The sequence below is a fragment of the Rhipicephalus microplus genome, unplaced genomic scaffold (assembly GCF_043290135.1).
Source record: "Rhipicephalus microplus isolate Deutch F79 unplaced genomic scaffold, USDA_Rmic scaffold_14, whole genome shotgun sequence".
NCBI lineage: Eukaryota > Metazoa > Arthropoda > Arachnida > Ixodida > Ixodidae > Rhipicephalus > Rhipicephalus microplus.
The window spans coordinates 35,706,738-35,995,095 of NW_027464587.1; the positions used below are offsets into that span (position 1 = coordinate 35,706,738).

Sequence of the window (288,358 nt, forward strand, 5' to 3'; positions counted from 1 at the left end):
CATCCACACATTCAACCAGAACATGTTCCATCTTTTCCTCAAATCTCCCGCAGCATGTACATTGTTCTTCTTCTTTATTGGATATCGCTTTATGACTACGCGCTCTAAGGAAACCCGACTTCGTTTCGAACAGTAAAGCGCTTCCCGTTGAATTATAAAACCTCTACCACCTCATTTCGTTGTTGCCCTTTCGGTAGTTACAGATAGCCGGCTTCGCCCCGCCGTGGTGGTCTAGTGGCTAATGTATTCGGTTGGTTGCTGGCCCGCAGGTCGTGGGTTCGGATCCCGGCTGCGGCGGCTGCATTTCCGATGGAGGCGGAAATGTTGTAGAACCGTGAGCTCAGATTTGGGTGCACGTTAAAAAACCCCAGGTGGTCCAAATATCCGGAGCTCTCCACTACGGCGTCTCTCATAATCATATGGTAGTTTTGAGACGTTAGACCACACACATCAATCATCAGAAAGCCGGATTCATTTCCATCGCTGTCATCCAATAAATGTTCGCCTCTTTAATTTTTTGCCTAATGCTTTTGGCTGCCGTTTCCCCCACACTTCCAGCCGTATATTTATTGGTGAGACTCCTAGTTCGTTTCTCCACTTTGTGTCCACGCTCTTCCTATACAAATACCTGAACACCTTCCCTGCCCACCTAGTCTGTTTAATTTTTGTAATCTTATCTTCGAATCTCATTTTCTTCTGAGCTTCTTCTACTTCAAAGCCTGTCCTTCCCATATCCTCCTTTACAGCCTCATTCGTCGTCTTCCCATGAGCGCTCAACGCGAGACGTCCTACAGTCCTTTCATTTATATTCATTCTTGCCTGCCCCTCTGAATTTATGCACACTACTGAGTTTCCATATGTAAGCCCAGGAACCATTGCACCTTTCCACAGTCCTCGAAGGACTTCGTACCTATTGTATCCCTATAACACTCTGTGCTTCATTATTGCAGCATTCCTCTTTTCTTTTGCTGCCGATGTTTTTTTTCTGTACTACCATATATCTATATCCCTCATTTATATATCAGCGGTACTGGTACTCAATTACCCTCGGTATTTCTTGGCCCTGTATTGAGACTGCCTGGTCTTCGTGATCTTTGAATACCGTCAATCCACAATTTGGTGCACGAAATCCTAGTCCTAGAGCCTCGCCTGCCCTTCCACAAATATCTACCAGCCACTGTATACCGTCTTGACTGTCTGCAAATAAGAAAATATCATCAGCATAAAATAGTCCTGAAAGCTTCTACTCTACCATCGCGCCACCCTGCCATCGCCAGCCATCGTGCCAAGCATCACCCCAGCACATCATCGCGCCAGCGTGGAGCAAGTGACACCTGGTGTCACAAACATGAAAACGTTTTCCTCAAAGAGAGGCGTGAACGCAAGCCTTTGAGAATGCCTACCAGCTTGCGGCGGACAATATTAAAATCCAAGAGCCACCATTTTTTATTTCGGCGAGCTCCACTTGGAGTGCTGTTCAGACTAGGAAAAGGCCAATTTAAACAATGCGGCGTCCTTCAATGTCAGCCTCCTCTGGTATTCAGGTTCGTAGAGTACTCTTCGGGTGAACTTGCTGCACTCATCGGTGAAGATGACAAGTAACATTCCGACACGTTTGAGTCAACACTAAGGGCTTTGTTGTCTGCACAACACTGGGCAATCTTAGCGCTGTGCTCATTCTTCCTCCATGCCTGAATGGAATACGCGATACAACTTTCCACACGATTGGCAATGATTATATGGGGCTTATACCAACCACCACTGCGGGGAATTGTTACGTCATTGTAGCAGTAAAAATACGTCGAAGTGGAAGCTGTGCCATCTCTTGCATCTTTTACCTAATCGACTTCCTGAAACACCGATTTGAATGGAGGCATGATTTACCAAAGAAGTTAATATCTGATCGGGCTACAACGCTTTGTAGCGGGGAACTGAAAAAGTATCTTTGCACGACAGACGTGCAGCACCACTTTGCATCCACGTTTCATCCTCAAGTAAACGATCTTACTGAGGGCACCAAGCAGGGTATCCAGGCACGACTCGCACCTTATTCGAAGGTAGCGAAAAGAGGAGAGGCCAGCTTGGACGTCCACCTTCCGTCAGGCGCTTTTGCTATTAACACGCCACTGCAGACGTCTACCGGGGAAACGCCCTACAAAATTGTTTGTGGAAAACTGCCACAACTGAAGGTGGTCCTCAGTCTGGAAGCCCAAACTTTAAATAAAAGTATGCTCAGCTGGGAGGAATCGGGAAGGATGCACCCGCTCTGCTTCGGTGCCCTCACTCAAACCAGATTGTACCAAAGAAAATACATTCATGTTGCACTGTTTTTCTCCTGTGATCAGCGGACGAAGAAAACTGGACGAAAACACAGCCTATTTCCTGATTATGCTCCCGTGGTACCCCCGGAAATCTCCCTCGCATCGCTTTTGCCTCGGTGAATGCTCCCCAATTGCTCCGGGTCATCGCTCACTGGCATTCATTAGCTGCTCGAGGAGTGACATAGGCAGCCTCGGCCCGGGGAGGCCGTTCCCCACAAACCAACATGGCGCAGACCAAACCTGTGCAGTGAAGATTGTGCGAAGCGTTCGGCCGCATTGCAGAAAAAAGAAATCGTTTTGAGCACTTTCTGGATATTACAAATGACAAACAGCAACGAAGGTTATTAATGACAGAAGGGGGTTGTGCGAACGGTAATCGTGTGATGGTTCTTGGCAGCGAACGACACATTGTGATCTCACAAGTGTTGAAAGACCCGGCAGTTGCTGGTAAGGCGAAAAAATGTTGAGAGGGCTCTCCTTGAATTACCTGTGTTATTGTTGTCAGATAGTGCTAAGATTGGATAATGTTGAGTTGATAAACCAAACATGTGATCAATATTTTACTGGTTTCACAAGACGTCAGTGAAAAATCAGTGGAATTCTGATAATGCGGTGTTTGGACTACGTGCTTATTTTCTTGACCTAACTTCGGTAAAGCAAAACGGAGAGGTGAGCGAGTTGGGACTGATTCATTATGGCGTAAATGCAGCGCAAAAAAAAAAGTGAACACCACAAGCACTTGTGGTTGTTCACTTTCTTGTACTCGTCTTTTTTTGCGCAGCATTAACGCCATATTACACTCTAAATACTGCGGAGGGTATAGCAGGAGTAAAAAGGCCACGTTACTCTTCAAAGTGTTCTTATATACTCTCGCAAAACATCAGATAGAGCGAAATTCTTTCTCACTCTGTATGGAACGAGAGAGTGAAACAAATTTCTACTCTTCCGCTCTTTCAGAGAGTGAAATGCCCATATACTCTACAGCCATGAGAGAGTAAAACGCGAATATACTTTTGCCCTTGATTACTTTTAGGTCCGTCGGCACACCGAAAGTGATTAGCACTACCTAATAAGCACACATGTACGCAGTATAATGAACTGTATTTTTTTGTAGAGGCATTATTAACAAAAGAGCAGCGTTTCCAGCATGCCCCAGTGAATTTCAAGACAGTGGAAGGCACCTTGAACTCTTAGTATCCATGTTTTTAGCTTTGTATATATGTGTTGTAAAATAAGCGAATAGTATCTCATTCAATAGGTCGCGATCGAAACACAACGCAGATGACTGTGACATTTTCTCTATAGTATTGTTCATGTTTTTTCGCTTCGACCGTCGCACAAGGGTGATGTTGGCGTAAGCCTAATGTACGGTACGGCTAAAAAGAAGTATTGTGGCTTTAGTCGTAGAACGCGAACAAGAATAGCCGGCAATGTGACAAAGGGGGTGGAAAAAAAACTAAATTGTTTAGTGTTCACTTCAGAAGTGTGATGTTTCGAAGGCATAAATGACTAACCACTCAGCCAGTCAGTGCAAATGACGTTCATATAATTGGTTGCACTATTCTTCCAGTTTCTACCTTGAAAAACGTGAAGGATAGACGGTTTAATCTCACGAAGCACAAAACAAACACAGTAAACACGTTAGCACGTCAGTAAACACAGTCCGGCTGGTTTTGAGAAGCGCAGAGACACTCAAATCTTTGCGTCTTTACAAGAAATTGCAGACATGTAACCAAAACTACTTATGACATAAACATATAAACGCCCTATCGCCGACTGTTAGTGTGGTGCAGTAATTAGCATGGCGGGCTTACAATCTGTTGTACGTTTTGAGGTTAAAGGTTCGAGTCACGCTCAGTTGTGTTTTTTTGTTCAAATTAATTTTTTTTTGTTTTGTCGTTGCGTTCGTATTTAGCTATTCTTACAATCAGTGCTCACGGAGATCCGTCAAAAAACAATTGAAAAGCCTAATTTTGGCTCAAGTGCTGCTTTTTTTTTTTTGCGAGGTGTACTGTACGTTACCCTCTTTGGTGGGGTCATGCTGCTCTGCTTTGGGCAGCATTATGCGACACTGTTTTCTTTCCCCTTTGAGGAAAGAAAATTTCTTGAAGCCTGGGACGCTCATCGTGACGCTTGCACCTGCACCCCCTTCTCTGGCATCCCAACGTGTGCACGGACCTTTCAATTGAGTGAACTGGTTGGCCTTCCCTTGTTTTTTTTTGTAAAACGCAGTTGACTTAGGTGGCGTAATGTTTGTTACTTTCACTGCTCATTTGTTTTGTTACGTTCTAACGAACTTTACTTTATTTTGTGCTTGAAGCTGTTCGTCTTGAAGTAATACATGCTCATACAATAACCACTTTGAAAAATTTTCACAACTACAAGCATCAAAACAGAGAGGTCAATGCAAATATAAAAATAAAACAACGCTAACTCATCCCGAAAATTATTTTATAAATGAGATGAAGTTAGGCTTTCCTTAAAGACAGGCCGCAACCATGCCAATTGTAAGGACCCACTTTGCTGGAAGTATGACAATGAGCACGCACTCAAATGTGACTGCAATAATCAGAATTGTTATTTGATACAATTAGGAAATTATCGGGAGGGGCAATCCTGATGCCATCTACAAGAGTACTGATATAAAATTATTTGAGCCAAAATCGCTTTTGAATGTTTCACCAAAGGTAGAGCTATCGATGTAGAGGTATTTTAAAAACTTTGGCCAGTTTTTATTATGTGTGTTTTTATCATGTTGTGGCTGTCTCACACCGGATTACGTCGGATTTGCTTGTTGATATTGAACGCTCATCCTGTCTTTGTGTGTGTGTGTGTGTGGTCAGTTTCAGAAGCTGCTTCTTCTCATACACTCGCAGACTGTATAGTCCGCGGCTTGAGTGCTCCGAGTTTCTGTGCCTTTTGCATGATTTGCAGTTCTCATGCATAGTTATATTTTTACTAAATTATGCAGGAAGCAATCTTAAACACCCTTGCGTCATCAATGAATCGGATGAATGATTCTTCAGGGATGGTGAAGGGTTGTTCTCAGTGGACAAATTTCTTCGCTTGTCGTGCATCGCTTTGCAGCACTATGGGGTTCATTTTGAAGCGCTGCGCTTAAAACTTGAGTCTGTTGATTTAATCTGATCTTTTTTATTGTGTTTTGTTTTTGGTGGCTCTTTGCATGTTTGTTCATTCTTGTCTCCTTTTATTAAGTGCTGGGTAATCATCCAGAATTGGCAGCTTCTTTTTTTAAATCAAAGAATAAAAACTCACGTGTTTCCATGAATTTCATCTGCTAGAGCTCTGTGGAAGAAAACACACAGTACCTCTGCCGTGCTTGCATGAGAATAGGGACTTCCTTTAGCTAACCAATGCGTGAACCGATCAGCATACAATAAATCAACAACGGAGCAAACACTTTCAAAAAGTACTGATCCACCTCACTGTATTCTGTCCGGACGAAGTAAGTACATTCGCAAAATACTCCAGATGTACCACACTAATTCTCTGGATAGCCAGAGTGAAGAACCGCGAAAAATGCTGCGGAGCTTCCACGTATTCAGTCTGGCCAGCCGCAAGAAAATGCTAGTAAAAAGCAGTCCGGTGGCGCCACGCGTTTGCTCCGGTCATCCGGAGTGAAATATCTTTTAGAAGTACTCTGGGTGCGCCACGCAAGTTCTCTGGCGAGTTGGAGCAAAGTTGCTCCGAATAGGGGGGGGGGGGATGTTAGAAGACAAGTGTTTTACTTTGACCTCAGGGTAATTTTTGTACAGTGCACGTACCAACTATCGCAAATCGGCCTGTCACAAGATCTATACTAAGGTGATCAAGAGAGCCACCCACGCATAAAAAATGAAAAGCGCCACTATGACAGGCGCCGTAGACCGGCTCACGCTTACATCATCGGCGACGCGGTCTAGGTGCAAAGGGGCGCCAGCGGGCTCGGGAAGAAGTTACTCCCTGCGATGGGCCATTCATAATTATTCAGCGTGTGGGAGAAAATACCTGGCGTGTGAGCACTTCAGACGCGAACTGCACTCTCGATAAATGTAAGAGAAACAACTTTGCCGGGCATGTGTCACGTTTGAAGAAAGCAGTCGGGGCCCCAGCAGGTGCAATGAACGGTCGTTTGTTCTTTCTTAGTCAGATCCGCAGTGTGGCCGAATGTAACGAAGAGCAGCGTGGAAGCTGCGGGGGACATGGGCTGGACAGCGAGGAAGAAGGGGCAAAATAGAACAGCTTGACGGCTTGCGCCCGACGAACCGGTGTTGTGTCTGTCTCACTCTTTACAATGATATATATATATATATATATATATATATATATATATATATATATATATATATATATATATATATATATATATATATATATATATATATAAGGGAAAGAAGTGTATACCTAAGGGCTCGTTTTTTTCCGTGTTTTTAACACAATATTAATGAGATATAACAGACAGTAATGCCAAGGAATGTACAGGGGAAGTTATTAAAATCAATGGAATGTAAATAGGAAGAAAAGTGGATGAAAAAATTACCAACTGTGAGCAGGAATCGAACCTACGACCTTCGAATTACGCATCGAACGCGTAATTCGAAGGTCGTAGGTTCAATTCCTGCTCACAGTTGGTAATTTTTTCATCCACTTTTCTTTCTTCTTATTTACATTCCATTGATTTTAATAACTTCCCCTGTACATTCCTTGGCATTACTGTCTGTTATATGTCATTAATATATATATATATATATATATATATATATATATATATATATGAGCGGAAGAAAAAGCAAATCTATACACTCAAACGCAAAATTACCCGAAGAGGAGTAACGGAGCCCAATAGGCACGCGCGATGAACAGATAGGCCGTTGAGGAGCAACAACAGAGGGAAGCGTGCAGCGCAAAACCACTTCGTCTCCAAAGGGATGAACCGCCCGGGAATTGCAGGCAGCGCGAAAAGCGTTGCCAAGGTGACCAGTCCTCCTTTTCCACAGAACACATGTCCTTCTTCTCCTCTGCTGGCTCAGTCTTTCCCCGTATTTTGCCGGCGACAGTTCGCGGTGCGTCACGCTCAGAGTGCTCGACCACGACCGCTTGGATTCGACGATCTAAGAATTACGACGTGGTTCTTGTGTGTACGCTTGGATGAACGTGGGCTCCTGCTTTTGCGTTTCGCTGCACCCATGAAGTCTGGAGCAAGTTCCGACACGTCACCACGCCGCGCTGTATTTCTCTGGCTTCAAGGTAGTCACGACCGACACACGACAGCAACTGTTGGGGAGGCCAGTATGGCGGCCGAGAAGTCAACAGGCCTATTGGATATATACTTCAGTCTGACTCAGGGCAGAAAACGGCGCTGGATTCTAAGACAAGTAGGTTATCATTCTTTATTCTACTCTACTTTTCGCGTGTGCGATAGGGATGGCGCTTGCCGGCAACGGGCTCGGTCGTGTTGTATATCGCACTCACGAAATGCATCGCGAAGGTCAGCTTCGGCGTCTGCAGCTCGCCTGTGCTTTGTGACCCCCTCGAAATTCGCCGTCATTGCCGTCGGCCTCCCGTACGCTCACTCATCGAGTGCTCGCCTGTCTTCGCCGCCGCGATGAGCTCCGGGATGATGATATTGGGCTGAGACCTCGTCGCTGTGTTGGCAGTCGTCGAAAACACGTTGCGGGTTCTCGTAAAGAGCTTGGTTGTAGTATGTCGCATGCTGTAAGTGCACCATCACGGGCTGGCGGAGCTTTTGCTAGCGTCGGAACTCACTGAAAATCGGTCGCCATTACAGTCAGTCGCAAGCAGCTCGGCGCCGTCCGCTGGCCGCGGCGGCGGGCTCGCGTTTGCGCGCTGCACTCACTCGAGTTAGTGAAAAAGCGCCGCATTACCGTGGATTTCTTCGGCGCTAGCTCCAAACCAGCTCGGCGCTGTTCGTGGCGGCGGCGAAACGTACGCTCGCTTTCCTGTTCGAAGTTCGCTGGCGGCAGACACTCCGCGTGCAACGCCATGTTTAGTCTCGCGTTCACTTGCTCGAGCTGAACGACGTCACTCGCTTAGAACTCGACGACTTGTTAGCGGGGCGGTGATTCGTGGAGTTGTGGCGGCAGCTGCCGCTCCCAAGCTGTTGCGCTACGGAGATCGAAATGAGTCTTTGACGATGTGTGACAGCACGGTGAAATTATTAGCATGTCATATCTCACGTATGTTTTCGTTTCACCTTGCACGTATTTCTCATATGCATTTGTATTCATCCTCTGTCACGTGTGACTCACTATTTTACACACTTATTGTGCAGCCATGGGCACACAGCGTGCTGAACACTGTGTGCGCTGGCGTCTGCGATGCCTGTCATCCATCTCTTTCGTCAGAGCAGCTTCACAAGAATTGCGCGATATGTGAAGGCAAAGTTATTTGTTGCATATTGTAAAGCTTGTTTTTATATTAACGTGCACCTACTTGTTATATGTGTGCAACTTCATCTTCTGTCACGTGTGTCTAACTATTTTTGCTTTATTATTGTACGTGCAGCCGTGGGAACACAACAGGCAGAAGGCTGCAAGCACTGGCGTCTGCAATGCCTGTCATCTATCTCTTCCGTCGGAGGAGCTCCACAAGGAGTGAACAAGATTCCACAACGAGACATGGCTTGCACACTTCACCATGAATTCACTTAAAAGAATGGAGAAAATTTATGTGTATGTAGAAAAATAAAAGATTTCGATGCCTCACTTTTGTCGTTCGTTGTTGCCGTGACTGGGAAAGCAGTTACACATAGGTGGCTAACTACTTTTCGGCGTGTTCTTTTCTGCGTAATTTGTTGCTCACTGCGCAGAAAAAACAGGCGAAGAAAGTATTAGGCCTGGCGGAAAATAAACAAAAAATGTTTGAAGTGGGGACAAAAAGTTCATCCGATTGGTGTATTTGAGTGGATCAACCGTTCGTCCGGCAAGGTGCAACTGTGAATACTAACGATTGCACAGTAAAGTGTAAATGTGGAGATTAGGAGTTGCTCTAAATTGTGCAAACATAAGGACTAAACGTTAGTCCTCTGAGGTGAATTGTGAGACTAACGGTTACTCACTAAGGTGTAAGTGCGAGGACTAAATGTTAGTCCCTTGAGCTCATTTGTGGTGACTAACTGTTAGACCCGGTGCCGTTAGTCCTTAAAAGGATTAATGGTTGTGGTAGCCCCATTACACCCCAAAAGGACGAACCGAACACCCTTTTAACATCATTTTGCCTTAGAGTGTAGCAGCGAAGCGTTCCGCAAACGTGCTGTGAATGTTTGCGGATATTTTTTACTGTAAACAAAAACTGAGCAAAAAAACAGACACTTTTATTCTCCATGACGCGAAATACGTTTATTGTCGAGGCCCAATGCACACGCACGTAATGCAAATGTTCAAAGACTTCACAAAAGGCAAGCTTTTTTGGTGGCGATGGCAACTTTCTCTAAGTTTTGAAGGCGTCGGTTGACACCCCTGGTGTAAAAATGCATTCGTGTCACGGTGATAAAATACAAAACCTGTAACGTGAACGTGGGCTTGTTCTGGTGGGAACCCAGTCTCATCAGATCGCACTCATCCAACTCGCCCAAGACTTTTCAAAATTAGGTCCGCACAGAGACCTTGGTCATCAAGAGAAAATTCTTGCACTAAACTTCTTATGCTAGGCTTCTACAGTAGTGCCGTTTGTTCAGCGACGCCAAGAAACCAACCTTCAATCTTCTGTTCCCCTTCGGCCAAGCAAGTTAGCATGTCAAACAAAAGTTCACTACTATCTGTCGTCCCGATGTTTTCTGGCTTTGTTGTTGCTTTACCAACTGCTGAAATCAATTGCTCACCTTGTCCTTTTCCACACTTACTTTTTGCCGGGGAGAGTCGCCGAGCAGGAGCCTTGCGTTTCCGTGTAGGCTTCAAAATGTATACCTCGGGCAATTCGAAAACATCCGAGGAACGGCGTCGTCTTGCAGTGCTAATTTGTCGTGCTGCATAGTTACCAGCTCGCCACAAATGTTGTGCTTGAAGGCATTCGAAATGTCCCCATCGCAGAAGTGAAGGTCACAAACATAACACGTGCTTGAAAGCCTTTCATCCTGCCTTGTACTGCTAGCTGCCACATTGGAAGGCATTCGGCTTCTTGGGATGGCCTGAAAAAATCTCAACCGAACGTAGAACAGAATTGTACCCGTTTTTACATCTGGGCACGCAACAGCGTGGCGTGGTTAAACCCCTTGCCAGCACGGTCCACAAACGTCTGCGGGTACTCGCGCAAACGTTACCAAGCCCACTGCAGCGTGCTGTTTAAAATGGCCATTCGTGTCTGTCGCGATTCGCCGCGAGAGTCAATTTTTTCCAGTGACTATATTTGCCGCGACTCGCGCGTGCCCCCACGTGAAGCTCAACAGGATGGCGTCAGGCGGCCACAGTACCCCAAGCAAGGAACGAAGTCGGTTCACAACGCCAGGTCTACGCATTTTGACGTACTTTTTTGTTCGAAGATAAAATCGTTTCCCAGTTTACCTATACGCAACCAGACAGACATCTGTCGAGTGTTTACATTCAAGTTAATCAGCCAAGTCTTCGACCACGATAACATTCAGCTCGTCATGTGTTACGTACGTATAAAGGAGGGCATCTCAGTCTTGAAGCTCACCTCAACTTCAACCGTACCTGAAATAAAAAAAGCCATTCCTCAAAGCCTGTGTATAAAACGGCCTGTCTCGACTCCTGAAGGCTTGGAAGTCGTCATGAGAGCAGAACAACGAGAGATCAACGCCCGCCTTCATAAAATTAACGCCTTTCTACAGAAAAAAAAAGATTTGCACCTGTTCTTCGTCACGCGTCCACTTGAGCACCGCATCCCTGAACTGATGCCACCGGCGGACTCCGTTGCTGCGTCAATGGCGCAAATGCACCAGACCACGCAGGCTAAGAAACTTTCCTACCTGTTGGAGTGGAGTTCTCCCCAAAGCGTCAAAAATACCAGGTTTGTCACCAATTTTTCATCTCTTCCACTTACTGATCGGCTGAGCGAAAACTTCATTTCTGGCAAAGGGACACGGCTATAACGTGTCAGCCACGCCCTGTCCACAGAAAGTTTTTGCGGCTGTAGAGGACGTCGTCCAGAGCGTGAGGCTGAGTGCCAGAGAAGAAATTAGGCTGAAATAGATTGGGATCCTGCTGATATTGCCGCTACAAAGAAAAAAAGAACTTGACGGCAGAGGAGAACCAGGCACTTCAGGAATTCCGACAGGATCAGAGCATCATCATCCTGCCCGCCGACTAGAGCAACTCAACGGAGGTGTTGGGCAGCCGGGAATACGACCGGGAGATTTCAGCTCTTTTAGAAGGGAACGCATACACGCTTCTAGGAAAGGACCCAACGAAGCAAACCCAGACACATTTGAACAAGCTACTTGCGAAAAGTTTCAAGCATTACCCAGATATAAGAACACTTTATCTGCGACTACTCTGCCGTAACAGATCCGTACCGGGTTTCTGTGGACCACCGAAAATTCACAAGCCTGACATTCACCTCCGAGCACTTGCAGACTTTACTTTCTCTCCTTGCCATGCCCTTTCGAATTTCCGACACCGAGTGTTCACCCTTCGAAACCGGAAGGCTCCAACTCATGTCAGTGACACCAGCCACTTCAAGCAGTTAGCGTCAGAGGTGAGCACCGATGATGACGAGAGCCTCGTCTCATTCGACGTCATTTCATTGCTCATTAATGTGTCAGTGCCCTTAGCTATGCCCTACGCCCGTGCTGCGCTTGAGGGTGACGCATGCCCGAGCGAAAGGACTGCTTTTGCAGTTGACGAGCACTGCCGTCTATTGGAATTTCGCCTGTCTAATACGTAGTTATCATACAAAGGAACAATTTTCAGAGAGAACAGTGGAACCGTGAGAAGAGCCTCAATATCCGTCCCAATGACAAACGTGACCATGGAGAAGATAGAAGTGAAAGGATTCAGCTTCTCGCTGCGACCCAAGCTTTTTCTCCATTACATGGACGATTGCTTTTGCGTCATGAAGACGTCTTGATTCGAAAACTTTAGACAGCACTTAAATTCCGTGCACCAAGCCGTAAAATTCATGACCCAGTGTGAGAGTAGCGGCAGCCTGCCCTTTCTCAACGCCCAGGTGGCAAGAAAGCGAAACGGGTTGGAGTTCTCCGTCCACGGGAAGCCAACGCACACCAGTTGCCACCTTAAATATTGCCACATTTCTTCCTCAATTTTTAATATCGCCCATTTACACTGTTCGTATTTCTGCAGCGCAAACCACGCCTGCAGTGTCTGAGAAGCATCGGGACTGTAGTAGAATATTTCGTTAAGATAGCGCCCACTTCGCGAACATTAGAGATTATTTTGGAACGCACGCGGTCACTGGCGATAACCCTACAATATTCTATGACACGTGTATAAATGTAGACGCTTTTTATCGCTTGTGAGTTGATCGACGACTGACGCTCTGTTTGCCGCTATAGGTGCGATTGTGTATCGCTTTAATCTTACTTTTCGTTTGTTCGCCACAAGAAGTTTGGCCCGAACAAACAGTTTCATCTTCAATCTATAGTCTGCTACATACGTCCACGTCACGACCCCGGGACATCTGGTGGCGGTGCTTCTTTCATGTGTTCGACGGCCCTGTCAAGCCGTGAACGCAGCCCACGTTGTGGAGAAAACCCTGATGCCAGCCGCGAGCAGTGAGTCAGCCGCAATCAACAAGGCCTGCCATTAATGTACGGGCTTCTACCTAACAACACTCCGAATACGTTGACGTTGACGTTAATCATGGCGACAAGGACAGCGCCTGTGCCACCTACACCACTCCTGCTCCGGCAATCCAAGGAGCCGTCAACTTTCCACGGTTCACTAGTCGAAGACCCGGAGAGCTAGCTTGAAAGGTTAGACAAGGTCGCCGTCTTCAACGACTGGGCCAACGACGGTGCGCTTCGGCTTGTCTATTTCGTCTTAGAAGACGCTGCTCGGAACTGGTTCGAGAATCAAAAGCGAAACCTTACAGCGTGGGACATTTTTTCTGGTAAGGTTCCTTGCCACTTTTGCAAGTGTGGTCCGCCAGAAGAAGGCTAAAACACTTCTAAAGATTCGAATGCAGCTGCCAAACGAAAATGTGGCACTCTTCACAGAAGAGATGACCAAACTCTTTCGGCACGCCGATACCGAAATTTCGTCAAGAAAGCCCGCCTCCTCATGTGAGGAGTTAGGCAGGAGCTTTTCGCTGGACTGATGTGGAACCCCCCGAACAGCGTCCAAAAACTTGTCTCAAAAGCGGCTACAATCGAAAGGACTTTTGAGATACGCATACAGCTATTCAACCGGCGCTCGACGCCAGGATGTACAGAGATCCACCTACTCTGCTCCTACGATCTGCTTGAAACCATAAGGGCCGTAGTGTGCGAAGAATTACGCTGAAAGTTACCGTCGTGCCAGCTTCAAGCATCGTCAATAGCAGACACCGTCAAAGACGAAATCGAGCAATCGCTGGGCATTCCTGAGTCAGTGCGGCCGCAACCCCAGGCCATGAGCTACGCTGCTACTGACCGACGCTACGCTCCACCACCACGTTGACGTCAGAAGGCCGCACCATCGCATTTTTGTCGCCAGACACGACCACCACCACGACCAATCACATACTGTCCACCTGCTTCCCAGGGCTACGTATCAAGGACGACCAACGTTTGGCTCGCTCTTGACAAATACCCACTGAGGGGAAGCTGGCCACACATGATCACGCCATCGGACAAAATTTGAGATTGGTGAAATGTGGTCCGATCACGGAGGCACTACAAAATCAGTTTAAACTGCGTCCGATTTTGGAAGCAGCGCAAATGTCAATATAGGCAGCAAATTTTCGAAGGGTGGTGTGAACGGGGGCGGGCATGGGCTTCGGCCGGGGTGCAAAAGGGACACATGCCCCTCTCACGCACTCCCCCTCCACACTTACCCACACCGAACCTACACCAGTGCTTTCCCCCTCTTTCAGGCGTGATGCAAACGGGCGTAGAATAAAGATGTCTTCTCCGGTAGAGTGGAACAAAACAATTGTTTAATTATTTACAGATGACAAACACGTCCATAACCGGCCAACGCTCATTGGGCACACCAGGCACGAGCTCTCCTCTCGTGCCCACAGTTAGTTGTTCTCTTTCTTGGCGTAAATATTCAACAATATTTACCAATGGGTTTGCACTCATGGTGAAATCCTGTGGACACTCATGGACTGGCGGGATAGGATTATTGAATCAATCAACTGAGAATAAAAAGATGGCCTTCACCACTTGTGTACCGGTCTTAGGTGGATGTATTGAGGACCATGTGAGTTTAATGAGGTATTTAAGGCTTTCACCGTAATTATTTACGCGGTGAAGTACACGCTACGCTTCAGGTCTAAAAGCCTAGCTTCATAATCACGGTGAGTGAGGACACAAACATCTTAACAAAGGTGGAACTCAGCAGCATCAACACAAAAATCTTTGTCCTGGGGTAGCACCGAGCAATGAAGAACACGTCCGGTGACTTTCGCGTATTATCACTTCTAGGAAGCGAGCAAGTGTGGCTGTCGCTTACCTTCTTCTTCTTCTTCATTCTCAGTGATGATTGTAATGATTTGGGACCAACAACACAGTCTGGTTTACGTGCATGAAAGTCAGAGCAGTCAGACGTAGCCGTTTCTTCACAAGAGCAGCACCTTACACCATCTGAAACCACTCAAGGCGTGCGATGAAAGCAGGCGAAAGTGGGAAAGTATCGTGCCCGCCGGTGCTCCACTCTCATTTATTGACCCATCGCCGACCCGCCAGGGAAAGGCACAGCGCTGCGATTTCTAGATAGGTCTGTTGAGCAACAGCTGCGGTCATCCACCGTCCACTTCATTGCATTTAAACCTGAGAGTGTTAGCGTCTATTGCAGCGATGGCGTTGAGTGTGGAACACTCTTTCTGCCTACTCACGCCACGTAGCACGTGATCTTTTTTCGAGCTGGCAGCTGACCGAGAATCACTCGCAAATTACATGCAAGCATCAAGTCTGCCCGAACGAGACTTTGGCTTTACGAACAATAGAAGTGGAATCGGAAGGGCCCGTTTGTCTTTGGTGGAAACAATATTACCGAGAGCTATCGGACAACGCAAGAAAATTATAAATGTTATTTGTAGTAATTCTGATATCAATATGAAGAAAGTGATTGAACATATAACTTGGCGACATGCGGTGCAAGTTACAACACCCCCCCCCCCCCCCCCCTAGCTTCAAGGCTGCACTTCTGTTTCATGGCACCATGCGGTATGTGTATATAAATATTGTCCCTGTATCAGGCGTCTCAAACTAAACTCAGCCAACAGGTCACAGTCACGAAATATAGTCACTCGATCTTTGAGAGGGTGAACCGTTGGAACAGTCGGGTCACCTTCATGGGGAAAGTTTGTCAGCCAATAGGTCAATTAAAGTTGCCATTTGAAAGAAGGCCCTCCCATATCTCGCATAACAGTCGTTTCTGAAGTCCATTTGAGGAAAAGTTTTGAGAAAAAAATCAAGATTTATCTCTAAAGTGACGAGAATCCAGACAACAATAAATACAGCCCTTGTTCCGCGCTTACCTTCAACGTGTGGGGACCGGATTGAGTTTCTCACGGAAAGAATCACCCCACTTGTGTACGTCATTTGAAGGTACTTATTAGCGGAAAAAATGTGGAACAAAGAAAGTCGTGTGCGTGCCGGGCCAACAGAGACAGGTGTGGGAGTCGCCTGTGGCACGCGGCTCCCGTGTTTGAGACCCCTGGCCATAGGCGTGTGCATGGGGGGAGGGGGGAAGTCTGCCTATTTGCAGTCATCCCCGGTTTATACACTGACTTTTGCCGAAAGACTGGAAAACATCCCGTGGGGTGCCCATTAAAAAAAGAAGATTGTCTCCGTTTAGAAAACTGTCGCTTAATATTAGTAGCATCTTCGTGCTGTATATCATTTTAGCATGTTGTTGCAAAAGCCATAAATAAGTTTATGACGGCAAAATTATTCCCAACAGCTCTCAACACGGTTTCAGACAGATATATTCTACAATCACACAAGTAGTCACTCTAATTGACATTTTTCCTTCTGCTATTGACAATATCTTTAGATCAATTTATTTTTCAGGATTTTTTTTCAAAACTTTCAATAAGGTAGCTCATTCCTAACTAAAGTTTCGGCTATGAAAATATGATATTTTTGAATTACTTTTTTCTTGGATAGCTGAATACGTAAAAAAGAGCGAGCAGTTTGTGGATATAGGTGGGCATCTTCTGGTCTGTCTGCCACTCACCTCTGGGGCACCACTGGGAAGTGTTCCACATTGTTGTTCCTCCAGTACGTCAATGACATTGTTCAACCGAATGTACAAATAAGGTTATTCGCAGACGACTCTGTGTTCTTTAAAGAAGTCCCTTCGTTAGGGACCAAGATGACCTGAATGAACGCCTCAGTCGAATTTTTGAATGTTGCATGGGAGATGACGTTGAATGTAAGAAAAGTGTTTTTTCTTCAATTTCTTGAAAGGAAACGTTCCCATATTAAAAGATATGCTGGGCGCCTCTCTACAATAACAAGTCACTAACAATAGGTATTTAGGTGCCAAAATTTGCATTATAACTTCTACTTGAACCTTCATGCGAAAAACATCATCCTCTGCTTTGCGAAAAAATGCGCTTTCTTTAAACAAACTTCAACGTGATCCGGCCTCTGTTAAAGCTTTCGCGTATTGTAGCTTGATTCGGCCGAAGCTCGAGTGCGCCTGCACTGCATGGGACCCCTACTCACAATGCAACGTAAAGAAATTTGAACGAATTCAAAGACAGGATATTCTGTTTGTTTACAATGGGTTTTCTACTTCTGGCTCACCATTTTCGGAGCCCTCCTCTACGGCGTCTCCCGTAATCACATGGATGTTTTGGCACGTTAAAACAACAAGAATACTTTCGACTCACCAATTGAACTGATGCCGTCGAATGATATTGCCACTGCTAAATCGCGTCGAAAAAACTATGGTTTGACTTTCTTTCACAGCTACCCGTAATAAACTCGCGCTCAATCCGGCAGCATAGACGAGTCCACTATGGACGAGGCCTAATCATTAACATCACCCGAGTGCTCTAGTTTTATATGTTACCCAATCTAACGTCTGCCAATATTCTTTTTTTTTGTGGACCATTAAATATTGGGACAACTGACCCGTATCATTTTACTTTGCACACGTGCATTGTTTAGGGTGGTTTACTTAAAACTTTTTTTGCCTTTTCTCTTTTTTTTCAGTTGTATGCTCTGGGCTGTATAGTTCAACGTACAAGATTGTTTTACTTTTGTGATGTTACGACGTTTGACTTGCCCTACATGGACGTCGTGTCCGCAGCATGTAATATATAATAAAGAGGAGGTGAGGTAGAGGTAAGAAAGGCAGGAAGGTCAACCAGGTGAACGTGTGGTTTGCTATCCTACAGCGGGGAAAGGGGATTGACGGATGAAAAGAGAGACAGAAAAAACAAAAAAGTAGGTGAGCATAAACTGGACTGCTGCGTAGTTTGATAGAAGTGGGCGCAGGGCTTCAGGCGTATGACGCTTCACAGTAGGTCGTCGGTTCATGGTGCCTACTGAAGGCTTGCAAGCACTGGACGTAGAACGTCCAGTACTTATTGTACGGCCTCAGCGTGTGGCGATTCCAGCCTGCCGACAACACTTGAAGTGTCTCGAGCAGTAGTTGAAGAACTATTTTAAGATAGCGTGGAAACTTGGACAATCTGGTAGGACATAACTGAATGTAGGAACAGCACAACCTATTAGCACAACCGTAGTTACTTCCACGGAAGCGAGAAAACAAGAAGAGAAAAGAGCGGTCTTTTCTGTCCTTGCTTTCTCGCTTCCGTCTTTACGAAGTACCTACTTCTGGGCTGCGCTGTTCCTAAATTCAGTTATTTTAGGATAGGTTTGTCTTTTGGAAATGCCGAGGTGCGCTGTGAATCAGCATGTCCCCGCGACTTCGACAACGGAGGCCTAACTGTGTCAGTTGTGTCCATAATGGTCTTATTGGTATGGACCATCGCTGATCTTTGTGACTGCGGCTTTGACATTGTAGGCCAAGCGAATTCTGCAGAAACCATGCTTTTTACCATATTCTGCTACATACCAGCCGAGTATAACCTAGGTGGAAAAGGAGAGGGTGAAGCAGGGCGTGGCATGGGCACTGCAGATGCAGAGGCATTGGATTTTTCTGACGGAGTTCGGCGCCAATGGCGCCGCTTTTTGACTGTCGTGGTGGCCTCATGATGATGTATGGTCTCTCGCCATTTGCCTCAATACAGTTATCTCTTTTTATTTTTAGGCAATGTTTTGTGTAAGCTTCGTGGGGTCCATAACAGTTTGAACACTCGAGAACAGAGGCTTTACAAGTGGCTGCCGAATGAGTTTCAGCACAGCGAGAACATACTCTCTTGCCTTCGCATACACTTTTCACCTGACTGAGCTTCTTCAGTTAAGATATTGCAGTGGCTTCGGCACAAACGGTCCTACAGATTGTCGGAAGTGGCCCATCTTCAAGTGCGAAGGCAAAGAGTTGCCTCTAAAGTCTAGTTTCACGCAGCGTGAGGTATATCCAAGCGAACAACCTTGATGATGACACTTTCTTCATTAGCTGGCTGGACCAGGCCATTGAAGCCCGAGTTGAAAATTGGAGCGTCAACGTCGTAGATCACACCGGTGACGACGTACCGCTAATTGGTATGTAGAAGTGAACGTTCATACCACCCGCGTCTGTGACGTTACATAGAACGTTCAGTGCGGCAGCATGCGAAACATCAATCACCATGACAATCTTACGTGGGTTAACTGAAATAAAATAAGCTCAATAAGCGGAAGGTACTGTTAGCCTTCTTCTCCCCCCTCACGCTTCCTAAAGCGGAAACTTGCACGCGGCTTGATTGTCTGTTGATTTTGTGCAACAGAGAAAGCGATCAGTTCACTGGCGGATGTCAATGTGGGTGTGTTCGCGTTGCCTTCTACTTGATGGCAGCGCTCACTGACTTTTGCAAGAAAAATGAGCGCGTGGCCGAACGCAATGCTCTGTCTATGTCCCCGTCTTTCGTGTGTGCTACAACAAAGTACAAATTGACTTGTTTCCTTTCCCTTGTTCATGCAGTTAGGGTTTCATTCCGGCAGACTGTATGCCTGTAGTAGTGGGCGAGGTCAGCAGCCAGCCCCTGAAGAGGTGTAACTGGTCTTAGATAAGTAAAAGAAAAAAATATGTTGCACACACGCCACCTTGACTGGAAGCGTCGCTGGTTTACGTGCGCAGCAATACCTTACAAATAAGACAAAAGGACTACCAATGCTGTCGCTCAATCGCAAAAGCGTCAAACAAGTTATACGAAGTCTGTAGGTACGGTACTTGCGAAAAGTCTTCACCAACCTAAATTTATTTACAATGATTTCATAATTAACAAAGTACAGGTAAAATCTTGAAAAAGTTTCTGCATCATTGGCTTTCATTTTGACGTACGAAAGAAGGAAAACGAGCCCTCGATCAGCGGTTACATAGCAGTACAGTTTGGCATGTGCCATTGTGCCCAAGTTGAAATATGCGGAAAACTTTTACGGAAACTGGTTAACATAAAAAATCATCACAGTTTTCATTAAGTAGTCACTAACTTGTCCAACAAGGTTTTTCACAATAACCCCAAGTCGCCCCAACCCAGAACACACTATAGAGCTGAAGTTTGGCGACACCAACAGTTCCTGCACGACATAGTGGTTAAGGCGTGGGACTCGTGTCGCGGCTTGTGAACATTTGGTTGGCGCATGGCAACGGAAGACCCCACAGGCCTCAAGAGAAGCGGCTGGCAGATTATGCTAGAAGTGTGCCCTCACTCTTCTAGGATGGCCCGGACATGTCAGCATTCCTGGCATCTGACTCGCAGTCCAAGTAGTTTCGAGAAAGCGTCGAGTAGATGGCCACTTCTCTGTACAAGCAGTACCTGCGATGAAAAAAAATTGTGTTTAGAACCAAAGCCAGCACGCATAAGCAGCCAAGATGTGCACCGGGTGCGACGATGCAACTGCAATTCGGGTGCTATGCGCGACTGCAATATCATGTCTGTTAACGACCACAGCAGCGATAAATCCGAATGCCCACAGCACATTTCAAAACACAGGCTTCGTGTCATGCTTTCGGGTCAGGTGCAACACAAAGGTTCCGCATTTCTGCACCATTTGACATATCGACATTACCGATTGAATATCCTGCTTGGGCCTTTTTGGCCTGCAGTATTTAACAAATAAAATAAATAAATAAACAAATAAATATCGCGTACTATTAAAAACCGCAATATCAACTTAGCTAAACCAGTACAGAACGCCAACAAAACAAGAACAAATAGTATTTTAAAAATAATATTACTGATAACAATTAAACAAGGTTCTACCTGGCTTAATTATAATTATATTTACGAGGGACACCGTAGTGAAGTGCTGTGGAACTTTTAAAGATCTTGCGTTTCGTGTGCTGATATCACATGCCACTTGCATTTTGCCTGCATCGAAAAGCGACCGCCGCGGCCAGGATTGAATCCGCTGCCTTCGAGTGACACAACCACTAGACACGAATGGCTACAAAGCCGACTACGAAAATTGGCAGATCCCATGTACAATGAGAATGGATATTGTGCGAAGCACGAATGACAAAGATTGATGTATTACTTTAAAATCACCACAACGTTACGAAGTGGAGGTAAATGATGCCGTGCATGGCTTTCATGTCATGATTATCATGTTTGGATGTATTGTTTACCTTCGTCATCTATTCACGTCACGTGATACCAAATTTTGTATACGTTGAGCTTGTAAAACAATCGCGAGTGCATCATAAAGGGCCCAATATACTCCGATGTAGTGTTGACGCGTGCGTGCGCTAGGCGCAGCGACGCTACTTTCGCAAAACACGGGTATTCTATACCTGACGCCAGGCGCGACCGGCGGGACCAGCGTCCGTCGGCACGGCCCGATGGCAACCAGCGCGAAATGCGATATGCTGCATTTCGCGCCGTGCGTTACCCAAACAACACTACGTCTCCCTCTTCTGATGACAGAGAGACGCCGGACACGCTGAAACGCGCATGCGTCAAAGCAACGCAGTGCGGCGCGCGCCTGCGAGTGTATGGCAGGACCGGCGCCTGGCGTGGCAACGCCGGCGTGACCCGATGAAATGAACGTCGGAGAGCACGCGCACTGCGCCACGTTGAAATGTATTGATGCCTTGTCTGTGGCATGTAGTCATGCTCTCACATGACACACATCTCATAATTATCATGTTTGCACCAGTCACATATCTTCGTTATTCATTGACATCATGCAATACCGAATTTGGCATAAGTGAAGCTAGTGAAATGGCGGCGAGCGCATCATGAGTGTGGCATGTCGTCATGTTGTTACATAACACGCATCTCATGATTATCACGTTCGCACCAGTCACAAACTTTCGTAATTCATTCACGTACTGTAATACCAAATTTGGTATATGTGACGCCAGCGAAACGGCCGTGAGCACATCATGAGCACGGCATGTAGTCATGTTGTTACATGACACGCATGTCATGATTTTTGTGTTAGGATCTGTCGCTTGTGTTCGCCATGCAATCATGTCGTACCATACCTGTTTGGCAATATGCCATGTGAATGAAACCACCACAAGAGCTGCAGGATCAGAAAATGTAAATCATGACATCCATTACATACATGTTATGATTTTGATGTTATGACTAGTCGAATATGGTCTTCATAGAGTCATGTCATGCCACAACAATTTTTGTATTGATCCCATTACCGAAACGACCAGAACAGCTAAAAGTGGTTGGTGGCTAGATAGATAGACAGAGAGATAGATAGATGGATAGATAGATAGATAGATAGATAAAAAAGATAGATAGATAGACAGATAGATAGATAGATAGATGGATAGATAGATAGATAGATAGATAGATAGATAGATAGATAGATAGATAGATAGATAGATAGATAGATAGATAGATACGCTCAAAGTCGCCGAAGTTCGTTAAAAAATGCTTCGCATTTTAAAGGAATTGTTCGGGGCCGTTTTTTCTATATACACAACTGTAACGTTGCCATGTTTGTGAGAACTCAATTTTAGGCGAGTTTGTAAGATTTCATTCTTAAGCAGACAGAGAGCAAACTCTAATCCTAACCGAACACATTCTTCTTCTTCACAAGCTCAGCACCAAAGCAGTTCGTCGTCGTTGGGAGACCACACTCTCTCTAGCTTTGTTTTTCCCTCCGCTGGATATAGGGGATCATATTGCTGATGGCTGCTATTTGCATGACACCACCTTGAGTTATGGTGCCGATGGTCTTAAGTATTGCATCTATATTAGCCGTATTCGTCATTTGAAATGGTCGCACTCGTTTTGTATTCGCCGTAACTATAGTAGATCACCTGAATTATTACTCGAAAGTGTCGGAAATACCGCCGTTAACGCTGAGGTTCACGCTAGCTTTCGAGTAAATTAATCCCCCGAGTCATGAACGCAATATCTTTACCACGTTATAAGGCAATCTAGCAGTTGTTTATGCATTCTGGGATGTATCGGGATCCACTGTGGGTGAAACGCGGCCACAACAACGTAATGACAGTGTGCCTCACATGACAGCGCACAGCGGTACGACCATGAGAGCGGCAGAGATGAAAAAGGGCAGGCCAGCGTCAATCTCGAGGACGGCGTTGAACACCAGGCTGGAGAAGAGGTTGCCCGCGATCGGCACCAGGGACTCGCAGGAGCTCCAGAAGGAGAATACCTTGCCTGCATTATTACCAAAAGCAAGGAAGATCAGAGGTCTGAAAATAATTTAAATACATAAAGGTGCTATACCTGACCCCCTCAATCTTACAATTTTGTGTATTCCGAATTGAGTCTATTGGCAACAAGATTGTGAGAATGACCACGCCAAAATGCTGCAGTGGAGCATCTTAAGAGGCCTGGCCTCCTCATACACTAGGAGGCTGCACAGCGGTCGAGCAAGAGTACGAAACAGAGTATAGGGACCATTTTCTTTGTGTAACTGATTCAGAACAGTGGGTATACAAAGCAATATCCCATTTGGTCACTGCATGTACATTAGTTTTTGTTAAAAACTCCACATGAAAAAATAATCGAAACTATGTTGCTGCAAGAATGCCAGTTGTGTTAAAGCGTTACCATTCTCAATTCTTCCTACTCTGTGCATGCGACAATGCCCATATGCGCAGAAAGATTCGCTTGAAGAAATAAAATGGGCACTCGCCTTGTCTGAAGAAAACAAAAACATATATTGACATTTCGGGGTTGTTTCTTTGTTCACAATGAAGAACATGCAAAAGGGCGAGATGTCATCTATGGAGCCGATGAGTGCCCTTGTATTCATCGGAAAAATTACCCCACGCGCGGTTATTCGCGTTTTGTGTCTTTTGGATGTGCAGTGATTCGAACCTCTAATTCACACTGAAGCACTTTCTACAGAGAGAGAAATTTTGCTGTCGCTTGAACGCAGTGTCGTTCGCATTAGACGCACACCGCACCGCCAAATTCGCCTAATAGTCACAGCGCACAACCTGCCTAGTGAACAATCGACTACTGGGCGTGCACGCGATGAATGCGCTGTTCCTCGGATGTTGTTGCCGGCTCGCACTTTCTGTGCGCCCATGAAGAGTTGGATCGTTTTGTTTCACGGGTTTCAACACTTGTTGCCACTATGACGAGAAAGGCAACTGCATCACAAGCTACTCGTGATTTAACGAACAAAGCAACATAGGCGCAGGAACTCGTACTTACCAGTCATTCCAAGCTCATTTCCTATTTTATTCCACAAGTCTTCTTTTAGCAAGCTGTCCTTGTGATTGGGATGGCGTTTATTGTATAGGACGCATAGTTGCACGCAAATTAAAGTGGCATTTCTGCTAAGCACTCTTTACTTGACTGTCACATGACGAGCGAGTCGGACTTGGCCACCCCTGTTTTTCAGATTCCTAGGCTAGTGCTCCTACTGGTTCGGCAGTCGTCTTTTTCCGTCGTCTGCAGCCGATCCGGCAGCAGACGACGGAAAAATTGGTTCGAGAGCGATCGGCGAGGAGAGAGCTCTTTCAGCGGATCTCGCCGCCACCGCCGAGTCGGATTCGGCGCGCTTTTGGTGGCCGGAATGCTTAGTGCGAATGAGCCATAGAGGTAGCCATGTTGATAGACGCTTCCCTGTCACAAATATGCTTGTAGAAGTGGCTGACACATGTATGTAGTGTCGCCTACAGGATCCGTGAAATTAGACTCAACTACCTGGGCGCCAAGTTCACCTCCCGGAACACCGGAGCTGTGAATCGTCTGGTATGCGCAGCATACACGATATGCATTCGCACAACCTAAACACCTCGCAAGTACGTCTCTTCAGCCGTGGCCTGAACTTCAACGCAGTTTACTGACCCAACCTAAAAATATGACGTGTGGTGTGTAGCAAGCGGTACGATATGTTGATCCCCATCTACGAGACGCGGCAAGTTCACGAGCTATCGGGGTCCTTTCGAAGCTGTCAAGCTCTAAAACTGACCCTTGCTGTTGCTGAGAAGACAGCGTTGTGAAGACTTCGGCAGAACGAGGACATGCTTACCCTGCCCGCAGGCAAGGAAAACGCTACGGTTAATCTTGACCACTCGGACTACATCACCAAGATGATATCGTTGCTTCAAGATGAAATGACCTATGCTAAGGTGTGCCGGCCCTGAGAGAAAATAGAGTCAAAGCTTTAGAAGCTACTCACGGAGGCGTTCAAGCTTGTGCCCCCAGAAAGCTAGTACTTCTTTTAAAAATTGCTTTCCCGTAATAGTTCGGTACCTGCAGTATACGGGTTACCGAAGGTTCACAAGGCTGGGGTCCCTACAACCAATCATTGACTTCACACGTTCTTCGTTATACGAATTATCCGGCTAACTTCCCCGTATCCTGCACCCCTTCGTAGTAAACACATCTACCTAGCTGAAGGAACTTACGCTTTTCATTCAACTTACTAGAAATGTATCGACGACAACGAGGTGATGGCCCCCTAAGAGTCAATATTCAGATGCGTACCCGTCAATTACGCAGCCCGGTGTTGCAAGAATCTGTTTAAGAATGATGCGTCTTGGGGGGAGATGAACAACAAGAGAGAAGGCACGGAGGTCAACCAGGCACATGCCCGGTTTGCTACCCTACGACCTTCACGTATGCCCTTTGAGACTGAGGACTTATGCCGGCTCCTGGAATTCAGCATGGAAAAGCCGTATTTCATTTCGACGGACACTTTTACAAGCAACAGTTCAAAACAGCAATAGGGACAATAGGGACTTCCGTTTCTGTAGCCTGTGTGAAAATCACCTTTGAAGCTCTTGAACATTCGGTGCTCTTAGCTCGTGTAAGGCCGCTCCAGCCCCAGCGTCGTAATCTAACAGCTAAGGTACTCGGCTGCTAACCCGCAGGTTGCGGTATCAAATCCCGGCTATGGCGGCTGCATTTTTGATGGTGGCGAAAACGCTATAGACCGGTGTGCTCAAATTTGGGTGCACGTTAAAGAACCACCAGGCAGGGTAGTTAGACAGGACACTGGCAAGCTTTCACAGGAAACGAAGAACCTAATTAAGAAGTGTCAAATCATGAAAGTGTCAAGTACAACAGACAAAATAGAACTGGCAGAGCTTTCGAAGTTGATTAATAGACGTAAAGTATGCGATGTAAGAAGGTATAACATGGAGAGAATTGAACACGCTCTGAAAAACGGAGGAAGTGTCAAAGCATTGAAGAGGAAACTTGGGATACGCAAAAGTCGGATGTATGCACTAAGGGACAAAGAAGGCAAAATAACTACCAATATGGATAGGATAGTTAAGATAGCGGAGGAGTTTTACAGGGATCTGTACAGTAGCCGAGACAACCACGACCTTAATACTATAAGAACTAGCAGTAACCCTGATTACACCCCACCAGTAATGATAGAAGAAGCCAGAAAAGCTTTGGAGAGCATGCAAAGGGGCAAAGCTGCTGGTGAGGATCAGGTAACATCAGATCTGCTGAAAGATGGAGGACAGATTGTGTTAGAAAAACTAGCCACCCTGTTTACGAGGTGTCTCCTGACGGGAAGAGTACCAGAGTCTTGGAAGAACGCTAACATCATCTTAATACATAAGAAAGGAGATGACAAGGACTTGAAGAATTACAGGCCGATCAGCTTGCTCTCTGTAGTATACAAGCTATTTACAAAGGTAATTGCTAACAGAGTAAAGAAAACATTAGAATTCAATCAACCAAAGGAACAAGCAGGATTTCGAACAGGCTACTCAACAATTGACCAAATTCATACTATCAGTCAGGTAATAAAGAAATGCTCAGAGTATAACCAACCACTATACATAGCCTTCATAGATTACGAGAAGGCGTTTGATTCAGTAGAAATATCAGCCGTCATGCAAACACTGCGGAATCAGGGCGTAGATGACGTATATATAAACATTCTGGAAGAAATCTACAGGGGATCAACTGCTACCATAGTGCTTCATAGAGAAAGCAACAGAATACCAATCAAGAAGGGTGTAAGGCAGGGGGACACAATTTCCCCAATGCTGTTTACCGCGTGCTTACAGGAGGTTTTCAGAAGCCTAGAATGAGAACAGTTATGTATAAGAGATAATGGGGAATTCCTCAGTAACCTGCGCTTCGCCGATGATATTGCATTGCTGAGTAACTCGGGGGACGAATTGCAACTCATGATTACGGAGTTAGACAAGGAGAGCAGAAAAGTGGGTCTTAAAATTAATCTGCAGAAAACGAAAGTAATGTACAACAACCTCCGCAAAGAGCAGCGCTTCGAGATAGGTAATAGTGCACTTGAAGTTGTAAAAGACTATGTCTACTTAGGGCAGGTAATAACCGCAGAGCCGAACCACGAGATTGAAGTAACTAGAAGAATAAGAATGGGGTGGAGCACATTCGGCAAGAACTCTCAAATTATGACAGGTAGATTGCCACTATCCCTCAAGAGGAAGGTATATAACAGCTGTATCTTGCCGGTACTTAGCTACGGAGCAGAAACCTGGAGACTTACAAAGGGGGTTCAGCTTAAATTGAGGACGACGCAGCGAGCAATGGAAAGAAAAATGGTAGGTGTAACCTTAAGAGACAAGAAGAGAGCAGAGTGGATTAGGGAACAAACGGGGGTTAAGGATATCATAGCTGAAATCAAGAAGACGAAATGGACATGGGCAGGGCATGTAGCGCGTAGACAGGATAACCGCTGGTCATTAAGGGTAACTTACTGGATTCCCAGAGAAGGGAAGCGGGTTAGGGGGAGACAGAAGGTTAGGTGGGCAGATGAGATTAAGAAGTTTGCGAGTATAAATTGAAAGCAGCAAGCACAGGACCGGGTTAACTGGCGGAACATGGGAGAGGCCTTTGTCTTGCAGGGGACGTAGTCAGGCTGATGATGATGATGATGATGATGATGAAAGAACCACATGTGGTCGAAATTTCCGAATCCAGCCACTACGGGGTCTCTCATAATCATTTGGCGGTTTCAAGACGTTGAAGCTTCGCGACTAAGTCAAGGCAGCACTAAAATTCTTTGTTCGATACGTTGATGACTGTAGTTGTGTGATCCATCGCAAAGACGTAACGCCTTTTCTCGACCATTTAAACTCTTTTGTTACAAGCACCCAGATAGTTCACCATGCAATAAGAAATTGATTGCCAGACTGCATTCCTCGACGTTCTTGTAAGACGGTCAGCGAAAGGGCTTATAATCAGTGTGTATCGGAAGCCGACGCACATGGTTGATTGATTTATAATTGGGGTTTAACGTTTCATAATTGCATATCCTTCGAGCCTAACCATAGCGCGTCCGCCTAAAGAGTTCAGGATTTGGCAGTGGAACTGCTGGGGGTTACCCGCAAGAAGGCAGTTTTTCAGCAGTTCATTCGTTGTCACTCTGAAAAGCCGCATGTCATTTTGCTTCAGGAAACGCTTTCGCGATTCTGTCATTCTGCCGGGTTACACATCTCACGCTCTTTATAAAGACGGACGAAGGGGCATTCGCACGCTCGTATCTAAGGAATACACCTATATATCGCATGACATTTCTGTGAACAGTAGTAAAGTGAAACATTCATTGGTCGAAATTATTCTGGGGGTCATTTAAATAGTAGAATTTTCATCCTGAATATTTATAGTTCGCCAAATGACTCGAGACAAAGGTTGGCGGCGCGCTGGAGTAGGGCTGCCGCCAAGGCTGGTATCTCCCCGCTTGTGGTTGCGGGTTAGCTCAACGCTCTTCGTCAGGCTTCGACTTATCTAGGGTGATTGGCTTGGACTTATCTAGGGGCAGCGGCGAACTTGAACCGCACCCTGGCCACGGACCCAGCATTTCTAACCAGGATGGGTAACTCCTGCACGAGGGACACCACGCCAGATCTTACCTTTGTTAAGAATGTTGAATATGTTACTTGGCACAACTTGCACGTGGGTCTGGGTAGTGACCATAATGTCTTAGCTACCCATATCAGTGTAAAGGGCAAACCCGTAAGAGAGTTTAGTTTCACAGATTGGAATCACTTCCGGCATATTGGAAAAGAACGCGCGCAAGCTGAAGACTCAACCCGCAGCCTGAATCAATAAGCCCAACAGCTCAAGGGAGACGTTGGTGAGGCGACAAAAAAGATACACACAGATTTGAAAACGGATAGGATGGACAGCCACTTTACGCACCTCCTAGAGGCCAAAAATCATTACACAATAGGTGGAAGGGGGAGAGGCTCAATCATCGGCTCCGCAAGAAAATTGCAGAAGTTGACCGAACCGTCGAGGACCACTGCCAGACCCTCTCTAGGCAGCAGTGGGATGAGGTGTGCAATTTCGTTGATGGCACAATGAGAATAAGAGAGAAATTAAATTTGCTAAAGCACCTTTTGCACGAGTCGAATTCCAAGAGTAATCAAAGCAAGCCATTGCTGAACTCATACATGCGGCCAGGCAGTCTGATTCTGAAGACGCTATACTGGCTGGTTTTGCTCACAGATATTTACTAATTGGCTCCTCAAGCTGTTCAGACTGGCTGTCTTACACTGGACCCCCTTGCACCGAGCTCGGAGAGCCCTTTACTACCTGCGACGTTTGGAAAGTTCTTCAAAACCTTAATGGACGATCGGCTCTGGGTCTGGATGGCATCTCAAACAAGGCTCTCAGGAACCTGGAAGACAAATTCATCAATTTTTTTACCGATGAGATCAATTGCATATGGAGAGAAGGTTCTGTCTCAGACTCTTAGAAAATGGCATCGGTTGTCTTCATTCCCAAGCCGGGGCGACCTGGGGCGACCTACAGGTTTAGGCAATATAAGGCTCATATCGCTAACGTCCTGTGTCGACAAGGTAGCGGAGCACGTCATTTACAACCGTGTCTTTAAGTACATCGAGAAGAAAGGTCTTTTTATTCGCAACACTATTGGGTTTCGTCCATCTTTGTCCGCACAAGACACAATGATGCTGCTCAAACATCAAATCATAGACGTGAACACAAGGGACGTAAGAGCCATTCCTTGGAAAAAGCGCTTGACAACATCTCTCACGAGGACATCTTAAACTTCATTTCAGAGCTTGGTCTAGGCGAAGCCTTCCACAGATACGTCAGCTCCTTTCTCGAATACAGGAAGGCCACGCTCAATATCGGAGACCCCAAGTCCTCTCCCATAACACTGGGCCCTAAAGGCACGTTGCAAGGAGCGGTGATATTTTCGCTTCTCTTTAACATCGCTATATGCAAGTTGTTTACACTGCTATATAATGTGAAGGGCATCAGCCATACGCTTTACGCTGATGATATTACGATCCGGTGGCCCGGAGGTAGCGAAGGGGAAGTTGAGACTGCACTCCAGGAAGCCATCGATCAGACAGAGCTCTTCCTTGCTGGCACAGGGCTGAGGTGCCCCTCAAGTAAATCGGAGCTGCTTGTATATAGGCCCAATAGAAAAGGAGCCAGGCCAAAAAACTGGAAGCCTTTGTCAGAGGTAGACATTGCACTTCACGCCAGAAGTGGCACCCCCATTCCGAGAGCGGACTCCATTAGAATGCTGGGCGTGATTATAGAATCGCACACGTACAACAGACAAACCATCGCTAAGATTTCAACCGAGACCGAGAACATGATCAGGTTGATTATTAGGGTTTCGAACAGAAGGAGGGGACTCACAGAGGACAATCTACTGAGGCTTTTTCATGCATTCCTCATGAGTCACATAACGTACGTTGCTGCCATGCACTCTTGGTATGGATTCGAAAAGAAGAAGCTGGAAACTCTGATCAGAAAAAGCGTAAAGAGGATGTTGGGCATCCCCGTGCGAACAAGCACTTAACGGCTTATGCAGCTAGGAGTTTATAACACCCTAGATGAGATAATTGAAGCCAAAGAGACTGCACAGCTAATGCGTCTGTCGTCTACTTCGGCTGGTAGGAAGATTCTGTCCGTCGTAGGCCTCAGAGGATTAGCGTCTTCAACTACCGGATGAACAGCGTACTGCTATCCAGGTCTCTCTGTTTCAGCGAAATGTCCACCCTCAGCACTACACAGGAAGGCGCCGGGCAAGGGCCATCACACTTCAGAAGAACATCAGGAACGATCCTCATTCAGTGTGTTTTGTCGATGCCACTCAGTACGGTCGCTCAGCTAGGTTTTTTGTTATTTCCGTCAATCATAAGGGTTCTATTACCAATGCTGCGTCAATTAGGGACTCATTTCTCTCAAGAGCCGAACAGTAGGTTGTAGCCCCTGCCCTTTTGGATTACAGTAGATCGCAAATATTCCTTGACTCAAGGTCAGCGATCAAGACTTTCGCCTCTGGTTCCGTCTGTACGGAAGTATTTACACTACTTGAAAATGGAACACTTTCTCGACACAGCATTACCTGTTTTCCTGCACATCTCGAACCTCTACTGGACTGTCTAGTAAACCTGTATGACACTGCACACTCCCGGACGCGCGCGCTAACCCTCCGCGCTGGGGAGGACGTAGGTCCGCAGGTTGGCAGTGAGGTGTTCAGGGACGTTTTACTTACATTCAGTGAAGTGGCTGAACACTACCAGTTGAGTAGGTGGTCATTTGCTCCTCCGCACAAGTTGTCTAGACCTCAGGCCTTCACGTTTAGAATGCTCCAGACCAGGTCCCATCCAAGCCCATTTTTCCCTCAGAGGCTCTTGCATCTACTTGTCCTGAATGTGGGGAGGTTAGTGACTTAGCACATATGCTCTGGCAGTGCCCCTCGTTACGGGGCTCTAGTCGGCGCACAGAAGACTGAGACTCTGCCTTACGAAGTTCAGAGTTACTACCACAACTACGGGCTGTCCAGAGAGCCCACGATGCTTCAAGAAGCTAGGCCTCCCAGTTCCTACGTAGGAGCGGCCCGCGATGTTGCTCAAAAGGAGGAGCGTTTCTCAGGACTCAATAAAATTCTTTGTCTGTCTGTCTATCCCTAATATCCGTCCCCCGCGCGTTCGCCTTTGTCGTACCACCGCACCTACGTGGACCTTAATACAAGAAGGTCACCTAGCCCGCGACGGGGAAACTGAGGGCAGCGACCTTCGGGGGCGAGGTTGCGGGCCATAAAGATAATAACAAGAAGCTCCCACAGCACGACGTCGTACAGCCGATAAGCCGTGAAAACGATGAAATTGTGACTGCCAACCTTAGTGTTCTTCTTTACGGCCAGGAAGTGACAGCTTTAGTCGACACTGGTGCCGACTTCTCTATTATCAGTCAGGACCTCACCGACAGCCTCAGAAAAGTGAAGACGCCGTGGACGAGCCCTCCCATAAGATCGGCAGGTAGCCAGTTACTGATGCCCTCTGGAAGATGTACCGCAAGAACTGACATCAGTTCACTGCGTCGTTCGTCGTTTGCGCCGCATGCTGCAGAGATGTACTTCTTGGCATGGATTATTTACGGGAATATGGCGCCGTCATCAACATACCAGAGAGTTTGATTACGTTTTGCAACACTTCGGGCTTACTCCATCCTCCAGAAGCGTGACCAAACCAACTGCGTATTACTGATGACGACGTGGTTCTCCCTCCTAGGTCATGCACGCTTGTTTGTGTGGCCGCCGCTGCTCAATTTGACGCCGGAGGAGTTGCAACCCAAATAAGCTCGCTGCTCTTCACCCATGGTATTTCCGACGCGCAAGGTATCGTCAGAGTTGCTGCTGGATGCATGGACTTGCTGCTGACCAATTTTAGTGCTGTGCGCCGGCACCTTCCTAAGGCACGGCTGTCGCTTACTTCGACGATGTCGTAGATGCCGAAGGCTGCTTAGCGGTAGTCGATGAGTCGCTAATTCTTGATTCAGCGCCTGTTCTGGACGTTAGCAATACTTTGCCGAAAGACGACCAACGCAGACTCCTTGAGCTACTGGCCAAATTTCAAGACTGCTTTTCGACAACATCAAGAGTTGGTCGCATGCCTCTAAGTAAGCATCGAATAATTATGGACGAAACGGCGAGACCTATTCACAGAAACCCTTATCGCGTGGCTCCAAAAAACGTGAAGCGATACAACAGCGGGTAGACAGAATTCTTGATCATGACGTCATTCAACCTTCACAGAGCCCCTGGGCGTCGCCAGTAGTCCTCGTTAAGAAAAAGGACGGCAGCCTCCGCTTCTGCGTGGATTACCGGAAGCTAAATCCGGTGACCAAGAAAGACGTATATCAACTACCACGTATAGACGACTCTCTCGACAGACTTCGACACCCTCGATATATCTCTTAAATGAATTTGCATAGTGAATATTGGCAAATCGAGGTGGACCCGAGAGACCGCGAGAAGACCGCTTTTGTAACACCAGATGGGCTATATGAATTTAAGTTCTTGCCATTCGGTTCGTGCTCGGCGTCTACTACCTTTCAAAGACTCTTGGATACCGTGCTTTCTAGGTTGAAGTGGAAAACATGCTTAGTATATCTGGACAACGTCATAGTGTTCTCCGCAATGTTTGAAGAGCACCTTGAAAGACTTGAGGTGGTTTTACGAGCCATAAAGTCCGTGGGCCTGACGTTGAAGCCTGAGAAGTGCCACTTTTGCTACGAAGAGCTGAGATTTAATAGTCGTGTCGTCAGTTATGCAGGTGTTCGTCCCGGTCCTGAAAAAATCGCAGCGGTAGAACAGTCCACTATGCCGACCGATGAAAAGGCTGCAGACACTTTCTGGGCCTGTGTGCATATTATCGACGATTTATCACAGACTTCGCACGCATAGCATCACCGTTAACTCGCCTCACGAGAGGAGACGTCACCTTTGAGTGGAATAACGAAGAGGAAGGTGCTTTTAATGATCTTCGCCAGCGACTACAAACACCTCCACTCCTTGCCCACTTCGACGAAAAAGCCCCTACAATGCTTCACACCGATGCTAGCATTGTTGGTCTGGGAGCTGTGCTTGTGCAGCAGCAAGAGGGCACAAAAAGTGTAATCGCTTACGCAAGCAGAACGTTAACACGCGCTGAGGCTAATTACTCCAGGACCGAGAAGGAATGTCTCGCCGTGGTATGGGCGGTTACAAAATTTCTTCCGTATTTATATGGCCGCCATTCGAAGTAATTAGCGACTACAACTCACCGTGTTCGTTAACAAGTCTTAAAAACCCTACCAGCCGATTAGCGCGTTGAAGTCTCAGGCTGCAGGAATTCAATATGTCAGTCGTACATAAGTCAGGGAAGCGACATACGGACTCTGACTGTTCGTCCCGTTCACCCATTGAGTCGGCAACCCTACCCGAGGAGGAGAAAACATCGTTTCTCGGTGTCCTCGACACGAACACCATTGCGCATTTTAGAAGTGTAGCAGCTTGGGCTAGTTGGTACGGCATGACGATAGTTATAGCGCGAGAACAAAACGACGACACAGAGACAAGAAGGAAGCGGTCGTGTCTTTCGTGTCCTTCTTGTCTCTGTGTCGTCGTTTTGTTCTCGCGCTATAACTATCGTCATACCATTGCGCAGCTACAACGTGACGACGCTGAGTTGCTTGGCCTAATCACCTACTTGAAAGGCAGATCTCGGAAGCTGCCAAGAGTTTTCGCAAGGGTGTTGTCATCATTTTGCTTACGGGGCGGAGTACTCTACAAAAGAAATTTTTCGTCGACGGGATCTGCCTATCTACTTGTCATATCAGCAGCCCTTCGCACCGAAGTACTGAAAGCATGCCACAACGAGATTACGTGTGGCCACGTGGGTTACACGAGAACGTTGGCCAGGTTACAGCAAAGGTATTACTGGCCAAGACTATCTACAGCCGTGAAGAACCACGTTCGCACCTGTCTCGACTGCCAGCGACGCAAGTCACCACCAACTAAACCAGCTGGCCTCCTACAACCCGTACAGGTCCCGATGACTTTATTCCACCAGATCGGCTTGGCATGGACATTTTGGGCCCACTCCCTACTTCTACTGCAGGCAAGAAATATATATTGTGGGCATTTAGTATACGCATCCTCTTCACCGGTACATTATCATCATTATCATGTGTGGCTCATGCATCCCCATCGTTGTCGCATAGCATCATCATCTTGGTCCGATCATCTCAGCTGTCGGCTGCGGGTTCTTCGGGCCTAATAAAGGTCTTCCAAACCAAGACTCCATACGTGGTGGAGCGTGCTGTTGGATCCCCCGCCATCCTCTCGACCACTCTACCCCCTGGAGCTACGTTCAGGTCGCCGCTTGGGCCAGGTGTCCGGAAATATGTCGCACCAAGAAGAGGTCGGTACTGCAGCCGTTCCCACTCCGCCACCGCGTGCCGCGCCTTTTCACGTCATTAACAGCCTCCAGCGTGAGCCCCATCCCTTCGCTGGTATGCGCGGGGAAGATGTGGAGGAATGGCTGGACGATTTCGAACGGGTCGGCGCTGCTAACCGGTGGGATAACACCTACAAACTCGCTTACGTGTCATTCTACCTCACGGGTGTCGCGAAGACGTGGTTCCTCAACCACTTCATGGACATCCCCGACTGGTCAGCCTTCAAAGATCAGCTTCGCCATGTCTTTGGCACACCGGCTGTCCGTTCAGCTCTCGCAAGGAAAGCTCTTGCGACTCGGAAACAGCACATCGGGGAGTCGTATACATCCTACATCGAAGATGTCCTTTCACTTTGCCGCCGGGTTGACACCCCAATGACAGAGTCAGACAAGGTACGCCAGCTTCTTAAGGGCATTAGACCCGTCGCATTCAATGCCCTTGCAATCCAGAATCCGGCTACCGTTGCTGACGTTGCGACAACCTGTCAGCGCCTCGAAGAACTTGAGTCGATGCGCCTACAACCGGACAGTGACGCGGCCCGTATTACGACTGATCCAAACCTACGAGAAACGATAAGGGTGATAATACGCGAAGAATTAGAATCAATGGGATTCACACTACCATCAGTATCTACCATTCAGCCTTCTTCAACGTCATTGCGGGATGTCATCAGGGAAGAGCTCACGTCCATGACCCACATGGCCAACCTGCAGCCCATTGTCTCTCGTACTCTACCATCGTTCCCGCACACCGCCGCCGCACCACCAGGCACCGTCAGCTCGACGTCCCCGCCACGAACGTACGCGTCGGTTGCTGCCGCACCTCCCACAAGATTTCCCACGAGCTTTTCATCACCACCGCGTGAGCCGTCACCTGTCCCTCTGACTTCTCTCTCTCCTGGTGCAGTTAGCGCAAGCTACTACCCTCCTCATCGATCGACTCGGCCTACGTGCTATTATTGCGGCTATCGTGGTCACATTGCACGCTTTTGCCGCAAGCGCCAGCAAGACGAGCGCCGAGGGTATGACATACGCGAACGGGACTATACCGCAGGAGCCTTGTACCAGGGTCGCCGTTATTTGTCACCGCCGCGTCGGTCTCCATCTCCGCCAGCATCGGGTGAACTGCGCAGTAGTCACCGATCAACCCGACGCCGTTCACCGTCGCCTTACCGTCGCTCTTCTTCTCCTCTTCAGCCCGCTTCCCTTACTTCTGATCGGCGTCCGGAAAACTAAGCGATGCAGTTTTTGGAGGACAAACTGCATTCCAACACAAGACTCCAATTCCTCCAGCGCGCCCCTACAATATGATTGCGGTCACAGTTGAGGGAGTGGACGTTGATGCTTTGGTGGACACTGGGGCTGCGTTTTCTGTTATTCGTGCTGATTTGTGTGCCCGTCTTCGAAAAGTCACGACGCCTTATGATGGACCGACACTGGTTACAGCCCAGGGAACAATGATTCGCCCTTCCGCTCTCTGTACTGCCCGTGTACTAATCGACGAAATTCTTCATCATATAGAATTTGCTGTGCTATCCCCGTGCTCCCATGAACTCATTTTAGGCTGGGACTTTCTTTCCTCTGCTTCTGCGGCTATTTGCTGTGCACAACATGTCGTCCATCTTACTGACACGGACCACTTGCTCAACGACGAAACCTACAGGCCACTTCGACTCATCGCTGCAGTAGACATCGAGTTACCACCAAACGAACATCAATTAGTGACAGTTTTGTCCAACGACGTCGACTCTGGTGACATTTTGGTCACTCCGTCACCGTATTGCCTTAATAAAGGCATAGCTCTGGCATCAGGTGTGGCTCGCTTCAACGATGGATCAGCTGTCCTCGCTGCTACGAACACCACACCAGATAAAATTTTACTGCCGCGGGGCACTACTGTCGCCTGCGTTGCCGATCTGGAGCCTGTGTGCGTCGTGCCTCTTACCCCTGCCTCCTCTAAAGGCCATCCTGGAGATCATGCTGCTTCCTCGGCCTTTACAGCAGCCATCAACAAGGACTTGACAGACTTGCAGAAGCAGCAGCTGCTTGATTTGTTGCAAAAGCACGCAAACTCTTTTGACGTTCATTCATCCGGCCTGGGTCAGACAACTGCTACAGCACATCGTATTCAGACCGACGGAACATCCATTGTGCATCGTCGTCCGTACCGCGTCTCCCTAGCCGAACGAAAAATCATTGAGGAAAACGTAGACGATATGCTGCAACGGGAGATAATCCGACCCTCAACCAGTCCTTGGTCGTCTCCAGTGGTTTTGGTGCGTAAAAAAGACGGTTCCGTACGATTTTGCGTCGATTACCGAGCACTCAATAAGATCACTAGAAAGGACGTATACCCCATGCCACGCATCGACGACGCCCTAGATTCCTTACACGGTGCTGAATACTTTTCGAGCCTCGACTTGCGTTCAGGCTATTGGCAAATCCCCATGCACGAAGATGATAAAGAAAAAACTGCGTTTGCAACGCCGGACGGCCTATACGAATTCAATGTTATGCCGTTCGGTCTATGCAATGCGCCCGCAACTTTTGAGCGCATGATTGACACCGTGCTGCGTGGCCTGAAATGGAAGACTTGCCTATGTTACCTCGATGACATTGTTGTCTTTTCATCGACGTTTTCTCAACATCTGCAACGCTTGGACGAGGTCCTGACTTGTCTTGCGGGCGCTGGTCTTCAAATTAACACCAAAAAGTGCCATTTCGCCAGCAGATCTATCAAGGTACTCGGTCATATTGTGAGCAAGGACGGAATTCGCCCAGACCGTGATAAAACTGCTGCAGTGCTTCGCTTCCCTCGCCCTGACAAACCAAAAGGTTTGCGAAGTTTCCTTGGTCTCGCCTCTTACTTTCGGCGATTCATACAAAACTTTGCCTCCATAGCCGCACCACTTCATAAGCTACTTGCTTCCGGTATGCCCTTTCAGTGGTCTCAGGAATGTGAATCAGCTTTCGACAGGTTGAAGAGTGCCCTCACGACCGACCCTGTACTTGCTCATTTTCACGATGATGCACCGACCTTCCTGCACACAGACGCTAGCGGCCGCGGTTTAGGAGCCGTGCTCCTGCAACGCGACAACTCTTCGCGAGAGCGAGTCGTTGCATACGCCAGCCGCGTCCTCTCCGCAGCCGAGAGGAACTACACGATCACTGAGCAGGAGTGCCTCGCCATCGTTTGGTCAGTACAGAAATTTCGTCCATACCTGCATGGCCGCCATTTCACCATTGTGACCGACCACCATGCTTTATGTTGGCTTTCGACACTCAAGAACTTGTCGGGACGCCTCGGACGCTGGATTCTACGCCTCCAAGAATATGATTTTGAGATCGTGTACAAGTGTGGCAGGAAGCATAGTGACGCCGATGCTCTTTCTCGCTGCCCACTACCAGCGACTCCACTCGGGGTTTCAGCCGTCAATTTGCACAACACGCCCTCGGAGTCCACGTCTACGGCGGTTTCCTCTCTCGCCTCTATGGACCAGCTGCCTTCGGACGACCCGCACGATTTTCCTTCTCGACAGTTGGCTGACCCATACTGTCGACGTATTATAGACTACCTCACTGGCAGTTCCCGTCCACCTAATGCAAGGCTCCGTCGCCAGCTCTCGCAATTTAAGCTGGACAACTCGGTGCTGTACCGCAAAATTTACCATCCTGACGGTCAGCGCTGGGTTCCCGTTCTACCCCGATCGCTTCGGTCCGAAGTCCTCAGGGCACTTCATGACCATCCGACTGCTGGTCACCTTGGTTACCATAAAACCTACGATCGCCTTCGAAGTCGGTTTTATTGGCCAGGCATTACCACTAGCGTAGCTCGGTACGTCGGGTCCTGCACTACCTGCCAATGCAGAAAACTACCAACATCTGCTCCCGCCGGTAAACTACAGCCTCTTCCGTGCCCAGCCACACCATTCGAAGTTGTAGGCGTCGATCTTTATGGCCCCCTCCCAGTCAGTGCTGCTGGAAACCGGTGGATAGTAACAGCCATTGACCATTTGACGCGCTACGCCGAGACGGCCTCCGTTACTACAGGTTCAGCTTCTGAGATTGCCGATTTCATCCTCCGAGCCATTATACTGCGTCATGGTGCTCCACGTGTGTTGCTCAGTGACCGTGGAAGGGCCTTCCTTTCATAACTAGTGAACGAACTTCTTCAGGCCTCCGGCACAACACACAAGACTGCCTCTAGTTATCATCCCCAGACTAACGGCCTCACTGAGCGATTCCACCGCACTCTTGCTGACATGATCGCCGCCTATATTCAACCAGACCACAAAAACTCGGACGTTGTTCTCCCATTCGTCACTTTCGCCTACAATACGGCCATTCAGCGAACAACCGGCTACTCGCCATTTTACCTAGTTTATGGACGCTCCCCTACTACTTTCCTGGACGTCTCCTTCTTCACCTGCCAAGTGAATTCATCTCCATCCTCTTCAGAGGAATACGTTTCACGACTCGCACAGTGCCGCCAACGAGCTCGTATAAACACTGAAGCCCGCCAGGAAGACAGAAAGCTAGTTTATGATGAATCGCATCGTGATGTATTCTTTCAACCTGGAGACGAAGTGCTCCTTTTGACGCCTGTTCGCACACCTGGTTTGTGCGACAAATTTCAACCTCGGTTTATTGGACCGTACACAGTTCTTGAAAAGACTTCACCAGTGAATTATCGCGTGACGCCACTTGTAGCCCCAGCAGATCGCCGTTATCGAACTACAGAGGTCGTCCATGTCTCCCGTATGAAGCCCTTCATGCGACGTTCTTTGTCCCCTTGACTTGCCGCGGCCAGGCTGGCCGCTTTCACGTGGGGGGAATTGATGTGGGCATTTAGTATACGCATCCTCTTCACCGGTACATTATCATCATTATCATGTGTGGCTCATGCATCCCCATCGTTGTCGCATAGCATCATCATCTTGGTCCGATCATCTCAGCTGTCGGCTGCCGGTTCTTCGGGCCTAATAAAGGTCTTCCAAACCAAGACTCCATAATATATATATATATATATATATATATATATATATATATATATATATATATATATATATATATATATTGTAGTGAAGAGGAATGCCAACTACTGCAGCGACATCGACACGTGGGCGCGAGGGACGAGCTAGGATTGCCTGATTGCTGATGCGACGCTGCCCGTATACAGAGTGCTGCGGTCTTCCCCAGTCCTGGAACTGCGTAGCCGAAAGCTGCCGTCCGTCATGCCTGACGACGCTGTCTTCACACCCCCACCGGCTTCGCCACGCAGGAGCTGTCCCGGTGCACAGCTCTTGCGAGAACCCGACATCTTCAGCGGCACCGACGAGAAAGACGTTGAGGATTGGCTGGAATCGTATGAACGAGCCAGCGCTACTAACAAATGGGACGATCCCACAAAGCTTGGCACCGTGATGTTTTATTTAACGGAAGTTGCCAAGCTGTGGTACAGAAACCATGAGGCGGATATCCCCACCTGGACTACCTTCAAAACCTGCATCGCAGATGTTTTTGGACGCCCTGGTGTGCGCAAACTTCGCGCAGAACAACGCCTACGAGGCCAGTCCCAACAAACTCGTGAGACATTCACCAGCTACATAGAGGACATCCTTGACCTCTGCCGGCGTGTCGACCGGTCGATGGCCGAAACTGACAAGGTGCGACATATCATAAAAGGCATTTCCGACGACGCCTTTCAAATGCTGCTCTCCAAGAACCCTGTCACTGTCTCTGAGGTCATTGAGTTGTGTCAGAGTTTCGACGAGCTGCGACGACAGCGTCTTCTCACTCGACGCCCTGACGTCCCGGATGACACCCTCTCCAGCCTGACACCACATCTGACCTTCAGTCGCTGCTATCGCATTTGTTCGTGCTGAGGTCGCTCGTCAGCTATCGCTGCTATCAACAGCCGGCCAACCAGCGTCACCTCTGCCAGCAAACATTCGCCAGGTCATCCAGGAGCAAATTTGCGCGGCTCTGCCATCTGCCCGTGACACTTCACCCTTGCCGAGCCCTGTTGCCTGTGCCGAGGTAAATGCACCTCTAAGCTATGCTGAAGTAGCGGCTCGACCACCTCTTCAGACTTTTACGTCGCTTCCCTCAGCCGTGCCGCTCCGACCCACTCCTCGGTTCGCTCAGTCAAGGTCCGTCCAGAGTAGTGGACAATGGCGTACACTCGACAATCGCCCAATATGCTTTGCCTGTGGGCTACCTGGTCACATAGCGCGATACTGCCGTCGGCGCGTTTTTGTCTACCGACAGAGCTACGACCAGACCTTCGAACCTGCCCTTTATGTGCCACCGCGCCGTTCGTTCGCAGGCTCTCAGCCACCCGACCAGATGTCATCGTACGCCGACCACCGCCCTCCTGTTAACCGCCGCTCGCCATCACCTCGACGCCACTCGCCATCGCCGATGCGTCGTCGTCCTTCATCGCCGGAGCGGGAAAACTAATTGCCGCAGTTCCAGAGGCAGGAACTGTGTCGCCAGCGAAAAGACCAAGGCCTCTCACTTTACCAACGAATGTTCTGGACGTACATGTGGACGGCGTCGCTGCACTCGCTCTCGTCGACACTGGTGCCGCAGTTTCAGTGATAAGTGCTAGACTCTGCCGCTTGCTGAAAAAAGTTATGACGCCACTAGCTAGTATATCACTTCGTACAGCCAGTGCAGATCACGTCACACCGGCCGCTGCTTGTACTGCTCGCATCGCGATTGATGGCCTCATTTATGTCGTTGAATTGCTAGTGTTGGATTCCTGCTCCCATGACCTCATTTTGGGCTGGGATTTTCTCTCCGCTAATAAGGCCGTCATCGATTGCTCGCGCGCTGAGGTGGCATTTGAAGTGTTTGACGACGCTCCATTATATGATGCTCATGAAACCGGGGACAAACTATTTGTTGCTGAAGACGTCATCATACCGCCGCACTCTTTTGCCCTTACCATGGTGTCTTGCAACTCTCTCGCCGAGTCTAGTGCCCTTTTCACGCCATCTGCTCTTTTCGTTCGTCGCAAGTGTTCGCCGCTACCTTATGCCCTTTTAGAACTTCATGACGGCGTCAGCAGACTACTCATCTCGAACCTGTTGTCATGTCCTGTAACACTACTCCGGGGTGAGTGCGTCGGGCGTGTTTACAGTCTCGACCCTTCTGCAATTATCGACATGCCGGCTGGTCCTTCCGCCGAACACGAAGTCGCCGGAGTGACCTGTGCCTCTTCGCCGCAGACTACTAGGCCGGACGTACTGAGCAGCTCCATCGCCGACACGTTAACCGTTTCGCAACGTGCTCAGCTTCTACGACTACTGAACAAGTTCCGTTATTCCTTCGACTGCCAGCATACTCCCCTCGGCCGCACGTCAGCCGTGTGTCACCGCATCAACACGGGTACCAATGCGCCATTGCGTCAAAGACCCTATCGCGTGTCCGCAGCCGAGCGCCAGGTTATCGATGACCAAGTAGCTGACATGCTCGAGCGTGGCGTCATCCAGCCTTCGAACAGCCCCTGGGCATCTCCAGTCGTTCTCGTTAAGAAGAAGGACGGGTCAATTTGCTTCTGTGTTGACTACCGTCGTCTTAACAAAATAACTCAAAAGGACGTTTACCCGTTACCGAGAATCGACGATGCCCTTGACTGCCTCCAAGGTGCGGAGTTCTTCTCTTCTATTGACTTACGGAGTGGCTACTGGCAAGTCCCTCTGGCACCTGAAGATCAGCCTAAGACAGCCTTTGTCACACCTGATGGCCTTTACGAATTCTGTGTCATGCCTTTTGGTCTTTGCAACGCACCCGCAACATTCAAGCGGATGATGGACAATCTTTTGCGTGGCCTGAAGTGGAAAACATGCCTGTGCTACTTGGATGACGTGATTATATTTTCCCCGGATTTTCCAACGCATCTCCGCAGGCTAGATGAAGTGCTGCAGTGCCTAACTGACGCCGGCCTTCAGCTCAACCTTAAGAAATGCCGCTTCGGCGCAAGTCAGCTCACAATCCTCGGTCATGTTGTATCTAAAGAGGGTATTCTTCCTGACAGAGCCAAGCTTCTGGCAGTTGCAGAGTTCCATAAACTTGCGTCTCTGAAGGATCTGCGCAGCTTTCTTGGCCTCTGCTCCTATTTCCGCCGCTTTATTCGGAATTTTGCTATGATCACCGCCCCCTTGACTGAACTTCTACGCAGTGACTCGAAAAGTTACGCTTGGTCACCCGCCTGTGACGATGCTTTCGAAAAGTTGCGCCGTCTGTTAACCTCGCTGCCAATCTTGCGTCATTTCGACCCGACTGCTCTGACGGAGGTACACACCGATGCCAGCGGTGTTGGACACGGCGCCGTGCTCGCGCAGCGTAAATCGGGATTCCAGGAGTACGTAGTCGCATACGCAAGCCGTACCCTCACCAAAGCGGAGAAGAACTATTCTGTGACAGAGAAGGAGTGTCAGGCAATTATATGGGCTCTAGGTAAATTTAGACCGTACCTATATGGTCGCCCTTTCGACGTAGTCACCGATCACCATGCGCTTTGTTGGTTATCCACGTTGAAGGACCCCTCCGGCCGTTTAGCTCACTGGGCTTTGCGGTTGCAAGAGTTCGACATGCGTGTTGTCTACAGGTCTGGCCGACGTCACACTGATGCCGACGCTTTATCACGCTCGCCTATGTCCGCTGAAAGCTCTGCATGTTTATCTGCCGTGGACGAAATGGTTGCGTTCCCAGATAACTGTGACATGGCGTCTGAGCAACGCAAGGATGACTGGATCAGCTCTGTTCTGCGATTCCTTTCAGATCCATCGACTTCTCCATCTTCTCGAACGTTGCGCCGTCAAGCGGCTAACTTTGAGGTCCGCGATGGCCTCCTTTATCGCAGGAATTACAAGTCTGAGGGCCGAAAGTGGCTACTTGTCATACCTCGCCATCTTCGTGCTGCAATATGTTCAGCTTTCCACGCTGACCCTCAGTGAGCACATGCGGGCATCTTCAAAACATACGCTCGGATTTCCTCCCGGTTTTATTGGCGAGGCATGTAAATCTTTTTGCGCAAGTACATTCAGTCATGCCCGCAATGCCAACGACGGAAAGTTCTGCCTCATCATACCTCTAGTCCGATCCAGCCAATTCCTTGCCCAGCCAGGCCTTTTGACCGCATTGGGATCGATCTGTACGGGCCTCTTCCATTCACGGCTTCCGGAAACCGTTGGATTGTTGTCGCTGTCGACTATCTGACGCGATACGCAGAAACAGCCGCTTTGCCGGCTGCCACAGCACGCGACGTATCTTCTTTTCTCTTGCGGCACTTCATTCTCCGTCACGGTGCACCGCGCGAACTTCTCAGCGACAGAGGACGTGTGTTCCTCTCTGAAGTCGTCAACGCACTCCTTGCCGAATGCCGTATTATTCGCCGGACTACCACCGCCTACCATCCGCAGACGAATGCATTGACGGAAAGATTCAACCGTACCCTAGGCGATATGATATCAAAGTATGTTGCCTCAGACCACTCCGACTGGGACCTCATTCTGCCTTTTGTAACATACGCCTACAATACTGCTCCACAGGCGACTACGGGCTTTTCACCATTTTTCCTGTTATATGGCCGAGACCCTTCCACCACACTAGATACCATTCTGCCCTACCACCCCGATTCCTCCAAGTCTACGCCCATCTCTGAAGCTGCCCGCCGCGCCGAGGAATGCCGTAAGCTCGCCCAGTCGTTCACAACCATCGACCAATGGAGACAAAAATCTCGGCGTGACGATAACCACCCGTACCCCAACTTTGTTCCGGACACTCTTGTGTGGCTTTGGGTTCCCGCTGTGCCTACAGGGCTTTCCTCGAAGTTTTTTTCAAAATACCAGGGACCCTACCGCATTGTCTCGCAGACTTCACCAGTTAACTACATCGTCGAACCCGTTACGCCATCCACAGACCAGCGCTTTCGGGGACGTGAAATTGTTCACGTACAGCGGCTGAAACCTTATTACGACCCGCTCGTACTCTGTTCACCGTGAGTCGCCAGGATGGCTCCTTTTCCGACGGGGGACGAAGTGTAGTGAAGAGGAATGCCCACTACTGCAGCGACATCGACACGTGGGCGCGAGGCACGAGCTAGGACTGCTTGATTGCTGCTGCGACGCTGCCCGTATACTCGGCCTGCTCTTGCTGCTTCGGTACCGACGCCGCTACCGCTGCTTACCTTGCATTTACATTATAATATATATATATATATATATATATATATATATATATATATATATATATATATATATATATATATATATAGCACGGTGGAAGCAGGGCGAGGAGAGCACTTGCGCATTACACATGCACGGGCGAGCGTCAGCATCCAAAGAAGCCACAGGGGGCGGAGAAGTAAGTGGCAAAAAAGAAGGGGTGCGCGACAAGCCAAGGAGCTTTTTCGTGGCCGGCGGGCGATGGGATGCTTATGTGGTATTAAAACGGAAAAAAAAGTGAGCCCCGTAACTGCCTGCATCTGGTGCGACACCCCAGCAGTAGCTCACAAGGAATGGGGGTAAGGAGGGATTAAAAGGGTAGGATTAAAGGTATATATATATATATATATATATATATATATATATATATATATATATATATATGTGACGTATGAAGGTAGCGATGGTTGGTAGAAGCAGAGAAGGAAGAAGTGAGAGATAGAATAAATATGGGGTATGAGCCGGGCCACGTCGCCCATTCATCATAGCGTCACACGAGTCGACAGGATGAAGACCTCCCAGCCACTTCATCAGTGTCTCATCATCGACGCAGTTCTACCCAAGACGCCCTGACCATACATCGACTACGGAATCATCTCCTATCCGCACACAGCGACCAGCACCATGACAGAATCATCGACCGACCTTCCCATCCCCAAGTACACCGGAGCAGCGGACGATGGACCTGTACAGGACTGGTTCGACCTGTTTGAGTTCCACGCTACCGCTGCATCTTGGTCGGAACGGGAGATGATCATAAACTTCACTGACTACATCTCAGGTGAGGCATTCAAGTTTTACCTCACCCACATCTTCGAGAACGATGAGTCTTGGAAAAAGATCAAAGAAGAAATGATCAGTCGTTTCAAGGAATACGATGAAGACCTGTCCATACTTCATCAGCGGAAAGCTTTTCAACTCGCCCATCAGAGTTACGCGAAGTCTTTCCGCAGTAAGGCTATTTTCCAAACGAGACCTCAGAGAAAATATACCACCATTGTACCATCATATGACTCTTCCGAAAAAACGTCACGCATTCGGACACCGACTGGTAACTTGCACGTCGCAACAGACAAGGTGAAGCCTCCGTATACCGAAAGGAATTTAGACCATTTCGGCAAAAGAGTAAACCTAAAGCCGGCTTTCCCAAGAACAATGAAATCGGCATTTTCAACGTGTTCACTGTACCACAACACTTCACATTTTACTGAACCACCCGAATTCCTTGATGATTCGTGTCACACACAAGGCCCAGACGGTTTCGAGCGTGCGACGGAATTCACGCGTGACGAACTAGTGAATCCTCACAATACCAGCCCCTACCCTGACGTTTCGGACCAGGGTCGTTCGACAGACATTGTCAGCCAAAGTACGCTGCAAAAAGAAAAACATACGCCATCAGAACCACCTGAAGCCATGTCTGTTGTGCTCTCATCGTCAAGTGAAAACACACATGTGAGTCAAAGCAGTGCAGGAATTTCGAATCCACCAACGCCGGTGCATTGTCAACTGACAGAAGCATTTACAATCAAGGATGACTCACAACCATCTTGGGAGCGTTCTCATCAGCCTGTCACGCTGCTTTCATCGCCGGACAAGCCTAGCAGTACAGTGTCGACTACCGACAATCTACTGATCACATCACCATCTAAAGAAAAGCAGACTCATGCTCCTGAAAGAGACCCATCTGACGAACTTTCCCAAGAAAATGAGCAATTTCAACAAAGGTAACTTCACGAACTCCAAGAACTGCAACGGCTACTCGAACAAGAACAACGATCAAGTGAAACCTCCTCTCGAGTACACTTGTGGCTGAAAGATCATCAGAGACAACATCATATAAAGAAGCAAAGACGAAGTCGATGCCTAAGCCATTTTCGCAGAAAGCAACGTCGACGAAGTTTTCTGCACCAGTTCTCAACGCCGTGTCTACGATTCAACAAACTGAGAGAAGACCACAGAAAGCTACGAAAGAGACGTGCAGCTACCACGTGTACAATGAAGGAACAAAGGCATCATACCATCAGCTTCGGTTCTCGCACATGCAGGCTGCAAGCACTCGTTCTGTCTCAGCCACGACACAGAAAGCAGCGTCTACGACGGAGAACTTCGTGCCTACGACATCCAACTCTCAAATGCTACAAGTACTTCGACTCTTGTTCATTCATGACGAGAATCGCTGTGTCATCAGTAATTTCTACGTTCAAGGCGTGCTTCAGTTGGCCAGAACGCAACAGTCAACCTCGCCCACCTGAGGTCTCCTAGATGTCACTGGACTGCCTTCCCTGTGAAGATTTTTGTGCAAGCGCATGGAACTGCCGTGTTACATGGAACTACTCTATTTTGTGATATTTTTTCCTATGATGAGACACCACTTGTTCATGCTTCATAGTTTGTAGCTCGCGAATTCTTTCGGGGGGAGGGGGAATTATGTGACGTATGAAGGTAGCGATGGTTGGTAGAAGCAGAGAAGGAAGAAGTGAGAGATAGAATAAACATGGGGTATGAGCCGGGCCACGTCGCCCATTCATCATAGCGTCACACACACACACACACACATATATATATATATATATATATATATATATATATATATATATATATATATATATATATAATATATATATATATATATATATATATATATATATATATATATATATATATATATATATATATATATATATATATTTATATTTATATATATATATATTGTTAAGGCGTGGACGTGTTAAGACGTGGAGCGACGGGTCATCGAACGCTGCCGGCGGAGCTCCTCGTAGCTCTGGCACAGCGTGATGACCTCAGCTACTGTGCCTGGGTTTTTGGCCAGCAGCATCGTGAAGGCATCATCGGCAATGCCCTTCATGACGTTCCGGATCTTGTCTGATTCGGACATGCTGTCGTTGCATTTCTTGCATAGGTCCAAGACGTCTTCAATGTAGCTGGTGAATGATTCACCGGCCTGCTGAGCGCGTTCGCGTAAGCGCTGCTCGGCTTGCAGCTTACGAACGGCAGGGCGGCCAAAAACGTTGGTGATAGCGGTCTTAAAATCGGACCAGGTTGCGAAATCAGACGCGTGGTTGTTATACCACATGCCAGCCACACCCGCGAGGTAGAAAACCAGGTTACCGAGTTTACCTGCCTCGTCCCAATGATTGGGGACGCTGACGCGTTCGTACATGACGAGCCAGTCCTCGACGTCGGTGCCATCCGCGCCGGTGAAGACAGGTGGGTCGCGGATGCGGTGAACACCGGAACATGGCGTCGGCGCAGGAGGAAGCGTTTGCTGGGCGGCGTCTTGTTGCATGGTTGAAGGCACGGTACGGGATCTAAGCTCCAAGGGCATCGAATGTGAACCGAAGATGTTTGAAGGGCACAGCACTCTCCACCAAAATGTTAAGGCGTTTATTAGCCGGTCCACAGCGAGCAAGCACAATGGCGACAGTAACGGCCAAGCACGGGCTCTCAGTGCGAGCGGCGTCCTTGTTGGGTAGCCCCACTAGAAGGTACTCAAGAGTTCGACCCATTTCATAGTTCGGAGGCTTCGCTACAATTTATATATATAATGAGATCTAACACACAGTAATGCCAAGGAATGTACAGGGGAAGTTATAAAAACCAATGGAATGTAAACAAAAAGAAAGAAGAAAGAAAAGTGGATGAAAAAATAAGCAGCCGTGGGCAGGTTCTATCCTGCTCACGGCTGGTTATTTTTTCATCCATTTTTCTTTCTTCGTTCTTCTTATTTACATTCCATTGGTTCTAATAACTTGCCCTGTACATTCCTTGGCATTACTGTCTGTTAGATCGATCTCAATAATATTGTGTTAAAACACGGAAAAAACGAGCCCTTAGGTATACACTTCTTTCCCTTATATATATATATATATATATATATATATATATATATATATATATATATATATATATATATATATATATATAGATGCGCAGGGACAGCGAGCGACGACGGAAGTAAATAGAAGATAGGAAAGATGATGAAACACGGTCACTGGAGTCCAAGGACGGGGCACCACTAGCGAGAGCTCATGTCGGCAACAGGAGATAGCGTAGGGCTAATCCAGTCAGCCAGAGCTACGCTGTCGTCGTCGATGGGGACCGGCGTCAGAAGGTGACGTAGGACCAACCCAGTTGACCAGAGAGGCACTGCCGTCGGAGATCACGAGGGCACAACTGGTTGGCACGGAATCCAGCGAGCGAGACGGCGTCGTTGGCGCTAGGCGCGAAAGGTGCTCCCTCCGCACGTGCTACATAGGCGAGGCCTCGCCGGTTTTGGGGGCGTCGGCTATAAGGCGAGCCGGTGGCACGTATTCTACGGCGAGTTGCGTGTGAGTGCTATTTCTTGCTCTTAAGTCACTAGCCGGCTTTTCTGTTTTTGTTTCGTGGCGTATGTCCCATTGACCGCCAGTGTACGGGGATTGTTCCAGGTTTTCGGTATTCCTCTGTGCGTCAGTGTCGTGTTGAGTCAGTTCAGAAGGCTGTTGATGATTACTTTGAGTCGTGCATTTAAGACGGATCTTGTTGCCTGCGTTGCTGGCTTGTGCGCTGCAATAGTTAGCAGTGCTCGTGCACTGCGAACTGACCCCTCTGAGCAGAGGTGAGGCTTTCAATATATATAAAAGTGTAAAAGAAGATACGCTTTCACATAACAACTTGTTAATTCAGCCGACGTTTCGACGGGAGCCCCGTCTTTTTCAAGCATAATAATATTTACAAATTTTTGTGCACCCTGTACGCATGTATGGCATTTTTCTGAACCGCGTTTATATATAGATCCAGATGTCCAGATATATAGAAGTGGTTCAGAAAGATGTCATACATGCGTACAAGGTGCACAAACCAAGTATAAATAACTTATCAAGGAAAAAGTGAGAGGCACTACTCGCGTTGGCAACCACAAAAATCTCATAATTAAACTAGCAGACAAAGGAGGCGCAAGTGTTCCTAATAGATCACACTACATCGAGGAAGGCAGTTGACAACTAAATGACAAACAATTCTACAAACACCTCGACTCGGACCCTACCACTGAGCACAAAGAGATTATTGTAACATCCCTAGAGGATCTCACACGTGAAGGCGCCATTATTTCAAAGCTTCAAAAGGCACTCACTACGGTACATTCGGCGCCTGGTCGTTTTTACATGCTGCCAAAGTTCCATAAGGAGGGAAACCCTGGCAGACCCATTATATCAGGCACGGGAACGTAAACAGAACCCATTTTCTGGTATATTGACTTTTTATTCAAGCACATACCGTCCACACACGAGTCCTTCTTGAGGGACACAAACCATTTTCTTTGGGTTATATGAAACGTGAAAATTTCAGAAGGTGCATTCCTCGTAACATTGGATGTTCATTCACTTTACACAAATATCCCACATGACGATAGTGTAAAAGCACTTGTTGAATCCCATGGCACCTACAGCCCTATCGCATATCCAAGCAAAAAAGCAATAGAAATCTTTACGAGAGTTGTATTCGAATTGAACAGCTTTCAATTTAATAATGAGTACTACCTTGAAATCAATGGCACAGAAATGCGTACAAGAATGACCCCAAACTACGCTAACATATTCATGCACCATATAGGGTCCACTTGTCTTTCATCTTGTGATACGAAACTTTTATACTATAAACGGTACCTAGACAATATATTCATGATTTGGACACATTCAGAGAACGAGCTGCTCAAACTCATACAGGCATTTATCCAAGTGCACCCCGGAATTCATTTTACACACTCCTACTCTAACACTGAATTAAGCTTCCTTGATGTACTTATTCGAAAAGACGATGGTGCGTTAGTAACTAGCGTATACAGAAAACCTACGAACAGGCAACAATACCCGCACTTCAAAAGCTGCCACCTGCGACACTGCGAGACCAGCATTCCCTATTCCCAAGCACACACATTCCGACGAATCTGATCCTGCACCGAGGATTTCCCTAAAACAGCCCGCATATGCGCGAAGTACTCCTTCATCAAGAATACCCGCCGGCTATCATTGATGACGCCATCAAAAAAGCGGAAAATCTGGACCGCCAGCCTCTTCTACACCACCAAAAAGATGCTGACCAGCACCATACCAAAAATTTGCTAATAACTTTCACGAGCAAACCACTGGACATAAACAAGGTCCTGAGAAAACACTTTAACATATTGGAACAGAGCGTACGACTATCCAAAATGTTCATTTCTCCTTTTGTGTGGTATAAAAGTGACCAAAAAGTATAAAATATGATTTGATTATTTCAAACATAGGCGTGAAACCTCAAACAGGGTGTCGCCCTTGCGGGAAAAGGAGATGCAAAGTATGCAAACACATCCAGACAACGACAGTGGCGGAAAGCACCCACTCAGATTTTAGGCACAGGGTAACAGGTGCCCTGCACTGTGACTCGGATAACGTGATATACCTTATGGAATGTGGGGTATGTAACATGCAATACGTGGGCCAGACAGACACTCCGTTTAGAATTAGATTCAACAACTATCGGGCAAATGTACGACCCCTGCCAGGCCTTCCACTTTCAAAACACACTACAATAAAAGACCACAGCTTTGATGACATCACGGTTACACTATTGAAAAGCAATTTTCGAACAATCAAAGAACGGTAACAACGAGAATATTACGTTATCTAAAAATTAAACACGAAGAAAAACAACATAAATGAACACCCAGGCACTCAGTCACCGTTACGATCCCTAAAAGACGCAAACGCCCCTCTCTAATGAGTACTCTGCCCCTAGCCTCCCAATTACAACAATAATATTACCCCCAACAAAGCTTTTAGCGTATACATCTTACAATAGAAAATGGTTTGCTGCTTCCAAGCACAGCCGGAACGCACAGATTAGTGTTCCGGGATGTCGTACAGTCCTCCCCTTTTTTTCTTCTTTTCCTTCACTGACAGGAGCCAACGCATATAATTAGTATTGATGGGGGCGCCACAATTGCCGGATCTTTCATATCTTCCAACGTTACCAACATGCGCTTGAAGAGCTTAAGCTCTCCTCACCAATTTGTCGTAAACTTTAAAAAGGGGCAAGCCGCCAGCGGATTGCACCGAAAGGTGAAATACAGAAATGGTCATCACAATGTCCACTTGGGGGGAAGGGTTGGTGCTTGGGAGGTATTGTTGACAAAGATCGCACTGCTTGTTTACGTTCGCCTTACTCTGTTGAGTTTCTTTCCCTTCCTAATTCCGCCGTGTCGCTCTTGCTTTTTCTAACGTTTCTTCCACGTTTTCTTCATCTTTTTATGTTATTGTTGTTAAGATTTTTTTCTGTCCCCTTCCCTGATTGGTTGATTGATTTGTTGGGTTTAACGTCCCAAAGCCATCATATGATTATGAGAGACGCCGTACCGGAGGGCTCCGGAAATTTCGGCTACCTGGGGTTCTTTAACGTGCACCCAAATCTGAGTACATGGGCCTACAACATTTCCGCCTCCATCGGAAATGCAGCCGCCACAGCCGGGATTTGATACTGCGACCTGCGGGTCGGCAGCGGAGTACCTTAGCCACTAGACCACCGTGGCGGGGCCTGTACCCTTCCCTCCTGTCTCGAGAAGCCGAGACACGAAAATGTGTAAATATTATACCTTAAAAAATACGGGGCTCCCGTCGAAACGTCGTCAGTCAAAGCGCATCTACTTTTATACTTATAACCTTCTGCGTATAAGCCTTATATATATATATATATATATATATATATATATATATATATATATATATATATATATATATATATATATATATATATATATCGTCGTAGTTTCAAAGTCCGGGGCTATCGCACCATATCTGCTCTTTTTTGCAGCATCATCAGCAACACTTCTTTTTCGAAACTAGACTAGTCGCTGACTTGTGAATATTTATTATTGACGCGAATGGGACAGAAGTGTATAGTCAGGGGCTTCTTTTTTCTTGTTTTCACACAATATTTTTGAGAGCTAAGAGACAATACTGCCAAAGAAAGTATGAAAGTTATTAGACGGAATTGTATTGTAATTGTGAAGAAAGAAAAGTTAGTGAAAAGATAACTTGCTGTGGGCAGGAACTGAACCTGCGACCCTCGATTGACGCGTTCGATGCTCTACGTATCATAAACCTACCACGGCAGCTATCCTCCCAGCCACATCATTAGGTATATATGGAAATATATACGTGGGAGTGTCAGTCAGCGCCACCAGTAGCCACGGCGGCGAGTGTGGCACACTAAGAGCTTACGACCTTCGAATAACGCGTTCGAGCATCAAACTCGTTATTCGGAGGTCATAAGTTCGATTCCTGCTCACGGCTGGTTATTTTTTCACCCACTTTTATTTCTTATTTACATTACAGTTGGTCTAATAACTTCCCCTATACATCATTCCTTGGCATTATTGTCTGCTAGATCTCATTAAATTGTGTCAAACACGGAAAAACGAGCCCTTAGGTGTACACCTCTTTACCTTATATATATATATATATATATATATATATATATATATATATATATATTGCAACGAGCTGGGTTACGTAAAAACAGAGGTTATTATTCGAGAAGCGTCATCCCCAACAAGCTAACAGGCAGGAACCCGGCAAGCACGAGCCACACACGGACGTCAACGTCTTCTTTCACGCTAGCACAGAGCTGGCACCACTATGCTTCGGTACAATTACTCCCCGCGCAGAAAGGAGCCAACCTGACGACCTAGGGAAATGACACGACAAGGGGGTCATAGCACGGTTTAAGGCGTGATACGTGTACTGTTTCACGCCAACGCCAGCGTTGGTCGGAAGGTGGATCACTGGGCTCAACTTCATAGTTGACAGGAGATGTTTGTCGCACCACACGGTAGAGGCCATGGTATTTCGACGAAAGCTTCGGGGAAAGACCAGGAGATGTAGACGGGACCCAGAGCCAAACCAGCATTCCTGGGTTATAGTGGACACTATATGCAGAGGCATCGTGGTCAGTTTTCTTGCGCCATTGGTCTTGTGCGGTAAATGAGCGAGCAAGTTGACGACACTCTTCGGCATAAGCAGCTGCTTCGGAAACAGGCGTCGCTTCGGAAACATCAGGCCTGTAAGATGAATGGTGTCCATGAAGCATGATGGCTCACGTCTGTACAGGAGGAAGAAAGGAGAAAAGCCAGTGGTTGTTTGTGGTGCAGAGTTGTACGCGTACGTGACAAAAGGGAGCACTTGGTCCCAATGAGTGTGGTCGTCAGAGGCGTACATGGCAAGCATATCTCCAAGGGTGCGATTAAAGCGTTCTGTCATACCACTGGTTTGAGGATGGTATGCCGAGGTTTTCCGATGAACAGTGCAACATTTCTTAAGCAGCTCGTCGATGGCGTTCGAGAGAAACACGCGTTCATGGTCACTCAGTAGTTCACGAGGTGCACCGTGTCGCAAAATGAGATGGTGAAGTAGAAAGGACGCAACGTTTTTCGCAGTGGTAGCAGGCAGCGCAGATGTTTCAGCGTAGCATGTCAAATGATCGACGGCGACGATAATCCGCCGGTTGCTGCGAAGAGCGTTGGGTAGAGGACCATAAGTATCAATTTCGACATGGTGGAATGGTCTCGCTGGGCAGGTTAAGGGTTGCAAAGGGCCAGCAGTGCTGTGAGAAAACGTCTTGCGTCGTTGACACGTGGTGCATGACCAAACGTACTGGCGAACGTGCCGATACAAGCCGCGCCGGTAGTATCTTAGACGAAGGCGAGAGTAAGTTTCGAATACTTCAGCATGGCCTCACTGGGGGTCATCGCGAAAGGCAGCACAGATGTCCGAGCGCAAATGACGAGGGATGACAAGGAGCCACCTACGGCCGTCCTCCATCACGTAATTGCGGCGATACAACAAGCCTTCACGGACAGCAAAGTGTCTTGCTTGACGAGAGAGGGAGCGTGAAGTCGTTTCTGACGAACTGCGAGAGAGGACGTCGAGCAAAGAATTGATCCAGGGATCCTTGCACTGCTCAGATGACATGTCGGTGATGCTCAACGATGACGAATCGCAGATGGCAGTGGGCAAGCAGGCAAGGTCAGGAGGCAGTGGAGAACGGGATAGTGCATCGGATAGTGAACAGGATAGTGAAGGCGTAAAGCCCAACGAGCGAGGCGGCCAACAGGATCTTTCATGGACGCTAGCCAGCATAAGGCATAAGGTAAGTGCGAAGTTTTCCTATAGCCCAAAAGATAGCCAAGCACTACTTTTCTCTGACGGAATAGTTGGACTCACCCTTCGTTAGGGTACGGCAAGCATAGGCGACAACGTACTCGTCGCAGCCATCCTTGCGTTGAGCGAGAATGGCACCGAGGCCGACACCGCTTGCGGCCGTGGGAATTTAAGTGGGTGCATTAGGATCGAAGCGGCGGAGAACTGGCGGAGACGTGAGTAGCCGGGGCAGCGCCGTGAATGCGTCATCGCAGTGGCGATTCCAGCCAGAGAGGTCCGCTCTACGGGAGAGAAGCTGAGTCAGGGGGGCAATTATTGAGGCAAAATTGCGAATGAAACGCCGAATATGGGAGCACAAGCCTACGAAACTACGGAGCTCTTTTAGGGTAGTAGGCATGGGGTACTCGGCAACGGCACGCAGTTTAGCAGGGTCTGGCGATATTCCTTCTTTTGAGACGACGTGGCCGAGAATGGCGAGTTTGCGGGCGCCAAAAGGACATTTTTTTGAAGTTTAGTTGCAACCCGGCTGCCGTAAGGCACTGAAGAACTTGTTCCAGACGAGAAAGATGAGTTTCGAAGTTCGCCGAGAATACAACTATGTCGTCTAAACAGCAAAGACAAATGTGCAATTTAAGTTCCCTAAGGACACTGTCCATCATCCTTTCAAAAGTCGCAGGCGCATTGCAAAGACCGAAGGGTATTACATTTCATTCATATGAGCCGTCAGGGGTCACAAATGCCGTTTTTGAACGGTCTGGTTCGGCCATTGGCACTTGCCAAAATCCAGAGCGCACATCCAGTCAAGAGAAAGACTCTGCGCCTTGCAGGCAATCCAAGGCGTCATCAATGCATGGCAGGGGATAAACATCCTTGCGTGTGATCTTGTTTAGTCGACAAGAATCCCCGCAAAACCAGATGGAGCCATTCTTTTTTCGCACGAGGACCACTGGCGAAGCCCAAGGACTGTGTGAGTGTTGAATAACACCACGTTGCAGCATCTCGTCGACGTGTTGAGTGATGACGTAACGCTCAGCCTGCGAGACGCGGTAGGGGCGCTGACGAAGTGGATTATGATGACCGGTCTCGATATGGTGAGCGACAACTGACGTGCGTCCCAAGGGAGGTTGTCCGTGGTCGAAGGAGGCGCAGAAACGTTCAAGTAGTTGAATGAGGTGATTGCGCTGGTCTTGCGTAAGCCCGGTGTCCGCGCTGCGCAACAGAACGTCTTCTTCAGGTAGTGAGGGTGTGGTGGCAGCCGTGACAGCATCCACGGACGTTGACGTATCTCGGAAGGGGCATCGAAAGGAAAGATGGCAACGTAAGATGCCCAATACATTCGCCATGCAACAAGGTAGCTGGACAAGGGAACGGATTGCACACGTAAACGGCTCTGGAACCATCGGCAAGTGTTATGACGGCAAAAGGGACGAAGAGGTTCTGGCGACGAGCGCATTTTTGTGACGGCATAAAGAAAGCAGTTGAATCGGGAACGGAGTTGCACAAAAGAGATACCGCGGCGACCGAAAAGCACAGATGACGACGTCAGCCGCGACGATCACCTTTTTGGGTGAGCGAAGGATATCTATGAATGTCGTGCTGAATGGAAACAATACAAGTTGAGCACGAGCGCAGTCGACAACCACATGATTAGCGGAAAGAAAGTTCCATCCCAAGATGATTTCATGAGACGCATGTGGAGGACGACAAATTCAACGATGTAAAGCTCTCCTTGAATCACAACACGAGCAGTGCTTGTGGCAGAAGGTTGGACGTGTTGCGAACTCGCTGTGCGTAAAGAAATTTCAACCAAAGGAGTCGTCACTTTGTTCACTTTGCGGCATAACATTTCACTGACTACACAAATAGCGCCATCTGTGTCGACAAGAGCAGTTGTGGCGAAACCGTCCACAAACACAGCAATCTCGTTGGAGGGCGAAAGATGAGGCCTTGGAAATTTCGTCGGGGGCGCAGCTCTTGCCTCAGGATCTGCGACTGTTAGTTTTCCTCCTGCGCGCGGTTGGAACGGCGAAGCATGGGGAAAGAAGACCGAAGACGGGGTTAAGGAGATCGACGTTGGCTGAAGTCTGGACGTGAGCGGGGGTAATGTGCATCAGGTGTCGCATGTGGTTCTGATTGCCGAGGTATGTTGCCGGAATGCTGAGCATCATTAAAATAGAATCCACGGCAACGACAGTAGCGCGCGACATGTCCTGGGATACCGCAGTTGTAGCAGACAGGCTGGTTATCCGGAGTACGCCAAGATTTTACAGTTGCTCGAGGTGGTGGAAAGGGCCGATTTACCGGATAAACCAAAACTGGTGACCTGTAGTGATTGGTAGCTTAACTGTATGAAGGAAGCAGCGGTTGGGCAGGAGGTCGGCGGACGGCTTCTGCATAAGTCAGCGTTGCAGCAACTGATATGGGGGGCGCGGGCGAAGGGAGAGCCTCGGCAACTTGCGTCTGAATAGCACGGCGAAGTGAGTGATCCAGTGCTGTGGCGGTCTCGTTGATGGTGGCGACAAGAGAGAGCTGTCGAGCAACTTCCTCCCAGATGTACTGTTGAATTTGACGCATTAACAGGCTGTAGTTGGGGCCACTGTTTCGGCGCTCCAAAGCCGAAATATCCGCTGTTTGCGTATTAGCGCGAAGTGTAGAAATTTGCTGCTTGCGCAGCTCATCGAAGCTCTGACATAGCTGAATCACGGCTGTGACGGTCTGTGGGTATTTGGCCACAAGCATATGAAAAGCGTCGTCATTAATGCCTTTCAATATATTCTTTATTCTATCAGCCTCCGTCATCCTCGCATCAACTCGCCTACAGAGGCCGATCCCATCCTGAATGTAGCTCGTGAAGCTCTCACCATTACGCTGAAATTGTCCCCGCAGACCCAGTTCAGCACGAAGCTTGCGCATGGCTGGACAACCGAAAAACGAGGTCACGGCCTCTTTGAAAACCGACCAGGTGGGACTGTCGGCTTGGTGGTTGGTGAATCATAGGTTGGCCAAATCCGTCAGGTAGAAGATGACACGAGTCAGCTACGCACGGTCATCCGACTTGTTAATCGCGCTGGCACGCTCGTACTTTACCAGCCAGTCCTCGACATCATGATCTTCAGTGCCGTTGTATACTGGTGGGTTAAGCAGACGAAGTACACCAGGGCACATAGCAGGTGGCAGCGCGGAAGAGGCTTGTGGGGGATTGACGCGCTCGATAATCGCGGACTCAGATGGTTGCTTACAGCTGCGGAGCTCCAGGACGTTACCCAGCACGTTCGCACCAAATGCAACGAGCGAGGTGGCGTAGAAACACAGGTCATTATTCGAGAAACGTTAGCTGCAACAAGTTGGTGCAGGCAGGAACCCGGCAAGCACAAGCCACTCACGGACGTCAACGTCTTCTTTCACGCTGGCACAGAGCTGGTGCCACTATTCTCCGGTACAATATATATATATATATATATATATATATATATATATATATATATATATATATATATATATTGTGGGCATTCGTAACTTACATCGTTTTCATCCCTGCATAATCACAATCACCATCATCCGCTTGTCTCTTTGCCCTTATTACCACTCTGGGTCATCATCTTCGTCATCGTCTGTGTGCTGGCTCTGCCCGTTCGTTTTGCAAGGTCTTTCCTCAAATAAACGCTGTCGCAGCCAAGACTACCAAGACTTCATACGTGGTGGAGGTGGATTTTCGGTCCTGTGACCTCCCGCAGCCCGCTATACCCCCTGGAGCTTCGTTCAGGCCGCCGCTTGCGCCCACAGTCAGGCAGCATGTCCCAGACCGAGCCTGCCGGCACTGATGTCATCAACCACGCACCGCCGCAAGCTGCCCCTCCTACTTACGTACACGGACATCAGCGGGAACCCCCGCTCTTCGCTGGTCTTCGGGGAGAAGACGTAGAAGACTGGCTTGATGACTACGACCGCGTAAGTGCCGCTAATAGGTGGGACGAGGCCGCCAAACTGGATTACGTGCCTTTTTATCTGGTTGGAGTCGCGAAGACGTGGTATTTTAACCACGTCGTTGACTTACCCGACTGGGCTACCTTCCAGCAGCAGCTGCGGCACGTCTTTAGGACACCAGACATTCGATCCGCCGTCGCGAAGAGGACACTCAATACTCGCCGACAACATCCCGGTGAATCGTATACTTCATACATCGAGGATGTCCTCGCACTCTGCCGGCGTGTCAATAAATCCATGCCGGAATCGGATAAAGTGCGCCACATATTGAAAGGCATTGGGCCTGTTGCCTTTAATGCCCTTGCTGTGCAAAACCCAGCTACCATCGCTGTTGTCGTGGCGACATGCCAGCGCCTTGATGCGCAGGACTCCGTCCGCCTTCAACCAGACATCGGCGACCACCAGTCCACGTCAGATGGCCATCTGCGTGACCTCATCCGGGACATTATACGCGAAGACTTGCGGTCCATGGGCTTCACACCTCCGACACCGCGACCTACACAGCCTTCGGGAATGCCCTTACGTGACATCATCAGGGAGGAACTTACATCCCTGACTGGCTCTGCGCCCGTACAGCCACCTGCTTCTCACCCTATAGCCACGTACCCTCAAGTTGCTGCCGTGCCTCCCAGCGACGCCCACGCGACATTGCCACGTCCATCCTACGCGTCAGTTGCTGCCGCTACCCCGGTGAACTACCATTCCGTGGCCCCTGACCCTTCAGCCCACCTGACCGCGCTATCTCCAGGTGCTCCGAATGCCTTCTATTCCCCACCGTGGCGCTCGTCTCGCCCTGTATGCTACTACTGTGGCTATCGCGGCCACATATCTCGTTTCTGCCGAAAGCGCCAGCAAGATGAGCGTCGGAACGATGTGCGTGAACGGGATTTGTACACCGGGGCGTCTTATCAAGGTCGGCGTTATTCGTCTCCCCCGCACCGGTCTCCATCTCCTCCAGCATCGAATGCACCACGAAACAGCCGAAACACGAGACGCCGCTCGCCTTCACCCTTCCGCCGTTCCACTTCTCCACTTCGGCCCGCCTCATTCAACTCTGATATTCATTCGGAAAACTGATGCAGTTTGTGGAGGAAAAACTGCATTCGGAATTAGAACTGAAATTCCTCCATTAGGCCCGTGTAACATGGTTTCTGTGGAAGTGGAAGGAGTGCGAGTCGATGCTTTGGTGGACACAGGTGCGACATTGTCTGTGATACGTGCTGATTTGTGTGAACATTTAAGGAAAGTAATGACGCCTTACGATGGCCCCACGTTAGTTGCTGCCCAGGGGAACATCATTCGCCCTTCCGCGCTATGTACTGTGCGTGTTTTCATCGACGGCATCCGCCATCATGTCCAGTTTGCTGTCCTGTCCCGCTGCTCTCACCAACTACTTTTAAGGAGGGATTTTCCATCATCTGCTTCCGCGGCGATTTGTTGTGGACAACGCGTCGTTCATCTCGCTGACACCGACTACATGCTTGACGACGATAATCAGAAGCCACTTCGTCTGGTCGCTGCGAAAGACATTGAACTCCCGCCACTACAAGAGCAAATTGTCAGCATTACGTCCAACGACATCTATCACGGGGATGTATTGGTCTCACCATCACCACTTTGCGTTCGCAAAGGTATAGTTCTTCCGTCCGGTGTCGTTCGTTTTTGCAATGGCTCGGCACTTGTCACCGCTGTCAACTCTACACCGGAGAAGATCTTACTGCCACAGGGCACTACTGTGGCCCGTGTTGGTGACTTCGATCTTGTACTCGTCACGCCACTTCAGGCCATCGCATCCAAAGAACCTTGCCTCGGTGAGCATGTTTCTTCCTCCGCCTTTACCACCACTGTCAGCAGCGAATTGACATATTCACAGAGGCAGCAGCTGCTCACATTGTTACAGCAACATGCAAATTCTTTCGATATTTGCTCGTCAAAGCTGGGCCGCACTAATACTACAGCACATCGAATTCAAACTGTTGGGACATCTATTGTACACCGCCAACCCTACCGCGTGTCTCTAACTGAAAGAAAAATTATAGAAGAAAACGTTGCGGACATGCTTAAACGGGAAGTCATCCGTCTCTCATCTAGCCCTTGGTCGTCTCCTATTGTTTTGGTCCATAAAAAGGATGGCTCTGTGCGGTTTTGCGTGGACTACCGGGCGCTCAATAAGATCACACGCAAGGACGTGTACCCAATGCCACGCATTGACGACGCCCTTGATTCCCTACAAGGCGCGGAATTCTTTTCAAGCATCGACTTGCGTTCTGGGTACTGGCAGATCCCCATGCATGAAGACGATAAGGAGAAAACGGCATTCGCAACCCCCGACGGGCTATATGAATTCAACGTCATGCCTTTCGGGCTCTGCAACGCACCCGCGACTTTTGAGCGCATGATAGATACTCTGCTGCGCGGCCTGAAATGGAAAAGTTGCCTTTGCTACCTGGACGACATTATTATCTTTTCATCAACGTTTCCTGAGCACCTAGAACGATTGGATCAAGTTTTGACGTGCCTTGCCGGCGCCGGGCTTCAGATAAACACGAAGAAATGCTCTTTCGCTAGCAAATCTATCAAGGTCTTAGGACACGTCGTTAGCAAAGATGGCATCCGGCGCGACCCTGACAAGATTTCTGCAGTCCTTCACTTTCCGCGCCCCGAAAAACCAAAGGAGCTTCGCAGTTTCTTTAGCCTTGCCTCCTATTTTCGCCGGTTTTTCCAGAACTTCGCTTCTATTGCTGCTCCATTACACCAACTACTTGCTTCCAACGTCCCCTTTCTGTGGTCTCAAGAATGCCAAACAGCATTCGACCTGTTGAAGCGGGCAGTCAAGTCTGAACCTCTGCTCTGCCACTTTGACGAAGCCACTTCGACTATCCTTCATACCGACGCTAGCGGCCTTGGTATAGGAGCCGTTCTTCTACAACGCGACAAGTCTTCCCTAGAGAAAGTTGTTGCATATGCCAGTCGCGTACTCACCGCTGCTGAAAACAACTACACTATAACTGAGCAAGAGTGTTTGGCTGTGGTTTGGTCGGTCCGGAAGTTCCGTCCCTATCTCCACGGCCGTCACTTCACAATCGTTACGGACCACCATGCCTTATGCTGGCTTTCTACACTGAAGAACTTGTCCGGACGCTTAGGTCGGTGGATACTACGCCTGCAGGGGTACGACTTTGACATAACTTACAAGTCAGGCAGAAAACATCAAGACGCTGATGCTTTATCTCGTTGCCCGCTTCCAACTACCCATATGAGCGTTGGTGAGAACTCAACCACCACATCTACCAAAGTTCATACGCTCGCATCAATAACGCAACCCTTTTCGGACGACGAGCCAACATTTATCTCCTGCCAGCGGTCCGATTCATACTGCAGACGCATCATGGACCGCCTTTCGGGAATTTCTCATCCACCAAACGCGCGACTCCGTCGTCAACTCCTGCACTTTAAGCTGGACAATGGGGTTCTCTACCGCCACGTCTACCACCCTGATGGTCAGCGCTGGGTTCCTGTACTGCCACGCTCTCTTCGACTTCAGGTGCTCGAAGCCTTCCATGACGACTTGACTGCTGGTCATCTTGGTTTTAAAAAAACTCTTGACCGCATTCGATGTCGTTATTACTGGCCTGCCCTTTCTTCTAGTGTAGCTCGGTACGTCGGTTCCTGCTACCCATGCCAGCGTCGTAAACTCCCCACGTCGGCACCTGCTGAACCTCTACAGCCACTTCCGTGCCCTTCAATGCCGTTCGAGGTTGTAGGTGTTGACCTTTACGGGCCTCTCCCCGTCACATCTGCTGGCAAACGATGGATAGTGACTGCCGTGGACCACCTGACACGCTACGCTGAGACTTCCTCTGTTATTACAGGCTCAGCTGTGGAAGTTGCAGACTTTATTCTTCACGCAATAATACTGCGTCATGGGGCTCCTCGTGTAATGCTTAGTGACCGCGGCAAAGTGTTCCTGTCACAAGTTTTAAATGAAGTACTGCGCGCTTCTGGAACTACTCACAAGACAGCTTCAAGCTACCACCCTCAGACAAATGGTCTCACAGAAAGATTTCACCGAACCCTTGCAGACATGATAGCTGTTTACGTTCAACCCGACCACAAAAACTGGGATACTCTTTTACCATTCCTGACATTCGCTTACAACACCGCCGTTCAGCGAACAACTTGCTTCTCACCGTTTTACCTCGTGTACGGACGCACCCCGACTACCTTTCTCGACGTCTCCTTCTTTAGCAGCCACGGGAATTCATGTCAGTCTCCTAGCGAAGAATACATTTCCCGCCTGGCCCAGTCTCCCCATCAGGGTCGCATCAATACTGAAGCGAGACAGCACGAGCAGAAGATCATCTATGACGAATCCCACCACGTTGTGTCTTTCCAACCTGGTGACGAGGTGCTGCTTTTGCCACCTATTCGCACTCCTGGTCTCTGTGACAAATTCCAACCACGCTTCATCGGGCCATACATTGTTTTAGAACAGACTTCACCGGTTTATTATCGTGTGACACCACTCGTCGCCCCAACAGACCGCCGCTACCGCAGCACAGAGATTGTCCACGTTTGTCGCATGAAACCTTTCACGCGACGTTCCCCGTCACTTTGACTTTCGGCGGCCAGGGTGTCCGCTTCCAAGTGGGGGGAATTAGTGTGGGCATTTGTAACTTACATCGTCCTCATCCCTGCATAATCACAATCACCATCATCCGCTTGTCTCTTTGCCCTCATTGCCACTCTGGGTCATCATCTTCGTCATCGTCTGTGTGCTGGCTCTGCCCGTTCGTTTTGCGAGGTCTTTCCTCAAATAAACGCTGTCGCAGCCAAGACTACCAAGACTTCATAATATATATATATATATATATATATATATATATATATATATATATATATATATATATATATATATATATATATATATATATAGGCGGGCGTGGTGGTTGAGTGGCCGCAGCGTTGCATATAGTTCAGTAGATCCTCGTCGTCTGAAACACGCATTTCCATCCGCTCCAGGCGTCGTTTACCGACGACCACGTAACCTCAAAGACACACTTGTGCACTCTCAAATTAACACATCACCCCCCAATAATTCATGCCGACCTTGTTTAAAGACACGATGTCTTGTATGTAAGGTGATGCGAGAAACACACAAGGCAACCAGCACACAATCCAAGTTTTCGATTAACATACGAGGAAACCTAACATGCGATTCCTCTAATGTGGTATACCTACTCGAATGCAACGTGTGTGGTATGCAGTACATAGGACAAACAGAAACACCATATAGGATTCGATTCAATAAACACAGAGCCTATGCAAAATCAGCCCCAAGTCTACCTCTTTCAAAACATCTCAATCTTCCCGACCACGCATTCGACAAACTATCAGTAACGCTCTTAGAGACAGGATTTTAATCAAATCGAGAACGTGAACAACGAAAGTCATACCTTATCCACCGATTTAACACCCTCGATAGAGGGATAATTGAGAATCCTGGAACACTTGCAGCAATCAAAGCATTATAAAACAATAACGGCAATAATGAAAATAGTAACTGAGTTCACGGCACTGCAGCTGCGAAGGGCACTGGACAACTCAAAACAATTCCAAGTGTAACTACTCTTCCTAAGTGCAGCTGTCGTTTGTTTTCTGTTTTATTTTACTACCCAAACAATTGTTCCATGCATTACATGCCCAACAGCAACCCTCTGCACAGCCGGGAGGCCCACACTGCACGCGTAATCCAGAAGCGGGCAGGGAATTCGCATTGCGCCCGCTTACGAGCCTCTGCCGCAATTCGCGGCACCCCTCTTTCTACGACGAAATGTTGACGGGACCCCGAGTAGTTAAAGGCTTAAAACTTCCTAAAATGCCCGCTTACCAGCCTCTGCCCCAATACGCGGTACCCCTCTTTCTACGACCAAATGTTGACGAGGCTTCGAGTAGTTAAAAGCTTAGAACTTCCTAAAAAAGCTCTTTTTTGCCCCACATCGAACCGCCAGTGCCAGGAGGTGCCGTCGGGTCGGGAAGAATGCGTTAGTGAAAGGAAGCATACACAGACCACTGACATCAGAAAGGTGAAGGGGAGAAAGGGGAGAGAGATGAAGGGGAAGTGGAAGGAAGAGTGAAAGGATGCGCCCAAGGGGAGTCCACCTTATATTCTTTTTTTGCTTTTTTTTCTTCTTTTACTATTTTCTTTTTTTCCTTTTTTTCTTTTTTCTGTCTTTTTCCTCTTTACTTCCCTCTGATTTGAGGTTGTATAAAGCGGAGCACTAACAAACTGTACCTTTAATCCTGATGAAGGCCAGACTCTAGGCCGAAACGTCGAAATAAACCACGTTGTGACCGCTCACGGAGGATCTACGGGACTACATATATATATATATATATATATATATATATATATATATATATATATATATATATATATATATATATATATATAGTGTGAGCGCTGACTATGTACTTCATCTTCATCTGTATGACCAAACCATTGTAGGGATCATCATCGTATGTCACGCGGGCTGACTCTCTGGCTCATGCGTCTGGATTAAAAAAGGATAACCTGGTTGCTGCCGTACCAGACGTGGTCTCATAAGTGGTGGAGCGTGCTTTGGTTTCCACGTCGTCCTGCTCTACCCGTCATCCCTGGAGCTCCGGTCTGGTCGACGGTTGTGCCCTCAAGCAACAGCGATGGCAGAACCCAACCCGCCCGCTGCTGCAACCGCTCCTTCTCAGCCACTTTGGCTTCACTACACCATAAGTACCTCTCATCGAGACCCTCGGGTACTTTCCGGCCTTCGCAACGAAGACGTCGAAGAATGGCTCGACAGTTATGATCGAACCAGCGTTTGTTTTATTGGGACGAGGCGCACAAACTGCGCTACGTTCCTTTTTACCTCAGTGGCGTCGCTAAAACCTGATATTACAACCACGAGAGCGACTTCTCCAATTGGTCGGCCTTCACGAGGCATCTCCCTCAGGTATTTGGCACGTCTGCAGGATGTTCTGTAGTAGCGAAACCGAAGCTCGCAACCCGCATCCAAGGGGACGACGAATCGCATACGTCCTACATTGAAGATATTCTGGCTCTCTGTCGCCGAGCACAAAATTACATGACGGAGGCCGATTGCATCCGACATCTACTGAAAGGTATCAACTATGTGGCCTTCAATGGTCTCGTGATTCAGAATCCGACTACCGTCCGGGACGTCATCACTACATGCCAACGCCTGGACGCGCTTCATTCCATGCGCCTTCCCTACGCCTCCTGCGACGCTCGCTTTACCAAAGAGCATGAATTGCGGGCCCTTATCCGCACAATTGTCAGAGAAGAACTTCACGGCCCTATACCAGGCAACCCTACCGTTGCGTCTGTCCACACACCTCCTCCCAACCTGCGAGGGATAATCAAGGACGAACTGGCATCAATGACAAGCGCTGCACAAGCCCTGTTTTCTGTGCGCTTCCCAGTGCCTTCGTACGCAGAAGTTGCATCGCGGGCCCCTGCACCAGTTTCAACCGTGCCTGCAGACGTCAGATGCGACCATGTGGCTGCGATGACAACGCAAGCGCCAAGGCCACGCCACTATTCTACATGGCGTCCTCCCCGCCCCCTCTGCTTCTACTGTGTCATAAGGGGTCATATATCCCGTTTCTGCCGCCGCTGTCAGCAGGATGAACGACGTGGTTACTCAGCTTACGAAAGAGACTTTTCTCCGAGACCCGATGAATACGATCCCACACCGTATCCATCCACCTTCCGTCAGTCGCCCTCCCCTCCACGGTCTCATGCTGGGCCTCATCCTTCTCGTTCATCTCGCCGCCGTTCTCCGTCACCGTTTCGGCGTACGTCATCACCCTTGCGTCTCGCTCCGATCTCTCGGGACTCGGAAAACTAGAAGGTGCAGTTTTTGGAGGGGAAACTGCTTGTCATCGGAACGCTACAACTCCTCCGTCTCGTCCAGCTAATTTACTGCCTGTTTCTGTGGAAGGTGTTTTTGTTGACGCCCTTATAGACACTGGAGCCGCAATTTCGGTAATTGATCGTGAATTGTGTTTTCGCCTGCGTAAAGTGCAAACTTCTTATGCCGGTCCCATGTTATGCTGTGCTAATGACAGTCCAATTTGCCCAACCGGGTTGTGCACTGCTCGTATTCTCATCGATGGAATCCGTCATTACATACAATTGGCTGTGCCGTCTTCGTGCGCTCATCAGATAATCTTACGCTGGGACTTCTTGTCAGCGGCGTCTGCTGTAATTTCGTGTGGTCGGCCCCTTATTCGTATTACGGACACTGAGCTTTCTTCTGCTGTTGACCTTTCGTCGCCCAACCTTGTGACAGCTGCGGATTTCCTCCTGCCTCCCGGACGAGAACGTGTCCTTACGATCAAGTCACGAGACATTCTAGATGGTGACGCTGTGGTTGCTCGTTGCCAGCGCTGCATTTTTCGAGGGATCACCATCGCATCTTGTTTAGTGCGGTTCTCCCGTGGTTATGCAAGCATCACGGCCTGCAACACGACGCCAGAACCACTTCTTTTGCCTGAGGGGACCACTGTTACCAGCATTACCGAAGAAGCACCATTTTGTGTCGTCACTGGTTCATCTGCTTCGTCATTCTCAAAGTGTATGCCAGCGGAAGATGCATTTCCTGCTCTCAAGGCCACTGTGTGAACATCTCAACCCAACGCAAACTGATGCCTTGCTAGCGTTATTAATGAAGCACAAAACTTTCTTTGACGTTTGTTCTGAAGGTCTGGGTCAAACAACAGTGGCCGCTCATCGTATCGACACCGACAGTTCCCGTGTCATTCACCGCCGTCCTTACCCTGTGTCAGCTTCTGAACGCAAGCTTATAGAAGAACAAGTCAACGACATGCTCGCACGCAACATCATCAGGCCTTCAACAAGCGCATGGTCTTCTCCTGTCGTACTTGTCAAAAAAAGGATGGCTCAGTATGGTTTTGTATTGATTACAGATCACTCAACAAGATCACTCGGAAGGACGTCTACCCAATGCCTCGCATTGACGACGCTCTTGATACTTTACAAGGTGCCGAGTACTTTTCAAGTCTCGACTTGCGCTCCGGTTATTGGCAGATTCCAATGCACGAGTCTGATAAAGAGAAGACTGCGTTTGCTACGCCAGATGGGCTTTTCGAAATCAATGTAATGCCTTTCGGCCTGTGCAATGCCCCAGCCACATTCGAACGGATGATAGACACGGTACTGCGGGGATTAAAATGGAAGACCTGCATTTGCTACCTGGACGACATTGTCATTTTTTCGTCGAGCTTCTCACAGCACCTGGAACGGCTAGACAAAGTCCTCACGTGTTTAGCTAAGGCCGGTCTCCCGCTCAGCACTGAGAAGTGTCGGTTTGCCAGTCACAGCATCAAGGTATTAGGTCACGTCGTCAGTAAACATGGCGTTGAGCCCGATCCCGACAAGGTTGCCGCGGTACTGCACTCTCCTACACCAAGGTCCCGCCTGCGGTTCTGGGAGGTCCCGCCTGCGGTTCTTACCTTGGGACCTCCCAGTGAACCTGTACCTATGCACTTTTCCATGTTCACGCTTGATGATGAATAAAAATTCAAATTCAAAAAACCACACAGAAAGACCTCCGCAGCTTCCTTGGCTTAGCGTCGTATTTCCGCCGCTTTGTACGTGATTTCGCTACTATTGTGGCTCCTCTGCCCAAACTTCTGACCACGAGCGCACCCTTTGTCTGATCAGATGACTGCGAAGCCGCTTTTCACACCCTCAAGCGATGGCTCACATCACGGCCAGTGCTTCGTCATTTCGACCCTGCAGCACCTACTGTGCTACACACTGACGCAAGTGGACTTGGCATCGGTGCTGTCCTCCTTCAGCGGAACCACGCTTCCGAAGAACAAGTCGTGGCCTACGCGAGCCGTACTCTGTCACCTGCTGAGCGAAACTACAGCATCACTGAGCAAGAATGTCTCGCTATCGTGTGGTCCATACAAAAGTTTCGTCCTTACTTATACGGCTGGCATATTACAATAGTGACTGACCATCATGCTCTGTGTTGGTTATCGTCTCTCAAAAATTTATCGGGACGCCTTGGCCGTTGGATACTACGATTGCAAGACTATGACTACAGCATCACATATAGGTCGGGCCGAGAGCACCAAGATGCCGACGGTTTGTCCCGTTGCCCGCTCTCGCAAAGTGCCGAAGTGTCACCTTCCATCTGTTCGTCACCGCCTGCCAAAGTGACCAAACAGACGGCTGCTCCTTCGAAATAGTTAGTTGCCTCGGCGGACCTTCTTTCGTCCACAGATCTCGCCTCGCTCCAACATGCCGATACTTACTTACAATCATTCAATCCACTTACAATCATCGATCGGCTCACTGGCTTATCGCGTGCTCCAAACAGCCGCCTAAGACGACATCTTGCCCGTTTCAAGCTTTAAGAGGGAACATTATGTCAGCAAATTTACCATCCTCTCGGTAACCAATGGGTTCCCGTCATTCCTCGCTCACTTCGTCTGAAAGTTCTACAAGCGTTTCATGACGATGCGACAGCTGGCCACTTAGGGTTCCACAAGACCTACGACCGCCTCAGGACTCGCTGCTTTTGGCCTGGCCTCTCCACTTCTGTCGCCAAGTACGTCGCTTCCTGCACATCATGCCAGCACTGAAAACGTACCACGTCTCTTCCCGCGGGGCCACTGAAACCACTGCCGTGCCCATCCACTCCCTTTGAATTTGTGGGCATAGACCTATACGGACCTCTTCCGCATACGCCAGCCGGTCACCGTTGGATTGTTACTGCCGTAGACCACCTTACTCGCTACGTGAAGACGGCAGCTCTTTCATATGGTGCTACCAAGGAGGTTTAAAAAAAACTTCTGGAGTGGAAGCGCCTGCCCTCTGGTGACGCCGACGGCCGCCATGTTGCTCCAGGCAAAAAACGTGCCGTCGGTCGTTTGGGCCGCAGCCGTTCGCGCCACTGAACAACAGTTGTCGCGTTTGTCCCTCGTTCTTTTGTTCTGTGCGGATTTTGTGCAGTTCTAAAGGAAGTTGACACGATTCCGGACGTTACGGTGAGCTTGTGTGTCGCCTTCGGCTGCACTAATCGTGCGAAGCAGAAGCCAGGAATCACTTTTCACGTGTAAGTACGCGGGAAAAAGTGCTTTCAATCGCTTGTCTCCTTCGGCGCGCTACCTCATTCGAGAAGCGCGGTTTCAGCTGAAAACTTACTTTCATTAGCATTTTTCAGCTGGCGAGTAGAAGTTGAATAACCTATTTTGTGCGTGTGGTACCGCAGGTTTCCGAAAGACAAGACGCTGCGTGACGCATGGCAGCGTGCTGTTCGGAGAGATGGCTGGGAGCCTAAGAATGCGGACGTTCTCTGCTCGGAGCACTTTGAAGCCAACTGCTTTGACAGGACGGGCCAAACGACCAGACTGCGACCAGGGAGCATTCCTATCATTTTTCCTGCGTTCCCTGCGCATCTCCAGAAACCAGTGAGTACCATCACGAATGTACATTTTCGTTACGGTAAATGGGCTATAGATTTCCGAATGTGTAGGCACAGTTTCTCGTTTGCTACGTGCTGTTCAAAATCACACCACTCTCTGACAAAGCGCACGTCACGTACACTTACTTGTCCAACTTTTTTTTTCACTGTGCGTGCATAAATACGGGCACGCTAAACTTCCACACCGAAACTATAAAAAGATCCCCGAGGTAGTAATCCCGTTTCTAGTCAGTCTAAGCAGTGGGTGGGACCATTATACCCGGCTTCTGAACCTTGGAGCATAACTGATTTTTTTTCTTGCAGGCGAAAAGAAAGCGAGAGGCCGCTAAATGTCGGACTACGCTGTCACCTGTCGTCAGTGCTGAGGCAGCGGTTGAAATGCCATCTGAGCCTTCTTCGCCGGCGAAGGATTGGTACCGTTTCAAGGCAGAGGAGTCTGCACAAGAGGTTCTCCAACTAAAGAAGAAAGTTAAGACACTGCAGCAATATAAAAGAAGGCTAAGCAAGCGGTGTGATGCGTCAGAAAATTTGATCAAGGAGCTAAAAGAGAGGAAACTTTTGTCAGAAAAAGGCCTTGAGGTCTTTCAAGCAACTTTCTCGCCTGAAATTCAACAGCTTCTTGTACGAGCCCATGAAAGAACAAACAAGATGTACCCCCCAGAGCTACGTGCATTTGCACTCACTCTGCACTACTACTCTGCGGCAGCGTATGAGTATGTGCGGTCGAAATTTAACAACGCTTTGCCTTCGCAACGTACGTTGCGTGAGTGGTACAAATCTGTAAATGGCGATCCGCGTTTTACCTCTGAGGCTTTTGATTTTATTAAAAATTTAGCCAAAAGCCAGGACAAGCCCCTGATCACAGCACTCATGATGGATGACATGGCCATTAAAAACATGTTCAGCTTGTTGGGAAGAAAGTGGTAGGCTACATCGATCTTGGAACAGGTATCTCCTATGATAGCCTGCCCGAAGCGACAAATGTCTGCGTTTTTATGCTGGTCGGCATGAATATGCGACTAAAAATACCTCTGGGGTATTTCTTCATCGAGTCTCTTTCTGGATCTGAAAGAGCTGCACTAACACAAGAATGTCTGTCGTCAATATATGTTGAAGTAGCATCATTAACATTTGATGGTGCCGCCTCGAACTTTACTATGGCTCGGTGCCTAGGGGCTGATCTCAAGAACAGCTTCCCTAAATTTGACACAAGCTTTAACAGTTCAACAGAACAAACAGATTCTCCAAACAAGGTGTCTGTAATTCTAGATGCGTGTCACATGCTAAAGCTTATCCGAAACTGCCTAGAATCTGTAGACCACCTTGTTGACCTGAATGGATCAGAAGTCAGGTGGTCCTTTATTGAAGAACTCGAGAAGTTGCAACGGGATAAGGGACTACACTTAGGGAACAGGCTGACAAGAGCTCATATTGAGTGGGCAAAACAAAAGATGAAAGTTCGCCTTGCCGTGCAAACGCTCAGTTCATATGTGGCAGACGCACTCGACTTTTGCGAGCCTACGTTAAAGCTTCCGCAATTAAATGGCGCACATGCTACGGCTGAATTCATACGAATTTTTGACCGTCTTTTTGATGTCCTCAACTCAAGAAACCCGTTTGGCAGGTCGTACAAGGCAGCTCTACGAAAGGCAAATGAGGCGTCCATGAGCCTTGAATGAATAAAGCCTTGAATGAGTAAAAACTCATTTACCCCTGTGTTGCTTCCACCGTGAGCCTCATTTCGAGAATTGCAAGCGAATCCGCACTTACAGCAGCTTACCGTTGTAATGCATATTCGCTAATACGTAATCGCGTACGGCTCACGTGTAATATCGTAACTGACGGCTTTGTACAGATCTTGTTTATCTAACACGAAGAAAAAAATGGGAGTGAAATTAATTACACTAAGTGCCCCGTTTCATTCGAAAAAGCCGCCACGGAAGCGCGCTGGATACGTTGTCTGCGCTCTCTCTTGCCTGGAGCAAGATGGCCGCCAACCGGTTTCCCCGGCTTCACCCGCTTGCGTAGGCGTGAATAGGGGACCTCCACTCCAGAAGTTTTTTTTAAACCTCCTTGGGTGCTACCTCTGAAGTAGCCGATTTTTTCCTTCACGCCATTATTTTACGACATGGCGCACCGCGTGTGCTCCCTAGTGACCGTGGCAAGACATTTCTTTCACATGTCCTTGCTGAGGTCTTAAAGGCCTCTAACACCATCCACAAGACCACATAAGTGTATCACCCAGAAACTAATGGTCTGACTGAGCGTTTTCACCGAACTTTGTCCGACATGATCTCTATGTACGTGCAACCAGATCACAAAAACTGGGACACAATACTTCCTTTTGTCACGTTCGCATATAACACTGCCATACAGCGTACAACGAATTTCAGCCCTTTTTTTTCTCGTGTATGGCCGTGTACCGACTTTTGTTCTGGACACCACCTTTTTGTCCACAATTTTCAATCCATCTTCATCTCTCCCGGAAGAGTTCGCCGCTCGCGTCGCCCGCTGCCATGAAATCGCCCGTGCCAACACTGCTACCATTCCGGACAAGAGAAAAATCGACCTTGATGTGAAGCGTCGAGTTGTTGTGTTCCGCCCAGGCGACGAAGTCCTTTTGTGGACACCTGTTCGTGTACCTGGGCTCTGCGAAAAATTCCTTCACTGGTATCTCGGTCCATACACCGTCCTGGAACGAACATCTGAAGTCAACTATCGTGTTGCTCCTGTCAATGCGGCTTCTGATCGTCGTCGCCGCCACACCGAGATCGCCCACGTCTCTCGGCTGAAACAATATATTCGGCGTCCCAACCCTTTCTAACTTGCTGCCCTCTTTCGCGAAGGGGGGAAAATAGTGTGAGCGCTGACTATGTACTTCATCTTCATCTGTATGACCAAACCATTGTAGTGATCATCATCGTATGTCACGCGGGCTGGCTCTCTGGCTCGTGCGTCTGGATTAAAAAAGAATAACCTGGTTGCTGCCGTACCGGACGTGGTCTCATCATATATATATATATATATATATATATATATATATATATATATATATATATATATATATATATATATATACCTGCTCACGTTCCTTCTCACGGCTAGTTGTTTTTTCACCCAATTTTCCTACTTCTTAGTCACATTACATCTGTTCTAATAACTTCCCCTATATATTCCTTTGCATTAGTGTCTGCTAGATCTCATTATTATTGTTTCAAAACACGGAAAGACGAGCCCTTAGGTATACACGTCTTTCCCTTATATATATATATATATATATATATATATATATATATATATATATATATATATATATATATATATATATATTGCAGTACATTGGACAGATGTTAATTGTACGGGCGGGATGCTGGATGGTTGCAGATGTCAGGCCTGGCACAGAACACATTCAATTCTGGTTCCTCCACCCCACTTCAATGAATGTCCCGTGTCATTTCCCCCTTTGCAGAAGATGCCCACTGGTCGATTTAGCATTGTGCGTGGTATGGCTTCATCCAGGCGTCATGTACGACGTCAGTTTTCCTTGAGCGATGGCCAAAAGATGTGAGGCGTGATATCCCGTACGTAACGTCGCTAAGGCGCGACGAAACAACGAAGGGACCTGTATAGCGGGCCATAGACTTGTGATACAAGCCACTCTTGCGGTATGGGGTCCACAGCCACACCATATCCTCTTCTCTGTACGACTCACGCCGATGTCGCTTATCGTAGTGAGCCTTTGAACGGTCTTGGGTAGCGAAAGTCCGAAGACGCGCGATGCTTCATGTCTCCTCTGCGCGACAGGCTATCTTGCAAGGGATGGGCTTTCTTGCTCTCAAATTCGGAGAGTTTTGTCGAAAGTAGTACGTGGCTCACGAATGTAGAGAAGTAAAAGGGGCTAAAGCGGTGGTATCTTGTAGCACAGTGTTGTAGGCGTAGGTAATAAACGGTAAAACTTCGTTCCAGTTTTTATGCTTGGAATCAACGTGCATAGCGAACATGTTATAGAGCTTCCTGTTGACACGCTCAGTTAAACGGTTGGTCTGTGTATGATATTAAGTAGCATGTCGAAACTGGGAAGCAGACGGGCGGATTAATTCTTCCACGACGTCGGCTACAAGCTTCTGGCCACGGTCACTGATAACGGCACGAAGGGGCCAATGCCGGAGGATGATGTAGCGTAGCAGGCAGTCACAAACGTGATTTGCTGTTGCGGCAGAAATCGCTGGGGTTTCAGCATATCGAGTGAGGTGGTCTACACGGACTATAATCCAACGGTTCTGAGTGATAGATAGTGGGAAAGGGTCCATCAAGTGAACACCGACGACCTCAAAGAGAAAACTTGGAGGTGGTATGGGATGGAGAAGTCCTGGCGACGCACTTGTTGCACTCTTGTACCGTTGCAGTGCTCACAGCTGGTCACGTATTTAGCTGTATCTTCACGCATGCGGCGCCAGTAGAAACGTTTCATTGTGCAGTGATAGGTCTTGGTGAACCCTAAATGCCCAGATGTTGGATCGTGCTGCATCGCTTGCAGCATGTTGGGTCGCGAGAATTTGAAACAACCAAAAGTAGGCGGGCCCCCTTTTCGCCAAAACTTCACTTGTAAAGAATGTCATCCATCATGACGAATCGGTTCTGATGCGGCTTATCCACGGCAGGTGAGGAAAAAGGAGCCACACTACGGTATTGACGTTGTTCTGTATGGAACGCTTCCAAACCTGGAAACCGTGAGTCAAGAGCGGTCAGACAGTCGTCTGAATTGTCGGCGTCGAATTTAGTCGTAGTAAGGGGAAGTCACGATAGGCAGTCAGTGTCCGCGTGACGGCGGCAACTCTTGAAGCAAACATCAAAGTGACATTCTTCCAAACATAGCGCCCATCGTGCAGAACAACCGGTTGGATCTCCTAGACCATAGAGTGAGTGGTGGTCTGTGATGATGGAGAATTGGCGGCCATATATGCACGGGCGAAACTTGTGCACGGCGAGGACAGCTGCCAGACATTCTTGCTCTGTAACGGTGTAATGTCGCTTAGCTTTAGAACGGCTCGCGCAGGCAATGACAGGTTCGGCGGCGCCGTGACGCTGAACTAATACTGCGCCGATACCGGTTCCGCTTCCATCCCTGTGAACCTCATTTGGGGCTGATGCGTCGAAATGACGAAGAATAGGCCCAGAAGTGAGTAGTAGCTTCAGCTGAGGAAACGATGACTCGCACTCTTTCGTCCACTTGAAGGGTACGTCTTTGTTGAGCAGATGAGTAAAAGGCCCAGAACATCGGTGTATTTCTGGCGTTTGTTCCTAGGAACAAAACGCCGGAAATACGAACACACGACCAGGAAACTTCAAAGTTTTCGTAGCGAGCGTGGTTGAGGGAAAGTGCTGACCATGGTGATCCTGTGGGGATAAGGCCGAACGCCGTGTTTGTCTACGAAATGACCAAGAACTAGAGTTTCACGATCACCAAAAGGCACTTTTTGGAATTGAAGGTAAGTGCTGCTTTCTCAAGGCACGTGAGAACGACATGAAGTCGGCGATTGTGTTCTTCAAACGTGAGGCCAAATATTACAACGTCATCAATATAGCTAAGACATACTTTCCATTTTGAGCTGCGGAGAAGTGTGTCCATAAAGCGCTCAAACGTGGCCAGAGCGTTACATAGACCAAACGACATCACGTTGAATTCAAATAAACCATCTGGAGTAATAAAAGCCGTTATTGCTTTATCAGCAGAATGCATGGGGATTTGCCAATATACAGATCTTAAGTCTACGGAAGAAAAGTACGAAGGAGAGTGTAAACAATCGATAACGTCGTCGATTCGGGAAAGCAGATATACGTCTTTTTTTGTAACTTAGTTGAGCTGCCGGTAATATACACAGAATCTTCAAGACCCATCCTTCTTTTTTACAAGCATAACTGGTGCTGCCCAGGGGCTAGACGACTTTTGTACAACTTTCTTAGACATAATTTCTTCCACTTTCTCAGCAATAACTTTACGCTCCGACGGAGATACTCTGTATGGTTTTTGACGAATGGGATGGGCGGAACCAGTATAAATCATATGACGAGTGCGTGAAATTGTTGCGGAAATTCTGTGGCAATTGAGTGCGAAATCAAAAACGGATGCATGGTTGGAGAGGATCCGAACTAACGCTTGTCTCTTCTCTGGCGATAACGACTTATTCACCACATCCATGAGTATGTCATCACTAGGACGAACCACATCAGACGCAGTTTCGTTTTTCCTGTAGTTGCTAATGATTGTAATGTTAACGTTGTTCCTGACATCGAATTCAAACACGGCAAGCCTCATTCCACCAGGCAATACCATCGGCTGAAAAGAGGAGTTGACCACCCACCAAGGCTTTGCCACTACTTGCAGAAATCATGCAATGCGGTACAACCAGATCCTTCTTCGCATAGCTCAGCTGGATTGGGTGAACTATAACGTCGACGTTATTTCCTGCAATACCACAAACTTCAACAGGCACTTGAACTATCGACTGGGCTGAGAAAACTATGTCATCAACGACTGCAATAGTCTGTTTGCATCGCGCGGGCTCTTCACAAAAACCAGACAGTAAAACGTCACCAACTGCGCCATCCACAGTGGCTCCACATTCTTTGAGAAATTCTATCTCCAGGATAACGTCATTAGTAGAATTCAGGAGCACTGCGAATTCTTCCATAAACAATTTAGCGCCTAAAGTAACAGTTGCAGTACAATCTCCCACAGGGCGCAACGGTTCTCAACTCACTGCACGAAACGTTGTCTGGCTTCCCCAAGAGAACATCACTTTCTTACCAAGACGAGTCTTAAAATTGCTGCTAATGACGGAAACAGTTGCTCTCGTGTCGACTAACGTGGACGTGGGGACACCATCTAAAAGAACACTGACTCTATTTTGTAGCACGGAAACTGGCGAAGGCATATCTGTACGCAGTGAAAAATGTCCGGTGACCTCACCTCCATCGGCCGCGACGTCTAGTTTCCCGGTGGAGAAGGAGAAGTGAGGCGCCGAAGACCTGGTGACGGTGACCGATGGTGGCGGGTGGAGGCTGGTGGCGTCACACTCCGCCTAGAAGCCGGCGAATCACTGCAGAAGGTCTGTTGGGAGTTGGTTCGGTAGTAGATGTTGAGTGGCCAGCGATAACTCTCCGAGTACTTGCGTGCCGTGAGAATGCCGGAGGTCGTTGATACTGCGACAGAGGTGACCGACGCCGCTGTGAGCAGAAGCGGGCTATATGTCCATGAACGCCTCAGTAAAAGCAAACAGGTGTTTCATGCCCCACTCGCTGCTGAAGATGGTCAGCGGGACAATCTTGCCACGCTGCCCTATCGGAAGGTGACCTTTGCACAGAGTCGTTTCGCGGATCAGACATATAGGCACGACGACGCGACTGTACCAGCGTCCTTGAGTCGACGAAGCTCGCAGCGTTGATGGACGCAGGCGGGGGGCTGCATGGCGTGTAAGAACCGCGGCCATGTGCTATCGACGGTGCAGCAGCGGCCTACCGATCAAGTTCCCCGCGCCATATTTCTGGTATTGTTGACGCCAGATTGCTGGGTGGAGGGACCAAGTCGATGCTTGCGACCGTTGCGACGATAAAGAAATAAATAGATGTATTTCAGGCTATACCGCTATATTATGCTATTTATTTCATGCTATAAGGTGTCAGTCATTAACTATTCTTGGACTGTACTTTCTCTTTGTTCATACAAAATTGCTGTTTAACGTTTTACCACATTCCTCTGTAATGTATGTTGACACTGAGAGTACTAAAAATAAACAAACAATCGGAAAATTCCACATATCTTGAGAATCGACGTTACGCGAAGCAGGTGGAGTGAAAGTGACTGTGCTGTAAGTTTTATTAGGCGAAACGTTACAAAATGACGCTAAATGTATGTACGAATGTTGTACACAAGGACACATGGCGAACAGTTGCATGTTTACTGTTGCGTAACGATGCCAATAGCAACATGGGTATGACCAACAGAAATGCTAAGCTATTAAGTAGCGTCTGTTTCAGCGAGGATGGCGGCTCTGTAGACACTGCTAGATAAATGAGCTTCAGAGGTAGGCGCTTCTAAAATTGTCGTCAACCCAACGCGGTGGCTGTATAATAGGAGTACGTGTATACTGTTTATACAAAATTGGATAGCCAGAACTGCAACCACAATTGACGTGCCACGAACACTACAGTCTACTTGAAAAGCACTTTCGAGACCTAACATGGCTCTATGGTAGAATATTTGAGGGCCACGCAGAATACTGAGGTTAGATTCCTACTGGGACCATGATGGGTGTTATATGCATTCTTTGAGTCAACATCGCCGATGCCAGGCTTTATGGGCGAAGCTCCTCAGGGCCGACATAGATGGCGTCCATCACAACCAACAAAACTCAAACCAACACTGAACACCTGTACAACAAAAATTATGCAACATGATGGGATGTGAAGCAGCAGCGGTGTGCACGCCGTTGACATGGGTAAAACGGGCGTCGACCCGGGTGCTAGAAGAGCGGTTTGAAGCAAAACTTGGTGTAGCCTTTACTCAAATAACGTTTCTTGGAAACAAAAAAAAACATGGGAGGCACGTTGGGTTCAGTGTAAGTTTCATAGCAGATAAACGAGCCGAAAAAGTGTTTCTACTCGACGTGCGGTCAAACGTTACGGGTGGTGAAGAGGGTGAAGTGTGAGAGAAATGTGTTGCGAGGGGGTGGAGGAGCAACACCACCTAGTTGTGTTGGGAGGAGTAGGCAGCTGCTGCGGGTGAGACAGAAAGTGACTTCAACGCACAGCTGCGACTTGACCTACTTTTCATCGTTCCAGCAACTGCGGTGGAGGAACGCAGCGTGGCGCGTTAGCACGGAGACACGGACGGACAGCATTACACAAGCTAGTCAAAGAGCTGCCTCACATATAAGAAACAAAAACATGAGTAAACAACTGGCTTCATGGGTAGTCAACTGTGCTACACCACAATGCATAATTACTTGCGTAGTCCATCTGTCCATTCGTGCAATCGTCTATCCATCCGTCCACCCGACCACGCATTCATTCATCCATCTGTTCTTCCACCCACCTGCCCTTTTGTCCATCAGTGAGTTGTCCCGTACGTTCAGCCGTCCGTGCATACGCCAACCTGTCCATCCTTCCATGCATGCAACCACAGGTCCGTGACTTCAGCGTAGATATTATGGACCTCAGAACCTATAGCTTCGCCCGCTTGTCATCTTTCACTTTAAGGAGATGCACCGATTTTTTGACGCTCTCGAATTGAAATCCCCAATGTCTGTTCACGATATTTTTGGTTGATATAAACTGCCAATCAACGTCAGCGCATGGCGCTTAACTACGCGTGATTTTAACCCGACGTGACAGCTGTGTCGTAGGAGTACAAAAGTAACGTTTATAAAATTGGATAGCAACCGCTATATCTCCAATGGATACTTCATGAACATTACGGTTTATTTTAAAAGCAGTTGCGAGATCAGACGTAGCTTTACGGTAGAATGCTTGCTGGCCACGCCGAATACAGAGATTTAATTCCTGCTGGGTCCCTGACATTTTTTACAACGAAAGTTTTTACCCATTTTTTACCCCAACCATGGGACGTGAATTTTTCTCGAGAACACCATGCACAAGCTTATGGAGATCCTATGCAGCAGTGTTTATAACAGACGCGCGGGGAGGGTTTGGGGAGAGGAATCCTGGAATATGCCGAATGCATGCATTGTGAATAAACCAACTGCATATAACCAGTCTGACTCTCACCTCCGCAGCGACATACGAGAACTAGCTTCCTCGGTTTGCACCAGAAAAAGGTATACACACACAAACTTCCCTCAGACGTAGGCAGCTTGATAGATAGATAGATACGCGGATAAACGCCAAAAGTGCTTGCAGTACGCAGCAGATTGGTTCACATTTATTAAATAAATAAAAATATATTCTAAAGTCCAACGTGACGCCAATGTTCAGCTACTCTCTAAGCACAAGTGTCCGTTATCGCTTTTTAGGGCAATCATTTTTCTATCAAACAAAATGTTCTCTTAAAAGGAATTGACTGGCCAATTTGGCTCTTTCTTGGCAATGCCAAGCTTCAACCTTCCTTTGGCTACTGTAAGCCGCATATTATATTGTCACTATAGTAAAGCAAGCATTTACATAGCTCCTTATAAACATAAACTTTTATTCTGTAATAAGGAATGCTGAAGTGTTTTTGAACCATACGCTCAAGTACAGCGTTCGAGCATCTTTGGACTCACTGATCCCACGTGGAACAGAAAACGACTGCATTTCGAAATAGCGTTTCGTTTAAGATTTTACTCATTGCTACTCAGTCTACTTCGCAACCATACAATTAGTGACGAAGAAATTACGGGACTGGCGTCAAAGTGTCCTATACAAGCACCCGGTTCGACTACAGATTTCCTGGACGGTCAATTTAGGAGAATTAAAATGAGGCTAAACTTGACAAGGTGGCCAATACATACCAGCTTCGTCCTTGCTGATCAGTTTTGACACGTTGGACAAAATGGCGACGGGTGTGACGCTGCTCAGGGACCCAATGGCGCAACCTGCGAAACCAATACAGTAAACGCTTGTTTGGAGAAAGCGGGAGTGGCAGAACTGTTCGAGCGATGGGAAGTAACTAAAAACAATGAACAAGTGTGTGTTTCAACAGTGAATCTTCATTTCTTGAGGAAAATGGCTTCGTTTGCAGTCAGATGGCTTTGAGGACCAAGTATTATGAATAAGTTAGCTTAGTTTATGAGATCGCATTTCATTTTGAACGTCCCTAAAGGATCGGTGCCAACAAATCTGCAAATAAATATCGTCACTTTTCGAGCGTGCTTCATATTTATTTACTTTTATAATACGCAAAAAAGCAGTGACAGTGCTGCGTACGCGGATATAGGCGAAAATTCTGATTTGTTTTCTTTTCACTCCCACTGCATTCGTTATCTGCTAGGTGATGCCACATTTCCAGCTTGGGCATGTAAACCACGGTTCGTGCAGGTTTCAAAAGCTAAAATTCAAGGAAGGACATTTAGGGACTTTCGAAGACTCTGTCCCGTATTTTTGAAGGACTGAAAGCGGCATGCAATGTTGGAATTGCTCATTATTTTTTTAAATGTATAAATTTATTGTTTTTACCATGAATAAATGGATATCTCGTTATAACAAAATCATTTAGTTTTATAACCTTCTCAAGATCACCGAGCAAATTTTACGCCGCCAATGCAATTGGGCTTTCTTCATTACAGTGTTGAATTTCAATAAATATATTCAAGAAGTTCCAGTGCAGTGTTACTTCAATTATTAAAACTAAATCGATGTTTATCCTAATATTGTTTATAATGACTAGCGTGAATGACTTTGCAAGATTTTAACCATAAAAAAAAAGCCGACACACAATGCACTCTTGCAACAGCAGTTGATATTGAAGCCTGACGATGTTTACCAAATAATTTGAAACAATTGTGTGATCCTATTTCACTCATATAAACATAAATACAAATGCATAGGCAGGATGCACTTGACATCTGCGAATAGCGGCACACGTTTAGAAAGTCTAATGCAGTTTGGAAGGGAAACACAGGATGTCAACAGGACCGCACTAAGTATTGTGCTTAAGAGGTTGCAGAAGTATCCGAGCCCAGATTTTGCTTTCGCGACAGGCCTGTCTAGACATGGCAGACCCGGAGTTGACAGCGACATACCGAGTAAAATGCATATCAGATGCCGAGTTATATGATTGATCGGCTCGGTTAGCGCCCGTATTTCTTAGTAATGTTCTCATGTAGCTTAAATTGAGCATTGGTGCGGTTACCTTGGATAGATGCGGTGCTGGAGCTCTGCGCAACAGAGAGAAGATTTTTATGACAGTGATGTGCACTTACATTTTAAATATACACCTATGTGTTTGTGTGATTTCTAACACAATTTTTGCTGCCGTACACAGGAAGCTGTGATTTCCTAGTCAGTAAAAGATTACACATTAGTACCAAACTATTTTTTCTCGTCTCATTCAAGCCACAACAAAAGCGCAGTGGTAGACAATTTTTCATAAAACATTTGGGCACCGCCATCTTGGGCTGTTAAACCGGTGTTTCTTGTTCATGCATGGTGGGTCCTGTCGATCACGACATGAACTATTAGGGCATAATGCATTATAAGCACCATCACAACAATACTCATGAGAATGCGTTCACAGTAACTGTTCATTTGCTTGCCGAAGATAGAAAACACAAAGGTTCACAGCCATAAATCACGGAACTCAGACCCCTCCCCCCCTAAAAAACTCTATAACCACGCCCACGCTGAAGTTACTATGCTGTCTCCGTCCGATTGGGACTGGCGGTGAAAAACTTGCTGGCGCTGGACCTCCGAAGCCATCGTCCATGCACCATAGTAAAAAAAAAAAAAAACACGTCAGGTGAAAACGTAAGGTTACAGTGAAAACTAAAAGAGTGGCCTTTCAGAGCCTTTTTTAAATGCTCTTTTGTGGAACCACTACACTATAAATAATCATAATTTTTTTGCAATACGCTAGCATTCACTATGCTATCTTTCGTCATTTTTCGTAGATTGGTCGTATCCGCTACACACTTGCTAGAAATTTACTGCAACTTTTTAGGCAGTGGCTGACGACACTAAAGAATTGTGCCTAAAGTGGGTATGCGCCAGAGATAACAGGTGATGAAGAAATAGTTTTCTGATGGAACATGTCTAAGAGAGGCTTTTTGCGAAAGGACATTTTGGACCACGCAGTTTCTGCGACGGTTCTGTCGTCAAAATAGGTTCACTAACCATATTACAGTGGAATTACAGATCTATATTTTTCGCAGCCACAGACCTATCATAGCTTTCTTCATAACTTTCCCCGGATATTATATCACTGCAAGAAACCTGGCTTTCAACCAGCCAAAAGTTTTACCTAAAAAAATTATCGGCTATTTCAATTGGACCGACCTAGCAGAGGTGGTAGGCTTGCTGTCTTGATAGCAACAAAGTTTAGCCACAAAGCTACAATCTCTTATCGTTGTGTGACTCAAGATTGTGAAATTTTGATAGTAGACATAATATTACCCGACGGTTCTCCCCTTTCGTTTGTAAATGCGTATTTTCCAGCCGGGTGCAAGACACACGAAGTCTAGACGATATGTTCTTTGCCTGCAGAAAGGATATATTAATCACTGGAGACTTCAATTCACATCATGTGGCTTGGGTTTTTAAAACAGATTTAAGCGGAAAATGCTTATGGGATTGGGCTATTGACAAGAATTTATCTTGTTTAAGTTCGCAATCTGCCACTTTTGTCCAAGGTCTCTCTAAACCTGTAATTGACTTAACATTTTGCCCCGCCGCGGTGGTCTAGTGGCTAAGGTACTCGGCTGCTGACCCGCAGGTCGCGGGTTCGAATCCCGGCTGCGGCGGCTGCATTTCTGATGGAGGCGGAAATGTTGTAGGCCCGTGTGCTCAGATTTGGGTGCACGTTAAAGAACCCCAGGTGGTCAAAATTTCCGGAGCCCTCCACTACGGCGTCTCTCATAATCATATGTGGTTTTGGGACGTTAAACCCCACATATCAATCAATCAATCATTGACTTAACACTTTCAAACTCCTCTCTAAATATATGTTCATGGAAAACTTTAGGCTGTGCTACTAACAGTGACCACTTGCCTGTTAGTTTTGTACTGAACTTTCCGAGAAAACATGTCGCTGAAAAGGCCCACTCATTCCTCAACCATAGAAAATTAGAAAAAGACTTGAGGGCTACATTTGATCACCGCAAGGACATACAAGGTGACATTAGGGCTATTAGTCTGTGTGCAGTGTTAAAAAGATCAGTAAAAGACGCAACCTTTAAATTAGACTCGGCCACAAGAGGTTCTTTTAGTCCATGGTGGACTGAAGACTGCATGAGGGGCTATAGAAAACGAAAAGCTGCATGGAAACAACTGCTGGTGAACCAATGTCCAAAAAATTGGTGTGATTATTAATTCGCAGATACAGACTTCAAACGCACAGTAAGTACAGCAAAAGATCGTTATAATATGAAACAACATGATTATCTTTCTAGGGCTAAAAACAAAAAAAGCGCTCTTCAAAATTTTAAGATCTCAAAAGATGTTACCACCCGCTGAAAATATTGACTCTTCTGTTCTTCCCCCCCGTGAGCTCTCTGATTTAGTAAAAAATATTGCGAACGGCCTGCAAGATAGATTTATGTCAACTCTACCACTTCACATTGTGAACCCAATGGCAGGCGAGGATTTCGAGGAGGTTACATTAGATGAGCTGGCAGACATAATAAGGCGCTTATCTCCTTCAGCACCTGGACTAGACAGGGTAACAAATGCAATAATAAAAGTAATATTCAAGATTTGTCCAACTGAAGTACTTAATCTGGTGAATTTTTCTTTGACAAAAACTTGAATACCCGCGGAATGGAAGCTGTCTAAAGAGATCCCACTTCCTAAAACGCAGAAAAAAGGATTCGCCTTGGACAATGTAAGGCCGATATCACTCACGTCAAATCTGGTTAAGCTAATTGAAAGAGTTTTGAATGCCCGGGCAATGAAATATATTAATAATAACACAATATTAAACCCCAATCAAATTGATTTTAGATCTGGTAGTTCAATATGGTGTGCGCATATTGATTCAGAGAGTCGCATACAACTGGCTCGGCGTCGGCGCCAATACTGTGTTTTAGTTATTCTTGGTTTGGCTAAGGCGTACGATAGGGTTGAGCATTCAATTTTATGAAAACAGGTGGAATATCACCACTTTCCCAACTACATCACTGCGTGGGTGTCGGAGTTTTGAAGAGGTAGAGAATATTACTGCTTTAAAGATGGGTACTCGTCGAATAGATATAAGCAGACACGTGGCGTACCACAGGGGGCTGTCCAGTCGCCAGTTTTATTTATCATCTCCTTAAGCTCTATTCCAACAACTAAGGATATTCAGTTATATGTGTACGCGGACAATATTGCATTCTTTGCAAGTAATACCGACCTTCAATCCCTATACCAAAGTCTAGAAAATTATCTAAATATCATAGAAAGATGGCTTGAAAATATTCATATGACCCTGAACGTAAAGAAAAGTGTGCTTCTTGCATTCTCTTTTCTGCAGCCTATCAACATCTCGTTAATGTACAGTAACGAGCTCATTCAATCAATCAATCAATCAAACTTTATTTCAGGAATGCATACATTACATGAATAAAATTCTACAGTACAGAGGAAGTCCCGAATTCCGCCGGCGAATTCCCTTAAGTATTTGGGCATCCTATATAATGACACATTAAATTGGAGAAGTCACATTGATGATGTGTACTCCAAGGCCACACAGGCCATGGGGTTGCTACGGAAGCTCGCAAACCGTAAAGCGGGTTTAAGAAGAGATGTGCTAATAATGATATATAAACTTTATGTGTGGCCCATCATGGAATCCAGATGTGTATTATTTTCTGGCAGCGCAGCTTATAAAATGAGACCCCTAATACTACTGGAAAGAGAAGCGTTACGTTTATGTCTGGGTCTACCGAAATTTGTTGCAAATATCGTGTTGTATATGGAAGCTCGCCTGCCTTCTCTGCTAAATAGGTTTAAAATTCTTACTGTGCAAGCATTGTTAAAGATATACAGATCCCACCAAAGACTCTCATTTTACGCTTTCATTCAAGAACCAGCTTTATTTTTCGAAACCCATTGGTCACGACTACACACCCCGCAAATAGTGTTTGCACAAGCGCTACAACAGCAACTGATTGTAAAAATTAAACATATTGGTCCAATACACAACCTAAAGTCAATGCTTAGCATACAATTTTATGATATATTTCCTCATGACGCGAAACAATTGACACATAGGTATTTAAATGACCAGTTAGCAGATTATCTAGCTCACCTAAAGATAAGCAATATCATTACGACTGATGCATCTGTGTCAAAAGAAAAGGCTGGGGTTGGCATCTTCTCTCTTTCTTTGGGCTGGTCCTTTTCGATTCGACTCCCAGGTTATACCCCTGTATTCATTGCAGAAGTATTGGCCATTGTTGTTACCCTACGCAAATTGCCATCAAGCGAATCATTAGCAGTTATCATTACAGATTCGTTATCAGTTTGTAATTCACTTTCTGCGGCAGTAAATGCAGAGCTGATGAATACGTTTCGGCATTTTGTACCGAAAAACGTAAAAAAAACTGCATTTGCTATGGGTACCGGGCCACCGCGGATTATATTTGAACGAAATGGCGGACTCTTTAGCAGCAGTATCTCTGGGTGGGCCTACTATCCCAGTTTTGCCAGATACGGCTTACTTGACAGCGCTTAGGTTCCGAAATGCTTGCCTGCAATGGGGAAAAGGTAATTTGGATAAATTCAACGATTTCGGGCATTTGAGCTGTTGCTGCAATAAACAGTGGTGTGTATCTCGCCAGTTAGAGGTCACTTATACCAGATTGCGCTGTGCAGTTCCACAACTAAATTATTAACTTAACAAAGCTCGACTCAAGGCGTCACCGCTATGCATTTGGTGCAACGAAATTGAAACAATTGAACATTTCTTTTTATTCTGCCGTCGTTATTCTTATCAGAGAAAAAGATGTTTAGTAGCCCCATTACAAAAGCTAAGATTACAAGTAAATCTACCAGTAATTTTATCACTTGGCAGAACTTCATTTGGTTATTGCCACAGGGAAGTATGCTCCACTGTGTTTGATTACATCAACACAACTAAAAGATTACCGTGCTAGTGAGCCCCAACCATTTCAGATCTTTAGTTTATTTTTCGTAGTTATGTCTATCAAAGACGAGAGATGGTCTGACCGCTTGCTCTGCAAACATTTTTGTTTTTTTTCGGTAGTAATATTTTAAACTACTTTTTCAGATTGGCTTTATTTTCAGTTTAGTTTCATTTAAGTATCCTGGCGCCCGGTTCTTGGCTCATCCCCCTCTGTGGGTAAGCGCCATTCATCAGAGGTGATCATCACTATCTCCATCATCATCATCATCATCAAAATTGGATGACCCACTCGTTACGCAATACGCATTGTGTGGCGCCTGGTTAGTTTTTGATGTTCTGAATTGCTTATTACTTATAGTAACGCGCTTCTTTTCCCAACAACGAGCCTGCCTAAGGCCACTAGAGAAGCGAGTTCGAAGCATCGGCGTGGCTCAGTGGTAGAAAATTGGGCTGGCACGCAGCAGAACCGGGGTAGATTCGCAATCTGTTTTTGGTGTTTTTCGTTTACTAAGATTTTTTCCACTTCCGTGCGACACGAATCACGGACACCGGCGGCGGCGGCGGACAACTACGGCGTCACGCGTCACCCGTGTTATGATGTCATTGCAGCTTTCGCAGCAAAAAATAAAAAAATAAAACCATATCCATAGATTTGATAATTATGAGTGGGACGAAGCTTCGAAGGGTTTTATTGGCAAACCGTAAATCGTGCGCTGGCCACGTACGTCCATCCGCCTGTCTGCCTGTGTCTGTCTGTCTGCCCGTCCATATGTCCGCATGGCCGTTTCGTGAACTTCATGTATGCGAGCATTCACAGGCTTTCATAAGAGCATGAGCGAAATATACATGAGTGGTAATAACACCAAGACCATGTGATTCATTTGATATCAGTCATGACATGCATGACTCGGTCATGAAGCTCTTACTGCCGTTTCATTAGCTTGGTGTTTACCAAAACTCACACAGAATGAGAGGAACGTTCGGCTAAAATGAATGACTGGTAATAACACGAAAATCACGTCATACATGTCATGTGAGCCAGGGCACACATGATTGATAGATAGATAGATTGATTGATATGTAGGGTTTAACAGCCCAAAACCGTCATATAATTTCGAGAGACGCCGTAGTGGAGAACTCCGGAAATTTCGCCCACTTGGGGTTTTTTAACGTGCACCAAAATCTGAGCACGCGGGCCTACAGCATTTCCGCCTCCATCAAAAATGCAGCCACCACAGCTTGGATTTGATCCCGTGACTTGCGAGTCAGTAGCCGAGTACCTTAGTCACAAGACCACTGCGGCAGGGCGCCTTGACACAGACGACACAGTGACACTGTTCTAATGTCCAATTTATTCAGCTTTATGTATACGAAAATTGGCAGGGCAAAACAGAGTAAGACGGGAAAATGACTGGTTATAACATCAAAAAGATGTCATGCACGCCGTGATCAGATAGCACAAAAGAGCACATTCTGTCTTATTAGGGTAAGTATTACGTACACTTACTACATGCCAGATCAAAAAAGTGAACTTCAGGACGGTTTAGTGAAGACAAAAAGCCTGCTATGAGACGGACTTTTAAATACTATTAGAAGCATCGTTTTATTTATAACTTGTGTCATTACGAATATATCTTCTTAAACGCCAGCAATACGGATATAAGAAGTCAACTTCAGGAATAATGTCACTGAAATTCGAAATACTGCTGTAAAACGGATTTTCAATGGCCCGTTTTTTTTTTGGCCAAGCAGCACATAAGTGCCAGTTAGGAAGTGCATGCATTGACATCCATTAACCACCGTGAACTAGAATTTGAAATTTAGCTCGCGCACGCCATCACTCACTGCGATAAAGAAAGTAACGCGCGAAACGATAAGTTCGTGTGGTGTTGACATTGCATCAGCAATATCAAGAGTTTCCAAAAGTTTTCGTAATATACTCGCAGCGATAACCATCCGCAACTTAATTCTTCCCAAGCTCTTTAGCGTCGATCTCGTCGATCTGCACTTCTCCTTCAGCTTGTGCATTGTCAGGTAACCTCGTCGATTCAGCATGGGCGGTTGCGTCCGTTAGTCATATCCTGTATTGCGTTACTTTGTGTATGAGTCATGATTCTTAAGAAAATACAGACACAGCTGTTAAAAAGTTATACTTCAATTCAGGTAGAGCTAATGGGCCCAATCGAATTCAAGTACGTTTTTCTGGGATGACTCTTACGCCGACTGGTGATTAGGCTTAGTGAAGTTAGATTCACAACGGAGGGATGCATGCCTCGTCCTGCGAAATGAGTGCTCACAGAACTTATTTTCTTCTATAATGGAGATATACACACGATACTATGATGTGCAAATACTTTTGTTTGAATTTACGAATTCGGCATAAACAGCAGAATGCTGTCATTTCAGAAGGTAAGTAATTTTCGTTGCGTTGTACTCTGTATTCGAGTCACCAAAAATAACAAAATAACCAAAAAATGTGTTGCGTTGTATAACCAATTGCTAGGACTACCTGTTTGAGCGTGTGTAACAGCTTCACTTATGCAGAATAAACTATTTAGGTGTTGAAGCATAAATATAGCGCATAGTTTTCGTTCATGTTTGAATGCGAATGAACGAAACTATTTTTATTAAAGTGTACGTGAATTTACTGCGCTGATCGCACATATTATTTATTAACCGCTTGATAGAACTACTCTGAATACGTGAATTAGCTTTAGCTGTATGTGCCACGTAAGAAATTTGAAGATGCACATAAGTGTCACGTGCTTATCATGCCCCTGCATCACATTCATGGACAAGGAAACATGGATAATGATGTTCCTCACACACATATGACGACGGTCTGGATGCGCTTTTCTATTGTGAATATTTCAGGGCATCATAGTCAAAGGTGTTTTTTAAGAGAAGGAGTTTGGTGTTTTTTTGCCTGTTTTGTGATGACACTTCACCTTGACCGTCTTAATATGTGCGTTTAATCTTGTGGCATATAATTTCTCTTTTCTGTTGGCCTTTTATTTTCTCTTTTAACCCGACACCATACGCGGAATGGAAAGATTTTCTAACATGTCGCTAAGGCCTGGCTAACAATAAATTGCTCACTTTTTGTCATCGCACAGTATTATAAAGTTTCGTTTTTTATCACATTCACCTATAAGGTAACGGTGAATATAACAAAATTCTCCTTTGTCCTATTTTTTGCAGTTTACAGTCATCATGAATGTTTATAAACAAGCGCTACACCAACCTAATTACGGCGTTTTCTATTGGTGAGGTTATTTATAGTCACATTTTGGTCTTTTCGTGTTTTCTAGGGACCCTTAAGCAAACAATAGGTCACTCTACATTAGTAAGTTGTGTGGTCTATAATAATACTCTCAAGATGTTGTGAAATTCTTTCAATGTCTGTGTGGGTAGGCAACGTCAAGAAACTGCACCGCGAAGCACCCTGGTGAGCAGTGCAAATATTGGCGCACTTTATAAATATTGGCGCACTTTCTAATCAGTCGTAGACGCTACGCGCCTTCATTAGGAGGTTTTCACGTGACGTCATCCGCAAGTGGTGCTAGCGAGGTGGCCTTATCTGTGCTTGCTTAACTATGTACCTGATTTCAAGCTGTGCAACATTTCTTCAGGTAAAAGTGAGGACATACGCTTTACGACCATTGTTTGCGTAGTTCAGGCCAATATTTAAACATTTTTTTACCTAAGCTAGCACCTGATTTGAACCATTGCCGCTGTTATTTCGTTTAATGTACGTACATAGCTAGGTTTGCACTGCCCCTATTTATAACCTTGTTCTCAGGAAACTGCTGCCTGCCTCTCTGTTTTCTGCTTCAATATTCTGTTCTGTGATAACGTTTGTGCTGACCTCGCTACTCACCGTAGGGGATAATCACCGCGGGTTCACGCTTAGCGAAGCACAGGGCCGCGACTCCGTCACCTATTCGCGTGTAGCGCACCACTCCGCGCGCGCCGAACAAGGCGTTTAGCACGGCGTGGCAAAACAGACAGTGTTAGAATAACGGAAATACACAAAAATTTATTGCCTTTGGCGGCACCCCGAACAACCGTACAACGTCCGCTCCCAGGACGCGGAGAGCAAAGGCTCCCGCACGCGGACATTCACAATGAGGGGAAACTACCAGCACGTCGCAGCTGACAACGGCGAACTTTGAGACGCCGGTCGGGAAAGGGTCACTCGCGGCTTCGCTGCGCACTTTCACGATGACCACTGGGCCTGGTCGGGAGAGTTAGGGCAAACCTCGTACGCGTAGGTCTACGGCAAGTGCGGCTTGGTGTGGTGCGACCGCTTCAAGCACTAGGCACCACTGTTGGCTTTGCGTATGGTACTCAAGTAAACACGCCTGTCGGAGATGCCAAGACCCCAAGGCAGGCTACAATCCAGCGATTCCCAAAGGGGACGCGGACGAAGGAAACACGTGCTTACCAGGCGCCGACAAACGGAGGACAGACACTTTTCGGCGCCCACGTGACTCGGCCTCATGATTCTCGCAACCCCCGCAAACACGTGCCGCGCCCGCGCGTGGCGCCATCTATCGCCAAGTGCCGTTACCAGAGCAGGGGAAAAGGAAAAACAGCAGCCGTACGGCGGAATGCCCGCGAAATGGTCGCGGGCACGCCTCAGATCCCCACATTTTCCTCTCATAATTTTCCTCTCAAGGCTGCCGAACCTTGGCATGACAACAACTGCTCCCAGAAAGCCGACCATATACATGAATGGTCGGCTTTCTGGGAGCAGTTTTCTGGGACCTGAACAACGCTTTGTCAACAACGACGAAGTTTTTCTATCTACGTCATTACCTTGCGGGTGAAGCGGCAGCTGCGATATGTGGTTTTCCGACTTCCGAAGCCTGTTATGCAGACACCATCGAGTTATTGAAGGAACGCTTCGGAAATCGAAAACGCATCGAGCAACACCACCTAGTAGCGCTTCGCAATCTACCTCACATCAAGTCGGGAAGCGACGTCCGCAGCCTTAGGCGACTTTACGATGCTGTGCAGCCGAATATCCGTGGTCTAACTGCACTAAGTATTCCTACGCTTAGCCTTTCCGCTATATTGATTGACATTTTACAGAAAGCCGTACCGTACGACATCATTTTGGCCTACACACGTGCAAAGCGCAGTCAGTCACTGAGAGAAAACGGGTCTGCTGTCAACGTCTTCGAGCCAAGCGTGGTAGCTGCTACATCTGATGCGGAGTTAAAGGAGCTGCTCATCTATACACGTAAAGAGCTAGAAAGTCAGGAGCAGTGCAAGCCCTTTAAGAACCGACTGCTGGATGACCGTGCAAGGAGGACTCGAAGCGGCAGCACCAGCCAGCGTCCTTCGTCACGGAAGATCTCGCCAAGACATTACACCTACAGGTGCTGAGAGAAACTCAAATTGCACTGAATGCGTTTGGCTGTTCATCACCAAGTACTGAGGAAAGACTTCAAGTGGTGGAAGTTCCTCTGCGTAGCCAACACGGTTCTGACACCTGCACGGTGCGCGCAATCGTTGTTCCAGTTATCTTCCACGATATTGCTTCCCTAAACGGTGACAGCCATTTCGTTCAGAACCTGCGTCTTGAAGGCAAGGTCATTGCGGACGAAACGAAGTTTGATGCGGAAACGGAAAATAGCCTCAGCTTGTTGATCGGTGCTGACCACCTCTGGCAAATCATGTCGGGACGCATCGTGAAAAGTGCTGAAGTTCCAGGACTGGTAGCAATAGATACAGCTTTCTGATGGACGCTACAAGGACCTAGTCACCTAAAAGCCTTTCTTGACTGCAGCTCTAGCCTAATGGTTTGCATTCTGAAAGTACAAGCAATTGTTGATGACGAATCAACCTCGCAGATCTTGCAATCTATTTAGCAACTAGAAGCAATGGGCATCGCAGATTCAACGGCACCTTCCTCCCATGAGTCCGTCACATGATTACATGAAACCATTCGCAAGAAAAGCGACAGATACACTGTGGTGTTGCCTTGGAAGGAAGATAAGAAACCGCTCCTAGGGAACAATCGGGAAATCGCGCTATCACGTCTACAAAGATTAACACGGAGGCTATCAACGATGGAAGGAATGTTGCAGCGATATGATAGAGTAATCCGGCAATATCTGGGGATGGGTCACGCGGAAGTGGTGCCTAAGGATACTCCTCGGGATCGAGATCACACCATATATTATATGCCACATCGGGAAGTAATAAGAGAGGAATCGTTAACTACCAAACTGCGTGTAGTGTTCGACGCATCGTCACACACCCAAGGTGTACCTGGCACAATAAACTTCCACTCTATGCGGTGGTTCAGCAGAAAAGATGCGAATGGAGAGCTCTTCATGACACTCCAGATGTTCCTGAGTTCCCGTGACGCTCTCTTGAAGGCGAGTGCGTTATCCGAGTACACTGTTGCAGGTACTCCTCTGCGAGCAAGAAACCTTCGGAACGCTAGCAAGAAGGCGCTGGTCGAGATCGCACTCGTCAGTTCAAGGTGTAATGCTCTAGTCGTTGCACAGGGGAACAGCAGGATGTAAGCTTTTGATGTGTCACCATGTAGCTCACGTTGCTTTACATATAGTGTACCTGAAAAGTCCAATCCTACTACATCAAATGGCCGTGACGATAGAAGACGTTCTTCAGGCATCGGCGCATATTGCACGTTCCCAGGTTTCACATTGTACCTTTGGCAGAGAGAGCATTTGTTGACGATTCGCTTAACTTCTTGTCGAGCGCGGATGATCCAATACCACTGTCGTATTTGCATCATAGTGTTCGCCACACCACCATGCAAAGCTCTGCAGTGAGCCTCAATCACTACCAGAGACGTGAAAGGATGTCTCTGTGGCAGTATGACCGGATGTTTTTCGTCATATGTGGCGTCCAATCTCTCGAGTTGTCCGCCAAGCCGAAGCTGTCTGTTTTGGTCCAAAAAAGGGTGAATATCAATCATTGATTGATTTGTGGGGTTTAGCGTCCCAAAACCACTATTTGATTATGAGAGACGCCGTAGTGGAGGGCTACGGAAATTTTGACCACCTGGGGTTCTTTAACGTGCACCCAAATCTGAGTACACGGGCCTACGACATTTCCGCCTCCATCGGAAATGCAGCCGCCACGGCCGGGATATCATCCCGCGACCTGCGGGTCAGCAGCCGAGTACCTTAGCCACTAGACCACCGTGGCGGGGCGTGAATATCGATCAGCCTAGACTGTTTGGGGAGTGGGTGTGCAAGCTGCAGTTGTTCGACGTCGTTCGCGAATACTTCTAGCTGAACATGTCGGACCCAAAACATTTCAGACTTACTTAGCTCCCGTGTCGAAATCGCTTCGCTGAGTGAAGTTTGAAGTCCACGGCATCGATCCACAAAGCGAAAGACCCAGGCGGTGACGCGCAAGAGCATCTGCAGGTCGCTATGCTTCCTTATATCGATCACCGTGTGTAAGTTCCTGGATGACGCTTGAAGAAAAACATGTTGCGTCTCAATCTCTGCCTCTTCGTTTATCGGTTTGTACTGGTTGGGTTCTGAAGGCCAGCTTGATTTTCGCTGGGACAACAATTGAGGTCCATGCCACCAATAGCGACATGCACGTAGAGCCCTTATCGGTATGCCTCTAGTCAGTACATACGCCGGATTGTCTTCGCCCGGGCAGTAGCGCCATAACACTTTTTCAGTAGTTTGCGTTATTTCAAACACTCTGTGCTTTACAAATTGACTCAACTTGCTATAGCTTCCGCGAATCCAGCTCAGTGTGATCATGGAGTCAGTCCACATGACGCAATTGAAATGCTTGAAATCCCACGAGGAGCAAATGTATTTTAGCAATCTGGCTCCCACTACCGCGGTCATAAGCTCGAGCTTTGGAAGCGTTAATGTCTTAATAGGTGCCATTCTTGACTTCGCTAGTATGAGAGAGGTAGCGGAGTTTCCACCTTCATCAAATGCTCTCAAATAGGCACATGCTCCATAAGCCTTCAGGCTGGCGTCGACGAATATATGCAGTTCAGCCTTTTAAGTGATCCATGCAGTCTGTCTCTCGCGCAACGCGGAATCCTTATGTGGCCGAGCTGTATTACATCGGACCACCAGGCTGCCCACTGCGTCTTGATCTCCGCGGGCAATTCTTTATCCCAGGAATGGCCTAAAATCCAAAGGCGTTAAAACAAAAAATCGCAGTGATGGTGAATGGCGATAGAATGCCAAGCGGGTCATAAATTCGAGAAGCAACCTTCAGTAGGGTGCGTTTCATGTAGAGCTGGCCAGCCACTAAATACTGGGCCACGAAGAAAATTTGAAATAATCATTTCCTATATCCCATTGTATTCCCAAGACCGCAGCTGCTTCTCCGGATGCTCCTTCTACTTGCTCCTCCTGGTTGTCAAAAATGTTCTGCAGCTGATGGTTATTGGTCTTCCACTTTCTGAGCCTCATGCCAGCATCTTTCATAATTGGTTTCGACTGCTCATAGATGCGCCGACCTTCATGGAATGTCTCCGCACCCACCAATAAATCGTCGACATAAAATGCCTTCTTTAATGTAGAAGCGAGCTGTTTGTCTCCACATGCGTTATCTAAGTGGTAGTGAATAGTTGCCATGAGCAAGAAAGGGCTTGACGTTGATCCAAACGGTACCCGTGTCATGCGCCATTCGACGAGCTTACGGTATTGGCTTACGGAAATAGAGTCAAACCAGAAAAACTGGAATGCATCTCGGTCAGTCTCCTGTATCTCAATTTGTAAGAATGCCTTTTCGGTGTCGGAATTGATGACGACAGGGTACCACCGAAAGCGAAGAAGGACTTGCAGCAATTCTGGATTGAGATTCACTCCTTTATCCAAGCAGTCGTTAAGGGACGGTACCCGCAACAATGTACTCATAACGCTCTCGCCTTCAAGAGAGCGTCACGGGACCTCAGGAACATCTGGAGTGTCATGAAGAGCTCTCCATTCGCATCTTTTCTGCTGAACTACCGCATAGAGTGGAAGTTTATCGTGCCAGGTGCACCTTGGTGGGGCGGTTAGTGGGAGAGGCTTCTTCGGACTGTCAAGTCATCGTTGCGCAAGGTGATGGGAAAAAGCAAGCTCAGCAGCGAACAAGCTGAAACGATGCTACTAGAGGTAAAAACGGTTGTTCATTCAAAACCGCTGACTTACACGTATACGGACGCCAAAGAGCCCTCTCCGATATGTTCAGCGCATTTTCTTGTTGGACGCTCATTGTTAGCGCCTCCGCATCAGAGCAACAATGACTACGATGCCATCAGTGCTCAAGCTGGTCGAAGAGACATCAGCAAAAAGTTGAGATACCAACAGAAGATGATGGACCATATGTGGATGCGATGCAAAAAAGAGTATTTATTAGAACTACGGGTACTTCACCTATACCCAGCTCATCCCAGGCACTGTCTCCGAGTAAATGACGTGGTGATAATCGAAGAGTCTGGTATTTCCAGAGGAGTTTGGCCCCTTGGGCGTATCACAGATGTTTACCCTGGACAAGATGGAATAATACGAGCTTGTCGAGTGAAAGCTCAAAACGGGACGATTTTCAAAAAACCAGTACAGAAATTGTACAGACTGATATTGTGCGACGCTACTTGGGGGCGGGAGTATGTTGGAAAAGAAAAGGAATAGATGTGTGCAGACTAGTACTGCAAAAGAAAAAGAAGAAGAAGTTCAAAACAAAAAACGGCACCTCAAAGTTTTATGCAAAGCCCAGTGGAGTCCCTCAAAAAAGCTTGAAATTATAATCTCCAGATTCCGGTGCCATGTCCCCCATTAAATTTTTTATTTACACAGAGCTGGTCTGACACTTTCCCCCCTTTGTCCGTTCTGCGAAGAATCAGGAACTATTGAACATTATTTCGGCTCATGTCGTAAGTATGCATTACTTAGGAAGCGACTTTTAGATATTCTATTTGCGAAGCTAGGTTTAAATTTAACCACAGAAAATGTTCTAAGTTTTGGGGCCTCTGTTTTGGGAAATTGCCACAGAGATGCATTCGATGCGGTTTGTATTTTTATTCAAGACTCTAAACGTTTTTCAACATAAAGCCCACGTTCACAGATACAAAAAAAACCCGGGTCGAAAAGTTATTTTCAATTCTGGATAAATCCGTGACATACCAAATTAATCGGGTTTGGCAAAACCAGCTGTCTGGTCGGCTCCCAAAATTTAGTTGTAGCTATTAGTGTTTACTTTGTTGTGGATTCTTTTTTCTCACTATCTAAATCCTTGGTTTCTTTCTTTTTTTTAACATACTCTCTTCACTATACAACTCCTTCCACCCCTTCTTTTTTTGTTGTAAGCAATAATGCACTTATCGTCCATATGAGACTACACGTTCTCTTGGCCAATCCCCCAGAGTGGGTACGAGCCATGGATTAGAGGAAACAAACAAACAAACAAACAAACAAACAAACAAACAAACAAACAAACAAGAAACGGCGTTCGGTCTAGTTTCTTCGCCGATCAGTAGTTTTCCTTTACAAGGCCTATCGGATATATACTTCAGTTCGACACAGGGCAGAAAACAGGGCTGGGTGCTAAGGCAAGTAGGTTATCATTCTTTATTCTACTCGTCGCGTGTGCGACACGGATCGTACTTGCCGGCAACGGGCTCGGTCGTGTTGTATATCGCACGCACGAAATGCATCGCGAAGGTCAGCTTCGGCGTCTGCAGTTCGCCTGTGCTTTGCGAACGCCTGGAAATTGGCCGCCATTGCCGTCAGCCTCCCGTACGCTCGCTCATCGAGTGCTCGCCTGTCTTCGCCGCTGCGATGAGCTCCGGTCTGACGATATCGGGCTGAAACCTCGTCGCTGTGTTGGGAGTCGCCGAAAACACGTCGCGGGTTCTCGTACAGAAATTCGTTGTAGTATGTCACGCGCTGTAAGTGCACCAGCACGGGCTGGAGGGGCTTTCGCTCGCGTCGGAACTTACTGAAAATTGGTCGCCATTAGAGTTGGCTTCCCCGTCAGTCGGTCGCAAGCAGCTCGGCGCAGTCCGTTGGCCGCAGCGGCGGACTGGCGTTTGCGCGCTGCACTCGCTTTAGTTTGTGAAAAAGGGCCGCATTACCGTCGATTTCTTCGGCACTAGCTCCAAACCTGCTCGGTCCTGTTCGTGGCGGCGGCCAAGCATACGCTCGCTCTCCTGTTCGAAGTTCGCTGGCGGCAGACACTCCGCGTGCAACGCCATGTTTAGTCTCGCGTTCGCTTGCTCGAGCTGAATGACGTCGCTCGCTTAGAAGGCGCCGACTTGATAGCGGGGCGGAGGTTCGCGGAGTTGTGGCGGCAGCTGCCGCTTCTAAGCTGTTGCGCTACGGGGATCGAAATGAGTCTTTGACGACGTGTGACAGCACGGTGAAAATATTAGCATGTCATATCTCACGTATGTTTTCATTTCACCTTGCACGTATTTCTCATATGCATTTGTATTCATCCTCTGTCACGTGTGACTCACTATTTTACATACTTATTGTGCAGCCGTGGGCACACAGCGTGCTGAAGACTCTGTGCGCTGGCGTCTGCGATGCCTGTCATCCATCTATTTCGTCAGAGCAGCTTTCGAAGGACTGTGCGAGATGTGAAGGTAAAGTGATTTGTGTGTCATATTTTAACGCTTGTTTATATATTAACGTGCACGTACTTGTCATATGCGTGAATCTCTATCTTCTGTCACGTGTGTCTAACTATTCTTACTATATTATTGTACGTGCAGCCGTGGGAACACAACAGGCTGAAGGCTACATGCGCTGGCGTCTGCAATGCCTGTCATCTGTCGCTTCCGTCGGAGGAGCTCCCAAAGAAGTGAACAAGATTTGACAACGAGACTGGGCTTGTACGCTTCACCAAGAATTCACTTAAAAGAATGGAGAAACTTCATGTGTATGTAAAAAAAATAAAAGATTTCGATGTCTCACTTTTGTCATTCGTTGTTGCCGTGACTGCGAAAGCAGTTACACATAGGTGGCTTACTACTTTTTCGCAAGTTCTTTTCTGCGCAATTTGTTGCTCACTGCGCAGAAAAACAGGCGAAAAAAGTATTAGGCCTGGCTGAAAATAAACAAAAAACAATGTTTTAACTGGGGACAAAAAGTTCATCCGATTGGAATATTTGAGTGTATCAACCATTCGTCCGGCAAGGTGTAACTGTGAGGACAAACGGTTGCCCGGTAAGGTGTGAATGTGAAGATTAACAGTTTGCCGTATAAGGAGCAGACATGAGGACTAACTGTTAGTCCTTTGAGACGAATTGCAAGACTAACGGTTACTCACTAAAGCGTAAGTGTGAGGACTAAGTGTTAGTCCCTTGAGCTTATCTGTGGGGACTAACTGTTAGACCCGGTGCCGTTAGTCCTAAAAGTGAATAATGGTTGTAGGGTTGTGCGAATATTCGAAAGTTTCGAATATTTGTCAAATATTAAATTCGCACTATTGGTATTCGATTCAAAAAAAGTGTATTCGAAAAGTTCGAATATTCGAATCACTTCGAAAATTCGACAATATCGAATATTTGATTGGATTATCATGCGGAAAATAACTATTCTTTAATATTTCCGCTGGGTTCAGAGATATTAAAACGTTGCCCAGAGGGGCGATAAGCGTTAGAAGTGCACTGAGGCACTATGTCGGCCAGCGACGTTCTGCAATCAGCAGCAAAGTTGACGTTTGTGTAAACGTATTTCATGCTTTTCGTATGCCGCCGTAACGTGCTGCACTACCACACGTTCACTATGCGGGACCTCGTGTGCAGGAACGAAGCTTAACCGTTGCCGCGTTGTCTCATCAAAACATCGCTTGATGACGCACTACTGTGCACGCGCGTGCTAAAGAAGAAACTTCGTCACCGTCGGCAAACGTTTCGATTAGAAAACATAATAAGTGACAAAAATAGTTCTAGTGGTAATTTGTACCATGACGTCGCATTTATTTCCTTTTTCGAGGAAGTTCCGCACGTGAGCAGTCGCACAGTTATACAACATAATCGAAAGCGGTTAGTCCCAACTCAAGATTTTATTGATAAGTTATGTCGTATTCCCGGCAAGTATGCGTTAAATAACTTAGACTGCATTCTAAACATATTGAATATATGAAACGGTAATCATGCGCCAACCTTTCAGTTTTATATATCTGTATATGCATATAAATATTTTTCGTGCTGGCCACCAGAGCGCATGAGTAGTAGTAGTGCGCCATGTAGTGCACATTGCTACGTTAGTAGGGTCAGTGGCGTTGGCTAGTGCTGTCAGCCGCTACGATCAGTTCTGCTAGCTTGTGTGCGGTGCACATGGTGCGGTTTTGACGCGAGCCTTTGTAAACTGTGATGGACTCGCGTCGTTAATAAGTGCCATGGCAGATAGCGGAGGTTATGACGACTCGCTTGCGAAACGGAGAAACAATCAAGACACGGCGCCGAAACGAAGGGAAAGAAGCGCTATCTGGAAGCACTTTGTGAAGACATCGTCTTCGTTAGCGCAGTGCAAGGCATGCGGCGCAACACCTAAAACGCCGACGGGTACGACTAGTCCTCTTGTTAACCACCTAAAACAGCACCCAACAGCGATGAAGGAGTACCGAATGACTGCAACAGGTGCGCCAGAAAAAGACCAGACAATGATATTTGATTTTGTGCATCGTACTGACCCTTTGTCGGAAAAGAAAACTCAAGCACTCAATGCCAAGGTGGCTGCCATGGTAGCGCTTGATTTGCAACCATATAGTTTTGTTGAAGACCGTGGATTTAAGGAACTCATGGCAGAGGCTGTGCCTAACTATCGCCTACCGTCGCGCACCACGCTTTCACGTACCCTTGTTTTGCGCTTGTTTGATGACACACGGAAGAAAGTGAAGGATGAGCTCAGCAACGTTTTTGAAGGGGGGAACATCTGCAGTCACCTTTACTAGCGACATGTGGACATCACGCGCCAACGAGAGTTATGTGAGCTTCACTTGCCACCTTCTCACTCCAAGTTTTAGGATGAAGCGGTTCATGCTTAACACTCGCCACATGGTTGTTAGCCACTCCGCCGAAAACATTGTGCAAATGCTTGTCCAGATGTGCGCGGAATGGGAAATACCGGATGGCTGCCACAAATACATCGTCACAGATAACGGACGCATCATCCGTGCCGTGGTCAGAAGGCTCCCGTGAACTGAGCGTGCGTGTTTCGCCCACAACCTGCTGCTAGCAATTCACGATGCAATCTCCAACACACCGTCAATTGACCGTCTGTGCAAGAAAGCGAGGCACATCGTGGGCCACTGTAAGCACAGCTCGTCTGCGCAAAATAGATTAGATGAGTACCAGAAGAAGATGGGCAAGGATTCACTTCGTCTGGTGCAAGATGTAGATACAAGGTGGAACAGCCAATATCTAACGCTGTCCCGCCTCTTGGACTTGATTGAAGGAGGCTGTCTCTGTTGAGCTGGCAACATCAAGTAGCAGCATTGATGGTCTCTGCTCAGCAAAATGGAAAGAGGCTCTTGAATATCTGGACGCACTGAAGCCCTTATATGATGCAACTGTGATAACCAGCGCAGACAAATACCCATCTCTTTCCACTCAGATACCAATTATTTTTGGTATGCTAAGTTGCCTCAGCAACTTTAGCGGCACAACAGGCTTTCATAAGGAACTGCAAGGTCTCTCAATACCAGATTCTCCTTATGTACCGAGGACAAAGAAGCATGCTTGGCTATGTTTTTGGACCCACGCTTCAAGTCAACGGTATTCAGAAACAACAAACAAAAGTTGGTGTGGCTGAAAGATCTGGTGCTTCAGGATGTTGTTCTATGCCCTGCTGTGGAAGTCGTGCCGCCAGCAGCAAAAGTGCAGGAGCCACAACAGTGTGTGCAGCCATCCTCTGATGTTTGGAGTGCATTTGATAATCTTGCAAATAGTCAAGTAGCAAGTAGACCACTGTCTACTTCAGAATGGAAAATTAAAACGTATTCTGAAGAAGCCCTACTGAAGAAAGACAGTGACCTATGTGACTGGTGGCGGACTGTGGGCACCTTCAGATACCCCAGACTGGCAAAGTTTTGCCCCAAGTACTTGCCCATACCAGCCACTTCAGTTCCAAGCGAGCGTGCCTTTTCGGTGGCAGGGGAGGTTGTCTCTGTTCGGAGGGAGCGCCTCCTGCCTGATCATGTGGAGCAACTCATATTCCTCCATGATAGCATGTAGTCATTATGTTTCATGATAACAGCTAGTCATTACTTGCATTGTGTTCTAAATAACAAAGCATGTTGTGTTAACCGACAGGTTGTTGTGTATTTTTTAGATGAATACATCTTAAATTATTGTTACTGTAGAGGCATTTGTCCTTTCATATTCGATATTCGATTCGATGTTCGAACATGAATATTCGTATTTGATTCCTATTCGAAAAATTTCATATTCGCACACCCCTACAAAACTCAAGAAAGGCAGCGGCACCCCTGAGATGAAAGAACACCAGAGGACTCAGCACTTGTAAAGTTGCTGCTCTCTTGCCTTGCCCGCCGTCAGACGCTCGACATGGCCCGGTGTCGCCTGGTTTGTCGCCGGACCGATGAATCGGGATGACAGCTGCCGTACCGCTGACTTTTTCGGGTCGATGACTGCCGCACCGCAGCCTTCTCAGCTCAGTGGCTTGCTTCTTCGTCGGAACAGCCGATGTATTGGCTTTTGGTCCTGTGTGTTTTCCGCAACACGACAAACTCCTTGGTGTGCAGAGCGTTCTTGGTGTGCAGAGTAGGAAACAGAGGAAGTAGGCAGAAGGTTGAGTAAAACTCAGTCTTCTGCCTACTTCCTCTGTTTCCTTGAGCAGAGCTCTCTAAGCTGTGTAGCGGCTGTTGCTGTAGAAAGAAGGGAGTGGAAAGTTGGTTGCACGGTGTCTGGTCTTTCTTGTCATGGCTGCTGCTGCTTGTTTAGGATGGAGACCTGCACCTTTCGATACATTGCAACAACACGACTTAATGTACAGGAACTTATGTACATATTTACAAGGCTCTTCACCGTTGGAACTGTCGCCTATTGCCTCGGCAGAACCGATAGTGCAGAGCACTCCTTGCTGCGACTAGAACGACCGCAAGGATTCGGGAGCCAGGTTGTAACCCCTCCGTTTCCCCTCCCAATTCTCCTCACGGCCAACTAAAACAATTTACTCTGTTTATTGGATTGACTCGAACACATTTGTTGTCGTCCTCTTTTCTCGCTCACTTATTCAAGCACTCGATCTCTTGGTCGAAGGGAGAGAGATGAAAGGACCGGTCTACACAAGACGTTTCGCGAACTTTGCGAACGCACACAATGGTGGCGCCGTTCGGCTGCGGGCCCCCTGCCATTACTGCGAGATGACTACGCTGTCCTGCATAACAGCCATCCGGTGGACTATAATCATGATGAATGGGTGCATATAAAATGTCCTCACGTCGTCTGTCGGCAATCCACTCGCCGGGAACGTCTTGCTGGTTGTTAAAAACGGTGACCGACTGCCGTCTTCTTACCATGAACTGTCGTCCTTACGCCGGGATTATCGTCTCCCGAGAATAGGCTCTTTGGGAAGCGCGCTTTTGCGACAAAGAAGACTATCATATATAATAAATCTGGTGTTACAGGATCTGAATGCATGACGAATGTATATTAGTAGTGCAAACATGATAGTCATGAGATCTGTGTCATGTTAGAGCATGACTACATGACACGCTCATGATGCGTTCGCAGCCGTCTTGCTAGTTACACATATACGACATTTGGTATTACGGGACGTGAATGGATGATGAAGGTATGTGACTGGCGCAAACACAATAATCATGAGATGCGCGTCATGTAACAACATGACCACATGTGACGCACAGGATGCGTTCGTGGCCGTTTCGCTACCTTTTTTTTTCATCTTTCCTTGGTGCATATTTTCACAATAGAATTAAAGGATTTCCAAATTCCTGAGCAGTTACTAAATGCGAGGGTGTTAAGTTTGTGTTTTTCTTTATTGATACAACTGAAAATCTTATCATCCCTAAGTAGTTTGGCAATTACCTTCCGGTGCTTGTTGGAAAACTTGCCTTAGGCAGGCTTGATGTTGGATAAGCAATCGCGTTAATTCGACCTATAAAGCGTTGTAAAACAGCGAAGAACACCCAATAGCGTCACGAGTGGGCCATCCAGCGCTCCAGTCCATTACAAAAGCTTGTTCTTGTTACCCTATTAACTGTGACGCATATCCACTTCAGCCATAATTACTTATCGTCGTCAGCCACGGCATGAATAGTTAGCACAAAATTTCTTGCAAGTGGTTAGTGGATACCACGCTTCTCTAAAGAATGACGAAAAATAGCATAGCGAATGCCGGTCTACAACTGCCCAAATTTTTTTACTAATGCCCTAGTGGATATTAGGATAGTGTGCTTGCAGTAGTTGCCCAATGAGTGTTTTGGAAAGGCTCTAAAAGGCCACTCTTCTAGCTTTTGTTGTGACTATGCTGCGCCTTCCCCGCAGGCCTGGCGTTTTTTTTTTGAACGTGCAACTCTACTATATTGTCATGTTGCTAGTGGCAAAAGGTGACGTTACAAGACGTTACGTTATCTGCGTTGTCTATATTACTACTGCAAATAAATGGCTTCCAGCGATTGAAACAATGCCTCCAAGTCCCTCATGTAGGGCTGGCATTTGCAGCAAACTATTTTTGTCAATCTGATCGAGGTCCGAAAGTGTACTGTAGTGGATGCGCAAAGTGTATGCTGTTTGTTCGCCACTTTGAATAAATATTTATTGAAACTCCTCGCAGGCAGTGCCGTGGTTAAGCGTCACACTTGTTCACTTTTCACCGGAACCGAACGGTATTGAGACAGTTCAAGCAAAGCTTTGGCCCAAATGTATATGGTGAGAAACCTAGCACCGCACTGACATGCTGTTTGGTCCGGCTGATGTTTACATATGCCACACACAAACACAAATAGAAAAACGAAAATCCCAACAGATTAATGATGATATATATACGAAGTTTAACGTCCCAAAACCACCATATGTATGAGAGAGACGCCGTAGCGGAGGGCTCCGGAAATTTCTGCCACCTGGAGTTTTTTAGCGTGCACCCAAATCTTAGCACACGCACCTCAGCGTTTTCACCTCCTTCGGAAATGCAACCTCCGCAGCCGGAATTCAATCCCGCGAACTGCGCGTCAGCAACCGAGAACCTAAGCCACTAGGCCACTGCGGCGGGGGAGGGGGAAGGTCTCAACGGCGAGATATGATCCAGCCACTTATTTATTTTGCTCCACACCGAAAATAGTACATCCACGTATGCTACCAAATAAAAATCTGCTCGCTTTACCAATTCCACTGTGCAAAGTAACACTTGCTCGCGAATACAGCGTCGAGAGACCCCGTATCCCAAGCTTACTTGTCAACCTGGCACGCTTAAAGTGAAGCTAATTATTACTTCGCAAGGCTGTCTGTAAAGTTCCTCGCATTACCGAGGTCGTTGGTATTTAGGTTGACCCTATATTAGACGCTTTATTAATCGCTTGAGCTGGTTGAGATGCGGTAGAAGTCAAAATGCGCAGCGTACACGACGTCGCTACCACTTCTGCTGCTCTATCAACCACGTGCTTCCCCTATCGACCCGCAGCAGTGGTCTAGTGGCTAAGGTACTCGGCTGCTGACCCGTACGTCGCGGGATCGAATCCCGGCTGCGGCGGCTGCATTTCCAAAGGAGGCGGAAATATTGTAGGCCCGTGTTCTCAGATTTAGGTGCACGCTAAGGAACCCCAGGTGGTCAAAATTTTCGGAGCCCTTCACTACAGTGTCTCTCATAATCATATGGTGGTTTCAGGACGTTAAACCCCACCTATTAATCAAATCATGTGCTTCCCCTATTGTTACGTGATGATGGGGACAACGACATGGCGATATTACAGGTAACACTCGCCGCCAGCGACGCACGTGGACCACATGAGAAGCAACAAGGTGAACGCATTGGCCGCGTGCGGTAGGTGCTGTTTGGTAGCAGACGACGGACCTTCTCCTAAAAGCTTGAGACATCATGTACGCCGTGGCAAAATGATGGTCACCGGCGGTGGGCCGAGTTTACTATGGATGACTTCTATGGCTTATTTCGGACTGAAATAATCTTTCACAGTCCAGTTTTCAGAAGTTTACGAGAATATTCGGCCATCTACCTTCGTTTTTTGCCGAAAATCGTCAATTCTTGAATTGCCCTTGTCATGCGCCCTTTACCAAGGTAAACGCAGCATTTCCGCTTGACGCTGTGCTGAAGTTTCTTGATTGTGGTAGCTGATCGCGTTGCTTTGTAGGAGGTGAAAGGGTGCTGGCCGCGGACTGCCTCATTTTCATCGGAATAAATGATTTCACTGGCAAAATAGCGGAAATAGTCACGCTGTACGCGCAAGCTCGAAGTTTCTTTGATCAACGGGATCGGATTGACTTCAGGATACTCTAAAGGCAACTATTATGTCGATGCTAATAGTTGAAATTGCAGTCCAGAAACCTCATAGTGTTACTTCTGTGCCCTGGAAGGGCTTCTTTTGAAATATATGTACTCACGTTTTAGTCGTCCCCGTCAAGGTAGCGCAAATCAAATTACCCGCCATAAGAAGTGGAACGTATCAAGTCCCCGTTGCCGCGCACAACGTTGCCTAGCTGTACTGCACGGTCGCCCACACTAGTGGCAACATTACGAGAGATGTGGGAGTCACAGTAGCACGAACGGGATTGAATATTTCCTGCCATTGGCTGTGAGATGGCATAGGTGTTTTTGTTAAACTAGGCTCCACTAGATGACGCCACCAGCTCATTTTCATTTCAAGCAACCGTGCATGCACTACTTTCGGTGCAGTACAAAAAAAAAAAAGCTTGAAATGAAGCTGCTTCTTGATGTGGACTAGCTTTATTTTAAGACTACAGACATGGGTGAAGAATGAGGAGTGTGCTGGGAAAACTACAAAGTGGTTTCCATAAACCAAGAAGTTCGGAAGATAATCTGTTCTCATCAATCCATTGTATTAAAATAGCGGAAAACACAAACGGGCTCCTGTGACTGGCGTTTGTAGATATCAAGGAAGCTTATGACAGTGTGATTTAGGGAGATTTGTGGTGAACAGTGGGCGCACTAGATGTGGAAAATGGAATAACTACTCTTTTAAAGGATATCTTTAAAACTAACAAGGTAGTCATAAAACAGGAAGAACAGGTTTCGACATGGGATTTCCCTTGTCCCCTTTGTTACTTATGCTCTATCTACAACTACACGCTGAATAGAGAGGAGTCGACTCGGCTTCAGCCTCTCTCTTTCCAAGCAAAGAAAACACGTTCAACAGTTATTGACAGCACTGATGCATGCAGTTGATATAGTATTATTAGACGACAACAAGGAAGATCTGAAGGCATTGATATAGATCTGCCCTAATGAGGGATACAAGTTAAATTTGAAGTTCAGTAAGAAAAAATCGGCAATTGTGGTTTTTAATGATAAGGAAGGCAGTAAGCATAAGATACAGGAAGCCACGTTAGAGATAGTGGACAAATACAAATATTTGGCGTTTGGATAAATAACAGGGCTGAGTATCTAAGGGAACACGAAATATGCGTAATGTCTAAGCGTAAGAAGAATGCAGCTGTAATGAAAAATAGGGCACTGTGGAACTTCAATGTGTATGACATTGTGAGAGGGATTTCAAAAGAGGTCAGGGTCCCAGGTTTAGCACTCGACAATGTGGTATTGTTCATAAGATCAAAGCTTCAAGCAAGATTTCAAACTGAAAAAAAACGTGACTTGCTTGAAGAGTACACGAGAATACCCCAAATCAACGGGCACAAGGTGACATGGGATGGACATCGTTCGAGGGTAGGGAAGCTAGCAGCAAGGTAGAACTTTAGGAGGGATTGAAAAAATTGGAGAGGAGCGTTGGCCTAGGAAACTTTACCGCTACTTGCTTTTCAGGTACTATTTTTCAGATACAAAATGGAATAAGCAAACTCGAAAATTATCAAGGAATTATTTATAAAACTGCAGAATACCAAGCCAAAAGAAAACATAGGTTAAGATGAAACTTAAGGAAAGAAAGAGAAGAGAGATAAGAAAATTTGAATGCTTACGAAATCATCACATGAGACCTACAAAACTTTCAAGCAAGAAAATGCAAAAGAAAGATCTACGATAATGCTGGGGATAATTCTCTGCTGTTTGAGACCAGAACGGGAGTATTGCGGACCGAGACGTACCGAGCGAAATATGAAGGCAAATACACGTAATATAGTGCGTGTGGAAAGGAGGAGGAAACAGCTGGACATCTTATAATGTTCTGTAAAGGGCGCCATCCTATAGTCCTAGATAATGACGTGGAATTTTTCAAAGCACTGTGGTTTAGGAACAGTGAAGGCCAAATATACTTTAAACGGGTAGACACAACCATGAGGGGGCTAACTGATTGGTGGCTACAATCAAGTCACGAGTGCAGTTATATCCTTTAACACATAGTGTTAGTACTTAACTTTATGGCTAGGTGGGGTGAGCGTCCCCCCGATCTAAAGGGCACATCCGACCGACCAACCGACCGACCGATCGACCTTTGTTCTCCATTTAAAAATAGAGGAGCAACGAATAGAAGCTGTCTAAAAGCCGTCTTCAATGCAACGCTTGTTGCATTGAAGAGTTCAAACGCATGGTCGGTACCATCTATGCCTTGCCGTCTCGTACGTCAAAATTCTAATTCTTCTATTCTAGACAAGCATTCTATCTCGGTAGGTAGGGCATTGCTGCTGATATTATTTTCGTTTTAGATGTTGTCATACATTGAGTTTTCACTCTGACGTAACTTGTTGTTGGACTTTAGTATCCCTTGAAAGTTGAATATCCTGTCCAGCGAGCCCGATTTTCAAGAAGGCAACTGCTCATTGTTGCGGGCCTCTTCAAACAGTGTTAGCTTTTTTTTGCGCTGCGTTGATGCACTGCTACAGGCAAGACCTCGACCATTTTCAAGGTAACTACTCTGTGACGAGGCAAGTCAGCCACTTCAAGCCAGCGCGTACTGTGTTTATAACGCGTTGGAAGGTAGCGGAGGGCGAGCAGAGACCAAAAGGCGTGACTTTGGAGTCAAACTGGCCATCTGGTGTTATAAAAGCTGTGTTTTCTCCGCCTCTCTAGTCAACCTTGACTTGCCAGTAGCCTGTCGTGAGGTCCATCGACAAAAAGTACTCAGCTTTGTGGAGTCAATATAGGGCATCGTCTAACCGTGGGTGGAAATATACGTCCTTCTTCTTAGTTTAGGCGACGACTGTGGACACAGAAACATAGGGTTCCGTTCTTCTTGACCAACAGAACGGGAGATGTCCAGGCACTCTTTGTCGGCGGGATTAAGTCGTCGCGTAGCATGTCGTCGACTTGTTTCTTAACAGCATCGCATCCTCACGTTGAAACTTGATACGGGCTCTGACGGATTGGTCAGTCACTTTCTTCTGTTATGATTCGATGCTTCGCGACTCAGGTCTGTCGAATTCTTGTCGATGACGAGAAGCAGTCCTTGAATTGCTGAAGAGCTGGTCTTGCTTGTACTTCAGAAGGTTCAGGATGATGTAGAAATCGCGTTGGGTACGTCGTTTTGTCGAAGCACTTTTGGAAGCGTTGGAGAGGGTGAAAGAATCACTGGCGTCAACGAATTCATCCATGTAGACGACCGTCGTACCCTGACGAGGTACCAGTATTCGTGGTTGAAGTTAGTCACAACTACCTTCGCTTTCCCACGAAACAGCTCGGTGAGGCTTTTTGAAACGCAAATTTGATGGTTAAGGAATCGGTGATTTTTGCCCTCAATGGCACCTGCAATGTCTGCGGGTGTTTTTGAGCCGATTGAAACGATGACGGTTCAGCAAGAAGGATGGGTGACTTGGTCTTCAAGCGCATTAAATACGTGATTCTTTGGCGTCGTGGAGATGAGCAGCGAGTTTTCTGAGGTTAGTATTATTGATCTGAACCTCAATTCGATGACAGCGCCATGTTGACTTAGGAAGTCCATCCCAAGTAGCACATCTCTGGAGCAACGTTGATGGATTGAAGAATTACAAAACTCACTAAATATGTCTGGTTATTGATAGTGACTCTCGAAGTGCATACTCCCGCCGGCGTTAGTAGATGATTTTCAACGGTCCGAATTTCTGTGCTTTGCCATGCAGTCTTTACTTTCTTCAACGCCGTCGCGAAAGGCCCACCGACGACGGTATAGCCAGCTCCAGTGTTGACAAGAGCAGTTACGGAGTTGCCGTAACGAAGTTACACATAGAGGCCGCTAGTTCGCTGTCGTGCGTTGCGGTTGAGTCGCTGCGTCGGTCATAGCTATGTCGGTTCATTCCACTGCACCCACGTTGCGTATTGGGGCCTTCTTCGGGCTGTGAAGTTTGGATGTCGAAGCCGCTTTCATCTTCAAGCGGGGGCTTTCGACTTCATTGCGGCGCCGCCATCAGTGGTGGAGAAAGATTTTTGGTAGGTCATCGTACAACAACCGCACGTCCATCGGTTGCTGCCCTTAGTTTTCCGAACATGGTATGGCCTCGAGTAGGGCCGGTGTGCTGACGGCATTGCGGTGGCGTGTAGTGGCCTGTTGACGGTGAGCGGTAAGGTCTTCGAGGTGTCCACTGCGCTCCTACGAGGTAGTCGGCGATATCTAGAGGTCGTTCACCTAGATGTTGGCACGGTGCGTTTACGTAAAAACTGCGTAGCCCCATTTTCTCGCACTGGCTGCGCCGGTAGGTGTGGCTATCTTTCCCGCAGTGGTAGCATAATGAGTGGTGGTCGGGAGCACGCTAAACGTCACTCTTGTTCGACGCGTATCGGTGGCTGGCTGGCAAGCGGTATGACTATGGTGGAGGCTGCAGTGTTTTCGGGGGTGAAACTGCTGTGATGCGGCGTCTTGGCGTAGGTATAGAGCACCTGACAACAGGCTGGTGTAGCGTAGCTCATGGCTTGTACTTGCGGCTCTGGAAGCTGAAGAACGCCAAGCGATTGCTGGATGTCTTGGCCTACGACGTCCGCGAGGGAGTCCACTTGAGACTGCGCGGCAGCTAGCGATTTTCGCAGCTCCTCTTTCAAAATCGCTCCGATCGCCTCAAGCAGGTAGGTGGTTCCTAGCGCTTGGATGTCGGCGCAGCTTGTAGCCGACAAGTTGCGTTTTTATAGCGCGTGTGCATGTAGAGCCTCTTCTCAATTGTAGATGTTTTCGGAGCAAGTTCGGTGACCGTCTTCGGCGGGTTCCTGATCAATTCGGCGAAGACTTTTTGCTTGACAGCCCTCATGAGGAAGCTCACTTTCTTCTCGTCTGTGATTGATGTTGATGTCGGCGTGACGGAAGAGCCGGGCCATCTCTTCGACAAACATATACTCGTTTTTATTGGGAGATTGCACACGTGTCACCAAGGCAGTAGCGGCACGTCCCTTGCAGGACGACACTCGTGAAGGTGCTGAGGAACGTTGTCTGAAAGAGATACTAGGCTCATCGCGTGCATTCCCGGTTCTTGAGCCATGTCGTCTTGACATCTTCTAGGTAAAACAAGTTTTTCATCTGGGTCTCAGCTGTTCAAGGTGGCGACTTGGTTGTACATCTCCAGCCAACTTTCTGGGTCTTCAAACGATGACCGCCAAAAAGTGGGAGGCTCCTTGGGAAGCCGGAGAAGAATCAGTGCTGGCTGTGTAATGTCGGTCATTCTCAGTGGAGTCGATCTAGCTTTGTCGGCGCTTAGTGTTCTCGTAAAGCAGACCGTAGATTGGCTTTAGTCCTTCCTGCCTGTGGCTGGCTCGTCACTCAGCCTTGGCGCCAACGTCCCCTTGACGGTGTGGGCTTGGCTGATAGCTGGAGGGTAGAGTTTGGTACTTGGGCCAGGAAGCACTGCTACCAGATGTCACATGGGCATGCTGTTCACGGAGACAGCAGACTATATATTCTGAAGATCAAACTGTTTATTTGGCCGAATTTGTGGCGAGGCAACTGCAGGTGAGATTATAGCAACACATGGACACTGATGGGAGTGAGACGAGCATCGGCCGTTGATCTACTGACCCGGGATGGCACGCGTCGGCATTTATATATGTTCCATTCAATATCACGGCACTATCACTAGCGGCGTTGTATGTTCCAAAAGAAACTGTTTCCGTTGTCGTCGTAATACCGTCGGAAGGTTCTACCATTATCCCGAAGGTTCTAGAGTCGGAATTCAATTGTCCATTTTGCGCCAAATTTACGATCGCACAGAAGTAGAAAACAAATATAAATGCTAACGCAAAAGTGGCCGTTTAATTAGGACATGCACCAACTAGCCCAGCAGCGAGTTATTCTAGAGTTCTTAAGTTGAGGGGCGTGTTAGAGCAAGGCAGCACTTACACGTGTGATAGCACGATAACACAATTTTAAAAAGGAAAGTGGCAATATCATTCTCAATAGTTTCCTTAATACCAGGGCCATCGCGAATGATTACTTGATTCTGTAGCCCACCATAGCCTAAACACAGACAAAATTTAAGAACACCGTTTCAGGGCGCCTTTAAACGAACGCGGTAAAGAAATTGAACAAATTGGCGTTTTTTGTTATTTTCTCTTTTTCAACGCTACATGCCTTGCGGCATATTGTTCGCACAGTGCCGATAGCACTAACTGTCTATGGCAACACAGCTGCTTCAAGCGTCTCTTAACGGCACACCATTGAAGAAAGTAAACTAGCAAGAGATGCCTCTGTGCTCTCAGTAGAACGTACTGCACAAACGTGCATAAAAAATAAACATCATCGCTTACCCATGTAAAACATCCATGGTTCACGCGAGAGGCCCTTGATGACGAGAAAAGCTGTCATGGAGAATATGCCAGCCATGGCCATCACCAAGTCAGGCAGCTTGAGCACACGACTGCAGAACCCGATGAAGAGGCCCGAGCATACGATGTCGAGCGCCCCGAAACCAGCCGCCATGTTGGAGTACATGGTGACGCTCCAATGAAAGCGCCGAAGAGAGAAGTAGAAGGAGATGCTCTTGCCGGCTGCAAAGAAAGTTATTTAGCATGGAAATAACAACGATTTCATTAAATGTTGTAACTAGCGCAAAAGAGGACTGCAAGAAATGACAAGACAGGGCGTACAAGATTAAAGGTTGCTGACCAGCAATTTGCAACTATCTCTGGGGTTTTCTCCAGCAGTTTCTTCGCATTGTAATTAAACAAATCGCATCCCGCCCAGCTTAGATGAAGCTGCTGGGTAATTGGACCTTCTAAAACCTTCCCCCTCCCCAGTCACAGAAGACATACTAAGAAGCAGACATTTATGTGGTCTATGCCCCGAAAACACCAACATCAATGACGCTGAAGCAGACATGCCGATGGACAACGTTGCTACTTTAGGTAATGCCGCGGCCTTCACGCAAGTTGACCACAGACAAGTACAGCCTAATTGCTTAGCGCCTGAATCACACATATCCTGAGGTAAAATGATGACGACAAGGAAGATTGCCTAAAAAAGTGAGCCCTTATCCCGAACGAATTGCGTTGGTGCAGCTCGTCAACGGATCATTGTTTCTCGCCACTTTGCCTTGGTTCGAGAATCACGAACACGTGCTCCCTACTTCGGAAATCTTTGCTCAGAAATCGAAGGTGTGCTTGGGGGGCCCGAGTTTGAAGGAAAAAAAAGCGGAACAAACGCTCTCGTGCAGAGCTCATTTTCTCGGTGAAACGTGCACAACATATATTGAGGAGGCATTGAAGCTGTTCTGGATTGTAAGCACAAATATGAATGACGAAGGCAGAGCTGGAAATTTTTGAAAACACGTCGCTGAAGGCGTGTATGATCAGGAACAAAAACTTGAGCACTCCTTCCAAATTCAGGCCAAATTAGTGATTCGAGGCACTAAAAATCAGAATAATTTTACACCAGAGCATGAAGTTACTGTAATTTCCCAGCAGGCCCATGAACTCATTCATTACCTGTGCCTGCAGCAGAATTGCCACAGGTCACTACTTTTCGCCAAATTAATGAATTTGGGAAGGCCGTGGTGACTCTAAATAATGAATGCGGACATAGAAATGTTTGGCAATTTTTGACATAAGCCTCGACTCAGCTATGCATTGTATTTTCAGTGTCTTCGAAACAAGTGAACAAGTATTTCTCTATTCTTTTGAATTCCAGGACTCACCAGTAGGAGGAAAACTTTACGCGCAATTCAGTACATTTCGCCTGTTTCTCGTGTGTATCTCCTCAATTCACTGAAATCCCCGAGGAACTGGCACGCTGGTGCATCCGCTAGCAACCTCCCGGCAAAATTTCGGTCATGAAGCGGAACTCTCGCAACCCGCAAGGTGGTGGCCTGCACTAAGTTTTTTAGGTGTTTTAAGACCATTGGGCTCCTTTACACTTTGGCATGTTAAGCAGCTAGAGGGCGGTTAGGCCACGTGTTCCGACCACTGTTCTAACTGTAAAATCTAAATAGTTTGTCAATTTCTTTCCTCCTGTAGTGCACCTCATTCGGTATGTAGAGTTTAAATTTCTTATTAACATTTTTTTCAGGCCAGCCAAGAAGTCGGCTTCTTTGTATAGCCTTCATACGCTGCACTGATGCGAATGTGCAGCGTAAGCATGAAAACGTGGTGCGGGCATTGCGATGGTTACGCAGCGCTTTCGAATTTAATACCGTTGTTTTTTTAACTAATGGCATCTTCGGCTGAAGTGCACAGGCACCGTGATGGTGGAAGGGAGGTTACGTCAAACACCACCCGAGTTTTACTCCCATCTACGGGCCAGTCAAACGTGTGAACGATGTGAACCACAAGACTCAAATTTACGACAGCAGCGCCCTCTGCGAGAGGTGCCATTCAGCAGACGACGATTTCCAGCGGCCTATTTGTACTGAAAATAAAACAGCAAACGACAGAAAACCAGACAGTGAGACAGACTTGCAAGAAGCTACGTGTCCAGTAGGTAAACGTCTGTTGTCTAAGTGTTGTGCTGCTTCCGTTCTGTACCACGTCAGCGAGGGTGACGGCAATTTTTTATCGCCTTGGGTGTCCAATGCAATCCAGGCAGCAAAAGTAGCCTTGTGCGAGTTAGGTCACAAGATATAAGCTCGTGCACGTTTTCCGTCCCGTTCAGCCATGTAGTGCGGCAGCGCCAGCTGTAAATTGTGCCTGCATTGATGGAACGTTACCATGTATTCTGCCAGCGCCCGCGGGCTGATGGGATTGCACCACGCTCGAACGTCGACCTCCGCGCTGCCGCGGTGGCGTACACTGCACGGTGGTGCGCATTCGGCCTAGACTAACATGCGGCACCACACGCGTAGTGCCCAGACAAACGTACGACACCGCACGAGTGCACAACAAACGCGACCGGCGCCACCTGCTGAAGATTCCATTAGTTATTCGAATATCAAACACATGATTCCACTGAAATGAAATTTTCTAAACTTAGGAAGGCTACGCACGCCTTCCCTTTCTTGATGTAGCGACTTATTCTCCTGCATTCGATACAACTAAAACCACAGCAAACTTTTCTTTTGCGGTGATAGCATTCAGGGACGCTGCTGATAAATGCATGCCTTTTCTCGGGGCTCCCATGATGAAGCGGGTGGTGCAATTGACATGACAGAACATCAATATCATCAAGGGGTTACAGATGTTACTATACTCCACGGGACTATACATACTAAGCAGGTTTATTGATAGGCACGCCGCATATGTAGAGTGGCAATGTTCTTGGCAAAACTTGAAAGGAATGGCAACCACTGACGAATTCTCGCTCGTCGTCTGCCGAATTACACTCCTAATTCAGTGCCAGCTCCGGACTGCAGTCCTGAGCCACTAACGGTGTTGCAGACCACAACGTCTGGATTTTGCCCAAACAGGTCTCTAATGCAATTGGCATCATCGATTGAAACTGGGACAACTTTTTGTCAGGTTTGGTAAATGGCACAACAATTTGTGGTTTCGTGCCAACAGTTCACGCTCCCAAAGCATTGTACCAGGACATGCCGGTGGCTGAATGGAAGTCCTTTCCAAGCACATCTTGGCACAAATCAGGCCGACAAAAAAAAATTTTAACCCGGGAGCCGCCATCCTACAATGGCAAGCAGATTGAAAAGTTCCCCTTGTTTCTCACGCACAAATGACGCACGAAGCGTACTCACAGGTACAGATGAACACGAATAAGCGCCTCAGTTTTTACTTCGTTGTGGCTAAAAAGCGCATCCTTTTCGCAAATGAAGGATGTGCGATGAGTGCATTGACCTTTGTGTGCCCGGTAACAACGCAATCGTTCCGGTGAAAGACCAAGGCGTAGGATTGTCCCAACAGCGAGATAAGTCAGTTCACGCGTGAGTGCCTACTCCCCCTCTCCACGGGGCAAAGTACGAGTGTGTGATGAAAGGGTGCGCGTCTGTGTCGTGACACGCGCTCATTGCACCATCTCGCTGATAATGCTTTTGAAAACACAATAGCTTCCCCGAGATGCCCATGACCAGCGGTAAGCAATATATAAATAGCTTGCCGTTCCAACATTGAAGTACGTGTTCCTTCGTGGCTCGGGCGCCAACGCCTTGTGCTCACAACCAGCAGGGCGAACGTTGCATTCCGCGCGCCATAGTCTTTTTTTCTAGGTTATTTTTCTTTCTTGCGTTTTCTAATATATATATATATATATATATCTATATATATATATATATATATATATATATATATATATATATATATATATATATATATATATATAAGGGAAAGAAGTGTATACCTAAGGGCTCGTTTTTCCGTGTTTTAACACAATATTAATGAGATATAACAGACAGTAATGCCAAGGAATGTACAGGGGAAGTTATTAGAACCAATGGAATGTAAATAAGAACAAAGAAAAGTGGATGAAAAAATAAGTGAATGATCACGGCTGGTTATTTTTTCATGCACTTTTCTTTCTTCTTATCTACATTCCATTGGTTCTAATAACTTCCCCTGTACATTTCTTGGCATTACTGTCTGTTATATCTCATATATATATATATATATATATATATATATATATATATATATATATATATATATATATAAAGTGGATGATGGTGACGCTGATCGAAAATCCAGCCGACAGTTTCATGTGTTGCGATCGCAATACCAACATATTGGGCGCATTTTCAACACACACACACACACACACACACACACACACACACATATATATATATATATATATATATATATATATATATATATATATATATATATATATATATATATATATATATATATATATATATATATATATATGACGTATGAAGCCATGATAGTACAGGTGGATGAGTTCGCTGACGACTGCATTATTTACCGTCCAATCAAGAACAGTGAAGATCACCTGTCACTCCAAAACGACCTCGACGTAATTAATGGTTGGTGTAGTGCATGGCTGATGACACTAAATGTCTCAAAATGCAAAGTAATGTCGTTCACACGTAAACCTAGCATATCCGAATTCTCTTACAGTATTAATCATTCCATTCTATCGACTGCAACAAAATATCGGTACTTGGGCGTAATACTGACACTTAATCTATCCTGGTCCGACCACATTACGGCAATCTCTGCCAGCGCCTCGAAATCACTAGGTTTCTTGAGACGTAACTTGAAAGCTGCACCATCAGGCATTCGCAAATTATCTTACTTGACACTGGTTCGCCCTCAACTAGAATATGCCTGTTCGATTTGGTCTCCCCATCAAAAATACTTAATTGACTCATTGGAAAGAATCCAGAATAGAGCAAGCCGCTTCATTGCCAATAACTACAGTCCGCATTCTAGTATATCACAAATCAAACAGGAACTTTCACTCCCACTCTTGAACATTCGTCGCGACGTTGCCATGCTGTCATTCTTTCATAAAATTACCCATTCTTCCCGAATCACCGTTACTGGTCTGCAAAAACCATATCTCACTTCACGTAGACTACACAATCATCTTAGCTATTCCCGTGTATACGGCTCAACAAACGCGTTCAATCAGTCCGCACTTCCACGTGCTATCCGTCTGTGGAACAGTTTGCCTGACGACAATGCATCCCAGACAAACTTTGAAACATTCTGTCATATCTTATCAAGCCACTTCACAAGCCTCAGCAAGTAGATGCCGTATCATAATTCATTGGTCCGTATTGGTTCATTTTTGTGATTGTCACATTCATGTGCGCGAGGATTCTGCCTTGTGGCCGCTGCATGCGCAGGAAATACAGTGTTTCGCCCACGGTTACTATGCGTGTATCTTTTGTACGTGTTGAACTTTTGTACATGTTGGTGCTTTTTGTTTGACTTATTATTTTCCAATTGTTTCTTTTGTATTTGTTTTAGTTTGAGATGTATATAAGTATTGCGCCCCTTACTCAACTGTTTCTTTTGTACTTTTTTTTCATTTTTAGGTGTCTATATGTATCCCCTTCTTCCTCAATTGTCTGTCTTGTATAATTTTTTCCAGTTTATTTGTATATATGTATAGCCCCCCTTACTCAATGCCCCCCATGGGGCCTGTAAGGTACTTTGAAATAAATAAATAAATAAATAAGACGTCAGAACGGAATAGACATGGAGTATAAGTCAAGCTACGTCTGCTAGTTATAAATAGCGTCACACGAGTCGGCAGGATGAAGACCTGGCCGCCGCTCATCAGCCTCACGTGATTCACAAAGCCACCGGATGCGCCTCAACTGAATAGCGACCACAGAAGAGGTAGTCTCAGGCGCATGCCGTTACCGGCATCATGACAGAACCATCCATCGACTGACCTTCCCATCCCCAAGTACACCGAAGCAGCGGACGATGGACTTGTACAGGACTGGTTCGACCTGTTCGAGCTCCACAGTACCACTGTATCTTGGTCGGAACAGGAAATGGTTACGAACTCCAGTGACTACGTCACCGGTGAAGCATTTAAAATTTACCGTAGCCAAATATTCAAGAACAACGAGTCTTGGCTAAAGATAAAGGAAGAAATGATCACCTGGGTTCAAGACTATAATGAAGACTCGATTAAAACACGCACTCTCAGTGCATTCGAACTCAGTCATCGCTGTCATAAGCAGCCTTCACGCATTCGAGCACAGTGCATGAATTTAATATTCCTGTCAGGTGAAGTTAGCCACATGCTCACAGAAAGACCACATGGACGTTTTCCCATTTACCACCTGGTCTTCCGTCTCTTGGCCCCTTGATTGCTCACTTCGCCCACCTAATGCCTAAAACACTCACTATAGCCGGAATAGAACAGAGGAATTTATCGGGTATTCGACCGTGCCCAGACTCTTCAATACAGATTCGCGCATTAGATGAGCTCAACTCTTGAGTTGCGCGGACGGACCGACATTTACAAGTATCATCTGACGAAATTTCTCCTGTCACGGTGTCGATGTCCAGTGTCCCGCCAACTGAGAGTGCAAACAAGACAGGATGTTCAGAAGCATCACCTCTCAGGCATTGCCGTGAACCAAAGGCGTCCCTTAAGAACGGCGTTACAAAAGCCTCCGAAGATCTTTCTGTTAATTCTAGCCCACAACCTTCTTTGCCTGACAAGAATCATGAAGACTCAATGAGTACCCACTGTTTATTGGTCACATCAAGTTGGGAAGAAAATCAGGCTCATGTTAATAAAAGAAAACTACCTCGTCAGATTCCGCAACTACAGCAGTTACATGAACTAGCACGACGACAAACTAAAAATGACATCAAAAGCACAGTTACGACTTACGGAAGGTCGTCAGAAACGGAACTAACTTGAGAAAAGACAAAGTCAATATCAGAGCTATCTTCGCAGAAAGAAACGCCAAGGAAATCTTCTACACGAAATATCCGAACAACGAGCACGATGCGATCAACGGCGCCAACGCCACAGAAAACTACTAAAGAGACTGAACGTTATCCTTTGTACAAAGCACTAACAAAGACATGATTCGTTTAATTTCATTTCTTGTTCACGCAGGCTGGGAGCACTGATTTTGTCTCAGCCGGGACACAGAATACAGTGCGTACGACATTCGACCTTCAAATGCTACAAGGACTTCCAACCTTGTTCGCTCTTCGCAGCTGCTCAAGTCGCGTCATGGTCAGTGCAGTTTTGCAAGACGCGGTTACCTTCTCCTGAATGCCACAGCCAGCCTCGGCCACCAGAACTTTCCTAATTTCCGGATGGCTATGCTCTTTTCTGCAGTTTTGCGAGTTTACGGAACACCACTGGCCCATGAAACCAATTGTGTTTTTTGGCATTTGTGACTACTGAACCTCTCCTTGTTCACTTTTTCTTGTTCGCAACTCATGCTTTTTTCGGGGAGACGGGGAATCATGTGACGTATGAAGCCATGGTAGTAAAGGTGGATGAGGAAAAAGTGAGAACGGAATAAACAAGGCGTATGAGCCAGGCCACGTTTCCCAGTCATCATAGCGTCACACACACACACACACACACACACACACACACACACACACACACACACACACACATACACACGCACACGCACACGCACACGCACACACACACACACACACACACACACACACACACACACACACACACACACACACATATGTAAGGGAAAGAAGTGTATACCTAAGGGCTCGTTTTTTTGTTTTTACACAATGTTAATGAGATGTAACAGACAATAATAACAAGGAATGTATAGGGAGAGTTATTAGAACGATTGTAATGTAAATAAGAAGAAAGAAAAGTGGGTGAAAAATAACCTACCGTGAGCAGGAACGAAAAGTGGATCGGAAAGTATATGTATATATATATATATATATATATATATATATATATATATATATATATATATATATATATATATATATATATATATATATACAGGTGGCACTGACTGACACTCCCACGTTTCAAATTCACATGCAAACACAATAAAGTGCCACCGAGATATCTGAGTGGTAGAGCATCGCACGCGTTATACGAAGGCCGTAGGTTCGATTCCTGCTCACGGCAAGTTATATTTTCACCCACTTTTCTTTCTTCTCATTTACATTAAATTAGTTCTAATATATTCTCCTATACATTCCTTGTCTGTAAGATCTCATTATTTTTGTGTCAAAACACGGAAAAACGAGCCCCTAGATATACACTTTTTTTCCTTATTCATTAACGAGGGTCTCGTACTGGCAAACTTGGTGCCGTTAGGCTGTGTACGAGAGACTATTGGTCAGCTGCCAGCTGGTAATAAGTTCACGTGCTACGGGACGCCATACAGGCTCATAGAAAGAGCATACCACACTCGCCGCCGTGGCTACAGGTGGCGATGACTGACACTACGACGTTTGAAGTTCACATATAAACCCAATAAAGTGGCTGGGGGAATGGCAGCTGTGATAGCTCAGTATTAGAACATCGAACGCGTTATTAGAAGGTCGTAGGTTCGATTCCTGCTCACGGCAATTTATTTCTTAACCCACTTTTATTTCTTCCTATTTACATTATATTACTCCTAATAACTTCCCTTATACATTCTTTGGCATTATTGTCTGTTAAATCTCATTAATAATGTGTCAAAACACGGAAAAACGAGCCCCAAGGTATACACTTCTTTCCCTTATATATATATATTTATGTATATATATAAATATATATATATATATATATATATATATATATATATATATATATATATATATATATATGTAGAGTGAATGATGGTTGATGGTGACGCCACTGCAAAATACAGCCGACAGTTTCATGTATTTGCAATCGCAGTACCAACATATTTGGCACATTCTCGATATATTGTATCGTTGATACGTTCAGTTTAAATTCGTTTTGTGCTCTTGAATTTTTTTTAAAAAATGGTGTCACGTTGTGTGCAAGAAAAATAAAGGTCTATATATATAGTATTTTTCTACTTTTTTTTTTAATCTTGAAGAAGCAATTTTAGCCTGCAACTATGGATTTGTTTTTTCGAAATCAAAGCTGTATATCGACCTAAATTTATAATGGAACTGCACAAAAAATGAAGCAATTCCTTACTTAGCCTAACTACATAAGATGCATGCACAGCTGTTTTATATTAGTTGCAAGGGCTTTATTGCGTTACAAAACAGCACCTAGTTACGGAAAAAGCCCTCAACTTATTCTCCATTCTTTTTACCAGTACGAGAGCAGTGGCAGTTAGACCAAAAGCTGCGGCTAGAATGCGGTTTCTGAAATTAGGAGACAAAAGAAAAGAATGGTGAAATTGATGGTTTAAACAGCGAAAATACGAAAGAGAAGACAAATGCACTTGATTTATGAGAAAAGCTAATACCTCAGGCCTCAATTAAGTTCATGAATCGGACGCAGCAGTTGTAAACGCAACAACAGCATGCATTTAGCGAGATTATGTCGATGTGGCTTGCCGTCATTCATCAGCAATTTTCATAAGGCCTGAAATTCAGGCATAACTGACGCGTTCGTCCTTATCTTCACGAATCAAAAAGATAGGAAGAAGCTGAAACGGTTGAAGTGTGAGGAGACCTCAGACAGAGCCACTGGTCTGAACACAACAGGCAGAGGCGCAGATTTTGTACCACATCTGGAAATAAGATACCCCACGAAATTTTCTCTGCGTAGTTTTTGAAGTGTCCCTCTGTACCGCCTGCATGGGGCATTTTTGTTTTAGAAATTTCGCAAAAGAATTTCAACTTGGTGCCCTCGTGTGAAAATGGGACGGGCGTCCCACTCTTTGGAAGACCCTACTTGAGTCGATGGGACAAATGCGCCCCACTTTTCTCTCGCAAACTAATGGTGATATTTTGGTGAAACTTGCTTCATACTATTTCCAAGTGTGCTATTTAGGAAGCGCTCAGGCATAATTTTGCTTATTATGTGAGAAATAATGACGAACACACAAAGGGTTATTATCTGTACGTGTCATCAAAAGTGGTTTGTTTGATGTTCAGTAGATTTGTTGACTGGCGGAACACGGAGAGGCTTTGACCTGCAGTGGACGTAGTCAGGCTGATGAAGAAGATGATGAAACTTGTTAACTGATTGGGCGATTGCACTTGTCATATTTAACTATTTTTTACCGCATGAAATACATATCAGGAATCACCCCTAAATCCTAGTAGAGGCAGTAAAAGATTACTCTATATGTACACGCTCATGACCTGAGGAGGGTAAATAATTACCGCCCTTACTACGTTGAAAACCTTGATAAGCACGACACTAAATTTTTACTTCGACTTGTAGGTATTAAAAAAACAGGAAAAAGAATGCGCTGGAGGACAAACAGCTTACCACCTTTTACCGCGAAAGCTGTTATGACATCAAAACTAGGGTCGCGTGCTCTAGTTGTCCGCGTTCGCCATCGTCTGTGTCCCTAACCACCATCGTGCGAAATAAAAAAAAGCTACGCATATGAAAAACACCGAGGACACAATGGGATTCAAACTCTGGTGCCCTGCGTGCTGGGTCAGTGTTATAAAACAAAGCCAGCTCGATGCTTGGACCTTCAGCGCAAACTAGCCTCATGGAGGCTTGATATCGGAAAAGTAATCACGTTAAAGTGAGTAATTGCCCGTTTCACACACAAAAATTACGATGATTTATGACGTAGTGGGTACCGCCAGGCGTGCTTGTAGCAATTGCCCAAAGAGTGTTAAAGAAATGCTCTGAAGGGATCTTCTTCAGCTTTCGTTGCGACTGTGCTGCGCGTTTAGGGGCGAAGCTCCTCTTAGCCTAGCCTTCGCCTGGGTAACGCGTAACCGACAGAAGGGATGAGAAAAAAAATGAAGGCTGTATCTCTCAAACAGTATATTAAACGGTGCTGTCTCATAGAAGAACATACAAACTGCAAATGAGTGAAGATATTCTAAATGGCGCAGTACCGCTAGTCTGATAGGGAGCCTTCATGTGCGCGCGTCTCCATGTTATAAAGTGGTATCAGCCTTTGACCCACCACTTTCTGTCGCCCGCTCAAAAACAATGTTGTCAGTCCTGGTTTCCATAGCAACGAAGACCATGTTGGTTTTCACGGCGAGGCGTTCCTGCTCCGCCGCACTGCCCTAGCTGCATGTTGGCGAGGGTGTGGAGACTGCGGTATGAGCTGCGTTTGACTACACCATAGACCTATACTTTGTTTCACCACCTTAGTTCAGCAGTACCAAAGCTACGGGGTGTAAGAAAATCACATGCTTGCGCAGTGAAACATCATCCCAGGTACAGAAGCCTTGAAATTTGCAGGGTTGTCTAAAATTGGCGTTTGTTTGGTCTGTGTTAAGCCACAACGATACGCAATACGTTTTCTTCATCGCACTTATTTCCTATACATCTAATTATTTGTGCCAGTTACCGGTGGTAACTATGGTCACAAATCAACAAGGCAACATCTATGCAGAAGCGACCACCCACTTCGATCCAAACTTGTTCCTGAGAAACGCCCACAGCACTGACAGCAAGAAATAAATGGCGAATCAGTCATCGATTCGTTTCAACCTACTCTGAGGATGAAGCATCAGGTATGTTTTGCCGTTATAGCCAGATATGTTCCTCGCGTAGCCGTATTCGGTAAGCCTTACCCGCCGAGGCCAAGGCTTGTGCTGTGTCGCCAGACCAAGAACGCTGCATCTCAAAATATCGGACATGCAACCTCGCACAATCTTCCGCGTGCGCCGAATGCTCCTTCCGTGAAACAAAACAGAATAGAAAAGAAACATTGCAGCGACAGATGGGAAATACGGGTCGAAAAAGAAGCAGTCATGCCAAAGCCATGAACAACGTCGGAAAGCCACAAAGTGAAGCTGTTCGCAGGAATGAGGGTCTGCTGACCTTTCGTAGAGCCACAGATCCTATAGTTATGACACCAAACTTTCTGAAGTTGAAGAGAATTGGCTTGTTTGACAGTTTTACTTATTTTTAAAGTTAGTAAACCACCCATGTTACATGCAGTGGGTGTGCAAGGACAAGCCAGCGAACATACGCCGTAAAGACGGTGAGCAGAGGGCATGGCGCGGAGGAATACATGAGAAGGGGCTAATCACCTTTCCTAATGGCTGGGGGTCCTGCAGCCTCCACAGTTCTGTAGGGAACATTTGAAACGGAGTATGGCTTCCGCTACGACACCATCCTCACGCCAAGCACACCTACAGAACTTTTCAGTGTAAATGCGAGGGTGCTGCGTGCCGGAAAGCAAAACCTTCTGCAGACTAATCCGCTTCCCGACTTGCTCTAGCCAGCGTAAACGCTCGATTACACAGGTGAATCGAGATTGTTTGGAACCTGCTACTTCTTCACGTATTTTCGAGGTAAGTACCTGTTGTATTGCGAGTGAATTGAGTATATCGCCTCATGTTTTGTGAAATTATTGGCTTTTTCGTGTGACAAAAAGCAGTTCTAGTAATGTAAACATAACTTGCACAGTGAAAAATAGATCATGCTTCGTTCGGCTAAGTCGAAATTTGCAAGCAAAAGCTGGTTAACTCGAGTATGCTTGCTTATCCTCAAAGTGCAAGACGCACAAAGGTCACTGCAGTCGTTGCACAGTCTCCGTTTGCGAAAAGGGCGCGCTCTTCAGACACAGTGAAGTAACAACTGATACGTATTCGCACGCATCTGTACCTGTGAGTACGTTTCGTGCGTCATTTGTGTGGGAGCAATGCGGGGCGCGTTTCTATTTGCCTGCCATTCTGCACACGATCTTTTAATTTGTTGCTATGACATTCATTGTTTCGCCTTTGTGGCAAAGCTGTGAGTTTTTTATATGAACAGTGCTCTTTCAGAGATAAGCTGTGACATTTGTTAGTCCGCGCTTGTCCTGTTTGTACCAATTTTGTGTGTGCTTTCTGCTTGAACTGTGTGCTGCAAGTTTTGAGCTGCTCGCTGTCACGTTATTCCAAGTCACGTTAACGTGACTTGGAATATGTTGCTGTTCCTGGAACTATGCCCAATAAACGCTCAACTACCTCTATAAACACATGTTTCACTTTCATGTTACACCTATTACAATACGTTTTTTTTCAACGACGATCAAGTACGTTTTTTTCAGGTTATTTCAGATTAGTTTTGTTTAGTGGGCATCAACCTCTGTGTTGGGTATGAGTCATCACAGTGCGGTCAAGAGGAAGAAGTCCGGCGCTTGGAATGGCGCCCCTCTGGCTGCTCATCGCCTTCGTGGCGGCGACTGCCGTTGTACATCCGGCAGCGGTAGCCGAGAGCGGAATCTACAGGCCGGAGGATTACTACGGCGCCGCGCCGGAGAGAGCGGATGTGAACGACATCCCGGTGGGCAGCGCTTTAGCCATGCGCGCTCACTCCTCCAGGGAAGGCGGCCACAGAGCCGCACAGGTGGCCGTGCAGCCGCGATGCCGCGAAGACGCCTACCTCGAGCTGCGCTCCTTGTGCGAGCGAAACCTGGACGAGATCATGCGGCTCTACACAAAGGTGAGCTGAAAGAGTGTGTGAAAAGGGGCTGCGTATAAATATGAGATGGGTGCCGAACTAAACCTATGATGTATAATACAAGCCCACCGAGCCAAATTGTTAACGATGCTTGAGCGAATGGCGAAAACAACGTTGCTGTACAGGGGCTTATAGAAATCACCACAAAATGCTGAAACGATTACGTGAGAAAATTTTGACAATGATTATTGCACCCTGTTTTGAAGGTGATACATGCTTGAGAACTAGAAACGCTGATGCTAACGATTGACTCATTATGAAAGTGAGTCTGTTGCTGGCGTTCCCGTTTCATTAGCACTTCTTTGTAGAGCATCAACACAAGCTTGCCCAGGATATAGCTGCAGCCAACATTTCAACTTGTCCTGGTCCCTGAGCAGCGTGCTTATAATCGCTTTGCTCAGATTGAGATGCCTGAGCTAGGTGTTCATGATCAAGAATAAACAGGGCATGCGAACACAGAAGTCGTTCGTGGTGACATAGCTTCTCTCGTGTCCGTGTTAGCACGCCCTTTATCTTTGAAGGGCTACTCACCAGGTCTGACAATTTTGAGTTGACAAGCGCAATGCGCAGATGGGACGTTTGCGATCATGTCTGTCTAAATTCGCACCGCTACGCACCTCGGTAATGGAAGAAATTTCAAGATGAACAACGCTGCTTCCACTTCCTTTTGCAGGCGCGGACCCAGAGAAAGAGGGCATGACGTGTAAGCATGAATGGCCCTACGTACAGGGCAGGGCAGTGACGTTGGTCCTCTACGTAGACGATTGTGCCCTCACGTTTCCAACAGTGGCACGTGACAAGGCAATAATGATTTAACACGACAAGCGTAGTTCACGTAAATAGTAACTTGAAGAGCACATTAAAACTCTAGATAAATATTGAGACGCAATAATGAGGCGTGCATGTCTTTTTTTTTTCCCGTGAATTGCCATGAGATGCAGGGCTAATGTGCCGGCGTTTCGCATGCGTGTGTCCCCGCGGTCAGCGCATCGAGCAGACGACAGCCGTGGAAGCGAAAGTTCACGCACTCATTGTGCTCATCTCTTCCACCGCGTCAAAGCCAGCGTTTCTAAGCCATCCCGCAAAAACAGGGAGTATGCAACAATATAAAGCTTTGTGAAAAAAGAAAACAAAAACACGCCGCTTGCATGCTTTGGGGTTGGGCTTGTTCGGGAACGTGATGCGCACGTGACCTCTAGATCGGATGCCGGAGAGGGTGGGGAAGAGATTCGGCTTGCTAAGGTTACGCGGTGGAACAGCTAGGGTTTCGAGCTCACCTTCTCTCATTCTCGTTTGTTATGGGGCCAGGTGCGTGGCCCTCCAAAATTAGCGCACTCTGCTTTTTTGGAGACAAAATATCCAGCAGAAATTACCACCTCAAAGAAGGGAAGAAAAGCTGCTGAGGGAACTGCCAAGTGTTGCATAATAAAAGCAAACAAGAAAAACGGAAAGAAAATTCAGGCTCCATTTTGGGCGAGTACTTGCGGAGTCACCCGCTATTGGGGCGCATTGCTTGTCTGCTGGTAGAACAACGCGTTCTTCGTTCGTTCGGCTGTCGGTGCTATAAGCAGAAACCATCTGGAAGGCTTGATAGATACTTGTGTAAGTACTTTAGAAGTGGAGGGCTTCGTTACAGTAGAGTTGTACGAAAAAGAAATCTCAGCATATTCACGAAGTGAATATTAATGAGTAAGGCAAGGCTTTGGAAGGTTTTATTGATAAACTAAGAATACTCAATCCATCTCGGTCGGTCGGTCGGTCGGTCGGTGGGTCGGCCGGTCGGTGGCTCTGTCTGTCTGTCTGTCTGTCTGTCTGTCTGTCTGTCTGTCTGTCTGTCTGTCTGTCTGTCGGTCTGTCTGTCTGTCTGTCTGTCTGTCCGTACGTCCATCCGCCCGTCTGTCTTTTGGTCCATCCGTGCGCACCTGCTGAGTGAGTCGAACTAGGAGGCCACATATCAAGAGAGACAAGCGCGTACGGAACCTGAGCTTTAGGAGCTTCGCCCCTAAAAAGTATAGAATTATTTAAACTTGTCGCCTGTTTACGCAGTAGCCACAACAGTGGCGGGTACCGCGTATAGTAAGCAAATTTAGGCTTGTTTCTTCACCGAGTCGCTTGTAAAATTTTCCAGTAGCCGGTCGCTTCTATTGGGCTTATTTGCATTCCTTAGGTTGATATAGTTAATTTATTGCTCACCACGTTCAACAATGCGCGTTTAGAGTTCGCTAAATTATCCAAGAAGGGGGGAGACGGAGCTTCTTCGCTTCCCCCTATTAATTGTATGAAGGAGGCTTTGTGCTTCAGCCCCATTAGTGCCTACGGCTGGTCCCCTTCCAGTTGTGCATGCCCATGGTTAAGCATCAACGTCAAACGTACGTTGGGGGAATCAACAAGAATAATGTTTATCATGCGCTGGCAAACAGGCCTTCAACAAATTGTAGACTGCCCTGAAGACACTGTTAACATGCGTCTATGCGCTTTCGGTCACAGTTGAGAATATTTTGTTGTACAAAACTATTTACTGATTTTTTAAAGTTCTTTGTTGAACTTAAAACTATTTTTTTTCTCACAAATAAAATACCTACAAGATTGAGAAAATTCATTGTGTTTCCGCCTGTTTTGTGATGCGCATTCGCTTGTTGTCCTGGTGGCATCTCCCAACACTCGTATGATACAAAGAACAAACACCACCCGCGATCTCTACGACGGCATATCCTTAAACGGCTTTTAGGCGTGTAAAGCCTAGTTCACACTGAAACATCCGCTTTCTTCAGCGACCGAAATTCCCCTGCCACCGAAACGCAGCGTCGTTCGCACTGGACGCGCCCCGCGCCGCCGAATATGCCATCTACTACGGGGCGAACGCGGGATGGATGCGCTGTCACCCGGTTGTTGTCGCGGCTTGCAAACGCTACTACGCTATCCGGTGGTGTACTTCGACGATTCTCGTACGCAAGAAAAGACAGTACTGCTTACTTTGCTGGCATGTGGCTGTCTTGTGATGCACAAAGAGCAGAAAAGCCTCCGACGCCAGCGGGGTTGGTGGGTTAGTTTTGCTCTGCAAGACCACAACAAGCTCGGTCACGCCAACAGCAAGCTCGGTCACCTTTTTCACGAAATACGGAGGCGAAGTGGACACAGAGTAGGTTAAACTTACGTTGGTTTCAACATTCAGTTACGTGCACTGCTGCATAACAAGTGAGTAGGGCTTGGCCGCCATTTTTCAAAATTCCTTGACTAGCACTCCTATTGGTCCGCGGTGACCGATTCGGCGGCAGGCGCCGCAAAAATCGGTCTGAGAGCGATCGGCGCGGAGAGGGCCTTTTCGGCGGATCTCGCTGCCGCTGAACCGGATTCGGAGCACTCTCGGCGGCCAGAATGCTCAGTGTGAACGCGGCCTAAGGCAGACAATCATTGAGGGCGAACTGTGTGACAATCTATTACTGTAGGATGTGCCTATACCTTAATTAAAAATACCGGAATGGAGCTTCAGTTTCGAGGTCACGTGGCCGCAGCACATGAGAAGTTAACAGAGTAGAGTCGTGGTGCAAGTACTTTGAATATTCAGAGAAATAGTTTAGTTAGGCTTTAGAAAAAAACCAGCACATATCCACGGAGCGACGTATGAGTGGGGCGAAACGCCTGTCAGTCCATCAGCGCTTTCGTCCGTTCATTCGTTTCTGCTTCCATCCGTGCGTCCATACGTGAATCCGTACACCCGTCCGTCAGTGCGTAGATCTGTGTGTTTGTGCGTGCGTTCAGCGATCCATTCATCTGTCCATCTATCTAGCAAACACTCCATGTACCGCCATCTAGCACCATTTCATTATATTGTCACGGAGTGAGAGTAGGCAAAGAATAGAAATATAATTACAGGTTGTGCACGGTGCACACAGTGTCCTTGAACCAAGTAGGTGGAGTGGCAACAACACGAGCTTTTGTTCAATCGTCATTTTCGTCATCTTTATGGTCCAATCCTTGATGTTAATGATTGCTTGTATCATATAGCCGCCACCGGTGAAAGCGCCGTCGCGGCGCTTAAGAAAGCATGCGATCCTGTGGAGAGAAGTACGGCTTAAGAAGGGAGACGTGTGCTATATCAGTGGACGGCAGAGACGATGAGGATCAAGTGTCCAAGGGGGCGATCTCGTAGGTGACCTTGGTGACTTCGCGCAAGATTTTGTAAGGTCCGTTGTAGCGAGCGAGGAGCTCTGAGGACAGACCAACGTGGTGGGAGGGAGTCCAGAGCAAGACCAACGATCCTGCGGAATAAGAGACAGCTCTGTGACTGCTGTCGTAGCGATCCTTTCGAGGGAGCTGCGAGGCAGAAAGGCAATCCTGGGCAATCTGGCGGGTCGCTCGAGCCCGAGTAGTTGCATCGCGAGCGTACTCGGTAGGAGTGCCAGTATGCGACGGCAGAAGTGTGTCAAAAGGCAAAGTGGGGTGACGGCCGTACAAGAGATAGAAGGGGTCATGGCACCCTATTTTTGACCATATTCTGTTTTCTGTGCGTTGATATTTTTACGTTCACAGACAAACTTGCGAAATCTTAGCGCATTTCAGCGTGCCATTATTATATAATAGAATATTTTTGTAAACGAGCGAGCGCGCGGCGAGTGGGGCAACATTGGTGACTTCGCAAGCCATGACGTAACGAGCCCCTTGCCAGGCGAGCTGCAGCACTGTCTGCATTTCAGAGGACGATCGTGTTCCGCGGTCAGCTGAGCTTCCAACTGAGCCTCTTCAGCCTTTTTCATTTTGCCACTGGGACTAAATGACTTGCAGCTGTTGAAACAATGCTACAGCATGACCCATTTAGCTCTGATACTGATGCAAGCAATTTTTTTCAAACTGTCTGAGGTCAAACGTTTCCTGTTAATGCACTACGGGTAAGCAATTCGCTGCCACGGATAACTATTGATTGAAACTCCTCGCAGGCAGTGCCAGGATTAGGCGTCACACTTGCAGTTTTTTTACGGGAAACGAATGCTATCGACAGAGTTCAAGCGAAATTCAGCCAAAATATATATTATCGGTAGTAACCCTAGTGCCACACTAACATCTGCCGTTCACTTCGAAAAATAGAATGCTTTCGAATAGCGTACACCTAATCTTTATGTTGTGATCGCTGCTACTGCGTATGCATCGTAGAGCAAGCGGCTATTTGAACTTACGGTCCGCCCGCAAGAAGTCGAAAATGGCGTGTGGTGCGCAAGGCCCGCAAATCACCTTTGCGGTGGTGGTGGACAAACATTCTTCGAAAATTAGTTTGTCGCCCATACGCTTAGTCTGCATTGCTCTCCAACTTGGAGAACGCTATTCGAAAGCTTCCTATTAGGGAGTTTCAGAATACTGTTTGCAAGCGCTGCGGGCGTTGCGGGCGAAGCGGGCACCATAAGAGTTTTAGAATAGCGTTTGCCCTGCTGCGAACCGCAACGCCCAATCGCAGCGACACCGTAGCCTCGAAACCAGCGCTTGAGGGCCACATGCGGGCCGCCATCACCACACGCAATTGCGGATTTTCTGCGTGTGGTCCGCGAACGCGAACGCCGACTCGCGTTACGACGCATGCGCAGTGTCAGCAACTGCGCCGCAAGGGCTCGCGGTGCATTATTTTCAAGCCCGTTATGTTTACATATGGCGCACGCACCAACCAATGGAAAAACAACGCGCAGAAATGTTACGACCACTTATTTACTATGTACAGAACCGAAAGGCGTGTACGCACGTATGGTAGCCAAGAAAAACTGCAGCATCCCCGCGGAGTGCATGATGGTGAGGCGGACGAAGCTCCTGAGGTTTTTCGTTGATATCGTGAATCCCCCGATGACCTATCTCGTCAAATCATCAAGCGAGTGAGTGAGAGAGTGATAGTGACTTTAATAAAGATATCCTGAGATGGCTGAAAATGGGCCATTCCGACCCTTAACTCAGCCTGGAGGTTCCGCATAAGACGGCACTGGCAGCTAAAGGCTCGTAGCGATGTCTCGGACCCTCTGTACCGTCTGTAGTTGCTGAATGTATTCGTTGCTCTTGAAGACTTCATGCCAAGCCTCTTGAGTGTTAAGTTTTGCTATGCTGCGGGTAGGGCACAGCCAAAGCATATAATTTAAATTGCAATCATCATCATCATCATCATCAGCCTGACTACGTCCATTGCAGGACAAAGGCCTCTCCCATGTTCCGCCAGTTAACCCGGTCCTGTGCTTGCTGCTGCCAATTTATACCCGCAAACTTTTTAATCTCATCTGCCCACCTAACTTTCTGTCTCCCCTTCGTGTGTTTGTTTTCTCTGGGAATCCAGTCAGTTACCCTTAATGACCAGCGGTTATCCTGTCTACGCGCTACATGCCCTGCCCATGTCCATTTCTTCTTCTTGATTTCAGCTATGATATCCTTAACCCCCGTTTGTTCCCTAATCCACTCTGCTCTCTTCTTGTCTCTTAAGGTTCCACCTACCATTTTTCTTTCCATTGCTCGCTGAGTCGTCCTCAATTTAAGCTGAACCCTCTTTGTAAGTCTCCAGGTTTCTGCTCTGTTAAATTGCAATAGAGATGGTTAATGGTTTCAAAGCGAGCATGCGGGTGGTGCGTGGGGGGTCGACTCTGTGTGAGGTGAATGGTGTTATGTACGTACGTGTTTGAAATCTTCTTAGGGTTAAAGCTTGTGCTTAGTTCGGTTTTGGGCGCAGTGCTGGGAAGGCACGTCTTTGTCCCCGGTAATGCGAAGTAATCTCGTGGTATGTGAGTGCTTTGTTTTGGCTGCAGTGATTCTCGTACCACCCACCCCTCGAGTGGTCGTCTTTCGCGGCACGGCGTGTGAGTTCACACGTCAGGCGGTGGACCTTTTCGTTGGGATTGAAGTGGTCGAGTCCCGGTATCTGTACCATGTGGGCTGGAAACCAGGATGCGTGGATTTGAGCTTTTTCTTCTTCAACAAGGGTTTCTCTGTTCTCGTACGCTTGCGTTACCGGTGAGTTTTCCAGTGCTTCTAGCCCAGCAGCGAACGTTCGTGCCACCGTCTTGGAGTCTGTATATACTGTGGAATGGACTTGGCAGCTCTGCAAGGCTAGCGCGATCGCTATTTCCTCTGCTTTGTGGACATGACTTGTTTGGACGGTTGCCGCGTTCATGTAGTTTTCGTCTATATCAATGAGCACTACTGCAAACGCTTCCCTGCCATAGAGCGGGGGAATCTACGTAGAGCACGCGCGTACGTGTTGAGTTTTTTTTTACTTCTATATGAGCACCCTCGCTCTGTCTTTCCATCGGCCTTGGCGGAAAATTGGGTGAACATTGCGGGGGATCGGCTCAACTCTAATGTGTTTCCTCACGTCGTTTTTAAATTTGGTACTTTCTCTCGTTGAAAAATTGGGCAAATACCCGCGTTTCACGGGATGAGATGGCCTGCCTGCATCGACGACAGGCATGTGACCTGTGCCAATCTCTGAGCTTTAAAAATTTCTTCCGCCATATTGTGCCAACCGAGTTGCTCGAGCTTATCATTGCTCATGTTATTGGGAAGCCGAGGGTTGTTTTCTGTCCCTTGCGGAGCATGGAGTCCACTTTTTTTTATTTCTGCCTTCGTAAGTTTCAGAAACGGGAAAGCGTATGCTACGTGACTTACGAGACAGGCGTGATACGCCTTCATTATGTTGTCTTCTAGGAGGCCTCCTCTCTTGTTGACAATTCTAGCAATGCCTCTCGCGCAATGGTTCATACTTGTTTCAAAATGCCTGCGTGCTGTGGCCCTCCTTGGCGCTTAACGTTAGGCCTCGTAACTTGACCATATATAGTTTCGGTAGCGTTTGGTTGTTCTCAGCTTCGAGCAATACTTGCTGATCTTCTGTGTCCAAATTTTGTCGACGGGGGAAGGGGGAGCCTTAAGGTAGATTTGGTGGGAGACAGTGCGAGTCCAGTTGGCTTTAGGAATTCTTCTTTTGTAGTCGGTGTTTGTTGATGGATTCCTTCCAAGGTGCCATATGAGTGGCCACATGGGACCCACGTGACAATATCATCCGCGTATATAACATGGCGCTCCGTCTCACCTGCTCACAAATTTTGGTTCCTGTTTTCCATCTCGCGTGGTTGTTTATCTACTTCGATTTAGCGCTATCCGTGACACGTTTGCCACATCTGATGACCCTCAAACTAACGCCTTACAGAGTGCCTCAACAACACACTGACATACATGCGTTCTCCCTACTGAAGTGGGGGGGGGGGGGGGGTCAAAAGCAAAAGTTCCCACGCGATGCTGCCCTATAAGATTACAGAGAATAGTGGCCTGGAAACTTCTGCTTCCCCACCCCCCCCTTTATGCGCATTGAGCGACCACACTGATTGGGACATAGCTGTGCTGTTCGACACTTTCCTTTCCAACTAGTCAAAAGACCCGAAACAACTGGCTACTCACCATTTCGACTATTTCTCAGCCATCATCTTTTACTACCCTTCGACACCGTGCTTTCATCTGACCAACCATCTTGTCCTTCGTACGCTATAGATGCCGTCACCCGTGCCCTTGAGGTACGCACAGTAGCCTGCGCTCAGTTATCGTCGTCGCCAAGAGCACAAAAGTCTCTACGATTGTTGACATCAAGATGCCGTTTTTTCTGCGGGCTATCTGCTTCTACTGTGGCACCCATCTCGGCGTACCGGCCTCTACAACGAACTCTAATCGCGCTGCATTGGACTCTACCAAGTCGATCGTTAGGTGACACCTGTCACTTTTGAGACTTCCATGGCCACAAGACAGTGTTGGCGGTAACACGTTACAAGTAACGTCGCTACCGGTAACGCGTTACTTTTTTTGGTAACTTAGTTACCATTCTAGAACTGTACCGAGTAACGTGCTTGCGTTAGAATTTTTCGTAACGTGTGCTGTCACGTAATTGGTTACTTTTACATTGTGTAGGTGCCATTTTCCCAAAGCTCACCTTGATGAATTTTTTTGTCGCAACGTCAGAGTTGTCCACCTGCAGGTTTTTTAAAGAGACGCCGAAGGAGGAATCGCTTTTTTTGTAGAAATTGTGGATAGAAATTTCTGAAACGCTGAAACTCCATGTGGGGAGTTTTAAGTTTTAAGAGGGCTGCAGAATCCGGCATAACAAACTGTAGGAACGTGCTTTTTATGAAATTAGATTGAAGCATGTGAATTGCTGGCCACTGCATCGTTCCAAGACAGGTTACCTGAGGGGAAGCGCATGGACTGGTTCACTCTATGCCACACGCTGATTGTCATGCTTGGCACGTAGGGAAAGCAAAATACTTCTTCGAGAGCCTGCGGCAATAAAACACTGACGTCTGCAAGTTAGGGTGGCAAAGGAATACACTCGCTGAGTACCGCATGGTGAATGAACACCGCAACAAATTGGCCAAGTTCGGCATCGTTAGAACCCAATTTATAGGCGTTGTTTTCTGGAATCCTGGCCCACCCAACAGACAGCCGGTAGTTTCACCAGTCTAAGATTCCCTAGCGCTCGAGCCTGCCTAAACAAAATTTTGCAGATCGTGGGTAATAGGCGTGATCCCATAGCAGGAATAAAACTTCTAAATGGAATGCGAGTGAGGCATTAAACGTCGAGTCTTTTCCTTTGAAGGAAAAAAACAACTTATTTTTCACTAGCTACGTTGGTTGGCTTGGTTTGTCGCAACTGTCTGTTTCAACTATAGCCTATGATACTGCTGTCACACGAACACTACGGCGAACAGTTATAGGTAGCTACACGGCGGACATAAGCGCTGTTAGTCTCCTCACGTGATTGTCGCAAAGCAGGGGCTTAGGCAAAAGTATTTTTCAGGAAGGTGGGCACTTTTTCGAGCTGATGGGGGGCCGGGCAGACAAGTATGCCATGGGGAAATAAATTTCAACAAGGAAGGGATTGGGTCCTATGTGCCACTCTCTAGCTATGCCTCGGTCGCAAGCGGGTAATTCTATGAGATATAGACACAAATTCGATAAGTTATATCTTAGGTTTGATTGAGTATTTCATATTTAATGCATACGGCACCCATTAGCCTGAAAAGGAACTCAGTTTTTTTTTTGACCTGCACAATTTACGACGCAAAAAACTATCAAACATAATGAACACAGAGGGACTCATTTCTTCACCAGTCGTTCTTGAAAGTTTAACATGATGTGACACACAAATATTACCGTTACAAAAAAGTCATATTGTCTATAGAACACAAACACATCGAAGAGCGAAGGAACATTGTTTGAAAACTTCAGACTGGAGAGAACTATTGTTGAAAATTGTCTAAATACGGATGAACTTATCACATTTGCCATAAAATAGTTGCTAAAAAGGTGATAACATTTATCAACCTTGTTTTCAAACAAGCTTTGCTTCTTTCTCTCCGCAACGGCAGCTATGCTACTGGTTACTGAAATTCTCAGCCAGCAAGGCTGTTCATAAGCATGCCCACAACGCTTGCAAATTTTTGTAGTAATTATATATAATAAAGTAAACGAGAATTGTTTATGCACAAATTATTACGTGACTAAGGCAATGAAGACTTTTTAGTACGTCATCAAAATAGCCCTTTTCTTCGTAGGTCGTCCACGCGTCTGCGTCAGCGTCGATGAGGCTCACATCCCAAGTTTTGATGGCCCAAACGAGACGATAGAAGTACACGAAAGGACACCGATCTGGCGTCACAAACGTGAAAACTCCCCCCGTTCCCCTTAAAAAAAATTGCCAATGCAGGCCTCCGTGACTGCCTACTGGCGCGTGGCGGTCTGGACCACCAGCTTGAATTTGAATGATCTCCACTGGAGGGGCTGTTCGGACTCAGAAAAACCTCACTACTGCAAGTTTCTGGAGTTCCGCGATGATTTCCTGGTAGCTAGTGTGGATGACTGAATCTGTAAAATGCCGCATTGACAAAAATGGCTTCACCATGTGCCACAGAGTCACAAGCCCTCGCATTTAACAAGCAACATTAAGCCACTATAAAATTGCTAAGGTCTGGTGCATTCGTACAAATAATACACGTGAAATGAGCATATTGAATATAAATTAAGTTTGGGTCACAAGTTTAATGTGGAAAATAAATTTGAGGCATAAAACTCTCACTTCGGTTCCTGTAGCAAAGCACTGACTAAATTTTATGACAGTGCTTTCTTAATCCCTTGATCCATACATTCGATTTCACCTATGCACAAGTTTGCATAGCCACGCTTCGTTCACGCACAAGTTTGCATAGCCACAGCCACGCTTCGTTCCATAAAAAAATAATGAATATAAGGCGTTATATTCATTATTTTTTTATGGAACGAAGCGTGGCTGTGCAAGGTAACTTGTTTCGTGCTTTATTCAGAGGATACGAAGTCGTCTGACCGTGCATGCCGAGGCGTTGCATGAAGGTGGAGGCTGCCACCGATAGCTCTTTTGCCCCTGTGTGTCCCAAAACGCCGCATGCCGGTGTCGGTGCACCATTGCACCGCATGCCGCATCACATGGAAAATCACACCCCTGTCTCGGGCCTAAAAACTACACCAAGTTTCTCTTCAAGCCGTCCTTCCAGCACCCGCGTCGACGAGGAACTTGAGATATCCATCTCAGTGGTTAAAAAAACAAACCGCACGTCCCCTAAGGGCATCGGGAGGAAACGCGAATGCATTTGGGTGCACCTGAGTCACCACGCGAAGAGCGCGATCCTGCTCGCGAGCACCGGCGAGATCGGCCGCTCGTTGTTGGCGCTTGGCCTCGGCTTCCCGCTGTTTCACTCGAACATCGGCGGTTCTCCGTTGACGTTTCTCCGCCACTTTTCAAACACGAACCACTTCAACGTTCTCGGCTCATTGTTGACGTTCATTTGTGGCATTCCCAGCTCGTCGTTGTTGCCGGACAGCAGCCTGTCGAGCACACATGTCACGATCTTTGACTCGCCAGTGGCGTTTCACAGCGGCTTCTCGAGCCTGAGTTCCGACTCGCTTCAAGCGCATGCGTTCGGTATTACGCGCTCTTCGCTTCGCAGCAGTGTCTTTTTCTCCAGCCGATGATGCCGTTGAAGCAACTGCAGTGACACCAGCACCAGGGAGAGGCGTAATGCTCGAGTCGCATTGGGTTATACTTCGTCCTAGTGGTTTCATTGCAGCGAGAGTTTCGACTTTACCGACTTCCATCACTATCAAGACACCAAAGCGCGCGCTTTGTGCATGACACACACACACACACACACCCACCCACCCAACACACACACACACACTTCGCGTTTACAATGCAAATGACATCCACTGTGGTGCTGTATAGCGGTTACGGTGCTGAGTTACCAACCAGAAGGTCGCTAGTTTGACACCTGTCACGGCGGTCGCATTTTCATAAAGGCGAAATCCTACAGGTTCGCATTGTGTAGGATGCCAGCGCAAGTTAAAAAACACCAGGTGGTCGAAAGTTCGAGAGCTCTACACACATGACAAGCCCCATATTATATCGTCGTTTTGAGACGTGAAGCACGAGATATTAATAATAAATATTCAGCTGCCATCTTGCAGGGAGATCACGTGCAGTCTTGCCAGCGGCTGCACCAGTACACAGCGTGCGTGGGCAAGGCGCTGAATCGCACCCGATGCCATCGGCTGCCTGACTTGGCGATGCGCGAGCGCCAGAGAATCCGCTCGAACGTCAACGACTACAACTGGAGCTGCTCCACCAGCAGCCGCCAGGAGTACGCGACCTCGGGAAACTGCGATGGGAAGGAACTCATCAACCACCACATGAGGTGCGGGTCGACCTTTCAGAACTTCGTGGGATCCATCAACGTCTACAAAGAGCAGGTAGGCAGCAGAAGGCTCTTCATCAACACTATGACTACACCCACCGCATGTTCTGGGCTTGCCCAGTCGTACCGCCAATCTTGTTTACCTCATCGGCCCACCTAATTTCCTATCGCCTCCTCACGCGTTTTTGTTCTCTTGGAATAATCTTGCCTGACTGCTACGTCCATTTCCTTATCTTGATTTCAATTATGATGTCTTTAACATCACTTTATTTCCTGACCCACTATGCTCTCTGTTTTAAGGTTACACGGGTCATTTTTCTTTTCATTGCTTGCTGTGTGCCCCTCAGTTCAATTGAATACTCTTTGCAACCCTCTTTTTGCATCAAGGTTAGGAGGCCTAATTGAACTCATTACTGGGACAGTTAGGGCATTGTTAAACATAGCAAAGTGGCGCAACGAGAGAAAACATACACAAGTGCACTTGTTTCCTCGGATATGTGCTTGTGCCATCGCTTTTCTATGTTTAAACGCTTTAGGAAAGTCAGTGGCGTAATTGGTAAGGACGGTGCCCATGGCAAATATATATCCGGGCCCCTCATGATGATAATGATAGGAATACTATCATTATTGTAGCAGTAGTAGTATTGTTTTTCTATTAGCATTTAGTATTTTATTTGTGCACAAAACACATCTGTCTGCTTTGGGCAAGTGAGTGAACTATTTGTTGATTGATTGTTCACTTCAGTAAACTTGAGCCGTCTCGAATACCTGTACATACTATACACTAGAGATCCACAATCTTAGAAAAAAAAAGAACCTAGACAGGCACTCTTTTTTATTGATTTACTCAAAGTATGCGAAAACCTAAAAACTAGGCTATATACAATCCCACAAAAGTAGTTCCTAATGTTTTTGGATATATCGCAGTGTAATATATTGTTAAAAGTATTTGTTGCTTGCATATCGCGAAGGATAAAGTACCGATATATAGAAAAAACGACGAGAGGTCACTCAATTTAATTGTATAAAGCAGTCTGTGAAGGAGTTTGTGGTTTTCTGTGAGAAACAAAAACTGTGTTGTGAAACACAAACAAACAATCTGTGAGAAACGCCATACTTAGTTTCTTTTTTTACTAATTCATGCCAATGTCTGCTTATGAAAGCTCACCGTGAGCTTGAAGGCTGAATGGTCTGGCGAGTTGGTAAAGTGCTTCTCAATAGCAGATCTTCACCAACAACACCATGGGCAGCACATTGCCTTTCCTGTTGTCACCACAGGTACATAGACCTTCGTGTGGAAGAATGAAAGTGGCTTGGGCTGAACCAGAGTAATGCAAACATTTTAAGCGATAATTTCAGAGGCTAAGCTAGAAGGAGGTTTGCAGGTTCAATCGTTCACCGCCCCAATATTGTTCTATTGGCCTGTGTATATATATGCGCACTCATACAAAAAACATGCCAGAACGCGAATAGAAAAAAATCAAAACTCGAGAAAAAGAGCTTTTGTCCGATTCCCGGCATAGGTACGTTGCTGCTCAAAATCGTGTTTATGTGGAAATAGGCCTAGACCGACTAAATTATTGGTTTGCTTCATGAGAGAAGAGAAATGAAGGAAATGAAATACATTCCGAAGTTGAGGCGCCGAGATGTGTTCGTAGAAGAGTTAGTTACAAAGTATAGTGCAACTCTTCACCACTTCCTGAATATCAAAGCAGAAGATGCGCCCAAGCAAACAAAGAAAAGACAGTGCTTTTACGCAAGCACCAACAAACTCAATGTGAGAAGTAATTTTTTCACAAAGTTTTGTTCGTGAAGAAAAAGCAGCACATTTTAACTAGTCAGATGAGTCTCTAGCCTCACAAGTGATACTAGGGGAAAAGGCGATCAAAGAGGCGTGGGAATGGTGTAGGTGGTATGCCCCCCCCCTCCCCCCTCGTTTCTAACCTGTAGGGGCGCCCTATCCACGGGTTGCAGGGCACTAGTGCACCGTTTGTGTGCTCAGAAACTCCCAGAAGGTATACTTGGTGGACTCGGCTTGGCGCCCTGCAGCAAGCAGAGCTCCGAGCACTTGTGCCCCTTGCACCGCCCTAGTTACGCCACTGAGGGAAGTTGCTTTCATGTCAGCGACACTCAGCATCTGATAAGAAAACTAAGCTTTCAATTCCTTGTCCCGTAACATACCTCAATTCACTATGGCGACTATATTGGCAAGATGCTGTGGGTGTCTTTCGCATTGATGGGTAACTTGCTAGGTGTCACATTTCACCCTTAGCACTGCTGTTTCCATACTGTAGGTTAAAAAGTGTGTTTCAAGAAGTGTGAACGAAAATTGTCATAAATAAGACAATTGTGTAGACGACGATGGCGAAGCACACGAGCAAGCCTCTTCGCCAATAGGATCACGAGACTGGCCACATCTTGTCTGCTTGATGCCCGCCGCTCTTTGACGCCCAACCCTTGACGTGTTGTGGGTTTCCCGAAAGTCCAGCGAGAATAAACCACCTCACAAGTGGAACATTCTGTCATCATAACTTTCCATTTTGAGAGACACAAACTGCGGCAGTGCCTAAAAACTTAAATTGTTTGTTTTCATTTAAGGGAACCAGGCAGTCTGGTCAAGCGGATTAATTTAGGCCCTTTCATCGAAGAATCCAATGGCGCTTTCAGACTTCGAAAAAAGTGGCATCAAGTAATTAGTTTAGAGTCATCAAATTCAACTAAGATTAGCTGCTAAAACAAAACGTCAGCATGGATGAGCACAGCTAGCAGATGAGCAGAGTGACGTCATTGTTGGCAAAAATGATTTCGACGCTGTTCTGTCTTCGTAACTGTGTGTGCCTAGTGCAAGCTGCAATTTGGAGCGCCACCTCAAAGCGGAGCCGACCGATGGTTCATGTGATGACTCAGGCTTAATATGGAAGCCTCATACTAACATTTATTTGGTGTTTCGGTTTCACTGGTGAAAGTGTTGAGGTTTTATCACTCACGAAATTGTTAGCATACGCTTTCTCAATGAAAAAAAAACAGCAATTGGTTTACCGCAAGAAGTGCTTCGATTCACTCGTCATACCCAACCACCTAATTACACCAATTACAATTGAACAACTTTACTTTTTCTCTGCCCCCATAATTGGTGTCGTTAGTCATGTTATTAGGAAGGTATGCAGACGTTTGCAGGCATTGTGGACGTTGATTTAAATGCGGGCGCTATACGAGTTTCAGAATAGCGTTTGCTCCCCCTTGGGAAAAGTTTAGGCACTTTAGCCCCGAACGCAAACCAGAATGCACGGAAGCTACACGCAGCGCTTTGAGGGCCTCGCGGGCTGCATGTTATTTCGGAATTTCTGTGGGCAGGCCACAAGCACGAACGGCGGCTCGCGTTACGACGCGTGCACAATGCCAGTAACCGCACCACAAGAACTTGCTGTGCGCTATTCTTAAATTTTCTAGTATATTTCCACGAGAAATTGTTAACGCACAGTACAACGCAGATATTGATAACGAAGAGCAACGTTGACGGCACCACTACGGCAGATGAAGCTAGGCGGAAGTCACGAGCCTGCTCAGCATATGCACGAGCTTCAACCGTGCGTCCAACACGCGTGAAGACAACCATGGTGCTCGAGAGAAAGGCTCGTGAGGACTACGGACGTTAGGCTCTTTTTCCTAACTGCTGTCTAATTCCTTTGGCCTTGGGCAAAAGTTCGCCCTTACTAAGACTTGTAAATAGAACATCCTTGTAGTGAGGTTGTTTCACTTTTTACATTTTCTGGGAAAAAAGTTGACATACAAGTACCCCGCACCTCTATCAGTAAATGTAATAAATGTAGGAACCTCAGTACAAAGATTTTCTTTTTACAAGGTTTAATAAGGACGAAGTTGTGCCCAAAGCCAAAAGGAATGAACAGCAGTTAGGAAAAAGAACCTAACGTCCCCAGTTCTCGCGAGCCTCTGCCTTGAACGCCGTCGTTTTCTTCACGTGCGTTGGCCGCTTGAAAGAAACTCGTGCACCTGCCGAGCCGGCTCGAGCCTTCCGGCTGGCCTTATCTGTCGTATCGGTGCCGTCAGCACTTACTCTTCACTAACGACAACTGCGTCATACTGTGCGTTAACAATCCCACGTGGCAATGTGTGCACAGAAATGCTTGTTTGAAAGTAGTGAGCGAAAAAAAAAATCACAGCCCTAACATCCTTTCGAAAGGGTCAACAATAATATCGAGGGTTTTACATTCCCAATACAGTATGTGATTATAAGACACGCCGTGCTCCGAAAATTTTGATATTTTGTTGTTTCCTAGCGTACGCCGCGGCCGGAATTGAAGCGGCGACCCTAAGCTGACCATTGAAAGCATTCACCAGCGAAACTGACAAGAGTCAGTGTACATTAGCAAGTCTATCAGGCCTGTATATTAAAACGTATATGAGCCGTGATAACTCATTTGTGTCTTTCTCAATCTCGAAACACTGGAATTCACGTCCCAGCATTGCCGTTTGCGACGACCGCAGTGACGGCGTCTGTTGTTAATCGGACGAGTGGCGACGTTATATTGACAGACGATTGTCAGAAATGCAACAGGAGGCGCATGGAAGCGTTTGTTGGTGATTTAACTGCGCATGGTCACGTAGGCACGCAGCGGCGAGGCGCTGATAGACGCCTCGGCGTGAAGTGGTGTCAGTGCACGGCGGTCACACTCCCGCTGGGAAGTTCCACTTGCATTCTAATAGTTTATTACGTTTACGTAAGATTCATTTGCAAATACATGTATGTCTACTCTGTATGATTTCCGCAACGAAGCGCATGGAATTATTGCTGTAAGAGCAGACCAAATGTTCACTAGAAATATTGTAGGGAGTCATGGCGGTCATAAAGTTATCACTCCAAAGCAAACATGAAACCCTGAGACGCAAGCTCCTCCACATGGGCTGGTGGGAACAAGTTTGCGGAAGCGCGAGTGTTCGAGTGTGTTTCGGCTGTGCTCACAATCTCCCTTAACAGACGCAAACTGTACACAGGCGAAGGCATGCCGTGCGGTGCGCGACTACAAGGACTGCGTGAAGCCCATCTTCCAAAACGAGGAATGCCAGGCCAATCAGGAGCTGATGGACCGGCTCCTGCGATTCTCTCATACTGTGCTCAAGGAATACAGCTCGGCCTGCAAGGAGCGCCGAGGAGGCGACGGCGAGTACCAGGTCATCTATCTATCTATCTATCTATCTATCTATCTATCTATCTATCTATCTATCTATCTATCTATCTATCTATCTATCTATCTATCTATCTATCTATCTATCTATCTATCTATCTATCTATCTATCTATCTATCTATCTATCTATCTATCTATCTATCTATCTATCTATCTATCTATCTATCTATCTATCTATCTATCTATCTATCTATCTATCTATCTATCTATCTATCTATCTATCTATCTATCTATCTATCTATCTATCTATCTATCTATCTATCTATCTATCTATCTATCTATCTGTCTGTCTGTCTGTCTGTCTGTCTGTCTGTCTGTCTGTCTGTCTGTCTGTCTGTCTGTCTGTCTGTCTGTCTGTCTGTCTGTCTGTCTGTCTGTCTGTCTGTCTGTCTGTCTGTCTGTCTGTCTATCTATCTATCTATCTATCTATCTATCTATCTATCTATCTATCTATCTATCTATCTATCTATCTATCTATCTATCTATCTATCTATCTATCTATCTATCTATCTATCTATCTATCTATCTATCTATCTATCTATCTATCTATCTATCTATCTATCTATCTATCTATCTATCTATCTATCTATCTATCTATCTATCTATCTATCTATCTATCTAGCCGCATACGACATTTAGCTCTCCTGGCCGTTTGAATATAGGCATTGATTCCAAAATTGATATGACATACCATGACTGTATGAAGAGCTTAAACGACGAGTCATTATATAAAAACAATGACATGTAATGATTGTCACGATTTACATTTAATGGTCTTGCTGCTCTTGCGGTTGTTTTCTTCACATTATATGTTGCAAAACGGGTATGGTGAGACATCACTACATGGCGAAAGCAAGCGATTGACCCAAACGTTAAAATCATCACATGAGTGTCATGTAACAACATGACTTCATACTACACTCTTGAATCGCTCGCGTTCGTTTCGCTAGCTTCGCATATATCAAATTTGGTATTACCATACGTGAATGGATGACGAAGGCCTGTGACTGATGCAAACATGGTAATAATAAGATTCGTGTAATGTAAAAACATGACTCTATGCCACGCTCATGATGCGCTCGCGGCCGTTTCGTTAGCTCGACTTATACTATATTTGGTATTAACGGGACGTCAATGAATGATGCAGGTATGTGACTGGTCCAAACATGATAATAATGGCACGCGTGTCACTTAAAACGTCACTACATGCTACACTCATAGCACGCTCACGGCCGTTTCGCTAGCTCCATATATACTAATTTTGTTATGAGGTGACGTGAATAGATGACAAAGGTAAATGACTCATCCAAATGTGATAATCATAGCATGTACGGCATAATTTCAGTCATGTATGACATAATTTACCTCCGCCTCGTGAAATTGTGCTGATTTTAAAGTGACACATCCACCTTCCTTATGCGTGCTTCGCATATCATCGATTCCCACTGTACGTGGTATCTGCCAATTTTTTTCGTCAGCGAAGTTGGGCAGCATGGCGTAGAGCGTCGTGGACGGGTTCCTTCCGTAGACCAACTTGTATGGCGACATGTGTCGTCTTCTTCACTGCCATGTTGTATGCGAAGGTCACGTACGGAAGGATGGCGTCCCACCTCTTGTGTTCGACATCAATGCACGTGACCAGCATGTCGGCGATTGTCTGTATAGCCACTCGGTGAGGCTGTTCGTCTGTGGGTGGTGAGTCAGTGATGTCACGTGGTCTTTCAACACGTTGTGGGCGCAGCGCGTCGATGGCGAAACCACGTAGTCCCACCTGGCGGTGCTGGCAGCTGCGGTACGTGTGGCCGGCTTCAATTCAGTGGTATCACAGTGGGCCATGGCCATGGGCGCGCCCGACTGGCCGGCAGATGGACGGTATGAGTTTGGTGGTGGTGGAGGCGGTGTCTGGCGGTAGAAGTGCGGCTAGCCAGTATCCTGAGGCGGGCGCGGAGGAGCGTGGACACGCACCGCAGCGGCGTAGCTCACAGCTTCCGTTTTAGGCTGTGGTGTTTCAGGGATACCAAGTTATTGCCAAACTTCTTCGCGGACAATGTCGGCGATCGAAGTGATTTAAGGCTGCGGCGAAGGTAATAGTTAGCGCAGCTCCGCCCGTACGATCACTGGGATTGTCTCGGGCAGGTCGTGGGTGCTGAGGGCGTGAACCTTGAAGTAGTATGGCTGAAGAGCGGCGGTTTTACTGCTTTGTGCGGTACTGAAGTGTATTCTCGATAGTCGTGGCCTCGGTGAGTAATTATACCGTCTTGGGTGGATTGCGCACAAGCCCCGCAAACAACTCTTCCTTGACACCTCGCATCATAAATCGGAGATGAATTTATATCTTAGGTTTAATGTCCCAAAAGCACCATATAAATATGAGAGACGCCGTAGTGGAGGACTGCAGAAGTTTAAGCACCCTGGGATTCTTTAGCGTGCACGCGTCTCCAAGATAGCCGCGGCATGTTTGTTGTGGACGACACTCGTGAACGTGCTTGGGAACTTTCTCCGAAATATATCCCAGCTTCGTAGCGTGGACTCACGGTTGTTCAACCTGGTCTTCGCGGCGTCTTGCAGGTTATAATAGACGCGACATTGTTTTTCTTCGGTGTACAAGCTGTTCAAGGTGGCGACACGATCGTTTGTCTCAACCCAGCCTCCCGGGTCCTCGACTGACGATCCGCGAAATGTTGGCGGCTCCTTGGACTGCGGGGTAATGATTCAGGCAGGCTGTACGGGACAGTCATTGTTGCAGCTGTCGATTTAGGGATCCGAGGCTGCCTGATTGTTTCAGAAGGAAGCCCGTACTCTGTTAGCAGTCCCCTCTGCCAGGGGCTTGTTCGCTGTTCGAGGTTGGTTTCGGTGTTTTTTCATGCCACCTGGGCTGGGTGCACATAGAAGAACCAGCACCTCCACCATATGTCACGGCGTCGTGACGTAGACGTAGGGAGCACGCTCGATGTTCAAATGAAATTGTTTATTCGGTTAAACTTGTGGCCAAGAAGATGGTCAGATTATAGCAACAACGTGCACTAATAGCCGCGAACAGAGCGTCGGCTGGCGATATACTGGCACGCAGTGAAGCGCGTCATCATTTTTACACGTGCCGTCCAATATTCTAGCGTTATCGCTAGCGGGCATGTAGGCACCAGAATAATCTGAAATGTACTTGCACGAAGTAGGCATAATCCAAACGAAGTGAACTATTGCAGTCCTGAAGCTCCCAAAACACTGCCACCGCGGTTTGCGCAGAGAATTGCCTACAGTGAAATGGGGCGATAACGAAAACTTGAGGAGAGAATGTGGCAGTATTTATAGCACCGTTTCCGCACTAGCATCTGCGCGCCGTCCGAAAGTTTTTAACCAATATGGCCATTATGTGGCGCGGACTTTTTTAAAACATGTGTCCACCTTGTAAGCGGAGGCGCGCGCATATGAAGCACACTGGCGAATTCTCTACTGCACAGCCATTAGGTAGGAGCAAGCGCTTATTATACAGACCACCGCAGCGTCACTAGCGGTCTTCACTCGTATCAGAGCACACAACTAAGTGAAAAGAGTGCTCTACCACAGAGCCATCAAAGAATATTAAGCGCTTTCATTATACAGACAAGCACAATCCCGTTTAAGGTCTCTACTCCGAGCAGGCGACATAGTGAAGCTAGCGCTCTACCGCGAAGCCATCTAGGAGGAGTAAGCGCTCTTATTGTACAGACCAGCGCACTGCCGCTTGCGGTCTCCGCTCATACCGATGCACGCAATGGAGTGGAGCAAGCCATAGAGTTGATAAATGTTTAAGGCGTTTATTAGCGGGCAACCAGCGAGCATACACAATGGCGACAGTCACGGACAAGCACGGACTTTCAGCGCGAGCAGCGTCCTTTTTGGGCAGCCCCACTAGAAGGCACTCAAAAATTCGACCCATTTCAGAGTTCGGAGGCTTCGCTACAATTACCCCGGGGTCGAAGAGGCAGCCGCCTGGCGACCTAACAGCTTGTTACTATGACCGGGTCATAATAAGCCTTCAGGCACTCCACGTAGACGATGCCGCGCCCACGGCGGCGCATGTCCGAAGATTGTTCAACGGGTTCGATCAGATAGTTGAAGGGAGAGGTGCGCTCGACGACACGGTAGGGGCCTTCGTATTTGAGAAGTAGTTTGGAAAGGAGGCCAGCTACAGAGGTCGGGATCGAGAGCCTTACAAGCGCACCAGAAAGGAACGTGGGCTCAGAAGTGGCGGAACTATTACGAATACTCTTCTGCCGCTCTTGCTCATGTGTCATAAAAGTCTTGGCAAGCTCGCGACACTCATCAGCAAGCCTGGCTGTCTCAGAAATAGGTGCACACTCAGATCCGGCATGTATGGGAGTATCGTGCCCATTGTGTGTGACGGATGCCTTCCGTACAGCAAGTAGAAAGGTGAAAAACCGGTCGTGCTCTGAGGGGCGGTGTTGTGGGCGTAGGTGACAAAGGGCAGTGTATTATTCCAATTCGTGTGGTTGACGGCGACGTACATCGAAAGCATGTCACCGAGGGTGCGGTTAAAGCGTTCGGTGAGGCCATTCGTCTGCGGGTGGTAAGCAGTAGTTTTGCGTTGGACAGAATGGCACTCAGTGAGAATGGCTTCAACGACTTCTGAGAAGAAGACACGGCCTCGATCGCTGAGAAGCTCCTAGGGTGGACCATGGCGCAGTATGAATCGATGCAGTTGGAAGGACGCAACATCACGCGCAGTAGCCGCAGGGAGATCGGCGGTTTCGGAGTATCGCGTTAAATGATCTACGGCGACGATGGCCCAGCGGTTACCAGCCGACGTCAGAGGAAGTGGTCCATACAAATCGATACCTATGCGCCCAAACGGACGATCAGGGCAAGGTAATGGTTGCAGACTGGCTGGCGACATGTGTGCTGACAGTTTGCGGCGTTGGCAAGCGAGGCAGGAGCGAACCAACTGCTGCACGTAGCGGTACATCCCGCGCCAGAAGTAGCGTTGTCGAATGCGATGGTAGGTTTTGAATACCCCAGAGTGCGCGCATTGCGGATCAGAATGGAAGGATTCACATATCTCTGACCGAAGACTGCGGGGTATCACGAGTAACCACTGCCGGCCATCGGCGTCGTAATTGCGTCGGTGTAGAAGGCCGTCACGGATGGCGAAATGGCGAGCTTGACGACGCAATGCACGCGTGGATGGCGTTGCGGATGGATCAGAGAGCATGTCGATGAGCGTGCCGATCCAATTATCCTTTCGCTGTTCGGTAGCGATGATGTCAACATCAATGGCAGAAACAGCAGCCGTGGATACTGAGCAGAGCACATCACCTTCAGGCAGAGGGGAGCGCGAGAGGGCGTCGGCGTCAGCATGCTGGCGTCCGTTGCGGTACAGCACGCGGATGTCGTAGTCTTGTAAGCGAAGAGCCCAACGCGCGAGACGGCGTGAGGGATCCTTCAATGGTGAAAGCCAGCATAGTGCGTGATGGTCAGTGACGACATCGAATGCGCGACCATACAAATAAGGTAAAAACTTTGTAAGGGCCCAGACGATCGCCAGGCGCTCTTTCTCCGTGACGGTGTAGTTTGTCTCGGCTCTCGTGAGCGCACGGCTTGCATATGCTACGACATATTAAGGGAATCCGGGTTTGCGCTGGGCCAGGACAGCGCCGAGGCCTACACCGCTGGTGTCCGTGTGCACCTCCGTTGGGGCTGTAGGGACGTATTGGCGTAGAATGGGAGGCGACGTCAACAAATGGCGGAGCTTCGCGAACGCGTCGTCACACTCGGATGACTACAAATTGAGGGGCCCGTTACTTCCAAGGAGCTTCGTCGGCGGTGATATGATCGTGGCAAAGTTTCGTATGAAGCGTATTAAACCTTTAAATATATGCGGAAACCTTTCCTCGGGAAATGCAGTGCCCGAAAGTTAGCGTCTTTTTAAAATTTGGTGAAAGAAATGTTTTCAAAATATTCGCCAGTGTCTGTTCTGTCTGTTATAACAAACTGGTTAGAGAAAGTAATTTACAAGGAAATTACGGGTTTCTGCGGTCAACACTGGATCATAATAGCGCAACAGTACGGTTAGCGCGAAGAAATGTCAACAGAGCTTGCCCTACTAACACAAAAGGAGTTATTCTTGAACAGGCTTGAAAATAAACAGTTTATGTTGGATATCTTTGTTGCCTATTCTAAGGCGTTCGATCACCTGAATCAGCGCACTTTATTTTCAAAACAAAAGCTTTAGAGATTTCGTGGCACACCTCTTGAGTGATTGAATTCTTATCTGAAGCACAGAAAGCAATGCGCTGCCTACTTATCCAAACAATCTACATTAAAATAGATAACTCAAGGAGTACCGCAAGGTATCGTGCTGTGGCCCATACTAATCATTCATTCAGTCTTTTTCATTCAATTTATTACCTCCAAGGTCGCAGTTCGATATTTAATGATAGAGTGGGTGATAGAAAAGCTATATTATAAGAATAGTATTGATGGGATGGTTTCAATGAGCCGCTTGAATGCTTGGGTGTCAGTGATGGTGGTGACTTCCGTGGGCAGCTGTTTCCGTCTAGGGCTGTGCGTAGGAAAAACGATTGGTGAAAAATGACAATATTGGCTTTCATTGGATAAACGAAGTAACAGTGAAGGTGGCGGGAAATGAGAAGGGCTCTTCTGATGTATGGGTTATCTAAAGGCAAGGAATGAAAGAATTTACAATAAAGGTTAGCATCTATATAAAAGTCTACATCTTTATCAATATTATAACAAACATTTCTAATGAGGCTAACTTTAGAGTTTACGCGGATGACACCAGTATTTTCTTGAGATCAAGGGACATAAATACTTTCTCCGTCATCCCTAACAGTGCACTGAAATGCTTGCCCGAATGGAGCTTCGTTTATTCATTAAAGCTGAATACAGCAAAAACTAAGGCGGTCCTTTTCACCGCGCCACAATGACATGATCTTAAATATTTCAAAATGGAGCTTGGAATCGATTGCATACAACTTGCATAAAACGTCAAAACCTTGCGAGTTACTTTTATTAATCACCTTACTTCAAATGACCATGTTGATCTTGATGCCACGCGTTCAGCGAGAGCCTGCGGGGTGCCCTGTAGACTGCGCTATACTTTACCGCGCAGCGTTAAACGCATGGTTTATAACACATAATTTACTCTCATTTGGCATATTGCTAGTTAGTATGGAAGACATCACAAGAGTCAAGTTACATAGGTTGACTCTGCTTCTAAAAAAACATTTGGTGACATAGCAATTGTTCAGTATGACGCCCATACTGGAAACTGTTTTCCGCCATCAGGATTTGCCAACTTGAAGAATTCTATAATTTTTACTTCGCTTCAGAGTGCCAAAAGCATTTCATATACAAAAAGCATAGTTTTTGTCCTAGTGCAAGCTGACTATAACTAAAACTATCTCAATAACAGATAAGGGAGAGTGTGATTATATGGGCAGAAGAGTGAAGACGACAAAGAAAAGCTCACGGGATCGGGAAGCGCGTGAAAGCGTTCGAGGCAGCAAAGCGCGCAAGGACAGACGGTTCTTAGCTGGATGTCTGGTCCGGGAAACTAGGAGACGTCCTCTAGGCGCTGTACTGTCCTGGACTTCGGCTGAGTGACTGGCCTGGGGACCAGGTGATCCGCTGCTGTTGCGGCTGCCGTTCCTGACCGCTTAACAACCATTGAACGAGGCCTGCACTCCGGCTGGGTGACTGGCCCAGAGATCATGCGAGGTTCCGCTGTTCCGGCTGCCGTACTGAGTGGTTACGAGTTCGCATTTGCTGTGGGCCGCTGGTCCTGCTCCCGTTCCGGCTGGCTGGCACGACCCAGGTGTGATACTGGAAAGAACGCGGCGTCTGCGAGCTGTTGCTCTAGTGCGGAGCTTCCGAGTGACCACTACCCACCTGCTGCTACTGCGGCAGAAGGCCGTGAGATGGCGTGGGACAACTCAAGCTGAAGACGTCAACGAGACAGACGGCACATCACCCCGAGCGATCGGCGTCCAAGCCCAAGCAAAAACGGCGAGAGACTTCTAATTTAGTGAGAGATCTCCTATAGAACTGCATGTGACAGACTATGTTTACAGATTCTCCATTATTAGTTGCGTTTTCCCAGTAAGTGTGTGTGTGTGTGTGTGTGTGTGCGTGCGTGCGTGCGTGTGTGTGTGTGTGTGTGTGTGTGTGTGTGTGTGTGTGTGTGTGCGTGTGTGTGTGTGCGCACTCGTGGCTCGATTGCTTCTAGCCTAGCGGTCCTGCGCGCAAACCTGACACTACGTCACAATCTGGCGAGCCTGCCGGGATTCCGCTGTTAAAAGCATCGAAGGAAAGTATTGTCCCTCGAGTGCACCCTTACAGAAATTTACTCTGTTACGGATACTGAGACATTAGCCGCTATAGGGTTACAGCTAGGCTTATCTGGCATAGAATTGCGTAAGTAGATTGAGAGCGAACAGGCAAGACAAAGGAATGAACGTGCTGCTGAAAGCACGTTCATTCACACAGAAGTGCGCATCGGCTTCCGTCATTTGTAGGAAACAATGTACACGAAATACGAGATAACTTTTTCAGTCATTTTCTCAAATGCACAGATGCTCCATATTGATATTAGCGTAGTTAGGATGTTTATATATATTATGCATAATAGTTTTTCTTTTGTACACAAACATTGTACATGCCAATTGTGTGATATTTATGCAGTTAGGATGTGCATTTTTCTGTGAATTTTCATTATTCGCGCTTCTGTCGTGCACTGTTTCTTTCTTTTGTTTGCTCCACCATGCCATGTTATTTATATGTGTCATATTCATATATTCACCTCCATGTTTGCTTATTTTTGTTAACTACTCTGATTTGTTTGCTCCACCATGCTATGTTATTTATATGTGTCATATTCATATAATCACCTCCATGTTTGCTTATTTTTGTTAACTACTCTGATAGATATAATAACCCAAAATATTTAGGAGAAATGTCGAATTGGAGATGTTTGGACGCATCGTAGGTGTGTTTTCGGCAAGAAAATTTGTCACGCTGCTAAACAGCAGCTTTTTTGTTCTTGTCCTTGAGATCATTATCTTGCTGTAAGAAATTCCAAATAGAGTGATTGATTGAATAACTCATTTATTACAGCATTGAGTGATTATTATATGAGAAGGGAGACGTTACTGGGTAGACAGGATGATTCGTGATCAACGCCGCTCGAACACCGGTCAGGTTTCACCATCAGGAGCTTTGCTTCTAAAAGAACTATTGTATGTGAGTAACGCCTATGACGAGATAACATGAACACGTCACTGCGCAGGACGCCCCACGAGAAGGCATGAGCAGTGGAGGTGGCTACGACGATGACGACAGTGGCGTGAGTACTGGGTTCTGCCGCTTCGAGCAGCTGCGACAAAAGACACTTGAGTGCCAGCGCGAAGGATACAGCATCATACGGACCCGAGACGCGCACGCAAAGGCCGACATTTGTGAGGAGCTCAAGGTTTGTACATTAGGTTTTAACGCTTTTTATCGCAGCGTTTACATATACGGACAAAACATACAAATGTAGTGTGATCAGGCTAACCAACGTATCCGCTTACGAATTGATTTGAAATGTTGTATTACTTCAGCATTTATTTGAAATATTTTCCTTTCTCGGAACAAAGCGCTACGCGCGCAGTGAACAATGACAACGGTTTCAAGATGCCTGTACAAGTTCAAGAATTTCGCTTTTTGCTAGGCAAGTTGGTACATACTTGAACTCGAAGAAACTAAGCGAAACGTTGAATAGAAAAAAAAAATCAGCAGATCTCATTTAGCTGAGAATCAACGTTATGGGAAGCATGCGGAGGGACGGTGACCGTGTTGAATGGTTTTTATTAAGCGACACGTCATAAAATGACGCTAAGTATATGTACAAATGTTGCACGCACATATATATGTTGAAGAGTCGCAGATGCATTTATAACCAGTTCCTCGCACTTGCGCAACGATGCGAAATGAAACATGCGTAATAGCAACACCAGAAGCCGATATGAAACGCTGATGCTCGCGAGAATACTGGCCCTCTACACTGCTACATAAATCAACTTCAGCGCATGGGAACTAACGACAATTGATGTTAACCCGACGTGATGACTGTACCAAAGGAGTAAATATGGGATGTTATAAAATCCGGTAGGCAGCACTGCAACAACTATTGACGTTTCACGAAGATAAGCGTCTATTTAGAAAGTAGTTCCAAGACCTGGCGTAGCTCTGTGGTAAAATGCTTCATTGCCACGCAGAATGCTTGGGTTCGATTCCACTTGCGACCCTGGCATTCATTATTTGCATTCGTCGGGTCGACGCTACCAATGTCGGGTATTTCTTAACGCTCGCACGGTAAAATCGCCCATCTGTGTTCTCGTCGTTCGTGGATAGATACTAAGAGTCAGTCACCTGTGGCGCATTCCCGCATACAAGCGGCACATATCCACCCGTGGGTATGTGCCACGTGAAGTGTTTGACGAGACGTACGCGATGAGATTGTGACATTACTCATGGCTTGACCAGCGCGTCATATTCGTCTAACAATCTTACCCTCCCATGCTAATTTTGTTTCACGCCAAGTTAAGAAGGTGACCACGAAAGCACCCAAACGTAAGCCGCTAGATAGATTAAACTGATAGGCGGAAAACGCAGTGGTCGATACTAACAACGGACGTCATTTCGTAAAAACTCCTACCGTCTTACGTCCATACAGAGCATGCGCATTAGCACCATACTAGGTTACTGCGCCTATCCACGGAAGTCACCTCTATTCTAGAAAAAGGCACAATTCCCGGGCTAACAACACAGGAGTCACACTTGCCCAATTTTTCGTACCAATTTTTCAAATATGGTATGCCTCGAAGAATTCTCGTTCGCGTTAGCAAGGATGGATACATTTTCAAACATGGGTGTACAACCGCACCGCTTACATTGTATAGAAACCAATGCCAGACGGAAAAACATTTGCATTCTCGTCTAAACGAACAATATTGCTTCGACAAAACTATTCATTGTACTGCTAATTGTAACTAAGCGGAATGCTATAAACACCACATTTGTTACATGCGCAGTATTTTTTTACATGTTTATTGTCGTAAACTCTACTTTTTGTGCCGACCTGCGCAACACCACATACCTGTCACTTTGCTTGCTTTTGCAGCGAGCAAACTCACAGCTCAGCACAAAAAGCAGAGTTTGCGATATTAAAAGTCGTCACTGTGGCGTTCACGTTTTTTGACGCCAGAAATACCGAGTTCGTGTAAAAAGCTGGTTGAATGCCAAGAGCACCCAGTGGTGCTAGAACCCGTTTCATGGTTGAGTGGCTCTGCACAAAGCATCATCTTTGTTGTATATTGCCACGAAAGGAAACGATAAACAGGAATTCGAAATGGACGACTGTTTACTCAGCTACAGCAGCCATTCACTTCTTCGCTCTCGTCTTCTGCCACCAACACAGCGTGGCATTACCCTCTCCCCAAAGGAAAAAAAGGAAGAAGCATCGCATGAATTCTGCGGCTCCGAAAAACAACGAAAGGTAGTCAAAAATGTCTGTGCCTATTGAAAACAAAAAGAAAAAATAAAGAAGCAAGAAAGAAATGTACAATTGTCTTGAAGGCTATCGCCACATCACAAAGTTCTTGACTTGCAGTCAAGGCGAACAGTAAGGCTTCATCTTGGAGACACGAAGCACATCCGAGAAGCGTGGTCTACGAGAACGGTGGGACGTGTATGCTGGGACACCTTTGTAGTTCACTTCGCCAATGCGATGAACTCGGTAGGGTCTGAAGTACTGACATAAAAAATTTTCTGAGCGTCTACGTTGACGTATAGGAGTCCGAACCCAGACTAGGTCACCGGGTTCGTGTATTACTGCTCTGTGGTGGGTGTTGTACTGGCGAGCATCTTGATTTCGCCGCGATAAAATGCGAAAGCGTGCCAGCTGCCGGGCATGTTTGGCACGCTGAATAAATGAGTCACGCTAAAATGAGTCACGCTAAAGCTTGAGCAATATTGGTGGGCACTGCAGACGGGGTTGGCCGCTTGGTGCCGTTTGAGGTATCATTAGGGCGGACAAACAGACAAATGTACGGACAAACAGACAGACCAAAATTTTTCCGTCGAAGGTTCCCAAGAAAGACTATGGTCTTTAAAAATTATGCCTGGAACGTGAGCCGAGAACGCGCTGCCATACCTGCTGATTTTACACTCTTCCTTCGGTAAGAGGCGAGCGTCTCTGACGGCCGCCCTCTGTGAACAAAGCAATGCTTTCTCAGTAGCCTCCGAGTAGCCGTGATGTCACGTGACAGAACGGCACGCTAATGTAACGTGACTGAGTGGTACGGCGGCGAGCGGTCACACGCTGCGGCTGGTTGCAACACAAGGCAGAACGCATGACGTCCGAGATAGCGTGCTGGCAGGAGGCTTCCGATTGAAAAGAGAGCGACGTTCCAGGCATAGTTTTTTCTAGGAGGCGTTGGCAGAACCTTCACTTCACATTTACTAGCGAGAGAAGTCCGCGACTGCGGCTGGAGGCGCAGTGGCGGTCTTCGTAGCATGTATACGCGAGGTGAATGTCGTCACCCGCGCGTACGATAACTTGCCCTGAATATTTCCTGAAGACTTTATGAATTCGCATCCTACAATGTCCACGCGTTTATAAATCAAAATGTCCACGTTGGATTCATACAATTAGTACTACTAATATCAAATAAAGGTAGTTTTAGAGTATATAAATGCAAATGCAACAATGATGATGGGAGGGTAAGAAGGGTGGTTCTTCTGGTCGGCGCTCTTACGGCCCAGCTTTCCGATAAAGTCCCTATACCAACTTCATGCTGGTGACGTCTTTGTCGAGCGAAACCTCTCCACAAACTAGGTTAAGCCGTATTCAATGACGGAAGTAGGTAGGTAGGTGGTACACAATATTGGTGTGCTGAAAAAGTCATCCCCCAGTTTTCAGTGATGGAGGACTGCTGATCGCTGCCACGTCGCTACATGAAGGCGAGGCCTCACCGCCACGCGGGGCCTTCCGGACGGCCTGGAGTAGTGGGACGCTACAACCGCTTTCATGACTCTTTAGTATTGATTTGTGTGTGTGTGTTATGCAGTTACAGTGAACACGAAATAACAGAGCTGCGTGGGTTTGCAAGCATTCAGAGGGAGAAGGCGTGCGAACACGCACACAAGACAGCAGGCGTTTGTGGCGTCTTTTCTGTTGTGTCAGTGTTTACGTGCCCCGTCTTCAAAATAGATCTGCCTTTCCACCTGTGCAAGCCAGATGCATCTTGTCCGTGGTGCAGGTGTTCAAGGACTGCGCCGTGTCCGCGCTGAAAGCGACTCACTGCAGCAAGCAGAAGAACGCGCGCCAGTACGTGATAGGCGCCGTTCGCGAGTCCTTCCAGCGGTTCGGCATCGAGTGCACGGGCCTGTGGAATGCTGCCGCGTCGACGCAATCGGCCGCAACGCCCGGCTCTTTGGCGCGCACCCTTCTCGTCCTGACGCTGACCGCATCGCTTCTGTGCGGGACGACTCCCTAGTGGCGACGAAATTATACAGCGCCCCAATAGAACTCCAATGTTTACTCATTGTTACAAAAACTCCACTATACAATTGGTTGTGATCGGCACTTTGAAGAAAATTAGCGTTTGTAAAAAAACAAACAAACGTGAGTTTGCCTATCAGAGGGTAACCGAAGATTCGTCACAAGCGATCTGTTCCCTAGAGAGTGAATCGATATTGATTTAACACGATTTAAATTTGTTGCTGTGCAATATTAGAAGAGAGGTAAAGAAATATATCTGTTTATCATCTTTCAGTGTAGTTGCGCAATAAACAAATTCCAATTTACAAGTACCCCATCCTGCTTCAGTGACTGTGGTGGATTCAAGCGGGAAAATGAGCGTTGACGTCAGTTCATGAGGCTGCCTCATATGGGGGAGGGGGGGGGGCATACTGAAGCGCTTGTAAATCATGAAATATTCAGACATTCATTCCACGTTTGTTAGCTTCAGTTATGAAGAAGTACGTACCAGACTGGCTATAGTAGTTCCCAAAATTAGATAATTAGCCTTTTGCAGATCCTATGCAGTCATGCACAGTACAGCATAGAACAATGCACACGGATTTGAAAGCAGACCAATTCATAGTGAACCGAAGGAGACAACGAAAGCATGAACGCATTGATTGGTATGTGCGTGGGGTTTAACTTGCCAAAAACACCGTATGATTATGGGAGAAGCCGTAGTGATGGGCTCTGGAAATTTCGACCACCTGGGGTTTTTCAACGTGCACCCAAATCTGAGCACACGGGCCAACATTTCCGCCTCCATTGGAAATGCTACCTCCGCAGCCGGGATTTGGTCCCATGACCTGCGGGTCAGGGCCCGAGTACCTCAGCCACTAGACCACCGCGGCGGGGCAATAGCGTGAACGCCAGATTGTCATAAGTTCGCTAAGGTGTGTGCGAGGGCGTGAGATAAACCTGCAATTCAGGTTCAGGTTGGAAACGCAGATCGAGCTTTCACGGGCATCATCGTTTAGTTCACCTGTCTTCCACCGCGTGCCGCATGACCTTTATCTTTTCGAATCTCATGCGAAGAAATGCGTCGTGGCAAGAAAAAAAATAAAATAAGAATGTTAATGAATTGGCTTGGTTTGCCGCCGTTCATCCTCAAAGGTTCCAGATATATGACCGGGAAGTAATAAGGTTATAGAGGCTAATCAATAACGAATTTGTTCTACAAAAAAAGAAGAACGCTGCCCGACTGCACCGAAATTTTTGAAAGGGAAGCTAAACAATGTTTTTTTTTTTGTTTTTTACAGCATCGGTAGTATGCCCGCAGTTTCTGTGGTTCGCGACGTAGAGAAGAAACCACGATCGTGCTGGTGTGGCAGTGGCATCAAGCGAATTTAAGAACAGCTGTGCGTAGATAAACCTATGTTACCGTATAGCAAACCTACAAAGCCATTTTCAGCATTGTAAAACCTAATTACCTACGCATACCTAAGCTAATAAAATCACACTGTAATAAGACCTATTGAGGCCAAGCTTAGATTTTCGTATGCCTGGTTATGCCACGCAAGGTAAAATATGCGTAGCTTAGCCTAATATTAATCAAGACTGAGCCTGACTAGTGCTAACTCGGGTAATTAGCTCTATAAGCTTGAGTTAACAGAAAACTCAACCTATGTGAGACCAAACCTCAAATATGCAAATTAGGTCAATTTCTTATTTAGAAAATTGGGGTACTTGGCGTTGCAATTGCGAAGCGATTCTCAATAGAACTCGATCGATACCTAGAAATTAACCCTGAATCGCAATGTGATCGCGAGAACATTATGTACATGGGTGTACGAGTGAACGTGTGCCTATAGTCAAGCCTGGAGAAGCCAGTGGCGACTAGCTTTGCTCTGCTCAGCCTTGCACGACTCGACAAAAGCTGAGCCAATTTTTCACGATATCGAAAGTGTAGGCCAATAGCAGATCTTGAAGGGGTTGGCATACATTTACTGACTTAACTGTCGATTTGATATGTGGAGTTTAACATCCCCAAACCACCATATGATTATGAGAGACGCCGTAGTGGAGAGCTCCGGAAATTTCGACCACCTGGGGTTCTTTAACGTGCACTCTAATCTAAGCACACGGCCCTATGACCATTCTGCCTCCAACGAAAATGCAGCCGCCGCGGCGGGGCGACTTAACAGTCGAACGGTAGCATATAGCAATGTTGAGTTCTAGTTTAGTTACCTTCAACCGTAAGTTAACTTGTCCCAGTGTTTTCGAGATTTTTTCAACTAGCGCCTTGTCTCCTCTTCTTACGTCTCTGTCTGTTTATTTGCGCTGTTGAACCACCAACAAGCCCAACTAGCCCGTTTCTAGTTTTTTTAGTACTTAGCTTTCCCTAGCTGCACAGAAAGCGGTTACACTTCTTATAATAGGTGTTGGTGGTTTTTCGTCCAAAAATGCAATATGAATGTGAGAGATGACGTAGTGGAGGGTTCGATAATTCAAAATAATAGAAATAACGTACTTCTGAACCAGATTGATTGATTGATTTGTGGGGTTTAACATCCCAAAACCACTATTGATTATGAGAGACGCCGTAGTGGAGGGCTCTGGAAATTTTGACCACCTGGGGTTCTTTAACGTGCACCCAAATCTAAATACACGGGCCTACTACTTCTGAACCAGAGCACACGGGCTTATAGCAGATCGCGTCCATGGAAATGTGGCCATGAACTCAGCCTCGTGAACTAACACGATGTTACCTAACATATGGCTCAAAGTAGAAAGCACGACAGCTGTGGCCAAATTTTTGATGAGGAGAAAATGTTTGAGTCCCGTGTGCCTGTTAAAAAACCCCATGAGGTGCAAATTATCAGAGACCTCCACCAGAGTCCTTCAATGCTTTTAATGGTCATTAAGATTCGGCGGAAGTTTGATATAGAGACAGTAGGAACCGCTAAGGGCACCCTCATTCACGGCTGGGCATCGAGCGGCCACGGCGCTTCAATTGTACGGCACGTACCGCAATTGTGAGACGTTAATAAGTGTACCCGTGAAGGTTGAATACGTCTTCAGAGTGGTTTTAGCTTCAAGGAATTCGGGACAAATCTAATACAGTGAAATTTAGAGTTGAATGAGGCCTTAAAGCTAGAAACTCGACGGCATGGTGATTCCACTGCAACATATGCTACCGCGAGAAAAGCATGCTCTTTTTTCCCCCTGAAGCATCTAGTGAACAATTGTGCACAATCGAGACATCTTCAACGACTCTGGTGGTTTTTAACGCCTCGTGGAAGTGCAGTGGTTGAAACTCTTGGTAGCGCATTCCAACCTTTTAGGCTATATAAACATTCGATGTTTCTATACGAAGATATATATCTTACAATTGCCTTGAATTTACTAAGCAAACAAGCACTTTGAATGAGCTAGTGCTTTGAATTTAGCAAGTGACGAAGATCAAGGAATAATTCATCAGACGTTGGCCTCGTTTTCATGTTTTTTTGCGTTGATTTATCACCACGGTGCCGTAGTGCGTTGTCAGTTTGGTTATATCCAGCTTTTCTGGATCGATGGATGGATGGATGGATGGATGGATGGATGGACGGACGGACGGACGGGCGGACGGACGGACGGACGGACGGACGGACGGACGGACGGATGGATGGATGGATGGATGGATGGATGGATGGATGGATGGATGGATGGATGGATGGATGGATGGATGGATGGATTGATTGATTGATTGATTGATTGATTGGTATGACTGTACCCTTTAGATCGGAAGGGATTATTTTCACTCGTGCTTTCACTTTAGCCACCAATCAGATAACCTCCTTTAGTTAATTCTACGCGCTTAAAGTCTACTTTGCCCTCCCTGTCTGTAAACCCCAGTGATTTGAAAAACTCTGCGCCATCATCCTGAACTATCAGGTGAAGTCTTTTACAGAACATTATCAAGTGTTCGGCAGTTTCCTCTTCCTCTCCACATGCACTGCATGCCGTGTCTACCTCTTCGCATTTGGCTCGATGTGTCTTAGTTCACAATACTCCCGTCCTGGCCTCAAACAGTAGGAAACTACGCCGAGTATTATCAAAGATCCTTTCCTTGGCAATCTCCTGCTTTAATGTTCGATAGATATCGAGTGTGGGCTGCTTTATCATGCCAATTTTCCACATATCGGTCTTCGTTTCCTTCACCTTCTTCTTAACCAATAGTTCTTTTTGGTTTGGCCCCCCACTGTTTTCAAAGTAATTACCTGTCAAATTTCTGGTTCGATTCCCCCCATTTGTGTTGATATTCTTCATGTACAAGTAGCTGAAAACCTTCCTAGCCCCACGATCCTCCCCCATTTTTCTCAATCGCTTCTCAAACTGTTGCTGCTAGCTTCCCTGCCCTCAAACGACCATTCAATATCACCCTGTACTCCCCGATTTGGTGTATTCCCGTGGGCTTCTAAGGCAAGCCTACCAATTCCAAGTTGCTTAATTTCCAGTCTTCCTTGAACGTCTGATCTCTAGCACAAGGCGACATTACCGAACGTCAGACCTTGGAAACATGACCCCTTTTGATATTCCTCTCACAACATCATACGTATTGTAATTCCACAGTGCGCTATTTTTCATCACTGCCGCATTCCTGTTACCTTTAGTCGTTCCGTATATTTCGTGTTTCCTTAGGTACTAGGCCCCATTGCTTATCCATACACCCAGATATTTGTATTTATCTGTTATCTCTAGCGTGACCACCTGTATTATTAGCTCACTACCTTCATTATCATTAAAAATCATGACTGCTGATTTTTTCTTACTGAATTTGATATCTAACCTATCTCCCTCATTACCGCAGATATCCATATCTCTGCAAATCTTTCTTGTTGTCGGCCATGAGCACTATATCGTCTTCGTACATCAACGCTGGTAGTGCCTGTTCAATGCGTTTTCCTTGTTCGACGAAAGACAGGTTTAAGCCAAGTCCACTTCTCTCTAATTTGGCCTCTAATCCTTGTAGGTACATCATAAATAACAAGGGTCACAGAGGACACTCCTGACTAAGCCCCGGTTTCAATTCTGCGGGCTTGGATACCTTCTTTTCCCAGATTACTGACTCCATCTTTCACACCTAGTGTGTCCAGTATTCTCCAAAAGTCCTCTTGAACTACGCTTTCGTACGCTCCCTTAATATCGAAAAATGCAGGCCACAGAGGTTCCTTTTCTGCTATTTCGATGCACTGCGTAAGTGAGAACAGATTATCTTCCAACCTCCTGTGTTTTCGAAACCCATTCTGCAGTTCCCCCAGCACCCCCTCATCCTCTATCTATTCCTGGAGTCTTTCCTTTATAATCTGCATCGTCAGCCTGTAGACCACTGATGTCACTGTTATAGGACGGTAGTATGTTATGTCCGCTTTGTCCCTCTTACCTTTATAGATCCTGTTCACCCTGCTAATTACCCATCCTTCGGGGGCTTCACCATCGATTAGTGTTTTGCTCACTGCCTCTTTCATAGTCTGCTTAGACTTCGGACCAAATGCCTTTATCAGCATAAGTGGAATGCCATCTGGTCCTGTCGATGTACTACTAAGAACCCTCTTCTCAACCCTTTCCCACTCTCTTTGTGAAAAAGGTGCTATTGCGCCACTTGATCCATCCTTGCCTATTCTGGTGCATAAGGCACTTCTTTGTTCAAATTTTTCTGTCACCCTTGTTCTGATATATTCGACAGCTTTGTCCCCTTCTAGCTTAGCACCTTGAGCGGTAGTTATAAACCTCTGCTCTAGGCTTGTCACATTTGTTAGGAAGTTTAGGTGGTTCCGAAATTCTGCAGCTACTTTTTTATCCTTTTTATGTACATCTGCCAGCCACTGAGCCTCCTTTATTTTAATCTTTTCATTGATCAGAATCAATGCTTCCCTTCTACAGCTTAGAAAGATGTCCCATTTTCTTTTAATTTCATCTGTCGGTTCCCCCCCCCCCCCGCTTAGCATGTCTGTGTTCCCTAGAGGCTTTCTGACGTTTTGATGTAGCTCTCTTAACTTCGTCATCCCACCAACTATTGGGTTTGTGTCTTCTTTTCTGGGCCGACTTGTCATGTGCCTTACCAAGCTCTAGTTCAAATAGTCTAACTAGATTCATCTAGTCCGCACTGTTTTATTATCATCAGTGATTACTTTCTCAATTTGTTTAGTGGCTATTTCTGTTTGGCTTTCTGAATAAAAATTTTTCTGTCGTTTCTCACCTTCCTTCCTTCCTTCCCACTTTTACTGCTCTTCCGAAACTTAGCTTGATACGTTTGTAATCACTACCAATACTTCTGTAGCTACATTCATCTATGTGCATTCACCTGAGCCTATCATACATTCTATGAGACATCAGTGCGTAATCCATCGTCGACTGAAGCCTTCCTACCTCCCATGTTATTTGCGCTTAACACTTCTCGGTACTGTTGCAAATGATCAAATCATGCCTTTTACACATATTCATGATCATTTTGCCTGTTGGGTCGGTATACTCATCTATATCTTCTATGTGCGCATTCATATCTCCAGGTATAATTATCTCGCACCCTCCTCCTAATTCCTCAATGCCTTTGATATACACTCTATCATTGCCTGGTTTTCTCTCTGGCCTTGTCTCCCATCCACAAGTTCACGAAAACCGAGGAGTGTCATTTGCCCTGCCACTTTCCCTTTTAGCCACAAATGTTTCTTGCATTCCGGCTTGACTCTTTGCCAGTCTGTACTTTTATGAATGAATGACCCAATACCATTCCCCCTTTCTGCTGCCTTCTGTTCTGTTACAATATTCCCACACGTAGTCCGGATTGTTAGGAGGTTGTGCCATGTCCCTAAGATGTGTTTCTACAAAACGTATACCATAGGCCTCTCCTCCCCTAGCTGTTCTTCTATCTCTGCCCACTTCAGGCTGTTCCTGACACCCTGCATGTTAATATACCCCATGTCTGAATTGGCTCGGCCCTCGTGGCTACGTCTATTTCTGCCCCGGACTCTAACTTTATTAGATACTGGTGCCACTTTGGAATCGTATCTATTCATACCACCTGCCAAACAGTCTCCCTCGTTGTTTTCCTCGTTACTAGCTATCCTGCACCCCGAAGGGCCCGCGCGCCTCCCAAAAAAGCTACTGCGCGTCGAGCAAAGACGCCTACCCACCTCATGACCTATCCGCCCATCGAAGTGAATTCTGTCTCGTTGAAAACCACCTCACCTATGCACCTCTCTGTTTATTCCAACAACCTCAAATCCTTTCTCTCGACTCATCCGCCATATCTCTTGGTTCGCGTTGACAACTGCTCTTCGCAGGTTGTCGTGACGCACCGATACCTTTGAGATCGTGTATATCAATACCTGTACCTGAGGAGAAGTGACGCGCATGTCATCGACCCCTTTCGCCAGTGTGGTCGCTATTCCTACCGTATCTTCAATTGGGACATCGTTTAAACCGCCTGAAATTATTACAAGGTTTCGTATATCAGCTGTATTTTCAAGTTTTGCGCTCGCTTGCCTCATGACTGCTTCCAGCTTGCGTCCTGGGAACGTCCCTACTGCAACCCTCTTGTCACCTCTTACCCTCTCTTTGATTGCTTCTGCGCATCGATTTCCCCGGCGATTATCATATGCTGTGATTGTTCAGCGGAGCGTCCTGCACCTGGGGGTTACTTGCACCTGTGATGTCGGCTGCTTTGTCCCCTCCCAGCGCCACCACTACTTTGATGAAGCTGAGTTTTGCGACAATTGAACCGGCTGAACCTGTTTTCTCCAAAATTACTTTCTCTTTCTTCTCCGCCGTTATGGTTACCTGTTTCCTACTGTTGTGTCCGTCAGCTGCTTTGCTCACCCTGGCTAGTGCTTCATCGGCGGACTTCAGCCTTTCTCCCATTGCCCTCATTTTCTCTTGCTCTGTCGCCATCGCATTATCCAGCTCGGTGATTCTCAACAGCAGTTCACTCTGGGCAACCATCATTTTCTCCATTTTTTTCTCGACCTCACATTGCCTACACTGCGCTTCAGCCTCCTCTTCATTCGCTTCTGCACTTGGGTCCATTTTCAGACCCACTCCACATCCTGAACATTTTACAGTCTTTTTAACCATGTATTTCTGACACTAATTGTCCTTATGGCTTGTCTCACTCGACATACACAACACAATCACTGCCCTACGAAAAAGAGAAAGTCTAAGCTTTACTACAAAATATGCGTGTTCTATGTACGTGCGCCTCCCCCAATGGGTGGCAAGAGAAAAAAACTCAAAGAAACAGACACACCCACACGTACAAATTAGTAAATACATGATGACTGACTGCCGAAAAAGCCGCACAAAGTAATAAGTGCTACAAAGGTTTTAACGGCTGCCTTAATAACTTTAAAGGCAAGCTCAAAATATGCTAAACCAGTTCTCTGCGCATTAAATCGAGAGCGCTCAAACGACACGTACATCCACCGTGCCAGTCCGAGCTGAACCTGGACACATAACAGCCAGCGCCCCCACAGGTCCCAGCTCGAAGCCTGCGCGTTTACAATCAAACCAGATAATGTTTGCCGTATAATTATTGGTAGAGGGTGAATGTTGAAAACTCTAAACACCAGAGCGTATCTGGGCACTTGGACGGATGAGAGGGCTGCAGCGATCACGTTGGGTTGAGCTTAAATTTTGTTTTCAGAGCTGGTAAAGATTGTGCTATGGGAGTCCATAGAAACGGCAAAAAAGTGGTTTGATTTTTCGAGGGAAAAGCGTTAACAGCAGTGAAACCAAGAAGGTTTTAATAATGGTCAGTGCACCGTATGTGATCCTGAAATTCAGCTTTCGATTGAAGTCATTCTGTACACAGCTATTGGCCTAACATTGTTCTTTAACGCTTTTTTTGCAAAGCAGTCCTTCACGTGCTCGTGGTATATTGATAAATACTTGCTAACGCAGGCGGCTCGGCGTCATTCATGGCCGAATGCGTTAGTTGCGGGGTGCAACATCAGCGCGCCGTTATAGGTTCAGCGCAACGAGTCGGAGAATTTTTTCCAACACGAAAATTTCAGCCCAATACATCCTAAAAAATGTCGCCACTGAAACAAAAACAAGTTTCTGTTTTTGTTTCGGTTTCTTGCTGTAATCTCTAGGAGTAGTTTGTTTTTCTTCCTTTTCATTATTTTTTGATACTGCACGCGTATCTTAGTTTTAAGACCTACGTTTGTAATTCTCAGTTTATTTTTAAACATTCTGAGCAAAACAACGCTCGATCGAGCTAGGTGAACAAAGCTTTCTCGTTTTTATGTAAGCGTATTGTGATTTACACTTGCTTCCAGTTTTCATAACTTTATGCTCTTCTCAGGTCCCTATAATTCACCCATATAAAGAACACGACCTAGGAGTAGAGAAGGAAGGTATAGTATATGGCGAAATAACACGTTTTGCCGTTGCTTTTAAATGCGAAGCGTTTCTTATCTATCTATCTATCTATCTATCTATCTATCTATCTATCTATCTATCTATCTATCTATCTATCTATCTATCTATCTATCTATCTATCTATCTATCTATCTATCTATCTATCTATCTATCTATCTATCTATCTATCTATCTATCTATCTATCTATCTATCTATCTATCTATCTATCTATCTATCTATCTATCTATCTATCTATCTATCTATCTATCTAACCGCCCACGTGTGCATATTCCATACTAACTTTTGTCTAATGGGTAAGGAGGCGATATACGTAGTACGTATCCCCGTTTATCATATGCCGCAATATATACTAGGTATTTCACCTCCTTATCTCAAGGTAAACCAGAATTCGAATTTAGGGGTAAGAAAGCGTATCTAATAAGTTAGACGGGTCATAATATCGTTAACTTGCAAATACTGTCGCGTACGTACGTCGTCAAACCTATTACTCTACACATATGTGGCACATACCCACATACCCTGTGTGGCGGTATGCAGGTATACGAGATAGGTGATTCACAGTTTGTTGACCCTGAAGTGGCGGGAAGAGTCAGTTGAAATGTAACGCGATAGTGCAAAAAAAAACTGATACATGCAGAGTTGACCTGATGGATGCAAAAGGTAAATATTGAAGTCCCAGCAGGAATTAAAACCAGGCATCCTGCGTGGCAAACAAGTACAGTACCAGAACGACCAGAACGCCACGTTAGTTTTTGAAACTGCTTTGGAAAAACACCCTAATGCTGGCGAAACGTAGTTATGGTTGCGCTGCTGGCCCTTCAAATTTATAAACAACGCATATGTACTCCTCTGACACAGGATTCACGTCGGCTTAGCGTCAGTTGTTCAGTTCATCAACATCCGACACTGACATCATCGAGATCGGTAGTTAGTCTACACACCAATAACCAGAGTTACCCTTTCCCACCGAGAGCGGCTGTGTTCTGTTGCAGCAGCGTTTTGTAGAGTTTCGCAACACTGGATGTAAAGATTTAGCCTAACCTAATTTTATTTATTTATTTATTTATTTATTTATCGATACTGCAGGCCAATATGCTGGCCCATGCAGGAGGGGCAAATACAAAATACAATAACAAGACATTCACAAAAAGACTAACAATGCAAGAAGAAAAACATACAGTGCAAGACGCTTGCTTCGCAAAACAATTTACACAAGTAATGGCAACGAAAAAAAAATCTTAAGACAATAACAGAGCACTACACAAAGCATGGGATTCACGACACAGCTGTAAGAAATGTTTAACACTGATGATATTTATACTAAACATTAGGAGAAGTGGTTTTTCAATTATTTTGTAAAGTTTTCCGATTGTAACGTGAACAGGTAAAAAGTTCTATTCTTTTATGGTGCGCGGAAAAAAACTGTTCATGTGAGATTTGGTTTTGGCGAATATAAGAGTGAGAGAAAAGCTGTGTCTGTGTCTAGTCAACCGTGTGTTTAGAGGTACTAAAAAGTGAGGCTTCTGAAGGCCAATTTGCCCTTTTATTATGTTGTCGCTACCACACTCATTAAATCACCCTAGCAGTGATACAAGGATATTTTGGATAAGTTGTCATACATAAAGTGCTTCGTGAACAAATAATGACCGGCATGCCATCTTTCTTGGCCATCATAAAGCTGCGCTGCATCGTATAGGTCTGTGTGATATGATGTATGTAGATGAAAGGTTTAAAAAAGTTCCAGGGACTGGTGCTGTCACAAGAAACACAAACCGTCATCGATAGAACATATTTTGCGATCACGAAGATGTCTTTTTTGTTGCTCGAAAGTGCAAGGGAACCTGCGCTCATGCACTATACCACGTTTCGAAATTCCATTGACTTATCTGGTTCTTTCTACTTTTTTGTATGTTGCATTTGCTCCATTGCTTTCGCAAGGCAAAACAGAATCGCATGGACGAGAGAAAGACACTGCAAGCGCTCGTAATTCCATCTTTACTCTTAGTGCTGGCATGCGTAATTCAAAACGCATGCGATGGAAATTTTCGCTTATTTGAAAGAAAGTCATCGGTTTTCACAAATGTGCAATTATGAAGCGGTGTAACGTCTCCAGCGAATGTAACCCAGTCTAGCAAATAAACGCTCAGTGACCCTTTGTTTCCTGTTTCCCCCATTTTTACTTTCCCCTACCGAGGTAGCTTAGCCACTGGGTGTCACGTGACTATGCTCGAGGGCGCGAATCCGACTCCCGGCCACGGCGACCGCATTTTGATGGTAGCAAAACGCAAAGAGCACTCGTTTCCTCAAGTTTGCATTCACGATAATCAACTTCAGTGATTTGAAATTCATCGGAAGACCCTCACCACGGCGTACCTGATATTCACACCGTGATTGCAGGACGTAAAACTCGAGCATTTCTGTATTATCATGCCTTCACGCATGCATTGTGCAGAGGTATGACGTTTGCTCGAATCTAGAAAAAATTAGCTGTGATGCGTCCTATATGCCTTGTTGATTGATGTGTGCTATTAGTGCCGTCCAAAATTGAAAGCACGTATGCACTTTATCGTACCCAGTACGTCGACACCGAAAAAAATTATTATTTGTGTACAGCCTCAGGTATTCAAAAAGCAAAGCTGTCACAGAAGCAACACTTGTTGTATTCGTGTCAAACTGGTCGCTAACAAGAAAACACTAGCCACACGGAAGTGTGCGGCACATCGCGCGAGTGCAGAGCGATAAAGAAAAATATCGGCACTGACGTTACTGTATACCGATAAAACAAAAGAATAAATGTCACTCCTGCAATTTTTGCATCAATCGTAAGTACGGTTAATCGCACGCGACAAGCCGCGGCTGGGTAGTGTAGGACGAATAGCCTGAGACTGTTGAATGACTGCCAAATCGTGAGAAATATGATACCCGTAGCGCAGAAGGCGGTTTTACAACACGGAATCACGATGTGGCTCGGCGAGCGCAATACCACAGGTTGAGGAGGAAGTGGAAAATTGGACACTGATGGAGAAACCTTACTTCTGTGGCGCTTGCTGCAAGAGGGCGCGACGGGCAAATGGCCCGAAAGGAAGTAAGTCACTCCGCCGAAGGAGAAACGGAGCCAGTTGCTCAATTCACGCTCTTTTTTTTTTCAGAGTCTACGTCTATTGCTTATTGCATGAGGCAGTTACCGGTGCATTGACTGTTCGAATGAATGACAATAAAAATTATAGACGGACAGCCGCGGAGATTACTGATTTGTTAGATTCCTGGCTAAACGTTACCGCCGCGAGCACCAAGCATGCACCACTGCGGCACCCGCTTCCATTGCGTTTCACTCCTCTTCCCTGCAATCCGCGCACCCGGGCGTCCAAAGACATATTTGTGTTTAGCTGCCGGCGGCATGTACAAAATAGTAAACAGACAATTCAGCCATGGAGCCGCTAAAGTACACGCGACCAAAAAAACATTCCCAGGAACAAGGTCGAAGCTTTTTAGTCCGTGAGCGCGTAAGCGTACACTGCACGCGGCAAGTGGGCTCACTTTTCAAAATGTTGCTTGAGTTCTAAAATGTTGCTTTGCCTTCATTACGTTGGGGCCCATGATCATCCATGTGCAGGAAGTCACTGCGCGAGATTACGGTGGTCAGCGATTCGGAGCTTTACTCACTTTCTGCGTTTCAAGCGTTGTGATTGGTTCCTTTGAGATGACTTGCCATGGGCTGAAACCGAAGCTGCGACCTTCGAATAATGCGTCCATATATAGCCGACTAAATTGGGCGGGCGTAATAGCCACCGTGGTAACTCAGTTGGCAGAGCACTGAACGGGTTAATCAAACGCCCCTGGTTCGGTCCCTGCCCGCGGCATGTTATCTTTTCATACACTTTTCTTTCTTCCATTACCTCATATAACACACCCTATACTTTCCTTGACATGATTGTCTGTTAGATCTCATTATTAATGCGTCTAACAGAGAAAACGAGCCCGTTAGCATACACTTCATTTCTTCAATCATAGTGAGCGTCTCCTTCTGGCAGACCTCTTTCCTTCAGATAGTGTACACGCTATTAGTAGTCAGCTTTTGGTTTGGTTTGGAAAAACTTTATTGTGAAGGTCGGACGGCGTGTGCCCCACAAGGTGGGCCGCTCCCACGATGGCACGAAGGCCTAGACTTGCCACCGCATCGCGGGCCCTCTGGATAGCCCAAAGTTGTGATGTGATGTCCGGACTCAACATAGCGGATTCCCACTCGCTTTGTGCATGGCTGTGTTAGGCCTTGCTATTAGTGCCAAACAAGAATATAATTATTCTGTAGATGAAAACGTGTGGAGCCTGTTTCTGCAAAAAAAGCGGACGGGAGCAGCAACGCATGCTTGACGTTGTCTCTTGGCGCCTACTTTAGTTACGAAGAGAAAAAAAAATGAAATTTATGTATCTGCACAATCCCAACGAGGTGCCCACAAATTCGGCGCAAACCAACTAGTATCTTGTACATGAAAAAAAAACACTTTTCTCTATTTAAGATGGATTAGAGTTTATTACTTGGACCAACGTTTATAAGATAGAATTAAGGCGAAAGTATCAGTCAGTCAAGAACTTTAATATATGGTCCTGAGGAGTTTAAGCCACCAGGGTGCCCACGTGGGACATCCTAGCAGCCGCTACCGTAGGCGACGCCCGAGTCGGGGCGGGAACGTGGTGGCGTTCCGCCAGTTCTTGGGCCCTCTGGACTGCCTTAAGTTGGTTTCGGAGATTGGGGCTCCTGAGTGCCTCCTCCCAGTCGGACTCACTGGTGAGAGGTCCCTGAGGTAACGCGGGACATTGCCAGAGCATGTGCGCGAGTGAACAGTACACTTCTGTGCAATCTGGGCACTGTGAATTTATGTCTGAGTTATAATGGCTGAGTCGGCCCCGTGATGGGTACGATCTCGTTTGTAACATTCTAAAGGCTACTTCTTGCGCGCGTTCTAGTTTTGAATGGGGTAAAGGGTATCGGCTTCTGTTGTGTCGGTAGTGGGAGGTAATTTCATGGAAGGTGAGTAGTGGGTCATTAAACTGCACGTCTGGGCCCAGCTCTTCGGTGGCTGATTGATCGTCACGGCGGGTCAGTTCTCGTGCTCGATCATGAGCCATTTCGTTGAGGTTGGGTTGTTGTGGGTGAACGTCTTTGCCCATGTGGGCAGGGAACCAAGAGAGGTAGTGCGAGCCCGTATATTTCCGTGTTTGTAAAATGCGGGCTGCTTCTGGAGCGATGTTGCCGGTTTCGTAAGCCCGAATGGCGGCGCGAGAGTCTGTGAAGACATTAGTGAGTGAGGGGTCGGTCATCGCTAAAGCTATAGCAACTTGTTCGGCTATGGCGCTTGTTGATAGCCTAACCGAGGCGGCTGAGCGTAGGGCTCCGTCGCCATCTACTACCGCGAGTGCGAAAGAGGAGGAGTTACCGTATTGCGCTGCGTCGACGAATGCGGTAGAGTTGCGATTCGCGGCGGTACGGTTTAGGATCGCGCGAGCGCGGGCCAGCCGTCTGCCTTCATTGTGTTGTGGGTGGACATTTCGCGGAAATGGGGTTACCATGTAAGTAGCTCGGACAACTCTGGGGAGGGTTACTGCGCGTTCAAGGCAGGGGTGTGGGGACATGCCGGCCTCGCTTAGAAGTCGGCGGCCTGCCTTGGAGGAGGAGAGGCGGATCACTTGGGCCGTGGTCTGGGCCTCGATCACTTCATCGATGCCGTTGCGCATGCCTAGTTGGTCGAGACGGGAAGTGCTCGTGTTTTGAGGCAAACCAAGGACTTGTTTAATGCTTTTGCGCATGAGTGTGTTTAGTTTCGTCTTTTCTACCTTCGTCCAGTTGTGGGCAGAGGCGACGTAATTGATGTGACTCATTAGGAACGCGTGGTATATGCGCAGAAGGTTGGCCTCTCCAAGGCCTCGTCTACGACCCGAGACTCGCTGAATGAGTCGGAGCATGTTCTCTGTTTTTGCTGTGATATGTTTAATTGTTCTTGCATGACAGCCAGTGGCCTCGACGAGGAGGCCGAGAATGCGTATGGAGTCCACTCGGGGTATTCGCTGCCCATCTTTGGCGTGTAGCGCTATGGGTAGATCACCTAAGGGTGTTAAGTTACGAACGCCTTGGCGAGATTGCCGGTACAGTAGCAACTCTGATTTTGTGGGCGACAAACGAAGTCCAGTGTTTTTTAAGTAGGCTTCTGTGGTATCGAGAGCAGTTTGAAGGGCTTGCTCCAACTCCGCCAATGAGCCTCCTGGGCACCAGATGGTGATGTCATCTGCGTATATAGCATGGTTTATGTTTGGGATGTCGCGGAGTTTGTCAGATAGTCCCTTCATTACTATGTTAAAAAGGAGTGGAGAAATGACTGCCCCTTGTGGTGTCCCGTTGGAACCTAATGTGTAAGTATCGGATGTAAGTTGCGATAAATGCAGCTGAGCTGTTCGATTTTGCAGAAAAGAACGAATGTACGCCTGGAATCTTTTACCGAGACCAAGGCTGGCAATGGATTCCAGTATAAAGCGGTGTGAGACGCTGTCGAATGCTTTAGTGAGGTCTAGGGCGAGAATGCCACGAACATCTCTCGTTTTTGAGTCGAAGATCTGTTTCTTTAGTAATAGCATGACGTCTTGTGTTGAAAGGTGCGGACGGAACCCGACCATGTTGAACGGAAAGAGTTCGTGATCCTCTATGTAGCGCGATACACGATTTAGGATGACATGTTCAGCTGCTTTTCCTATGCATGAGGTTAGGGAAATCGGGCGTAGATTGTCGAAGTTGAGTGGTTTACCTGGCTTTGAGAGAAGGATTACCGTGGCCGTGCGCCATTGTTCAGGTACCTGGCCAGTTTCCCACATGTAATTAATGTCTTTTGTGAGTAGTGTGATGGCTTGGTCGTCTAAATTTCGCAACAGGCGGTTGGTTACCTTGTCAGGACCGGGGGCTGATCTGCTGTTGAGGTTGTGTAATGCCTCCCGAATTTCTGACTCCGTGAAGGGTTCGTCGAGTTCGGGTATCGTTTCGCATTCTATTTCTGGGTAGTCGGTGGGTTGTGCTGTGTTTAAGGGGAGGTGACGTTTGGAGATTTCTTCAAGAAAGGATGAGTTTGTTCCTCCCATCTTTTTGTGCGAGTGTAGGAGCCGGTCTATGGCATGACTCTGGTTGTTTTTTGTTTCGCAGTCGTCCAGCATGTATTTTAGGAGGTTCCATTTACCCCCAGTTCGCATGCGACCGTCGACCGCCGAGCAGAGTTCATGCCATTGGAGTCGTGTGAGCTCCGTGCAATATTTGGCAATGTCTTGGTTCAGTATTGATAGACGTTTTCGTAAGCGTCTGTTTAGTCGTTGTGTTTTCCAGCGCGCGAGTATTGACGCTTTTGCCTCGAGCAAATGTGCGAGGTGTGGGTCCATTCTCGGGACCTCGAGTTCTGTTTGTATTGTTTTCGTTGTTTTGGCTATGTCTTCCTGAAGTGAGGTGAGTAGTTCGATGAATGTGTTGTATTCCTTTGTGTTGTTTTTGCGGAGGGTGCGGAAGGCATCCCAGTCCGTCAGCGTGAATGTACGGGGTGGGGCTGATGCGTTGGGTAGTTCGGTTCGTATGATGAAGTGATCGCTGCCCAGATTTTCCTGCGTATTGGTCCAGGTGTGGCCTGTGACGTTACGGGTAAATACCAAGTCCGGCGTAGTGTCGCGTTGTACCGATGTTCCAAGTCTCGTAGGGAATCGGTGATCTGTGATGAGTGTGAGGGACAAGTCGTCAATTGCTCGCGTGAGGTTAGTGCCTTTAGCCGTTGCCTGGGGGTAACCCCATGACGGGTGGGGGGCATTGAAGTCGCCTGCTATAACAAGCGGAGAGTTTCGCGCGAGCGTTGTGGCTTTAGTTAAGAGCGCGTGGAAGGACTGTCTGTAGTCTGACGGGGAGCTGTAAACGTTAAGGATAAAAACGCTTTGTTTTAAAAAACGGTTTGGTACGAGTTCGACGAGTATCGCTTCCAGGCGGCTGCGGGTGGGTAATACCTCATGTACTATGTGAGCAAATTTCTTGCTAATCAGCGTGGCTATACCTCTCTTGGTATCCCCTCGTTGTGAGATGGGGTGGTAACCCGATAATGTGAGAGTATCACAAAGGGTCTCCTGCAGTAATATTACATGAGGCTTCTTGGGTTGCGCTTTAATGTACTGCAGCAGTGGGGTTTTACGGGTCGCGAAGCTAGCGCAATTCCACTGCCAAATTTCTAACGTGTTTTGGGTTGTGGAAGCCATGATGATTACATTGAATTTGGTGGCCCAGGCAGATTTGCCGTAGGATCCACAGAAACTACTGTTCTGGCTTTGGTTTTAGCTTTTATGGTGGCTTTTTGCTCTAGTGCTTCCACCCGGCGTGACAGCGTGTCGATGTTATCGTGGTTTTCTCGCGTGAGACGTAAGATTTCGTTTAGAGTGTCTTCTGGTGAGTCGCTGTCATTCGTGTCCGCTTCGCGGAGTGGTGGGGCTCTGCGTTTAGGTTTTAGGCGAAAGTATAAAATAAGCTTTTTTTCCCTCAATAGCATGAAAGAAGAAAAATTATAACTGGAAACTAAATTATGGTCCTTATAGCGACAAAAGTTCAGCTACACTGTAGCACTGCAAATAGGGCTAGACTCCTTAGTTTTCACACGAGTGACCAAGCCCTGTTCCACACAATTAAAGTACGCAACAACTAAACAGTCTGTTCTCATACTTTAAACTATATATTCACATCTAGGCAGTGCACAAAAGATTTATTCTTGGAGAGTGTGATGTTTTAAGAGAGGCAATCAGGTGTATAAAGGAAAGAATAAATGACTTAGTATACATCCTTCATGTATAGTGACAGTGTTGAATAGTTTTTTTGTGAAATGTAATGAGTCATATGATGGGACCTTCACAGCACGTAATTATTGCTAGGAATGACTGAGAAAGTGAATGTTATAGCAGTGCTTTTAGTCCTTCCTGCTTCAAAAGCTTCTAATAGCAAAAAACTTTCTAAACGATCTAACAACGAAAAATGAAGTAGCGTGAATGTTTATAAATCCCCAAGTACGTATACCTACAACACAAAATTCATTATTACTATTATGAATATTCCGGTACCTACCGTACATGTTAGACTTCACACTTTACAGCACTTATAAAATTCATAAATCACACCCGCAACTTCGTGATATGACAAATAATGATCATGAGACTGCAACTGAGCCCTGTAATAGAAGGCTGTCGGACGATGTGTGTGAAATAAATGTCCTTCAATACAACAAACCACACCCGACTCCTAATGAAGCAACAGATAGTGATCATAAGATTGGAACTGAGCAGTGCGCAGAACGCTTTCAGACATTGTCTGTGTTGAAAAGAACCTCTAGCGCAACTAACCGTACCTGGCACTTCGTGATGCGACAAATATCGGTCATAAGATTGCAACTGAAACTGTATCAAAGACATTAGCACGTTGTCTGCAATTCAAATATCCTTAAGTACAACAAGCAGCAGCCAACACTTCATGATGTCACAAATATCGATCATCAGATTCTAACTGAAACCTATGAGGAAGACATTTGGGCGTTGTATGTAGTCAATATACCACAGTTTTTTAGCGCATGAAAAAATCGGGGCAGGTAAAGACTGGAGAGGTGCTAAGAAGACTACAATTTGACGTACCAGCACGTCCAGAATGATGCGTTACGATATGAGTCATTAGATTGCCATTGAAACCGTATGGAAGCCTTTTAAATGTTGTCTGCAGTAGAAAAATCATCTAATGCAAAAAACACAACAAACACCTCATGATGTGTTCAAAAGTGTTGCTTGTTGGGAAGTTGGTACATACTTAAACTCGAAGAAACCCACTAAGACACAACAAAAAAAAAAAAAGAACTGAGAGGCAGAAGCAGAGAATATGAACACCGAGGTGGCTACCGAAAACACGTTTATTTATTATCAAGAAAAAAAGACCTCGTGCTAAGTTCGTTCAGGGTATGCACAAAAGCACCACGCTGAATCACTGCGACAATGTTATCCGTGCAAATCACCACGGATCAAGAAAATCGCACTCTTTCTAGACCAAAGCACAGAAGTTGCGCTTCCACATTTTCCCGGACCAAGTTTCCAAACATGGCTGTACAACCACACTACTTACAATGTAGTGAAAGTTACCGCCAGCGCCATAGGGTATATGATTCGCATGCTCCCGCAAATGAACATTAATGCATCGACCAGATTGTCCTATGTAGTTGCTTATCTCAAGTGGGCGGAATGCTATAGACCACACATATGTCACATGCGCAGTAATTTTGACATGCTTAATTTCGAAAACTCTGTTTTGTGTGCTGAGCTGCGTTGGCCTCTTCTACAGACCTGGGTGTTTGCTTGATGAGGAACAGACCAGTGTGATATCGTTTCTGCAAATGCAAATTTGCAGGCTTGTGTAAAAAGGTGGCACAGCTCGGCATACAAAGCAGAGTTTGTGAAATGACGCCACAAAGATTAGCGCTATAAGTTAGATTGTGATTGCAGCTGAGTGCTAAGTAGGTTTCACTTTGTTGGTAGTCCAAATATCCTAAAAGATTTACGAACTGCACCTGAAACTTCTTGATGCGACAGATATCGGTTTTAGGAGTGAGCCGAGCACTGAGTAGAAGGCTTTCAAATGTAATCAGTTGTCAAAATACCCTGTAACATAATAAACCATGCCCGAAACAATAAGACACGACAAATATCGGTCATAGGATTGCACCAAAGTACTGCATAGAAGTCATTGGCAACTTGTCTAGCATATAAAGCGAATCTCTTGATATTTCCAACATGCTTAATTGCATTCCTAGTTCGAGGTAACGCATATACAAAAAATGAAAAAAAACCTAATTGTCAACCTACCATCTTATTTATATTACTAGTAGCTGTTGTAAAATGTTAGAGCAGGTTGTTGCCAAATATGTTAACATATTTTTATCCTAAAATAATATTTTATCGTAATATCAACGTGGTTTCTGAAAAATAAGTCTACGGTCACTCAGCTTGTGTCCACAGTGCATGAATTCGCATAGGTTCTAGACATATCTAGGCAGACTGGTGTGTGTCTGTGTGTGTGTGTCTGTGTCTGTCTGTGTGTGTGTGTGTGCGTGTGCGAGTGCGAGTGCGCGCGTGTGTATGTGTGTTTAGATTTTAGTACAGCTTTTGACAAGGTGCCTCATGGAAAACTTTTATTTAAGCTCGAAAACATTGAGCTTCCTCCGGGGATTGTTAGATGGATTCATGCATAATTAAAACCAGAATTCGATTTGGTGAGGTTGTGCTTCTTTTTTTACGTGTTTCTTCTGGTGTGCCACAAAGTTGTGTTGGACCCCTTTTACTATTCTTAATTTTGTTGAAGGATTAAGTTAATGTCATATATAAGTACACATATATTCGATTATTCGCGCATGTTTATGTTGTTCTTTAAGAACTGCGATGTGTAATAGACCCCACCACACGTTACTTCAGCAACCTCTCACAAGTATAAACGAATGGTGCCAGAACTGGGGCATGGAACTCAATGGTGACAAAACAGTTCTCTTGAGGATAACAAGAAAGCTAGCTCCCAGCCTTTACACTTACTGTATTCGCAATAACCCACTCAAAGATGTAGAAAAATACAAACATCTAGGAATCACTTTGACGAAAACACTTGCACGATCTGACCACATTGCAAGCATATGCAAGGCTTCACTTGAGAAACCATGGTTTCCTAAAAAAAGGAAAGTTAAATCATCCACGAAGGAGACCAGGTTATTGATATAAAACGCCTGTGTTAGATCAGAGCTTGAGTATGCCTCGGTTGTTTGGGACGCTCAATGTTCCAAAGATGTTGTCTTGCTTGAAAAAAATCAGCGGAAGGCTGTGAAATTTATTTTTGGCAAATAAAGACAATAGTTTCCAACACAAATAAGCGACTTCCTGAAATCTAAACATTGCTATCTCTTAGGAACATTAATTGGTTAATGTTTCTACCGAAAATTCTTTCCGGTAAAGCTATAAATCTGCCCAACTGTGTGAAATGCCTATCTTCTACAAATACAACACATAACCATTCATATTCATTGCAAATTCAATGTATATTCATTGGCGGCTATTTATGCTCCTACTGCTGCTTTCCAAAATAGTTATTTTTTTCCTGACGACTATTGCTGACTGGAACTCAACTTGTTGGCAATAAGGCATTTCAATGCGAAGATAGTGAAAAACAACCTGAAGGTTTTTTTTATCTGCTTTATCTTTTTAGGGATGTATGAATATGGCGTGCTGGCAGCGCTCGAGTGAAATATTTGTAGACTTATGCTGCGTATAAGCGTTTAGTTCATTGTTTATCTGCCGTAACACTGCTGGTAAAAACCTTTATAATTCTTCCAAATTACGTGCTGCGACAGTGTACAGCTTTCCATTTTTGTTGTTGTCGATAAATACTCTATGCAAGTACATACATGGATTTGATGTTTCAAGCCATCTAATATTTACATCAGCTCAAATCTATCTGGAGGACCAGATGAATGCGTGCATATTTCTGAATGGTCTCACAAGTGTCTGTGGTTGCAGATGAGGCACTGTTTGCATTATATAGGTGCATTTCCAATTGTTCTGTACATACATATTGTGGCACGCTCTACTCTTATTACTATCATGCCATTGTGCAGCTTATTTCAGCTCACTTATAAGCTTTTAGCTAATTAACTTGTAAGCTATTTCTAACATAACCTTTTAGCTAATCAGCTGTCCAGTCGAAAACAAAACGTGTATTATATTTTATTAAACTGTAAAACTACAGACAAGCGCCATTGTTTGCCTGGCTGTGAGTATCAGAAGGCACTTGAGAGAAAAGAAGGAAGCAGACAAAGCAAAAAGAATGGACTAGAGATAATATGTGTGATAGCAATGCTGCAGGACTAGGTGGGTGCAATTGGCCGTGTGCCAATGTTTGCTCAACGGAGAAGCAAAACAGTTATGTAGTGAAATAGCAGGCAGCACAAGCAGCGCTTATCATGTAACTTTCTTTTTCAATCACCACACTCGCGTACATTCGAGCTTCGATTTTCGACATGACTGTAAATGAGACTGCTAACACCTCAATATATCGGCATGGCTGGTACCTGGCACGAAATCACGAGACACGGCTGAAAACAAGTTCACGCTAGTTGTTAGCTTGGCAACACACGCACAAAATTTGCACTGAAGAAATCCTTCAGCGTCGTAAAATCCTCGAAAACTTGATCTGACAACATACGTTGTCAGCACATACGTTGTCAGATCACCGAAATGCGTTGGCAAGTGCAAGGTTTGCTATCAGCAATGATGAATTCCGATGTTTGAAGCACACACTGCTGATAGAAACTCCATTGTTGGCGCCCCGCCATGTTTCTGGAGTCATACAGGGTGTTTCGAGATATGTGCCTAATATTCTTCAAAGATTACAGATAAAAGGCCTCTGCGTGGTACTTGCGGCGTTGTCTTCCTGTGGTGGAAGGCATCTTCAGATCAGTACTAACGTTATTTGGAGCAGTAATTATAAAAATTTACACAATTTACTTTCTAACCAGTGGTAATAGCCGATGAAGAACGTACAGCGCGAACACAAGACGGGAATACTAAAGAGGGGACACAGACAAGCGCTGACTAGCAACTGAATTTTTATTAACACAGAAGCGGAAAATATATACGGAAAAAACAACAGAAACAAGAAAACTGAAAAAATTACAGCATGACAAAGATTCTTCCATGTTATTGTTACACGCGCTCTTCTAGAAAAGATAATTCTTTGGCCGATAACCCGATGGAAGCCATGCTGATGCATAGCGACCCTTCTTTTGCGATATGAGCGGCTTCAATGATTTCACGAGTACGCATGTCCTGATGTCTGCCGATGATTGTTGTTTCTTCAAACAGGGGTGTGCAACCACAGGAACTGCAATGAATGGCCAAAAAACCTTCTTTGGCGTTGCGCACATTATTTTTGTGCTCTCGGAGGCGGTCATTTAGACACCTTCCAGTTTGGCCTATATAACAACACCCGCATGAAAGTGGAATGCGATAAATGACATTATGTGAACAATCTAGAAATTTCTTACGATGCTTGGTAGTGCACTGGCGTTTCCTTTTTTTGACAGGACAGGTGACACGTGAAAGATATGACAATTTGTGAGGTGCTGAAAAAACCACTCGAACGCCGCACTGTTGCCCTATTTTCCTGAGACGATGTGAAATATTATGCATGTATGGTATGACCGAAATCTTCTTGCCTCGACCGGTTTCCATGCTTGCCTGCTGAACATTTTCCTGGCAGCTTTTCTTCTTTTTTCTGTATATTACTTCCGCTACCGATGTGAGCAGCTTATGTGGATAACCTGCTGCTTCGAGCCGACGAATCTGCGCCAAGAAACTTCTAGTGACAACGTGGTGACATGATTTATCTAATGCGTTGGAAAGACATGTTTGAACAATGCTTCGCTTGACTAATTTTGTGTGTGACGATGTGTACGGCAACAACGGTTTTTGTGCTCGTGGTTCGTACATCCAACATGAATGTTGATTGGCAAATGTTAGTCTGAGATCTAAAAAACGAATGCTGTTGTCTTCTGGCATTTCATGTGTGATACACAGCGGCGACAGGCACTCTTTAAATAATGATATGAGGTGACTTGTTGCAACTTGAAAGTTATCTGCATTGCGCTTGAGAATCACTAGATAATCATCTACAAAACGGAAGGTTTTCAGAACACTGCTACCATTGAGCCGTGCGTTAAGAGCTCTGTCTAACTTTGCTAGATAGAGGTCACTCAACAGTGGGGCAATGCATGAGCCTATAGACACACCATTCTTTTGAAGAAAAATTTCATTGTTCCATTCAACATAGGTAGATTTAAGGTAAAACGAGACAAGGTCAAGGAAAGCACCGCCACTAATACAAGTCGTGTTCTGGAATGCTACGGATCCAAATTCATCGATGCATTCTTCGATACATGAAATTAGTTCTTTGGATGGCAGAGAATAATACAAGTCTTTCACATCGATTGAAAAGGCGGTGAGCTGTTCGTTCGGGTTTTGGTTGATGAAGCTTATGACCTCTTGCGAATTACGGATGAGGAAAGGATCATCAATTTTGAGCAGCTTCAAATTTTGTTGAATGAAACTCGCTAGTGCTTTCTGCCACGTTCCTTTTTCTGAAATTATTACGCGAAAAGGTGAGTCTTCTTTGTGGGTTTTGCATGAAAAAAACATATCTAGGGCTAAATTCTGACATTTACCTATCGTTAGTGCCAGCTTTTTTAGATCTAGTTGCGAGCAAAGTAAGATGGCTTTTTCCTTAACTTTTGCTAGGGATACATCAGGGCATCGTTTAAACACAGAGAGAACAGCGCCATGCGCTTTTTGAAGGTACACATCATTTGGTAGTACAGCAAAACCTCCCTCTTTATCTGCTGGTACAACACACAGTTCATTCCGGAGCAAGAACGTGGAGACTTTCTTTAGAGGCAAGTTGTGGCTTGTGGGCTTACCATGCATCAGAACGTCAACGCCCTCGGAAACGCACCTGTCGCATTCATTCGTCGGTGCGAGGCTTGAGACCTGTCGAACCACAGATAGCAGCTCCGCGGGAGTCTTTCTCTGTTCCACTGCAAACTTTGGGCCCAGCCCCAGGGTGCGGCGCACTTGTTCTGAAAGCTGGACGTCATCAGCGACGTGGACGACGCCTTCCTGACGCGGTCTAGTTGGCTGCACAATCCGTAGTTGCCTCAGAGCACATTGCCACATATGTTCGACAGTGGAGTCTATAAGATTGTTATATTCTCGCCACCTTTTTCTCCTGCCAGCTGGTAGCCTTTCGTTGTGGTGAAGTTGTAGATTCAGGGTGTCCCGGTGGAGTCGTGCTTGCCTTTGCCATTCGGACCTTAGGATTTTGCACATCCTAACGCCATGGTGGTCCGAAGGGCTGAAGCCACCAAACAAGCTTTTTACTTCCGGAGGGAGCTGTTTTTTTCGAATGCAGAATGATAAGATGCGGGCGCGGCACAGGGCGACGGAGATGAGGGTAATGAGCAAAGAGGAATGCACAGCAGTAGGCGTCAAGAAGCCCGAGGAACTAGAAATATAACTTAGAAGAGTGAAACTTTGGGCTAGTTGGTATTGCATGATGAAGAACGTACAGCGCGAACACAAGACGGGAATACTAAAGAGGGGACACAGACAAGCGCTGACTAGCAACTGAATTTTTATTAACACAGAAGCGGAAAATATATACGGAAAAAACAACAGAAACAAGAAAACTGAAAAAATTACAGCATGACAAAGATTCTTCCATGTTATTGTTACACGCGCTCTTCTAGAAAAGATAATTCTTTGGCCGATAACCCGATGGAAGCCATGCTGATGCATAGCGACCCTTCTTTTGCGATATGAGCGGCTTCAATGATTTCACGAGTACGCATGTCCTGATGTCTGCCGATGATTGTTGTTTCTTCAAACAGGGGTGTGCAACCACAGGAACTGCAATGAATGGCCAAAAAACCTTCTTTGGCGTTGCGCACATTATTTTTGTGCTCTCGGAGGCGGTCATTTAGACACCTTCCAGTTTGGCCTATATAACAACACCCGCATGAAAGTGGAATGCGATAAATGACATTATGTGAACAATCTAGAAATTTCTTACGATGCTTGGTAGTGCACTGGCGTTTCCTTTTTTTGACAGGACAGGTGACACGTGAAAGATATGACAATTTGTGAGGTGCTGAAAAAACCACTCGAACGCCGCACTGTTGCCCTATTTTCCTGAGACGATGTGAAATATTATGCATGTATGGTATGACCGAAATCTTCTTGCCTCGACCGGTTTCCATGCTTGCCTGCTGAACATTTTCCTGGCAGCTTTTCTTCTTTTTTCTGTAAATTACTTCCGCTACCGATGTGAGCAGCTTATGTGGATAACCTGCTGCTTCGAGCCGACGAATCTGCGCCAAGAAACTTCTAGTGACAACGTGGTGACATGATTTATCTAATGCGTTGGAAAGACATGTTTGAACAATGCTTCGCTTGACTAATTTTGTGTGTGACGATGTGTACGGCAACAACGGTTTTTGTGCTCGTGGTTCGTACATCCAACATGAATGTTGATTGGCAAATGTTAGTCTGAGATCTAAAAAACGAATGCTGTTGTCTTCTGGCATTTCATGTGTGATACACAGCGGCGACAGGCACTCTTTAAATAATGATATGAGGTGACTTGTTGCAACTTGAAAGTTATCTGCATTGCGCTTGAGAATCACTAGATAATCATCTACAAAACGGAAGGTTTTCAGAACACTGCTACCATTGAGCCGTGCGTTAAGAGCTCTGTCTAACTTTGCTAGATAGAGGTCACTCAACAGTGGGGCAATGCATGAGCCTATAGACACACCATTCTTTTGAAGAAAAATTTCATTGTTCCATTCAACATAGGTAGATTTAAGGTAAAACGAGACAAGGTCAAGGAAAGCACCGCCACTAATACAAGTCGTGTTCTGGAATGCTACGGATCCAAATTCATCGATGCATTCTTCGATACATGAAATTAGTTCTTTGGATGGCAGAGAATAATACAAGTCTTTCACATCGATTGAAAAGGCGGTGAGCTGTTCGTTCGGGTTTTGGTTGATGAAGCTTATGACCTCTTGCGAATTACGGATGAGGAAAGGATCATCAATTTTGAGCAGCTTCAAATTTTGTTGAATGAAACTCGCTAGTGCTTTCTGCCACGTTCCTTTTTCTGAAATTATTACGCGAAAAGGTGAGTCTTCTTTGTGGGTTTTGCATGAAAAAAACATATCTAGGGCTAAATTCTGACATTTACCTATCGTTAGTGCCAGCTTTTTTAGATCTAGTTGCGAGCAAAGTAAGATGGCTTTTTCCTTAACTTTTGCTAGGGATACATCAGGGCATCGTTTAAACACAGAGAGAACAGCGCCATGCGCTTTTTGAAGGTACACATCATTTGGTAGTACAGCAAAACCTCCCTCTTTATCTGCTGGTACAACACACAGTTCATTCCGGAGCAAGAACGTGGAGACTTTCTTTAGAGGCAAGTTGTGGCTTGTGGGCTTACCATGCATCAGAACGTCAACGCCCTCGGAAACGCACCTGTCGCATTCATTCGTCGGTGCGAGGCTTGAGACCTGTCGAACCACAGATAGCAGCTCCGCGGGAGTCTTTCTCTGTTCCACTGCAAACTTTGGGCCCAGCCCCAGGGTGCGGCGCACTTGTTCTGAAAGCTGGACGTCATCAGCGACGTGGACGACGCCTTCCTGACGCGGTCTAGTTGGCTGCACAATCCGTAGTTGCCTCAGAGCACATTGCCACATATGTTCGACAGTGGAGTCGAAAAATAATGTGCGCAACGCCAAAGAAGGTTTTTTGGCCATTCATTGCAGTTCCTGTGGTTGCACACCCCTGTTTGAAGAAACAACAATCATCGGCAGACATCAGGACATGCGTACTCGTGAAATCATTGAAGCCGCTCATATCGCAAAAGAAGGGTCGCTATGCATCAGCATGGCTTCCATCGGGTTATCGGCCAAAGAATTATCTTTTCTAGAAGAGCGCGTGTAACAATAACATGGAAGAATCTTTGTCATGCTGTAATTTTTTCAGTTTTCTTGTTTCTGTTGTTTTTTCCGTATATATTTTCCGCTTCTGTGTTAATAAAAATTCAGTTGCTAGTCAGCGCTTGTCTGTGTCCCCTCTTTAGTATTCCCGTCTTGTGTTCGCGCTGTACGTTCTTCATCATGCAATACCAACTAGCCCAAAGTTTCACTCTTCTAAGGTAATAGCCGGTCGAGTCAAATGGGCGAATTCAAGTCCTTCATACGAATAGTCCATAGCCAATTTGCTATTTTTAAAAATCAGCCACCGGTAATCACCACGCACATATGCAATCTTGCCTATTTAGCGGGCGAAACCGAAACCGACGCATCAAACACCGCATCTACCATTCACTTCAACATCAGCCTCAAATACGACACTGTTTTCCTCGCATTGGGGGAGAAGAATAAGCGAGCGCCGACAAGCGGCCTTGAAGCGAAGTGCCTAAATAGGTGACCGGTAATATGGGCAATCGCAGGAAACTGAGGGAAACGACAGCTTCCGGTTCGACGAACCACGCGGGTTAGCAGGCGCGCGCGCATTTTTGTACCGCTCCGTTAAAAAAAAAAACACCTCCCCGTGCAATGTCAGTGCTTTAGAAGTTGGTTCTTTTTTGATTTAGCTAACCGTGACTTTGAAGACGACAAGCTACGAAAGCCATGAACGGTAAGGAAACTTTTTTACCGCACTTAAGTGATCTGCAATGCTTTTATTCTGCTCAGGGGTACTGTCTGTTTGGCTATAGCAGATCTGTCGATGCAGAAGACAGTTTTTATTGTTTGATACGTTACTGAAGATACAAAATCGCTATTTTAAAGATCTCAGGGGATTGGAATGACTGTAGCAGTGTGCTAAGAGTTCATTTTGGGATCACTGCTTCGGCCGACATCGTCAGTTTATTGGCGTGAAGCGCAGCACTTATTGAGTGCGTTGAGATATCTTTTTTTTTTACCTTCAGTGTGTAAATAAGATGCATTTCTGAGTAAAAGCCAGACGCCTATTTTAACGCTGATCTTGGTCAAGCTGCGCGGCACGGCGGTATACATGACCGAAACAGTCAGATATATACGGCACCAAATAATCGAAACCCCGCGTTTCCTTAACGCACTTCTTCCTTTTTATTTTTTTTTTGCCGTCCTGGCGCACTGTTTTACCGAGGTAAGCGCAAATAGACTCGTCCAGCGCTTCGTGCTAACTTACTGTTCGAGTGTAGCTTTCGCGTTTTTTAGTCATATATATGGGTGCAGTGGCCGGCGCTCATATCATATGGCAGGTATAGGTTTCGCCCACGCGTTCGCATATTATATTTGCTAGGCGCGCCTTCGCGGAAATTTATTACTCCGTATATCATTCGCAGCAAATTCATGCGTAAGCCTTTTATTAGTGCCAGATATACACGTGAACCAGTGAGAAAGTGGTCTTCGCACACCCCGACTTCAACGTTCGGTACCCAAAGTCTACCTGTCGCTGTGGCTCTCTTCACAGCCGCAGCCCGCCTCATTTCTCTTTTTTCATTCTATCGAAATGGATACACGCGTTTGCGTTCCACGCTCGAGTTCGAGAAGCCAACGGCTCAGCAACCGACCATGGTTTATCAGAACGAAGATAAACGGGCGACCACGCGCGCGAATCTCGAATAATCTGACGCATGCGGCAGAGCGTTTCACCATCATCTACTCTTCTCGAACCGGAAGCCGGAAGCAGACTGTACATCCCAGAATCCCTAGCTTTTTTGCTGGTCGCCTGTTGACGGTTGATAACGGCGAAGGAAAGAGTTTCCTCGCTGAGGGCTTTTCGAAATGAATGGTACATGCGTTTTTTGGTGCATCAGTTTTTTCATTAGGCTCATTGCATCGCTCCGGGGAGATTGTGAATGGTTGATTTTCCAAAATTTCAAAGTGGCTGTGGACTATCCGTAGGAAGGGCCTGAATTTGCCCATTTGACACGACCGGCTATCACCACTGGTTAAATAGGTAGTGTTAATTTCTATATTTACTGCCATAAATATGGTTTGTACGCTACTGAATATCTCTTCTGCCACAGGAAAGGCAACGCTGCAGATACCTCCTTGCTGTGATATTTAAAAAATCTTGGACACATTTCTTGAAACACCCTGCATATAGTGTCTACACTTCGACGGAAATTTCCTTTGACCAATGTTCCTCACATGTGCCGGTGCCATGATCTCGACAATAATAATATCTTGGGTTTCAAGTCTCAGAACCATGGCATGATTATGACGGACGCCGCCCCATTGGAAGTTTCAACCACCTGGTGTTCTTTAACGTGCGCCGAATTTAAGTACACGGGCCTCGAACATTTCCGCCTCCATCGAAAACCCAGCCGCCACCGCCGGGATTCGATCCTGCAACCTTCGCAATACCAGTCAAAGGCCATAACACAGTATTACAGTGGGGCGACGCGAACTCGTTTATCGCTCTGCATTGACTTCGCGTTTGGCGAGTGCTCACGCTCAAAACTTCTACCCTCCGAAGCCTGTTTACAAAAATTCCAACCGCTGAAGCAGAGATAAACAATGACCAAAGCGCAGGAGCATGGATATGCTACAGTAGCCTATAATGAAGCGTTTGACGAACCATCGTCTGGCGAGGAAACATAAGTGTGCAACAAACTTACACTCGCCAAGGTAAAAGTGAAAGTAAACAAGCATTAACGATTCGGGCCCCGCACAAGTCCCTTGATCACAATGAAGATGCAAGCATGGGCATGCGGCTATTTATAGGACAGGTGGCGCAGCGTGCACGTGTATATCTCTGGTAGATTGCCGTTTGTCCTGTTTATTGTGCTGTTAGTCGACTGAATGTAAAATGATTCTAAAAGAAGACGGGCAGATAAATGGCCCCAGTCAAGCTACAGTAGCCTGTAAACGCTACAGTTGCGTGTACTTGTTTTCACTCGGCCGACAATCGCGCTCAAAACCGGCGAAAGGACTGCCGGCTGCCAATCACTGAATTTTAAGGCATCGCTCGAAGTCGGCACGAAACCGGGTCTCAGTGGTGGCACTCGCCGTCATCCATGTATGATGGCGCGGTCATTCAGGAACGTTTGGACAGCAATGTTATCGCTTGCGCCAAGCACCTGGCGGCGCCTTTGAATCCACCGTCACAAGACATAGCGGTCGGAAGTATCGCGGCCTCTGGTTGGTTAGCGCCACCATACGCGCGGCGACGCAAACGAAATATCGGGCGTCACTTGATCACTCGCGCGTCGTCGCGTATCCCCCTCCGTGGCAGACGCGGAGTTAGACGCGTATACGCGTGCCAGCGGTCAATTGGGGATGAACACTGCCGGCGAAGGTGGTTTGTTGTCCAATTAGGCCGCGGCAGCGGCAAGGCAGTATCCGCGCAAGCACTCCTTATTAGACCCAGCATGATAATGTAGCTATCGAGGGTGAGCGATAGTTATACATTATGATGCAGTTCAGATGCAATCCGATAGATCGGCACGGGGCAGCAGTGTTCTGGCGACATTGCTTTAGCGGCGACGTTGAAGTGGCGACATCCCTTTCGAATCAGGAATCTGATAGAACGGTCACGCAGAGGAAGCTTTTTCCCGCCTTTTAGAGCTGCGGGATCTTTCACGAGCATTACGTCGCCCCCTACGACACGAGACGCGATGTTGTGCACCCTCCAACTTCGTACAGACTGAATTCAAGAGATCAAAACAAGAGATCAAAGAGATCTCAAATCAAGAGATCAAGAGATCTCTTGATCGCGATCAACTTTATGACCGCTGCTGCACGGTCCAAGCTAATCCGGTTCAAGATTGGGTCAGATGAAATGCCCCAGGTGGCATTTGCGTGCCGTAAAACAAGCCAGTGACAAAATTCAACGTACGGTATATCTATAGAGCCCTTCATCAGCAATGTTATTCGCGCAACAACCGCTCGAACGTCAAAAACTTTGAATGCCGTTATACGATAGTAATTTCATAAATTCATCACCCGATGAAATTTTCCTAGCACTTACCTGTATTGCTGTGTGAGATTCTTAACCTTCGCTTTTATTTGTGATGGCCCCCGCTCGTAGCCGTGTAGTCGCAGCGAAGCATCAATCTCGTTGTACGCACCATAGCGCCTCAAGTCTGCTCCAGTCGCTCCTGCCAGCGGTCAATTACTGTGAAGCTCTCTTCATTCGACTAAGAAGTGCCCGTACGTTGCGAGGTAGTCGAAAGGCTTGCGACACTCATAATCAGTTTGCTTTTAGGTGCTCTAACAGCTCCGACGGAGCGAGAGTCGAACTAAGCACTGAAGGTGACGGTCGACCGCTTGTCGTCTGCTTCTCCCGGAACTACATTAGGTCGATTCGAATCCTAAATTATGCAATACTTAAGATGTTCCCATTTAAACAGTTTATAATTTTCTTTTTTATACACATCTAGCGTTTTAAAGCGTTTTTATTGAACTATGCTTGATCTTCTTGTTTATGGCGATTTCAACAAGTTCGGCTAGCCCGTGCAGACGCCAGCAAAATCGCGATCTCTCAGGCAGATCGTGATGCGCGGGTTTCGATAGTCTCGATCCCGACCACGCCTTATCGTGAATAAAAGTGACAGTGTAGCACCACCTAATCTGGATCGTGGTTAATCCGGATCGACAGTGATCGCGATTAGAAGTGCCCGTGTGACACTGGTATAATAATCTCGGTGTATTGTGTCAGGTCAACAGCGTTAAATATTCGTTCTTTTCTGTTCTAGAACAGGAAACGCAGTCTCTTCAGACGAGTGCGGTATTCCTTCAAATGTAGCGCGCGTCTTTTTTTTCTCAGATTTTAGCTACGTAGATTAGGCGCACATATTCCAATATAATAACTCCTATTTTGGATGTTTTTTTTTAATTTCTGGACGCAACAAAAAAGTTTCTCTCGCAAAACAGTTGTGCTCGCGTTTCAATCGAATAAATACGGTAATTTTAAAATTAGGCGTACATATATCCGTAACTCAGATTCCCCACTGAATCAACAATTTTTTATACTTTTATTTCCCAGTATTCGGAACGCACCGAAATGCACACGAAGTTTCAAATATAATAACAAAATTGGAAATATGACAAGATGCTGCATAGCTTTTGAAGTAACTAGAGCACGAAACCTTCATCTCCACCATCTGTCCTGTACCTGTCGTTTTTGTGAATGTCTAGCTTTGCGCTCTATAGTGTTCCTAGTGTTCTTGAATAATACTACCGGAAATCTATTGAAATTTCTAAAACATTGTTAATGTCCATTGTGAATTGCACTGCAACTGAACAGCAGATAAATGAAAAAAAACAACAACACAAGAAGGGAGGCATTCCGCTAATTTCCCTACAGGTGCAAAAAGATGTTTTCACTTTTCATAAACTGGAAATTCTCTGCGTAACCAATGCCAACGTAGCACACAATAGTCTCTCAGGTGGTCGAAATTTCCGGAGCCCTCCACTACGACGTCTCTCATAATCATATGGTGGTTTTGGGACGTTAAACCCCACATATCTATCAATCACAATAGTCTCACGAAAAATAATGACAACATAGTAGAATCATTTGCACGCAGCTTCGGCGGCGCAAAACAGCTGCGGGGCTAAAAAAGAAAATAGTTAGCCACAGCTTGTAAAAATACGTTGGCGTCATTCTGCATCCACGTGAGAATTCCTGTGCATTTTGTTTCCCCGAAGCTTATCAGTGCATAGGCATAGCTATCAGGACCACACGATTGTTCCAACGAAGAGGAGTGTAGGTCGCCCAGCAACAAGGTCGTTCAAACGTTACGGAGCGGCGCACAAAAAGGGCATCCCCCCCCTCCCCCCCCAGCAACAAAAGAACCGCACGTGACGATGCCAAACGGGGCTTCAACGATATAGTCCTGAGGTGACCACTGCTTGTTTTATTAGTGATGAATAGGATTCTCGAGTGCAGTATCACGAAGCGACGAAAGCGCGCATCTTTTGAAAACTCTCTTGCATAATTTCATGAAAAAAACACTTACTTTTCGCCGAAATAGTGTGAAACTTCACTAATACCTAAATTTTGATGATATCCCTCTACAACCAGAGCATGTTACGAGTAGGGTAAGTAGCAGCTGTTAGTACAGCTTGGGGAGTCCAGACCACCAGAGTGTAGCAAGGAATCATGCAGCTAAGTACAGCCTAATAACAGAAATATGTAAGTATGAAAATGGGGTTTTAAACAAGATTAAATTAGAAGCGTATTAAAAAGGTAGCAGTCACAGCGCATCGTTATACAAACAGCTATATCACAGTTTTGGTGATATAATTAGCCTGTTCATGTTCTATGTTTCTTTGTTATGCAGTTTGAAAGTGTGGGCAGTTAAAATTTTAACATTTGATTTTCGTAACTCGTTCTTGAGTTCAACACCACACTTCTGGTGGGCGTACAATATTTATTTATTTAGCACATGTAAACACTTCTTGCTGCATCTGAGAACAAGGGAGGCCTGTACTGAAATAGGAGGCACAAAGAGACGAAAGCAACCTGTACGGCTATTCCAATAAGACAACATGACAGCAATTATGAAACGCTTCAATTTCTTAGGTGGTAGAACTCATACATATTTATGACTGACACGCACACACAGAAAGATATTATATATATATATATATATATATATATATATATATATATACTTTATATATCTTATATATTATATACCATTTCTATATAATGAAATACAACGGTTCAGCTGACGCTTTATTCAAGCAACAGCAAGATGGCGCTGATGATGAAGAGGAACGAGCCGAAGACTGATGATGGTTATTGACAGAAAAGGAAGATGACGTCCAATGAATTCTTAAAATATATATATATATATATATATATATATATATATATATATATATATATATATATATATATATATATATATATATATATATACGTGTGCGTGTGTGTGTGCGTGTGCGCGCGCGCGCGCGTGTGTGTGTGTGTGTGTAAATGTGTGGCACTAAGTCAAAAAAACGTCTCATGCTCTTGCAGCAGGCGCGTCGGCAAGATCATTCAAAATTGATATGTGGCTGTGTTAGTGAAGAGTCGCGTAACCAATCATATGTTGCGGTGCTAGGCCACTGACCTGAAAGGTGCGAGGCAGATCCCGACTGTGGTAGTAACATTTCGATGGAGGCGAAAAGCCACAGGACGGTGTACTTAGACTTAATACCCCTAGTGGGCGAAACTGGCGCTGCCCCGCACTACGGAGTATCTCGGCTGTATCACATTCATCCAGAATTTAATTTCGGTGTCGGTGTCGTTGGTTGTGTACGAAAAAGTATCTACTTGTCCGTGACTGAAAAATTCCCGAGGACCATTCGGAATTTGAAAGACAGTAGCCATTCTTGGGATACTTGAACGCAAACAATTTTGTATGTATGTATGTATGTATGTATGTATGTATGTATGTATGTATGTATGTATGTATGTATGTATGTATGTATGTATGTATGTATGTATGTATGTATGTATGTATGTATGTATGTATGTATGTATGTATGTATGTATGTATGTATGTATGTCAATCGAAACGGCTAAAGTGCGACCAAATTCACAGCACCCACCAATATTGTTGAGGTTTCTGCGTTCATAGTTCTGCAATTGCCGATTTACAAGCAAGTAATACGAATATCAGAGGCACAATATCAACACACCAATTTTCTGCGGTGTGTTTCTTTTTACTGTAAAGGGCTTACGTAGGTACTTCTAACGACTGCAGCGTTTGATACTCTGCACTAACAAGGCGACCCTTTGCACGAAAAAGCGAGTTTCCTAGTCCCAAGCACCGGCGTTGCTCAGCATGTTGCTCAGCATGTCAGACGCCGTAATCATAGACTCCGCTGGAGCAGAGTGCGCGCCACAGACTGGCCGCGGTAGCAGCATGACAGAAGATTAAGACACGAGATACCAGATAGTTTTGCCACTACTGCTAAAAGAACGAGTTGCACAAAACACTGTTTTTACAGGGTGATGAGCCAGGCAGACCATATAGGCACCGTCCGTTGACCAGAGGGAGCTGCGTTGCTGGCACTACACTCTAAGACAAAAGGGTGTTAAAAGGGTGTGTGGTTCGTCCTTTTGGGGACTAATGAGGCTGCCACAACCATTAGTTCCTTTAAGGACTAATAGCACCGGGCTTAACAGTTAGTCCGCAGAAGAAAATAACATTTAGTCCACACATTTACACCTTAGTGAGTAACCGTTCGTCCCACAGTTTATCCCAAAAGACTAACATTTAGTCCCCAAATTTGCACCTTATAGCGCTACTATTAATCCCTACATTTACACTTTACCGGGCAACCGTTAGTCTTCACAGTTGCACCTTGACGGACGAATGGTTGATCCACTCAAATACTTCAATCGGATGAACATTTGTCCCCAGTTCAAACATTGTTTTTTTTTGCCAGGCCTAATACTTTCTTCGCCTGTTTTTCTGCGCAGTGATCAACAAGCTGCGCAGAAAACACGCGAAAAAGTAGTTAGCCACCTATGTGTGACTGCTTTCGCATATTCGGTAACAACGAAAGACAAAAGTGAGACACCGAAATCTTTTATTTTTCTACATACACATAAAGTTTTCCCATTCTTCTAAGTGGATTCATGGTGAAGTGTACAAGTCCAGTCTCGTTGTCAAATCATGTTCACTCCTTGTGGAGCTCCTCCGACGGAAGCGATAGATGACAGGCATTGCAGACGCCAGCGCACGCAGCCTTCTGCCTGTTGTGTTCCCATGGCTGTATGTGCAATAAGATAGTAAAGACAGTTAGACACACGCGACAGAAGATGAAGATGCACGCATATGACAAATACGTGCACGTTAATAAAAACAAGCGTTAAAATATGGCACACAAATAACTTTACCTTCACATGTTGCACTGTCCTTCTGAAGCTGCTCTGACGAAAGAGATGGATGTCAGGCATCACAGATTGCCAGTGCACACAGTCTTCAGCACGGTGTGTTCCGACGGTTGCACAATAAGTATGTGAAATAGTAAGTCACACTTGACAGAGGATGATTACAAATGCATATATAAATACGTGCAAGGTGAAATGAAAACATACGTGATATATGACATGCCACGCTCGCTGGGTGTAACCTCCTTAGTTTTAGAAAGGTCTCACGAGTGACGTGAGTTGATGAGCTCGTTCGCCTCCACTCGAGGCGCTGTAACGCAGCGCCTCCCGAATACCACTAACCGATTTTCTTGCGCAGAACATCATATAAATGTTTTGTTCACTCCCTCCACATGCAAGACTATCGTCTTTTGACGACATTTGCAGTTAAACATGCAGATAGGGGGCCATTTTTTTTTCTGCCATGTTTGGGTGAATGCGCCGGATGAAGAGCTTCATTTCTTTTATGTATATAGACACAGTTTGATAAGGCGTTGGGATACCCCTACTGAAACGTTCCGTATGCGAGTCCAATAATTCCATATGATTCCATTAAAAATACATGTTTCCTATATCTTTTCCATATCTTTCCGTAAGATTCTTACGGAAACATACGGAATTATTGGACATCGCATACGGAACGTTTCAGTAGGGACTCGCGTGTAACAAGATCTCAACCCTTTCCTTCTGCAGCGTGTTGGCAAGGGTCCTCAAGAAGTCAGTCTTGAGCACCTCCCACAAAATCAAAGAGGCTTCGTGGATTCGAAACCACGTTTTAGCAGAGCCGTCGAGGGCGAAGAAGGCGTGGCGCAGCTTCATCTCGTCACCTCAGGTGTTCAGTGACGCCAACCGAGTGAGTCGGTCGAGCCAGTCTTCTGCATCTTCTGCCGTCCAGCCGCGGAGGGTTGAAGGCACTCGGGGCTGTTGTAAAATGACAGTGGTGGGCTCAGCCGGTGGGCTCATTGTTGACGTTGGGTTTTCCTTCTTCTGTCATTTGCATTGTGGTATGGTGTTCTGGGTTCAGGCGGTAACCCTTGTAGGCGGCGGCTACTGCTAGTCACGTTGCTGCTTCTGGGCGTCTCGTTGTTTCCAGCAGCAGGCGGTTCAGGGACCTGGTGCATCTACCCAGCAGCTCCAACAGTTGCCACACCGAAACGACGATAAATCGATGTGTACGGAAGGACGAGAAGGAAGTCACAACAAAATTGTACTTTATTTGGCTGACCTGCGCCCGAAGTCAAAGCAAAACAAGCGCCGTACGCTGCAGACCACAAACAAGGGTTCCGGCACCCACGGCGGTGCTCACTTCAAAAAAGGGACGTTTCCAAAATAAAACGTGGCACAAAAGTAAGTACGCAGATCACACGTTCCTGGCGGAATGCGCCTAATATAGACACTTGCTACGCGCGTCACAAGCAATGTAATAAGAATTGCAATTGATCGTGGCAATGTGAATGTACGTAAAAGTTATGGATAAATTTATATGTAGAAATATATATCTTTACTGAATATAGAAAGATATATATCCAGTATATAAACATACTGAAATATACTGCGAAGAAATCTACAGCGGATCCACAGCCACAATAAGCGTCCATGAAAAGAGCTACGGAATCCCAATAAAGATAGGTGTAAGGCACAGAGGCATGACCTCCGCTATACCATTCACCATGTGCTGTTACGTTTGGCCCGGTTATTCGTCTGAGCAGACGCCAGTGTGCGTAAGCCGGTCTACTAGGGAGTATTTTAACCCCATCGGCACCCAGTCTGCAAGACGCTGTCCTGTAGATGTTCTAGGAAGCAGTCGGGTCTCAACGAAAGCTTCGCGAGACAAGCCTTTTCTTGAACGGGCTCGAACGGCGGAAGGGGGGGGGGGGAGGCGGCGCCACTGTGGCGGGTTTCATTGAGTCAGCCTCTTCACTCGGCTATTGCCGTTGCCGACGCGAAATCGTCACAAAAGCAGTCAGTCCTGAAGCATGGGAAGACGTCGAAAAAGCCGTCCCCAGGATCTAGCGTTTGGACGGCCTGAAGCTGAAAGCAGCATGGACCGCTGCTGACGTTCGGGTTAGCGGCCATCTCCCCGGAGGATCTCAACCTTCCCTCTCCGGACTCTACCTCATCGCCCGGCGGCGCCTTCAAGGCGGGGGCCGGGTGCGTCATTGTGTGGGGCACTCGTGCTCCCATTCGACCGTTGAGACTTCGTCACCTGATTTGTGACGAGAATGCTTACCACCGCCTTCTTCGGATCTCGGTGTAAAGGAGACGGCAGGCTATAAAAGCCGAAGCATTTTGTGAATCATGGACGGAATCATGAAGTGAATCTCAGTTGTACATATTGCGGGATCTTCTGGATCCCTGTGCAGTTCCTACCTTTCTTCAATAATGTATATAAATCTTCGTTCTACTTCTCTTAACACGTCCCCTCACTGGCGAAAATCGGCTATGCGCACAACGGCGGGAAGCCAGCTACCTTAAAGAAGCCCGCCGTTCCTGCCATCGATCTCGAGCCCTTTACAGTGCGCACAGGAGCTTCTCAGAACCCACGATTGGAAAGACTTAGAGATCAGAGTTAATGAAGAGCACCTAAGTAACTTAGAAGCACCGACAAGTGGGCTAGTTCATATAAATTCGTACTGCCGTAACAGCACCGCAAGATAAGACGAATGCACATGAAGAAAAAGATACACAAACGCCCACTCATTTGAACTTGTATTGACATGCGCAAAAGATTGTGTGAAGCCCTTGCGTGGCTTCACACAGATAACAATACCGTAAATAAACGTGTGAGCCAACAATAAAAATACACACACAAACCAAACAACATTATATCTATCCGTTCAAGTATAGAATTTATTTTGTAGGGCTATAGACGAGAAGCTGATGTATGAATAAATTTCTTTGTGAATCTGCTAATCCACGATAATCTGTTGAGTTGTCTTGTTGTGCAGTGCGGATGAACACCCCAGTTGAGAAAAACCAGCTTAGTGTCACGGCATAAACCAGACCACTCGAGAGCTAGATTGTCGAGGCTTAACACATCCAAAAGAAATAGAATAATGCATCAGCTTCCCGTCAGTAGCCTTGAAAAATAAAAAAAAAATCCATACTTGAATGGGTAGATATAGCGTTGTTTTTTGTGTATTTTTATTGGTTGCTCACGCCGGTTGTCATATCTTTACGTACGGTTTCATTATCTGTGTGAAGTCACGCATGGGTCCCTTTCCGATTTCTATAACAGGGAACAGATGGATTAATGTGGACACCTATTACTTCTCACGTTATGCGGAGAATAAAGCTATGCAGCGTGGCGCAGCAGCAGAAGCCGCTCAGTTCTTTATAGAAAACATCGTCCCTCGGCATGGCGCTCCGACAGTAGAGATCACAGACAGAGGACCTGCCTTCACTGCAGAGCTTTTGCAGTCGGTTCTCAGACTCAGCGGTACAGCTCACTGGAGAACAACTGCATACCATCCACAGACAAACGGACTGACAGAGCACCTCAATAGGTCTCTCCCAGACATGATCAGCATGTACGTTGACACGGAACATAAAAACTGGGATCAGATATTGCCGTACGTGACCTTTGCTTATATTATAACACCGCTCGACAAGAAATCAGTCTGATCTATGGTCGCGAAGTCACGAAAACGTTGGACGCCATGTTGCCGCATGAGTGTGACGACATCTATGTAGACGCCGAAGACTTCACTCAGCGCACCGAGGAAGCCAGACAGCTCGCACGCGTGCGCATCTGTCATCAGCAGCATCAAGATGCACAACGGTACGACCCCGATACAAGTTCATTAGCTACACACCAGGCAACAAGGTCTGGGTCTGGATTCCAATACGTGGGCGTGGACTGTCTGAAAAACTGCGAAGATGGTACTTTGGCCCATGCAGCGTCACGCGGCGCTTGAACGACGCGAACAACGAAGTCGTTCCCGACACAGATTGTAGTTCTAAGCACTATAAAAGCATTTACCCGAAGTCGTGCTCGTCCTGCGTAAGAAACCGTATTCATCGAGTTCATTAGCTCTCAGTTACCGTTTTGGTACGGCCACTTTATACACCTGGTAGAGCACCTAAGTTGCGCATCAGGACCATGCGTGTTTCGGAGGGAGGCAAATGTCAAGTGCTTGCTTAAGAAAGACGATGGCAGTTGTGCATGTGCCATGAAAGACTATAAAATGGACGAAAAAGAAGAACTCGCTTGCGCGTTCTATTTAAAGTCCAACCTGCTTCTGGTGTCTCAATCTCTGCGGCAAGACCTGTTTTGACGTCGTGACAATATATTACTGTTAGAGCTGCTGTTACTACTACTAATCATGTTTTTATTATTATTATTATTATTATTATTATTATTATTATTATTATTATTATTATTATTATTATTATTATTATTATTATTATTATTTTATATTATTATTATTATTATTATTATTATATCATTATTATTATTGCCACATTAGTTTCTGAAGTTTTGTTATTGCCCCGTAACACCGTAAGTAATATACAGTGTAAACCCCGCACGCCTGCAATGTTTGAGAAGCTTCGAGACTCTCGAAGGGGCGGAAATTCCCTATACCTCCCATGTATTCGCTCGCGGCCGCGGCAGCCTCGTTTTTCCACTGACGGTTGCCGGGCATCCTACTCGAACGAACAGAAAATTTCTTTCATGACGTCACTGGTCAGGTTTCCAAATAGAAAGAAAAGACGAAAAATCGAGAGGAAGAGGGTTGCCGCGGAAGCCCACCTTTGACACTTTGCATGGAAGCCGAATGTGTTCGTGCCTTTTTTCAGGTACAGTGTATTAGAACTTTCAGGTCCGCTGGCCGCTTGGGTGATGCGGCTATTTCTAAAATTTGGTTAATATTTTTAAAATATTGTTTGTGCTTTTTGAAGAGGCGAAAGCTGGCTCATTTCTCAGTAAGACGAAGCTTTAGCGGCACAAATGAACTCGTTTATTGCACGTTGTGTATAGAAAACGGACATACACGTATTGTGAAAGTGTCAACTATAAAAGCAGCTATAATTTGCAACTGACATGCATACTGAATTAGCAAACGCTGAGCCCAGAATACCCGAACCAATGTGAAAATTGTCCACAATCGCAAGTCGGAGACGTCGAATTTCACTCAATCACGTTTGTTATGACGGCGCGAAAAGTTTTCTTACAGGACTTGAGTACCAAACGAGACAAGTTCGGAAGCGCGGAAAGGCTTGACGCGATCAGAAGATTTTCGGGAATAAACGCCGCTGGAAACAGCGTTTCGGCAAGTTGACTTGTCCTCGTGAGAGAGCAGCGTTGCCGTGACGAAGAAAAGTTCAATTGTCAAAACGTTGGCTATAGCAATAATATCTGTAATAATTGTTAGAAGCATTTAGTCCATAATGTGTATTTGCGCGACACCATTTGAAGTGAAGACTCACAAGTTTTAAATCTACAGCTACAATAATTTCATGAGCGGGAGGGAAGCAGCGTATAATTACTTGACATCAATTGAACTACACGCCAAAAGTAAAAGAAACTAAAATTATGTAGCCGACAAAACTCGAATTCAAGCCTTTCCATCAACGCCTTTTGCCGACAGGAGCTTGGCTGCCGTAATCACCAATTAGTCAAGCGACACTGCACTTCTGGCGGTCCAGCCAAGCTTGCAAAGAACTACATACGTACTCATGCAAAATCAATACCAGCTCACATAATGGGTCCAATATCTTGTGCTCACTCGTTGCCTTTAGGAAACGCTGAAAAATCGTCGCGCAACTAGAAATTCCTGGGTTAGGACAGCAGAGTCACGGAAAACATGTGTTGCCCGATTAAGACATCTTCGACGAATGCATGGTTGACTTGTTCGGCGTAGCTCACGGCGGCTTCCGTTATATGCCCGCCGCAACTTGTCTTAATCTTTCCCGTAGTTGGCATACTAACCGAGCGAGATAACTGAGCCCAATCCAACTCACTGAAGGGCGAGAAGGAGCGGAGGCAAGCGCCACGAAATCAAATTCAACCACTTCCGGCGCTTCACCTGATTTGAAAATCACAAGATAAACGAATAATAAAAGGCATATAAAGAAAAGAAAAGTTATGTACAGAGGTATCGTTTTTTATTTGTAAAAACTTGTTACAGCCAATAAAAGCGAACATTTAAATCAACCTCACTTCGATCAACCGGATGTTAGGATGCCCGACAACCACTGCGAGCGTGCAAGTCCCTGTAAACCGAAACTAATGCTGAGTTTCCGGGGCTTGACTGCATACAGTAGATCATTTTGTAAAGATTACGCGCGCAACGCGAACATCACAGATTATTCCGAAACTTACGTGGACGCTAGCGATAACGCCAGAATACTCGACGGCACATGTATGAATGCCGACGCGCTTCATCACTTGTCAGTTGATTGACTGCCGACGCTTTGTTCACCACTATGAGTGTCATAGTGCATTGCTATAATCGGACTTTTCGTTTACCAGCCACAAATCGGCCGAACAAAATCTGATCTTGGACTGCTGTATTTGTTAACATCATGACACATGTTACCTTATTATTTGAAATACTTGCTAGTAGTCAGAGGTAAAATAGAGTTATCGCTCACATTGCAAGAATAACTTTGTGTTTTTTTGCAGTTTCGTAGAGGGCCCCATACTTTAATTTATTGATACGCAGCGTTGAACGTCCTAAAACAACCATATGATGATGAGAGACGTCGCAGTGGAGGGCTCCGGTAATATCGACCATGCTCCTGGGGTTTTTTAGCGTGAACCGAAATCTGATCACACAGGCCTACATCACTATCGCCTCCATCAAAAACGCAGCAGCCGCAGCCTGGACTCGATCCCACGAGATGCGGGTCTGCAGCGGAGTACCTTAGCCACTAGAACACAGCGGCGAGGCAGCACCATTTTGTCAGCACGGCCGTTTCCCCAATTAATCTAAGCGTACATGGCATACAAACCACCTCAGCCACAAACACGCTGTTTAGTTCAATACAAAAGCTCATTTACTAGTAAATATATGACACCAATGTGCACACTGAACAAATTTGCCTCCCATTCATATTTTTGGGCGAATTTTCTTATGGTCTAGCCATGTCCGCCGTCCATGACGATGACGTTGACGCTCGTGACGATGAAGAACGAATGTGTTCGAGACTACACATTCTCTTTTAGCCAAGGAGAAAAACGACCGTTAAAACGCTCTCACCCGCAAAGGGCCTTCCTAGAGCTGACTGTTACAACGATACGTCTTGTCACTCATTTGCATTTTCGAGTGAGATTCATAGTTACCCCAATGATACCACGCCCACTCATGATCATTCACTTGGAAGATATGCTGTAATATTTTTCCATTATACACGTTTGTAAACGCGTTAACAATGCAAGCAAAAAAAATCGGCAGCCAGCAGGCGTACTACTTGCAGAGCAGCACTAATCTGCGGACAATCAAGATAAGTGGTCGCCGAGTGTAGTGCAGCTTCAGGCGATGATCATACGCGAAAACACGCATATCTTCTCCAGCGAGAAACTTGTCCGACATGGCACCTTGCTTTCGGGGTTTTCGCTATAGGCGAAGCACAGTTCACATGACCCCTGCTTCCCTCTCCGATGCTTGCTCACAATTCCACAATTGCTTCAGCGTGGCTCAGTTTCGGACTGTGTGTGAGCAGTGCTCCGAATGAATCAGGAATGCTTTGCAAATTTACAAACCATAGTAAAGACTTGCAACTCGTGCACGTGAAGAAGAAGGGGAGCAAGCCTTTGCTTTTTTTAATCCGGAACTGTGTTGTGAGCAGTTGTGTTGCCATTCACAAGATGGCTGTTTGTTGCGTAAATCTTGGTACAAGCATCATTACAATGTAAAAAACAAGAATGCTGCTGGTTCTTTTCCTTGCTATGAATTGTAAGACATATGGATGCACACAAGCACTGAACAGAAGGTCGTAGACAAATTCATTTGATGCCCGAGATCATTCAGGCGAAAAGTTTTAGAAAGTGTCAAGGTGTTAGTGTGCGCCTTTATTTTTATCAGACATTGAACTGGATTTTCTTAGACATAAAACATGACTTCAGTAAGATACTGTTGTGTGCTTCTTAGAACTTGGGATGATTTGTTTGCGTTTTTAGAGCGTTTGTTGTTCTTTATTCGTTTTCTAACTTCTGCTTTGAGTGCGATATATAATGTGTAACAGTGTAAAGAAATAAAAACGATCTATATTTTTAGCGCTGATCCTTTGTCTTTTCCTTTTCTTGCTTACATCCCCTGTTTCGTTCATACACAAACTGAGCTGCGGTAAGGCATCGCAAGAGTATGCTGCCCTAAGTTGGCCAAGCAGCAGTACGTAGTACGTGCTGAAGAAGGGGCTTTTCGTCTCTCAAAGTTCACCTGGAAAGCGCCGGTATTGTATTCGAAGAGGACAATGTACGCAGTCTTTCGGGAGGCTTGACTTAAAACGCACGAATGCCAGGTATCTTCGCAGACTCACTGAGCTATGAAAACAGTATTGGTCGTGGCTACTCTGACATTAGGTTACCACAAAATGGACACTTTCCTTGTTCGTACTGTGCACAGGAATTCACTGAAGCACTGAGCAAAACAAGAATTAACAAAGGATGCACAGCATCACATAATTTGGGCACTTGCGCTGAATGATGGTTGTGCTGCATATGGAATTTTCGTTTATGGCAGACTTATGTAAAACGAAGGAAAAAATTCCCCAAGTGAGAACACACTGTTTACATCAAGGAACAAAGCTTCCTGACACACCAGACCGAGTTCAATAATAAAAATGTAAAGAGCGAGGAATAATGAAAAAAGACGCAGGCCAACAAGATGGTAGAAAATAGTCAAAGGTGTCCTTTCTTCCTTTCCTTGATAGTTTACCTTTATTACTGAACACTAGTACCCACAAGCACGGCATCTAGGCAACCACCATGGAGGAAATTGGGATGCTGGACATGTATACAAATACGTGTTAGTTCTGCATTATTCACTACTTACTAGGACTTGGCAGATACAAAAGGAAATATATCCCGAAATAAAGGGTTCGAAGCCTGAAATACAGATACTGAAGTTGATTGATTGATACTGAAGTTGATTGATTGATACTGAAGTTGATTGATATGTAGAGCCAACGTCCCAAACCATGTGGTTATGAGAGGCGCCGTAGCGGAGGGCTCTGAAAATTTCGATCACCTGGGTTTTCTTAGGTGCATCCAAATCTAAGCACAAGCGGCTACAACACCTTTTGCCTCCACCAAAAATGCAGTCGCCGAAGCCGGGATTTCATCCCGCGACCTGCGGGTGAGTAGCCGAGTACCTTATCCACTGGACCACCACGGCGGGGCACACATACTGAAGTATATTTTCGGTCGACGTAGTGGCATATTTCAGGGATGCTTTTTTACGGTCGCAAGAAGTATTCTGGAATTTCGCAAAGACGTTAAATAGTGCAACAGCTTTTTCTTGCACTAATTGCAAAGCAGTGAATTACACAAATCTGCACAGCACTGAATTTTGCAGTATAATTGTTCTTTACTACAAGCAAACTAAGCTTAACGCCATTAAAGTACAGCAGAGGGCGAACCTACTAAGTACATTACGGGTACTAATTACATAACTGCAGTTATAAAATTCAACAAAAATGGCTTGCCACTCCCACAAATGAAGAGTGCTGTCACTTTCTCCATGAGCGACAGTGATTTTCAGAGCACAGCACTGCCTCAGGATTTCTGAGAGCAGCAGCGTCGTGCGCTTTACCACATCGGCCATTCTGTGCTAGAGTGGAAGCCGTCACTGCCCTATCTATGTCGCCTTTTGTAGTCTTGGCAAAAGGGAGAAAAATTTCATTCCCCCTTGGAAGCACTGAAAACGCACCCTTGACTAGCTTCGCATACAACAAAAATGTAACGAGATACCGGAGCCCTGCATAGCATCGCGATACAATCGATACATCGTAAAAGTATTTCACTGCTGATTTACAAATTTAATTTTCAAACGTATCAAAAACACATACATATACTATCGCAGTACTCTTGTATTGCGATTATGTCCAGCCCTGCTTCTTACGCGTACCTATGCTTCTACAGATCCGAAATGTCTCCTAAGCAGAGAGATAATTTTGGTGACCTGTGCGAGCCACTTTTTCGAATATTCGCGAGAACTACCTATTGGAGTACGTACAAAGGCGTGCGAGTTTGTACGTCACCTAACAAACTGCACAGCGCAAGAAAAACAGAGACAGACGTCGCTTTAGCGCGAATAAAGCGAAAAAACAGAATAGATGCGGGTACTCACTCTCTGCGTTGAAGAGTATCACACCGAGGGAAAGGGCGAGTAGCACGAGGCGGTGCCGGAGTCCGTGCGGTCTCCATCCGAAGGCTGCATCAAAGCCCTCCTTGAAGTTATGCATCCGCAGGTCCTTCAGCATGTCGCTCAGGCGAGACGTCGACGATGAGGTTCCGGCGTTAAACACTAGTACAACCAGCATGCTGCACACAACTATGCCGACGGAGACGCAGTACACGGGCAGGTATCCGCCCGCGCTGAACAATTCGCCCGAGATCACCTGCCCCAGCTGAACGCCCACCAGCAGGGCGCTCATGACAACCAGGAATTTCACGGCGCGCATGTCCTCGCGCGACGAGCGCGATGCGTTGCTCTCAACGATGGCGGTCATGCACACCAATCCACCGGTCATGCCGCACAAAAGACCGAGTATCACGTTCACGTACATCGGCGCCGAGAACACCAGCACAGTGACGATGGTGCCGGCGTCGAGCACAAACGCACCACACAGGTTCAGCAGCAAAGGAATGCGGTTACCGTGCTTGTCGCACCACGAGCTGAGGAACACTGACATCACTGCGGCGGGAACAAACTCGGCGAGCACCAGCAGAAGGTTGTGAATGTTGGCGTTGCGGGTGACGGTGTCGCGCACGCTGGAGTTCTGCTGGCTTAGCGTGGCGCACACATCGTCCGGGTAGGCAGACAGGCACGACTTGGTGATGAACAGCTGCTGGGTGACTACGAAGCGCATGGCGAACGTGATTGTGTACAGGAAGAGCACTGACTCGAGGCCTAGGCCTCGGAAGAACGGCACCCATCGCTCGCGCCAGCTCAGGTGACCGTTCTCGGTGTCGCACGGCGGGCACAGCACCACCGAAGTGGAGGCCACGCTCTCCTCCAGCACCGGACCGAGCCTCACGGGGTCCTTGCGAGGGGACGAAGCGGCGCTGTCCATCATCGACGACGCACGTTCATCGTCGACACAATGAGATCGTAGCGTACGCGTCGGCCCAGTGGAAATCCCGGCGTTGCCCCACGCTCCAAAACAGCTGGCGATGACGAAAGAGAAGCGCGCCGAGAGAGAGCCGCGCCGCCAGTCTCGTACACCACCCGAACATATCGCTCAGCCGAAGGGAGGCCGCGTCTATCTCGGTGCTGGTGGCTGCGATAAGCCGCGACTCGTTTGCTCGCTTATGCTATGCTAACTGTTGGCTCGATAAAAGCCGTCACGCTGCTTCCTGAAGACGCGAACTCGCGAGTCGGCCGACGCGGCCGGCTGCCGCCTTCCCGCTGCAGACTCCCGCGCGACGGACCGGTCCGGAGAGAGGGTTTCGCCGCTACTCCGCGCACCGACATAAAACTTCAGGGACGGATAAGAAGGGAGAAAGAGCCGATAGCTATGTAGCGCTGGTTGATTTTGTTTACAAATCACATATCTTAACTGCGAATACTGGCGTTGAACTCTCGACATTGGTTCAGCTTTCTAAGGGAGACGTCGTAACTAAGACGGATCATTTATACGCGGTCTTTCGTAAGCAACAAGCGCCAAGCCAAAAAAAAAAAACTGCGGAGAAGTTACGTAGTGGTCCCACCTGATATAATATGGCACAATGCAATGGCAAATTACAATGCAGATCACGTGCAAGTAATACGCTAACTGAAAAGTAACTCGCGAGGAAAACCGGGGATCCGCTGCTGACCCGAAAGTGGCGGCTTTGATCCCGTGCACGCCGGTCACATTTCGATGTACAGGTTAAAGAATACCACAAATGATTATTTCTCAACACATAATATTTCGGAATCATTTTTTTTTCGTTTAATGACGTATATCCTCGGTTATCGTAATTGAGAATAAACACAAGACTTGTCTGAACGGAAACCAACATTATGTACCAAATATATATGCCAAAATGCTAAACTTGAGATAAAGAAGCTACAGACTGAGCTTTTTTCTACCGTACTGTAGCAACTGGATAACAACGAAAAGCTTGAGGAGACAGACAGCATTGCTTCTGTTAAAAGCATGTTGAATGAGCTACTATCAGGACAGAAAAAACTGGCTGACGATATAGCTGAAATCAAGCAATTTCATCAATCCGTAAATTCTAGATTTGATGCCCTCGAATCTCGAGTGGCTTCTCTTGAATCAACCTCCGCATCAGCGGCTGTTTCTGAGGGGACCTGTTCCCTAAAACAAAAACTTAACTCAGTGAAATCCATCGTGGAACAACTTACCGCAAAAAATGATGACCTAGAAAACCGATCCCGGAGAAACAACGTTATTTTTTATAGCATTTCGAAAGAACCCGAGGAAACAAATGCGTCACTGCTTTCAAAGGTGTCACAGTTGATTACAGATGAACTTGAAATGGAATGCCCGCGAATCGAAAGATGCCATCGCTTAGGGAAAGGTCGCGAAGGCCGTCCTCCTCCTACTATCATTAAACTCCTCAATTTCAACGACAAAATTGCGATTATGAAAAGTGCCAGGAACATCGAAGACCCAAATGTTCGCGTTACTGAGGATTTTTCAGCTCGCGTACACATAATACGAAAAAAATTGTGGGAAGCAACAAAGTCATTTAGAGATGCTGGCACAAACGTCCGCATTATCTACAATCACGTCTTCATTGACAATGTTCGTCACGACTGGGACAATGCTTCTAACTGTCTCATTCGGTCCAACAGCCGCACAAAAGTTATTAAAACTGCACTCCCTCCTCCCGGTCCTCGATGACTACCACAACAGAAGAACGCTAACTTACACCTCTTAAACATCAATGCTAGAAATATAGTAAACAAGTTTCCTGATTTCTTATCAATAATTTTAGCTCATGGAGCGCACATTGTTGGTGTGACTGAGACCTGGCTGCATGAGAGTATCCATGATAGTGAAATCACTCCCCCTGGATTTACCGTACTTCGGTCGGACAGGTACAGTCGGCGAGGAGGCGGGGTGGCACTTTTTTTCCGTTCAGACTTGGAGTTTCGTGCAATTCAAGGGCCTATCGGAATAGAGTCAGTGTGGTGCAAATTTTACTTTGAGCACATCACTATCATGATAGGCGTTTTTTACCGACCTCCGGGATCGTCAGCGGATTCTTTGATCACCTTGACAAATTTTATTAGTGAGCATAACTACACTAGCGGAAATATAATCCTTATGGGAGACTTTAACGCGCCTGGAATTCAAAGGTCCACCCTGTCTTTAAGCGATTCGCCCTCTCGAACAGACACAGTGCTGCTGAAATTTTCTTTGTTTCTCGGCCTAACCCAAGTTGTTCGAGAATTTACAAGAGAGTCTGCAGTTCTTGATTTAGTCTTTGTTAGCCCTACTCTCTTAGAAAGCACATTTAACTGCCTTGTCACTGAAGGAATTTCCGATCATAAAGCCGTTTTCGTCTCACTCTCATGTCGTGTACCCACACCGAATATTGTGTATTCAACTCACCATGACTTTAACCGTGCAGATGACGTCAGTATCCTAACAGTTCTAGAGGATTCATTTGAAAATTTTGAACGGCTTAGTGAATCTAGCGACGTCAACGATTTGGTTTCTTTCTTTGAAAGTCTTGTGCATTCTTGTATCACCCGCTTTATTCCAATAAAAACTAAGAAAAAAAATGTTCGGTTGCCATGGATGACGAGGGAGTTGTTACAACTGACACGTCGCGTAAAAAGGTTACATTGTTCGATTAGACGTCAGACCTCCCCGTCACTAAATGAGTTCAATAAACTTAAAGAGGAATTAAGAGCCAAAACTAAAGCCGCCAAAGATTTCTATTACCAATTGACAATGAAAAACCTGATGGTAACAAATCCAAGAAAATTTTGGAGCTCCATCTTGCCGAGTTCAACGGAACCAAACACAATGGACATTGATGGAGCCTCCACAAGTGATCCCGTCACAATAGCCAATGCATTTAATTCTTATTTTAAATATGTTTTCACCATTGATAATTTTCAAACACCTACTTTTTCACTGGCCAACCCTGCACCCTCAATTGATGACGTGTGTTTATCTGAAGAAGGCATTCTAAATTTGATACTTAACTTAGACACTAAAAAAAGCCCTGGCCCAGATAATGTTCCTAAGAACTTTTTAGTACGATATGCTTCATGTACAAGCCGCTACCTTATGATAATATACAAAAAATCCCTAGCAATAGCAACAGTTCCATTATCATGGAAGCTTGCTAAAGTGCTCCCCTTTTTTAAAGCTGGATGCAAATCCTCGCCGGCTAATTACAGGCCTATTTCCTTGACATCTCACTCATGCAAAATATTGGAGCACGTCATATACAAACACATAGTAGAATTCCTGGAAGCTAATAATATTCTAACCCAGTTTCAACACGGCTTTAGACGCGGTTTCAGTACAATCACTCAACTTACCGAATTTAGTCATCATGTTATTGAAGCCATTGACTCGGGTTATCAGGTAGATGCTATTTTTATTGACTTATCGAAAGCTTTCGATACAGTTCTCCATTCCAAACTTTTACTTAAACTTAATTTCATATTAAAAAACCCGCTGCTCGTAGGTCGGATATCTAGTTTTCTCTCGCACCGCTCGCAGTAAGTATTTTATAACTCAACGGCATCCAGTACCGCTGATGTAACTTCAGGTGTTCCGCAGGGCTAATTACTTGGACCCCTTTTTTTCTTATTATTTATTAATGACATATCCGGTAACATAACGTTTCAGATTAGGCTATACGCCGATGCCTGCGTGATTTATCAAAAAATTACTTCTGCTGAGGATCACGAGAAACTGAACAACTCATTTTCCAATTTTTGCACTTGGTGCCAAACCTGGCAAATGAATGTAAATTTTCAAAAAACTGTGTGCATGACATTTTCTACTCGGTCATCCGCTCATCTATTTCCCTACTCATTCGATGGTTATCATTTAACAAGAAAAATGGAATATAAGTACCTCGGCCTTCATTTCACTCACAACGTGTCCTGGTCCAAACACATTAATATTACTTATAATAAAGCCCTGAAGAGATTAGGTTACTTACAGCGCGTTCTCCGTGCAGCACCAAAAGAAACCAAGCTCTTAACATTTAAAACGTTAGTACGGCCATTACTCGAATACGGTTGTGTCGTGTGGAATCCACACAAAGCGTCCGACATTGCAAAACTAGAATCCATACAAAAAAAGCCGTCCGTTTTATCTGCCGAAGATATGACCGGGATTTTTCGCCTACGTCCCACTTAGCACCTTTGGGTTTAACTCCTTTATCTGCCAGGCGCCATTCAGTATGCTTAAAGCTCCTGTACACCTTGATTAATTCGCCGCGCTTGCCCTCGATCCATAGGTATCTGCAGTTTGCCACATCACCCTCTGTTCACACCAGGAGTCAACATGCACTAAATATTACGCCACTTCACCCCAAAACTGATTTGTTTAAGTATAGTTTTTTTCCCTTCACTATTGAGCTCTGGAACTTGCTACCCGGCGATACCCGCGGGCTCCCTTTGGAGCAGTTTCTGAGTGCAATATCACATGCGTGTTAAGTAGATATTTCCATGTTCTTTCGCTTTCTGTGCTCTTGCTCTGTTCATTCTGTATCTTGTGTAGTACTATGAACCACAAATTTGTGCCATATGCTCATGTTTTTGTTTCTGCTTGTTATCACCTGATCATTTGTATGTCCACTCCTGCAATAGCCCTAATAGGGGCTGCAGTATGTATAAATAAATAAAAATAAACTATGAAATAAGGATGAACGTGGCGGCACCCTGTAAAGACGCAATTACGCTGTAGGGTGAACGAGAAAACAACCCCTCGGTCGCTTAATTGGCAGCAACTGTATGCTGGGGTTGCCGGCTCGTTTCCATGTTTGTGCATAGTCCACTTAAATATCTTCACATGTGTACAATAATTACTACGACTCAGTTGAAGGTGTAGAATGGTGGTGTGTGCGATTAGTGGATTTTACAGGGGAATTGATTAAGATTTGTACTGCGATTACACCATGTCGTATACGAACCGAATGCTATTCAAGTAGTGAAGGAATAATTTTTGTTACTTTTTTAACATATCAATGAAATGGGTTTCGATACAGCCCAATCATTTCACAAAATTTTGTTCGAAATATTTATTTGCAAGTTTTAACGAAGCATCATTATGGTTACCTTTAACCTACGGACAAAAACAACATTTTGTAAAGTGAGGTGAGCTCATTTACTACAGCAACTATAGAGCCTCAAAAGTATTTTTCAACTGCATGTGAGAATGTAAAGAGAAAATATGTAAACGGTCTTTGTGCCAAGCTGACATTTGGACACGTGTACTTGTGTTCTTCAAGGCTAGAGCTGATCTATCGTGCATATGTTTTGTACCCTTTCCTCCAATCGGAACAAAGGAGGGGTAACTGTGGATGCTGAGGAGGGGCTGCAGTGACAAATTGAGTAAGTAGAGAGGAAAAGGTATGCCGTGAATAAAAACGAACGGGGAGCCGCATTAGTCTCGGTCCCTACTCGAGAATGTAGCAAATGCATAAAACACTCAATGACCAATTATCTTGCTGCTAACGCCATCCGAGCACCGGTTCCCCATGCCCACAAACAAGCAATCATGCCCCTTCTACCTTTTCACGAACGAAGATTATGATGTTTGCATAGGTGAACTACTTATCGCGCAAATCCCAGGAAGGTCTTAGTATCTAAGAACAAACTCCTATAATACTGTAAAAAAATTATCCGTGTTTGAGCATCGGAATTGAATATGAAAACAACAGACAGTGATCTGTTTCTAAAAAAAATGACGGAAGGGAACGTATTACAGTATTTTTGTGCTGCGTTTTTAATAAAATGGCGGGAGGACCGTAAATGAGCGCTAGAAGTTTCTGTTTCTGTGTTCATTCCGTAAAAAAAGAAGGAAATTGTGTCAAGCTGATGTATTTTGACACGTGTTGCGCTATAGCATCCGGGAAGCCGGGAGCAACGCCATTCACACTACTGGTCGGCGGCGGGGGTGAGGCGTGGTGCGATATTTTGTGGTTCATGTTTGCGCATGGCAATTTATGTATTATTTATTTATTTATTTATTTATTTACTATTACTCTTAGCCAAAGGCCGTTACAGGGTGGGGTAAAGAAATACACTTCACTTGTTGACACATGCACAACAAAATGAAATCAAGAAAGACAACACAACGGGCAGTTTTACCAGATGACCAATCGAAGAGGTAAGTTAATTAAGGTTTACACAGTAGTGATCAACGATTGGCATGGTAGCATAACTTCATACGTTTTACGGATTGGTTAACTTGTACATGTGATTGCTTTTGTGCGTGGTGTGATGAAATATGTCGTCCGGACGTTATGTGTTAGCCAGGCATTCTCAAGAAGAAAGTGGCTGTGTGTGGCGATACAGAAAATAAATTGACCAAGCCTCCGTGAAATGAACCCTGCTGTTTTTTTTTATTTACAGAAATCCTTCGGCAGCGATTTACCAGCAAGGTCTTCTGTGAACTCAGGCGATTTTTAGTGTATACTGGTGCAACGCGGGCACGTTTAATCGTGATGAGTGCTGGTCTGCATTAAACACGACCCGGATTAGGTGCTGCTACACGATCACATTTAATCAAGATCAGGCCCGATTGGGATGAAGGCTATCTCGATCCGTGCATCGCGATTTCTCTGATGCTGTGTATGAGCCTGCTGAACGCATAATCAAGCACAAAAAAGAGCATTCTTTAATACAACCACATAAAAATCAGTTTTCTATTCAAAACAAATAATAAACTCTTTCAGTTGAACCGATATCTGAAATGTCTCATATGTTAAAATTCATATGAACCCCATGTATAGTTATGGGAGAAGCATACGTAACGTAGATGACGGCTGTCTTCAGCGCTTCGTTTAAATGTCACACCATTGGAGTAGTTAGAGCACTTGGAAGCCAGGCCCGTAGCAAGGGGGCGATGAAGGGGGCGATGAAGGATCTATTGTTTTGAATCTCCCCGCCCTCACAATATTTGAGAGGTTGTGTGTGTTTTACCGTGGACAACAATGAAAAAAATTAGCTGTTCTTCAAGACAGTCAACCGGTCCCCTCTCCCTCTTCTGGCCTTCGGAAAAAATTCCTGGCCACTGGTCTGCTTCACGCAAAGCTATTATTATTTTGCCAAACTTTCAAATACGTTACAACGTATGAGGAGAGCTGTAACTCAATTGATCTTCCGTGCAGGAGCGGCTGGCAGACATGAGTTGCCTAAACTGAAACTGTGGCGTATACAATGAGATTGCCATTTCGTCGTAATTGTACGGCTACGACTGGGTGCCGTAACCGACGAAAGTGAAGATTATGAATTAAGAAGAAATGCAAGAAAAACTTTATCGCACGGTGTATTTATGAATCCACATTTGTAGAGTCACGCAGTTCTTGATGTTCGTGCGTTTACCGCACGAATAACGTTGCTGATAGGACCTATGGGCCTCGCGCGCTGCTACTTCGTACCTAGAGTTATTCTATATGCTACCTTTAGGCAACAGTTGCGCCACTGTTTTCCGGGCACCGCTCACTCCTCCTCCAAGAGTCCCATCACCTCTATTCGCCGAACACCATCGTGTAGTCTGAGGTGGCTCTTCTGCACTGCTGAGAATCCAACCCTTTGCAGGCAATGCCCAGACACGGCACGTTCATGCCGGCCAAGTGTAAAGACATCGGGCATCAGCTCTGTTTTAGGGGCGAAGCTCCTTAGGGCGTGGGCTGTGCGTCCCCTGTAGCCTGTATGTAGCCACCTCTAGTTTAGTTCTTGCAGTGTTCACTAGATGGCGGTACCGTCCCCTGTATGTAACCACCTCAAGTTTAGTTCTTGCAGTGTTCCCTAGATGGCGGTACCGTCTCCTGTATGTAGCCACCTCTCGTTTAGTTCTTGTGGTGTTTACTAGATGGTGGTACTTGTAGCTGATGATGAAAAGATGCAAGATGTTATAAACTAGAAAGCGGTACTTGTAGTTGATGAAAGACGCGAGATCTTATAAAATAGGAATGATGTCACATATCGCGCGTGTCATTGGTTGAAGGCAATCGTTCGATTTAGTGCGGCGACGTACGCTAGGGGGAGCGATGTAATAAAATCGAGTGGGCAAAATGTACAGAGGATTCATGGTTTACCAGGTTTACCTCCGGAGCTTCGCCCACTCATCATCATTCACTTCGTGGATATGGCGGAATTTTTATTCTCGCAGTCCCTTTCAATAACTATCGTCGCCAATTCATGTGTATTATTATTTAGTTATTTATTAACTAGCAAACTCAGTTATTTATTGTTTATTCATTTATAAAAGACGGTGGGATAATGTTCAACCACGTTGAGCAAAATACACGATAAAGAACAGAAAACAAGGTTACGAAGTGTTTTTTACAAAATGTTTTGGTTGTAAGACGCAGGGTTGAGATTGAAAAAAGAGCACTTGAACAGCTTGGCCATAAAACAATTCTAAACAAGACATAAAAGAACAACTGTATTTGCACGCCCCGCCACGGTGGTCTAGTGGCTAAGGTACTCGGCTGCTGACCTGCAGGTCGCGGGATCAAATCCGGGCTGTGGCGGCTGCATTTCCGATGGAGGCGGAAATGTTGTAGGCCCGTGTGCTCAGATTTGGGTGCACGTTAAAGAACCCCAGGTGGTCTAAATTTCCGGAGCCCTCCACTACGGCGTCTCTCATAATCATATAGTGGTTTTGGGACGTTAAACCCCACATATATATCATCAACTGTATTTGCACAAATGGTCACCAGCATTGGGGGATAATATTTCCGTTAGTTTATATCGGAGAGCTATAGTTTCTGAGAAAAAAGAGTAGCGAGTTCCGAAAAAGAGTCTTTGAGAAGAATTGGCGTTATGAAATGAAAATAGTGGGGCCGATTGGGTCTGCCTAACAAGGGGAAAACGTATGCTGTTATGTCTAAGAATAGTTTTATGTTTAACTTTGTCCAACTCTAGTCAATTTTTTTTCTGAATTCGAAATTAATTCATACCATTTGCAGTTAGAACTGCAGTAGGAGAGTCGGTTCACTCAAATTTGCTGTAAAATAAATTGTATTGTTTTCCTTTGAACTCGTTCTAGGTTGTGAATGCTAATTTTTGGGTGGGAATTGCAAAGTCTAGAGGCATACTCAAGTTTTGGCCTGATTAAGGAAAAGTAGGAAAGTACAGTGATTCCCCCGATATGGGGAAAGCACTCCACCTCAACAGAGTAGCATAACGCTGCCCGAAGTAGAGTAGCATGACCGCGCCGAAGAGAGTATCAGTGCACCTCACGAAAAAATAGCAGAACTTGAGTCGTAATTGGGCTTTTTAAATGTTTTTTTTTATGAACCTACGCGCGCGTGGATTGTAAGAATAGCTAATTACGAACACTACGACAAAAAAAAGAAAAGAAGAAGATTGTGAAAAAACATTATGTTATTTAAACCTTCAACCTCTTAACGTACTACGGATTGCTATCCTGCCCCGCTAACCACTACACCACACCAACAGACGTATATTTTTAGGTCGTAAGTATTTTTGGTGGCATGTCTGCAATTCCTTGTTTAGACGCATTGATTTGAGTGTCTCTCCTCTTCTCAAAACCAGCCAGACTGTAGCCAACGTGTTAACTGTGTTTGTTTTGTGATTGGTGAGACTATACCGTCTATCCTACACGTTTTTTATAGTATAAACAGGAAATTCGTGCAACCGATTCTACGAACGCCATTTGCACTGATTCGCTAAACGCTTAGTAATTTCTGCGTACGAAACATTGCGCTTCCGAGGTGTACACTAAACGATTCAGTTTTTTTCACTCCCTTGAACACATTTTCGGTCAATCTTGTTCACCTTCTACGACTAAAGCCATTATACTTCACTGTAGCCGTGCTGTGTGTTAGGATTACGGCACCATCGCCCGTGTGTGATGGTCGTAGCGAAAAACATGAATAATAATATAAGGACAATGTCAAAGCCATGTGCCTGTTGAATGAGATAGTGTTCGCTTGTTTTAATGCACATATCCTAAGCTAAACACGTGGATATTAAGAGTTACAAGTGCCTTCCAGTTCGCTGAAGTTCACTGGCGCGCACTGGAAACGCTGTTTTTTTTTTGTTAATTGTCTTTAATACAACAACGAACAGATCCAGTACGTTTTACTGCATATATGTGTAGTTATAAGATAGTGCCAATCACTCGCGGTGTACCGGCGCATCTAAAAGCAATGATGGGCAGAAGTATAATCGCGTTTTACCCTGTCATGCTGGAGTAGTATATGAGCATTTCACTGCCTCAAAGTGCCGGAGAGTAGAAAGCTGTTTTACTCTCTCATTTCACACAGAGTAAAAATGAATTTCACTCTATCGATGTTTTGCGAGAGCAGAAGAACTCTTAGAAGAGTAACTTGGCCCTTTTACTCCTTTGATACCCTTCGCAATTTTAAAGTGAACGTCTTAAAGTGGCTAAAAAAACAAAAAAAAAACGCCAGCGCTGCACTGAAGGCGCAGCACAGCCACAGCAAAAGCTAGAAGAGTGGCCTTTTGGAGCCTTTTCTAAACACTCATTGGGTAACTGCTGCAAGCACGCTTGCTGGGTACTGTTACGCCTGAGAGTTCACATCGAACGTCAATGCCTTTGCAAAGGCAATCTGTGTCAAGGCCAGCGACCCAGCCCGTCTGACTCCATCAATTCATCGACGTCATCAAGCGGTGGCGCTGGTCTGTCACGCAACGCACAGCGAGCTCCCTCAGCCCACGAGCCTGATGAAGCAATCGGCGCCTTCTAGCCTGGCGAGTCTTACGCAATGCGTGGCAACATCCCTCGTCCTTGGGTGCAACCACGCGCAGCGGCGGGTACCCATTGGAGGATTCTGACATCACGGCCAGCGGCGCTTCTGGTTGGACGTTGGTGACGCAAAGATTTACCAGGTGCCTATAAAAAAGCGAGGCGGCGCGTCGCCAGCAGTAGACCGATGCGTCAGAGAGAAGCCGACGTATGCGTGAGAGAAGACATCTAGGCTCTTCGAGTCCCTAAGCTGCTGGCCCCAGTGCCGAATATGTAACGCTTCCATTTCTATGTTGTACATAAACTCACAAGAGTGGAAGCTTGGGCTCGTTGGTGCGTAGTCATATTTGCAAGATGTTTCAGCGCGCGAACAAAAGAAAAAGGACAGGGTAGACAGAAAAAGCGCTGACTTCCAACTAACTTTATTTCACAGAGTGGCAAGAATATATACTGCTAAAAGGATGATAAGAGAGCATGAAGGTAAAATGCAAGCCTAATCTACACATCAGTAACAAAAACACGTGTGACGGGTTCTCTATTGCCTCAAAGCCCAGCCAGGTAATCACGTTCAGCCTGTGATAAAGTAATCGATGATGTTCTTACACATTTATCTCCTAGCAAGTGTATTTTTTCGGCTCGGGCAAGCTGGTCCCTGTGCCTTGCCAATATTGAGCACTGATCAAAGAGAGGGGTGCACCCACAATCTCGGCTACGAATGTCAAGATGCCCTTGTACCACATTGTGCACATTGTTTCGGTGTTCTCGGAGGCAGTCATTTATGCATCTGCCTGCTTGCCCGACATAGATACACCCACACGTCAGTGGAATCAAGTATACGACTCCCACTGCGCATGGGACGTATCGTGTCCTGTGCGCGACAGAGCACGAGGCAGAATTTGCACGAGGTGCATTGACCCGTATGCAAAGCCTCTGCAATTTTTCCGGTGCAGAAAAAACCACAATAACGTCGGCGTCTCGAGCAATCTTTTATATCCTGTGTGATACGTCGTGCACGTAAGGCAGTACGACGGGCCGGCTCTTTTTGACACTGTTTCGCTTATCCGGTTTGTCGCCTCGCTTCAAGACAGTGACCTGCTTTTCCGCCACCGAAGCGAGAACATGCGCGGGGTAACCAGCTTTGGTAAGCCGCTCTACTTGTAGAGCAAAGCTGTGGTGTACCATGTGGGGGCAGGACTTCTTTAAGGCATTGACAAGGCAGAGGTTTAAGAGTATTCAAGATTCTACGCTCAGAATGGTTTCGGCAGGCTCGCCTGTACCGTCAAGCCCTGCAACTACAAATCCTAGGGAACGAACGCACAGCAGTTAAACAGAAGTGTCGTGAACTCTCAAGCCTCGTAGACCGAAACGTCGAGTTCATGTGGCGTCAGTCGCTCAGTTACCTGCGGGCCATCACACCAAGGAAGTATCCAGCTGCTAGGGACCGTGTGCATGTTCTTGGGGATGTTTTTCTTCCCAACAACGTTAAGCACACCCTATGCCTCGGACCGAAGTACGCGGTGGCACCTTCAAGAACACCGCACGAGCTCCTCACTCTGGTCAGGCAAGTCGCCCGTCGTGCTCCTGACTCTGAATGTGATAGGTGTGTTGCCCAAGGTGTGCAGGCGCCCTCGAGATCTAAGCCTTCGAACAAAGCTGTCAATACAGGAAGCACTGTCGCGTACCTAAAAGCCCATTACTTGTCACTTCTGCCGGCTGACAAGGAGGGTGGTTTTGCGGTTCTTCCTCGTCCAATGTTTAAGGTGAAAGTTATGCAGGCAATGCAGTCTCTTTTCAACGAGAATGATGAGATTGGTCTGGATAAGCTTAATAAGCGTGCGAAAACTCTTACCGGGGCCCTGGGGTTTCAAAAGCTTTCAAAGGTGATAGATAGCTGCAAAAAGCTTAGCCTTGACCTGTTCTTTTCTGCGAAAACTCACAAAATTGACTGCCCATTGCGGGTCATTGTAAGAGAAAGGGGGACCTGGCAAAAGTCTGTAGCACTTTTCTTGCAGGAAAAGCAAGAACATATAACAATAGACGATCCTTTTTAGATGCGGAGCATCTTATACTCGCGCCTTGTAGTGCGCCGTCCGCGCCGCTTCTCGAACATTCGACAGCTGACGCGCGCGCATGCGCCGTCGCGCCGTCGCCCACTCTTCCACCATCTGTGCATCCCTTCCTCCTCTACCCACCGCGCGTGCTTCACTCCTCCACCATCTGTGCACCCTTCCTCCTCTACACACCGCGTTCGACATCTACAATTCTCCTGATTCTCCAGTGGACGCGCATGTGGCGTCGCGCTTCGAGAACATTCAACAGCTGACAGTGCATGCGCCGTCGAGCTGTATATATACTCAAGGTCGGCGCTCGCTCGCTCAGTTGCCGCTCGTCGGTTGGTTTGTACGGCGCGTCGACGTCCAAGGTCGCGGTGAAATGAATTCCAACGAATCCACAAACACAATGATCGACGTCCCTTCGACCAGCGCCGCCCTTTCGCATACGTGTGTACGTGTTCACTCATTTAACACCCCCTCCTACAACCACGTTAACCAATTTAGCCATCGACCCAAGTAAGTCGCAATTTAACACCCCATTTCACAACCACGTTAACCAATTTAGCCATCGACCCAAGTAAGTCGCACTTTAACACCCCGTTAACCAATTATATGCTCCGCATCCTCCTCAGTGTTCCCCCGAGGGAAGCTGCGGGCATTTTTTTTGGTCAAGATCTCTGACGCTGTTATTGACAACATTGGGCGAACTAACACAGGACTCCAGGCAATGTCTGGGGACATTAAGGACTTGTATTACTCTTTGCCGCATGAACAACTACTTAAATGTGTAGAGGAATCCATAGACAGGTTAGGATCATCAGCGTTCCAAACGCGTACTAGAATTCATAACAGCAGCTTATTAGAATTACTCAGTTTTTATTTGAAGGCCACTTTTGTATCATGGGAAGACAAAAACTACTCACAAAAAAGTGAAATATGTATTGGTTCATGTTTGGCACCCACTCTCAGTGACATATTTCTAGCACATCATGATCGTGTCTTGTCAAACAAGCTTGACAACTCTGTGGCTTTTAAAGTTTGCCGTTTTGTTGATGATTATTTAGTGTTGTTGAAATGCGATAGTCAAAATTTTCAGACCGTTTCCTCTGACGTGTTGACTGTTTTCCGAGAGTTCCTGAAACCACTAAATCTAACCCATGAATAACCCACTGATAATAACCTGAAGTTTCTAGATTTGAAGCTTTTGCTAGAATCCCAACATGTTTGCTGGATGTATGAACCAAGATGCGGCAAGCCACTTCTGCCTTTCAGCTCAGCTCACTCTAGATTGGTCAAGCGGGGGATTGCTAACCTCTGCCTTGTCAATGCCTTGAAGAAGTCCTGCCCCCACATGGTACACCAAAGCTTTGCTCTACAAGTAGAGTGGCTTACCAAAGCTGGTTACCCCGCGCATGTTCTCGTTTCGTTGGCGGAAAAGCTGCTCACTGTCTTGAAGCGAGGCGACAAACCGGATAAGCGAAACAGTGTCAGAAAGAGCCGGCCTGCAGTACTGCCTTAAGTGCCAACCACTAGCAAGCGTATGCACGCGCCTACGCGTCAAAAGCGTCTAGTCGCGCCTGTGGAGGAAAAGGGCGCGCAACTACTGGTACGCGTCGACCGCGTTGACGCCCACGCGTCCAAGGCCGATGCACAATGTTGCTTGATCTTTTGGCTTAGAACTGTCCAAGTTCAGCACAGAACGGCACATTCTCAGCGGGAGCGGGAATGTATGTTTTAGAGGATATGAGAACACGTTAACAAGTTGATAGTGCTTCAACCACCACAGTTTAGACTATTTTAGAAGTAATTGACATTTCAGTGCCCAGAGTAACTACAGCGATATGCACCAGAAATCAACATCGGTGCGTGCGCCGCTCCCGCGAATGAACATTCGCGTCTAGCATACTGTACGTCTATCATAGGCGTGTGCAGGGTTCTCCTTAAGCAGGGGAGGGCAAAAGTTTGTCCCAGTGCCCCTCCCCAGGGCTGACTTAGCACCCGCTCCCTATTATCTTAATATATTGAGTTGACATTGAGCTCTCCCCCCTCCTCTCTGCGGTGAATGAGGCGTGGCTGCCCTACTGGTCAGGTTTACAAACCGCCGGCTTTCTATACCTGCACTACCAAAGTTACTAACAATATTCCATTTGGGACCCGTCCGGTCGCCAAATGGAAGCGCGAAAAGAACTCGCCACTCGTGTGCAGTCGTCAACAGAGTCGTATGTCTCGTACATACAGGATGTCCTCGCGTTGTGCCGAAAAGTCGACGAGCAAATGACAGAGAGTGACAAGGTGGGCCACATACTTAAGGGCATCGCGGACGACGCCTTCAATTTGCTCGTCTACAATAACGTCACGACCGTAGATACGACTATCAAGGAATGCCGTCGCTTCGAAATGGCCAAAAGCCGCCGTGTTCTGCCTCAGTTTACGCGGCTACCAAACACGGCTGTTACATCCACTTGCACCGATCTCGGTGCCGCACCACCCATGCAGGACAGCGTGACACGAATAGTTCGACGGGAGCTTGAGGCGTCAAGTCCGGCACCATTTCCTCCACATCCGCTCGATCATGGCGCCGCAGAAACGCCTCCGCCGGTCTCCGTTATTCAAGCCGTCGTGAGGCAGGAAATTGCAAAGCTTGGTTTTCCTGTGGCCTGCTCTGTGTCCCGACCCGTCTCCAGACCAATGACAACAAATGCACCACATTTTATTCCGCGATCCCGCAATCCGGCGGAATGGAGAACTGCAGACGACAAGCCGATCTGCTTCCGCTGCCACCGAGTTGGCCATATCTCCCGCTACTGCCGCAGCACTTGGACGCCCTCAAACTGGAGTCAATTTTCCTCTAATCGACCATACGAGGACTCCCGTCGGTATTCGCCCAGTCGTGTGTACCTTTCTTCCGACATCCCCAACAGCCGCTCCACTGCTCGTTCGCCGCCACCTCAACGTCGCCGTTCCCCATCGCCCCAACCACGCCGCTATCCGTCGCCGGTCAACTGTGGATCCTCTCGGACGGAAAACTAGATCATGCAGCTCCGGGAGGTAGTGCTGCATCGCTTGCGAATGATCCAAATCCTCCATTGACGCTCCCCACTGAGACGAACTTGATTGAGGTGTATGTGGACGGTATTTCCTTAACGGCGTTAGTCGATACCGGAGCTCAAGTGTCTATAATGAGTGCTCATCTGTGTCGCCTGCTCAAAAAAGTCCTCACGCCTGCAGCAACTAAAGCCCTCCGTGTCACTGATGGTGGAACTGTGGCCATCACTGGAATGTGTACCGCTCGTGTTAGTATTGCCGGCCGCCATGTTCCCGTTTTATTTACAGTGCTTGAAAATTGCCCTCACGACCTAATCTTCGGCATGGACTTCCTATCGACGCATTCTGCCCTCATCGATTGTGCCGCCGGTACTCTCTGCCTAGAACTTCCTCTTCTCCCGGATTCTGACTCTGAACTCCCGAACAGCTTGTGCACCACTGACTTCTTCCGGATACCGCCTAAAGCTCTCACATTCATCGAATTGGCAACACCCTCTCCCGTGCTTGACGGTGATTATATCGTGACGCCGATTACTGATGTTCTCCTGGCGCGTGACATTACTGTCCCACACTCTGTCGTAAGCATGGCCTCTAACCGAACATATTTACCTGTTATCAATTTCGGTTTCATAAAACAAGTGCTACCCCAAGGAATTTCGGTCGCCACACTAAGGCCCTTAATTGACGACCACGTCACCTGTTTTATGGCAGACGTATTTCCCGAGCACCCACATCACTCGCAGGATGTCACGTGCCTCGATGCGACCTTACGCTCCATGATCGCCCCGGACCTCAAACCTGAGAAGTCAACCGCGCTGTGCCGGCTTCTGGCTTCATACCGCGACATATTCGACGTCGACCACCGTCCACTCGGCCAGACTTCACTCGTCAAGCACCGCATTAACACAGGTGATTCTCATCCCATTCATCGGCGACCATACCGGGTGTCTGCCACTGAGCGTAAAATAATTCAACAAGAAGTCACCAAGATGTTAGCCAAAGGAATTATTGAACCCTCTTCGAGCCCATGGGCGTCCCCCGTTGTGCTCGTTAAAAAGAAAGATGGCACGTGGCGCTTCTGCGTGGATTACCGTCATCTGAATAGAATCACGAAAAAGGACGTTTACCCTTTACCCCGCATCGATGACGCTCTCGATTGTCTCCACGGCGCCCGATACTTTTCCACAATAGACCTACGTTCCGGCTACTGGCAGATTGCTGTCGACGAAAACGACCAAGAGAAGACTGCATTTGTAACTCCAGACGGCCTATATCAGTTCAAGGTTATGCCATTTGGGCTATGCAACGCCCCAGCCACGTTTGAGCGCATGATGGACTCTCTGCTACAAGGGTTCAAATGGTCAACATGTCTTTGTTATCTTGACGATGTCGTTGTATATTCCCCAACATTTGAGACCCACCTTCAGCGTTTGTCAGCTATTCTCGACATATTCCGCACTGCAGGCCTCCAATTGAACTCGTCGAAGTGCCGCTTCGGACGCCGGCAAATGACAGTGTTGGGCCACCTTGTCGACGCCTCTGGTGTGCAGCCGGACCCCGAGAAAATTCGTGCAGTCACCAGTTTTCCTCTACCCCAGTCAGCCAAAGACGTCCAGAGTTTTGTAGGACTTTGCTCCTATTTTAGAAGGTTTGTGAAAGATTTCGCAACCATCGCTCGACCCCTCACAGAGCTTCTAAAGAAAGACGTCACATTTACGTGGGGTACCGACCAAGGTGCTGCTTTTTCTCACCTAATCACGCTACTGACGACTCCACCCATATTGGCTCACTTTGACCCATTCGCTCCGACGGAAGTTCGAACCGATGCTAGTGGTCACGGAATCGGAGCCGTGTTAGCCCAGCGCCAACGGGGACACGACCGAGTTGTCGCCTACGCTAGCGGCCTCCTCACAGCTGCTGAGCGCAACTATTCTATTACGGAGCGTGAATGTCTTGCTCTTGTTTGGGCAGTCTCAAAGTTCCGCCCATATTTATATGGCACTAATTTCACTGTGATAACTGACCATCATGCGCTATGTTGGCTTACGTCACTGAAGGATCCTACTGGCCAGCTCGGGCGCTGGGCTCTGCGACTCCAAGAGTATACATTTACGATGACGTACAAGTCCGGACGCCTACATCAGGACGCAGACTGCCTGTCGCGCTACCCGGTCGCTGAGTCGAGCACTATGCATGACACCGACACCGAGCCTTGCGTCTTTTCCCTTTCGCAAGTGACATGCATCGGTGACGAGCAGCGCTATGATGCGTCCTTGCGTGCTATCATTGAGAGCCTCGAATCACCATCTTCCAGTCAGTCCTATCGCTCGTTCGTGCTCCACGATGGTGTATTATACCGCCAAAGTTTTGAGCCGGATGGACCGGCTCTACTGCTTGTCATTCCGAAACACCTTCGCTCGGAAGTTCTACATGAACTTCATGACCTTCCGACTGCTGGTCACCTTGGTGTGTCACGCACTTACGACCGAATACGCCGACGCTTCTACTGGCCAGGGCTTGCACGCTCAGTCAGAAGGTACGTTGCGGCTTGTGAGAAATGTCAGCGCCGCAAAACGCCATCGACACTTCCCGCCGGACGCCTTCAACCACTCGATATTCCGTCAGAACCGTTCCTCCGCGTTGGCTTGGACCTACTTGGCCCTTTTCCCTTGTCTTCCTCGGGTAACAAGTGGATAGCCGTGGCCACCGACTACGCCACGCGTTATGCCATCACACGAGCTCTCCCAACAAGCTGCGCCACAGATGTCGCCGACTTCCTCCTCAAGGACGTGATTTTGCAACACGGAGCCCCACGGCAGCTGCTTACAGACCGTGGCCGCACCTTTTTGTCGAAGGTCATAGCCGACATCTTGCAGTCCTGTAAAACGAGACACAAGCTGACTACGTCATACCACCCGCAAACCAATGGACTCATGGAGCGCCTAAATCGAACTCTTACAGACGTGCTCGCTAAGTATGTTTCTACCAACCACACTGACTGGGATCTCGCGTTGCCGTACGTCACATTTGCCTACAATTCTTCGCGCCATAACACTGCCGGTTACTCTCCATTTTTTCTGCTGTTTGGCCGAGAACCAACATTGCCTCTAGACACCGTCATACCGTCTCCTGGAGTACCCACCAGTGAATATGCCATGGACGCTATCACTCGGGCCGCTCACGCACGCGAAATCACCCGTACTCGCCTTCTGACCTCTCAAGAGAAGCAACGGCGCTTGTATGACCAACGACACCGCGACGTACACTTTCTACCCGGTTCTTTGGTACTGCTCTGGTCTCCGACCCGTCAAGTTGGCTTGTCAGAAAAACTGCTTACTCGCTACACAGGCCCATACCGTGTCCTCCGTGTGGTTACGCCTGTAACGTATGAAATTGGTCCTGCGACCCCATTGCCTTCATGTGCCCAACAGGCTACCGATATTGTACATGTTGCGCGCTTGAAGCCCTACAACTCTCCTAGTGACGTTGACATCTAAATGCGCCGAGACGGCGCTTGCGCCGCCGGGGGTTATGCTACATGCATGTATACTGATATTCTAGGGGGCGACGCGCGTGTGTGCCTGACGAGAAAGACGAAGGGTTGTCTCCGCTCGATCGCTGGTGAACCGGGCACGCCATTACCGCTGGTTTGGAATATATCTAATCCCCAGCCTCGTCGTTACGGCGTCTCTTCTTTTCCGTAACAATATCTTGGATATGCTGGTACCTTCGGTATATTTACACAACATCTTTTATATCAGTCATCTCAATAATCACGCCTGCATCTTCATGATCTGACAGATTTAAGTCAGTCATAAGACTGCAATGAAGGCCAGAGTAGCAGGCTTTCGGCTGATGTGTGTGTTCGATATATCCTCTAATGCAACAAAGCACACCTGGTTCTTATTGATACAACTTATATTGGCCATAAGATAGGAACCAAGTACTGCATAGAATGCCTTCGGGCATTTTCCATAGTCGAAATGTGCTCTAATGCAACTAACTGTGCCTGACACTTCATGATGTGACCGATATCGGTCATAATATTGCAATTGACCCCTGTATGGAAGACTTCTGGGCGTTGTCTTTAGTCAAAGTATTCTCTAAAACGACACCCAACTGTTCATGAAGTCACAGATATTGGTCATAATATTAGAACTGAAACCTTATTGCAAGACTTCCGGACGTTGTCTTCAGTCAAAGTATTCTCTAAAACGACAGACGACACCCAACTGTTCATGAAGTCACAGATAGCAGTCATATTATTAGAACTGAAATCTTAATGCAAGATTTCTGGACGTTGTCTTCAGTCAAAGTATTCTCTAAAACGACAGACGACACCCAACTGTTCATGAAGTCACATATATCGGTCATAACATTAGAACTGAAACCTAATGCAAGCCTTCTGGACGTTGTCTTTAGTCAAAGTGTTCTCGAAAACGACAGACGACACCCAACTGTTCATGAAGTCACAGATATCGGTCATAATATTAGAACTGAAACCTTAATGCAAAATTTCTGGACGTTGTCTTTAGTCAAAGTATTCTCTAAAATGACAAACGACACCCAACTGTTCATGAAGTCACAGATAGCGGTCATAATATTGGAACTGAACTCTGTATGGAAGACTTCTGGACGTTGTCTTTAGTCAAAGTATTCTCTAAAACAACAGACGACACCCAACTGTTCATGAATTCACAGATATCGGTCATAATATTAGAACTGAAACCTTAATGCAAGACTTCTGGACATTGTCTTTTGTCAAAGTATTCTCTAAAATGACATACGACACCCAACTGTTCATGAAGTCACAGATATTGGTCATAATATGGTCATAATATTAGAACTGAAACCTTGATGCAAGACTTCTGGACGTTGTCTTCAGTCAAAGTATTCTCTAAAACGACAGACGACACCGAACTGTTCATGAAGTCACAAATAGCGGTCATAATATTGGAACTGAACTCTGTATGGAAGACTTCTGGACGTTGTCTTTAGTCAAAGTATTCTCTAAAACTACAGACGACACCCAACTGTTCATGAATTCACAGATATCGGTCATAATATTAGAACTGAAACCTTAATGCAAGACTTCTGGACGTTGTCTTTTGTCAAAGTATTCTCTAAAATGACATACGACACCCAACTGTTCATGAAGTCACAGATATTGGTCATAATATGGTCATAATATTAGAACTGAAACCTTGATGCAAGACTTCTGGACGTTGTCTTCAGTCAAAGTATTCTCTAAAACGACAGACGACACCGAACTGTTCATGAAGTCACAAATAGCGGTCATAATATTAGAACTGAAACCTTAATGCAAGACTTCTGGACGTTGTCTTTAGTCAAAGTATTCTCTAAAACGACAGACGACACCCAACTGTTCATGAAGTCACATATATTGGTCATAATATTAGAACTAAAACCTTAATGCAAGCCTTCTAGATGTTGTTTTAGTCAAAGTATTCTCTAAAACGACAGACGACACCCAAGTGTTCATGAAGTCACAAATAGCGGTCATAAATACTGAAACTGAACCCTGTAGGGAAGACTTCTGGATGTTGTCTTTAGTCAAAGTATTCTCTAAAACGACAAATGACGCCCAACTCTTCATGAAGTCACAGATATCGGTCATAATACTGGAACTGAACCCTTCATGGAAGGCAGCCAAAATGTTCTCCAATGCAATAAAACACACCCGACACATCATGATGCAACAAATATTAGTGATCAGATTGGAACGGAGCACAGCGTGGAGTACTTTCGGATGGTGTATTTATTTATTTTCAAATACGGCTGCTCACTGTGAGGCTACTGCAAAAGTGGAGTACATATATACAAAACGAAAGGATTTAAACAGTAATATCACATTAAGTTTGCCAAGGTAAACAAATATCACTACCCTTGAGTGCACCCCTGTAATAAATGACAGAAATAGGACATAATTATAATACAAGTGCCTCCAAAAAGTCAGACACACTGGTATTAGGAATCAAACCAAGGAGATCAATCCACAGTTTGATAACTTTATTTGAACGTGTTAGAGAGCTCTACAAATGACTTCTAAGCTTGGTGGTGTTTGCGGATCAGTGCTGTGCTGAAGACATCAGCACTTTGCTGGTAGTTTAAATATCCTTTAACATCTACAAAATGCATCTGACACTTCTTGATGAGACAGACATTGGTTTTGAGATTACAGCCAAGCACTGTGGCTTTGACATGTCATCAATTGTCAAAATACCCTTGTTGATTATTTTTCACGTTCTGGGCTGGGACAACGAAACGAGAAAGAAGAAGAGCGCGAGTGAGGGACGCGGGGACGCTCAAGTGACAGCAGAGCGCTTCCGAACGCAGTTAAATAAACAAGTTTTTTTGCCTTATACCTTAAAGATGGAGTTGAGTCTGATCGCAGTGTCTGGAACGCCATCGTCTAAACATTGGTGCCGAAGAACCGGGATTGAAAACCAGGACCCTACGGACGGCTACCAGTCAACTGCAGCGGCATGGAGCGACTGAAGTCGAAGCGGACGTCGCGGCGAGCACAGAACACGAGGATTATAAACGAGGCAAGTGAGCTCCTCGCTAACGACTCTGCCTCCTATGACCAGCTCAACTCCATATATGAGAGGCTGAATACTAATAACGAAGAGCTTAAAAACCTGAACAACGAGATTGAGCCGCATATACCTGACGAGGAGTTCGAGGTCGAGTATAACGCTGTCTTACAATACGAGGACGTTGCTACGCGCATTCTTGCTGAAATTCTCAGCAAGAAAGATCGCATGCTAAGGACATCGACCGGAACTCAAGAAACAGTTGCCCAGACAGTCGGAGCACCATCAGACGGAACTGGAGTTAAATTACCTAAACTGACAATAGCTCCTTTTTTGGAGACCTATGCAAGTGGACCGAATTTTGGGAACAATTTTACCAAATTGTTCATAGTAACAATCGCATCACTGCCACAGAAAAGTTTCATTACCTGCGACTGTATCTCAAAGGAGACGCTGCATCAGTAATTGCGGGCCTTCCGACGACAGAAAGTTGCTACAGTGACGCCATCAAAATGCTACAGAAGCGATTTGGGGACAAGACGCGCCTGGAGCAAGAATATTTTGCCAAGCTACGGATGTTAGACCCTGTCTGTTCATCGACTGACACCAAAGCGCTACGCAGCTTGTATGACCAAGTTCTCGTGAATATCCGAGGCTTAGAGACTTTGGGTGTGCACAAGTCGTCATTTTCGTCAATGCTCTGCGACATCCTACTGCGTGCTCTTCCACGGGATATAGTCGTGCAGTATCATCGATCATGTGCCGTCCAGTTGGCATATGACTCGAGAGCTGACGCTACACCCGTGGGACTGGACCGTGTGCTCAACTTCCTGTGTATCGAGCTGGAAAGCCTGGAGAAGAGGGATTTTAAGGATGCCAAAGGACGAGAACATGGAACACTCCCGTGGCCAGTCAGTCGACGTACTCTCGGCGTGGGAAACCGACGTCATCTGTGCTTCACAGCAACTCGGTACGAGAAAAAAAGGACAACTGCGTATTATGCTCGTCCAGCCATCACGGATCGGAAGCCTGCACAGCTGACTTGTCACTGACGCAGAAAAAGGAACTGCTTTCCAACGACAAAAGGTGTTTCCGCTGCACAACCAAAGGACATCGGGCACGGGACTGCAAAAAGAGGATTTCCTGCTCCAGATGCCAAGCTCGACATGCTAAAAGCATGTGCGATCCCGATAGGTGTTCGCGAAAGTCAGACTATGCTAACAAGAACTACGAAAAAACTACGACAGTCTGTGCATCACTTGGAACAAGTCCCGTCAAGGAAGACTCTACCACTTCTGTTTTTCTTCAGACTTTCAGAGCATGGGCCATGAATGATAACACCTGCCGCTACATACGAGGCGTTTTCGATGGTGGCAGTCAGAGGACTTTCGTAACTGAAGATCTGTCCAAGCACCTCAAGCTGAAAAGCGTGGGAGCAACTCGAATAGCCGTCAATACTTTCGCACATACATCGGACCAAGAGGCTAAGAGGCGTCGGATAGTAGAACCACGACTGCGAAGCCAGTTTTATGACGCGGAAATAGTCTTAACTGCAATAGAGATCCCAAGCATCTGCCAAGACATCGCAGAGACTGCAATGGACGTAGCCTTGGTTGCGTCTTTCAAGAAGCTGGGAAACGATGTTGCCGATGAGCTCCAACACCCATCTATCATAACTAAGAGTGGCATCAGCGTACTTATCGGGTCCGATCAGATGTGGAAAGTGTTGACCGGCGAAGTTTCACGGTGCGAAGGCAACAAATCATTGATCGCACTGAACTCCAAGCTTGTATGGACCTTCCAGGGAAGCACATCGCACTTGGTGTCCCGCCCAACTACTTCACAAATGATGGTGTGCGTGGTAAAAGCCCAAGCTACCGATTCCGACGAGATTTTGCTCTCTTTTTGGGAACTTGAAAACATAGGAATCACGGACACGATAAACAAGCCACCTGAAATGAGCAACACCATGAGGCATTTTGAGCAAACGATTAGCTTTATAAACGGAAGATATGAAGTGACCCTCCCTTGGAAGGATAATTTCGAGCTTGCAAGCAACAGGCAAGTAGCCGTTACTCGACTGGACAAGCTTGTCAACCGTCTCAACTCCAGAAAAGGACTGCTCGAAACGTATGACCGTACCATAAGGGAGCACTTGAGTGCAGGACACGCTGAAGTAGTCAGTGACGTACCTGCAGAGGTGACGAAATTATATTACATGCCGCACAAGGAAGTCATGCGTGAACAAGCACTGACGACGAAAATTAGAGTGGTGTTTGACGCTTCGTCACTTGCCAAAGGATGCAAGTCCCTTAATGACTGCCTTCAAAAGGGTGACAACTTATACCAAGACCTCGTGCAAATTCTGCTACGCTTCAGAACGCACCCGGTGGCAGTTATCGCGGACATAGAAAAGGCATTCCTTCAAATAGCGATTCGGCAGGACGACAGAGACGCTTTCGCTTTCTCTTGTTTGCAGAAGGAGATTTATGCAAGGGCAAGCTGCAAGAGTGAAGGATGACACGAGTGCCTTTTGGAGCCACATGTAGCCCATTTTCGCTCACAGCTACTATTCTCTACCACGTGAAAAGAGCACCGGCTGGCATGGCACAAACAGCGCAAACTTTGCCGAGTCGTTTTACGTGGATGACTTAGTCACTGGTGCAGACACAGAAGAGGAAGCCGCTAAATTATGCTGAGAAGCGCACACAATAATGAAATCGGTCGACAGGCATGACATTGCGAAGATGGACAACAAATTCAGCAAATTTGATGCGCACGCTTGAAAATCAAGTGGAATCTACTAGTATTGAGATGGTCGTTCTTCACGAAATGTCGGTTAAGGTCCTGGGTTTGGTTTGGAATCCTGCAAAGAATGAATTAAACTTTTCGGTTGAAAATCTACTCCGGTTTTTGACAGCACAGACGGCTACAAAACAATTTGTCTTGCAGTCAGCATCAAGGATATTTGACCCGTTGGGATTTGTAGGACCATATACTATTGTCATACGAATATTGTTTCAGAGACTGTGGATACGAGGAATTGGTTGGGATGAAGTACTACCCAATGACCTGCAAAAAGAATGGAATGATTGGGTCATCCAGCTGCCGCAACTTCAAGACGTCGTCGTTCCTCGCTATCTGGGTGGCAGAGCAAGGAAGACTAATGTGCTTCAAATACATGTTTTCTGCGATGCCAGTCCAGCGGCATACGGAACAGCGATATACGTCGTATCAAGTCCTGAGGAGCCGATACTGTTGATTGCGAAGTCCCGTGTAGCACCCATTAAGGAGACAACGCTGCCGCGATTGGAGCTGCTGGCTGCCTTAATCGGCTCAAGAATGTTGGCATACGTGAAAAGGGCTTTGAGTAATGTTCAAGTTGACTAAACGATGTAGACAGATTCCGCCATTGTGTTGTCATGGATAAAAGGTGACGTCAAAAAGTGGAAACAGTTCATAGCCAACAGAGTCAATGAAATTAGGTGCACTACAGATCCATCAAAGTGGAGATACTGTCCTGGAACGGACAAACCGGCTGACCTACTCACACGTGGCGCGACGCTTGAAAGACTGCTGTGCAGCTCAAAATGGTGACATGGTCCCGAGTGGCTAACTAAACCGATGTCTGAATGGCCCCTACAGTTCTGTGAACTAGACATAGCGGAAGCCACCCAAGGTGGAGTTACAACAGTCCACGTCGCACTAATGACACGCTTCTCAGTTCCTATAATTGATATTCAACGGTACAGCAGGCTTCAACAGCTACTCAGAGTCACTGCGTGGATTTTCAGATTTACTGACTGATGCAGAAAAAGAAGTAATCATACAGGACATCTCGTGGCAACAGAAATCCTGAACACTGAACAATATTGGATAAGATGTACACAAGAGCAAGGCTTTCTTGAAGAACTCATCACTTTGACCAACGGCCAACCAGTCGAGTATACATCTCGAATCGCTGAACTACGCCTGAAGTATGCCCTTACATAGACAAAGATAGACAAAGACGGAATTCTTCGGGTTGGAGGCCGTTTATCCCTCATGCATTCCACACAAGATGTCAAGAACCCAATCATAATGCCGTCAAGTCACCACTTTTCGACACTCTTGGCAAACAGAGCCCATCTTCAAGTCTTACATGGAGGAGTTAGAGATACACTTACACAGCTTCGGGAACGCTACTGGATTTGTCGAGCTCGCTCTTTGGTAAAAAGAGTGCTGCATGGCTGCAATATATGCAAGCGTTTCAGTGTGGGCCCAGGAACTGCTGAGACTGCTCCGTTAACAAGTCATCGAGTGGCACCAACGAACCCGTTCGAAGTTGTAGGAGTCGACTTCGCAGGCCCTCTGTATGCACGCACGGAGAAAGGGGACATTAAGTGCTACGTTGCACTTTTTACGTGCGCCGTATCTAGAGCCGTGCATCTCGAGCTTGTCTCGGAAATGATATCCGAGGCTTTCCTGCTGTGCCTACGACGATTTGCAGCTCGGAGAGGATTACCTACGGTGATCTATTCTGACAACGCACGAAGCTTTCACAAGACATCGGCAGACATCAAGCGGCTAAACCAAATGTTCTCTGAAGAGGACGTCACTGGTCACCTCAGCACCAACGGCATTTCGTGGAAGTTTATAGCACCAAATGCTCCTTGGTGGGGTGGATGATGGGAGCGCCTTGTACGATCAGTGAAGCTTCCGCTGCGAAAAATTATCGGCAAAGCTCGTGTAAACTACGAAGAAATATCGACAGTGCTGGCGGAGGTCGAAGCAGTCGTAAACTCTAGGCCTCTGACTTTCATCGAGACAGATGCAGGAGAGCCTTGCACTTTGACGCCAGCCGAACTTCTCCTTGGACGAAGATTGACTTCCATACCGTATGCGACCGCTGACGAAGTCAACAGTAATTCCAAACGATCAGACGCCATACGCAGACACAACTACAGGAAGCTGCTGATTGAAAGTTTTTGGAAGCGTTGGCAAAAAGAATTATCTGCTGCAATTACGATGTGCACACTTTGCCGACACGAAATCAAATACAGCATTGAAGCAAGGGGACATCGTTATCGTGCATGCGGACAACACGCCACGCCAGCTATGGATGCTTGCAAGGGTCACGGAAGTGTACCGCAGTGCAGACGGTCTCATTTGTTCCTGCAAGATCAAGTTGCAAGGCGGTCACCTTGCGATCAGGCCGATACAAAGACTGTACCCCCTTGAACTATGTGTTTAACTTTGCGCGGCCGGGAATGTTGATTATTTTTCACGTTCGGGGCTGGGACAAGGAAACGAGAAAGAAGAAGAGCGCGAACGAGGGACGCAGGGACGCTCAAGTGACAGCTGAGCGCTTCAAAACGCAGTAATAAACAAGTTTTTTTGCCTAATACCTTAAAGACGGAGTTGAGTCTGATCGCAGTGTCTGGAACGCCATCGTCTAAACACCCTATAATGCATTAAAGCATGCCAAAAATTTTGATGGGACAGATACTGATCAAAGGATTGCACCAGAGCACCGTACAGAAGATTTGGCAAGTTTTCCAACAGAACTAAACTGAATATGCTTAAGTGCATGCGTATATGCAATCCAAGTTAATGCATATACTAAAAAACTGAACAGAAATGAAGGACTCCTTGAAAACACATACAAATATTCAATGTTCGGAAGCATCGATTATCTTCAGCTGAATACAGTCTGGAAGAACAGATAAATACATGCACAGCTCTGAAAGATCTCAAAAGTCACATGATGTACTTTTTGCATTTCTTCTATACAAAGTGCAGTACCATACTAGTGCACCTTCACTCATTTTGTGCATACATGTGGTGATCTTCTCTTCCAACAATCGTGTCATCGTGCAGCTGATTTCAAATCAGGTGCTTCTCACAAGGTTTTCAGTTATCTGTCCAGCTGTAAACAGAACGCGTATTATGTTATAGTAAACTGTAAAACGACGGAGAAGCGCCATTGTATGCCTATCACTACGAGTATCAGAATGAACTATAAATTATGAATGTGTGTGTTAGAATGCCTCTAAACAACGTATGTGCTACTGAGCGTGGCAGAGAAGCAGAAGAAGCGAGAAGTAAAATAGCAGGCAATACGAGCAGCACTTAATCATGCAACTTTCTTTTTCGATCACCACAGCAACGCACGCTTGAGTTTCTGTCTTGTACGTGAATGGAAATGAGACCGCTGACAGCTCAATGTGTCAGCGTCGCTGGTACCCGACACGAAGTCACATCTCACTGCTACCAACCAGCGCACGCTTGTTATTAGCTTGGCAACATACGAAAACGATTAGCACCGAAGCTAACGAATGTTTCCGCGTCATACAATTCGCGAATACACTTGTATAAGTACGTACGTTTTCACATCACGGAAATGTGTTGGCTAGTGCGAGGATCGCTTTCAGCGATGATGAATACCGATGTTGAAAACAAACACAGTGCAGATAAAAACTCCTCCGTATGAACTACGCAATATTTCGGGCGTCGTATATGGTGTTTATGTTGCGACGGAAACTACCGTAGAGTTTTTTCAGCCGATGTGCCTCGCATGTGCTGGTTCATACGAACTAGATGGTAGAGGCCTGCGCTTGATGCAGATGACACCGATCTGAATTGCCTCCGTGGTAGGCGAGGGCTCACGCTCAAACCTTCGAACCTCCGAAGTCTGTTTACACTCATTTGTAGCACAGAAAGTCACAGATCAAAGCACAAGAACACCGACATGCTCCTTTCGCTCGGCCGACGATCGCACACGGGACCGGCGCTAGCATAGCCGGCCGGCATTCGCTGTATCTGTCGGCGTCGCTCGAACTCGGCACGAAACCGCGTCACGCTGGTAGCACTCGCAGTCGTTCGTCGTTTCGTTGTCGTTCTAGATTACGAAACGGTCATTCAGGAACGTTTGGAGTAGTTTTCTGGAGTGGTTCTTAAGAAAGAGAAAGGGAGAGAAAAGTGAGCCCCGATTTTGTCTGCTTCAGATGAGCGACACCGCCACAGGGCTCACAAGGGATGGGGGTGAGGAGGGATAAAAAGGGTAGGAGTAAAGGTGTAGAAAAGAGGAAGAAGAAGCAACAACAAACTGAGGGGATAGGAGAGACAGGAAAGATGGAAGCACGGTCACTGGAGTCCGAGGACGGGGTACACTTGCGAGAGATGTTGTCGGCGTCTGTAGATGGCGTAGAGCAGGTCCAGTAGGTCAGAGCTACACGGTCGTCGAAGGTCGTCGGCGACAGGAGGTGACGTAGGGCGAGCCCAGTCGGCCAGAGCTACGATGACGCTGAAGGTAGCGAGCGCGCGGGCGCACAACCGGTCGGCACGGAATCCAGCGAGCGACTCCAGGAGTAGTTTTCATGCTTGCTTTCAGCACTCGGCTGTGCCTTCGAAGCGGCGGCCATTAGGCACAGCATTCGGAGTCATCGCGGGCTCTGGTTGGTTGGCGCCGCTGTGCGCGTGGTGACGTAGCGTACGCGAGGCGAAATATCAAGCCCGGCTTGATCCCTCGCGCCTGCTCGCGTATGCCCCTCCGACGTCGACGCCAAAAGGCGCATTTGACGCTTTTGACGCGTAGACGCGAGCGTACGCGTGCCAGTGGTTGGCACTTTACGTGCACGACGTATCAAACAGGCGAAAAAAGATTGCTCGATACGCCGACGTTTTTGTTGTTTTTTCTGCACCGGAAAAATTGCAGAGGCTTTGCATACGGGTCAATGCACCTCGTGCAAATTCTGCCTCGTGCTCTGTCGCGCACAGGTCACGATACGTCCCATGCGCAGTGGGAGTCGTATACTTGATTCCACTGACGTGTGGGTGCATCTATGTCGGGCGAACCGGCAGGTGCATAAATGACCGCCTCCGAGAACACTGAAACAATGTGCACAATGTGGTACAAGGGCATCTTGGCATTCATTGCCGAGATTGTGGGTGCACCCCTCTTTTTGATCAGTGCTCAATATTGGCAAGGCACAGGGACCAGCTTACCCGAGCCGAAAAAATACACTTCCTAGGAGATAAATGTGTAAGCACATCATCGATTGCTTTATCACAGGCTGAACGTGATTACCTGGCTGGGCTTTGAGGCAATAGAGTACCCGTCACACGTGTTTTTGTTACTGATGTGTAGATTAGGCTTGCATTTTACCTTCATGCTCTCTTATCATCCTTTTAGCAGTATATATTCTTGCCACTCTGTGAAATAAGGTTAGTTGGAAGTCAGCGCTCTTTCTGTCTACCCTGTCCTTTTTCCTTTGTTCGCGCGCTCAAACGTCTTGCAAATATGTACATAAACCTTGCCTTAACTCACTGTCACCTCGTCCGCTCGTCTATCAGGTCTGCGCAGAAGCAGTCGCGAGCTGAGTAACACACGCTACCAAACGGCTGGTGACATTGGCGGCGGATTTCAAAGCAGTGGCGCCTTCGGGACCGTGTTGGCGTCGCGACTTCGCAGCAGTACTCACTGCGGCAATAATAATCATAATTTCTAGGTAGCAGGCCGGCAATCGCCTAAAATCCTTCGTAATTCTTATGAGAAGCATGGCATCCGCTAAACACTTGCAAGGAATTTCGTGCCAATGGTTCATGCAGTGCCTGACGAGGATGAGGAATTCTTTTGCTTTATTGCCTGTTTTCAGACACTATGCGCATTTTCAATGCCGTAATGGTCGCGAAAAGAAGTGGGGGCAGTCCTACTGAATAAGGACTAGCTTTAAAAATCATTGAGAGCTGTCAACCACTCGGGAACAGACTCCTGTGTTTTCGTAAGTCCCACAAATTTCGCTATGCACGCTCGAAAGCACATTTTTGTGGGTCATGCATCTGAATCACCGTGAAATCCTGCCATACGAGCCCGCCATAAACAGTGGAGGCCTGTTAACCTTATGAAGAGAAATGACAAACCATCCGTATTTTCAATCGGAAGAACTATGATAAAGTGTCGGTCTAGCGGGTATTCCTTTTTATCGTACTCCACAATACATATAAATAATACACTCCCTCGAAGGAATGCAAAAGCTGGGTCAATAGTTTCTGGCTAATAATAAATGAGACAGTCTGACCCCCCCCCCAACGTAAAAAGACACCCCACTCTTCTAGAAATACCTTGACGTGCAATGTACCAGTGTGAAGCCTAAAAAAGAAGGCCTTTATGGCAGGAGCCACTTGCATTCTTTTAACGCTGTTAGCACGTCTTGCCCTTTACTTCCACTGTATAAGGCCCTGTACATTGGAACAGGTATATTCGTATCACAAACATGTCTGTACAGCTTTTTGTGTGACAATGAAATAAGTACTCATTAGAAAATCTGACAGACAAAAAGCGGATACGTAAGATCACCTCCTTCAGATCTCCGAGGACAGCGCCATTCATGCGGTCTCTGCCAACAACATATCCAGGTAAAGCTCTCATCAGCCTCAGTTGGCACAGCGTACGCAGGAAGGGATCACTCAAGTTGCGAAAAAAGAAGAACCTGTTTATGAGTTGCCTTATAAATAGGTGTGGCAGTCCCAAACCACCTTTCATTACACACCTTAATAAATTAGTTCAACTGCATTTTTCTCATCTTCGCCCGTGAACACTGCAATACCTATATCAGGTTCCACAGCTTGGATATAAAGAACAAATTGCAAACTGTAGCTCTCGGGAACATTGACAAATGATTACCCTGCGACCCACGTGCCGTCAACTGAATTTCTCTTGCATGTTTTTGCTAATAGTTATCATTCTGTTTGTAGTGTTCTAGTGATAGCTTAGGGTATTTTCAAGGTGACGTCCCCTACTTTATATTGGCGAAAATTCCGGCGTGGATGACCACTCTTCGGGCCAAAAGCCCAAGCATATTCCCCAGTTATCCCGACTACCAGTGGAATCGCTGTAACTCTTCACTACAGTGATAACTACTGCCACACTTTCTTTGTGCAAAGGTGACGAATTATGCCTGAAGTAGGTATGCACCACAGTTATTAGGTAATGAAGAGCAAGCTTTGTAATGGGTTGGAGTATTCGACTAACCACTCGTTATGCTATTCACAATGTGTGACGCTTGATTGTTCCTTTGCTGTTCTAAAACGCTTTATTACTCACATTAACGCGATTCCTTTCCCGACGCCAAGCCTGCCTGATGCAACTTTGCGAACAATGCCCGAGAACCGGCGTGGTTCAGTGGTAGAATACTCGGCCGGCACACACCGGAGGCGGGTTTGAGGCCCACTGTGTAGTTGGTGTTCTTCATAACAGAGTTCTTTTTTCTTTCGGTACTTGTTACGAACACCGGGGGCAGCGGACAGCTACGGCGTCACGCTTGACGCATGTTTCGATCTTGTAGGCTTATGCCACAGGAGCGAAAGAGAGACACGCCTGAACGATAACCGATGCCAGCCCAGAACGTGAGCCGTGGCTTCACGTGCCATGGCCTAGCGCCTTCTTTATTTTCTTCTGTCGCCATCGCGGGCTCTCCGGTTTGCGCGCCGCCCGAACGAGGGCGCTACAGGGCCCCCCGTGTAGACTGGAAGTCGGAATGTGACATGCCGTTTGTGGTATTCCAACGGAAGATCAGTCGTAGATGAGAGGCTTTCTAGGGCGGTCTCCAGGTACGCCGGCTTGAGTAGGTCCAAGCTGACTGTCTCTTCACGGCCGTTCTGAAGTAGAGTGGCAGTTTTGGGGGTGCGGTGAAGGACGCGGAATGGTCCGTCGTAGTCTGGTGTCAAAAGTGGTCTGACCACGTCGTGGCGCACGAAAACATGTGTTGCAGTGGCCAGATCAGGGTGGGCGAATATGGTCTTGTGTTCGAAAGGTCTGGGTGGAGTGGGCCGGAGGTCTTGAACGCAGTCGAGGAGGCGTTGTAGGAATTGCTGTGGCTGGTCTGGTAGCTTCGTTGACGTGAAGAAGTCTCCCGGAAGCCGTAGAGAAGTGCCATACACCAGCTCTGCTGTTGAGCACTGCAGGTCTGCCCGGATGACAGCTCGTAAACCTAAGAGCACCAGTGGCAAGGCATCAACCCAGGTGGCTCTATTGAGGCGGGTAGTCAAGGCGGTCTTCAGTTGTCGATGAAGGCGTTCCACCATGCCATTGGCGCAGGGATGATAAGCTGTGTTACGGCAATATCTGGCTCCGAGGATGCGGTTAAGGTAAGTAAACAGCGAGGACTCGAACTGACGTCCACGGTCTGTTGTCACGGTGCCAGGACAGCCAAAACGGGATATCCACGTAGAAATGAAAACGCGGGCAACTGTCTCGGCTGTGATATCTTGAATTGGAACAGCCTCTGGCCAGCGTGTGAAGCGATCGACCATGGTCAATATATAACGGTACCCCTGAGACACTGGTAGAGGGCCCACAATGTCTAGATGAACATGGTCGAAACGACGGCCGGGTGGAAGGAAAGGTTGGGGCGGCGTCTTAGTATGACGGGAGACCTTTGTCATCTGGCAGGGCAGGCACATGCGCGTCCAAGCGCGCACATCACCGTTGATTCCGGGCCAGACATAGCGCTGGGTGAGAAGACGTTGAGTAGCCCGAATGCCAGGGTGACCGATGTCGTGTAAGGAGTGGAAAACGGCGCGTCGTAATGAAGCGGGAATGAAAGGGCGGGAAAGGTCAGCTAAGACATCGCACCACAAGCGCTCAGATGATAATGGATGAGGCACCAGGCGTAGTCGGAGAGAACGGGGGTTCTCCCGAAAAGTGGCAAGCTCTCTATCATCCTGCTGTGCCGAGGAGAATGAGGCCCAGTCGATGGTTGGCGGTGGAGAGTCAACCGCGGCTATACGAGAAAGGGCATCTGCGGCGGTGTTGTCAGCTGCTTTCACGTGGCGGATGTCAGTCGTGAACTCCGATATATAAGCCAGATGGCGGAGTTCACGGGGCTTATGGTCAGCCAGTGGCTTATGGTCAGTCAGCACGTAAAACGAGCATCCTTCCAGGAAATGCCGAAAGTGCTGTATTGCAGCGTAGATAGCTAGTAATTCCCGGCCAAAGACGCTGTAGCGGGTCTCAGCAGGAAGTAGCTTCCGAGAGTAAAACGACAAGGGTCTCCACTCGGAGTTAATGCACTGCTGTGAGACGGCTCCGACGGCCACGCTGGATGCGTCCACCATCAACCGAGTAGGGGCGTTGCAGCGTGGATGAATGAGAAGCACGGCGTTAGCGACCGCTTGCTTAGCAGCAGCAAAGGCGGCCTGGGCCTCTGACGACCAAGGATTGGCGGAGGACGGGCCGGCGGTCGACCGAAGGAGGTCGGTGAGCGGTCGTAGCAGTTCGGCACAGTGTGGTATGAAGCGCCTGGAAAAATTCACAAGCCCCAGGAATTGGCGTAATTGGCACAGTGTTGTAGGCTGAGGATAATCCTGAATTGCTTTAACGTGGGACCGGAGAGGGCGTATTCCTTTGGATGATATGTGTTGGCCCAAGAACTCGAGCTCAGATGCGCCGAAAGTACACTTAGAGGCGTTCACAATGAGGCCGTACTGCTGAAGACGTTGGAACAGAGCGCGTAGATGGTGCTCATGATCTTCAGGTGTGCGGCTGGCGATGAGGACATCGTCAAGGTACGCAAACACAGTAGGAAGACGCCGTGTGACCTCAGAAATGAACCGCTGGAAAGTTTGAGCCGAATTGCGGAGTCCAAAAGGCATCCGCACGTATTCAAACAACCCAAAGGGCGTCGTGATGGCGCTCTTAGGTATGTCGGCGGGCTCGACAGGAATCTGGTGGTACGCCTTAACAAGGTCCACTTTGCTGAAAATTGTGCAGTCGTCGAGGCGCGATGTAAAATCCTGGATGTGAGGTAGACGATAGCTGTCGTGGACAGTCTTGGCGTTCAACGCTCGATAGTCCCCACAAGGACGCCAGTCACCAGGATCACGCTTTGGCGCCAAATGCAGCGGAGAAGCCCAAGCGCTTGACGACGGGCGGATAATGCCGAGCTGCAGCATGTGGTCAAACTTTCGTTTAGCAATAGCTAGGTGGTCTCCGAACAGGCGGCGTGGTCGAGCGGCTGCCGGTGGACCCCGGGTGACGATGTGGTGTGTCACCATATGTTTAGGCGGCTGAGTGAGGTTGCACGGTTTAGTTAACTCCGGGAAACTCGCCAAGATTTTTTCGAACGGTGAGGAAGGTATCAGCATGCGGATGGCCGTTGGAGCGATGTCGGACAGGACTACCGAGATGGAGAGACGAGTCTTACCATCTATGAGGCGGCGCCGCCACACGCTGACGTCCAAATCGAAGTATGAGAGAAAGTCCGAGCCGATGATCGGTTGAACCACGTCTGCGATGACGAAAACCCACCGGAAAATGCAGCGAAGGCCGAAGTCGGGGGTGAGAGATCGGAGCCCGTACGTTGCTATAGACGAGGCGTTGGCAGCACGAAGCACTTGCCCCTGTGACTTTGAACGATCAGCCTTAGTCGGGGGCACAACGCTAACTTCCGCGCCCGTATCTATAAGGAACCTGGCGCCCGATCGCTGGTCCGTCACCATGAAAAGGCGGCTGGGACGAGAAAGAAGATCACACGCCGCCGTCAGTGATCCCGGCAGGCGTTTCCTTGCTACGAACATGGGAGTGTACACTTCGTGGCTCGGTGTTGGCAACGCCGGTGGTACCAGCAGAGGGGTGGAGGGCTGGGACTCCGAGCATCTTGTGTGCGTGGAAGAGCTCGACGACCGGAACGAGGCGAACGAGTCTCCTGCAGGGGACTCCGGAGTGCGGCAATGGAGGCGGCGAGTTCGTCGGTGCGGGCCTCAAGGCGCGAAATTGCTGTGTCTGCTGGTGGTAAGACAGCGTTGACAGATGGGGAGGTCGCTTCATGAACCTGATCGGCGAGCTCCGTCAGGCGGTCGAGATTGACGTCGCCGGCCACCGCGAGGACGAGGCGGATTGGCTGAGAAAGGCGTTGGAGGAAGAGCACGCGAAGCAACGCTGAGTGGGCAGAGACGTCGTGTTTCCCAAGAAGCTGTCGCATTCGGCGCAGTAGTTGGGAGGGGCGCCTGTCGCCAAGGTCCCCTCTGCAAGGAGCTGCTGTAGGCGGACGCGTTCCGAAGGCATGAATCGTTCCAGCACCTTGGTTTTAAGGTGCTGATATGGCGTAGTGTCCAAGGGGTTGGAGAGGACGTCGGAGAGCTCGCTGGCAACGTCAGGAGGAAGGACGGAGGCTACGTGGTAGTAGCGTGTCGTTTCCGAGGCGATGCGGTACAGGGAGAATTGCGCCTCGACCTGATGAAACCAAACTTGCGGGTCCTGTGGCCAGAAAGATAGGAGACGCAGATGGGAGACACGGCCTAGCGCCTTCTTTATTTTTTTCTGTCGCTATCGCGCGCCCTCCGGTTTGCGCGCCGCCCGAACGAGGGCGCTACAATCTCATATCAGCTTTCGAAGTAGAACACACACACACACACACACACACACGCACACACACACACACACATATATATATATATATATATATATATATATATATATATATATATATATATATATATATATATATATATATATATATATATATATATATATATATATATAGATATATATCGTAAAGAGGGGTCCAGATATATAGGATCACCTGGTGCGCTTTATTATGCACTTCAATCGCACCAATATGACACCCCACACCGGCCGCTCTTTTCACAAACGACGAGAAGTTGCGCGACGACTTGTAGACCCAGTGAAAACGGTAAGGCAGTGCCGCGAGCGAAAGGTTCTGCATACCGCTGACTCCAGTGGCTTGTGCGCCGTGAGATGCCGTAAATATTACACGTGATAAATGTGATAAAAACGTACTTCAATTTTCTTGGGCATATGTTACAGATATCGCGAATAATGGTTCAGCGCCAGTGACATTTTTCTGCTGTGCAATCGCTTGGTGGTCACATTATTTGCCGCACTGAGGTGTTTTCACAAACAAAAATACCAATGCCTTCAATAAGCAAGAAGCAACATTGCGATACTGCAAAAGATGCAAGATTTAATGTACGCACAAGAAAGGTATAGGTAAAATAAATGCTAAATACATATAGCCCGAGTGGTATGTGTCGATTGCTTGACACAAACAACCATGAGACGGCGAACTCCCTCATGAGTGGATTCATTCAAACTCACTCAGACAAAGATCGAGCTTAAGTCTTAGTCTAAGTAAGTCCGGTGAGTAATATTGTAGCGACCAAAAGACAATGAAGAACTGCTTTGGCAGGGAATTGGGGAAAGAAAAAGAAGATTTAATGGGTCCTCTCTGAATCTTTGCTTTTTATTATTTTGTATTCCTTCTGCATCTTTGTTTTTTATTTTTTGTAAGCAATAGTGCAGTTATTGTCAATATGATACTATATGTTTTCTTGGTCAATCCCCTAGAGTGGGTATGTGCCATAGATTCCAGGCTAAAAACAAACGAACAAAATCCAGTGGCAGCATGTTAGCTTCTGCATTAACTATAAGGTAAAAGATTACATTTGTCAGGAGTAAACAAATAACATAATAGCCACTGGCTCATCTGTGAATAATGACAAGACAGCTGTAGGAATTGCCTCTGATTACCTCGGCTTGTCCTTCTAAGTAAGGCTGCCAGACTGTTTTTGAAGCTCAGGGCTTGGCCATTATTTTGGCGCTTTGAAAACTGCCTTCAAAGGAAGTCAGTGCAATCATCATTACAGATTATCTTTTGTTATGTACAGCTCTCACAGCTTCACAACAATCAAGAACCCTATTGAGACGGCGCACGTTAGTTACACGTCCACTGAAGCACCAGAAGTTAGTATGGGTTCCAGGCCACTGTGGCATAAAGCCAACTAAAATGGCCGATTTATTAGCCTGAGCATCGCTTGATCGTTTTTTTTTATTTTGGTGCTCCTCGAAATAGAATACCAAGAATCAATCAGATATAAAAAATGGCAGTGGCTTAGCTCAGCTATGCCAGAATATACGTAGCGTTAGCAAAGGTTCAGCTGATTATTCTTAGCTTTCCAGAGTGTCTAGGATTAGCTTGATTATCATGCTTACTGCTGCTGCAATGACACACGTATATTTATTTTGCTGGGCAACTACTTCGGGATATGATGAGTTAAGCTTCTCCGCTCTACTGCACCGCTGAGCAGCATTTGCACTCTCCTTCTCCATGGCTATACCACAGTGGCAAACGCCAGTCAGAGGCGCTATCAAGCGGCTTCAGCTCAGTGTCAGATGGCGACTGCACAAGGAAAGTGCGCGCGTCGCGTCCGTATCACTACCAAGGCTATGACGGTCTACCAAGGCTCCTCTGGAAAGCGCACACCGGCGGCGGCGAGTAGCGCGCGGTCGCGGCCGGTGTGCGCTTTCCAGAGGAGCCTTGGTAGACCGTTGGGGATAGATCGGCAGTTCATGGCCCGAGAATGGCCCAGATTGACGACGTACCGCCAATGATGGCTGAGCCAGCCTAATAGAACGGCTATGTTGGACCTGGATTGACTACGTTCCGCCAATAATGGCTGTGCCAGCCAAATAGAACGGTGATGTTGGATCAGCATTCAGAACTTCCCGCCATTATTGGCTGTGCCAGCGTATTAGAACGGCTACATTGGACCGAGTTGTACAACCAGCAGCCAATATGGGCGGAGCCATGCAATTAGGCTGGCATTATTAGCCCGTCGTTCGAACGTTTTTGCCGGCGTCGGCTAAAGAGTCAACTTCGTATCCATAACATTCGAAAGGTATGAGCTGATTTCTGCGTCGATGCTTTTGGCGCTGTTCTGGTCCCTCTCACGTGTCGATTTTTCAAGTTCGAGAGAGTAATATGCCGGGTGCATGAGTAATATAATTTTGTCAATAAATCATGTACAGCTAGTTGATATGCATGATTGTTGATTGATGTTGCGCAAGGTAGACTATTTTACTGATAAACATTTATCGAGTTTGTCGCCTGTCTGACGTCCGATGCGATGCTTTCCCAGATGAATATCGTGCAGATCTGTGCGCTGAAGCAACCGCGGATGCCACGGCCGTACGTGACCCACTTCGACGGGACCCGGCGCGCGCGTGCGCCGGCGTTCGTTTCGTCACATCACGCCGGCGATGCTATGCCAAGCGCTTTCGATTTCGTGGATATTGGACGCAAAGCTTATCGTATCGTGTGTCCTGCTATGCTATCGCCACGACCGATTTGGTTTTTTTGCGTTCACAGCGCTGTACCAGTTAACAGCACACAAGTACTTGACGTGTGAGAACTGGAGTTAACAGTTGCGTTACGGTGAATGAATCATACAACACACGCATTTGCCGTAATCTGACACACGCATCGACGGTCGCACCCTGTATCACAAAGACCACACGAATTACCAACAACATCGCAGCGAACAGTTGGTAAAGTGCGGTAGAGTGCGTGGGCGTCGGGCACCTTGTCTCCGTGGGTCGTCGCGAGTAACAATTTTGTTGTGGAACGTTTTTTGTTGATTATTTTGATATATATATATATATATATATATATATATATATAGAGAGAGAGAGAGAGAGAGAGAGAGAGAGATATCAATTGAACCCGCAGTACGATGCACAAAAAAAACAACGTTCCCGAGAGTTCATATGTGCTGATGCATAGAACACATAACACGTAGGCTAAATCATTTTTAAACAAGAAACATGCACACTTACAGCGTCGTGTTGTTTTGATCAAATACAGAACCACAGACCCCTGTCCGGCCCCCTCCCTCCTGCTTTTTTTGAAGTCTGTGGAATGAAGGAAGTGATCTGCACAGATCTGGCAAGCTTCTTCCTGTAAAGTAGAGAGTTTTATTTTACATTCGCTGTCCTTTATTAATTTTCCGTATAGGGGGTGGCCAAGGCCAGCTGGGTGTCTTTCGAGCAATCAATGGACGTACACGGTACAAATCGGAAAATGTGTCAAAAATTGCTGTAGTCTCCAGAACATGAGGAGGATCATTTGGCAGCTGGTGTCAGTACTGGTCCTCACAACTGAAAGGCAATATTTATGATTAAGTCTTAAGCTACGAGTGACTGTTTGTAGTACTGAAGACTGTTGCCTGTGTTGTCAGCAGCTGTGCATTTTTTGTATATTTGGCATGTGAGCTCTTGCAATTTCTTCCTCACAGTGTTTATCAATCTAGCCCAGTCATATTTTCATAGTTTCCTTTCTCCAGACTTAGTGCAGAAGAGCAAACACGATTGTATGATCAGCGATTAACTAGTTCATTTGTCTTAATTATCACATACTCTGTGTGCAATATTGTGATGTATGTGTCTTCAGGACGCCCTATATTCAGTGGGAGAGTCAAACAGAACTAAAAGCAAGGAACGGCTCAGTTGGCTAAAGTAGCTGGTGCATATCCCTCTTCCGATATTTTATATCTTTGTGACTTACACTGCTCTACACACATGAAGTTGTCATTGGTTTTCATATTCATGTGGTATATGAACAAGTTTCCTCAAGGCTTTTCAAACTCAAACGACCCTTTTCACTTTTAGTTTGACATGCAGATCAAGATATTTAGCTAATCTGTATTATAAACGGCTGAAATGGTCTCGTCCACCAGAGAGGCAGTTTGATTGATGAGCCACTGAAGGCGCAAAAGTGCAAGATGTGTGCTTCCTAGTTCATGCAGTGGTGTAGCCGAGGAATGGGACACTGGGCAAATGGCCCACCCTTCAAATTTGCAGCAATGGAATACGGAGAACCAAATAACACATACTTGACTTGCCTGCACTGAAGACCAAAGACGTCATCCCCTATCCCTCCACGACACAAAGTTTCGCCTATACCACAGGTTTTAAGTCCATGGCCCATGTCCGATTATTTTGTGAAGGTTTATGCGACCTTATATTTTGAAATAGAAACATTTTTCTAAGAGAAACAAATATAAACATTTAGCATCAGTAGCGACAGTTGTGTATGCAATTTGTTTATGCTAGCTTTGTCAACTTGAGGCCAGAATAGAGTAAAATACATAGTTCGCTAGATGAACTGAACCTTCTCCCTAGTCAGTATGTCCCGACTTGACCTCAATCTGCTGCGCACAATTGTAGCTGATCATCCTAGTGAAGGAACTGTTATCTTTGATGGGTCGTTCAAATCGTGTTTTAAAACCAACGTCAAGTGTTGCTTTTCTTCTCCTGAAATTAATTCAATTAAAAACTAAGTGCACACACATCCGGCGCTGATGATTTCATTTTTTATATCAAAACTAAATATAACTTACAGCAGAGTGGTGAAGTATTTATTTCATAAAAGGTGTAATGACTTGCTCAAGCTCACACAAAAGAACACATCATTTTCTTCATTATAATGTAATATTGAGTGCCTTGTGATTGTGCTATCTGAATTTGCCACATTTGTTGACAGTGCATCATAATTCACACCTGAAGGGGCTATAATCTTAGCAAGTGTTAATCGCACTCTTCGCACGTGATTTGCAGCTAACTAAAAGACGAGGCTTTGCCTATCGAGCTAGTAATACCTGCTCAGGACATCACCACTGCAAAGATACACCAGCCGCAACCAAGAAAGCGCACACCTGCAGTGATTAGTCCACATATTTTCATGTTTTCTGCTGTGCCAATAGGGCAGGCTGAATGAGCACTGCATCAAGTACCAGGACGCTGCAGCGACAAAGTCCTACTTGCAAACCACTCACCAGCTGACAGGAGAAGTACTGAAGTGCCAACAATCTAAAACGGAATGCCGGAGAAAAGAGCGGTGGTTACTTTTACAGTCCATAAAAACATGCTAAAAGTTCAAAGTTGTAACGTTGCTGATCTTCCAGACAAGTAAAATAAGGGTACACTGAGAAAAGGTACTGAGGATACGCCATCAGAAAATGACAAAACAAGACCCGACGGAGGTTCGTATTCATCACATGAACAGCCTTCAACTGATAAGGCGAGTAAGTAACTGACAAACACTCACACTGGATTCCCACTCCTAAGCCTGGTGTGAAGAAAATAAGCGTTCGCTTTGTAAAAAGAACAAAACGTGACGGCATACCGGCGAAATGTAGAAAGAAGAGGCTCGATAGTTCTACGCTTGGGGATGACAAAAAACACCCATTTTTGTAAATGAGCATTTGACGCAGAAGGGCAAGGCATTGCTTGCAGCGGCAATACAAAAAAAGAAAGAAGCCGCATGGAAACTTGACTGGACATCCTGTGGCAAAGTCCTTGCACGCAAATATGAAGCATCACGAGCGATACACATTGCGGATGAGACAAGCCAGGCTAAAATTAGAAATTAGATGTGGCATGTGTCATAACAAATTGAAAAACATTGCACTATTACTGGTCTTGTAAATAACCAAAAGTATTACAATGTTGAAGACTTTATTAGGCTATTTCAATCCAGAAAAGGCTTGTTTAAAGCATTGCATATGAATTGTAGAAGCATAAAAGGAAGGTCGACCACATTGCTAATTTTATATGGTCTGTAGCTATCGGATTTGGTGTGCTAGTTTGCTACGAGACATGGATTTTTTATAAAGAAGATGCGCCGTTCTGTCCAGGCTATAGTCATGAACTTCTCGGTCGTAACCAGCAAAAAGGTGGAGGTCTTGCTATTTATTTTAAGGATACGCTTTCGAGTGAACTGCTTGATAAGTATACTGTTATGAATAATGATGTTGAATGCATTACAATGTGTGTTGGCCCATTCATAGTAATTGGTGTATATAGGTCACCACATGGCCACAAAAAGAAGTTTAATGAGTTTCTTAATGTTGTGTTATCAACTGTTCGCGAGAACACTCCTTGCATAGTCATGGGTGACATAAACATTGACCTCTGTTCCAATGATCCTTATGCCAAAGATTTTGAAACGCTCTTACTTACATATGGAAGTACAAATGTTATACGTTAACCTACTAGGATTACATCAACAAGTGCTACGCTCCTTGATATATGCGCCTCAAATTCAAGTTCACAGAATATAAAATCCGGGGTATTTGCTTATGACATAAGTGATCAAATGCCCATCTTCTTTCTTGCACGATTTACTTCTCAAATTGGTCAGAAAACAGAGACATCTTTCCTCCGAATTAAAAACAGCAAAACTCAGTAACATTTTTTCAGCTAGTTCAGAACATAGATTGGAACACTGTTTATAGACAAGAAAATCCTGATGATGCTTATAACACAATCGTGAGGTTATTGAGTGCTAGCTATGATGCGGTATTTCCACTTCAGAAGCGCTCACGTGGCAGAAATAAGAAATGCAGAAAGCCTTGGATAAATCGTGATCTTTACCGGCGCATAAAAATAAAGAATAAATTGTATCATGATTTCCCCTGTTCGCGGAAGTCAGACGCCTTAGCTGAGTACAAGGAATACAGAAACGTTTTAAATTCAAAAATACGGAAGGCTAAACAGAACTACTATGAAAAATTATTTAAAAGCATTTACAATGACCAGAGGAAGCTATGGGAGGTCATAAATGGGCTTACGAACACAAATAAGGGTTGTAATAGGACACAGGACCTAACAATTAATGGTCTGATTTTCAGTGGTGAAAGGTTGGTCAATGTTATGAATGAACAGTTCGTAAATGCGTGTTTCCTTTACTTTAACGGATGAGAAGCGAGATAATGCTCCAACTCCTAATAAGTCTCCTTTGCCATATTCTATTTTTCTCGCACGCACAGATCCGGTTGAAGTAGAAAGAATAATCAGAAAACTTAAAAACAATGTTGCATCAGGGATTGATGAGATAGGTTCTGTTGAGTTAAAAATGGTGTGACCATTGATATCTAATGTCTTGGCCTATATTATCAACCTCACCCTCACTAACGGTGTATTTCCAGAGCAGTTAAAAGTGGCAAAAGTCACTGCAGTACATAAAAGTGGTGATATCAATACTTTAGCGATCTATCGACCTATATCCGTGTTTCCAACAATATCAAAAATATTTGAAGGGGTTAATTATGATAGACTTGCATCCTTTTTTGATAAGCATCAAATAATAACAAAAAGTCAGTATGGTTTTCAAAAAATGAATCAACAGAACAAACTCTACTGTATATCAAAGATAAGATCATCGAAAATATGGAAAACAAAAAATATAGTCTTGGGCTTTTCCTCGATCTTCAAAATGCATTTGACTCCATACAATTCAAATCATTGATTCATGAAATATCAAGTTATGGGGTGCGTGGAGTTGCATTACAACTGTTTAAAAGTTACCATGAAGATCGTTATCAATATGTACAACTGAATAACACCATTTCTGCAAAGATAAAATTAAACCAAGGAGTCCCCCAAGGGTCTATACTGGGGCCATTATTGTTCCTTGCCTATATAAATGATATTGTCGATATACCTCATTCTCCTGAACTTATAATGTACGCTGACGATACGAATGTTTGCTTTTCATCAGACAATCTAATATCACTTGAGGTCAGTGTAAATAATTATCTAAGCAATCTTTCAAATTGGTTAAGGCAAAATGGACCGCGCTTGAATGCAAAAAAAAAAACAACCTATATGATATTCCGACCTATAAACAAACCTATCAGTAACATAGCTGTAAAATTCGAAGGAAATTGCATCGCACATGTTAGGGAACAAAAGTTTCTTGGTGTATGGTTCCAGGAGGAGTTAAACTGGAACACACATGTAAATCATCTGATCACCGCATTAGCGCGAATAGTTGGTTGTTTTTTTAGAACAATGCTCTTAATCCCATTGAGGTTAAAAATAAGTATGTACTATGCACTATTTCATTCTAAAGTAACTTATGGGATGTTAGTCTGGGGAACGATATCACAAGGGAATTACCATAAGTTAATATTAATAAGTTAATAAGAAAATATTGCGCTGCTTTGAAAAATACAGGGGGAATCTACAAGACTTGCGCACTGCTACACTATTCACTAAACATTCCATTCTCAGAATTGATCAATTATATTATTTTAAATTGCTTCAGGTAATACAAAAAACTAAGCTATATGAAGAAAGTTGCACCAAAAGACCACACTACAGTCTGCGAGAACAAAAGAAACGAGCTCCTAGAACAAGAACCAAGTATGGAAAACAAAGTGTTGCTTACCAGGTACCTCAGGTTTTAAATAGCCTTGCAGATCAATTGAACTTTAGGGCTAGTAGTGCGACTTTCAAGAAACAAATAAAGAACTTATTCATAACCGCGGGTCTACACTATCGAAACTACGTAATGAAGTCTCATACCTCTGCAAATGCTTAAATTGTTCATAAATTTTTATGTCAATTATACGAGTGTATACAGCGCAATTCATTGTATCCGCATGCATTTTGTGTCTGTTTTTGAGTTGTTTCATTAATATCGTTTAGTTGTGAATTTTCACGAGAGTGACCTCTAATTCTTAAAATGTGTAATGTAAACTTTTTATGCTATTTATGTTTGAATTTTGTGTGTACAATTGCAGGTTGCTTGTAACCAATGTATTGAATATATATATTGTTTGTCAGTGCTGATGTCTAAGCTTTGCACTGTCACGGACTGCGGAGGGACAAGGGCCTTTGTCAGGCTGTTCGCCTTTAGCCCTTTGCCCCTGCAGTGAGCTCTGTATCCGGCTTACTGTAAATAAAAGTACTACTACTACTACTACTAAATAAAAGTACTACTACTACAAACAATGAGTGCACGAGGGAGAGCTGTCACACGAGGTCGTCAGCAGTCAAATGACACAGAATGGAATCGGGGGTGGTACCAGGGTAGGCACAGCGAGGCTAGACTGGAGCCCCTCCCCCTCCCCCAATTTCGCCTGACCCCTGTGTTGTGTTATGACTATGTGTTACGACTATGTCCCCAAGAGGAAACATAGTCGTAACGCAATGGCCATGTTCTCCACCTCTCTGCTCCTCCTCAAGAACCTCGCTTATCGTGAGTGCACCCCCGGTATAGACCAATCCTGGCACCAACCCTGGCTAAAATACAATAAGAAAAACAGAAAACTCAAAGCAAATGTTACCACCATACTTTGACTTCTTGCTTTGTTCGCAAATGAATCTAGCAAAAAGACTGTGGAACACCAAATAAAAGCACCACAGTCTAAAACTGCTAGTACTTACTTTCATAATAGTGAAACGAAGATGCGCGAGCCTACGGGACGCGGAAGAAGAAGAAGAGTAGTGGAGCTGCGCCTGGACTGGGTGGTTGCGCCTGGACTGTGTGGTTGGGTGGAAGCGTTCTTGGCCTGTCCCAGAAGTACGCTGCTATTTCACAACGTCTTTTCACCTCATCTGTAAATAAACACAGTCACTCGCAACAGTTTGGTGGAGGTGCTGGGTACATCGATCTGGACGACCCAGTTCTACCGATTTTGCGACGGAGCAGACGCTTGGCAGGCTTGCCACCACAGCTACCAGACATGGAGGACGCGGGAGCAGGCCATAACAACCTCGTTGCTGATGAGCAACACGCTCACCCGCCAGGACAAGATCGCTGCGGCATGCCGGAACGTCAGCCGAGGACCTTTTCGGGGCAGCCGGATGACGATGTTGACGACTGGCTCAAGCACTACCAAAGAGTGAGTCGCAGCAACCGCTGGAGCACTGCTAAGCAGCTCGAGAACGTGGTGTTTTTTCTCGTTGGCACCGCGTCTCTTTGGTTCGACAACCATGAGAGTGCATTGACCACATGGGACATTTTCGTGGACGAGCTGAAGAGATGTTTTGGTGACTCAACAGCTAAGGTCAAGCAGGCGGAGCAAACGCTTTCACGCAGAGCTCAGTTACCTGGCGAAACATGCACCACCTACATCGAGGCCGTCTTGAAGCTTTGCGGAATCGTGAGTGCGACCATGTGTGACGAAGATAAGGTAGGTCATCTCCTCAAGGGAATCGCGGAAGACGTGTACAATTTCCTTATCACTAAGGAAGACTTACACACACCTTCTGACCTAAGGAGACACTGCCGAGCGTTTGAAACCCTAAAGAGGAGGAGAGTCCTACCAAAATTTGGACGTCTTGACAACGTGCCCACAATTGCAAGTGTCAACCTTCCATCGCAGGACGAGATCTCTTCTCTTATAAGACGAGTGGTCAAGGAAGAACTTGCTCAACTGCAAGCTGTGGACACCGCTAGTGTCTGCCATCAGTGTGCATTCGACCAACGGCCCCGTGAACCACTGGTACCTCGGATGCGACAGAGCTACTTTGAGCCTCGCCCGAATTACACCGATCGGTTCGAACGGAGGAGTGAACGACCACTCGGAAACCAGGAACGCAGGCAAGCTGCGTCACAGCGATTCACTCCTCGACCACCATCGCCCGGCTTTTATCAACCGACGAGGTTTACTTCACCGGGGACGACCAGACGCGACACCCGTACTTGCTACAACTGCGGGCTACCTGGACACATCGCTAGGTACTGCTACCGTCGCCAGCAGCGAGCTCCACGTTTCAACGTGTACACGCCCTATGTACCTGCTGGCGAGTCTCGACCATTTCAGGGCTCTTTCCAACAGCAACACGCAGCACGTGCTGACTCGCCTTGCTCCGACCGCAGCGTTACCCCACCACCAGCACGCCAACAGCGATCCCCGTCTCCGCGTCGCCGCTCGGGGACGCCACCACCACTGGGAAACTAACTGGTGCGACCAATGGGGGCGAGGCCGCAAAATCATCTTCCGCAAGACCCCCTTGTGTTGTAATGGTTGAGAACAAAGTGAGTGTTTTTGTAGACAATGTGAGTACTGTTGCACTAGTTGATACCGGTGCTGCCGTTTCCATAATGAGCATGTCTTTTAAAAATCGCCTAGGGACGAAAGTAATGTTTGCTTGGAATCGGAGTGCTACGTTCCGCGGCGTAGGGGGAGAAACGTTGAGCCCGGTTGGAGTTTGTTCTGTTTTACTTTCTATAGGAAATCAAACGTTTCGAGCGGAACTAACGGTGCTTGCACGAGCGACCCATGACGTCATTCTTGGTATAGATTTTTTGCGGGAATGTGGTGCAACTCTAGATTGTGGTAGTGGTGGGATTATTTTTCGTCCCGTGTTGCCGCCTCCATTGACAAAAGATACCATTGATGACTGCTTGGAAGTGTTTTCCGTGTCTGAAGACGTCTGCTTGGCCCCACATACCGCAATGTTTGTGCGTGTAAACTCTTCGCGTTCTTGTGAGGGTTCTTACTATGGTTTAGCCGAGCCGAACTTCAGTAACGCCCTTAAGAAAAACGTTATCGTGCCTCGTTGCCTCGTGCTCATCGTCGATGGTTGTGCCGATTTGTGGACTGTGAACGTTTCCGCGCAGCCCATATATCTGCCTGCAGGACTTAAATTGGCAAGCTTTCAAGAGCAAAGTACTCTTACCATACGGTCACTCCAACTGTCGGTGGATGTAAAGAAACCCCACGCCAACTCGTACCGCGACTATTCTGCCAGCATTGACCGTATGATTAACAAGTCACTTCCATCAACTGAACGGTCGCTGCTGCAGGAGGTGATCACACGCTACGCCTCAGTCTTTGACTTTGCCCAAGACGAGAAGTCTACCGTTACGCCACCGTCTTCACGTACGCAACACCGCATCTACACAGGCCAAGCACCACCAATACGCCAGAAGCCCTATCGTGTCTCGCCTTCCGAAAGGAAAGTCATCGCTGAGCAAGTTGAAGACATGCTAAAGAAGGGCGTCATACAAGAATCGTGTAGTCCATGGGCAGCTCCTGTCATTCTAGTGAGGAAAAAGGATAATTCATGGAGATTCTGCGTGGACTATCGTCGCCTAAATGCCATCACAAAAAAAGACGTCTACCCTTTGCCACGTATAGATGACGCCGTGGACTGCCTGCATTCTGCCTCCTATTTTTCTTCTGTGGACTTGCGTTCTGGGTATTGGCAAATTCCTATGCATCCCTCAGATAAAGAGAAGACGGCCTTCGTAACACCAGATGGTCTCTTTGAGTTCAACGTTATGCCTTTTGGTTTGTGCAATGCTCCAGCGACATTCGAGAGATTTATGGATACAGTACTCCGTGGACTAAAATGGGAAATTTGCATGTGCTATTTAGATGACGTGATTATCTACGGCAAGACTTTTCAAGAGCATAACCAGCGCTTGTCGCTTGTGTTTGAATGCTTACGCGAAGCTGGCCTTGTTTTAAACTCAAAGAAGTGTCGTTTTGGAGAACGTCAAGCCCTCGTATTAGGCTTTCTCGTGGATAAAGAAGGCGTGCGACCAGACCCACAGAAGACCGCAGTGGTTCGCAACTTTGAACCACCACGAACAGTGAAGGACCTGCGAAGTTTTCTGGGTCTGTGCTCATATTTCCGCCGATTTATTAAGAACTTCGCACAACTTGCCTCCCCACTGACGTCCCTTCTTCATAAAGACACACCGTACTTGTGGGATGATAAATGTGAGGCTGCATTTCAACAGCTGAAGTTTTTATTGACTTCAGGACCCATCCTAAAGCATTTTGATCCTGATGCTTTGACTGAACTTCATACTGATGCTAGTGGGCTAGGTGTTGGTGCTGTGCTGGTCCAACTCTGCAACAGTCGCCAGCACGTCGTAGCATATGCCAGTCGGACACTGACCAGAGCAGAGACGAACTACACCGTCACCGAGCTCGAGTGCTTAGCAGTCGTCTTCGCCATTCATAAGTTCCGACCGTATCTACATGGCCGCGAGTTCACAATAGTGACCGATCACCACTCACTATGCTGGCTTGTGGGACTTCGTGACCCGTCTGGCCGGCTGGCTCGTTGGGCGTTGCGCCTCCAAGAGTACAGCTTTTCTGTTACCTATAAGAGCGGACGATGTCACACAGATGCCGACTGCTTATCCCGCCTTCCTTCAGTGCACACCAATGCTGACGACAATGACATTGATGACTATTTAGTTTCTGTCTCGTCCGACTTCCCAGATACCAGCAGCTTCAAACGTGAGCAGCAGCGCGACCCTACTCTGAAACCTTTGCTCGAAGCTGCACATAACTCCGTCGACAAGCGCTTTAAAATTTCAAATGGCTTGCTGTATAAAAGAAACTATTCAGCCGATGGCCTCCCGTTGCTTCTAGTGGTGCCGGAAAGCCTGCGCCAGGTCGTCCTTCGTTCTGCGCACGATGACATAACATCTGGTCATCTCGGTTTCACACGTACGCTGCATCGACTACGTGAGAGGTTCTACTGGCCAAAAATGTGGAAGACCACAAAACAGTACGTCACCAGCTGCGCTATATGTCAGCGCCACAAGCCATCCACCACTGCCCCGGCGGGTTATTTGCAGCCCATCCCTCCACCGACATCCCCTTTTGAAAAAGTCGGTATTGACTTGCTCGGACCCCTTCCTAAGACTCCATCGGGCCACCGATACGTTATAGTGTGCGTGGATTATTTAACGCGTTATACGGAAACGGACGCACTGACATCGGCCACAGCAGCCGCTGTTTCTTCTTTTCTGTTACAACGGGTCATACTGCGTCATGGTGCTCCACGGGTTGTCATCAGTGACCGTGGACGACAATTTATGGCCGATGTGGTTGAAGAAATTTTGCGCCTCTGTGGCTCCTCTTATCGCCACTCCACCCCTTACCATCCGCAAACTAACGGTCTCACTGAGAGAACAAATCGAACTCTCACGAATATGTTATCGATGTACGTTGATGCTGACCACAGGAACTGGGACGCCGTCTTACCGTTTGTTACTTACGCGTATAACACCGCCAAGCATGAAGTTACTGGACATTCACCCTTCTTTCTGCTTTACGCACGAAATCCACAAAGTTTTCTGGACACTCTATTACCTTTCTCGCATCAGGAAGATCTGTCCATCGCTCAGACGTTGTGTCGCGCTGAGGAAGCACGTCAACTAGCGCGCCTTCGAACATTGTCTTCGCAAGAACACAGCAAGAGTCGCTACGATGCCAAGCATATCCCCGTAGAGTTTTCTCCTGGTGACTACGTGTGGCTGTGGACTCCTGTTCGTAGAAAAGGATTGTACCGGAAGTTTCTAGCGAACTATTCCGGCCCATTCGTGATAGTCACTCGTCTCAGTGACGTGAATTACGTTGTCGCCCGAGTCACAGCCAATAACCGGCGTTCGCGCACTACGCAAGTTGTTCACGTAGCCCGCCTCAAACAGTACCATCATAAGCCGATTTAACTCGCTCGGCGAGCTTCGTCTGCCGCCGGGGGAAATGAAACGAAGATGCGCGAGCCTACGGGACGCGGAAGAAGAAGAAGAGTAGTGGAGCTGCGCCTGGACTGGGTGGTTGCGCCTGGACTGTGTGGTTGGGTGGAAGCGTTCTTGGCCTGTCCCAGAAGTACGCTGCTATTTCACAACGTCTTTTCACCTCATCTGTAAATAAACACAGTCACTCGCAACAATAGTACAAAGTGCTGAAGAAGCATGCAAAGAGCAATCCTACGAAGCGAAATATTATAAAGCAACAAGAGGCAGTGTGGCCCTGACTGAGACAACACCACAGCAAAAAGAAAAAAATTCCGCCATATCCACGAAGTGAATGATGATGAGTGGGCGAAGCTCCGGAGGTAAACCTGGTAAACCATGAATCCTCTGTACATTTTGCCCACTCGATTTTATTACATCGCTCCCCCTAGCGTACGTCGCCGCACTAAATCGAACTATTGCCTTCAACCAATGACACGCGCCATATGTGACATCATTCCTATTTTATAAGATCTCGCGTCTTTCATCAACTACAAGTACCGCTTTCTAGTTTATAACATCTTGCATCTTTTCATCATCAGCTACAAGTACCACCATCTAGTAAACACTACAAGAACTAAACGAGAGGTGGCTACATACAGGAGACGGTACCGCCATCTAGTGAACACTGCAAGAACTAAACTAGAGGTGGCTACATACAGGCTACAGGGGACGCACAGCCCACGCCCTAAGGAGCTTCGCCCCTAAAACCTTTCAGTCATGTCAGCAGTTCATGCACAGCACGGAAAAGTCATGAAACCTATTTTCACCGCCTTTCTTGCACAAGAACATTAAAAGGAATACACACTGATGGAGAAGAAAGCCATTACTCAAATCTGGCTCTTATGCACTGATGGAAGATTCCTAACAATGGATTCAGTACAACTCTTGGACATACCCTCAAGAGTGCTGACTGCAAGTGAACGAGACATAAAGGCAGACTACAATCTGACGCAATGAACACATTAACCACCAACCATGAACTTATGCTAGAGTGGATGCCGGAAGAAATCTTGAACACTGGGAACACTCACCATTCCCAACCGAAATCTCGACCTCACAAACACAATAAGAATGTTCCGATGACCTGCTTCCCATCGCCATGATGTGAAGCAGGGGGATATACAGACGCACAAGTCATCTTTACGTGATTAAAATACTCTTGCTTCCAGGTTTATAGAAACCTTCTCACCAAATTTCTCTGTAATAAGCTCACTACCTTCATCATTGCTGGGAGTGTGTTCAAATTAAAGGAGAAGAGGGCACTGGTGGGGCTGCATGCAGATGGCGCTCTTCGAATAAATGAGCAATGGCCTGCATGGTCGTCTTTGACCACCTTTCACGCCTGAGCCACTTGTTATATTCACGTTGACATGTTAGTGTAGTAGTTGTGCCTAATGAAAGGCATGAAAGACATAAATATCAGTAAGAGAGGCATGTAAACTTTGGAAGTCTTTAATTTTTGCCAATTAGAACTGTTTTAGAATTAAAAAACCAAATTGTTGCTCTAATGACACTGTGTATATTACAGAGAAACATTTGTACTGTGTTTCTAATATCTTTCTACATACAATGAGTGGGTAAAGCCAGACTCGCTTAAGCTAAAGTGAGGCTTGGAAGATGATCAGAGAATGACAATCAACGTGCTTTCTTGTATAGCCCTGTTAGACTCGGCTCTCATGTTCATTATTATTATTAATATTATTATTATTATTATTAATATTATTATATAGGGCTCACATGTTCCTCAATTTATATGACCTTTCTTAAAATCTAATGCTGTGTCTTGCTTCAAACAACTTTTTCAATATGAAAAATGCAATCACTACCGGTCCTCTTACTTGATTTGCCTTGAATTTGGGTGATTCAGTGAACTGCAGGAAAATTTGCTGCGCTGACTTACTGTCAGCGACAAATTCAGTTCATTGCACTAAAGCTGCTGGGAGTCTGAATGGTACCATTGTTTCAGTGTGCTAGAGTTGACTGAGAAATAACTACTCAGACAGAAGATACACAACAATTATAGCAACAGTGAAGTCGAAAAGAGCTCATACTAGTGGATTTCCACATAAGGAAGTAGGGGAAGAATTGCTATAACTAATATTGAGATCCAGTAAGCTTTCTGGTTTTTAGATTGCCACGACAAAGACGGAAAAAAGACTTTTGAGTAACGTGCGCGAGCACAGGCTTCTTGAGTTGTCATGTGGTAATGTTTTGAAAAAAAAAACAAGAAACCAATTGAGAAGGTACTGTCAAAATGAAAAACAATCATGCATCAGCTTTCTTTGAATTATACTGCAGGTAAACAAATCCTTCATTCTTGTGTAAACTTGTTTTTTTTATTTTTTGGTATTGCTGGTCAGTTTTGCGTCTTTCCGTGTGGATGTAGTATATATTTGTTTTGTAATTTTGAATAAACTTCAGCTGTAAATCGGCACTTGTGTTCCTGTGGCCCATTCGTTTTTAATCTTCTTCAATGTACTGTTCTAATATCATGAATTCATACCAACTTAATCTGTCAGTCCTATTCAAACTTACTGGCTCCTATAGTTGTATTACTAAACCATGTCAGAATTATGACCAAGCATGCCTCTCAAAATGTTTGGAGGACCGTTTGATGTACGACAGGGTTCACAGCATTCATCACATTGGTTACGTGAATAATGCTTTTTGCTGTTCACGGGCACATGCACGGTCCTAATTTTTAATTTTTGCAAATGTGGCTTTACATGCTTCAGTGCTTTTATGATGTGAATAAGTTAGGGAAGACAATTAAGCATGACTTACGACCACTAGCTTGTTGATATACAATAGGACAAAGCTCAAGATGCAAGACCACACCGTCTTTTATTCCAACTGATTGAAAATTCAGGTATATAGAATAGTGCCTCAACTTTCTTTAAGTGAGGTCTGGTTGCAGTGGTCAAGCTCACAGCAAACATGAAGTTACACTTTGTTTTTCATAGCACTTAAGCGCAAGTACCAGGCAATAAAAATTAAAATTACATTCTCACTTTCTATTTGTTGCACTCGAGAACTAGCACATTTGTAAACCCATGCAAAACACAGATTTACTGAATCCAATGATAACATTACAGCTGTTATTCAATAATTTTTGTAGCTATGTACTCAGGTGTCAAAAGTTCAACGGGGTCTTTTTTGCACATAAATTATTACTTCAGATATAACAAATGCATAACACACTGAAAAAAATATTCTCACTTTGCCTGAAGAAATGATGCTGGTAAAGGCTTTATTAGCTAGATTGACTTGACAACCAGTTAACATGCAATTTTAATCATGGCATTGTGGGGAATGTTTATTGATGTTATTTAAGTGGGATATTTTTGCTGTTTCAGGCCATTTGTGCACTGATGATGACTTCTGCATAGGAAACGAATAATCTGTCTTGTTTTCGTAAAACTTCAGTAAAAGTTACTTGAGAGAAAGGTTTTTTAAAGTTGGCAACATGCCACCAATGAGGGGTGGTTAGCCCACATCATTTCATTATGCATGCGTGTAGAAGAGTCTAGTTCATTGCTCTCATATGTGCCTTCCTATGCGCTGTCACACAGCTATAGGTAGAAGCTTCTTTATGATGTAACATAGATTAGATGTGTAGTCACTGGCAGGAAGGTGGGCTTCGTATCGATCAGAGTAAAAAAACATGGTCACTGGGCAGACCTGCAGTCAGGCCTACAGCAAGTTTTACAGTACTGCAGCCAATGTCTGCCTTGAATGTCATGCATATACGTTTTATTAATTCCATTGCTGATTGGGAGGTAGGGCTTGGTGAAATACTGTTGGTCCATATTGGCTTTCTTTATTTGTTGGGACTATTACATTACATGAGTAATGCAGCCAGCAGCTACAAAAGCAGGAGAAACAGTGCATGACCTAGAAATGTCTAAAGTAAGAATATATTCCACCCAACGCAGAACCATGCATTCAACACAAGCCTACAAGTTTGTCTTTTGCAAGGCAGCAGTATAGTCAATGGCACAATAAGATTCTCAGAAAGGTCGCTGAATCAAATGGCTGGGCCTGCAAACATATCCAGCAATGTCACAATGTGATTGAAAATTGAAGTGCTGCAAAGCATTCGACACAGGTGGTACGTAAACCATTGTGATGCCATACACCTTACGTTATCTGCCTGGGGAAGTCTTTGGATTTCCTGCGTATTTGGACATGAAAGATGGCCCAGTAATATGCCTAATTGTGCTTGCAAGTGGGCTTAAATAATGAGTTTTTGTGTCACAGCATGTGTTGAAGCTAATATGTTTCCTATTATTGGCAAACGACCCTGCACCACTGAAAGTCTAGCAGCGTCGAAGCTTATATGTCTTGCAGATGGCAGAATTTGTTGTCATGTCAACCATTTGCCACTTTTTAAAGGTGTATATTTCTCTGGGACAGGTGAACATGTTGTTTGGGCTATGTGACAGGGCATCAATGACAATGTTGACAGCTCCTACGAAATGTTTCTGATATAATTGACATCTGCTGCAGTTCATAGGAATATGGATGCAACGATTGTAACTGAGGGAGTGTAACATGTACCGATAAGAGATGTACTCACGTATTCTACGACAAAGAAATCACGTAATTTCTTCCATGTAATAATGTAATGACATAACAACTTACCATTTATGCCCACTTGTAAGCACAATTATGTGTATCACAATTAGAGGGTCTTTCACATACACCCAAGTACACGGAAAATCTAAAAACTTTCCCAGGCAAATAACATGAGGGGTGTAGTATAGCATCAGGTGGGTGTACGTATCGCCTGAGTAGATTTCTTTGTGGCACTTCAAGATTCAGTCGCATTGTCACATTGCTAGATATGTTTATAGGGCCTACTACATGATACAGTGACATTTTTGAGGATATATTGGCTTCAGTCTCCACAAAAAAATGCTGTGATGTTGCTCAGATAGAGGGCATAAGTTTTCAAGACATGTAAGGGAATTGGTTGGCCGCCATATTTACTCCTTGGACGAGTCGGTGATCTAGCACAAATTGCATTCAAGATGTCGCACGATGATGTATAGTGAAACTCTCATTTCATATTCAGGGAGTGGCATATACTGTCGCGCAAGCATCTGTTGATTCCTAAAAGTTTGTATGGGAATTCTTGGTCTAAGGGAGCTCGATATAGTAGCATTTCTGTGTATCAATAGGATGAAGTGGAGGGAATATGTATAATGGCCTGGCCCTATGGTACAAAATGTTAGTATAGTACGTAGTTCGCAAAAATAAGACGAAGGAGCTTTAAGGGCTTATCAGCATCTAGTATTCGGAGATGGGAAGCTCTCAAAACCTATAAATCTGCCTGGGTAGAGCTGAATACTGGATGGGGAGAACACAAGGATAGGACAGGCTAGATTTTGGACATCAAACATACACCTGCTTACGCTGACAAATGTGCATTGTTCAGATGTTGGATTACAGAATTCAGATGTGAACTGTGCTCATCTAATGAACTCGCGATGGTGGGTTGTCGAGGCAAGCATGATAGAATTCAAGGCGGGGGAAAATGCTGAATGTATGTCTGGAATTTGTCATGCCGCATGACATATGTAGAAGATCAGACATGATGAACGGTGTCACTATCAGTAGGTTATTTGAAATCTACGCATCGTCTTGAAGGATTTGATGGTTGAACCACATGAGGCCAATTTTGGTGAAAATCTGCATCACATATCTTACATCATATACGAATGTTATGTGCTGGGTTGAAACAGCTAGGCTCAGTTGACTATTGGAGCTATGTCGTCAGCATCCTGATTTAGACTTGAGCACCATTCGCAGAACACAGTAACACCAACACACAGCACACATTGGGCTGAGTGAAGTCGGCAAAATCTGTAAATATATGCGTAATTTGGTATGGCTGCTTAAAAAATTCTTTTCAATTGCAGCCCGATTGAGATAGTGCTTCTAATATATTTTATGCAGTACATCAATTTTATGGTTGAGTTGCCATATGCAGAATTATTTCTTCTTTGTTCCTCTGTCATCAGAGCCCTGAGACTACATCTCTTTCTCAAAGAACCATCCCATACTGCTGTGGTGGCTCCGCAGTTTAATATATGAAACAGTGATAATGTAGTGTGCTATAATATCGTTGCAACGAAAAAAAGCAGGTACAATTGCTATGCCTTAAAACACAAGTAATAGTTTGACCGATCGCTTCGCATCAATGCAGAGCTTTCCTTAGCTGTTAAGATGTCAAAGATGTTGAAAATTAGCGCTCGTGTTGTGCACACTCTACCATAGTCCTCGTTGGTTTTGCGATGTTTTGCTTATACGCTCGCTGATAACATAATCAAGTACTTTTCCAGAGTGTATACAAGTAATGTTGTTAGGACTAAGTTAATAGCGGACAGGCGTAGGTGGACTGTTATGGCTTTGAACATTTCTTGCTAATAAAGCATGCACGTGTATACGCTTAGTTATTGTATTTTACGTGCTGCCGTATTGTGTCCACGCGGTCTGGTGCATGTCGTAATCAGAGCGAGGTGTATCTGAGATTAAAAGTACACACACATGTGACCATGTTGGGTCACGTTTTCAAGGGCGTAGCCAGTGTTTATTTCAGGGTGAAGCATCAAAACCAGGGTGTGGCTAAACCGGTATTATTGTATTGAATTGTATAGTTTGAACCAAACCTTGTGGCCACGCCTAGCAGCTTGTACTACCACTTAATTTAATTAGGACGAAAATTGTGTGCTTCTCCACCTCTTTACGGCCGTCATTCTCGCTTGGTATTGACGCGTCATCCTCGCACGTATACAACTGTGGCTTTTCTCGCATGTCGAGTTCAAGACTACTGCAGCTGCATACCATCCGGAACTCCAGCATGATGAAATGAAATATATGCTGCAATCGGATCAGCTGATGCTGGTTTTCGCGATTTTGCGAAGATCGCCAGATTTTTCTTGCTGATGCTTTGTAACGGTGTCTTTTGATCGTGATCAGACTTCTCAGGTTGTGTTTGGCGCAGAATCACGCAAACGTTTGGCGAAGACGTTAGCTAAATCATGGCCTGAGAGCCGGAAATTGCGATGCGCAGATCGCAACCGTTTTATTCCCGCCGCTATCATAGGTGTCCGTGTGACACGCAACGCAAACTTAGCACAGTCATAAGAAATAGTACGCTTGCTTTGTTGGTTATACAGACACCTGGTGCTGTATAAAAGCTATCGATTGCATGCTACTTCATTAAAAAAATTCGTTACACAGTCTTTTGCGCCAACCACGACCTCGGTCGTAATACGAGCTCGCCAAGCTAAGCGACAGTAGATTTTGACATTTGCTGGTTGACTACACCATCGCTGCCTTTCTTAGTACTAAATATCACTTTTCTTAAGGAGGCTTGAAATAATTTTTAGTTTTGTTGTGAACAAATACTTCCCTGGCCACATTTTGGGCGATTTTGTCCAATTTCGTCAACGCTTCCTTACAAGGACCTGGCAACACTGATTTTGTCATCCGGGTTCTGGGCAGAGAAAAGATAATTTCAGCTGTCTCAGCAACGCCAGCGACGAGCCAGATTACATTTGTGAGTATAAGTGGCTGTTCTTCTGTACGAGTGCCTTCTTGTTCATACCTGTCACGTGCACCTTAATCAACCGCTCGCCGTAGTGTGCGAGTATTCGGCGAGTAAGTGGGATAAACAATTGCGGCTATCGCGTATGTGCGACCCGAGTGATCGATCTTATTTCTTTCGATTCGAGAGCACATAGTAGAGTACAAGTAACCTTTAATTTGCAATTTGTGTAAGCTTACCGCAACACGACGGGAGCCTATGTCGTCTGCCTATGTCTCGGGTATCTTTTAGAAAAGTGCCTGCCTGTCATCAATGCTAATTTTGTGTGCCTGGGTGTCAAACTAGTGCAGTGGATCAGCAGTGTGAGCTAAATGGTGCATATTCGAAACACATATCGCACCATTTGGCATAACAGCGTCTTTACGATGCACCTAAAACAAGGCCAACTAGTGCAGCCTGCCGTGGGTTTGTGTGGCCATTATGTGGAGCGTGGCCCATTGCAACTAGAGGCAGTTCTCTATGTGGGAGGTTAGTACGCTAGACAAGGCTTATGTAACTTTCTAGCCACATTAGATAAAATGAGAAGTGAGGTTTAAAAGCTTCGTGACATCAATACGAGTAAATAAAAGTAGCATCAACATTTATGTCAGTTACTTCGCAGCAAAGAAGGTTGTGGTGGTGATTATGCTGCTACTAGCGGGGCTAGCTTGGCAGACAACAAAAGGAGGTCTGAGTTACTTTTTGGTTTTTTCTTGCTTTGCAAGCCCAACAATGCCTTTCAGTTCGTTTTGAAAATTCACTCGTGGCGAATCAGAAATAAATAAGAAATTTCAAGTAATAATTCATCTGAATTCCTATGTTTGCCTTGTCTGTTAGCTTCGTGTGGTTTTAATATTGTAAACGCCCCCCCCCCCCCTTGCTCATCGAGTGATGCTGCTTCTGCGCACAAATGTGCCAAACTAAGTTTCTTGCACCACCCTAATAAAATAAATGTAGATTATGACATGCTGTACCAGAGTCCCACATTTGACAGTGTGTATCAGTGGAAATTGCATTGCTGGTCTAAACATTTGAAGCTTGATTTAGAGGCCACCAATCTCACAGCCATACACCAAGGATTATTTTGATACCTGAACAGTGCTGGAACGCAATATGTGCTATACTGCATGCAGCCAGAAACCAGATGCAATATTTAACCACCCAGAGGTGGAAATTCAATTGGGCTGAAGAAGTTGTGCGCAAGTGCACAACAACCATAAAGCCGGTAAAATTTTTGAAATGGTGCTGTAATAGCTGAGCTAAATGCGTTTGATTATCTAAGCACAGTAATCACTCCTTTTATTCTTTTTCACCACCCTCCGTTGGTACCTCTCCCGAAGTCGCTTTGCCCTCTTGCTGAGCACCTCTCCCAATCTTGCGCGGCATACTTCATCGATGACATATTGCTCCGAACACGACTCCGCCACGACTCCACCCTCTGTCAACTGTGTGCTTGTTGGCGAATCGCTGTTGCTGTGCCAGCCGGTGCTTATACGAATAGTGTCGGTATGAACCTTGTCCTACGGACCACAGTACTTGATTTGCAAGAACGTGCATGCATGCGGGCATCTCGACAAACGTCGAGTGGCGTGGACAGCTTCTTGCAGGCTAGCAGGAAGTAATAGGTGCTTGAAGGACCAATTGCAGCATATTTATTCTGCACGTCAGATTCAACTTCTTGATGTCACGTGCCAGCCCGAAAGGCATGGGGGGATCGTTTCTTGGAATTTGTGCAGCACAGGCAGCTTGTTGCGCTGCTACGTGGAGAATCACTGATCATGCAGCATTTTGCATATAATGCACGTGTTTACTTCAAATGTTTGAAAAAAATATAGGAGGTAGTTTAGGGGCCCTTTAAATGAACCGGAGTGGTCAGCGGGTTTTAAAATAAGGATTGCTTTAGTTATTTGCCATTCATGAGGTGCAGGGTGACTGAGAAGAGGCTATAGCGAGACACAGCTGGGGGCTAAGGAAGGTGTGTTACACCACTGCAAGGCATAATTTACTAAAAATGAACCATGTCGACGTGGGGGTTAATTAGTAAGCGTTTTATTCAAAATGTGAGGAGATGGAATGGAAGAACAAGAGGGATCAAAAAGCTTGTAGGCAAGCTAAGAGAATTCACAAATGCTTTCAACACATGACAAAAATATAGAATGAATACAGCACATCATCAATATTGGCACGTGTTGTATTTCTAAGCTTGAGATTGCAGAGTTGGATGACTTCAGCCATTTATTTGTGTCTTGAGTAGATGCTAGGTGGTGTTGCAGTTCGGAGGAGTCATTTTATTGTTATTTTCGCAGCACGATTATGGTAAGTCAGGTGCGAAACAGGCTACTTCAATTCTTTGGGTTCAAGCGCTTCATTTCAATCGAATCCTTGTTGTTCGGATGCCATTTTGTCTCCATTTTATTGACGCAATGTGGCCTCCACCCATTCTATGCACCTTCCATGGCTATTCTCATGCCTTGACCATGTGAATAGCCTTGACCAATCTAGTGTAGCTCCATTTATATTTTTTTTCATGTCTTCCTGGTTCTAGATGGAATACTTACAAAACAGCCCCTCCGATTATCGCACATTTAACTTGAAATGAAACTTTTTACTGTTTCTTTATATTTCAAATAAATGATGCTTTGCTGCTGTGGTCATCAGTTTGCAGCAAGGCAGCTAGTCATGTATCGCCTACTGAACATTTGCGAAACCACCTTTGGGCCTAAACAGTGAGAGGGCACCCACAGTGAAAGATAACAGATTTCCCAGAACAGCATTTCTTCAGTTTTGAACAGTGTTGACACTATTGAGACATCTATTAAAATTTTACTGTACACAAATGTGGATACAAGATTTTATGAAGGCGGATCACCATTTGAAATAACATATTTACTCTTCTTGGGGTATAAAAAATACCAGGGGGATGGTCACAGCATTCGATTCGCCCTTATAAAATTGGCCGCCCCCTCTGACAGAGCACATGGAATGCTTGAAAAGTACACATAGTGAAGCAATATGTGTGCAAACCACACCACCAATTGTTACCTTAATAAACTCCATAATAGACAAGTAAAAATAAGTGACATATTCGTGCACGACCGGTCCATTAGATGAGAATCGATGGCATGCAGAAGCTACGTGGCTAATATGTAATTGTTATCGCAATGTAATCGACAAAGTATTGCTGTAAACAGCAGCAGAGGCAAGCATGAGTAGCCGTGATGCAGCTTTTAAGCTCGTGCACAAGGCTGGTTTGTCTGTGCCTGCAATCACACGGTGCAAAAATTGTCATTCCGGCACGGCATGAAAGAATGTGCTGTGATGAGTGCCTATGCTGTCCCACATCTGAATAGAACGGAGAACATAAACAGGCATTTAATTGTGCGCAGCAAAATAAGCAACAGATCTGACCCTTCACGTCCGCCACGAGGAAGTCTAATAACATAGAGGTTGATTTCCTGCAAGTATTTTTTTATCATCCCAGTTTTCTCAGTCTGAGCCATAACACACGAAAATTTGTTGGCACGGCTACCCCTATCTACCACCACACGTTAATGTGGACATTCCGTGCCTGCACAGGTGGAGCGCGCCCAGCCTTCAACGTTGCGGAAATGTGCTCGGTGTCTGCTAGATGGCAGCAGATTCTACACAGGGTCTGTACAACACTGTCAGGTGTTTTAAAAACACATCAGTTTTCCAAATATTCCTTTCTTTAAGCCTTGCAAGTGTTGTCCTGCCATGATAACGAAAAATTCCTTTTTTCTCGTGCTGTTGACCTGTGGTTTACATTCCAAGGCTTGTTTAGGGCAGTGTGTCGGCTATCACATGGACACCAGTGCTAGTACAGAGTGGCAGGTCTCAAAATGTCTCGTAAGTGCTTTCTATTCATAGAAACCAGAAAAGCTGAAGTCTCAGAGTGACCCTTCCTTTATGGGCTGAGCTCCTGGTAGTCACCTGCTCTTTAAAGCAGAGCAATTTTTTAGCGAACTAAAAGCACCTTAACCATATCTGTCTGTCAGTCGGTGTGCATAGTATCTATCTGACCGATCGATTTAATCTAGCCTATTCAGTTTGGGCAATCTGCGATCGTCTCCCTAACCTGACACCTTGGGTCAGCAACTCACTTATGAGTTGACTTAGTCGAGACTAGCTCATACCTAAACTAAGCCATGTGCTTGAATGATTAAGGGTGGGTAATATTTTAGCGAGCTTGAGGCCGAGCGAGTCTGGTTTAAGAAAATGTGGGTGGCTCAGAATGAGCCCCAGGCGCGAAGTTTGTATAAGTGAGTTTGAGTGAGCTCTAATTTTTTGCCAACTAATGTTCGCATGAACCAAAACTTGCGTGACAGGACCGAGTATGTTATAAAAGGGTTTCATTCAGCAATGCCCTGACTTTTGGTTTCTATATTATACAAGATGTTTATTTACACTACTTACAATCGGGTTAGAGAGCCAAGAATCTATGGTTGACTGTTTTCGAAAAGTCTCTTGTCACTGTCTATTCGACCACTGATTCACCCTGCACCGACCACTCTTGTCTTCCTCTATTGCTTGCTGCACCGTCCAGTGTACCAAGGGTCGGTCATGCAGTTTCCCTAACATATTGGGCGTGAGGTACACCACTGGAGGCGCGAGTGCTGCAATTGCTGTGACGTGCAGGGTTGGGTCACGTGATCTCGCCTCGCACTGGCAAAGGAAAGCTGGCAGTTGCATGTGTGATTTTACAGCGACTTTGCAGTGTCTTCATTTTCGAACAGCGTTGTTTTGCTCTGGCTTCATGTGTGCAGACTTCTGCAGACTACACAGTCCGGAAAGACAGCAAAAGTTACCGGACACATGCCATAGTGCGCTACATACGTGAGGGTACTTTAACGGCGGCTTGCAGTGCCACTGTCACCTCTCTCTTTTTGTGTTGTGGTTGTTATTTAACTATGGGGTTAACATGAGCACCGACCATGAATGCTTGCATAAAAGCGAAACATTTAGGTTTGCGCACGGGAGCCACGCTCACAAATACAAATAAATGTGCAAACAGTCCAATTATGTATATTTCAAAATAGGATGTAGGTGTGTATATCTGGGGGCAGTTGCTGTCATTGTCATTACACTCAAGAATGTGCCCCGTTGTTGTCCAAATTGTCAGAGAGTCTAGATACAGCCCGGAAGTCCAATTCTTTTCCCTTTATTGTGGTGATTTCACCTTATTCCAATCTATTTCATTGTCAGTTGCTTCTGTGGGTTCGGTGAGCACGTTGGACGAAACCTTGTTTCTTATATCATACATGCGCCGCTCCAGTTAGAGCTACTTCTCAGGCCAAGGTAACCTAACAGTAGCCTGTGCCACTCCCACCCTCCTCCCCGGCTCTCCTTCTCTATGTGTGTACTCGACCACACTGGTTTTCATCCAACAGTAGCGTAGCCAGGGGGTGGCACACCAGGTTCGTGCCTCTGCCCTCCCAATATTGTCCTATGGTATATAGGGGCGCAGAAAATAACGGTCTACCACATCTACTTGCCTAGCTGGAGCCCATTTTAATCAAGGTGGCGCCCCCTTCGAAAAAAATTTCTTGCAACGCCCCTGCCATCTGCGACCTCAGCTCACAGGGTTCTTTGCTTATAGATTACGTCTGTAGGATGGGCCCATAGTCGCTGCCACTTCCTCTCAATGCTGTTTTAATTTATAGGCAGAAACTTGGTAAGCTTCGAAAACTGAATCATCTCCAAGAGCTGCTGTGAAATATCGCACAGTTTGTGGATAAAGCTTTAAAAAACAAGCAAAAAAAAACTGAATGCTCCCGATTTCATTGAAAACTCAAAGCCCCCCCCCCCCCTTTTTTTTGTCTTGAAGTTGCGTCATTCCGGCCACGGTCCTAGTGATGGACATCTGCGGTAGTATCGCTAGGTCAACGGGTGCACGCCGTTGTTACTTTACCTGGTTGAATGCGTCTTCAAGGGAGAGCCGAAGCGACCTAACCCCACGGTGGAAAAAAAAAACAAAAACAAAATGGGAAGTTGGGGAAGGAGAGGTGTAGCGATTAGAAAATTTCTTGGCTTGGGATTCTAACCTGTGCAGGGAATCCTAAATAGGCCAGCTTGGCCATTTTCCACCGGTGCTTTGTGGAAAAGCGTATTGAGATTTGGAAGGGGCGGTTATCCTAGTCACCGGACACTGTACATAATGTTCACTTACTCATGCGTTTGTACGCTGCCTAATTATGAGCATCATTGTAATCACTGATGTCTAAACATGCTACTGGAAATAATTTGGAGCAGTGTATGACATTTCTTCCCTAAAAATGCAAACTAAATTGTGCACCAGTTTTTTTGTTTTTTTTCCACCACATGTGCACTTCGGTTTCAGGAATCTCCCGAATTTCATGGTCGCAAGCTTGGCAGATTCATATTTAAATTCGCAGAGTCTGTCAAATGATTTTACACTACAGCAAATGCTAATATGGACTTTATCATTGTTGGCTCAGTGGGGTGGTTCAAAATACCACTTTCATTGAAATAGCAGTGCTCATGTTTACACTGCACAGTTTAGGTGATGTCGAATGGTTTATACATATTTTGTTTCTAAATGTGGGCCTTCTTTTTTATACTGCTCGAAATTTGGTATCTAGTGATGAAAGTTCCATATTGTTTTCCCTGTAACATGCTCGAAACTTACATTTTAGTGCTCCAAAAGTAATATTTTACTGCTCCTGAAATTGCTCTAAGTTGTATTTCGGCTGTTGCACCGCTGATGTTGTCAAACAGTAGCTTTAAGCGACACTGTGTTCAATAAGCAAACAAGTTGGTATTCGTATATTCTTTTCGCATTTCTTCTGGCGCCCCCGTAATCTAACGTGCACGTACCAGTCTGAACAATATAACTGTTGACGCATGAATGAGGAATCTTGTACACTACTCCTGTAACACAAGGAATGGAGGAGCTTCGGTGTTTTGACCACATTCACCTTTACTTTTGTTTTCGCCTTTGGCCTCGAGCTTAACAAGTGTACAAGTGCTGGCCAGCTTCTTGAGAGCCTTACATACCACTTCCGCATCATATCTGGATGCGACACTCTTAATTGTGCACCATCTTGTGAACTCATCCAACAAGTGTTGTGTATTTTCATGTACTAGTAAGAGCTTGTATCAATAAAAAAATTGAACGTAGGGCAGCAGGCTAAAGCGGCTTTCATGATTTTTCTCACAGGCTTCGCATTTGCTGAAATGTTTGAGCCATCTCGCCACCTTTTCGCAGGATCTAGTGACCACATAATCTGGAAACCGTGCTGTTGGAAACCTCTGGATCTGAGCACAAGCACTGCTCAATACCTTGTGCACACATGACTTGCACACAGCCTCCTGTACCAGAGATGCAGCCAATTCATCTTTGATCACTTTGGAATAAGCTAATGTGTAAGGCAAAAAGAGGCTGTTGCGACCTGGGCCTGTACTGCCAACACACATGCATTGGTAAGAAGTGAGAGAGCTGCTCACATTGCGCCAAGCTGCTCTAAAAGCATAGTAATCAAGAAAATTGCACCGAACTGCTCTAAAACAGCCTCAAAAGCTAGAATTTTGATGCCGAGCTCAGCTTCAGTGGGGAAAAATGGCGAGTTTGACTAATAAGACGCACCCAATAGTGTGTTTGTTTTTCAATTTCTATGTTTCTAGCGACCAAGGTTCCCATGGTACCGCCATAATATTTAAACTTTAGAAACTATGGGTGACCCCACAAAAATGTGCTGCCGTGCATGGAGCGTGCTGCTCCTACTAGCAAAGCTGTGTGTTCTAGCGCCACTGTCGGCTAGCCAAAACCACCAAGTTGGGTGGCAAGCATAGTGGGGTTGACTCTCCAGTTCTCTTTCGTGCATAGTGGGTTCCTCCAGGCATTGTGGCTTTCATGTTGACGCTGCTGCATGTGGTCCCTTACGAGTACGTGTTTGCTGTGAGCGAGTAGCTGTAAACGTGGAGTTATTTTTTCCCTGCATCTAACGCGTCTCCCGGATGCTCTGGCACGTGCACATGGGTTCTCAAAGTGGGTTCCGTGAGCGGCAGATTGTGTGCAACCTATTCCCGGTTTACACCCATTAGCTACGAATTTATTTAGACAGGCGAGTTCTCATTGCATTGTGCATTTAAAAAAGCCATCGAAAACGAAATCCGAACATCAGTGTCTGAAGGTAGAGAAAAACACTTGGTTACATGCGAAGCCGCGGTGACAAAACGATTGTTCAAACCGTTGTAAACGATATTAACGGGCACCTTGGCGCTTTATTCGTGACTCATTACGCATCGGCAATCACTTGGTAAAGTTTTCATCAATGGTGATTTGCCACTGCTTCGTTTTGTAATCGAAACTCGCAACAATTGCTTAAAGAGGTGTCGCTCCATGCGTGCCAGCCCTGGGCTACAACAAGCTTTTGGCTTATCTCAATCAGTGTTTCGGTCGGTGGCAGTGTGACTTGTTTTTTTTCTTTTCTTCTTTTTTGAGATAAAACCTGCCTCTATATGATCAGCGGTTTGTTTGCATGGACAGAGATTTTTTCACCGGTGGTGCGCGAGCACTTTACGCGAGTCAAGGAGCGGCGCAGGCAGCAATCGCAAGTCGATTATTGGGAGTTCTTCATCGACGGTGATGACCTATAGATATTGAAAAAAATATAAAACTGGCCAACTTGTGCTCTAATAATAGTGCGTGGTTGCTCATGTGGAGGGGCGTTATCAGTATCACTCGCTTATCACTTAGCGCCATATGCACATGCTTTACGAGGTAGTCTATGCTGCGAGATTTCTTGGCTTTCGCATTGCACTCTTGGAGGTGGTCCTGCATGAGGAGGCAGTGAACGGCAGTGCAGCATGCTTTTGTTTGTTAAAAGCTCTTGACGCTATCATGTCAGGCTTTTTTTAAGCCAACGACCACTGTTACGTCACTAAGATTCTTGTGCAATCACAATTTTTTATATTCTTTTTGAGTGTGATGTGTGTTTTTTTAAATGTTTCTGCTGAACCTAGCTTTCAACAAAACCTTTTTTAGATAATACTTCATGTGTTACGAGGGTTAGATAGGTCGCGTGTGTGTTATGTAAAAAAGTAGTGCAGTTCACACCTAGCGATAATATGTTCAAAAACTTTCTTCAAAATCTGTTTCAGTGGAATGTGTATTATAGGCCAATTAAAAATGCACTGTTCGCCCCACATTGCTAAACATAGGTATTTTTAAGCTCCCGTGACAACTTAGTAAATGCTGCTAACTGCTCAAAAATTGAAATTTCGCTCCTCCAAAAACTGCTCCCAATTTAGTTACAGCCGTCTCACTCCAGTTTGAGGAAGGCGTTAGCCTTAGGTCTATAAACTGAATGTTTAATTCCTGCAGAGTTCTGTCATAAAGTGAAGTACACTTTCATTCTCTTTAAAGAGACACTAAAGAGCAAAACAATTTTCGCATATTAATAACTGTAGTTTCACTATCCCTAAGCACCTCTCTTGCGCGACATGTTGCTCGGCAACGGAGAAAACATGCAAGAAGAAAATTTGGGTGAAGATTTCACTGAGATTGCCGTGCCAAACACAGTGACGTACGAAATATTGAAGGCCTCTATTCGGGGAGTCCCACATAGCTTCTACTCTATAAAAATGAAGTACATTGTGTTCAGTGCGTGCCAGACCTAGCATACAATGGTTAGAAATTTTCATTGAGCCAATGTCGTGAAAATACAAAAAGACATTTTGAAATCGGATACGTGATGCTCAAATGCAGGTGGGCAACAGCTGCGCTGGTTACGCCAATTTAATGAAATTCTTCATGTGTGCACTGAGCTGTGCGGAAACCATGAAATTTGCCGAAATTGCGCGAAAATGCCCGACCAGCCTCAAAATTTTCTCATTTGCCCTATATTTAGCAAGAAATGGAGACTACTTTAGCCATTTGTAGTTTGCATCATCAATCTATGCGGGCAGACCATAACCCTAAACCGCAGTGTAAGATAGCTGCTTATTAGGTCAAGACACTCGAGAAACTCGATCGACCAGTTGAAGTAACAACGCCGCGTGCCTGTCGGTCTGCTGGCCACAGCAGATACTTACCGGCGGGACGACGTAACTACACCACAAAAGATGTGTTGACATAGCCAGCAACACTTCGTTGGGAATATGAATTTTCATGGCAGCAAGTGTGGCCATGGCATGTTAGGAATTATTAGGAACTAAAGCAGGAAGTGTACAAACTCTCAGTATATGGAGCTTGCACACTACGAGCTTTAGTTCATGCCATGACCACGTCAGTTGCCATAGCAACACCACATGCGATAGATATCCAGTGCCATTGCGAGGACAACTGGCGCGTGCCGTTATTACTTTATCTGGTGAAACGCGCCTTGCAAGCAAGCCAAAAATTTGTGCCGTAAGCCTAACCTCTTCATGAAAAAAAAAATGGAAGGGGGGGGGGGGGGGTTGTGGTTTGAAAATTTCTTGGTCTTGTTCTAACCTGTGCAGAAACACTGCTTAAGCCACCTTCGCTATAGTACATGGGTGGACTGCGGAAAAGCGTTATATTATTCAGAAGGGGCTTGTAGTTTCTAGACACTGCACACTTTGTTCAATGACTAATGTATGTATATGTCACATATTTGTGAGAACTAATATGCTCGCTGATGCCTAAAAAAGTTACTGGCAAAGTTATTTCGGAGTACAATACGACATCTCTGATGCTGTAAAAAGTCAGTTTTTTCCAGTTTTACGAATTTTTAGGTCACCATAGTGGAAAATCCACATTTGAATTCTCAAACAATTTGACAGGCCTTGTCACTTGTAATGTGGACCTCATCATTGTTTGTTGAGTGGGGTGATTAAAGAAAATACTACTTTGTTGAAATAGCAGTGCTCATATTCACTGTGCATGATTTAGGGAATGGTAAATGGCTTGCACATATATATATATATATATATATATATATATATATATATATATATATATATATATATATATATATATATATATATATATATATATACTGGGAATAACGATTCAATGGGCCTGTTGCCTGTTAGTCTTCGTGAAGGTATGAGATATGGCACAACGGGAGCGTTGTCAACAAGGATAAATATATTTATTTCCCAACAGTTTCGGTAGGGGTCCTCCGTTCATCAGGGGATGAGTTATACTGACATGAACTTCCAAACTTCATTGCTGCCACGTCCCTCTCGCCTTGATACAGGGCAGGCAATCCGGGACGTTCGATAATATGCAGTAACAGCACATCCACAGAATATATATCAGAATTCATCAATGACTTAGTAAAAAACATACCCCCAAATTCTCCCTATTACCTAGAGGGCACAAACCACTTCATCTGGGAAACTTCAAGTCTCGACATCCCGGGCGGTAGTTTTCTGGTGACCATGGACGTCAGCTAACTGTACACCAACATACCCCATTATGACGGAATAGCGGCTATGGTATTCTGAATACGTAAAATCTATCTCATCAACTAGTGTAGGTGGCGAGGTACTGTTTACACTTCTTGAACTTGTACAAAATTATAACCATTTTGAGTTCAATGGCAAGCATTTTCTTCAGGTCAGTGCCACTGCAATGGGCACGAAAATGGCCCCAAACTGCGTGAGCACCTTTATGGCTTCACTTGAAATCCCATTCATTCAAGAGTATATTGTCACGGGGTCTTGACGTGGCCGAAGACAGGAGACTTTATTTTGGGATTTTAACTGTTTATTTGGGCGAACCTGTGCCCTGTAAAGGGAAAGCCTAATTACAGCAGCAGTCTTGCACAGATAGCAGTCTCGGACTGATAGCGGCGAACGCAGCGTCGGCCTTTGATCAACAACTGACAAGCGGCGAAGCGCGTCGGCATTTACACCCTTGCCGTCGAATGTTCTAGCGTTATCGCTGGCGGTGGCGTAGGTTCCAGAACAATCTGTACCATTCGCACAGTGGGCGTGATCTTATCGAAATGATCTACTACAGTCCGGAAGCTTCTCGATACCTGCAGGCACGGTTTGCGCCGAGAATCGTGTGGTGTTTCGGAACAATAACAAAAACTTGTGAAATGGAACGTGGCATTGCCCCCCTCTGAAAAAAGGCATCGTGCCGATGCTTTAACTCAAGATGAAGGTACAATAATAATGCAAGAAAGTACAATGAATAAATTACAATACAACAATATTACAAAAAAACACTGTTTCAGTTTGTTAACCTGCATGAAACGGCTTGAGGCGCGCGACATGGACGACTTCAGGTCGCGATCGGCGTCGTTGAGAGTTCGTGATGCCGTCGGGGACAACCTCGTAATCAAGTGGGCCGAGACGCCGAATCACCTTGTACGGTCCGAAGTAGCGTCGCAGAAGCTTTTCACTTAGTCCACGTCGGCGTATCGGCGTCCACACCCAAACACGTTCACCGGGCTGGTATTCCACGAAGCGTCGTCGAAGGTTGTAACGGTGGCTGTCGGTCGTCTGTTGATTCTTGATACGAAGACGCGCAAGTTGTCGGGCTTCTTCGGCGCGTTGAAGGTACTTGCTCACATCGAGGTTTTCTTCGTCGGTGACGTTGGGTAACATGGCATCGAGCGTCGTTGCCGGGCTCCTTCCGTAGACCAGTTTGTATGGAGATATCTGCGTCGTCTCCTGCACCGCCGTGTTGTATGCGAAGGTCACATCGGAAGAATGGTGTCCCACGTCTTGTGTTCGATATCGACGTACATTGACAGCATGTCGGCGATCGTCTTGTTAAGCCGCTCGGTGAGGCCGTTGGTCTGTGGGTGGTACGCTGTCGTCCGGCGGTGGTTTGTTTGGCTGTATGCCAAGATCGCTTGAGTTAAGTCGGCAGTGAATGCCGTTCCTCTGTCGGTGATAAGGACTTCCGGGGTGCCGTGACGTAAGACGATATTTTCGACGAAGAACTTAGCTACCTCGGATGCACTGCCTTTTGGCAGGGCTTTTGTCTCGGCGTAGCGGGTGAGGTAGTCGGTAGCTACCACGATCCACTTGTTTCCGAAAGCCGACGTCGGGAACGGCCCCAGTAGGTCCATACCAATCTGTTGGAAAGGTCGGCAAGGTGGATCAATTGGCTGCAGAAGTCCCGCTGGCCTTGTCGGCGGTGTCATGCGTCGCTGACAGTCCCGGCATGTCCTCACATAACCAGTGACGTCGGTGGTAAGACGTGGCCAGTAGTACCTTTCTTGTATCCTCGCGAGCGTGCGGGAAACACCGAGGTGCCCTGCCGTCGGATCGTCGTGCAGGGCCTGCAGGAGTTCTGGTCGCAGAACTGAAGGCACCACAAGGAGGTACTTAGCTCGAAGCGGTGAAAAGTTTTTCTTTTGTAGAAGACCCTTTCGTAGAAAGAACGACGCAAGTGCGCGCTTGAATACCTTCGGGACTTCGGCGGTCCTGCCTTCGAGGTATTCTATTAGGGCTTTAAGTTCCGGGTCGGCCTGCTGTCGTTCAGCGAAGTCGTCGGTAGTTATCATTCCCAAGAAGTAGTCGTCATCCGAGTCGTCGGGTAGCGGTTGGTCGACAGGCGCACGAGAGAGACAGTCAGCGTCGGAGTGTTTTTTGCCGGACTTGTAAATGACAGTAATGTCATATTCTTGAAGTCTCAGGCTCCATTGTTCGAGGCGACCTTAAGGGTCCTTCAAGGTGGCTAGCCAACACAAGGCGTGGTGGTCGCTCACAACTTTGAAGGGCCTGCCGTAGAGGTAGGGGCAAAATTTCGACGTAGCCCAGATGATGGCGAGGCACTCCTTTTCTGTTGTGGAATAATTTGCTTCTGCTTTGGATAGCGATCGGCTGGCGTAACTAATAACCCTTTCAAGTCCGTCAGCCCTCTGCACAAGAACGGCGCCAAGACCTACGCTGCTTGCGTCAGTATGTATTTCTGTCTCGGCGAATTCGTCAAAATGGGCAAGTAACGGAGGCGTCTGGAGGCGATGTTTAAGCTCCTGGAAAGCGTGTTCCTGCGGCGTTTCCCACTTAAACTCTACGTCGGCCTTGGTAAGGTTAGTGAGAGGATCGGCGATGCGGGCGAAATTTTTCACGAACCGCCTATAATAGGCGCACAGGCCCAGAAATTGGCGCACGGCTTTCTTGTCAGTGGGCGGCGGGAAGTCGGCGATAGCGGCTGTTTTCCGTGCATCGGGACGAACTCCAGACTTGCTGATAACGTGCCCCAGAAACAAGAGCTCCTCATATGCAAATCTGCACTTTCTGGCTTCAGTGTGAGTCCGGACGTCTTGATGGCTTGAAGTACAGCTTCAAGGCGCCGAAGATGCTCGTCGAAACTCGAGGAAAACACGACGACGTCGTCCAAGTACACAACGCAAGTCTGCCACTTCAATCCTGCCAGTACTGTATCCATAACGCGTTGAAAAGTTGCAGGCGCTGAGCAAAGACCGAAGGGCATCACCTTAAACTCGAAGAGGCCGTCCGGTGTTATAAACGCCGTCTTCTCTCGGTCTCTTTCGTCGACTTCGATTTGCCAATAGCCAGTCTTGAGGTCCATTGACGAGAAGTACTTGGCGTTATGGAGCCGATCAAGGGCGTCGTCTATTCGTGGGAGAGGATACACGTCCTTTCTTGGGATTTTGTTCAGGCGGCGATAATCGACGCAGAAACGTAGGGTCCCATTCTTTTTCTTCACTAACACCACGTGGGATGCCCACGGACTCTTGGACCGCTGGATAATGTCATCCCGCAGCATTTCATCAACTTGTCTCTTCATGGCCTCACGTTCTCGCGTCGAAACCCTGTACGGACTCTGACGGAGTGGTCTGGCATTTTCTTCGGTTATGATGCGATGTTTCGTGATTGGGGTCTGCCGAATTTTCGATGACGACGAAAAGCAATCTTCGTATTGCAGGAGCAGGGCCTTGAGCTGCTCTTGCTTATCGTTCGGAAGTCTGGGATTGACGTCGAAAGCTATGGGAGGGGCTTGGTTCCTCTGAGCAGGTTCCGCAGAATCGGCGAGGGAGAAAGCACTGGTGGCTTCGACAATTTCTTCGATGTATGCGACCGTTGTTCTTTGTTCACATGTTTGTACTCATTGCTGAAATTCGTTAGCATAACCGTTGCTTTGCCTCCCCGCAGCTCTGCAATTCCTCTTGCGACGCAAATATTTCGGGTGACCAACAGATGCTGACTGCCTTCAACGACGCCTTCTAAGTCAGGTGATTCAGGAGCGCCGACTGAAATAATGACGCTTGAGCGAGGCGGAATGGTGACTTGTTCTTCCAGCACATTCAAGGCATGGTGTCCTGACGGCGTGCGCGGCGGTAGTGCTTCTTCTGTGGATAACGTTATCGGCCTTGTTTTTAGGTTGATGAAAGCGCCATGGAGGCATAAGAAGTCCATGCCAAGGATGACATCTCTCGAGCAACGCTGTAGGACTACGAAGTCTGTAGGATAAATACGGCCGTTAATGGTGACTCTCGCTGTGCAGATTCCTGCAGGCGTTACGAGATGACCTCTGGCTGTGCGGATTTCAGGGCCTTTCCAAGCTGTCCTAACTTTCTTTAGCTTCGCGGCGAACGACCCACTGATGACAGAATAGTCGGCTCCAGTATCAACGAGAGCAGTCACACTGTGGCCGTCGATAAGAACGTCGAGGTCGCTAGTTCGCCGTCTCGCATTACAGTTAGGGCGTGGCGTCGGGTCATGGCTGCGTCGGCTTGTTCCGCTGCTTCCATGTTGCGTCGTCCGGCCACCTTCGGTAAGTGAGCTTTTGCCTTCAGGGCTTTGCCTGGTTGGGGTTGTGTTCAAAAAGCTCCGTCGGCGTCGTCGTCGGAGGATCTTCGGTAGTTCGTCGCACAGCAACCGCACCTCCATCGGTTGCTGCCCTTAGTTTCCCGGATACGGGCTAGGAGACCGGCCCCGCGTTGGGCCAGAGTACTGCCGGGGGTGCGGTGACATGCGGCGGCTGGGCGACGGCGAACGGGAAGGACTTCGTGGTGTCCATTGAGTTCCTGCCAGGTAGTCGGCGATGTCACGTGGCCGATCTCCTGGCTGCGGACGCGGTGCATTGACGGCGAAGCCACGCAGTCCCATCTGTCGGTACTGGCAACGGCGGTATGTGTGTCCAGCCTCGCCGCAGTGGTAGCAGAGCGGGTGATGGTCAGGGGTGCGCCAGACGTCAGTCTTCCTCGGTTCACTGCGCTGGCCCGCTGGGGAACGGTAGGACGTCGGTTGGGGTGGTGGCGGAGGTGGCGTCTGGCGACGGAAGTGTGACGGGGCGGCGTTTTGGCGTGGATGGGAAGGAGCGTTGTGGCGCACTGCAGCGGCGTAGCTCATAGTTTCTGGCTCGGGCGGCGGTGTTTCGGGAATTCGAAGCGATTGCCGGACTTCTTCTCGCACAATGTCGGCGATCGAATCCACTTGAGGCTGCGCCGAAGGCAACAGTTTGCGCAGCTCTTCCCGCACGATCGCTCGGATCGTTTCACGCAGGTCGTCGGAGTCACTGGCTTGAGCAGCAGCGCATTCTGGAGTCAGGCGACGATTATACTGTCTGGTGCGCATGTCCAGCGTTTTTTCGATGGTGGTCATCTCGGATACAAATTCTTGGATAGTGTTCGGTGGATTCCTCATTAGTCCCGCGAAGAGCTCCTGTTTGACCCCTCGCATGAGGAAACGAACTTTCTTTTCCTCAGGCATGTCTGGGTCAGCGTGACGGAATAGGCGGGTCACCTCCTCTGTGAAAATTCCAACCTTTTCATTTGGTAGCTGAACCCGGGTCTCGAGTAGAGCAGCGGCCCTCTCTTTGCGAGCGACGCTTGCGAACGTTTGAAGAAATGCGCCGCAGAAGACATCCCACGTAAGGAGCGTGGACTCCCGATTCTCTAGCCAGGTCCTTGCGGTGTCTTCCCGGTAGAAGTACACACGACGGAGCTTTTCTTTGTTGTCCCAGTGGTTGAGGGCGGCCACACGATCGTGTGTTTCTAGCCAGGTTTCCGGGTCTTCAAACGATGAGCCATAGAACGTTGGTGGTTCCCTGGGTTGATGAATGCCGATCGCGGGCTGGGACGCTCCGGTTGTCATTGTCGCTGCAGTCGAGGTCATGGTCTTGGTCTTCCGCGCTTTGTCTTGTAGCAGGCCGTACTCCGGTGGGAGACCTTGCTGTCGGCGGCTCGTTCGCTGCTCTTGGTTGGCGTCGGTGTCTTCTCCGCGAAGGGGGCTGGGTTCACGGCTTGACGGGGGCGTCCGGTACATGAACGAAGCAGCACCTCCACCAGATGTCACGGGGTCTTGACGTGGCTGAAGACAGGAGACTTTATTTTGGGATTTCAACTGTTTATTTGGGCGAACCTGTGCCCTGTAAAGGGAAAGCCTAATTACAGCAGCAGTCTTGCACAGATAGCAGTCTCGGACTGATAGCGGCGAACGCAGCGTCGGCCTTCGATCAACTGACAAGTGGCGAAGCGCGTCGGCATTTATACCCTTGCCGTCGAATGTTCTAGCGTTATCGCTGGCGGTGGCGTAGATTCCAGAACAATCTGTACCGTTCGCACAGTGGGCGTGATCTTATCGAAATGATCTACTACAGTCCGGAACCTTCTCGAAACCTGCAGGCACGGTTTGCGCCGAGAATCGTGTGGTGTTTTGTAACGATAACAAAAACTTGTGAAATGGAACGTGGCAATATTGGCCAAACAGACACGCCATTTCAACTGCGGTTCAATAGTCACTGGTATCACGCCACTTCACTGCCGAAGCTACCTTTATCTAGACATCTGAGCCTGCCAAACCACAATTTTGAAAATATCAGCGTAACTTTTTTGCTGTCCGGTTTCTCAAACAGGCGCGAGTGCGAACACCGTGAGGCATATTTTATTTTCAAATTTCGAACATTGGTAGCCGGCATCAACGAGGACCCCGGAAGACTTTCCTGCCTCAGAGAAATAAGCCAGGAGGAAATCGTTGACAAAGATTGATAGCTGGAGACCATGCTTATCTTTTCTGACTGACTCGTACGTGTACACTGTCCTTTCTTAATTTCTTGTTTTTTCTGCTTTTTTCTTTTTTTTCACATGCACATACAAAGTGTTTATGTTCGCCTACCACTTGATGACCATTGAAGGGAAACGGATGAAGGTGAAAGGTAAAGAGCCGACCGACCCATTATGGGGAAACCCTTTCCTTACGCACGCCGTCACGGACCCCTCCCGCCACCGCGGCGACAATCTTGGGTGGCCCGACACACGTCGAGAACTGACCAGCACGGGATAAGAACCGGATGTGGACGTACACGGACATTTGGTTTCGTTCTCAGTGTTGACAATGGTTCTTCCTGTGTTTTACTTTCTTTTCTTCTGTTTTTTTCTTTTTCTTTTTTTCCTTTTTCTTTTCAGCGTTTTTCTTTTTTTTCTTTCTTTTTTTAGTTCTATCTCACTCTCGCAAACATGATTCAAGGCGAGAGGTACATGGCAGCAACGAAGTTTGGAAGTTCATATTTGTATTACTCATCCCCTGATGAAGGGAGGACCCCTCCCGAAACTGTTGGGAAATAAATATAGTTATCCTTGTTGACAACGCTCCCGTTGTGCCATATCCCATACCTTCAAGAAGACTAACTGGCCCATTAAGTATTACTCCCACTTACCTGAACCATGGCTGCCAGTACATCATCAACGGAGCGTTTGTCACGGAGATATCCAAATTACCCTATGAAGTGTGCCGTCATCGGGGACTCAATCATGCGGTACGTCCACATGCACTTCAGCCCGAACGACTCAACGACGCCGTGCTTCATCTCTTATGGCGGTGCTATGTTTTCGGATATTCCGGCGCTACTTGAGTACCTACCTTACTGGGTGGACACGTTGTTTCTGCATGTAAGCACCACGGACATCCTGAAGACTAGCTCTTCAAGATCACTGGATTCGTTGAGAGAGGCATTGAAACGAATGAGGCAGATGCGCCCGAACACCAAAACACTGCATCTTAGTCTGCCACTACCTCGCGCACCTAATCGCCGACGGCGGGACTCGAACTGGCGATCAATGAATCAGTGTATTATGGGGGTACAACGATTCAGCAGAGAGGCCCGCCGTCTCTGCCACTACGGGTTGTTGGGAGCAGGCGTCTATTACGTCGAACATGGTTTCCTTACACTCCCGGTGCGCCGCTTCCTGGCTGCTGACATGCAAGCTTCGAGGGAGTCGCGCTGCTGGCACAGCACACGAGGTTGCAGCTGCGATTGACGTCGGCGGCATGGAGATCGGTGGTAATTGCTTTCACGGACAGCTCCAATGCCCCGCCCTCTCAACAACAAGGAGCAAAGCGACACACATAGCCATCCAGGGCCCCAGCTGTGACGATGTCGCCACTACCACCAGCAAGGCCCGCGATCCGGCGAGTCCCACCAGTGAGTCAGAGATTGGCGGCAACTGCTTGTACGGCAAACTCCAGTGCCAAACCCACTCAACAACAGGGAGCCGAGGGACACAAAGAGCCATCCAGGGTCCCAGCAGTGACGACGCCGCCACTCCCATCAGCGAGGCCTTACAACACCAGGCGGAGGAATGCGGCGAAGACCAAAGCGGCGGCTTCGAAATGACTCGAGGAAACAAAAGGTACGGGCAGTCTTAAACGCGCATGGTCGCATTCATTTCTATCGATTATGAAAATCATTGAAAAACAGGTGCAATACGAAAAACACGCGGAACAACTAACCAAATATCTATCTCACGAAATTGCACCTAAGGGCCTCCGCCTAGCCTGCAACCCCTCATTGTCTACACTAAGTGAAGCAGGAAGGAGCAAGTAGGAAAAAAATATTACTAGAAGCGTCGTTGCAACTGACTCGAGTCATTGCGGACGATAGTGAGCGTAAGGCCGCCGAATACAGTCTCACGGCGGCCACGCAGAAATTGGTGTCTAATCTCGGAGAGCATGAGGCAAGAGAAATGGAATATATGAACTAAAAAAGAGAGGCGAAATTTCAGTAGTAAAAGATAGAAAATTCAATCGGGACTGCAGAAGCTCCACTGCTCTGGAACAGGAAAATAGGAATGAGGCCGTACAAGAACGCCAGGGACCACCCGTACCACAACCTTACTTTGAGGAGAAAAATGGGAACTCGGAACTACAGTGCAAACCTAATTAAAACACCCTTACTCTTGAATTTGACGCTGACAATCCCGTGCCAAGCGATAGCCAAGAGCAGCCAAAAACGTATGACAAAAATGTCCTCAATCCGTCCAACACAACGCTCACACCCACTCAGCTTCAACTTTTGTCGAGAGGCTTAACCTTTTTTCCATCATCAGGTAGATTCAATGAATTTGAGCTGTACCAAGACCTCGATAACTTAGCGCGTAATCTTCACCTCCATGAATACTTTCAAGATCGCCAGGACTGTACGGACGAGAATAGATTGATTGGTGGTGAGAAATCATGATGTCCAGGTGAGCAGAGGGACAAACACCTCGATATGTATAGATCAGCAGTTCAAAAAGAGATCATCAGAGCGTATGAAAAAAAATCGGGCATCTCGAAACAACATATCAAAGTCAGAACGAAGGGCACTCGATGAACTACGAAAAAACACTGAAATTACCATCAAACCAGCTGATAAAGGGGGCTGCATAGTAATTCTAAACACGTCGGACTACTTAAAGGAAGGGGAACGACAACTAACAGACACAAAATTCTACAAAGAACTTCCAACGGATCGGACTCCCGAATTTGAAAGGGGGATAAAAGTAACCCTAAATAATCTCCGCCGGGACGAGAAAATTACCGGCAAAATGTTAAAAGGAATGTCACCGGCCCATTCTGTTCCCGGTCGATTCTGTTTGCTCCCCAAAATACACAAGACAGGCAATGCGGGACGTCTGATAGTATCCAGTAACAGCACATCAACAGAAAATATATCAAAATTAATCAATTCCTTAACAAAAAAACATGCCCCAAAATTTTCCCTATTACCTAAAGGACACAACCACTTCAGCTGCGAAACTTCAAGTCTCGACATCCCAGGCGGCAATTTTCTGGTGACCATGGACGTATGCTCACTGTACACCAACATACCCCACTATGACGGAATAGCAGCTATGGTTTCTGAATAAGTAAAATCTGACTCATAAACTAGTGTAGTTGGCGAGGTACTGTTTACACTTCTTGAACTTGTACTAAATTATAACCATTTTGAGTTGAATGGCAAGCATTTTCTTCAGGTCAGTGGCACTGCAATGGGCACGAAAATGGCCCCAAACTTCGCGAGTACCTTTATGGCTTCACTTGAAATCCCATTCATTGAGTGACCCACCTTGAAACCTTTCTACTACAGAAGATACTTAGACAATATTTTTATGATATGGAACCACGATGAGGGAAGTCTCTTCCGCTTCATAGAGGATTTTAACAAGTGCCACCCGTCAAATAAATTCACGCACAAAATTTCCAAAACTAGCATTAACTTCTTGGACGTCACTGTCACGGTCAAAAATGACCATTTGTCAACAAACGTTCACAAAAGGCCTACAGACCGTCAAATGTACCTACATTTCAACAGCAGCGACCCATAGCAATGCAAAACGGGTATTCTATATTCTCAGGCCTACCGGTACCGAAGAATATGGAACGATATGCGGGAATTTGACAGACACACAGAACACCTAAAGCATTACTTATTGAAACAAAATTATCCGGAAAACATTATTGACGATGCCATACTACGTGCTCGCAACGTGAACAAGAATGATATAGTTAGGGGCCAAACAGAGTATCTAAAACGACTTCCCAAACGAACCTTGTACTAACACACTCCTCATCAGCGCCACTAATCAACAACATACTTTCCCGCCATTTCAACGTAATCAGGTAAAGCAAACGACTAACTTCTCTTTTTGCGAAGCCACTTCACGTGGTGTACCGAAGGGATAAAAATCTGAAGGACATTCTTGTCAGAGCAAAAACAAACACCCCCAAATTTCCATCAGGGTGCCATCCCTGCGGGAAAGCTCGATGCAAGGTATGCCCACAGATGGTCACAACACGTGAATCCAAAGCGAACTTCTCGGATTTCAAATTCTGCATAACTGAAAGCCTTAACTGTGACTACAGTAACGTAATATACATGCTACATTGCAACATCTGCAAACAAGAATATATCGGCCAAAAAGACACGCCATTTCGGCTGTGGTTCAATAGTGACCGGTATTACGCCACTTCACT

At 46.4% G+C, this 288,358-nt stretch overlaps 2 protein-coding genes and 1 long non-coding RNA gene across 4 annotated transcripts; 1 reads left to right on the forward strand and 2 right to left on the reverse strand.

Moving 5' to 3' along the window:
• Positions 1–19,745: 19,745 nt before the first annotated feature.
• On the reverse strand, positions 19,746–207,348 carry LOC119181372 (putative peptidoglycan muropeptide transporter SLC46). Of its 2 annotated transcripts, XM_037432591.2 has the most exons (5): positions 206,055–207,337; positions 113,693–113,932; positions 81,640–81,723; positions 23,018–23,174; positions 19,746–20,339 (listed from the first exon to the last, which is right to left on the reverse strand). In XM_037432591.2, the coding sequence occupies exons 1-5, from the start codon at positions 207,001–207,003 to the stop codon at positions 20,237–20,239; spliced, it is 1,533 nt and encodes a 510-aa protein (XP_037288488.2). In that variant the 5' UTR covers positions 207,004–207,337; the 3' UTR covers positions 19,746–20,236. The 2 variants fall into 2 exon arrangements, with proteins under 2 accessions (XP_037288488.2, XP_037288489.2); XM_037432592.2 differs by lacking the exon at positions 23,018–23,174 and having other exon boundaries at positions 206,055–207,348.
• LOC142784540 (uncharacterized) lies at positions 126,957–159,133 on the forward strand. The gene is made up of 5 exons (XM_075882977.1): positions 126,957–127,316; positions 139,830–140,111; positions 145,070–145,246; positions 154,566–154,748; positions 158,581–159,133. Exons 1-5 carry the CDS (start codon positions 127,017–127,019, stop codon positions 158,815–158,817), a joined length of 1,179 nt encoding a protein of 392 aa, XP_075739092.1. The 5' UTR covers positions 126,957–127,016; the 3' UTR covers positions 158,818–159,133.
• LOC142784541 (uncharacterized) lies at positions 181,867–183,885 on the reverse strand. The gene is made up of 2 exons (XR_012888677.1): positions 183,750–183,885; positions 181,867–182,158 (listed from the first exon to the last, which is right to left on the reverse strand). It is a non-coding gene; the product is annotated as an uncharacterized LOC142784541 (long non-coding RNA).
• Positions 207,349–288,358: the final 81,010 nt, after the last annotated feature.

Bases quoted from the DNA above. Each gene is read 5' to 3' on its own strand.
- LOC142784540 (XM_075882977.1), top strand. From the start codon at position 127,017: ATGGCGCCCCTCTGGCTGCTCATCGCCTTCGTGGCGGCGACTGCCGTT. The intron at 140,112-145,069 runs GTAGGCAGCAGA...AACTGTACACAG, and splicing joins TCAACGTCTACAAAGAGCAG to GCGAAGGCATGCCGTGCGGT. The intron at 145,247-154,565 runs GTCATCTATCTA...GTCACTGCGCAG, and splicing joins GAGGCGACGGCGAGTACCAG to GACGCCCCACGAGAAGGCAT.
- LOC119181372 (XM_037432591.2), bottom strand. From the start codon at position 207,003: ATGATGGACAGCGCCGCTTCGTCCCCTCGCAAGGACCCCGTGAGGCTC. The intron at 81,724-113,692 runs GTAAGCGATGAT...TTGGTTTCGCAG, and splicing joins ACCATGGATGTTTTACATGG to GTTGCGCCATTGGGTCCCTG. The intron at 20,340-23,017 runs GTGAGGCACACT...TTTTCATCGCAG, and splicing joins GTACCGCTGTGCGCTGTCAT to GTACTGCTTGTACAGAGAAG.